General features: G+C 38.6%; 8 protein-coding genes, 1 long non-coding RNA gene and 2 pseudogenes across 14 annotated transcripts; 7 read left to right on the top strand and 4 right to left on the bottom strand.

Annotated features, from left to right (window-relative positions):
• Positions 1 to 1,988: 1,988 nt before the first annotated feature.
• On the top strand, positions 1,989 to 33,149 carry LOC132107693 (vacuolar protein sorting-associated protein 35-like). The gene is made up of 17 exons (XM_059513851.1): positions 1,989 to 2,071; positions 6,236 to 6,334; positions 6,501 to 6,597; positions 6,763 to 6,886; positions 14,213 to 14,395; positions 14,657 to 14,870; positions 15,659 to 15,742; positions 15,904 to 16,013; positions 16,423 to 16,519; positions 16,612 to 16,760; positions 19,888 to 20,095; positions 26,577 to 26,732; positions 27,093 to 27,215; positions 28,019 to 28,198; positions 28,420 to 28,659; positions 31,181 to 31,324; positions 32,870 to 33,149. Exons 1-17 carry the CDS (start codon positions 2,069 to 2,071, stop codon positions 33,047 to 33,049), a joined length of 2,391 nt encoding a protein of 796 aa, XP_059369834.1. The 5' UTR covers positions 1,989 to 2,068; the 3' UTR covers positions 33,050 to 33,149.
• Positions 33,150 to 35,926: 2,777 nt separating this feature from the next.
• LOC132107722 (histamine H3 receptor-like) lies at positions 35,927 to 38,678 on the bottom strand. The gene is made up of 3 exons (XM_059513889.1): positions 38,239 to 38,678; positions 37,975 to 38,141; positions 35,927 to 36,879 (listed from the first exon to the last, which is right to left on the bottom strand). Exons 1-3 carry the CDS (start codon positions 38,609 to 38,611, stop codon positions 35,968 to 35,970), a joined length of 1,452 nt encoding a protein of 483 aa, XP_059369872.1. The 5' UTR covers positions 38,612 to 38,678; the 3' UTR covers positions 35,927 to 35,967.
• A 26,190-nt stretch (positions 38,679 to 64,868) lies between these two features.
• Positions 64,869 to 74,992, top strand: LOC132107608 (ADP-ribosylation factor-like protein 5B). The gene is made up of 6 exons (XM_059513711.1): positions 64,869 to 65,392; positions 69,178 to 69,238; positions 71,284 to 71,431; positions 72,956 to 73,039; positions 73,145 to 73,296; positions 73,925 to 74,992. Exons 1-6 carry the CDS (start codon positions 65,347 to 65,349, stop codon positions 73,971 to 73,973), a joined length of 540 nt encoding a protein of 179 aa, XP_059369694.1. The 5' UTR covers positions 64,869 to 65,346; the 3' UTR covers positions 73,974 to 74,992.
• A 12,266-nt stretch (positions 74,993 to 87,258) lies between these two features.
• LOC132095427 (MAM and LDL-receptor class A domain-containing protein 1-like) lies at positions 87,259 to 120,868 on the top strand (annotated as a pseudogene).
• Positions 120,869 to 121,009: 141 nt separating this feature from the next.
• Positions 121,010 to 122,791, top strand: LOC132107601 (uncharacterized). The gene is made up of 4 exons (XR_009424318.1): positions 121,010 to 121,184; positions 121,280 to 121,373; positions 122,226 to 122,309; positions 122,717 to 122,791. It is a non-coding gene; the product is annotated as an uncharacterized LOC132107601 (long non-coding RNA).
• Positions 122,792 to 127,317: 4,526 nt separating this feature from the next.
• On the top strand, positions 127,318 to 195,614 carry LOC132107592 (plexin domain-containing protein 2-like). The gene is made up of 14 exons (XM_059513701.1): positions 127,318 to 127,494; positions 161,972 to 162,171; positions 173,040 to 173,186; positions 175,583 to 175,652; positions 177,214 to 177,336; positions 179,563 to 179,681; positions 181,040 to 181,139; positions 183,998 to 184,093; positions 184,399 to 184,480; positions 186,713 to 186,773; positions 187,256 to 187,409; positions 190,714 to 190,752; positions 193,714 to 193,874; positions 194,591 to 195,614. Exons 1-14 carry the CDS (start codon positions 127,392 to 127,394, stop codon positions 194,708 to 194,710), a joined length of 1,575 nt encoding a protein of 524 aa, XP_059369684.1. The 5' UTR covers positions 127,318 to 127,391; the 3' UTR covers positions 194,711 to 195,614.
• On the bottom strand, positions 130,269 to 133,134 carry LOC132097601 (E3 SUMO-protein ligase ZBED1-like). Its single transcript, XM_059503450.1, has 2 exons — positions 132,918 to 133,134; positions 130,269 to 131,963 (listed from the first exon to the last, which is right to left on the bottom strand). The coding sequence occupies exons 1-2, from the start codon at positions 133,118 to 133,120 to the stop codon at positions 130,280 to 130,282; spliced, it is 1,887 nt and encodes a 628-aa protein (XP_059359433.1). The 5' UTR covers positions 133,121 to 133,134; the 3' UTR covers positions 130,269 to 130,279.
• On the bottom strand, positions 144,452 to 144,568 carry LOC132112432 (5S ribosomal RNA; annotated as a pseudogene).
• Positions 195,615 to 199,240: 3,626 nt separating the features above from the next.
• On the top strand, positions 199,241 to 213,408 carry LOC132107570 (transcriptional repressor NF-X1-like). Of its 3 annotated transcripts, none has more exons than XM_059513695.1 (25): positions 199,247 to 199,379; positions 199,718 to 200,665; positions 200,792 to 201,916; positions 204,516 to 204,677; positions 205,183 to 205,260; positions 205,427 to 205,532; positions 205,798 to 205,869; positions 205,957 to 206,096; positions 206,199 to 206,298; positions 206,567 to 206,784; positions 208,125 to 208,222; positions 208,308 to 208,338; positions 208,450 to 208,532; positions 208,619 to 208,727; positions 208,813 to 208,932; positions 209,946 to 210,025; positions 210,134 to 210,364; positions 210,657 to 210,730; positions 210,982 to 211,080; positions 211,384 to 211,425; positions 211,529 to 211,621; positions 212,103 to 212,169; positions 212,272 to 212,417; positions 212,600 to 212,704; positions 213,279 to 213,408. In XM_059513695.1, the coding sequence occupies exons 1-25, from the start codon at positions 199,358 to 199,360 to the stop codon at positions 213,352 to 213,354; spliced, it is 4,425 nt and encodes a 1,474-aa protein (XP_059369678.1). In that variant the 5' UTR covers positions 199,247 to 199,357; the 3' UTR covers positions 213,355 to 213,408. The 3 variants fall into 3 exon arrangements, with proteins under 3 accessions (XP_059369670.1, XP_059369678.1, XP_059369674.1); XM_059513691.1 differs by having other exon boundaries at positions 200,717 to 201,916; XM_059513687.1 differs by having other exon boundaries at positions 199,241 to 199,379; positions 199,718 to 201,916.
• Positions 213,409 to 214,327: 919 nt separating this feature from the next.
• Positions 214,328 to 252,423, top strand: LOC132107619 (SWI/SNF-related matrix-associated actin-dependent regulator of chromatin subfamily D member 3). Of its 3 annotated transcripts, XM_059513729.1 has the most exons (14): positions 228,115 to 228,502; positions 239,523 to 239,716; positions 243,169 to 243,258; positions 244,529 to 244,571; positions 245,276 to 245,398; positions 245,900 to 246,022; positions 247,571 to 247,666; positions 247,986 to 248,087; positions 248,575 to 248,736; positions 248,925 to 249,022; positions 249,353 to 249,488; positions 249,689 to 249,811; positions 250,382 to 250,483; positions 250,626 to 252,423. In XM_059513729.1, the coding sequence occupies exons 1-14, from the start codon at positions 228,425 to 228,427 to the stop codon at positions 250,677 to 250,679; spliced, it is 1,524 nt and encodes a 507-aa protein (XP_059369712.1). In that variant the 5' UTR covers positions 228,115 to 228,424; the 3' UTR covers positions 250,680 to 252,423. The 3 variants fall into 3 exon arrangements, with proteins under 3 accessions (XP_059369705.1, XP_059369712.1, XP_059369701.1); XM_059513722.1 differs by lacking the exons at positions 228,115 to 228,502; positions 243,169 to 243,258 and adding an exon at positions 214,328 to 214,498; XM_059513718.1 differs by lacking the exon at positions 243,169 to 243,258 and having other exon boundaries at positions 228,121 to 228,502.
• A 3,861-nt stretch (positions 252,424 to 256,284) lies between these two features.
• Positions 256,285 to 262,253, bottom strand: LOC132107554 (chondroitin sulfate glucuronyltransferase-like). Of its 2 annotated transcripts, XM_059513677.1 has the most exons (5): positions 261,627 to 262,253; positions 261,060 to 261,541; positions 259,213 to 259,777; positions 258,806 to 258,988; positions 256,285 to 257,574 (listed from the first exon to the last, which is right to left on the bottom strand). In XM_059513677.1, the coding sequence occupies exons 2-5, from the start codon at positions 261,320 to 261,322 to the stop codon at positions 256,303 to 256,305; spliced, it is 2,283 nt and encodes a 760-aa protein (XP_059369660.1). In that variant the 5' UTR covers positions 261,323 to 261,541; positions 261,627 to 262,253; the 3' UTR covers positions 256,285 to 256,302. The 2 variants fall into 2 exon arrangements, with proteins under 2 accessions (XP_059369660.1, XP_059369655.1); XM_059513672.1 differs by having other exon boundaries at positions 261,060 to 262,253.
• Positions 262,254 to 284,104: the final 21,851 nt, after the last annotated feature.

The following is a 284,104-nucleotide window of genomic DNA, read 5'->3' as shown; positions in this document are numbered from 1 at the left end:
TTTTTTTGGAGAGAAGTGGCTTCTTTGCTGCCCTTCTTGACACCAGGCAATCTTCCAAAAGTCTTCACCTCACTGTGCGTGCAATGCGCTCACACCTGCCTGCTGCCATTCCTGAGCAAGCTCTGCACTGGTGGCACTCCGATCCCGCAGCTGAATCCTCTTTAGGAGACGATCCTGGCGCTTGCTGGACTTTCTTGGACGCCCTGAAGCCTTCTTTACAAGAATTGAACCTCTTTCCTTGAAGTTCTTGATGATCCTATAAATTGTTGATTTAGGTGCAATCTTAGTAGCCACAATATCCTTGCCTGTGAAGCCATTTTTATGCAATGCAATGATGACTGCACGCGTTCTTTGCAGGTCACCATGGTTAACAATGGAAGAAAAATGATTTCAAGCATCACCCTCCTTTTAACATGTCAAGTCTGCCATTCTAACCCAATCAGTCTGAAATAATGATCTCCAGCCTTGTGCTCGTCAACATTCTCACCTGAGTTAACAAGACAATTACTGAAATGATCTCAGCAGGTCCTTTAATGACAACAATGAAATGCAGTGGAAAGGTTTTTTTGGGATTAAGTTAATTTTCATGACAAAGAAGGACTATGCAATTCATCTGATAATTCTTCATAACATTCTGGAATTGCTATTATAAAAACTTAAGCAGCAACTTTTCCAATTTCCAATATTTATGTAATTCTCAAAACATTTGGCCACGACTGTATTTCTTCTTTCTGTGATTATCTGCCCTGTTTTTGAGAAGATTCTCTCTGAAGGAACCGATGTTGTTACAACCAGGGGGGTATTCCAGAAAGCAGGTTATGTGACATACCCGGGTATGTTTAAGAGTAAGTAAATGGATAACCTCAACTTTCGGTTCCAAAAACGGAGGTAACTTTCAGGTTATGTTAGTTGTCATAGCAACTCACTCTCTGAACATAACCTGCTCCAGCAGGTTATGTTCCAGGATTAGTTCACTTCAGCGAGCCTTCAGTGGGCGTGACAGATACCGCACAACATTATATAATATTAGAATAGCCTATTATATATATATATATGTGTGTGTGTGTGTGTGTGTGTGTTAATGAGGAAGCGCTAATATAAGTAATAAATAAGGTAATATATTATTCTAATATGATTATTTCTTTTATTGGCATATATAAGAGTTATCTGTAAATTATGTATTAAGAGGTATGTATAAATTATAAAACACTATGACAAGGTAATGTTTAACTTATATATATTTATATATTTTATTTATTATATGTTATATCTCACTGCATGGAGTGGCATTTTTCTATAATGTCTAAATTCTAAATCAAAATACATATCTGATATGACTTAATGTATAATTAGCATAAAACAAACAATATAATTCACATTCTCAAGTATTAAAGATTAAATGGAAAAAAATAAAAATGATTGCATAGCCATCAATTAGGTGGCGATATGCTCTAAGCATGTAAACAACTAATTAACAAAAGAAGAAGAAAGAAACAGCATGGCACGCTTTTTCTTAGCGTCCGTTTCTATAGTGACTCGTCGATTCATCGCTCTGTTGAGAATGTCTTGAGTCTTAATCAGGAACATACTCTGAGTTAAATTAACTAACTCCCGGACGAGTTTTTGGAACCACATACCTCGAGTAAGCAAGGTTTGGGGTTAATCAACCGAGAGTTCAGGTTTTAGTTCACGGTAAGTTAACCCTGCTTTCTGGAATACCCCCCAGAACTCATTAACTTGCAGTGGAGTGCCGCTTCACTTCATCCCCTTCTATGTTTTTACATAATAGTATGATCCCATATACTCACATCTGATTGGCCGCGATGCGATTGCTGACCAAGCAAAACAAAGCTATGCCTTGAGGTAAGCAGTCAAAGGAAAAAAACTGGGAGCCGGCTCTCACTTGATGCGAGCCGGCTCTTCTGATTCACTACAAGGCTTCGGCTTTCAGAGCCGCATCTTTTGCGCATGACCCATCACTACTCGTCATGAGGCGGAACAGCGGCAGTCACGTGATACGTCACACACGGGGGGTCATCCAGTGTTTCCTCGAACATACCTAATAATAATGGTAAGATATAAACCATCATCGTATGTGTATTCTGTGTGCTGGGTGATTTATATGCGCCGTTAAGGTGTTTAAACCAGTGATTGTGTCAGAGGGGCACGGAGATCTCCTGGCGGACTGCTACGCGAAGTGAAGATAGCCGTTAGCATTAGCAATTGGGATGCGGAGGCCTACATACACTTAATCATTCTTGTTTATTTCCTCTGTGTTGTTTTATTCTACTTACTTAGCGGTTTGTTATTTGGCATCTAGGTCTAGTAGACTTGCAGCCGTTATGTTTCCCTGTTATTACAAACCACTAATCTGGTGCAAAATGAGCTACTTTGAACTGCTAATTCTGCTAGCATTAGCCTTGTTATTTCTTTAAAGTTCTGTTTACGATGTATCAAAATTATTGTTCATTGTTATCATGTATCTGAGATACTTTTATATGCAGCGCTTTGCTTATATGCGTGTTACATGTAGTTGATAAATGGAAATGGTTTTATTAATACGGGGTTTGGTCACGTACTGAGTCGTTTGGGACTTTATATAGCTATATAATCATTGATAATCTCGTAAATACTGGCATTTATTAGGCACATTAACAGGTTTATATAATGGCACGGTTTCAGTTCCTGAATTTATAGTTACTGAAGTTTTATTGAAAAACATATTTGGTAATGTCAGTGTCACATGACTTTCTAGCTGTAGAGCTATACTTCATGTACTGTATTTCATTTTAAACAATTTTTGTAATACATTTACAGTTATGCACAGTGGTTTTATGACTTCATATTTCTAAAATATGCTAAAAGGACAAATTAATTCAAATGAGCTAGGCTGACATGTAAATAAAAATAGTGAGAAACATATTTAAAAGAAATTGTGAACAGCTACACTTGGGACTAAATTTTAGAGCAGCAATGTATATGTGCAAGGGGAAAGTTTTTTTTTCAGCAAGAATGGATTAAATTGATCAAAAGTGACAGTGAAGACATTTTTAATGTTAAAGATTTCTTCTGTCAAATAAATGCTGCCCTTTTGAACTTTCTATTCTTCAAAGTGCTTTGAAAACAAATGTATGATAGTTTCCACATTATTAACGTTTTCAATGTTGAGAATAAGATGTTTCTTGAGCACCAGATTAGTATATATGAATGTTTTATGAAAAATCATAGAAGACTGGAGGGTCATTCTGGCTAAAACTTTTAACTTTGGACTTTTTTTTCCTGAAGAAAGACAACCATAAATAGTAATGAAAGCCCAAATAACAAATGAATATTTACTGAGTAAATTTCCACTTTGTTCAAAATACAATTGTATTTGTATAGCACAGTAAAAACAACAGTAGTTGCCCATCATGTGAGCGGGCGTTCAGTCTTCAACTGGCTGGAAGGAGCTGCCACTGACAGGTCATGTGACCTGCCAGTGGCTGGCTGGCAGCGGCAATCAGCTGCCATTTGGGCACTTTATTTGTAATAAGCCTCTATCAAATGTCGACAAGATAAAAGACTAGACCCATGAGAATATATATATATATATATATATATATATATATATATATATATATATATATATATATATATATATATATTAGGGGTGTGCACGGATAGTCGAACATTCGAATATTCGTTCTGCTCTAATTATTCGATAAATAAAAATGATATACGAATTTCGCAAAAAAATAAAAGTTCACAATTAGGGCTGGGCGATATACAAAAAAAAATTATATCTCGATATTGTCAAATTTTTACGATATTCGATATATATCTCGATATGTTTGCATTTAAATAATAAAAAATAAAACATGATTTTCTTTTGCCCATAAAAAAAACAAAAAACATTTAGATTAAACAGCTAATTTAAGCAGTTAAAAAATCTAGACCAAGAGATCACTTACTGCTTTTTATTAATGAATACATGTAGGCCTATATGTAACTGAAGCAGTGCAAATTAAGTAACAGTTACAGAAAGTGCATTCTGTCAACTTTTTAGTGCATGCAATTCACAATTTAAACTATGCAACTGGGATAAGTATTTTATTTTAATTTTTTAACAAGTTTTTAAGCTAAGAACACAAGTCTGTCAACTGTCTGTGGTTTTAAGAGAAGCTCTGTGGCATGAAACTATGTTCCTACTGACACTAAAAACCCTCTTAGATGGGGAGCTAGTTGCTGAAGCACATAGCTATTTCTTATATATAAATATATATAAATGAATACCAAAGACTTTTGCATTCTCTCTGTCTATATTATGGAAACTGGTAAACATATCAGTGAAATTCGCCAATAGTAATTCCAAATGGCCATAGCCTATGTTTCTCTATTCAAACATCAGCGGTCGAGTAAGTGCATTTATTTTGCGATCACAAACGCAAACAATACAGTTGAGATCTCATGACAGAACACAGACCGGCTGAACGACGCTTTCATTAGATCGCTTAATTCCAGCTTGTTAGTGTTTTCAGATTAGCGTCGGCGGCTCTTCCGCAATGAGGAGTGAGCACGTGCGCATGGTTGCCAGATTGCTTAAAATAAGCAAACACCGGGAAGAAAATGTATCCTTGTAACAGTGGAGCACTGATTCGGAGATTTAAACTCTTGTTATCTGGCAACCGCTATCATTACAGCTCTCGTAGTAGAGGGGCGTAGAGCAGTCACCAGTTACAGGTTCCTTTTTTGGACATTCGGCGCGTTCTTTTGGGAAAGTATGCTTGAATTTGAAATATTTGATATTCCCGATATATTCAAATTGTACATCGTCGTCAAAATTATTCCGATAGTATCGCTAATATTCGATATATCGCCCAGCCCTATTCACAATAAAACCTAATTTGGTCACTCTCTGTGATTCTCCACGGCATATTTGAAGATGCATGCAAGCAAAAAATAATAAATGAATGAATAAGGGGCCGTTCACATATCACGCCTAAAAACGTGTGGAAAACGCTAGCAGGGTTCCCACGCGTCCTGGAAAACCTGGAAATCCTGGAATATTAATGACCAATTTTCCAGTCCTGGAAAACATATGGAAAATTAGAGAAAAACATAGATTGTCCTGGAAAAAATCTTGTTGTCCTGGAAAATTATTATTTTAAAATTTTTTTGATCATTAAAGAATTGGTCGACAACTGGTTGAAACAATTAACGTAACAGAAAGCGCTCTGTTCAGGGATGCTGAGTTTTGAGACGTGAGTTTTCGCTGTTTAAGCTCCCTGTGACGTATGACGCTGTCTCGTGTTGCCGGTTTTCAGGTGCTAGAAATTAAGTGCTCGAATGTTTGCAGCAAATGTTCACTGGTATGCAGGTAATATTTAATTACATGTTAATTTTATTGTAAAGTAATTATTTTGATACGCATGTGCAAGGGGTCTGTACGGCGAATTACAGCATGAGTGACGGCATTTGCCTGAGAAAAGGTTATCGATTTGTTAAGTCTATTTTATTTAGAATCGTTGGAACGTCTTGCATCCCATGACAAATCAGACCCAAATTTCCCAAACCTGTTTTATGAACGATATAGGAAGTGAAAATGAAATGCTGACGCGATGCACAGCGATAATTGCATGTTCATAGTGCAGCATAGACTTGTGAACATGAGGCGGAGTCTGGTAGTATATAATAGTACTTATATAAACTTATATATAAAGGCACGTTTGCTATTGTACTATTGTCTGTTTGCTGTTTCACCAACCTAGTAGTTCGAAACAGACGTTTCTCTTAGCAACAAACAGTACAGTGACGTTTCTTTGCCGACTGAATCTTTGAGAAACGATTCATGACCCATTCATGAAGACCGTCATTTTCTTCATTCCTAAATAAGCGTTTTGAATGAATCGTTTGATAGAGTGACTCCAATGATTCACTCATTAAGACTGTTATTTGCTGCCATCTGCTGGTGGCAATAGTTGAATTTTTAAAGCATCTTACCTTTCCTCTTTCTATTCTAAATTGTATTTATTTTAAAACATTAAATTTGTTGCGTTATTTATACAATTGTGATATACTTTTCGTGATATTTTATTAAAACACTAGATTATTACTAGTGTTTTTTTTATTAAATACCCAGCTGTGTGGCACTTGAGCTGATGTTGAAAGATACGACTCAAAAATATTTTCTTAACAATTTAAAAGTGATTGACGCCTGATTCTAGTTTGATTGTTTGACTGCGTCTGTTTGTTCCAGCCTACCACACAGCAGTCGCCCCAGGATGAGCAGGAGAAGCTGTTGGATGAAGCTGTGCAGGCAGTCAAGGTTCAGTCTTTTCAAATGAAGCGCTGTCTGGTGAGTTAAATAAATGCAGGTTTACAGTGTCCATAACATTTATCATTTCCATAGCAGTGTTATGCTTCTTGATTTTAATAATTAAAGTCAACCTAAATTTGATTGACATTGCCTTGTGAAAGCTGCACCCTTACTCTGTTGATGAACATTTATTTCCCTAATCCAGGACAAGAACAAGCTGATGGATGCACTGAAACATGCCTCAAATATGTTGGGGGAGTTGAGGACTTCTATGCTTTCTCCCAAGAGCTACTACGAACTCTGTATGTGTTTCCATTGCATTATGTGTTTAAATACAATAGAACACATTTGCGCTCTTAACATTAAGAATTTTCTAAAGAACAGTTTACTGCGCTTTTCTTTTAATAGCTTTTGTACATGTCATCTTATAGATTTAATTTATTTATTGTACCAAATTCTTGTTGTAGACATGGCCATCTCTGATGAGCTGCATTACCTGGAGGTCTATTTGACAGATGAGTTTGCCAAAGGCCGCAAGGTTTCGGACCTCTATGAGCTTGTTCAGTACGCTGGGAACATCATCCCTAGACTGTGAGTACCTTAAGGAAATCTCCCCAAATACTGTTACTGTAATTTTCAAGATTGTGCCATTTCACATTGGCCAACATTGTGACTATAATATAATGGCATTAGAGCAGTCTGCATCCATTTGTTGATCTTGTTAAGATCCAGAATTTCATGAGTATGCTGCACCTACTGTTCAATATGCGCTGCTCATATATTTCTCCTTCTTTCTCTCCCTCATTCTCTCTTTCACTTTCTCGCACTATTTTATTACTATTTAAGTCCTTTTGTACCACCAGTTGTTTATCAGTGCCTTCACTTGTTGTAGTGAGTCAGAACTTAATCTAACATCTTAACACTCTTCATTTTAATTAAATGACGTGGTCTTTTTTGAAAGCACAGAAAGACTTGGCCCTAAAGACTTTATATAAAACATCAATGTTATGTCATATGTCAGATAGATACCTCAACTGAATATAAAATCATTGCAATAAATTCTCAGTTAGTATGATGGCAATAATAAGTAACAACTCCTATTTTTACATGTGACCTTTATTTGAGATGTAAATGATGCATGATATAACAATAAATGCTGTAATATCATTGCTGCTTGGACATTTATTGGGAACTTAAACATTTTTGGGTTTTTTTTATCCAGTGTTTGTTTTCAGTTCAGATTTTTGTTCTTCATGAAAATTCACTTAATATTAGCTAAATATTCAATGGCACTCTTCTCTAAAACAGTTCATATACAGTAATATAACAGTTACATGTAATTACATTGTCTGCAAATGCATTAAACCCATAAAATATAATGTAGTAATGCTATGTAAAATATTTAATAATAGTGTTATAGTTATTGTATTTGTTTTTTATATATATATATATCTCAGTATGTATGTATGTATGTATGTATGTATGTATGTATAATCAAAGTACACAATATATAGACCTATATCACATACATTTTTAGAATCATATGCTTTTTTTTGTTTGTTTAGATGAATCGTTCAGAAGGGTTTGACCAAACTGTTAAAGGTTATTTACAAATCATCCAAACCCCTGATTCATTTCATATATTATGACTAAGTAGTAATAATTTGTAAAGAAATTACAAATCCATCTTTCAAATGTGATTGGATGATAACCTTTGACATCATTTAATTCAGGTGCGAAAAGAGTTAATATCTATAGCGCAGTTGCCCAGAGAGATTTGAGAGTGTAGGACACAGTTTGAGTGAGAGGAGAGACACGTCCAGTTTTGTCAGAGAGCTGGGCCGGCCCGCGGCATAGGCGGTATAGGCAAATGCTAAGGGCGCCACTCATCCATAGGGGTGCCAGAATGAGTGAACGAGTGATATTTTTTTTTTTTTTTTACATTTTTTTTTTTATAATAGGCTACTATTTAAAAACCATTAATTCGAAATACTACCATATAAAGCAAAAAAAAAAAAAAAAAAGTCCGGTTCTTCAATCTTCCCCCGCCCATCGAGTGCTTGAAGTGCGTCAGAAAACAGAGCGCGCGTGATCAGTTGTTGGTAATTTGTTCTGTAGCGTGCCCGACGCCGCATCCAATGTAGACAGCACTGCTTTTGTTCACACACAGCTCGTAGAAACGGGCCTGGCAGCTCGCGCCAGTTCTAGACACGGTGATAGTTTCCTGATTGTGACGGAAGGCCGAATTTACATGACACATTATAAATGAGCATAGTCTGCGATTAGATACAGTGCCAAAAAGAAGAGAAGAGGATAAAGACAGAGGTAAAGAGATGTAGTGAAAGAACAATTTATTGCATAGGAGTAAGATACTATAATTTCATGGCAGTTATTTTGACCTTAAACTTAATGTTAGCAGTTGTTCTGAGTTCTGAGTCCCCAGACTGTGATTTTGTACAATCATGTCAGTTTTAAGATGCATTTTTTATTATCCCTTTTTTATTAATGTTTTACTCTACAGTTGTGCAGTTTTGGGGGGATACAGTACAGGCCAAAAGTTTGGAAACATTACTATTTTTAATGTTTTTGAAAGAAGTGTCTTCTGCTCATCAAGCCTGAATTTATTTGATCAAAAATACAGAAAAAAAAAATGTAATATTGTGATATATTATTACAATTTAAAATAATTTTTCAATTTATTATACTTTAAATTATCATTTATTTCTGTGATGCAAAGCTGAATTTTCAGCATCATTACTCCATTCTTCAGTGTCACATGTGACATCCGGTCTATCACATGATCATTTAGAAATCATTCTAATATGATGATTTATTATGAGTGTTGGAAACAGTTCTGCTGTAATGTGTGTGTGTGTATATATATATATATATATATATATATATATATATATATATATATATATGCTAAATCATGAACACAATGACAGGGTGAAATGGGCTGTGATGCATGCGGTGCCAGGTAAAATCTTGCCTAGGGCAGCAAATTGGTCAGGGCCGGCCCTGTCCGAGAGCAAAGGAAATCCATGCATGAGCGGAGAGATTCAAGCACGCACATTGTATTAATGTGCTTTCGTGCTACAAAAATGCACTCTTGATATATTTCAGTACAAGAACGGCATAACCTTATTGCATATGCATTTGTTGGAGTTTCCCTTTCAAATAAAAAATTATAGGAGAAGAATCCTTATAGTGGGTAAAGAAAATAATCGCCTCCCTTTAAAATAATCTCATTTTGTTGCTTTGCAGTCAGAAATGGAAACAGACAATTTTTTTTTAATCTAGCTGTATTTATATAACAACAACATCATCAGCATGATGAGCAAACTCATCAGGTGTAGCTAATCACCTTCTCAATGGCACACAAAGCCATCTGACTTTCATCTGTGGTCTGCTGTGGTCATTTTGATTAGTTCAGCATGAAAAGAGCTTTCCTTGAGCAATCTTTGGTAGTGCAACTGAAGCAAACAATCAACTATGAGTGGCAAGGCACTATCAAAAGATCTCTGGGATAAAGTTGTGGACTGGCTTCAAGTCAAGAGATGGATGCAAAAAGATTCAAAGGCTTTATCAATGCCTAGCAGCACAGTGAAGCCTATTATTAAGAAGTGGAAGGTATTTAGTACAACACAGACCCTCCCTGGATCAGGACGTCGCTCCAAACTGGATGAAAGACCCACAGCAACTCTGAAGCAGTTGCAGGAATTTATGACAGAGATTTGTCATTGTGATATTGACAACAATATCACAAATTCTCCACAAATGTGGCTTGAATGGGAGGGTTGCGAGACAAAAGCCACTCCTCAAAGGCCACATGCAGCCACAACTGAACTTTGCCAAAACATACTTTGAAGATTCTGAGGCAGGTGAGACTAAAATTAATGAATTACTTGGCATCAACACCAAACAACGTGTCTGGCAGAAATCCAATCCAAATAACCGCTTTCTTCCAGTAAAGCATGGATGTGGTAATGTCCTGTTATGAGGGTGTTGTTTTCCAGCAGGGACTGGAGCACTTGTCAGGATATAAGGAATATGGATGGGGCAAAATACCACCAAATTCTTGAGGGAAATCTCTCTTCCAGAAAGTTGTCTGAATATTAACCTTCCAACATGACAATGACCCAAAGCACACATCAAAACTGAACGCACACAGTGATTAAAGGAGAAAAAGGTGAATGTTCTTGCATGGCATAGTCAGAAATCAGACTTAAACCCCACTGACAATCTGTGGAATGACTTTAAGACTGCAGTCCACAAATGCTCACCATCAAATTGAACTGAACTTGTGCAGTTCTGCAAAGTAGAGTGGGCAAATATTGCAAAGTCTAGATGTGCAAAGTTATTTGAGACATACTGTATCCCAAAAGACTAAAGGCTGTAATTAAAGCTAAAGGTGGTTTAACAAAATAATGACACATCTCAGTGATTCCGTTTTTTCTGACATGTTGGCATTATCTTTCACTTGGATTTTATTAGTTGCAATGAGTAAATACAGCTGGATAAAAACTGTGTCCGTCTTCATTTCAGGCTGCAAAGCAACAAAATGTGATTATTTTAAAGGGGGGTGATTCTTAACCACTTAAAATTAAATCATGCAGTTTGATTTACTAAGGTTTTTGGTAGTTGTGCCATTATTCAATGACACAAAAAAGGTTTTAACCCATTTTGGGCTTTACATGGCTGCTGTAGTTGTTAATTTGCACTGCTCTTGATAAGTTGCATTGGTGATTATGTAATTGAAGGCTGGTTGTTCTTTAATTTGATCACCTGCAGAAACTTCGGCTCCCATCTACACTTTCCCGGGATTGTGCCCTGCCCTTTTTAGAAAATCTTGCCCAGTAAGAACTGGAACAATTTCACTTTTGTGATTTTGTTGTATACTGGCTTTCAGAAAATCAGTCTTAAAAATAAGGACTGGGGAGATTTGTAAAATAGTATGGACTGAATTTGAGCAGTGTGGATTGGGAGAGAAAAAATTAGATGAGAGCGAGAGCACAGTTGAAAAGATGTTTGATTTTTGTAGAGCTCCTTTGTTGCCTGCTTATCTTTAATGAGGAAATGTGTGCTGTAACAGATTGATGGATTGCATCTGTTTGAAGAAAAAGTAAGCCATAAACAAGCAGAGCTTAAGTGAGGCAAGAAAGTGCAGCCACTGACAGTGTTTCTACCACATAAAAGCTGTGGTTTTCTACAGAAATAAAGTGATTTCTGCGTTACTCCTTTGAGTGTGCCTTGTAATTATTGCCATAAGTTGTAAAATCAGGAGTTGGCTTTTATTGGGTAAGCCTGGCAGAGGCAGTGTCTTCTGGGGCGCCTCCTTCAAATGCAGTGAATTGAGCACTCTAGTTCTGTGACTCAGCTGTGCCCGCTATCATTTCTGTCAGCGCCTCTCATTGAAGGATTTGTGACCTTGTGGGTAACTTTTTTTTTTTTTTTTTTTCTGAGCAGCTCATTGTAGTGTTTCTTTGCCTCCTCTCATTACAGTTGCTATCTTTCTATATGGGATTCACCAGTCTCTCTCTTAAATTAAAGTCTCTTAACCTCCTAGAAACCAATACAGTTGATCTGCTTAAAAAGTCAAGCCACAAATGTTTATACAACAATAACATAGGTAATATGAAAGGTCTGAAAATGTTTTGGGGAGTCCAAAGCCCCTTTCACACTGCAAGTTGGTCCCGTAAAATTGCCGGAACATTGCAGGATTGCCTTCTGTGTGAACGCAAACACGTTCCAGGATAGATTCCGGGATCAATCCCGTGTTGGGAACCTAATAACATTGCCAGGTCCAGTCCCGGAATGAGCTCTGTGTGAACAAAAGCCAGAACTAATGCCATAAAGGGTGTGTCGTAGTGATGACACATGTTATTGTGCGACCCTTTACCGGGTGTTTTGAAGGCAGATCATCGTTCACGACAAAAAAATGTGAAAACTGTAAAGAAGCAGAGATCAGTTAGTTCCTCACTATTTGCGCTGAAGCTGAAATCGTTCGACAGTTTAAGTGAAAGTTAACGTACCGAATGTTTTTGACCCGTACATTACACGTCACATCACGTGTAATGTACATTTGCGTGCAATTTTGGGGATATTAAAAACTCTGATAATCTGTCCTGGGTCTTATGTGGAGATATTTGTCCTGGGTCAGCACTGCAGAGGCATTAATTCTAGTGAATTGTAAGTGATCTGGAAAGTCACCATTATGCTAGAAAATCGGTTTAGCCTAAATAGCTAACCCTCTGAAATGGAGCATTGGAAAGCTTGATTACTTTTATTTAATAGGTCTGTTTATGAGACGTTGTTACATGTTAATTAAATGTAAGTCACTATGAAGTAATTTATGGGAAAACAATAATGTATGCAAAAAATAATAACATTTCAACTACGATTTGATTTCCTGTATAGAACGTTTCTTATATATATATATATATATATATTAGTGCTGTCAACGTTAACGCGTTAACGCATGCGATAAATTTTTGTCTGGTTTAACGTGTCAAAATATTTAACGCAATTAACGCAGCATCCATATTTTCTGCCATCCCACACAATGCATAGACAGGGCGCCAGAATCCAGTTCTCTTAAGCGCTTGAACTAATAATAAACATCCCAAAGTGCCAGTTTTGTCGATTATCCTCATAAGAGCAATCTTAAATGATTTATATAAAGTCTAAAATGAACAAAAAGAGTTGTGAGAGAATGAGGCGAGATCCATAGACGGTATATAAACGGTGAGATCCGCGTGTCTGTCTGCTCTTAAAGGGACAGCAGCCAATAAAGCTTCCTGTCAGTAAAGTTAAAAGAACAAAGGGAACAGAGAAAATGACTCTCTGCTCTTGACTAAATAACTTTTGTAGCTTTAATAAGGATTAACTATTTAATTTATAGTTTATGCAGTGCAGACTGCATATAACTTTGATAACTTTATTAAATTTCTGTATATTTCCTAACTGTTAAGACAGGAAGGGCAGTAGTAAACATGACATTTATTATGGGTTTATGTTAGCATTGTTTTTAAGTTTACTTAAATTAAAAACTGTTATATTTTTGAAGCCTAATAATAAATGTAAAAAAAAACAAAAAAAATCAGTAGCTGTATTAATATCAGTAATACTGGCCTTCATTCATAAAAAGATGTCATTTAAACAAGTATTTAAATTTAACTGTGGAATTATTACATTAAAAAATATATTAAAAACATACAAAAACATTTCTTTTTTTATTGCTATTAATTGCGATTAATCACAGTAAAAATGTGTGATTAATCTAGTTAAAGTTTTTAATCGATTGACAGCACTAATATATATATATATATATATATATACATACACACACACACACACACACACACACACACATATATATATATATATATATATATATATATATATATATATATATATATACTCCCAGCCCTGATCACCACTCGTTCTTCTGAATGTAATGTGGTATTAAAATGTCTTGTATTTCATTCCCCTAAACATGTTTGTTTCAGAATTATTAATTATTTAATTAATTATTAAAGTAACTACATCCAAATGTTAATTAATCTTAACCAAAGTGTAGCTAAATAAATTGCTCAAATCCTCTGAAATCAGTCAAGGCTCGTGGAATAGAAAGTGTTGCTTTTGTGCCTCTTTCTGTGGAATTTGCATTAAGCCTGGCACATGTCTTTTATTTCTCTTCAGTGTTTTATATTGCTTATATTGCAAAAGATAAATCTTCTATGGTTCATGCTTTGAGTACATCCATCATTTTATTATGAGGCTTAATTAAACTTACTTTGAAGTTCTCTAATCTGACTTCAAGTACTTTAGTTATCTGGTACCTTTGTTTTTCCACTTGTTTGCAGTCATTGAGTCATATTGCTTGTTAAATTCTCTCTCTCTTTGGTTTCTAAGGTACCTATTGATAACTGTCGGAGTGGTGTACATTCGCTCTTTCCCCCAATCCCGCAAAGACATACTAAAGGACCTGGTGGAAATGTGCCGTGGTGTGCAGCATCCACTCCGGGGCTTGTTCCTCAGGAACTACCTGCTGCAGTGTACACGCAACATCCTGCCTGATGATGGAGAGCAGGCTGAGTATGACACTCTGTATCTAATGGCTGTGATTGCACCTCAAGTAGTTCAAGAGTGTTGTGACTCACACTAAGCAATTTAAATGATGCCATAGCACAATCCTATGTGCTAAAATAGAATTTAATCCATTGCTAGAAAAGGCCTGTTTTTCCCACGTTCAGTGCTTAGGCAGCACTTAGACAGCTTTTGACAAAATGATTCACTATAAATGTCATATCTACCAAAGATTGAATAACTACCAATGTGCTCTTCTATTTGGTTTAGGGAAGAGATGACCGGGGACATTAATGACTCCATTGACTTTGTACTGCTGAATTTTGCCGAGATGAATAAATTGTGGGTGCGAATGCAGCATCAGGGACACAGTAGGGACCGAGAAAAGAGAGAGAAGGAGAGGCAAGAGCTGCGTATCCTTGTAGGGACCAATCTGGTCCGATTGAGCCAACTGGAAGGCGTCAATGTGGAAAAGTACAAACAGGTGCGTTTCAGTGCTCCAGTGTAGAGAAATCATCTTTCTCCAAAGCCCATAAATCTCTGTTAAAGATTACGAAAGGGTGCATTGAAATTAGATTTGACCTTAATTACCTGTTTATTTGTGGGAACCTCAAGTTAGCACTTAGCATAAATCACTGGGTAAAAGAGCCATTGATGGAACGACAACTGCGCAAGAGGTTACGACATCTTTTGATAGTCCTTTGAAAGCTGTTTGTTAAAACACTCCACGTTCACGATCATGAATTAACAATGTGATGGGCTTAATATGTTTTCATTTGACTTTTAATTTCAAGCACCCATACATATGTATAACAGTGGGCCTGCAGGACAGCTTTTCTGATGTACTTTAAGCTTTTTAACCAGAGCTAAACGATCATTTTAGCTTGATATGAACCGATCAAAATCCTGTGATTCATACCTCCAGCAACAGCTTACAGACTTGTGTACCTTGGTCATATCACTTTTAAATGCCCACTTATTTTTAGAAGCACAATTGAGAGGATTGGGAAAATGTTGCTGAATTAAAAAATAATAACTGAACATTTTATCAAGTTATCCATATTATATTTGAATAGTTTGTAAAACAGACAGTCACTCTCATTTTGAGCCATTTGTGAAAAAAACATTCAAAAGTTCTTCAGATATATTGGTTTCAAAGCAGCATATACTGTAGGCAGAAATTTGTAGAATTGTTCTGTGATTTGGAGTCATCTTGTTTGCAAAAGGATTTGGCAGCGAGGCATGCTGTAAATAAATGTGGACTCCCCACAGATCGTGTTGTCTGGGATCTTAGAGCAGGTGGTGAACTGTAGAGACTCTCTAGCACAGGAATACCTCATGGAGTGCATCATACAGGTACAGAAATACCCCAACGTCACTCCACATCCTGTTGTACCTGACTGTAGGTGTCTGTCTTTTAACATGCTTCCCATTTTCCCCAATTATTTTTAGTAGTCGCTGTGGGCATGTTATAGTTAACTCCCTCACATTTTTGTCTGCACTTTCCTTTTCTGCAGGTCTTTCCGGATGAGTTCCACCTGCAGACGCTGAACCCGTTCCTGCGCTCCTGTGCTGATTTGTGCCAAAACGTGAACGTCAAGAACATCATCATTGCCCTTATTGACAGGTGGCTTGTTGTTCCCGTGATTCACTGTTCTGCTCGGAGAAAGAGCTGTTATTTACATACTGTGTCTTTCTTTCAAATAAATGCCTCTTGGTTATATAATGCGAAGATATGTTGTTTACAATCTTTATTTTACAGTGCTTGTTACACGTTTCATGTATTTACTATAGTAATACATTATACATAATTGCATGTAACTAACACTAAAACAAACCCTATCCTAACCCTAACTATATTGAAATTTGCAAGTACATGTAGTAAATTAATATTACTCACTACTTAAATGTATAATTACAGTGTAACAAGGACACTGTAAAATAAAGTGAACCTGAAAGAATTCATACATTTTAGCGCAACTTAACTTTTCAGAGTTGTATATTGAGTCTTATTCGATTGTGGTCTCATCCCACAGATTGGCCTTGTTTGCTCACAGAGAAGATGGACCTGGGATCCCTGCTGAAATCAAGCTATTTGATATTTTCTCTCAGCAAGTCGCAACCGTCATACAGGTATAATATCACGTGGACTCTTTATTTAATCTTTGTCAAATCACTAACTCAAATGTTTAATGTTGCCATCTTTATTTTTTCTTTCTTGTCAGTCTCGTCAGGATATGCCATCTGAAGATGTTGTTTCGCTCCAAGTGTCTCTCATCAATCTGGCCATAAAGTGCTATCCTGAGCGTGTGGACTATGTGGATAAAGTGTTGGGAAGTACTGTGGAGATTTTCAACAAGCTCAACCTGGAGCAGTGAGTATTAGTTAGTGTTTTTCTCGCACCATTCGGCAGATCAGAACATGGTCAAAGCAACACCCACACTCTTCAGCACTCTTAAGTGTGTTGCTAGAAGATCCTCAGGCTTTTACTTGCTGAAGGATTTGAGTGCTTGATTTCTGTATTCATCCTCATTTTGGTATAAAGGAACGGTTACATCAGATCATGCTTATAATAACTACGTAACCTCTAAAACTAGTATGTTCCTAATCTATGATCCTAATCTATATTTGAGTTTTTGCACCCCGCTAATAGTCACTGTGTAGGTGCTTATAAATTAATAAATACATTCAAAGAAAACTAAACCATCTGAAGGTATTGTAATGTAATTACTGGTTAAAAGTTTTCAATTTTGTTTTTGTTTCAAGTTTTGCAATTTTGTTCTAAATTAGGGGTGGGTGATATCTCGATATTTTAAATATATTGAGATATTTTAAACACAATATGGATTTTGACATATCGTATATATCGATATATTGTTTATATTTATAATAAAGATGTGAACACATGAGGAACATCTCCAGAACTGCACCGAGAGTCACTTCATGAGCATCTGACCGTTTGATTTGAGAAAACTAGCGTCATATCATATCCTAGACTGTAGTATCACATACACAGAACTGTAAAGGTAAACCCCTCAAAATAAAAGTATTTGAATGTACATAGCCCACTACTACTACTACTATTAAAATTAAATGAAATTTTTTTTTAAGAATAATCACACATTTCTTCCATGTTTTATTTTTAATAGTAAATCCCCTTTGTTTACCAAAAAATAAAGTTTGCTTAATTTGAAATAATTAAAAGATAAATTAAATGAATTTTGTATGCCTTCATTTGATAACCAGAAAAATGTAAATAGACCGAATTTCTGAAGGGAAAAAAGCATTTCACATATTTTTCAGGCTATTTTAAGATTTTTTTTTAAACTAAGTTGTTTTTATGCATTTAAATAGTTACACATGCTAAAACAGAATTAGGTAACAATAAAACATATGGTGAAGAAAAAAAAAACGTATCATAGGGCCCTAAACATGTAATATTTGGCATATTTGTTTTTGCAGTAGTTTTTGGGGGGTTATTTTTCCTATAAAGATATCGAGATACATATCGTATATCGAGATATATTTTTTGCTCCATATCGCCCAGCCCTATAGATATTCACCCCCTTTTGTCTTGAGCATCCAGTTGAACCTTGTTGGTCTTTGTTAGTGATCTTTCTGAGATGACATTCTGCTTTGACACTGGCAGTGTAGACACACTCAAGCTTTTGCGGTGTGCCCACGTTTCAGTATCAACAGGGTGCAAGTCAGTGGGAGACTGACAAAACAGCATACCCAAGGCAAACAGAAAGTTTGAATGGCGTCTGTGCATTGTGCTTCAGGCAGAAATCTTGCAGTATAATTTAAGGGTTCCTCAAACAAGATTTGTTAAGAAATATTAATAGAATACATTACATATTACAGTAAGCACTTATAATTTTTTTAATCAAAGAAGAGCATGCAGATTAGGGCAGGGTAAAAAATGTTGTAGGGCTGTGCATTTAATCGCGTGAGATTGTCATGCGCATTTCGTCAGTAAAGCCAGTCCTGTGATTAGTAGTAAATCATCATCACCTGCTTTCAGATTGAGCTGCATTCACTACACAGAGCCACAGTTCACTGACAGTTAGGCAATATCATGTTCATAATCGCAGATGAATCGCATTCGATTTTGAACGCAATATCGCCTAGCTTGTCAGTGAACTATATACTCTATGAACTATGCTCTGTGTAGTGAATGCAGCTCAATATGAAAGCAGGTGATGGAGATTTACGTTAATTTCAAACAATAAATGCCGTTATGGCACGGTTTTCTGGAGTGATCTGTTTCGTGGCGCACCTCAGTTCAATAAAGGCGGCAGCGCAATGCCACGTCAACTCTGATCATCTCCTCCACATTTATACCAGTTTCAGCACAAAATAAACATGACTAAACTTCCAAAGGTAGGTTAAAAGAAAGAGTACAACTTTACAATCTGTATCCTGTCTCATGTAATCTCGCAATTACTGTTTCATCTGTGCAAAGACAACACATCAATATAACATCTTGTGAATACATTACACAACGTCACATTTACTTAAAAAAAAAAAACATATTCAGTGACCATAAACTCATTAGTCCGCTAGAGAAGAGGAGAGGAGCATTTCGCTAAATATATGCACCATATTATATATTCATTATAACGTTTACTGTTCTTCAAAGTTTAATTTATATTTTTTTGTGATAGCCACCATTTAAATGTTTATAAAAGAAAGTAAATATTAAAAAACTTTTATTATAAAAACTTCATTAAGTGTAATTTAAGCAGTTGTATAGCCTAAAAAAATCAATTGATTTGAACCTTTATGGCCGACCAACTGACTCTCATGTATATTTTTCTGCATTAGTTAAGAGATTTTTTTTGTTTGTTTTCCTTGAGAAATTTTAGCATGTGTACCAGATGTATATTCAAAATAATCAATATCGAATCGAGTCAACTTGGGAACCGAATCGCAAGCTTGTGAATCAGATTTGAATCGAATTGTGAACTGTGAAAACCCAGCCCTAATGCATATACTACATTTAAATGTCCCTATAAAATTGGTTCCTGTGCTGTCTTGCATTTTCATCTTTTCCTCATATGTTAAATAAATGTGATTTTAGCTGACATCTAAAATCTTACCAGACACCTAGCAATTTTGAGGGTGGAAGGGAAGCCACATAGACATGATGATTCACTGTTTACAATCACATTGAGTGACTGATCATAGCACGGGCCAGTCATGCTAAGGGCTGATATTTGTGACTAGATGCCACTTCAGCACTCAATGTGGTAATGATTTTTGGTGTCATACCTCAAGTCTTACTATTGAAGATGATTGGAAGATCTGTAAATGCTGGATTTGTTTTTATGGATGTATTGTTTCACTGCCTTCAACATTTTGGTATAAATTTGGCACATAGCTATACAAATGAGCTGCCTTCTAAAAAACACTGGGCCGCAGAAGTAATGTCACTCATTACAACATCAGTATAGCTGCTGTTTGTGACCGTTTGATTTCTTTCATGTCTTTTTGTGCAGCATTTCCACCAGCAGTGCAGTGTCAAAGGAGTTGACCAGGCTGCTAAAGATTCCCGTGGACACTTACAATAACATCCTCACCGTGCTCCAGCTCAAGCATTTTCCACCACTGTTCGAGTACTTCGATTATGAGTCACGCAAAAGTATGAGCTGCTACGTACTGAGCAACATTCTGGACTACAACACCACCATAGTGGCCCAAGATCAGGTTTATATCATATACAGTACTGAATGGTCAGGCTGATGATGTTTTTGCATGTCTCCAATGAAATCCCAGTACAGTGGAAAGTTTGAGAGGAATTAAATCTCACTTTACAGTAAATTAAACTGAATGTAATTGCCATACAAAGGTTTGGGGACTGCAAGATTATTTTAGCGGGGGGTGGGGGTGTGTTGTAGTGGTCCTGTAGCTAATTTTACATAAAGAATACAAGATTTTTAAAAGATTTTTATTTATGAAAAATTATATTTATAATCTTTTTTTCCCTTCTTGGGCCTGAAATGGAGGAATTTTGGTCAGTATTGATAATTTAAACAATATTTTGCTAAATGGGCTTTGTGCTGAAACCATAGCTGGTTTAGGCCTGTCATGGATAATATTTAGGGCAGATTGGGATGCAGGGAAAGTGTTCATCTGAATGGACCGATGAATCCCTGGCTCACTTGATTCGTTCAAAAACTGTTTCATTCAAAGAACGCAACACTGTGTTACTTTGCACTGTTGTATAAAATGAATAGCACATTTGTGCTCGCGCATTCAGGCCTACTGATATTCAGAAAAGTGCATTGCTTGTGCAATGAATATCAAAACATAAACCATACATGGGCATTTTTTTTTCTTTAATTGCTTGAATTATAAGGTTATTTTACCTGTATACTAACAGGTGAAGCAGTGAATGCTTTTGGACTCTCCAAACGTGTTTTTGTTTGGTTTTTGCAAGGTCGATGACTCGATAATGTCAGCTTTCCTATCTCTCAATCCCTCACAGTTACACATACAGCACAATTACATTATGTCCGAGGACTGTTTTTAAATTCTAATGAAGGAAAAGTCATACCTTTTCTGTTGTCTTCTTTTTTTTTTTAAAAAACTCAAAAGTTGCACTTGAACCATTTACAGAACCGAATTCTAACTGGCCAATCAGTGTTATTCGTGAATTATCTTAAGTCGATAATTTTAACATTATATTTGCATGATACATTTTACATAATACACATTATTAATCCTTAAGTGACGGTAAGGGGTTTGGTGGTTATACTGAAGGGATGCTTTTTGTCTTTTTTTTTTAACCAGGTGGATGCCATCCCCCCCTCAATTCGAGCCATATATGTGTGTGTGTGTGTGTGTGTTATTAATGTTGAAAACAAGTGTGCTGCTTAAATTTTTTGTGGAAACTGATGCATGTTTTTCACGATTCATTGATGAATTTACATTTCAAAAGAACAGCACTTATTAGAATTAGAAGTATTTGTAATATTATTAATGTCTTTACTGTCACTTTTGATAAATTAAATGCAACCTTGCTATGTAAGGGCCCGTTCACATATCCCGTCTTTTGCGTGCTCAAGTTCATTATTTCAAATGTAGAAGCGTGGCAAGCGTGCAAATGGATCGCACCAAGATAAAGACATCTCAACAAAAAGTTATTATTTATTAGAAAAAAATCTTGCTGACCTCAAACCTTTGATGTGGATATCAACATGCAGTATCATTCAAAGTCTGCTCTCTTCAGGTCCTTCCACAACATTTATACTGAGTTAATGCAGTGTTCAGTTTTTACCAATATTAATCTCTTTTGTCTATAACGCATTCTTCCAATAGCCTCTGGATCATCCACATGGTCCTTTGTTAAACTTTAGGAAGGCGGCAGCAATCTTCTTGGTTTGGAGTAGAGCACCCCATTCTTGTTCAGAGTAACATTACTATAGCTAGAGTGGCCTTTGAATCCTTAGGCTGCGTTTACACTAGTGCGTTTTTTTGTTTTAAAAGAGTTTTTGTTTTAAAAGAGTTTTAGTTTGAAAACTCCAGGGTTTTGTTTCCGTGTAAAGCGATCAAAACTGAGACTTTTGAAAACTTGACGAACATGCACACTGTTTTACCTGCATGAATGGTCATGTGAACTGCATTTTCGGTTGTGTAGTGTGGATGGAAATAGATTCTGAAATGCAGTGAAAATGCATGAGGATCTTTATGCATGATGATTGAAATCGCGCAAACCCCCTTAAGCTATTACCTAAATAAACTGAGAAAGGAAACACCATGGACCCAAAGGTCCTAAGAGTTCTGCTTCAAAGTGCTCAAATAATTCAAAGCGCAAAACGCAAGTATAATCAGCGCTGAAACGTGTTACTTGACCCAGTGACTTTTTATGAATATCGGTGAGCATTTGAGATTGCTAGTGCTGTCATAAGATTCCCAACGGTTGTGATGTAATTCTGTAATAGGCTGTAGTGTGACTCGCTACATGTCTGTTGTTACAGTACTGTTTAGTTTTGATTCACTGTAAGTGCTGTGCTTGGTTTGAGCCTTTATTTAATTTGCATTTGGGAACGCAACATTCGTCATTAGAAACCTTTATAAATCTGTTGAGTAGTTTCAGCGTCACATAAACCTTCAGAAATCATTCTAATATGCTGATTTGCTTCTCAAGAAACATTTCTGATTACAATCAATGTTATCAAAAAACAGTTTTACTGCTTAATATTTTTGTGGAAACTGATGCCACTGAAGCATTTGCATAAGATTTAAAAAAGAGAGCGAAATTAATAATTTTATTCATCATGCATAAAAGCGACAAAAAGTGAGTGAAGACACTTTTAATATTTAAATGATTTCTATTTAATAAATGCATTAAATGTAATATTTAAATGATTTTAATTTATAAATAGATGCATTAACAAATGTAAATAATATATTTGATAAATGCAAATAAATGCTGTTCATTTAAGCTTTATATTTATCCAAAAATCCTGTAAAAAAAATAGTGCATCACCGTTTTCACACAAAATATGAAGCAATTTTTTTTCAACATTGATAATATTCAGAAATGTTTCTTGACTCAAATAAATTGTAATGATTTCTAAAAGATCGTGTGACACTGAAACTGGATTACTGCTTTGCATCACAGGAATTACATTACATTATATATATATATATATATATATATATATATAATTTTTTTTTTTTTTTTTTTTACTTTTTAATCAAATAAATTCAGCCTTGATTAGCAAAAGATAGTTATTTCAAAATTAATAATTGTAATCTTTCCAAACTTTTGTCAGGTATTTTAATATTAATAACAAATCTATATACTTTACTATATTATATTATAGTACTTTATAAATGCTGCTTTTTATTTTTTTAAGGACCGTGTGTATTTCCACAATATTAAATATATCTTTTAATGTGCTAAAATATATTTTTCATAATGAGTGGTTGGGGTGTGGCTTGTGGGCCTGGTCAGATTTACTTTTTTTTAACTTTTATTTACTTTCTAGCTGATCACATGCCTAGTTTTTAAATTTCATTAATTGAAAGGTTTTAGTTCAATTACATCTCTAAATGAACGGATGATATTTTACATACTATACTACTTCAACAAAAATATTTCCTCTTAGTCTATGTAAGTGGAAGGAAGCTTTTCTTAGATGAAGTTGAAATGTTTGTCAAGCTTAAACACAAATACAGAAGATTCTTAATGTTTTTATATATGTTTATATTTAGTCATTTATCAGACGCTTTTTTAAAAAGCGCCTTACAAATGAGGACAACAGAAGCAGTCAATTGTAGTATTAAGACAACTACAAACAGATCCAAATCTAAAAGCTAAAAATGTATAAATATTACTTATACACATTTTAAAAATAAAGAAATTACATAAAAATGACAAATGCATACAACAGAAAATCTAAACTTAACATTTAGATGAAAAACAAAAAAAATAAAGATAAAAAAATTCAAAATATTAAAGAACAAAAGGTGAAAGAGTATAATAATGATTCTAACATAACACTAAGCCAAGAAACAAAACTGCATGTGTATGTACAACCACACAAACATCCATATATATACACGCATAACATCATTTCCATTTAGTTTGTTGAAGTATTAAAATAACTCAAATTAAATAAAACTAAAACATAATAAATAACCTATGCATACATAATTTAACTAAAATGAAAATAAATAAATACAAATGAAACTGGAGTAGTTTACAGTAATCCTAAAAAAACACTGCTAAAAAACAACTTGCATATAGTAAGAAATGGTTATAAAAACCGAAACAAGTAGTAGGACAGATGAGAAATAAAGCGATACTACTTATTTTAATGCCATTGTACAGTCATGGCCAAATGTTTTGAGAATTACATAAATATTAGTTTTCAAAAGGTTTGCTGCTAAACTGCTTTTAGATCTTTGTTTCAGTTGTTTCTGTTATGTACTGAAATATAATTACAAGCACTTCATACGTTTCAAAGGCTTTTATCGACAATTACATGACATTTATGCAAAGAGTCAGTATTTGCAGTGTTGGCTCTTCTTTTTCAGGACCTCTGCAATTCGACTGGGCATGCTCTCAATCAACTTCTGGGCCAAATCCTGACTGATAGCAACCCATTCTTTCATAATCACTTCTTGGAGTTTGTCAGAATTAGTGGGTTTTTGTTTGTCCACCCGCCTCTTGAGGATTGACCACAAGTTCTCAATGGGATTAAGATCTGGGGAGTTTCCAGGCCATTGACCCAAAATTTCAACATTCTGGTCCCCGAGCCACTTAGTTATCACTTTTGCCCTATGGCACGGTGCTCCATCGTGCTGGAAAATGCATTGTTCTTCACCAAACTGTTGTTGGATTGTTGGAAGAAGTTGCTGTTGGAGGGTGTTTTGGTTCCATTCTTTATTCATGGCTGTGTTTTTGGGCAGAATTGTGAGTGAGCCCAGTCCCTTGGATGAGAAGCAACCCCACAGATGAATGGTGTCAGGATGCTTTACTGTTGGCATGACACAGGACTGATGGTAGCGCTCACCTTTTCTTCTCCGGACAAGCCTTTTTCCAGATGCCCCAAACAATCGGAAAGGGGCTTCATCGGAGAATATGACTTTGCCCCAGTCCTCAGCAATCCATTCACTATACTTTCTGCAGAAGATCAAACCTGCCTGCTGCCGTTCCTGAGCAAGCTCTGCACTGGTGGCACTCTGATCCCACAGCTGAATCCTCTTTAGGAGACGATCCTGGCACTTGCTGGATTTTCTTGGACGCCCTGAAGCCTTCTTTACAAGAATTGAACCTCTTTCCTTGAAGTTCTTGATGATCCTATAAATTGTTGATTTAGGTGCAATCTTAGTAGCCACAATATCCTTGCCTGTGAAGCCATTTTTATGCAACGCAATGATGGCTGCACGCGTTCTTTGCAGGTCACCATGGTTAACGATGGAAGAACAATGATTTCAAGCATCACCCTCCTTTTAACATGTCAAGTCTGCCATTCTAACCCAATCAGTCTGAAATAATGATCTCCAGCCTTGTGCTCGTCAACATTCTCACCTGAGTTAACAAGACGATTACTGAAATGATCTCAGCAGGTCCTTTAATGACAACAATGAAATGCAGTGGAAAGGTTTTTTTTTTTTGGGATTAAGTTAATTTTCATGACAAAGAAGGACTATGCAATTCATCTGATCACTCTTCATAACATTCTGGAGTATATGCAAATTGCTATTATAAAAACTTAAGCAGCAACTTTTCCAATTTCCAATATTTATGTAATTCTCAAAACTTTTGGCCACGACTGTATTTTTATTTTGAATATATGAATATGAAACCAATATTTGAGTAATTTGCTTCTCCAATAGCAGGTGATTGACAGGTTCAGGTGGCCTATTGTCAGTTTCCTCCTTTGTTATTACACTGTGTGCCATGGGTTTAGAGCACTGCAGAGGTTTTTGATTGCTTTTGGATTTAAATGCCATTTGACACAAGCCCAGGGGTATACTCTTCCTGTTTTTCAAAGGTGCATTGTTAATTCTCAGCTATGATTTAGTCCGCTCTGACCATCGCACTGAGGGAGGGGTGTATTGATATTCCTTGTGTTTTGGAGAATGTTGGAGCTCCTCTGGCCTTTTCTGAGGAGTGTACCAAAAAAGCACCATCTTGTCTCTCACCCACTCATTTTGTGAGCAGTTGAAAAGAGAGCACTGAATACATAACCCTCAGCAAGGAACCATTTAAATCTGTTTGCTGTAGAGCACAAAACTGCAAGAATAATGACTGGAAGAAGCCAAGTTACACCTGAATTATCCCGGTCTGTTAAAAAAGTAGAAGTTATATGATTTCAGTTTGAATAGTGTTTACATTACATTTTAAAAAGACACATTGCTTTAGTCCAACTGAAATCTAAATTTTAAAGTGCACCAAGTGTTTTCACTTCACACCGTCAGCAGCTTTCTTATAGTTGTTACACCACATTACGATTGATAGGAGAAACTATTTTAAAATAAGGAAAACATGGCTGCCTTATAATACATCTAATCATATTTACATACGGTCATCTGAATTCAGATGTCTTTACAGATTCACTTTTGGGTTTTTTTTAGGACTGCCTAATAGTATTCTTTGGTATACTTTTGCTTTGTCTTAACTATTTGCACCCTGCTTTCCAGACATGATTTCATGGCTCTTTCCTTGCAGGTTGACGCGATCCTGAACCTGGTGTCTACACTGATCCAGGACCAGCCAGATCAGCCTGCTGAGGATCCTGACCCAGAGGACTTTGCAGAGGAACAGAGCCTAGTGGGCCGCTTCATTCATCTGCTACATTCAGACGACCCTGACCAGCAGTATCTGGTACACGTTCTTTCCTCTCTTGACCCTCTCCTTTCAACATATGAGAGAGCAAAGCTTTGTTACACTCCCCTCAGAGAAATCTATAAAATGCACTGTAGTTAAACTGCTCTTTATTTGTGGGGGAAGTACAGCATGTTTCTTTGATCATTTCACAAGCACTGGATCCTAAGGAGAAATAATGCCCTTGTCAGTCAATTGTTAATGTTCTAACAATGTCATGATTGTTTGACATCAGCAAGAACTGGTTTAATTAGCTCACAGTGAAAGATGTTTTATTCTGCATTCAATCAGTTGATGGTCATCATGCTGCTTAATGAATTATTCAAATTGATTCATCTACTTTTTTTGTGCCTCCCACAGATTTTAAACACTGCCAGGAAACACTTTGGCGCTGGGGGGAACCAGAGAATTCGTCACACTCTTCCCCCGCTGGTGTTCGCCGCTTATCAACTGGCCTTCCGTTACAAAGAGAACTCCTCCTTGGTGTGTCCCACTTTTAACCACAAAACATCCTACTCTTCCATGTCATTACCTCAAAGTGATTTCTTCTCTCTACATTGCAACCTTTAGAAACAGCATGCTAACCAAAATGGACCATCATTAAAAAAAAAGCATTTGAAGCGTTTGGCCAGAAACTCTCTTGGTGCAGTAGCGCTCCAGTAGAGAAGGGGTTTTCAAACTTTTTATGCCCAGAACTCCCAAATACTATGATCCCCTTACTGAAATTTTACTCCAGATATATATTCTTTGGAATAGAGATGCATTTGTACTGTTTGAGAACAGTAATTTATCATAATGATACAGAGTTAAACATTTAGTGTTTCAGTTTTCAGTTCATATCTAGATATAGATTGGCGGCTCACTAGATTTTGTAGCACAGCTACTGTGTAGTTACATACTGGTATAAAAGATAGAAAAAAAAGAAAAAAATCCCTAATATTCGAATGATTGTGGTGATCCATATGGTGGGTCTGACAGAGCTGTTGGTTAGCTAAGAGGTCTATGAGGTCTATCTATTGTGTACAGGAACTATACAAATTATAACCCTAATTTACGAAAATATTGAGAAGCATTCCTTCATAACATTCTTAGTAAAGCTTTTAAAGGTTTTCATTTGGCAACCATAGTGTGGAAGTGAAAGTGCACCTTTCCCTTTTCACTGAAGTATGCTTGCAGAAGCTTCATCTGTCTCAAATCTTCACACTTATGAAATGCACCCGCATTAGAATTGCAGTTTATAATAGAAGAGATTTTTTTTTATATGTGTCAATCTTTCTCTTCCACAGGATGATAAATGGGAAAAGAAATGTCAGAAGCTTTTCTCATTCGCCCATCAGACCATCAGTGCTCTGATCAAAGCAGAGCTGGCAGAATTACCCCTGAGGCTCTTCCTCCAGGGGGCTCTGGCGGCTGGAGAGATTGGCTTTGAAAACCATGAAACCGTTGCGTACGAGTTTATGTCTCAGGTAGAGGAGCATTTCAATTAAATGTCTGATAGGTCACGATAAAGATGGTAAGATGTTTGGATTCTTTATCCTTGCCTCTCATGTTCATTACTATTCACAATGATACAGTAATAACCTGAGAGCAAGACTACATCAAAAAAAATTGGTTTGCATTCACTCATTTTCACACCTAACACCTTATTTCTAAAATGCTTTTAATTTTTGCATGTGTGTGTCCCAAGGCGTTCTCCCTGTATGAAGATGAGATAAGCGATTCCAAGGCTCAGCTGGCCGCCATTACGCTGATCATTGGCACGTTCGAGCGCACGCGGTGCTTTAGCGAAGAGAACCATGAGCCCCTGCATACCCAGTGTGCACTGGCTGCCTCCAAACTGCTGAAGAAACCCGACCAGTGCCGTGCGGTCAGCATTTGTGCCCACCTTTTCTGGTCAGGACGCAACACTGAAAAGAGTGGAGAAGAGGTTAGTATATGGTTTCTGCAGTTTAAAAGAGCAGTGAAATCTGGCTTTGAGAAAATATCATTTCTAAGAGGAGTTGTTCCTTTGTGACTGTGAATTAGACTGACCTTAAGTTGTAATTGGATTGCAGGTTATGTAAGTCATATTGAATAGTCTTGAACAAAGTTATGACCTCACCATGAATTGCCGTATAATGCTCATGTGGAATTAGAATTTTTTTGGTGGTGCTATGTTTATGTTCAAGCAGTTATTCGTTCATAACCCCGTTAGATTTGGGTCAAACTGAATAATCTTAATGCCTGAATTTTGGTGAATACTAGTCATTTTCAGTTTTCAAGTTGCTTTATTTGTGACCTCAGCAAGTTATTGTGGGTGTTTTAGCAATGAAACATGCTATTTCAGGTATGAAAATCAAAGTGCAATCGAATATTCTCGGGAATTTGCTGTCATTTCAGAAGCTCTTCTAAAGGGTTTTTGAAATTTTTTGTAAAGACACTGTAGGTGGAAAGATGTTCTTATGAGTCATTTGTATTGCGGTGAGAATTATGGGTAAATTGCTCTCAATGATAAATTAATCTGCCAGTGAAGCAGCAGTCCTGTTTGCTTGTGTGTCTTGACCTCTCATAGAGAAGTGTGAATGTTTTCATACTGCACACAGCTTTTTAAGCTCGCTCCCAAAATGCAGGTGTATCTCCTGAAAATTAAGGTTGTCAGTTCAGTCACAGAAGCTTGTTACTCATTTTAAACTTCTGCAGTGTTCAGATAGTCCTGTTTCTCAAGGTTTAGGGTTTATTTGTGTATAGTTGTAAATAAAACACATCTGCAGAAGTTGTAACTCATTACATGATATTAATTTATCCCATACTACTAGTTACTAGTTGTTACTACTATCCTAGCAGTAAGGGGGTCTTTTGAACTCCTAGCACACGCGCATCCATTACATATAATAGACATAGTTGGATTCAGTTCTCATTTTCTGTGTTGAAAATTGGCCAGCTCTTGCATTGCACCAGCGGGCCATTTTGTGGTGCTGTGAACGCCATGTGTTCCTTTTTATATTTAGTATTTAACCTCCTTTTAAGAGTGCTGCAGGATGTCATGATTTGTTTCATCGCTCTGTGAAGAGTTGCCTCTTTGGATATTTTATTTTTCCAGGCCTACTCATTTTATTTAGACGGGTGTACTGCACACATGCTGATCCATACAGTCACTTTGCCAGGTTTGTGGCATACATTTTTATTGCATATTCAAAAACTTGTTTAAAATCCATAAATGCGAAACGCAGGCAGTATATGAAAGTTTTGCCTTTTAATGATCAGATAGAGCTTTTAGCCAAAAACCGTAAACCAACGAAGAGGGAAAATTCTGTGCTTAGCCACTGAGTTCTCAGCACTGTCAAAATAAAAAGTTAGTTTATTGGCCAATGCATAAAGCCTCAAAAAAGCTCACTGCAGATGATGCACACGGATCAGACATGAGACGTTTTCATTAAGTTGTTCTGACAGGATTATTTTATTTACGAAAATAACTCCCCATTCACTGACGTGTCCAGGTCGCATGCACTCAACGATTGTATGTCTGATCTAAAACGCAACTGTCCTCATGTTTTGCCGCAAATGGCGATCGCGAGTACGCTTGGTTTCATCTTTGCAGGACTGTGATATGAAGAGTGTACAAAGTAACGCAGCAATAGTGTGAAAGTGCATAGCACATAATGTGCACAATACCAGTATACACACAGATATCTATTTGGATATGAGTCACATGACTCATCATTTTAAAAAGCCTCAGTTTTTTTTACAGTTCACACTACAACGCGAAAATGGCGTTTTCAAATTTATCCACTTTGGAGAGCGTTTTCAAAAAGCTCAATTTTCCTTGATTAAAAACGTCAGTGTGGACGGGAGGCCAAAGCGGAGAGACCAAAGATGAAATTTCAATTTTTTTTTATTAGCAAATAATGACTATGTTTATGTTCCTTTGTTAAAGGGACAACACTCTATGAGTGTAATGAAATGCAGCACGAGGTATATTTTATTTGGTAAATGTCTAAATATACTATGACCGCATGACGTGATCAGATCGTCAAATGTGTATGTATTCAGTGTGTCATGTTTTTGCTCTAATGCATAGTGCATTGTGAGTGACATTCTCCTTTACAGGAATCAATAAGAATACATGAGCTCCCCTTGAAATGGCACTAAATACAGGGGAGCTGATGTGGCAATTGTGATTATTTCCTTTATTAAGGATTGATAGACAGTGTTGTTGTGACTCATAAATGCATTTGGAGAAATAGGATCATGCTGTCTTCCTTCTCTCGACTCCACAGCATGTTCCTGGGAGATATGTGTTGTCCCTAACAACAGAGTTTCCCCAATCCAAATCATAACCCCATACGCTGGAAGGTGGCACTGACTTAAGTGGCTTTTGCCAAGATACAATGGAATAATTTGAGGCCGTTTACCACAGTCATAACTGAAATCAGGGTTTGTTTGTTTAGATTTTTTTCCTCTGTTGTCAGATCCGTGATGGGCGGAGGGTGATGGAGTGCTTGAAGAAGGCTCTGAAGATCGCGAACCAGTGCATGGACCCGTCCTTACAAGTTCAGCTCTTCATCGAGATCCTCAACAGATACATCTGCTTCTATGAGCGAGAGAATGATGCGGTACGACCACAGATGCTCTTCCACCTTTTGATCATTCACCCCTCGTTCTTCTCCACTCTTTTATATCTCTTATTACTCACTCTCCTTTTACCTGTTGTCTTGCTGTGTCTCTCCTCTGATCTCTCGTCTCTCACTCATTCTCACTTTCCCTCTCCATGCTTCACATTTTTGTCTGGTGCAAGCAGCGCTAGATTATCCCTTACTTGCACTTATCTGAGAGGAAGCATCTCTATCCATGTTCAATTTGGGAGGGATTGAGTCAGGACTTGTCGGAGCACATCGAGGGCACAGGGCATCTTTGGACTAAGAGGAAGCACAGAATAACATGCATGCAGTCAATGTCAAGTTGTGCCTATCAGTTGCTGGACAGTTAATGAGGTCGCTCTTCACATCTGGCCTTCATCCAAAAACTAGGGCTTTGTTAAATCTGTATATTACTGGATTAGTCAAAACCAAAATTGATTTTCTCTGATTGTAAACAACAAAGTGACAGGAATCAAATGCCGTAATCAAATCAACTTGCCTTAAATCCGTAGTTTGTCACCAAAGTTAATTTTGTGTCTATGTGACACTGAGTGTGTGATTGTGTGGGTGTGTGAATTTACTGGAGATGCTCTTCGTCTCGTGTCTGAATAAATTGCTCCGTGTTTTCAGTGCTTATTAATACTGTGAAATAATACAATTACAAATAACTTTTTCAATTTGAATGCATTTTAAAAAGTAATTTATTCCTCTGATGGCAAATCCTCAGTGTCACATAAATCATTCTAATATACTGATTTGGTGTTCAAGAAACATTTATTAGTATTATTATTATTATTGTTGTTGTTGTCATCAGGGTTGAAAATCGTTGTGCTGCTATATATTTTTGTGGAAACCATGATGCATTTTTTTTTCAGGATTCTTTGATAAATAGAAAGTTCAAAAGAACTGCAGTTATTTGAAATAGATCTCACTGATCCCAAATGTTTGAACAGTCATGTATCTTTAAAGTCACATTGTCATTTTCATTTTAATACCAGCATCTTTGAAAATAATAACTTAACTTCACTTAACTTAATTTTAAAGAACTGAGTCCTAAAGTGTCATTTGTTCATGAATCAGTCTACATTGGTCTCACTGTATGTTTTTAATTCAGTATAAATAGAACCAGCTCATAAGACTAATTTGTTCAAGAATATCATCAGTGTTTGCATTGTATATTGCTTTTTTTTCTTTCAGCCCATGGGAACAACTTTGGGAATGACATTTCTTGCCATTTTTTTATGGTACACTTAACTGAACAGTAACTGGTTTGGTACTGATATAAATGTCCATTATAAATAAAAATACTGTTTTAGAAATATGTGTGCAAACAAATTAAAGTAATAGTCACTAGTCAGTAAACAAAATCTTATCAAAGGGATTTAAGATTTCACACTTTGTTACTAAAGAAAAACTCTTTAACACTGTCTTTGTTCATTTCTTTCTGTCTCTCTATCACTTTAAATTGCATAAATCCAGATCAGCCTGGATTTACTCGAGCTTTGCGTGTTTGCTTTGCAGGTGACGGTCCAAGTCCTGAATCAGCTGATCCAGAAGATCCGCGAGGATCTCCCGAACCTGGAGGCCAGCGAGGAGACGGAGCAGATTAACAAACACTTCCACAACACACTGGAGCACCTGCGTCTGCAGAGAGAGTCGCCCGAGTCTGAGGGACCTGCTTACGAGGGGCTGGTGCTGTAGGAGCCTCATGCATTTACATTTATATTTGTGTACACACGCATAGAGAGATATATGTATATGCCCACACGTGCACACCAGGGTATTCCAGCCAGAGGAAAAACGAAGCCAAACCCACCTGCCTCTCTACCCATTCCTCTTACTGCTCATACTTTTTGTCTGTTGTTTATGTCCTCTGCCTGTCTTACTCTCTTATTTCATTTCATGAGGCGTTTCCTTGTGAAGTCCTTAGAAAACTGTGTATGCACTGCACTCCTTCTCTGCGCTTTCTTCAGACTACCATTCCCTCTTGACACTATTGTTGCCATACAAATGAGCAAGAATAAAAAGAAGAAAAAAAAAAAAAATATATATATATATATATATATATGTATGTATATATATATATATATATATATATATATATATATATATATATATATATATATATATATAATTATATGTATAGAGAAAAAAACGAGTTTTAGTGTTGCTACCCTCCAGCCAGCCATGCATTGTTATGGTCTTTGTTTAGAGGACCTACACTTGATTCTACTTTGTTTTTTCAGCATTAATATTTTAAACACCACGCTGAATTAAAGACATTTGTGTAACTAATGAAAAGTCTTGTCTCTCACCCTTTTACTTTACGGCAGACACTTTGGTGGAGTGAGACATTGTGTTGACTAATATGTGGAATGGGTGAACGTGTATAGACTGTGTTAATGAATCGAAACCATGTCAGAAACTTCTCTTGCAGCTTGTCTCCTATTTTTGAATTATGATTCCCCCTTGCTCTTATACTGTATGTATAATCTAATTGTAAATCAATTACAACAAAATATCATTGATTTCATGGCATTTGCACAAATAAAAGACAATAAAAGACAAATGATATTATAACCCCACATGTCTGTTGAAGTGTGATTTTAATATTATTAAAGTCGCTATGAAAACAAGTAATGGCCGATCTTTTCTTACATATTGTGATATAAGTCCAAACGTAATGGATTATTAAAATAGAAGGAATGTAGGGCGGGAATTGGTTCAATCTGTCATTTGTTGAGAGAAATCTGTCATCTCACTAGAAGATCCAGACATTTTGGTTAAACATTACAAGATCAAAAAATAGATAAAACTTGAAATATGTACAATGTTGACAATAATATTTATAGCATGCATTTAGAAAATTTATTTAAATTTTTATTTTTAATGTTGACTTTGTTAATAAGCTGGTAAAAACATTTGTACTGGTTATTTAATACATGCAATTATTAAGAGTATTTGTATGTTGGTTTTCTGACTTATTGTTCTGTATCTCTGTGTTTGAACAGAATCAAACAGAATGCATTGTACATCTTATTACCGTTGATTAGAGACAAGTGTTCAGACTTTGCTGTGAACCCTGAAATAATCCGGTATAAATTGGTTATCTTGATCTGATTAGAAGAAATGAGTCATGCTTCTCTGTTTTTAGTCAGTCCCGCAGTTGCTAGGGGAACTATAGGCTTCGCCAGCAATCCCTGTACATCTGTCATGAAGAATCCGCATACAGTTATCACAAACCGCATATCTAACATCATCTCAGTTGTTCTCATTGCAAACTGTGCTTTCAAGAGGTATGACACATTATGATCATAACTTCACCAGTACAGTTTATTTTGACGTGAATTTTAAAAAATTACTTACAAAGGGGAACATGGCACCGTGCCAGAAACTTCCAGTCATTTATACATAATTTATGATACAAAAACAATAAGTCTGAATTTGGAAGAAAAATAGCTATGCCACAATTTCTTACAAAAATCTGAGTTTGAATATGTAGATAAAAGATTTATCTACTCTCTCACAACGTACACAAAGAAAATGATGGTACTGCTAGATACAAGCACATAAAAATAAAAGTAGGGGTGCTCCGATCAGGATTTTTGAGGACGATCACAGAAAGCATTATCTGCCGATGCGATCACCGATACCGATCTTTTTAAAGCCTTATTTTTATCATGTAGATTTGTAGAATTATTTATAGTAAGACTCCAATCAGGATATTTATTTAGGAGCTGAATTTCATTTTTTTTTAAATGAATTCTCCTCTTAGGTGGCTCTTTGTGAGATGGTTTTTTAATTTGAGGGGTGGAGGGGGGCATAATTTATTTTATTTTTTGTACATTTTTCTAAAATATTTTGATCTCACCTAAATCATGCATGGCATTTTGGTTTCACAGTAGCTTACACACAGTGCAAACCTAGTTTTGTGAGCTGTATGTGAGGCGGTCTTTTACACAGGGTTCACACACGCTCCGTTTACGTATGCAGTCCATTTGTGGTACATAAGCTGTGCAGAAGTAGCAGGTGCTCACTGTGCTTTCACACAGGAGTCTGCAGGTGACCGGTGGCTGGTTACCACAAACACAACATTTATCAATTAGTTTGATTTCAGATCCAAACATTGTTACTTCAAATGCTTTTTAGCATTGTGATTCTTTTTTTACACAGTAGAAACAATATTTTAAAGATGTGTTTAAATGCAATAAATATAAGAAACATTATGCAATGCTTTTTACTTATGCATTTACTTCTAGATTGATATATTAAGTTGCTCAAGCAAGTGGCAAAACATTTAAACCACTTTTCTTACATTAACACAAGACATTCTAAATGAAAACTTGTCATTGACAAAAACAGTCAGCTCTACTGCCTTTTCTTTTGCATTTATGTCTTCATTACAAGCAATCCTGCAGTTCATAAAAACCTTGTTTTACTACCTCCATGGGTGCCATTTACAGGTGCTGGTCATATAATTAGAATATCATCAAAAAGTTGATTTCACTAATTCCATTCAAAAAGTGAAACTTGTATATTATATTCATAAATAATATATATATATTAATAAAAAGAAAGAAAAGCTAGCCCTATCTGAAAATGTGGTCATACTCAATAATTTAATACTTCTGGTCCATGTTCTGAGGTTGAATTTTTGTTTTGCTCGGACACAGTAATTTGCTGAAGGCTCTTTTGAAGCTGCTGTGGCACAGAGGATACAGGATTGGATTGATGGATGAGTTTATCCATAGCAGCCAGAACGAGATCTCATAAAGGTAGTGCTGGACGCACTGACCGTGACATGCTGCCCGAATGATCATCAGCAGCGTGTAGGGTGCCCAACAGAGTCCAAAAACACAAACTATTACAGCTAGAGACTTTGCCACCTTTTTATCTCTAGACAGGCGAAAGCGGCTGGCCAGACTGGCAACCATATCAGGACGGTGTCTGTGTGGTCCAGCCGAATGATCCACGTAATGAAACTGAGCCTCACTGGATGTCAGGATCCGGTCTCCGACCTGCAGAGGAGGCAAGTCTGCGATTGTGCTGTCTCTTCGTTTAGTCTGTCTTCCACTGCCGAAATCTGCGGCAGACACCTTTACAGTAGAAGGTAACCGGCAACAATGTGACCTTGAGGACAAGTTGACCTCCCTTTCCTCGACAGGCCTCACAAAAAACACACGCTGCACATCGCCGGTCCTGACCGGCCTCATCTTGAAGCTCCTAAGCCGAATGTAAGTCGGCTGTTCTTCCCTCACTGCACATCTGTTGCGGATGTTGATGTAAATGCTGAGGTTGAAGTAAGTGACGCTTATGAAAGGTGTGAAGAATTCGACAGTTGAGGCAGTCATCAGAAAATACCAGTTGAAGTAAAATTCAGCGTAGCACTCTCCATCTGGCACTACACTTCCTCCTGTGATGTGTTCCCAGCTGATAATAGCTGGACCATAAAGCAGGAATGCTGCCAGCCACACGCAGAGCATCTTCAAAACAGCCTCTCTGGTGATGCCCTTCTGGCAATGGTAACTCACCTGGAACACAGATTTAGCATTGATTTAATATGCATTACACTGAGGCCTCGATGGATGGATGGATATAATTTGCACTTGAAAATGTAGCCTTTTTCCCTGGTTGCCAGCTGAAATAATTAAATATTATGATTAAATGGACGTCACAGTGCATTTATCTCCAAGTCAGAGACAAAAGGGTTCACGCTTTTGTGTGCTTTTGCATAATAGGATACAAATAAATGTTGACCGATGATTGTTAAATGTAAAAGTGCATTGCATTTGCACTCATTGTGTCTGCCCAAATAGTTATGCATATGTGATTTTGTTTCAAAACATTACGCTTTATCTTTATGTGACCAGCTGACTGAGTTAAACTGTCTGTACACATTCAGAATTTAGCCTAATACTCGTTATTTATTGGGAATCTAACATTTCTCATTTTCAGCATTATCTGTTTTACTTTATTCTGAAGGTATTAAAACATGTATAATTATGCTATTTATTTCCATCAGTATTCTAATATTTTAGTCTTTGTAGCGGTGCATACTTATTTACAATTTACTTGTTAATCGGATTTATCTATGTTCAAATTCAAAAAGTGTTTTCACCATAAAAAAAGTACATTTAATGGCCTGATAAAATATTATTTCTGTACTGTACGCTGTAGTTTGAAAACATTTAAGACAAGTATTTCACGCAGACATGAAATCTCTCTTTTAGTCACCCTCCTGTCGCTCCAAACCTGTGCTAAAACAACACTGAGCACATTTGGTTTCTACTGTATTCTTCAGAATATCTGTTGTGTTCCACCAAAGAATTGTCATACAGATTCAGAACGAGATGCGAGTAAAAATGATGACAGTATTTCATTTTACGGTAAACTATCCTTGTGAGTAGTCATCATCTTTATGATGGTGTTATTCTGTGCTCTTCTCTGTAAAAACGTAGATAAGTACATTTTGTTGCAGTGTCTGTCAGTGGTGGCTCAAACACGCTAGTTTGCATTGCCATTATCCAACGCAGATTTGGACAAATTATGGACGAAAAGGATTCGCCTTAATGCCATTGTCCAACTGCATCACCAGCACATTCCATGTGTGTCTGCGCAGCACTCACAGCTTTAGTGACGGACTGAAACCTGTCGAAACTGATCAGCACGATGTTGAAGACCGATGCGGTGCACAGCATATAATCCACCACCAGCCACAGTTTACACAGACCTCTGCCAAGCCTCCACTCACCCGTCAGGACATAAGGAATATACACGGGGATGCAAAACCCACCTGAAATTCCAATAAAAAACACACACACACATATACACACTTAAAGGACACAGTAGAGTGGATGCCAAGCTGAAATGCAGTCATCAAAATCACTCACCCACTAGAAAGTCCGCTATGGCCAAGTTTAAAAAGAAAAAGTTGCCTTGTGTGCGTAAACTTTTCTCAACCACAAAAGCTAAAATGACAAGCGCGTTCCCGAGAACTGTGGCGAACACCAGCACTGTCATAAGCACAGTTAGGAATATTGAGGTGGATGGAGAAAACTGGCCATATTGTGCGCGCCGGTTCTCGAACGTGTCCAAATCGCCGAGACTCGTCGTGTTTTCTCTGTCCAGTCCGGTCCAGTTGGGCGACTGCGGATTTCCTGATTTCCACATGAATGAAACGGCTGTAGGTATCCCGGGAGAGTGTGCCGCAGACAATAAAGAAGTCTGCATGGTGCTTTCCTCGTTAAACAGGCAATTGTGCATGACAGTCCGCGCGCAAAATGTGCCGAGCCATCCGCGCGCCCGACGGAGACCGTGAGCTGCTCATTCACAGATCAGCGAGCGAGCGGGCGATCGCAGGTTTTTATACCGACGGGGAACAGAGCGTTCATTGGCTGCTTATTTAACGCTGTTCGGTCTGATGTCAATTGTCAAAGACTGCGTTAGAAGTGTTCATTCAGGATTAATTTAAGGGTGTCAAAGCTCATCTCTCGTTGTCTTAGATGTTCTGCATAGCCTACCTTTGATAACAGCCCAGTTTGCTGTGTCACCAAGCTGCAGTTAACTTGCTCAAAAATCAGTTTCACAAAATGTGATATAAAATCACACATGTCCTGCTCTGGTGAAAAATTGAATTAATCTGCCTAAAATGGTTTGTTGGTCTTAGCTGGTTAGCTGGTCTCCCAGTCTGGTGGTCAGATGTTTAAGGTGTCTACTCACCGGGCCAAGCATGGTCTTCACCTGGTCATGCTAACAGCCAATCTTGACCATATGAAAAATGTCTAAATCCTCTCTAAAACCACCTAGTCTAGGACCACCAACAAGGACCAGCAAATCAGATAAGACTGTTGAATGTTCTATAGAAGATCATTATTTTAAAATCCATTTTCTGATGCTTTTTAAGCCTATCAATGAGTCACTGTAACCTAGATGATCATCTGACACGCACAAAGGTAAAATAGCCTACCATAAACAAAATGCATCTTACTCCAAATGCAAAACAGATTAAACAGCAGGTTTTGTTATGAATAGCACTTTTATTACTTTGGGAGATTATCCTGCCATTCCTTGCCCAAAGGAATCTGAAATAGCAGGTGACATTTCATTCTGTCTCGCTGGAGAACTAAACTCAAAACGTAATGTCTGACAGGTTGAGTTTTGTCATAATTAAAAACACTGTGCCTGAAACGATCTGCAAAGAATTAAAACAAATACCCAGGGAGATCATATAAATTCATGCAGATTTAAATGTCACATCTCTTGAGAATTTACTAAACAGACAAGAGACATCAGATCATTATTTAGTTTTGTGCAAACTTCATATAGCCAAAATTGTAAATTCTACTTCTTGTTACAAGTATGGAAGAACCATCACTTCTACCACAAAAGACTGCTTTTTAAGTTATCTTCCTGATGTATCCAAATTCCTTAGCATATCCAAAACCTCAGAACAACTTGATGATGTAACAGAAACTATGGACTCTCTCTTTTCTAGCACTTTAAATACAGTTGCTCCTCTACGCTTAAGGAAGGTTAAGGAAAACAGTTTGACACCATGGTATAATGAGCATACTCGCACTCTAAAGAGAGCCGCCGAAAAATGGAGTGGAGCTGGAGGAAAACAAAACTAGAGGTATTTCGTATTGCTTGGCGGGAAAGTAACCTATCCTACAGAAAAGCATTAAAAACTGCTAGATCCGATGATATGAACTACTTTACTTCTAAAATCGATACTAGAGATAAAATTGCAACCATTCAGCCGTCAGCTACAGTATCACATCAGACAGTGCACTATAGACCCCCTGAGGAACAGTTCCACTCATTCTCTACTATAGGAGAGGAAGAATTGTATAAACTTGTTAAATCATCTAAACCAACAACATGTATGTTAGACCCTATACCATCTAAGCTCCTAAAAGAGGTGTTTCCAGAAGTCATAGATCCTCTTCTGACTATTATTAATTCCTCATTGTCATTAGGATATGTCCCCAAAACCTTCAAACTGGCTGTTATTAAGCCTCTCATCAAAAAACCACAACTTGACCCCAAAGAACTAGTTAATTATAGACCAATCTCGAATCTCCCTTTTCTGTCCAAGATACTAGAAAAGGTGGTATCCTCACAATTATATTCCTTCTTAGAGAAAAATGGTATATGTGAGGATTTCCAGTCAGGATTTAGACTGTATCATAGTACTGAGACTGCTCTCCTTAGCGTTACAAATGATCTGCTCTTATCATCTGATCGTGGGTGTATTTCTCTATTAGTTTTATTGGATCTTAGTGCTGCGTTTGACACAATTGACTACAACATTCTTTTGCATAGACTTGAACACTTTGTTGGCATTAATGGAAGTGCATTAGCATGGTTTAAATCATATTTATATGACCGCCATCAGTTCGTAGCAGTGAATGAAGATGTATCATATCGATCACGAGTGCAGTATGGAGTACCTCAAGGCTCAGTACTAGAGCCGCTACTCTTCACGCTTTATATGTTACCCTTGGGAGATATCATCAGGAAACATGGTGTTAGCTTTCACTGTTATGCTGATGATACTCAGCTCTATATTTCTTCACAGCCCGGTGAAACACAACAATTTGAAAAACTAATGGAATGCATAGTCGATATAAAAAACTGGATGACGAGTAATTTCTTACAGCTAAATTCTGAAAAAACAGAGGTGTTAATTATAGGACCTAAAAACTCTGCTTGTAATAACCTAGAACACTGTCTAAGAATTAAGACCTTGTCTCAGAGGACCACCAGGACAAGACCACAGGAAACAGATGATTCTTCTGCACAATCTAACTTTGCTGCAGCCTGGAATTGAACTACTGGTTTCGTCTGGTCAGAGGAGAACTGGCCCCCCAACTGAGCCTGGTTTCTCCCAAGGTTTTTTTCTCCATTCTGTCACCGATGGAGTTTCGGTTCCTTGCCGCTGTCGCCTCTGGCTTGCTTAGTGGGGGTCACTTCATCTACAGCGATATCGTTGACTTGATTGCAAATAAATGCACAGACACTATTTAACTGAACAGAGATGACATCACTGAATTCAATAATGAACTGCCTTTAACTATCATTTTGCATTATTGACACACTGTTTTCCTAATGAATGTTGTTCAGTTGCTTTGACGCAATGTATTTTGTTTAAAGCGCTATATAAATAAAGGTGACTTGACTTGACTTGACCTGACATGAAAGGCACGTCAGAATTAATGAGCAACCGCATGTAATATACAAAGCTGCTCCTGTAGAGAACTGTCTGCATTTTTTACTTTTTTTGCAAAACACATCAGAAACTCTGTGTATTGTTACCTATGTTTTTAATTATTAATGCCTTTTAACACAATATTCATTGCATAACTAATTTCATGTGCAATAAAAGCATTTAACTAATGCACTTCTAAGAAAATAGTTTGTGTCAGTGTGTCTCTGAAGTGTAATCATTAAGTCTGATTCGGACACATTACAATCATATTACAGGTCAGATAATAGCAGGCAAAGACAGAATAAATATGGTCTGTGGTGAATGAACCAACTGAACACTGCAGAAATAGGGAACATTTAAGCTTGTGTGAATGAGCGTCTTATTGTAAAACTGGGACATTTTGACTTGTCCTTTCGGGATCTGAAGTTTCATTATCATTGTCTTCGACAGCACAAAAGCATATCTGTAGAACACCCTGTAGTCTTTCAGCTTCAGAGTAATGATTTGAGTCAATGAGAACATGAGAGTGAAAGAGATTCATGCACAAAGCACATTTCTGTGTACAGATGTGCTGAGAGATGACACACAAAAGAAACTGAAAGGAAAAATATTGACAGCAGTGCATTTGATGCAAAATTAAGATGTCCAAAATATTGCTAATGCTTGCCTTTTATCAATCATATTTGAGCATTGAGAAACACCTGGGTATGAAAGGAATATAGACAATAACAAGATGGCAGCAAAATCTACTTGAATTCACCAAAATATATCATCATAAACATGGAGCTTGTGTTATGCCAAACAGTAACAGATGTGTTCTCTCCACACCCACTTACATCATTATAGACTTGCTCTCTCTCCCTTCTCACCTCATCCACAAACACTCACTAATTCATGTTAATTGCAAGAAGTGGGGACTATAGGCATATCACATGAATGATGTTTTTGGAAGCAGCACATAATTATAGGCTGAAGTTTTTGGTCTTCCTGTTTATCAGTTTCACTTGGCTTTCACATATTTCCTCACACGAAGCAGGCATCCTTCCCACAAAAGGGAGAAAGATGCTTTTGTCAGAAATAAAAAACCAATCTCTGCCCAAACTCCTTTTTTATATGAATTTGGACAATTTATGGTTCTGGAGAGATGGATGTGTTCGGTAATTGCATCTGCAAGGGTGGTGAATCTTTTGAATGTTATTCATTTCTAGGTTCTCTACTCTCCTACTGTTCCAAACTTCACTTTTTTTTCATTTGCAGCAAATCCTTTTTCTTCCTCCTCTTTACATCTACAGTCACACTATAGCTGTTTTGTTGTTGCATGCTTATGAATAGGCATAAGGTTCACATGAAAGCAAGTGTGCTTGTGTTCCAGTGTCCTTCAAATGCTTAATGATCCTGTAGCACATGCAACAGGTGCCTTTGTGGCCTAATTAAAGGACAAGACAAGTGACTCTTGAGTCATCAATTACAGAATAATGTATTATTAGTCTCAGACAAAAATCTCTAGAGAGTTAAAGCCATCAAACCATAATAACCCAAAATTACCCAGTCACATTTTACAGTAGTGAATAATTACATGCTTAAATACTTATAACTACAGTAATAAATAAATACAGTCTTTTAAAAATAGTTAAATAAATACAGTCTTTTCAATAATAGTTCAGCTAGTAGCATAAGTTGCATATTTTTAGTCAATTGGTCTAGCATTCAGTGAAGTGCCAGTACCAGTAACAATCTATTTCTCCAATGATTACATCCCATTTCACACTAAACACTGTAATATCAGCAACAATCATTTCATTATAAGCAACTTCCCTAAATAATACATGTACATATTAAAATACATACATACTGTACACAATAGATATTTTAGCTTAGCAGGCTACAGTTTCAAAGTAGCTTTACCAGATTCTTAAAATAAAGTTTCCAAAAGGGTGTTTTCGCAGTCCTGCCACAGAGAACCCATTTTGGTTGGTTTAGTTATAAAATCACTTTTCTCTGCGTTGTGAAAACAGACACGGGACAACAGGCGGCGGTTTCACTGGGTTTTACTCCGAGATCTGATGTAAAACAAATAAAAACAGCCTCCGAGTACAATCACCATTATCTTGCTCTCTTCCATGCAATTACAATGCCAAGAGGAAAATACAGAGAAAACATACCTGATGTAAAACAAATAAAAACAGCCTCTGAGTACAATCACCCTTATCTTGCTCTATAAAACAAATGTTACGTAGATTTAATTACCATGTGCTTTTCATCTCCACTAAGTGTGTTGAGTACGTTTCCCCATTAATTGCTGTGATGTCATCATGAGCCTACATAATTTCCTGTTATGACCCCTCCTCTTCCTCTTGGCATTGTAATTGCATGGAAGAGGTGGGTTATTTTTGGCTCCTGCTAATCCTTATTAATCTTTATTTTAATTGTTGCTTTTATTTCTATATCTTCATTGCAAATTATGTGTATTATGTTATTTTACTTACCTGTGTGGTTATTTTTGTCATTTTGCCCAATTTAAGTTATATTTGTGTCTTTGGCCTAATATTGCCCCGTTTCCACCGCAGGAACTTTACCCAGGAACTAGGGACTTTGGCCTGGTACTTGGTGTGTTTCCACCGCAGGAACCAGGAACTAAATAAAGTTCCGGGTAAAAAAATGCCCCTCAGAAAGTCCCTGCTGGCGAGGTGGTACTTTTTCAAAGTTCCTGAACTTTCGGGGGCGGGACTTGGCCGCTAAACATCCTGATTGGTTGAGTTCACGCAGCATTGGTTGAGTTCAACCACCATTTATTCGGATCAACATTTTAAAAATATTACTGTTATTGTGTCATGAAATGTAATTTTAAAAGTATTTCTGGCAAGAATGTAGTTGTTTAAAAATCAAATCTATGGTTTATTTATAAAGCCAGCGCCTAATTTAAAAATGTGTTTCGCCGATCTCAGAGACGGTCAGCTCCACGCGATCAGCGGGAGCTCAGTTATCATCTATCCGCCGAGAAGCAGCCTCTCCTCGGCTAGACCTTCTGATGTGTGCCGCTGGCTCTGATGTCTCTTTAGTGGTTAAACATAACATATAATTCATTTTGGGTAAATCTAACAGGTTATCTTTGGTCTGTATTCAATTTATCTATATGTTAAAATGAAAATAAAAAAGGCAAATCTATATAATAATTCGTTTCATTGTAATGGCTGTATATCCCTGAACTAAGTACATTTCTGCAGCTGTTATTATGCTTAAATGAAAACGAAAGGAGGCAGTGGTATTTGATATCCTATTTCGTTTTATTGTAAATATACTGAGAGGAAAATTGCAGTTGCCAAAGCGAGTAGAGTTCACGCAGCATTGATTGAGTTCAACCACCATTTATTCGGATCATGTTCAAAATATTACCGTTTTAGTGTGTCATGAAATGTAATTTTAAAAGTATTTCAGGCGAGAATGTAGTTGTTTAAAACTCAAATCTGTTGTTTATTTATAAAGACAGCGCCTATTTAAAAATGTGTTTCGCCGATCTCAGAGACGGTGAACTCCATGCGATCAGCGGGAGCTCATTCCTCATTGATCCGCCGAGAAGCAGCCTCTCCTCGGCTAGACCTTCTGATGTGTGCCGCTGGCTCTGATGTCTCTTTAGTGGTTAAACATAACATATAATTCATTTTGGGTAAATCTAACAGGTTATCTTTGGTCTGTATTCAATTTATCTATATGTTAAAATGAAAATAAAAAAGGCAAATCTATATAATATTTCGTTTTATTGTAATGGCTGTATATCCCTGAACTAAGTACATTTCTGCAGCTGTTATTGTGCTTAAATGAAAACGAAAGGAGGCAGTGGTATTTGATATCCTATTTCGTTTTATTGTAAATATACAGAGAGGAAAATAGTAGCCATGGTCAGCTGACTGAAGTTATCAAGTATATCCCAGCTAACACAGTTACGTCGTGACGACGTAACTGGAACAGACCATATTCGTCGCAGAGACGTCCCAAATAACGTTCCAGCGACGTAACTTTGTGATTCCCATATCCGTCGTGGCGACGTTATAGTGGAACGTCGCTGGAACGTGATGAGTACGTCCTAACGACCAAACTGGCACGTTATGAGAACGTTACTATAAAGTACCATATTGGTCGCAGCGACATACCAAATAACGTTCCAGTGACGTAACTTTGTGATTCCCATATCCGTCGCTGGGACGTTATGAGTATGTCCTAACGACCAAACTGGCACGTTATGAGGACGTGACATTACCGGATCATATTGGTCGCAGCAACGTATTTTCACCTCACCATTACCTTGAAATACATAAAAAACTAATAAACTCTATCCATCTCTGGTGCAAAAAATAAACCTTATGAAATCGAATCGTAATCTAATTATAGGGGATTCATAGTAAATACGTCAATTACATACATGAAATGCAAACCAATACAAAAACATTACATTCTAATATAAAAAAAACACACTGCATTCATTCACAAATCAACATTTATTCAGCACTACGTTCTACAAATACTAAGCCAAAACATTTTGAACATTGCACCTGTTCTTTAACCATGCAAAGTGTTTCTAAGTCATGAGCACAGAAAACACATCAATTCACAGATTACACAATATAAACAACAGAAAATGTTTGTCTTATTAAGGATGGGGATAGTTAATGACGTTATCAGTGAAAATGATATATAATTATCAGTACACTTATTGATACAACTCTACATAATTTGGTGCAACAAAAAAATACATGATAAATAGATATGAAACAATTCAGCAGATACTGCAGTGAGCGTCGTATATGAGGCTCCTGGTATAAATGTCTGGTGGTGATGTGCTTTAATTACACGGCATGCAGGAAAAAATATAGGCTAATTCATGCGCACGATTTTCTATTTCATTCCCTCGATTTGCTAAATCATGTACACTATTTATACATCAAGAGAACGAATTAGTAAATTGTGCATACGATTAAGCAAATCAATGAAATGTAAAAGTAATCATGCACGTTTTAGTACATCGAGGGAACGAATTAGTAAATCATGGACATTATTTTTTTTCTTTTTCTTGCATGTCATGATCAGGGCTCTGTGCTCACTATCAGAGGATAAACCTAAACAATATAGCAATTACCAAAGAACCATAATTTTTGAGTTTCTCAGAAGAAAAACATTCATAAAGCATAAAGATATGAAAAATGAACAATATAGAGATTTCTAGCATCTCTCCTGTATTATTTGTCCCACCCGAAAAAAACAAAGTTTTTTAAGAGAATGAGCGTATTGACTTTCTCAGAAGAATCTGTGATCTCTGATTACTGACTGTGGAGGAGACTCTTTCAGACAGAGCTGAGGAGGCAGAGTTAGGTGTTGGACAGCCGATAGAGACGAGGAAGAGTGTCTTACCCCAGCAGCAGAAGACAGGCTCTTCTGAGGGAAGGACAGGAGGCTTGATGCAGTGTTTTGCTGTAATAACAATGCTTCTTCTCAGCACCTGATGTTCTTCAGAAAAGAGTTCCTCTAGTGTAGAGTCAGACACTCAGATTTCTTGCAAACTGGAATCTTTTAATAACATTTAGCATATTATTGTAGTCATGTTCATTGTTTTTATTATAACACATGGAAAGTTTATGAGAAAATTGTTAAATGTGTTCTTCCTCCTCTTCTTCTGCCTGCACTGTCAACATCCTTCTCTGGCAGCTGAAAGGAAGAATCATCTTGTTAATGTTGCTCATGTATGTTCACAACCAGTCAAAATCTGGAATCTTTTCTTTATGGTTTTCAAGACAAGTCTCTTCTGCTCACCAAGGCTATTAAAAATTAATTTAATCAAAATTACAAAAAAAAAAAAAAATTGTAAAAAGAAATAACAGTTTTCATACTCTTTTTTGAAATATACTTTAAAATTTATTTATCGAAATAATTATGAGGCAAAGCTGAATTTTTCAGTAACTTTACTCAAAAGGGTAAAAACATTTTGATCAAAGTGTACATCTGCTCATGACGTACATGATGTGAATCACATCTGCAGTTAGCTTACTACGGTCATTAGGTCCACTGAACTCTATTGGTAACGATGGAACTTGTGACCAATATTTTGTTTTGGGAAACGCTCCCCATAATAGAAATGATGGGGAAGAAAACTTCTGGAGAGTCAAATTTTTTCTTCATGATTACATGACAAAGTTCAAAACATTGGAAAAAAAAAGGTAATCTTTTGTAAAATTACAAAAGTCTTCTTTACCACTGGTATTCAATTTTTTTTATTGCTCCCCCCCAAAAAAAATAAATAAATAAATGTAACTGTAGTTTAGACAAAAATTTTGGGCAGCATAACTGTTTTCAACACTGATAATAATCAGAAAAATTTATTGAGCAGTAAATCATCATATTAGAATGATTTCTGAAGATCATGTGACACTGAAGACTGGAGTAATTAATGCTGAAAATATAGCTGTGCATTATAGAAATAAACTATACTTTTAAAACGTTTGACCATTGCGTACATTGCTACATTTAAATGAAAACTCAACTTGTAATAAACAATGCACACATTCTCAAAGAACTTACATTCTGGTGATTACTTCCTTCCCTCACTGCTGTCAGTTCCCTTCAGTCATTCCCAGACCTCCTTGTTTTTAATCTTTCCCTCAAATCTACAGAAACAAATAAATAATTTTATAGACAATTTGGATGTCACGAATTGCAATAGTTATATAACTATAATCACAATACTCAATTATATATATAAATATAAATATATATTAAATCGGCACACAAGTATCGGGATAGTATTGAATTGGCAGATTAGCATATCATTCCAGCTACTATAGTCAAAACAATGAAACTCTCTTCAAGAGCGCACAATAAAAGAAAATGCTCAAAATATTGCACACATATAATACACACAACATCAATATCTCTTCCCTTGGCATTTTGAACATTTCTATGAGTAATGCTACACGCTTTGACTCTGTGTTGCTTCAAGTGCATCATTCTGCGCACTGGTTGTGTATAAGCACTGCGCACTGTATAAGAGCCATACCCTTTCGTATTATAATACATTAGCACAATGAAAGATTATTAAGTCTTTCTTGTTCTGTCCCATCTACCACACGTTGCTGCCTTCATTACTGTGCTATACATTTAAAAGAAATGTATTTTACACACACACACACACACACACACACACATACACACATACACACATACATACATACATTATATATATATATATATAAATAAATAAACACACACACACTTTTGCACATCCTGTCATACCAGTGACTGGATGTTGCTGCAATAGACTCATTTTGCAGCATTAAGGTTAACGATTAATCGATTAATTGATCGTTAATTTAAACGATGAAAATTGACATCCCTACAATGAAGTATAGAAATTCTACATTGATTTAAAAAAAAAAATGCAAAAAACGACACTGATATCGGATCGGAATTACTGTCTCTTCTCATAGTGACAGCCAATCACATTAGTTTTCTGGTATTGCATGCACTCGATTGGCTTGCGTCTGCGCAAAAGTTTTCAACTTCTGCCACGACCAACGGACCCAGAACTAATTTCACCATGCTTGACGTCACTCCATTTAAAAGTAAACGAGAGGCGTTGACTCCCCGTGTGAATGGGGCGTTATATGTCTGGATACCGCTGCACAAATCTTTCACCCATGAGAAATGTATATCCAGCACGGCCTTACATCCAGAACAGCAGAATGGTCAGGAGGACCTGAAACACATAACCAACTGAAATCAATTTAAATGTATTTAGTCTTGCCTGAGTGATGCTGAAACAACCAGGTTTAGTTTTTCACCCAGGATAAACTGCTTCCTGTGGAACAGTCTCCATGATGAATGATCTCTTGATCCTGGATCCTTGCTGCAATCCACTCGGAGATGATTTGCATGATATGTGGTTGTGTCTAAGGGTAATGAATCAATGTTACAAGAATACTGATAGCAGCACTATTGATCCTGTAGCTTATATAAATGTTTTCAGTACCGAACAAGTCAGGAACCAAATTAGTACCAGTTCTTGAAACCCATCTCTACTTGTAATAGTTGTCTTGTTCCTGCTGCCCAAACTGTCCCTTCACCTGATGATAAATATATGTGTTCATTTTAAAGCAATAAGTAATACATTTAAATTACTAGGTGGTAACAAATATATTTCACCATAAGGAACTCACTGAATCATTGACTCAACTGGTGGCAGCCAGGCCCTAAAAAAGTGAACAATTGGTTTACTTTTTGTGAAACGAAAGTATCAGATCTATTTGAGAATTAAACTAGCATTAAAAAGCGTGCATGTGAAAAACACCAATAATGAACAGATGACAGAATTTACAAGCCTGCCACTTGAGGGAGAAAAGGGGAAATTATTAATCCCACATACACTGAACATGATTTCGGCAGCCTCGGTCTAATTAACGTTAAACTTCATACAGCGGTTTATATTCAAGTTCACAGCATGGCTAGCATGAGCATCATCAAGAGCGAGCAGCAGACATTCAAACAAACTAATTAAAGTTAAGTTACTACGTTAAAAAATATATATATAATTAGAAAGTGAATACTGTATGTTTTATAGTGTTAAATTTCAAATAATTTAAAACAGGAAAGGTTATATTAGATTTTAACAGTTAACGTTACCTTAGACCACCTCTGAGACTGATTTTGAGCTAATTAACGAAACAGAGCATTTATTTATTAAATTGAATAAGAAAACCTACAAAAATACAAAACACTACTCCTCTTTGATGGCATTTAACGTTATATCAGTTAAAATCTATGAATAAAAGTAGATTTATAGCGCTTACCTTTCCTCCGTGTCCGTCCGCTGGAAGTTGACCGTTACAAAATGACGGGCACGCGCACGTCGCGCACTTCATTTAGAAAGTGACGTGCGCTGCTAATTTAAGGTTTAAATGTTCATTTGTCCTGTACTCTTTCATTAACAAACATTATCACCATTTGCTAAGTAAATTGTTTTTGTTCTTAAACTAATGGCATATATATATATATATAATTCATGCCATCTTTTAACATGCTTGATGAATTTTTTGTATAACTTATTTCCCAAAAAATAGGCTGTTCAAATGGTATCTTAATAATAATAATACATGTAGTGCAATAATATTAAAAGTTATCTGAAGACCAACTGACCACGTCGCTACAACGTCCCCAAAGGAACTAACTAGCGACGTCTTTTGAGGACGTGCCCACGACGTTTCTGGGAAGTTAGCCGAGATTCCAAAAAATGGAACTTTACCACGACGTCCTCACAACGTCGCCATAAAGTAATGTCGCGCTGACCAAATGACGACTAACTGGCGACGTCCTCACAACGTTCTGTGTTTGCTGGGATGCTGCTGTTTGCAGATTTACTGGATTTGCGTCTCACGGACATCACACTCCCGAGTCGAATGCACAAAATCCGCACTACCGAGAATGCACGTCCAAAATCAGCGTACTTTGTATTGAGAAACGCGCGCAGACCTACGTCACCAGTCTATTTTCCTAATCTTCCCGGTACTTTACACCGCGGTGGAAACGCAGAAAGCAACAGGTCTGGGGGGAAAAAAGTTCCCGGGAAAAAAAGTTCCTGGTACAAATGTTCCGGTAATTTCGGTGGAAACGTGGCATTAGGCAATCATATCAGGTGCATGTGAAAAACAATTTTGTGAGAATTATAACAATCAATACATATGTTTTAACAAAACACTTTCTGTACCGGTTACACTCACCCCCCAGAATTCACACAAAATTATTAAGAGTATAACAAATAAAACACTGGTCACTTGAATTACATGGTCTACACTTTAAAAACAGTGAAGACTCCACCTAGAAAGTTACCCAAACAAGGGATACAAATATGGAGAAAGTTGGCCAAACTTCTACACATTTTGCAGGCATACACAAAGTGCCCATTACACTTTGAAAAATTCATACCAAGTACATAAACAGGATTAGTATACACAATAAAATAGAAAAGATTACACTTTGGTTGAGATGTATTACCAGAGATAGTGTAATACTATACACAACCCTATACATGAATAACAGGAGATACAGACTCCACACCAAGTAAGGTTTCGAGTTGAATCATTGACTCAATCAGCCTACGAACAGGTCTAAGTACTCTACCAAACCTGGTAGTGTAACGATCGTCAGAGTTATGGTCAACCAAAGGATTACATGAACTGTCAGGAACAGTAGAAAAGGCACTAGATACACTGTCAAGGTCAACAGAAAACTCATTTTGTGCTTCAGAAACAGTTTGAGAAGAATGGGATGAGACCCAAGAAGCAGTACGATCATCGTCACAAACAGCAATGTGAGAAATGACAGACATGGACTCAGCATGTGACAAATCATCAGCGACAGGTAAGGTTGACTCAACCACATCACATACAGATTGAGAAGGTGTGGAACAAGGACCACCACTAGCACTTTCACCAACAGAAAACTCAGTTGAAGGCAAAAGGAAGAAAGTTAACTGGCAACAATAGATTCCGATGTACCACTTTCTCATGACCAGATTTGTCACGGATCTTGTAAATGTGCAGTAAAGGTTTGGAGTCAACAACAGAATACATGGTGGGCTCCCATTTATCGGCAAGCTTCCGTTTACCTCTACAGCCTCTGTTGGCAATGAGAACATGATCACCAACTGACAGGGGCAATCCTTTGACTCTCTTATTGTACTGATCAGACTGATGTTTTTGTTCAGCAGTAGAGTTCTTTTGAGCCAGCGCCATAGCAGACTGTAGATCACTGACAAGAGATTGAACATAGTCATTGTAATCACAGATTGACTCATCACGAAGCACGCTTCGAAACATAAGGTCAACAGGCAATCTCGGCACCCTCCCGAACATCAGGTAAAAAGGGGCAAACCCAGTGGTTTCATGTGCAGTGCAGTTATACATGAATGTCATTGTTTGTACCAACTGTGGCCACTTTTGCTTGGATCTGGGTGGAAGCGATCTCAGCATGTTACCTAATGTTCTGTTGAACCCTTCAGTCCCACCATTCCCCATTGGGTGGTACGGTGAAGTCCGTGACTTGTCAACGCCGGCAATATCAAGAAGCTCTGCTATCAGCCCACTCTCAAAATTTGCTCCCTGGTCCGAATGGATACGCTGGGGAAATCCATAGATACAAAAGAATCCATCCCAGAGTTTCTTAGCAACACTTTTAGCACATTGGTTTCGGCAAGGAAAAGCGTGAGCTAACTTGGTGAAATGATCTGAAATTACCAAGACATCCACAGATATATTGTGCCTATCTTCAGTAGACCAGAAATCAATACAGACAAGCTCCAATGGGGTAGTGTTCTTGATGCTCTCCAAGGGCGCTCTTGCTGCTGGCTCCGGAGTTTTACTCAGGACACAACGGGCACAAGTCTTGACATAATCACGGACATCACGTTCCATCCCATGCCAATAGAACCTCTGGCGGGCTAAAGACAGGGTACGTGGCTGACCTTGGTGACCGGCCAGATCATGAACACCAGAGAGTGCTTGCTGTTTCATAGAGGCAGGCAGGACGAATTGAAATTTTTTATGCTTCGAGAGTGGATCTTTGACAGCTCTATACAGGATGCCATTAAGCAAACAGAGTTTTTCCCACTGCCTCAAAATCCTCAAAACTAGCAAATCCTCATTTGCACACTCACGCCTGGTAGGTCTGCGCTTCCTGCTGACATAGAAAGCCACCCTCGAAATAACTGCATCTTTGTGCTGCTGACACTGCAGTTCAGACAATGAAAAGGTATGGATTACGTCTTGACAGTCGGGAATCAAAGAAGTCAAATGACCACCCACGAATGTTGCTCTGTATGCAGCTCCTGAATCCCAATCATCACAGAGAGACAAGATAGATGAAACATCCTCAGAAGTCATGGAAAAGTTCATCTCAGAGCTTAGATTGAGTTCAGTTTCAAGTGTCTGTGGCTGGCACGTGAGATGGAATGTCCTCTGCACAGAATCATCTGCCACACTGTGTACATACTTCAGTAGTTCAGAGTAAGGCTCGGACAGAAGTCGCTGACTCACTGGGTTGACGAATGGGTCACGACTTTCAATCGTCCAGGAACGTACTTGATTTTAAAGTTGTACGGTGCAAGTTTTGAAACCCAGCGCTGCTCACAAGCATCTAATTTAGGTTTTGTCAAGATGTACGTGAGCGGATTATTGTCCGTCCACACGGTAAACTCATGACCTCTTAGCCAGTGACTGAACTTGTCGCACACTGCCCACTTGAGGGCCAAGAATTCTAGTCTGTGTGCAGGGTAATTGGCTTGGCTGCGGCTCAAAGACTTGCTGGCGAAAGCTATGGGACGTGCTTTGTCCTCACCACTGGGAACTTTAGAAAGTACTGCCCCTAAACCGTCCAACGATGCATCAGTGCAAAGAATAAATGGACGCTCAAAGTCAGGGTGTGCCAGGACCACGCTCTCGACAAGGGCTCTCTTTAACTCTTCGAAGGCGACGTCACAATCAGGAGTCCAGTCCTGGGGAGACAACTCCCGATAAGTGCCAGATCGATTACGGCTACTTGTGCCTTTCGTCAAACGTTTTTGACCGGCCGTCAAATTGAACAATGTCTTTGCGACACGTGTACAGCCAGGGATGAAGCTCTGGTAGTATAGAACCATGCCCAGAAATGATCTTAGTTTCTTAGGCGAAGGTGTGACATTATCTTCCTTCATCAAGTCATTCTTTTGAAAGGCTGAAATGACAGCTACCTTGTCCTCATCCACGGAAACTCCAGAACCGCTGATCACATGGCCCAGAAATTTGATGGAGCGCCTGAGAAAGTGACACTTTTTCGGAGCCAACTTCAAATTACTAGCTCTCAACCGTGAAAAAACTACTTCCAAGCGTTTCAAAGCCTCCTCTTCAGAGCGGGGCAAAAACCAGCAAATCATCTAGATAGCAAAGGAGGCTGGAAAAATTTAGATCTCCAAACACACTGAGCATCATGCGCATAAAGGATGCTGGGCTGTTACACAGGCCTTGGGGAAGACTGTTGTATTCGTACAAGCCCATTGGTGTTGTAAATGCGGTGTAATGACGATCAGAAACATGGAGCGGGACGTGGTAAAATCCTGACGTCAAATCAACAGAGCTGAAGAAAAGATTGCCTCCTAGAGCAGCCAGGCAGTCTGCCTGATGAGGCAAAGGATGAGCATCCTTAATGGTCTTTGCATTAAGCCAGCAAAAGTCCGTACAGACTCTGAGAGATCCATCCTTCTTCCATACCATTACCAAAGGAGATGCATACTCGCTGACGGATTTGCTAATGATGCCTTTCTCTTCCATTTCAGAAAGTACCTCTCTCAACTTCTGGTAGTGGGCAGGAGGGGTTCGGCGATATGGCAGACGAAACGAACGCTCATCGCTCAGATGAATTCGGTGTACAAAGTCCTTCACCTCTCCACAATCTAGTCTGTCTCTGGAGAAAACATCACGATAGGACACGATAAGACTCGCCAACTCCTCCTTCCATGACTTGAAGACCTCACACCCTTCGATATCAATGCCCTCCAAACCATACTCATGCAGTAACTGCACAGGATCAACAGTTGGAATAGACTTGGGGAAAGCTGCATCAGGAACTTGAGGTCTGCACACATCTTGTGAAACTAACATCCTCCACTGCCAAACAAGGAGACACATCAGCCAGCTTAGCATTACGTCGAAGAGTTATTGGAGACTGGGTGGGATTTAAGATCTTCATCGGCACCCATCGATCACCCCACATAGGAGTCACCACACGTCCAACAAGAACATGACGTGGCGCTGAATGTGACGTAGTGGGCTCGACGATGACGGAGCTTCCTGGGGAGACATTAGTGTAGCAGGTAGTTTTCCCCAGACAAGGTGCTCACACCTGGGAAGCAAGGTAACGGCCTGACAAAGCCTAACTGTGCCGAGCTTAGTGGGCTGTTGGGGACCAGACCAACGAGAAACACCGCTCAAGAGCTCAAGAAATTCTTCACACTCAGGGTCGCTGTTTTGGCAGGAAATTAGTTCCCAGTATCTCTTTTCGGCTTTCATCTTCTGAAGCACACATTTGATTACATTACTGCCGATAATGAACTCATCCTTCTGTCCAGGCACTACTAAGGTTGGTACGATAAACTTGAACCCGTAGACTTCGATTTCCAGGTCATATGTGCACTTAGGCTGAGTAGTCAGACCACCGCAGCCCACCAGGACCACATTACCAGGAATCACTGAGGGTTGAGGGAGAACTCCATCGGCACGCAACTTGGATTCACTTTCCATACTCAGTGTGCAAGCCATGCTGCCAGAATCTAGCATACCGTTCAGCACGGACTGGCCACCGACAGTCACAGGGGCATAAAAGAGTTCACTAGCTCCATCAATTTTCTGAGATCCCACATACAGCACTGTTTTGTCGGGTGGCAACAATTTGCAACTATTTACAAAAATCTCATGTGGGTCTGACTCATCTTTTGGGGGAAATACGCCACTGCCCATGTTATCCCCCTCCGTACATGGGCTATTTAGTTTAACTGAAGGGCTGAAGGCGGCAGCTCAAGGCCTGTCGTCCTAGGACAATTGCTCTTAAAGTGTCCAGGTTTGAAGCAGTTACGACAAAGCCTCTGGCGCATACAATGAGTATGTGTACTGTGCTCTTTAGATTGACATACTCTACATGCTGAGCTCAGACTGGGCTTGGGGTCTGAAGTTCTGACAGGACAGTTTGGGATGGACGAGGACAGTGAGGCAGTGCAGAGAGATAAAACTTTGTCCATCATGCCAACCAACTGCTGCATACTAGCATCAGGAGTAAAAGGAGCAGCTTTGGGGTTCAACTGACCAGTTAAACTTGGTATCTGGCTTGAGAGTTCAGGCTGTTTGGGAGAACTTGACACAGAATCGTCACAGACAGTTACAGTGTTCTGATGGCAAGCAGATACAGGCAATGAGCGTGAAGTTCTAGCAAAAGCTCTCTTCAGAGTCCTGCGATGACTATCCAGTCACTCTTGAACTTCAGCAGCACTCCACTGTTCAGCAGCCTTGAACTGAAAAGACAAAGCAAGGCCAGGATCTGGACAGTGTGAGATAAACATCATAACAGCAGGGTCCTCAACACATTTGTTCCGTCTACGCAAACACTCATCAGCCACATCAATCGCCTTATTGAGCCGTATCCAGTAGTCCATTGGGCTCTCATCTGCCCTAGGCAGGGTGTTATAAAAGTCAGACATAGGCATATTTGAATACATCAACTCACTGAACTAGCAAACTAACAAACTCACCTCAAACATGACTCAGTTCGAATAGGGAAAAAATAAATAAATGCAATAACGGTTTCAAAAAAATGAGAAGGAAAAAAAAAACAAAAAAACAAACAAACACTGAAATCACTTAACTAATATGCAGATAAATGTAGTTTGCATAAATATTCATTTAGACTCTCTCAAAACAGTCCAATGTTAGTTTCAGGGAGGAAAAAAATAAATAATTATGTGACGATCACAAAAACACTGTCCTTCAGCTTGCAAAATGTGATCACAAAAATATCCCTTCAGTGATGAGCGTGCAGCAGTGCAAAAAAAAAAAAAAAGTTCAACACGTCATTAATAAAAGTCAAAACAGTTTTTCATCATACTTCTTAAAAGGGCAACCGTTCAACCTTTACCGTCTGTGATATGAGCAACAGAAGATAGAACCCTGATGACGAGATGAAATGAGCGGCGGCCTCCGCGAACGTCGAAACACTCTCACATCCAGCGATCTTTCATGGCACACCGTAGTCTGTTGAAGCAGCAACTCCGGCGATCGGTAATAAGCCGATCATGCGAAATCCGAAGGATCACGGCACCACGTGTAACCGGTGGCTCGCGACACCAGTTATAAAATCACTTTTCTCTGCGTTGTGAAAACAGACACGGGACAACAGGCGGCGGTTTCACTGGGTTTTACTCCGAGATCTGATGTAAAACAAATAAAAACAGCCTCCGAGTACAATCACCCTTATCTTGCTCTATAAAACAAATGTTACGTAGATTTAATTACCATGTGCTTTTCATCTCCACATATTAGGCCAAAGACACAAATATAACTTAAATTGGGCAAAATGACAAAAATAACCACACAGGTAAGTAAAATAACATAATACACATAATTTGCAATGAAGATATAGAAATAAAAGCAACAATTAAAATAAAGATTAATAAGGATTAGCAGGAGCCAAAAATAACCCACCTCTTCCATGCAATTACAATGCCAAGAGGAAGAGGAGGGGTCATAACAGGAAATTATGTAGGCTCATGATGACATCACAGCAATTAATGGGGAAACGTACTCAACACACTTAGGCAATCATATCAGGTGCATGTGAAAAACAATTTTGCGAGAATTATAACAATCAATACATATGTTTTAACAAAACACTTTCTGTACCGGTTACACATAGTCATGATGAATCGTGAGGTGTCTGATAAACGTGTTCGCTCTCCACCTCTGCAGGGACTGACTAACTATTCACACCACTGAGAGTTGGCCTTTTCCCCAGTTTTATTTGTATTTTTTCTTCTTAGTCTAGGAAGCTCACAGATCCATTCTGCTCCAATTCAGCATTTGCTTTTGACCATTTAAAAAGGTTTTGTAGTTTTATTAGATGTTTGTTGTTATTTACACATACAGAATATACTCTGAACCACTGACTATTACCTGAAGCACAATCATAACCTCATAGAAATGTTATGAAATGGACTCACAAGGCTACCTCTGTCCTCCACAGAAGAGAGCATCTGGATGAAACAAAAAATTGTGGAAAATGCAGCCTATGGGTGACCGTTGCCATGGTCTGCAGAGATTGTGCCACTGAGCTGTAAATGTCTTAATGGATTGGCAGTCAGAGGTCTAATGGAGAAACCAGTGATGGACAAAATAATGCTCATACTGCAGGGAAGGCTTCTCAGATTACAAACCAGCTCGCTTTACCAATTATAGCATCAAAAACATGTTTTAAAAAAGATGGTCCTTCGCATTTCACGTCTATTCTTGAAAAGTGTCACTTGGTTTAGTGATACTTATACAAACAGTCTTCCATAGCAGAAGGCTGTGGCTGATAATGCAGAACGAAGCAACACAACAGTAGCAATTGGCAAGCGTTTTTAATAACCACTTATCAAAAGAAAAGAGGTCATTATTTCTCAGACCCAGAATAGGAAGATCGTTGCTGAGGGAAATCAGGGTTCATGAAGCCTTTCATGTCTTTCTCTTCACTGCCATCTCGTGGCTTTATTAAGAGACAGCCTGGGGTCGATGCCTTGATGGAGTTTGTGAAAATACCGTTAGAAAAAGATACTGGTGAAGGTTCAGAGTTGTTCGTATTGTCCTAATTGAGGAGCTTGTGTATTAATACCTCGTGTGTTACTTTAAAACTACCACTAAAGTCAAGTGAAAATAATGAAAAATGAAAGACTTCGATTATGTCATGATTTGCTAAACTCCATAGAATACAGTTAAAGGGATAGTTCACTCTCAAATTAAATTTTGATATGTTTTAGCTTACCTCAAGGACATCCAAGATGTAGGTTTCTTTGTTTCCTCAGTATTTCCCATTTTGATATTTTTAGGTCCAACCGTTCTTGTCTGTGACTCACATAATGGATGTCTATGGTCACCACCTCAAAGAGCATGCACAGAGGAGTCAAAATTAAACAATTCCCCATCATAAGTACACATTGATGACCTAAGACAAGAAACGAGCGGTTTGTGTAAGAAAACGAACAGTATTTATATCTTTTTTACCTTTTTTACACAACCACGTCCAACTGATCTGAGTTCGCGAGTGCTTCCCGACGTGACGTGCGCGCACGCTCTGGCTTTAGTCTGTGCAAGCGCGGAAAACCCCGGATGTGATGTCTCGCGCATGCACATCACTCATTGTTTACCACATGCTACGCTTTCAATCTGCACTGTCTGAAATATAATGCAGTAATTGTAATAAATTAATGTTTATAATGCACCCTATAATCGTTGCGTTTATAATAAAAATACAACACATTACTCACTCTATTGACAGCTTGCCATTGGGTCCCTCTGGCATTGGACGTCGCCTCCAGTTTATACGTGGCAAACTAAACACAACGTGCAAAACGCTGGGTTCTCAACAGCGGAGAAAAATCAGGATCTTCAGTCAGGCAGGCGTGTGATGTGATACTGTCAATGTCCTCTCGTCATCTTGTAGTTGTTCCATTCGTGACAACATATGCTCTCCACTTCTGTTGGCTTGCTACTAAAACACACTTGCTACTAAAACACCACCAATTTTGAAGAGATCTCTGTCTCTGCGGCTTGAAGACGTGCTGCTGCAGCGGATCGCTCCTGAGTACTTGGTCTGTGTATTCTGTTTCAAATAAATATGGTTGTGAAAAAAATTCAACGTTGTCTATGGATATATTGAAATCGTCTTCCATTGCAATTTCTTGTACGTCTAAATATGTTTAGATCTTCACAGTGAAAGGTAATACTTCCGAAATCTGTGTCAACCATAGGCACTAAGTGTAAACAATGAGTGATGTACACGCGCGAGAGATCGCTTCCGGCGTTTTCTGCGCTTGCGCAGACCAATAAGCCAGAGCGCGCGCGCACGTCACATCGGGAAGCAATCACGCATTCAGATCAGTTGGACGTGGTTGTGTACAAGAGGTAAAAACTAAATAAATACTGTTCGTTTTCTTACACAATCCGCTCGTTTCATGTCTTAGGTCATCAATGTGTACTTACGATGGGGAATTGTTTAATTTTGACTCCTCTGTGCATGCTCTTTGAGGTGGTGACCATAGACATCCATTATGTGAGTCACAGACAAGAACGGTTGGACCTAAAAATATCAAAATGGGAAATACTGAGGAAACAGAGAAACCTACATCTTGGATGTCCTTGAGGTAAGCTAAAACATACCAAAATTTAATTTGAGAGTGAACTATCCCTTTAATTAAGAATAGTATTATTCATTCTTGTGCTTATTACTACTTTTACTTACTATTATACTATACATTTTAGAAAAACACTGTCACCACTGTTAATTAAGCGTTTTATGCTTATGCTTCGACCTTATAAAGTTGTGCCAGTAAACAAGTTGGCTGTGGATAAATGTTTATACATCATTGGCAGAGCTCTGACTCCTGTAATGACCTGAAAATACTTAAGTCTACAGTTGCTTTGACCTATATATTATAAAAGCCTCACTAGTGCACTGTAAGACTTCATATATTTTATATGTTCATCTGAGAGCAACCGCCTGATATTTTATATCGTTTCTTTATACGACAGTTTGAAATTAACTTACAAACAATAGTTAATCAGTTACTTAGTGAAGTGTGTGAATAATATAGAAAATTGTTAACTACTAAGTCTCACTGTTACATTTTTGCTAGTTTGCTTCAGAATTTCTGTTTTGAAGAAAAAAAAAGAAAAGAAAAACATTCTGAAAAATTGTCTGAAAGACATTTCTATTTGGGATATTTTTCTATTTAATAATATACTATATAAGTGAACTGTACAGTACATGGACAAATAAAAGATGTGTGTTGTGGATTTTTGATATTTCAGCACTGCATTCTGCACATTAAGTGTGATATTTGTCTACATTCTTCAAGAATGTGACAATATATATACTGTATATATAGCCTACACACTGCAGGTTTCTCCATTTATCTTCAAGATTGCCAGTGTTTCTGACTGGTTAAATGTGAGTGATTGGAATGAGCCGAGTGGAAGTTAGTGAAAAGCTGAGTGAGAGAGTTTGCATTAATATTCTGGATTAAAATCATATGTACTGTATATACTGTATAATGCAAACATAGTTTGCATACAAGTAGTATGGCAGTAGGCCATTCTGAACTTAGTCAGTGTTTCACTTTAATTTACTTGACATTGACTTTACCCACAGGGATATTATTAAGTGAAATCTATAACAGAATCAAACGTTGACAAGAAATGTTGTCATGCCTCAAAAAGGATGATTTAAAAAAACTTTACAGCTCAAATAAATAAATAATTAAAAATAAATTAAATAACAAAATTAAGTAATAAAGAAATATTTATATAAAATAAATAATGTAAGAGCTCAACCTTACTTGCATTAATAACCTGTTAATATTCCTGTATAGTCTATACACTGATGATTTAATTATTCAAAACATGTCATGAGTGCTGAGCATTAAGGATCTGCTAGTTCTGATTTAAACTGAATATATAACCTGGAATATTCCTTGAAGTGTTCAGATTTCTGATGAATGTGATAAAGGAAAAGTGTTTATAAATCGGATTGCATCATAACAGTCAGTGATCTCATGGATTAAAGTTCTCCTTATAGCTACGGATTTCCGTTAATTGAAAATGCTGGGTTGTTTCAACCCAACTTTGGGTCAAATATGGACTAACCCAGCTGTTGGGTTAAATTTTGTAATTAAATTTTTAACCCAAAAGTTGGGTTAGTCCATATTTGACCCAAAGCTGGGTTGAAACAACCCAGCATTTTTTAGAGTGTACGGCGGATTTCCATCAATTGAAAAAAAAAAAAGAAACGTACCCTAGCGCACTGTTGTTGTTCTTCTTCCAGTAATCATCCCTGGCACGGCTGCAGCTTCAGTGACAGTGATGCTGCTCACATCATTCACAGTCGGTTATTGGCAGGGAACACAGCAAAGCCTGAATCTTATTAAAAACAATCCTACTATGTAATGTTAATTATACTATTTACTTGTCTTTTTAAGTTAAAATAAATTCAGTGGGGAGGGCGCGTGGTCCATGGGAAATAGTCCTACCACCACAGCTGGAAAAAATCCTAGGAAACACTGCATACATTTAATTAAAATAGAAAAATGCCATTAAAAAGAATGTCTGTAAATCACTTTGAGTCAAATGTTAGGAAGGCTAATATTTGATCACAATTATTTTTTGTACAACCCGGAATTCCGGAAAAGTTGGGACGTTTTTTAAATTTTAATAAAATTAAAACTAAAGGAATTTCAAATCACATGAGCCAATATTTTATTCACAATAGAACATAGATAACGTAGCAAATGTTTAAACTGAGAAATTTTACACTTTTATCCACTTAATTAGCTCCTTTAAAATTTAATGCCTGCTACAGGTCTCAAAAAAGTTGGCACGGGGGCAACAAATGGCTAAAAAAGCAAGCAGTTTTGAAAAGATTCAGCTGGGAGAACATCTAGTGATTAATTAAGTTAATTGATATCAGGTCTGTAACATGATTAGCTATAAAAGCTTTGTCTTAGAGAAGCAGAGTCTCTCAGAAGTAAAGATGGGCAGAGGCTCTCCAATCTGTGAAAGTCTGCGTAAAAAAATTGTGGAAAACTTTAAAAACAATGTTCCTCAACGTCAAATTGCAAAGGCTTTGCAAATCTCATCATCTACAGTGCATAACATCATCAAAAGATTCAGAGAAACTGGAGAAATCTCTGTGCGTAAGGGACAAGGCCGGAGACCTTTATTGGATGCCCGTGGTCTTCGGGCTCTCAGACGACACTGCATCACTCATCGGCATGATTGTGTCAATGACATTACTAAATGGGCCCAGGAATACTTGCAGAAACCACTGTCGGTAAACACAATCCGCCGTGCCATCAGCAGATGCCAACTAAAGCTCTATCATGCAAAAAGGAAGCCATATGTGAACATGGTCCAGAAGCGCCGTCGTGTCCTGTGGGCCAAGGCTCATTTAAAATGGACTATTTCAAAGTGGAATAGTGTTTTATGGTCAGCCGAGTCCAAATTTGACATTCTTGTTGGAAATCACGGACGCCGTGTCCTCCGGGCTAAAGAGGAGGGAGACCTTCCAGCATGTTATCAGCCTTCAGTTCAAAAGCCAGCATCTCTGATGGTATGGGGGTGCATAAGTGCATACGGTATGGGCAGCTTGCATGTTTTGGAAGGCTCTGTGAATGCTGAAAGGTATATAAAGGTTTTAGAGCAACATATGCTTCCCTCCAAACAACGTCTATTTCAGGGAAGGCCTTGTTTATTTCAGCAGGACAATGCAAAACCACATACTGCAGCTATAACAACAGCATGGCTTCGTCGTAGAAGAGTCCGGGTGCTAACCTGGCCTGCCTGCAGTCCAGATCTTTCACCTATAGAGAACATTTGGCGCATCATTAAACGAAAAATACGTCAAAGACGACCACGAACTCTTCAGCAGCTGGAAATCTATATAAGGCAAGAATGGGACCAAATTCCAACAGCAAAACTCCAGCAACTCATAGCCTCAATGCCCAGACGTCTTCAAACTGTTTTGAAAAGAAAAGGAGATGCTACACCATGGTAAACATGCCCCGTCCCAACTATTTTGAGACCTGTAGCAGAAATCAAAATTGAAATGAGCTCATTTTGTGCATAAAATTGTAAACTTTCTCAGTTTAAACATTTGCTATGTTATCTATGTTCTATTGTGAATAAAATATTGGCTCATGTGATTTGAAAGTCTTTTAGTTTTCATTTTATTAAAATTTAAAAAACGTCCCAACTTTTCCGGAATTCGGGTTGTATTTTTTTATTATTGATCAGATGTTGCTCCTAAATGTTTTTTTTTTAATTAGGAGGACAAGCGCTCCTAATTACAATAAGAAAAAAAACTGCTCTTAAACTGTGTGTGTGACAGGTATGGCTGTGGAATGGGGTTTAGCTGAGGAAAAATCTTCAGTCAAAAGATTTTTATTTTATTTATTTATTAGAGTTTAATAATATATCACATTTTGAGATGTTTTGATTAGTTAGATTATCTAGTTTCTTGCTACCTTCTTAGCAGACAGTACTCACTAGGCTCCGTTTCTCTTTATCTCAGAAATGATGAGCTGTTTGCAAATGAGCTCTGCTGGCTGGAAGGAAGCTGTGGTTCAAATGATGTGTAACCAGCTCCCCCCCATTCAGTGGTCTCTACCATATTGTCATTCATGTGTGATTTCTGGACCCTTTAATCTGACTTGGTTTAGTTTATGTCCATGTCAATTTGAATAGAAAATTATAGTTATTATGTGTGTTTTCAAAGTTTTCTGGTATTCAATAATAGATTCAGAGTTCAACACTGAATTTCAAGATTTCTCTCTCTCTCCCTCCCTCTCTCTCTCTCTCTATATATATATAAAGTTTGTAACCCATTGTATGGATGTGACACCTGTGGGTTGGATATGTCATGATCCTCACACGTGTAACCTGACACTGATGTGTGTGTGTGTGTGTGTGTGTGTGAGAGAGAGAGAGAGAGAGAGAGAGAGAGAGAGAGCTCTTGTTGTTTATCCAGGAGCAGCACAGAACATGCGCGACGCTGCGAGCTCTGTGTGCCTGGAGTTTACTCTCTTGAGCTCTTCCCGAGCTTTTACACGAGTGTAGCCAGACAAAGGGAGCTGATGTGTGTTTTGTGTGTGTGTCCCTGATGAAAATGTGGATGAGGTCAGAGCGATCTGGGAAGTAGAGAGACTTGTGTTTGGAGAGAGATATGCATTTGTCGCACACTTGATCTGACCACACAACAAAAGCAGAGGTGCTCGGCAGCTGTTTACCTGTGTGTGAACACAACGTGGACACACACACACACACACACACACACACGGACACACGGACAGACGGAGGCATGTGCTCAGTTACCGTAGCCGTATGGGGTTTATGAAGAAATAACGGCTTCACGGACAGCTGCTGTAGGCCTCTCCGCTAACGTAAACTCAGCCTCACCGGACACGGTCTCTCATCCACCAGGAGAAATGGGTCTAATTTTCGCCAAACTATGGAGTTTCTTCTGTAATCAAGGTAAGAGCTTGTGTTCTGGCTGTTTTTCAGTCAGTGTCTTTGACTGTTGTCCGCCTCGGGCTGATATCCAGCGGAACTGAGCTAATGTTGATGCTAGTGAGCTCGTTTAAACCCGCTGCTTCTTCACCTGTGAAAACCACAGTCTTTGTCTTTTTATTCTTGCTATATTTTAAACCAGAGCGTATCGTGTTTTCACCTCGTAACGTTAATTGTAACAGTTTGTTAGTCGCTTAGCTAGTCCGTTACCTTCTCCCGGTAACGTTAGCTCAAACACATCAGATGTTCGTGGTAATAGGGTATTATAAATGTATTTTAAATGATCTGCAAACTGAGTATCGTCCACTTGTTAAATTAAGTGCTTTATGAAAACTGTAGGAAGTAACCAAGGTAAGATTTTTTTCCTCCAAAATTACAGCTGTGATGCTATCAGGTGTCGTTACCATGGAACTAAATGATTATTATACACATTCATATTGTATTTAAGTGATATCTCACAGTAGTACTACTATTATGGTTCCTTGCCAGAAACGTGGTATTACCTTGGTACCATGTTGAAATCATTTATAATCATTCCTATGATGCCCAAAATATTATGTTTAGCAGCTAACTAGGTTTTAAGGCAAGACACCACAGGTGAATAGTGTAAAAGAAGACAAAAAAAGTAATAGACACCACTAAACCATTCATCACAGTACATTAAGACAGTTGTTTGTATTACATGTTTTCTAAAATAAAATAAAAATCTAATGAAATATACATTTAAAGCTGCAGTAGGTAACTTTGTAAAAAATGTATTTTTTACATATTTGTTAAACCTGTCATTATGTCCTGACAGTACAATATGAGACAGATAATCTGTGAAAAAATCAAGCTCCTCCCAGTGGTCCTATTGCCATTTGCAGAAATACACCACTCCCAGTAAGAAACAACCAATCAGAGCTGCGGTCCGTAACTTTTTTTTTGTTTAAAATTTACAAAATGTATATAATAAGCGAGTACACCATGAATCTTTTTCTAGCCAAAAACAAAACTTGTCACAAAATGAATCTTTAGGTTAGGCCTGACTATTTCAGGGGGCTTGTCAGAAGTCCATTATTTTTTTAATTCTGTTAACGTTTGTTGTGTGCGCACTTAAAACAACTATTTGTCATTCCTCTTATACCACTGACCTCTTTACTATATATTTTTCAAAGTGTCAAGATTGTATATTCATTTGTTTTTCTTCTGTATGTATTGGTTCACTATTAATGTTTCGTTGATGCTGCAGTAATTTCTGAATTTGCAGTATTTTGAAAGCTCATATTGGATCTCTCCTGTTCATTGGCAGCTGCTGCTTGTTTGTCAGCTCCATTTTTCAACACCATCATGCACACTTAACTAGAGTACAGTAAAAAAAAAAAAAAAAAATATATATATATATTATTTCTCCAGTGCAATAAACAAAATTAAGAGGGAACAAATCCAGTACATTGCTTTGTGCTGCTTTTCATGCTACATGAATTAAAGCAGAAAATATGACAGTCTCCAAACCTTAAAATGTAAAACCTACTGTTCCTAAAGATGGATTAATCATATCAAAAATACTGTCTCAGTTTTTTTTTAAATATACGAGTCCATTTTCCAAACCGTGTTTTTAGCCAGTCCTGATTCACTAGGGTACACCTATAATAAGTGTTTATATTCGGACTATTTTAGATTGCTTCGGGGTAACCGCAGCGGAGTAACCCAGTACCTTTGTGATTCTTCATAGACATAAACAGAGACATAAACAGAGAGAAGTAGCTCCGGATACAATGTTCTTCCGCAAGACACTAGCAGTTCTGTTTATTAACCGCTAGAGCGTCAAAAGTTACCGACTGCAGCTTTAAGGGCATTATATATCCCTTTTTATCACTCCATAAATCAGGAAAAAACTGTCAATGGCTAGAAAAGAAACATGTAAATTATAAAACCATCTTCAAAAACCTGCAAAATATAGATTGTGTGTTTTCTTTCCACTTGTTTGCTATGGAAGCAAAATAGCCCAAAATCTGAAAATTGACCAGTGTTTGAAAAAACGATGGTTTTGGTCTTGATGGGCTTGATCTAAAGTAATCCCTTGATCCCGAGATAAAACTCAGACTATTCTCCAGTCTCCTAGCTCTTACACGTGCTCTGGTTTAATTTGTTCAGATCTGATTTGTTCTCATAGGTTTTGTTCTCTGACGAATGTTTGTTTTCACTGCTGCTGTGACAGATATGACTATCATGATGTAGGGCTCAGATATCAGCTTTAACTTGTGCAATGACAATAAAAGAATCAGATTTTTTGAATTGAAAATGCTTTTGTGTAGAGTAACAGATGCCACGACCACCTGGCAAACACGTTTTCCTCTCCATTGTTTGCCAGTTTCAGCAGTCCATTCAGCCTGCCCAGAGAGATCCAGCCTTCAGGACACAATGATGGATTGTGATTGTGTCTGAAAGTTACTCTTCTAACTGCATTTGAACCTGAATGCATATTTTTCTTTATTTGAGAAGATGAACATTGACAAAGTGTGCAAACAGCAGAATGGTATTTTCTGGTTATTTTTGTTTTGTTAATTTTAGCAGTTTTGTCCAATTACATTCCTAACCAGATCTAGATTGTTGTAATGTCAGACAGATGTTGCTTTAACACTGGAATGGACATTTTTGATATTGCCTTCTAGATTCATTTATTACAAATGAGCTAGCCAGTCCTCTGGGCTAGATGCCAAGTAGGTCCAAAAGCAGGAGAAAGTAGGATAACTCTTTGGCCTTCTTTTCTAGATGTTGGATTTGTAATCTCATTCTTGTTCCTAATTCCTTGGATTAGTGTCTTGAAGAGGACCATCATTTCATTAGTGTTACTCTCTAATAAACATTCCTGCAGTCATACACAAAAAAAGGAATTCTTGCAGTGTATTGTAAATATTGTAAATAGTTTAAGAACTTTTTAAATAAGTTAACTGTAGCTTTAACTATTGGTCCTGTAAATAATTAGTCAAAGTTCATAGCTTTTTTCCTTTGACTGAAGCTTTAAGGAGTAGCTTGTGTAGTTTTAAATTAGAGGCAGGTTAAATTTGTCATTGGGTTTGTTCTGAGTTCCACCAAATCTGTGGGTGGCGTTAACTGTAGACTTGAGAAACCATGTCTCTTTATGGCTTCACTTTGTCCTGTAACATTTTTCCTGGAGGCTTAAAAAAGTCAAATGGGGTCAGTCATTGAGGAAGTAATAGCGGTGAAATATTATTAGTCTTTGTCGAGCTGTTAGAGATAACATGAGTTATCCAGTCCTGCTTCCTGTAGTTCACATTGAAGTGAAAAGGTGAAAAAAAAATCCATTCTTTCTCACATACAAACACACACACATATGCTGTCAGATTTTCGTCTCATTGCTCTGACAAATGATGGATCTCTACTAGTTTATCTAATCACATCTTCCTCTGTTATGCAAGCGTGCAGCTCACGTGGCAGAGCTGTGCTTTTTCTGTGGGATTGTTGGACCAATTATCTTCCAGTTAATAGAAATGAGAGGCCAACAGAAACAAACTAGCTATAAATGAAAGAAAAGAGCACAGCTAATGTGACGAACCAATGTTAACATTTTATCTGAGGCTTAAAGTTTTCTCTTTGTATTTCATGTACATAATTGATTCCATTATTTTTTACATTTTATTGGCATACATATCCTTGTTAACTGAGAAGGATTGATTGCTTTTCATTTGTTGTTTGTTTTTGACCATTCTCATAATCAGTTATGTATTTTTATTTCTGTTATGTAGAACACAAGGTGATAATTGTGGGTCTGGACAACGCTGGGAAAACCACTATACTTTATCAGTTGTGAGTAACGTGTATTTTGTTTTCTTTACAGTCATGCAAAGCTTTAAGCAATTATGTAAAATGTATCTGATCACTCTACACATTAATCTAGAAATAATGTGAATGAACTCCACAACATCTTAAGCTGCAAACTTTGACAAACAGAGTGCTCCACCACCACTCCATCATGAGTACAATTCATGCCAACAGCCCGTAATGTAACGGCATATTTAGCTAGAATTCACATGTTAAACATATTTAGCTAAAGCTTGATACAGATGGATCTCTCAAATCAGGAGGTTATAATGACGGCACAATAGACGAGCGGGAAGTTACAGGCTAGTTCTCAAGGAGTTTGTCTGTTCTTTTTACTGAATATTTTCGGGTTAAAGCCAGATTTAAACCGGTACAGCACATTCACATGCAATCGCTTGCGCAATAATGCATTCAAACAAATGTAATCTTACAGTGCTACTTCATCTGTATCTGATTTTGAATGAACAGAAATCTGTAAGAAATGCATCGATCTTTAGATAAAATAAGTGACGAAACTGTACTGTTATTTTCAAACTAAATTTGCTTAGCAGAAAGCAGCAATTATACCTTTAATGCTGATAACCATGTTATTAGTTTGGCACGTGATAGGAAAAAAGGTTTGCACACAATAGCCTGTGCCACTTGGAAACTCTCCTGTTATTTAAAAAAAAAAAAGATTTTTTTTTTTATATATATATATATATATATAGGCTACGTTATGAACATAACATTTCAAATATACTGAAATACTTCAGCCAAGGAGCGAAGGCGCAGTGGTAGTGGGAAATTGTGAACCCGGAGCACAGCTGGAGCGGAGTGATTATTAAAGGGGTCATATGATGAGATTTCATGAGATTTTCCTTTCTCTTTGGAGTGTTACAAGCTCTTGGTGAATAAAGAAGATCTGTAAAGTCTCAAATCCAAAGAGATATTCTTTATCAAAGTTAAGACTCTGCCACACTTCCTAAAACATCTCGTTCAAACACGCCCCACATGTCCACTTCACTGTGTGGAAATATTTGCATAATTTCGTAAAGAAAGAAGACATGGTTTCAGTAACCGCAGTTAGTGTTGAAGCAGTCATGTCAGAGAGATGCTGCGTGTATCTAGGCGAAAACAAAAGCACTTTATTTCCACACAGTGGAGTCAGCTGTCTTAACAGTCCGTGGCTTGTGTACTGCAAAAGCAAACAAGCTTCACCATTGTCTGTCACACCACTCTGTTCCCCTTTTATGGTAAAACTAAGGACATTATTAACTGTCTTTACATTTATTTTGAAAGATGACGCTTGTGATTATGGAAAGGGGCGTCACATTTCTGACGAGTGTTTGCAGTGTTCAGCCAATCACAATGCACTGGGTCATTTGGCCAATCAGAGCAGATTTTGCTTGTCTGAAGGAGGGACTTTGTAGAAAACGATATGTTTGAAAGAGGCGGGGCATAGAGGACCTACAATAATGTACAGTATTTGAAAAATAATGTGGTTTTTTTAAAACATTAAATCATGTCAACATTTTCTGTTACGCCAAATACACAAAATAGTGATCTTTTAAAAAGCATCATATGACCCCTTTAAATACTCTGAGCGTCTGGCACAGTTGCAGCTTGTAGCTATTAATTTTAAAACAAGAAAGCAAACAATAGCGATAATAGTCATTAATTCTAGTTAACATATGCTAATTTGAACAGATTTATATTCTTATTGTAAAATAATGGAACATTAGGTCATGAATATCATCTCAAAAGTCATGAAGAAGTCAGTTGGTAGTCTAAATTTATTGGTAAAAATGTGTACGGACCCTGGATTAAGGACATAAGGCAATTGTCTGAACATACAATACAAACTAAACATTAAAATGTATTCATTATGTAATATCATGTATGGTGTATATATACAGCAAAGTAAAACAATAGCTAGAGACACTCTAGCACACTCTAGACACTCTCACACAGTCTCAGTGTGGTAATTCATGTGAAATATAAACTGAATCAGTGTAGTGTGTTTCATCTGAATCTGTTTTGTTGTGCAGTTTAATGAATGAGGTGGTGCACACGTCTCCTACAATCGGCAGCAATGTGGAGGAAATAGTGGTGAAGAAAAGCCACTTTCTGATGTGGGATATTGGTGGTCAGGAGAGTCTCCGCTCCTCTTGGAACACATACTACTCCAACACTGAGGTAATGCACTTACACACTGCACTGCTGGAGGATGAAGGGGATGATTGTATTAACAGAAACCTTCACACACTTCTCAATTCATGTAGAGGGGACCTTTAGAAAAAATAGGATTACATTAATTGAAAAAAGCTTGATAAGAGAAATAGAAGTGTATAAAGTTTTTAGCAGTGATTTTCTGTGAACAGACACCAATCACATACAGCCTGTACATTGTAAATATGACCGGCACTGTTTGGAAGGATGGATTTTCTGTGATTAGCTGCAGGCCTGTTTTGTGTTTACAGAGACCTCAGAGTGGACAGGCAATCCTTGGCAAAAATATAATGGGTTGGAATTGGGAACATGACGGTTGAGTTGAATCTTCATCTCCCAAATGAGCCTGACAGCATAGTTTTTTTTATTTGTATAGCACTCTTTACAGTATACATTATTTGAATTCCACTCTACAGATAAAAATAGAAGAGAAAATGATTTGGTTTGTATGCTGCCATTCAAAAGAGTTTAATTTTTTCCCCCCAAAACTGTAAAACCGATCATTTTGTGGCAACATTTAGAATAACCTTTGAGAATATGATTGAAAATATTTTGAAATATGATTTACTCCTGTGATTGCAAAGCTGAATTTTCATCAGTCATTACTCTAGCCTTCAGTGTCACATGATCCTTCAGAAATCATTCTAATATGTTGATCAAGGAACATTATCATTCATTATATTTGTATTATTATTATTCTCAATGTTGAAAACAGTTGCTGAATCATTTTGTGGAATCCATGGTAAAACATTTTTTTTTTCAGGATTCTTTGATGAATAGAAAGTTCAAAAGAACAGCATTTATTTGAAATGGAATCTTTTTGTAACATTTATAAGTGTCTTTTCTGGCTTATGATTTTAATTCGTCCTTGATTAATTAGTATTAATTTATTTCAATAAATCTTACTGACAAGTCCCTATTTAAGTGGACAGACTTTTTCTTGTTGGAGAGGTCCTAGAGTTTTTGCAATCTTAAAACAAAGAAACTTTTGTTGAAGCTTTTCCACTTCATAATGTTTTCACTATCAAAATAAACCAGTTTTTGTCCTCCTTCAGACAGTTATTTAAACTGATATTAGTACCAGTACCTAACAACACATTTTTAAGGTAGTATGTTGAGATGGTTTCTGAGTAACAGCTGTGTGTTCAGTCTGCTGTGAACAACAGTTTGAACAGCAGTTATTGAGTAACAGACCTTAGCAGCTGGTGTCTGATTCAGAGTTCAGGGTTACACAAAGAGTTTTTTAATGGCGAGACCCCTGTCTAGCATTCAGAAAGTGTGCGTATGTGATTTGTGGTGTAGCCCAGCTGTCAAGCTCTATTCAAGAACACTCGCTCTTGAGACCATAGATACATTATTTCTGCCAAGGACATGCACACTGAGCAACAAACAACTCTGTGGCCTTGCTAAACTTAGAAACCACCCCTGAATGCAAGTGGAATAGTATGCTGCCTGACATCTGATAATAAAGCTGTGAATTTTCTCTTGTAGTTCATCATACTGGTAGTGGACAGTACTGACAGAGAGAGACTAGCCATTTCTAAAGAAGAGCTCTACAGGATGCTAGCACATGAGGTAATGTTTTACCATTTACAGCACACTGAGCATGAATATTAATCCCAATTCAAAAAAGCAAAATTTTGAGTGTTTTTCAGTTGTTTTCTATCTTCATTCTCTCAGGATCTGCGCAAAGCTGCAGTGTTGATCTTTGCTAATAAGCAGGACATGAAGGGCTGTATGTCTGCAGCAGAGATTTCCAAATACCTGACCCTCAGCTCCATCAAGGATCATCCCTGGCACATCCAGTCCTGCTGTGCGCTCACTGGAGAAGGGTAAGACCTGCAGTATAGACACCGGGATTACTGTCCTAGACTGTTGGTACTGTAGGCTGTAGTCACAACAGACTGATGATGGCAAAACATACAGTCAACCCAATAGAACAATCATCCCAGGCTCATTGGAAAAATGTGCCCCTTCCTACATTTTTGCTAAACTCTGCATGTACCTGTATGTAAAAATGTACCTATACACATAGCCCATTGCAGTTTCCAGCTGAAATGAACACTAGTTACAGTAAAACAACTTTATTCTTTTTCACAATAATTGGTTTACTGGGCATATTAGCAATTAATAAATACTTATTTTCACATGGTTCATTGCACAATGCAATGTGATGACCTCACCATAGTGCATTATATATTTTGATGTTTGCATTACAATCAACTCAAAAATGCATGGGGATTTTCTGAGTAAAGTAAACTTTCTTTGTAGCTTTAAGTCATATAAACCATGAGTCAGAATGAAAGAGTTCAAAGTTTTCATTTCATATGCACTGGTGTAGATATTAATATTGACCATGATGTGTAAAGAGTTTATCACATTTGTAAATATTTCATCATACTGGCTAGGATTGTAGTATTGGTGCCTCCCTACTGAGTATGTTTGTGTGTGTGGTTTCAGGCTGTGTCAAGGTTTAGAGTGGATGGCCTCAAGTGCCAGGCTCAGATAGCCTCTGATCTTCTTGTTGGACTGATTGACAGCCATTTCCACCTCCTCTGGTGGCATTGCCGGCTCATCCCATTGGCTGCTCATGTTTTATTTTTAATCTCTTAAACAGAATTGCTGCTCTGCAGCTAAACTCTCTGGACACCTACCTCAGCTGGGATTTATCAGTTACATGAATTACAGTTACATGAAGTATTTCATCTTAAAGAGAGGCTCTACAGTGCTGCGTGTTTGTGAGGAGGGTCTGTGTTTTTAACACTCTGACAGTGGAACAGAAGTTCTCCAGATAAATATATTAAGATAATCGTGTGTTTTACTTTAAATCTACTGGGAAGAAATTATTTGTATGGTCAAAATGTTACTTTTTCAAATGGGGAATCTTTGGGTCAATTGTTGTCATTGTTTGGTTAAACTTTTTGGATATCAAATGTTTAAAGTGCCAATGGTACCCAGCAACACCACCACATATCATGAAAACACTTGAGCATATCACTTCGTACACATTACCTCAATCTTTAGTTACAGTAGAGGATGCTGTTACCATTTTAGACATGGCCATTACAGCTTGAATGTCACTGATGTAAGATGCAATTTAAAGAAGGGGGTTGGGAGGGGAAATGGCACACTTTAAAAATGCAGCAGTTGGCTGGATTTATTGTAGTGTCTGTTACAAGTGTATTAAGTAACCATTCTCCTTGCTGGAGTGTGGTTATAGCATAAAGGTCCTTTGGTTTTTATGAGGAAATAATAATGTTCAAAAGTAACACAGTATTATGATTTTTTTTTTATTATCATCTTTTCATCTCAATCCTCTTGGTGCAAATATTCTCTTCATATAATCTTCACAGGTCAACCAGCCATAATAGCTGTGTCTGTTGATATATAAGTGATTTCCATTTTATTCCGATTTGTTCATCTTCCTTTTTTCAGGTAATAAGAAACAAAATGAACACATGAGCACAAGTTCTTATTTGTTTGCGTGGTGATTTTGCCAATATGCTCATTGGTTCTAGATTAAACTAGATCTCTTCACAGATTTTTTTTTTTTCATTTCTCTGTGCCCTGTGCTCAGTTAAGTGAAACTCTTTCAAGACTTGAATGCAGTGACTACAAATTGGTGCTCTCACTGCTATTTCCCTCCCAACATTGAAATCTAGTTGCATAACTCCTATTGGCTGCTGAATTAGGCAGATCCATCCTATAGACCAGTCTCACTCTGTTTTGCAAGGGTTTTATTGCAATGGCTCTTTGAGGTCTTGAAGACTTTGGCTTTGGTCAGATTTCTGTCAAATCTATTCTTTACCCAATCGCAGTCTAAAGCAGTGTGTTTTTAGTCTGTGTTAATATGCATCTTTACAAACCTGATATGAGTTTATATTCTATCATACCATGTTGAACAGTGGTCCTTTGGATAAAAAATACCGAAATCTGGTTTACCTATCAGAATGGGAGTGACATGTTATGCCAGTGGTTCAGAGGAGTCTAATATTCAGTTTCATTGCTGAAGATCATGGTCAAACCATTTGGTTGTCTCTCAGATGTGCCATTTCTAAAGGAGCAGGTGAAATCTGTAACAACTTTACTAATTTTTATAGTTTTATAATAAAAACTTCTATTGTAAAATCTGAATTGTGTTATTGTTGCATTATTTGGTCATGCAGGTTTCAGTGTTTTTGTTTTGCTTTTGTTTAAGCGGCTGTTTTAGATCAAGATCTATAAGAATAATTCTCAAGTGAGTTTAGCAAGGTTTTGATTATGTGCAAGACTAAGGTAGGTTCCATGAAGCCATTTTTAGTATTTTTGAATGTTCAGATTATCAGATGATAAACCCCAGGCTCCACAGCATTGGATTAAATCTTGTGTATCCATTTGAAAACTGTCTATGCTTGCACTTTGTTTGAATGAATCTCTCTCTCTCTCTCTCTCTCTCTCTCTCTCTCTCTCTCTCTCTCTATATATATATATATATATATATATATATATATATATATATATATTATATATATAAGCTGATGCACAGGAATCTGTGAAAGGAATAGATTCTGATGTAAATTGTCCATATGTTGAGGCAAGAAACACACAAAACACAATCTTGCTGGATAAAGGGGGCACATGAATAAATCAATGAGTTACCATTTTATTTTGGGGGTTTTGCTTTTTATTTATAGGAGTGTAAAAAAAGTAATACTGGTCTGAGATTTGTACATGACCCAGATTGGACTCCGGTCCAAAAGCTGTTATGTCTTATGTTATTTTTAATTCAGTCCCCAGAATCTTCAAAACTTCTGGAGTTCTCCATTTGCTGACCTACTAGTTTCATGTAAAACAAGTACGATTTTGATTTGTGGCTACATATCAACTTGTAGAAAGCTTCACAGAGTACAAATCTTCTGTATAGTCAGACAATTCTGTAATTAAATTAAGTCAGAATAAGCATAGATGTGATTACATTTTCTGACATCCATTTTGCCTTTCATTAGCGTAGCATGTTTCTCTTTGTATTTCGTGCTTGCTCTCTGGAAAAATGCTTTAGCTGGGGTTGAATACTAATCAATCTGTCAAGACAATCATAGCCTGTCACTTGGTTTAATGATCTATCTATCTATCTATCTATCTATCTATCTATCAAGTATTCCAGTAACACTGATATACGGTGCAGTGCTTTCATCAGACTACGAGTAATCTTTACAGTTCCAGACTTTGAATTATATGATGCACACTTAGCCTTCTGATTTAACTGCTTACATTTAAGATCCAGTGGAAATCTATTTGTCATACTGATTCAGTGTCAGGATATTAAAATTCGGATCTACAGATAAGGTTGAGAAATCACTTATGAACCTCGGTCGTCTGTCATCAACAGCACAGGTCATATTGACCGCTATCCATGGTAAGCTCACTGTTAAAACAAGTCTGCAGTCTGTTCTGTGGCCTATAGGTGTAGCTCTCTGTTACACAGAATATTTCTGCCAACAAAGAGAAAGCAAGTCAGAGACAAAAGGAATGGAGGTGAAGCACAAGGGAATCTGAAGATGAAACGACTGGATCAAATACAAAGTGCACCACTTCATTTGAACCCTATTGGTGTATGTCAAGATGGGACTAGTCTGTTTTAATGCCAGGAATATCATTTTATTGTCTCTTTTAATAGGATGGGAATATTTTGTCCTAAAGTACCTAGATAAAACTGTAGAGATGTAAAGGTGGTGCTGCATATAGTTCTTGACTGAACTGACAAAATATTTCCCCCTGATATCTGTCAATACTGTTCTGTGACTTTAGGTCCTTTTCATTTCTTCGTCTGCATAGTTTTAGCCACATCAATGATAATGATGAATCTCTTTTAGGTTATTACAAAAAGATGATCCATGGCTAAATTTTATTTCCTGAAGAATATGTAATTCTGGCTAAAGCAATTAGAGCCAAAGCCATCGTGATAGTCCATATCACTAATTCATCACTGGGGCTATATCACGTCTGTCTGTCTGTTGTCAGTGCTATTTTGGGTACAGGAACCTATTCTGTGACTGCAATTTCTCAGCCTTGTACACAAAGACATTTTAAGCTCCTACACAGAAAGACAGATAGAGCTCCTACATTTTATCTATTGCTAAACCTAGTTATGTTGCTTCTCAACTGCCTCAAACATTTTTGATCATTTAAAGTGTTTGTGTAGCAGAGGTCAACCAAATATAGAGAATTTAGATGAGCTTGTTGTTATATTAAACCTTAAAGTCATGACTGATGGCCAATTCTTTCATTTAACTTAAGTGCTGGCTGCATTTATGTTCAACATCTGGTGTCGTACATTTCCTATTTGCCTAATTTTCTGAATTATAAAAAAACAAAACTTCAGCATTACCTAGAAGCAACACATGATAAAAGATTAATCTTACCGTGTACCCTGTTGTGCAAACACATTAAAATCTTCAAACATATAGGCAATTAATCTTGACAGTGTGTGTGCAACCTTGTTAAAGATTAAACGGCTGGTTTAAACTTGTCTGGGGGAGAAAAGATGACAAAAGCTCAGGTCAAGTCTAGTCTAAAGAAACAGAGATACTATTTTACTGTACATTTACAACATCCAGAAACATCCATACAGACATCAACAAATGATTGTATGAAGAGAGCTGTCAGTTGATTCAAATTTTTCATCTGACCTAATTAATTACATGATGTGGTGATTAATTAATCAAATAACTCTTATTTCTCTTATTTGATCTACAGACAAAATTTGGCTGTAAAAATACCCCCCAAAAGACAATTTAAAGCCATTATTGCAATAACATATTGTTCATACAATTATTTTTCAGTAATTCTAGTTACCAACATTCATTACATTATTTTATGTTCCATGGCATTAGGGTGAGTAAATGACAGAATAATTATTATTATTTTGCTGAACTATCACTTTATTTTGTTTTTATTTATTTTTAATGAAATGTTACTCTAAATAAGAAACAGAAACTACCAGTAGGTGGCGATAAATGTCTTTACAGTTCTGCTGTGGATTGATAGGTAATATTTTCCTTTGCAAAACTGAGCAAAAACAGATAATTATTGTAGCCAATCTAAAATATAACATTATTAACTTTTTTTTTATTAATGTCTATGCCATTTTGAAGTAACACAACAGACGTAATACAAGACCACAGACTTTATAGGCTCTGTTGTGTTACCAGGAAAGACAGTAACACTATGGACAAATCAGCCTAAATCCAGACTTTTCTCAAATGGAGGCTGCCATCATGAGGATATCACGATCAGGGGACATTTTGGAAATATTAATAAGTAGCCTATGTATTTGTCAAAATTTTGATTAAAATATGTCAGATCTGCAAGTTATCAACATAACACCACAGACATTAATAAAGTGTGACATGAAATTGTTAGACATTTAGCTAACTTTAATAAGAATGTACTCCCAGAACATGCACCACTCAGATCAACCAGCACCTGCAGTGACCTTTACACACAGGAAGTAGTCCAAATAGAACCCCCCTTTTCTTTAAAAGAGTGACATCCATTGTTGTTACACCACAGACATGAATGTGAGGAACACAACTTTTCTCTTAAATTACAAAATGTATTTTTTAAATCAACTTAATACAATTGTACAGTTAAAATCCAAATTCACAATATAACCACTTAATTGTGTTAATGTTATATTGCTGCAATTACATTCCATGATGCCTCTCTAAGGTATGGCGGGAACATCCTTATTTTGTTACAAATGCAATCTCTAAAACTTAATTTTTTTAAGTAACTATTAACAGTGCACAAATTGTTTATCCTACAGACTACAAACATTTTATGATTTATTGGTATTGAAAGTTAACGTCAACTGTTGTAAACAGACTAGACTTGCCACCACACATTTCTTCATTTCTTATTTACTCAACTATTGTTTAAAAACACATTTACATGGTGGACTAAAACGGCACTCGTGTGATATCGCTTATTGAATGACATAAATGAGACAAAAACTTATACAGGTATTTTTGCCCATATATCTTACATTTTAAGGAGATATAACTGCATTTTATAGACTACGTCATGCAACGAGTTGTTGCCCCGTCCTGCCTCATATTTGTCAATGTCAACAGTCTACTGCAATGATGGGCAACTGGATCATATTAGACTCTGATGATCAATTATAAAACATTTGAAAAGCAAGTCACGTAAAGATTGCCTTTAGTTTATGATGTTAATAACATCTCCAACCACAGGAGAAGTCGCTAGTAACCTTCCCGATGTGTTTTCTTACCTAGTTTGTAGTGTCAGTGCGTACACATCTGTGCAAGTTAAAAATCTATTGAGGCCCACCTGCAATTTACAAATTAATAGGTGCAGGACCTTCAGATCTTCCGCGTCAACGAGCAGAAAACGGTTGTTCGCACAAAGGTACGTTGTGTAATAAAACACACATTTCTGTCACTCTTAACATCAGCAGCACATGTTAGTCAAGAGTTTGCTTTTCTGTCTGGTTGGCTGCCCAGGGGGTGTTTGTGTGTTCACGGTGTGGGTTGATATTGCCTAATTGTCAGTGAACTGCGGCTCTGTGTAGTGAATGCCGCTCCCTCTGAAAGCAGGTGATGGAGATTTACTACTAATCACAGAACCGGCTTTACTGATGACATGCGCATGACAGTCAAATTTTTTTGGGCAGCTGTGGCCTAATGGTTAGAGAGCCAGACTAGTTACCCGAAGGTAGCTGGTTCGAGTCTTGGTGCTGGCAAGAGTTGTAGGTGGGAGGGAGTGAATGAACAGTGCTCTCTTCCTCCCTCACTACCCATGGCTGAAGTGCCCTTGAGCAAGGCACTGAACCCTCAGTTGCTCCCCGGTCGCTGGATCTATAGCTGCCCACTGCTCCGGGTGTGTGTTCACTTCTCACTGCTGTGTGTGTGCACTTGGATGGGTTAAAGGGTTAGTTCACCCAAATATTAAAATTATGTCATTAATGACTCACCCTTGTGTCATTCCAAACCCATAAGACCTCCGTTCATCTTAGGAACACAGTTTAAGATATTTAAGATTTAGTCCGAGAGCTCTCAGTCCCTCCATTGAAGCTGTGTGTACGGTCTACTGTCCATGTCCAGAAAGGTAAGAAAAACATCATCAAAGTAGTCCATGTGACATCAGAGGGTCAGTTAGAATTTTTTGAAGCATCGAAAATACATTTTGTTGCAAAAATAGCACGAAAAAACGACGACTTTATTCAGCATTGTCTTCTCTTCCGTGTCTGTTGTGTGAGAGAGTTCAAAACAAAGCAGTCTGGATATCTGGTTCACGAACGAATCATTCAGTTCACCAAATCGAACTGAATAGTTTTAAACGGTTCACATCTCTAATACGCATTAACTGACTGACACTCCCTCTGAGTTCAAACAAACCAATATCCCTGAGTAATTAATTTACTCAAACAGTACACTGACTGAACTGCTGTAAAGAGAGAACTGAAGATGAACACCGAGCCGAGCCAGATAAGAAGAACCGAGGAGCTGATGATACTGCGCATGTGTGATTCAGCATGAAGCAGACCGACACACAGAGCATCTGAACCGAACTGATTCTTTTGGTGATTGATTCTGAACTGATTCTGTGCTAGTGTTATGAGCGCGGGTAAACTGAAGGCTTGAATCAAGGGCAATCATCGCCAAAGACGCCATTACGTCGAGCGCAAAAGAACCAGTGAACCAGTTTTCTTCAACCGGTTTATTGAAAACCGATGCAACCGGTTCTTGACTAGTGAACGAATCAATCTTTCGTTCGTTATCTGGCTCGGCTCTGTGTTCATCTTCAGTTCTCTCTTCACAGCAGTTCAGTCAGTGTACTGTTTGAGTAAATGAATTACTCAGGGATATTGGTTTGTTTGAACTCAGAGGGAGTGTCAGCCACATTAAAAAAGTTAACAGCTTAAGTAATTTGTGGATTAATGCGTATTGGAGACGCGAACTGTTTAAAACGATTCAGTTCGATTTGGTGAACTGAATGATTCGTTCGCGAAACGGATATCCAGACTGCTTTGTTTTGAACTCTCTCACACAACAGACACGGAAGAGAAGACAATGCTGAATAAAGTCGTTGTTTTTGCTATTTTTGGACAAAAATGTATTTTCGATGCTTCAAAAAATTCTAACTGACCCTCTGATGTCACATGGACTACTTTGATGATGTTTTTCTTACCTTTCTGGACATGGACAGTAGACCGTACACACAGCTTCAATGGAGGGACTGAGAGCTCTCGGACTAAATCTAAAATATCTTAAACTGTGTTCCGAAGATAAATGGAGGTCTTACGGGTTTGAAACAACATGAGGGTAAGTTATTAATTACATAATTTTGCTATCTGGGTGAACTAACCCTTTAAGACAGAAAACGTTTTTTAAGGGCACATCGAAGACGGTACAAAACGAACTGTTGGACTCAATGCTATCAGCAGAGCCGGACAGTAACGGAGTACATTTACTTGAGTACAATACTTAAGTACAATTTTGAGGGATCTGTACTTTACTGAGTATCATTTTTGGGGAGTACTCATGACTTTACTCAAGTACATTTGAGAGGCAAATATTGCACTCTTTACTCCGCTACATTTCTATCCATAACCGTAAGTACCCGTTACTTCTTCGGCCCCGTCCACACGGAGACGGAGCTTACCCCAAATCCGATCTTTTTTTTTCCTCGTCTCAAGAATGAAACCACAAAACGATGTAGTATACAAGCCAGACCAGCATTTGGTGCTGTGATTCTGCCACAGAAATAGACTTAAAACGGAGAGGAAGACATGGACTATGCGCATGCGCATTTGCGCGTGGTACACAAAAGAATGCAACGATACATTTATTAATCTAAATTTATTAAACGCCGGATTCCATGTGGACGAACCGCATATCCGATTAAAAAAACGTGTCTCCGTGTGGATGGAAAAAAAGGAAAAAAGGAAAATCTCGGAAAATCTTAAATTTGTTATTTCCCTCTCAAACGTAATTGGATTGTGCAGGCACCACTGATTGGGACAGCCTATCAGCAATCACCTTCAGCTTTCCGCCAAAGACTTCATGACATTTGATTGAATTGAAGTACAGTATACACACACACACACACACACACACACACACACAGTTGTCACACATATATTGTGTGTGTGTGAATGGTGTTATTCAGCTGAAAGTATTTTCTCCTGCCTTTGCCTGAATGTTAGTGTGAGAGGAAGGGGCTTAATACTGTCACTCAAATAAGCTGAATTGTATTTTTCCTTCTTTGTACGCTGACCTAAACACAGCCGATTAGCTGATTTTCTTTAATCATTATTATTTTCTCTTCTATGCTGCATGTATAACACGGTCAGGTTCAGAGGTGTGTCAGAACATTGCTATATTGCCTTCTTTGCTGGTTTAGGTTTATTGATTTGATTGATAAAAACAGAGAAACTCACATGTACACACAATTGTTAGCTGGATTTTCTTTTCTGATATTACACATTAATGTAAGCTGAGCATTTCCTTTGATGTTGTTGAGTATGCAGTGTGTTTAACACAGTCAGGTTCAAAAAATGTGGGTTCAAAAAATCCATTAAAACTCTAGCAGGGGTTTGTCAGAGCGTTGCCATTGTGCTATTGCCTTGTGTGCACGTGAGAAATGTTAAATAAAGCAACATGGTAAAAAGATGAAAATGACTTGATTTTACTTTCAATTCCTGTTACATTCTCCAAGGTATTAACATTTTTCATAACTCCATGTAGGACGTTTCTGTTCATAAATGTAAGCACTGTGGCAGTAGTAATGCAGTATTTAGAAAATGTACTCTTGTACTCTTGATACTCAAGTACTTTTAAAAACAAGTACTTCAGTTCTTTTACTTAAGTAGACATCTGACTGTAGTACTTTTACTTGTACTTGAGTAAAATTTAGCAAGGGGTATCTGTACTTTTACTCAAGTAATGAAGCTGTGTACTCTGTCCGCCTCTGGCTATCAGTTTTAAAGGATTACATTCTGGAGGAAGTAACTGCGGCTGATTTTATCGCCCTTCAAAGCTGACGAGACGACTGACGTCTCCACCCGCTGTCAGCTGGTGCTCGTACTACGTTACATACATAGATTCTAATAATAATAGCCAGGGACGTGCACAGACATTTTGAGGGGCAGGGGCTCAAGTGAAATAAAGGGCACTTCTCATAATTAGTTTTTTTTTTTTTTTTAACAAAAAAGTATATATATATATATTAACACAACTCTGACTTCCTTTTAAAAAAAATAATTTAAAAAGTTAATTAATTTTATCTTCCTCAAACTCACGCAATTGTTTCATTTTCAAAAGATGTCTACAAAATAATCAGTTCACAGAAACCATGGTCTCCTTAGTATTCACTAGGTTTATAGAGCAGCAAAGGAAACCATTCCACAATCTGCATGTTTTGAAAAAATTTTCTATGCTACTAGTTTCAAGTATATATGAAGAGTTCAGATGCAAAAGCCTCTAAGTGCCATCTGAAACTTTCTTATGAGCTTTTTTTTTCAAGCTCGTATTTAAGTTCAGTAATTTAACTTAAATGACAATTAATAGGTAATTTTCATTGCCAGTAATGAAATAAGTGAACATAAACATACAAGCTTGATAAAAATGATCATTATTGAAGGAAATTTCAGATGGCACTTAGAGGATTTTTCATCTGAACTCTTCATATTTAGAATAACCTAAATAACTGCATCAAACTGAGGGGTGTGTTTTACTAATATTTGTTTATTTTTGCACAAGGCACTACATCGTTTTAATTATTTTGGTGTTATCAGAATACATAACACTTTAAAATTAAACTTACCAAAATAATTGAGTAAAAATTCAATAAAAGCCAATGTCATGTATGTATTTGTGGTGGTATGGAATACTATTTTATAAAGGTTTCGAGGAAATAAAAAAGTTAAATTACTTAAATAGTTAATTTATAAATATTGTTATTTTTAAAGTTTAATGTTAACTTATTTCTACTCAGTTTTATTTATTAATGTCCCAGATGCAGTTAGTCAGATTTACTACATTTTTTAGAGTGTATCCTCAATCTGTTTGCATCTGTAGATTTCTTCTAAATTCACCAATTTAGATTTCTAAATTTCAGGGGGAAAGACTCTTGATGTAAGTCAATAACTGGGGACGTTCTGTATGCAAATTAGGCGTCAACTAGTTAAAATGCGCACATTTGCATCTAATTGACAGGGAAATGCAGGTAAATAGGATAAACAAAATAACTAAAGCATATCACCTGGTGGTGATATATGCTTATTTTATTAACTTATTTTATTACATGGCTTGGTTGAATTCCAATGTAGAATGCGGTCTGTTATAACCAACAGACCGCTGTGCAGAGTATAACAGACCGTTGCCATGAAAAACAGAGCGTTGCTATGGACTCACAGGATTCTAACCGTAGAGACGGAGCGGACTATTTTCTTTAGCGGAAGCAATACAATCGGGTTTAACAATCGGGGGAGACTGAGAGGGAGCGCTTCAGAACTCCTGACCTGATATTTAGATACTATATTTCAATAAATATATTTGTTTGACAGGGAAGCTGTGTGCAAACAGAAATATATATTATTTTTCAAAAATAAAAAAAGCATCCCAGAAAAAAGGGCACTTTCTCTCCAGGAATAAAAAGGGCAGGTGCTCAAGCCCCCTTTCATGTCTATGTGTGCACGTGCCTGATAATAGCCTACCCAAGAGCGTTTTTAACGTTTAAGTTCTTAACCCTCCAGAACGCAAACGCCGAGTCGATCGCTACATCACTTCTGGACAGGCTAAGTACCATACTACCAAATGGCCAAAAAAACAATGTAATTGCCCAAACTTATGACGGGGCTACTGTAATGAGAGGAAGCACCGGCGGAGTGCAGCTAAAGCTAATAGATGTGTACAAAAATGTTCATTGCTCACTACGTTCACTGTTACGCGCGTCAGCTATAGGCTACCTCATCATAAACCCAGAATTGGAACTTTTTTTTCTGACCTTGGTGGATTTTCTGCCTTCTTCCAAGACTCCAGGTCACATAAGCGAATCGCCGTGCTTGACCAAGTGGTTGCGCACAGACTATCCAGAGCCTCTACAACACGTTGAAACTTTCAAAGTCGCGCTGTAAACACTGTGTACAAACAGAAGGATGACCTTTTAAAATGTTTTCAGATTATCAGAGACTCAGGGAACTTTGATAACTCAACTGTCAGAGAGCAGGGGGTTTTGTGAGGATGCAGAGGACACTGGGACCGGGAGAATAACAGAGGCTAGCTACAGAGGTAACACACACACAAAACATCAAAATATGGCGTATAGATTATAATTCTAAAGAAAATGAAATAGTGAAATTATAGTTATATTGTAAATAATTGTGTGTGTGTATATAGAAGCATTCTTGCAGTGACTCTTTGTAAATATTATTTTGTGATTATAGTATTTGCCCATCAGAAAATAGAAATTCACAACACATGCCATAATCTTGCTTCTGTGTGTAAGTGGATATAACATCTTTTAGTGACAAATAAAAGGAACTAATATCAGTCCAGTAACATAAAATAGCCACTGTATTACGATATTAAGCACTATTTAGCAGTCGGCCCAACAGTAAACTTAACCAGTCTACAGTTGTGGCCAAAAGTTTTGAGAATTACATAAATATTGGAAATTGGAAAAGTTGCTGCTTAAGTTTTTATAATAGCAATTTGCATATACTCCAGAATGTTATGAAGAGTGATCAGATGAATTGCATAGTCCTTCTTTGCCATGAAAATGAACTTAATCCCAAAAAAACCTTTCCACTGCATTTCATTGCTGTCATTAAAGGACCTGCTGAGATCATTTCAGTAATCGTCTTGTTAAGTCAAGTGAGAATGAGACGAGCACAAGGCTGGAGATCATTATGTCAGTTTTTCATTGAGAACAATCTTCAAAGTACTTTCACAGAGACTGTCAGTCTTCTCAACATCATAATCACCACGCCTATGACAACAGCAGAGTCAGAGAGGTGCTTTTCTACTTTGAAGAGAATCAAGACTTTCCTAAGAAATACAATGACCCAGGATCGCCTTAATGTTTTGGCAATGCTTTCTATTGAGAAGAAACTCGTCAGAGACATTCCTGACTTCAATAAGAAAGTAATTGAGAAGTTTGTCAATCAGATGGAGAGGAGAACAAAATCCCTGTACAAATAAGTTAAAAACAAAAACAAAAAACCATCCAGGTTTTTTCACCACATTGATATTTCCTGTACATGGTTATCCTCAGAGTCATGGAAGTAACTGTGACTTCTAAATTTACTGATCAGAGATGCTTTAACGAATAAACATGTGACCAGATGTTCTTAATGTGTCTGCATTGCAATAAATCATATTGCAGCACTTGGTGAAATTGTTTGCTGTGCCAGTGTGCCACAGCCCCACCTAAGAAAATTTTCACCAGCCGCCACTGGTATCATCAGCCTGAGAGTTCCTTTCTTTCTTCTGTAAACCACAAAAGCAGATAAAACCATTTGTTAATAAGTTTTGATGTAATGACAGGACAAAAAAAAACTGAGATTTCTTAAAGGAGTCATGACCCACAATTTGCACTTTTCCACGAGAATCAATGTATGTTATGATTGCCTAACGATTATACACTGGCCGGGAAGCCGATATTTAAAAGTGAAGCGTTTGTTTACCTCAGGGTTTATAAACCAGCGCGCATGCACGCGCACTCAAATACGAGATTTTGATTTCAGCCCCGACTTGACGTCAAGACGGGGGGAGGATATACCAAATATGGACACCGCAGCAGGAAGCCGCGCCCTGCCGCTCTCCCCCTCATATTCATTCGACAAAGAAGGATGGAGAAACGTAGTGCACACCTGAGTTGCTCTGTGGTTGACTGCCATAAACAACATGCAAATGTGCTTTCTATACCAAAAACGGACGAAACTATCAAGGACCAGTGGATGAAATTCATTTTTAATGACGCGGTTCCTACAACCCTTTCAACCGGCGTATCGTTTGGTGTCTGCGCTAAACATTTTACACAGGATTCATTCACAAATTTTGGGCAATATCAGGCTAAGTTGGCCTCGAAGCTCCGTTTGGGAAAAGGTGCCATCCCCACCATCAGAGACTTGCCTGAAATTGAAACGGTAAGACTGTGTTTTATTGCTCTACTGTGTGTAACAAACAACAGCTAACTGCTAATACGGCTATTGTATGTAACGTTAGCTTCGAGGTAAACACAGGGAATGGACTCTATGAATGCTAGCCACTGTAGCCACATCTTTCCACTTTGTTTTACACAACAGTAGTGACGGTACAGGAGTCCATGCTCAGTGGCTAAAACTGTTTGCTAAATGCAATTATGAAAACAATATACCACTAAACATTATTAGCCAAACTCATGCAAAACATGCAGTCTGAAAATAGCTTTCAGTTAGTGGGGCTTCTGTAAGAATTAGGGGTGTAACGATACGCGTATTCGTATTGAACCGTTCGGTACGAGGCTTTGGACCATTTTTTTCTGGCGACCACAATTTCGTTATTTCAAATGAAGGCGGGTTGCAAGCGCGGCGCGACCACAACATCATCTGGAAAACATAATGTAAGGAACGAAATTGAGCTACTCTAATAGCGTTTGTGTGGACCGTTTATCAGTTTTAACCTGTGAAACTGGACTCGCGAGCCCTGTGCGCGAGCCTGATCAAGCAACACCACACAGCGCTAAACAGCCAAAACATCGCATCAGATCTCGCGAGACAATAATGCCTTTAGAAATAAGGGTCAGAGGAGCTCTGTGTTTATTTTTTTTCACATTTTCTTTTTTAGAAGTGCCTGAAAGACTATAATGGAGCATTGGGTATCCAAGATAACACGAGGTGATGACTCCTTTAAAATATCAGAAGTCCGTACAGGTTTGGAAAAAACATTTTAGTAAGGTTTAGTAAGTGATTATAAAATATAGTTTGATTTTTGGGGCTGGACTACCTATTTGGTTGTCTAGTTGCAGATGGGACATTTGGGAAACCTGTTTGAAAACAGTCATTTAAAAAAGAAGGATGAACAGTTTTCCTTTATATTGCTATAGAGTGTATGTAAATGTCTGAAAGTTTATTTAAAGACCAAAGATCAATGCTTAATACACTTTATGTCTTCTGTTGTGTTGTCTGTCTTGGCGACTGACATAATAATTAGTGTCCATTAAGTGGGAACACAGCCACTTAAATCTCCCAGCACTGATAATCAATAAACCCAACTAATCACATAGACCGAAAGTGACATCCCTGGTGACACAAGATTTGTTCTTCAAATGGACTATTAAAGATTTGTGTGTCTTAAGACTCCATCACCACCCTCAGTCTCTAGATCTTAACCCTCACAGCCAGCAGGATTATTAGTATAGTCACCTTCTGTTTGACAAGCTATTATCCTACAAAAGCCATTTCAGCTAGGTAACGTCTTTAGAGGGATGATTATCAGTAATCCCTAATTATGTATTCGTTATTCTTATGCCTGTGTTCTTTTGCGTGAAGGTCATTTTGATATTATTATGGCCAACAGAGGTTCTCTTCTATCACACTCCATTAATGATTTTGAATTGTAGTCATTGATTCATGAAACATGAAATTATAGCTGAATGAACTAATGCATGACTGATTACTTTGCCATCTTATTTTTCATTCAGTGCTGTTCTTCAAACTGAAAATCAAGGAAATTTAGATCGTAAAACATTTCTATTAACACTTGTTTAAATAGCTTTTATATGTTTTCACCTAAATCTGTTTGTATAACTAAGGAGTTTACTTGTGCAAAAGGGAGCTGTGTATCTGAGGAGCATGTATGTGATTTCAGAGAGAACTGTGAAGATGGCAGTGATGAGACTAACTGTAAGTATTAGTCTGTAAGTCTTATCTGCTCTTCTATTTGTGCTTGTGCAGGCAGTTCTTCGACAGAAATTGTCCTTTCTTTTCCTTTCTGTGCACAACATGATTTTAAATGTCCCTAAAGAGCCTCGTGTAAATAGTGAGATTTATGGCACGCTCGTAAAAGGGGTTCTTTTGTAATATTGATTAAAACCTTCGAGGGCTTTTAAGAGGCAGAACATTACAAAATTGAGATTAATGTATTAGGGTTGACCTCTGCTTTTGTTTTGCACCCTGATCCTTTTAATGATGTTAAGAAAAGGTTTTCCATTAGCATTTTCATCTTACCTATTATATATATTATTCAACTTGTATTTCCTTATTTTGCATCTACTGAATCTATTTTATGACAACAGATTTTCAGTCAAGCGCCTATTAAATGCAGTGTGATGGATGCCATTCCGAGTTGCATGTGTGTAATGGTGTCCCTGTAACAGATTTGAAATGAGTAGCAGATAGCAGTGTTTATTTTACTGTAATGGCCTGATATAGCTTGGAGTTCCTTCTCATATAGGTTCCCAGTTTGTGAGATGTGACTTTGAGGAAGGTTTCTGTGGTTTTCAACTTCAAAATGAACATCATGTTTGGATAAGAGGATCAGGTTTGAGCCATCCTATTACTGCGGCAGACCACAGAGAAAATGTTACAGGTAAGTAACCAGTCTTATATCCGTATGGATACTACTTATCTCTATAAAGCCTAGTGTTTCAAATTTGATAGATTAATTCCAAGGCCTCTAATTGTCAACATGTTGAAACTTTTTGAAAAACCTGTCGTACACAATCTTCTACATGCCTTGCACCCTACAATTGATTGTACATACTAAATTCAGAAAATTGCATTGTTTTAATTTTTTTTTTTGCATATTAGTTTGTTTGTTTTTTACTCCCTGAGTGTAAGCACCATATTCACACTATACAATACTTAGGTTTAGTTTTGTACTGTATTTCCTGACTTCTCAGGACACTATTTATTCTCTTTTGTCAGGTCACTGCCTCTATATAAACTCGTGGAAAAATGGTGGAAGAGTCACCGCTGAAATATACAGTCCTCACTTCCAGCCTTCACAGACATGTTGGGTACAGAAAAACATTACTAAGCATCTTTTGGTGTCCTAGTTTCAAATTATATAGCCTATTAAAAATATAATGTTAGTAGTGAATCAAGCGCAAGGTTGGGGGTTCGATTCCCCAAGAACACATGATAGGTAAAAAAACTGAATGCACTGTAAGTCGCTTTGGATAAAAGTGTCTGCTAAATGCATAAATTTAATTTAATTTTAAATTTAGTGAATAAATGAACCAATGCAATATGATTGTTTTTGACAAAAAAGGACAGTGCAGAGTTTACCTCAAATCTAAGCAGCATCTTGTTAAGTGCTTAGCTCAAGCCCTCAATTATGTGTGTAGAACACTTAGTTGCCAGGACTATACACTCTTATTGACAGCAGAGAGTTATGCATAGGCTGTCAAAGCCCTGACACAGTGGGTAGTGCATTCCCTCATTGTGATATATGGTTTTAGACTCTTTTTTTATGATGTCATTTATTTTGAGTGCTTCTCTGTTTAAACAAAAATAAGATGACATTGAACTTGGCAGTAAGATGCAATAACATTACCTCACTTCACAAAAAAACGTACTCGGTTACTAAACGTAACCTCAGTTCTCTCTAGAAGAGCGAACGAGTACTGCGTCTTAGCTAAGACGCTACGGGAAAAGTCTCTTTTCACGAAATACTGAAGCAAAAAATTATCCTTAATTTTGTATTTTTGTAAGGGCATTTGCAGCAGTACACAGCCATAGGCGAGACGGCTCGCTCGCTCATTGGCTTGTTCTGCGGCAACTGCACAGCCTATCGAGCGCAGGCTGATGCAACATCAGACCAATAAGAACCGCCGAAACGGGTGTGGCCCAACCTATAAAAGGAGCTCGAAAAGGCTGACTCACCTGATTTATTTCATCGCCGAAGCGAACCAGAGTGAATCGTACGCACGGCAGAGAACGCAGTACTCGTTCGCTCTTCTAGAGAGAACCGAGGTTACGTTTAGTAACCGAGTACGTTCTCTTACGAGAGCTCTCTCGTACTGCGTCTTAGCTAAGACGCTACGGGAACCCGATGTAAAACGCCGTGCGCGCAGGGATCACACACCGATAAACCTGAAGCAACGCCCAGGATTTACAGTGCACAGTCACCTGAGGGACTCACAGAGAGTCCGGGACAGACAAGGGGGAAAGCCCTCCGTCCCATATCTAGCAGCATCCGTAGATGCGGCAATATGACATCACACAGCCGAGGCAAGGCCTGACCAATGTGGCAATGCGGGTCTTACGCAATACTGCCCATATAACAGTCGGCAGCGCATAGCGCTCATGAATTCAGAATTCCCCTCAGGGCCCTGATTCTTCTATACCGACAGCAGCCTTGCTTGCAAGGCGGGAACCTCCAGGTTATAGAACCTGATAAATGTAGACGGCGAGGCCCAACCCGCCGCCATACATATATCCTGCAAGGAGATCCCAGTAGACCACGCCCACGACAAGGCGATGCCTCTTGTGGAGTGTGCTCTGACGCCCAACGGGCACTGAAGGCCCCTGGAAGCGTAAGCTAACGCTATGGCGTCAACTATCCATCTGGATAGAGTCTGTCTCGAAACAGCCATTCCTTTGGAACGTCCACCGAACGAGACAAATAGCTGCTCCGTCTGCCGAAAGGCAGCAGAGCGAGACACATAAGCTCTTAAAACCCTGACAGGGCAAAGAAGACTCGAGTCTCCATCCTCCCCTGACACCGGCAGGGCAGACAGGGCAATAACCTGAGCCCGAAACGGTGTGTTGAGGGATTTCGGCACATAACCGTGCCTAGGTTTGAGTATGACCCTTGAGTCATTGGGCCCAAACTCCAAGCATGACTGGCTCACCGAGAGCGCGTGCAAATCACCCACACGCTTCACAGAAGCGAGAGCCAACAAGAATACTGTCTTGAACGACAGATGCTGAAGGCTAGCCGATTGGATAGGCTCAAAAGGGGGACCCTTCAAGGCCTCCAAAACCGCCGCGAGGTCCCACATAGGGACTGACGGAGGTCTGGGAGGATTCAGCCTCCTAGCTCCTCTGAGGAACCGGATGACTAAATCGTTCCTTCCTATTGACTGACCGGACGCCGTTTCAGAAAACGCAGCGATGACCGCCACATAAACTTTGAGCGTGGATGGGGCTCTGCCCTTTTCCAACAGCTCCTGTAGGAAGGAGAGGACCTCCGTCACCTCACAACTAAGGGGTGAATAACCTCGAGCTGTGCACCAGCTGGAGAACACTGACCACTTCGAGGCATACAGACGTCGTGTCGATGGAGCTCTAGCCTGAGTGATGGTATTTAGCACTCCCACTGCGAGATCAGCGGGTAACCGTTGAGTGCCCATACATGGAGGGACCACAACTCCGGTTGAGGGTGCCAAATCGAGCCCCTGGCCTGCGAGAGGAGATCTCTCCTCAACGGTACCGGCCATGGGGCGACATCTGCTAATTGCATCAAATCTGGGAACCATGGTTGGTTCTTCCAAAGAGGTGCCACAAGCAGTATTGAACATCTCGTTTCTCTCACCCGTTCTATCACCTGCGGAAGGAGGAAGACGGGAGGGAACGCATAAAGCGGGCAGCACGGCCATTTCCGTGACAGCGCGCTTTCGTTCTTGGAAAAGAATGCGGGGCAGTGAGCGTTTTCGTGGGACGCAAAGAGGTCCACCTCCGCCATGCCAAATCTCTCCCACAACAGCCGAACTGTTTGCGGGTGTAGAGACCATTCGCCCGTAGAGACATTGCCTCTGGACAGCCTGTCTGGACCCAGATTCTGCAGTCCAGGCACATGCACTGCTCTCAGCGAGCGCACGTTGCATTGAGCCCAAATCAGGAGGCGTTCCGTCAGCCTGTACAGGTTTCGGGACCCGAGACCGCCCTGGCGATTTATGTAGGACACCACGGACCTGTTGTCCGAACGGACTACAACGTGGTGATCCTTGATATGGGGACAAAAGCGCGTCAGCGCGTTCTCCACTGCCAGCATTTCCAGGCAGTTGATATGATGGAGCTTTTCCCGTTCTGACCATAGGCCAAAGGACGGTCTGCCTTCGAGCAGCGCTCCCCATCCCGAAGTGGAGGCGTCTGTCGACACCATTTTCACACTCGGGGAAGTCCCCAGGCTTACACCTGATCGGTACCAGCCGTTCGCTGTCCAAGGTGCTAGAGCCGCAACACAGCTCTGATCGACCTTGAAATGCAGCCGGCCAGACGCCCACGCTCTGCGCGGCACCCGAGCCTTCAGCCAGAACTGCAGGGGGCGCATGCGGAGCAGGCCCAGCCGCAGAACCGGAGATGCTGAGGCCATGAGACCCAGCATCTTTTGACAGTGTTTGAGCGACACAGTCGCGCCGCAGCGGAAAGAACTCGCTGCGCGCTGAATGTCCATCGTGCGCTGTGGTGACAGTCGCGCCGTCATGGAACACGAGTTCAGAACTATACCCAGAAACAGGATCGTCTGACTGGGGTTCAGCGAACTCTTCGCCCAATTGACACTGAGGCAGAGCTTCTCGAGGTGATCGAGTAAAACGGCCCTGTGGTCCACGAGCTCCGCTCGTGATTGGGCCAGAACCAGCCAGTCGTCCAAATAATTCAGCACTCGTATGCCTCTGAGTCTGAGAGGAGCGAGCGCTGCATCCATGCACCTCGTAAACGTACGAGGAGCTACGGACAAGCCGAATGGCAGGACTGCAAACTGGTATGCCTGGCCCTCGAAGGCGAATCTCAAAAACCGCCTGTGGTTTGACGCTATCTGTATTTGAAAATACGCGTCCTTCAGATCTATTGACATGAACCAGTCCCCTCCGCGAATCTGCGTGAGGAGCTTCCTGGTCGTGAGCATTTTGAAACTGCGTTTCATCAATGCCTTGTTCAGCTGTCTTAGATCCAGTATGGGCCTGAGACCCCCGTCTCTCTTGGGCACCAGAAAGTATCTGCTGTACAGCCCCCCCTCGCTTTGAGCTTGAGACACAGGCTCTACAGCCCCTTTGCTCAACAGTTTTGATATTTCGGCCCGAAGTATGTGTGCTACTTCTGTTTTGACCGTAGTTTCGACGCGCGCTGAGAAGCGCGGTGGGCGTCGAGAAAACTGTAGTGAGTAGCCTCTCTTTATAATGCCTAGCACCCAATCCGAAACCCCTGGAAGCGCTGACCATGCATCTGCATGAATGGCTAAGGGCTGGATGTGACACGCGCTCTGTTGACTGGGCAACGGCGGCGCTCGAGTGTGCTGCGCATCTGAGGCGGGGAGCGCGCTGATCACAGCGGGCAGATCGCTCATCCTCGACCCCGTTCCGGCGCTTAACCGACTGGAGGGAGGCTGAGCGGGTCCCGTGAGACTCAATATATCTGCGAGTAACCGTGGGCTGCATGTGTGCACTTTTACCACTTCCAACTCGCCGTCTGCCTGTGCAGAATGTACGTGCACGGGCCTCGTTTTTACAGAAGCCCCGCGCCGTAAGTGACATAGTGTATGTGGGCAGTGGGAAGTGGGCACGTTTACTATGCGGCGCGCTCGACCGATCTGTGTCGATCTTATGTGCGCCAGCCCTGTGTGCAGGGCTGTGCTTACATGCGGGGATGGGCACTGGGTAGTGGGCATCGTCACTGCATTTAAAGCACCATCGGCCGTGGCCGTTTTTTTACAGAAACCACATGACGCGTGTGACATAGTAATTGTGGGCACTGAGGGGTGGGCACGTTTACTATGTAGTGTGCGCGACCGACTTGAGTTGACATTATGAGCGCAGGCCCTGTGTGTAGGGCTGTGCTTACATGTGGAGATGGGCACTGAGGAGTGGGCATCGTCACAACATTTATAGCACCATCGGCCGTGGCCGGAACACCAGAAAAAAACACTGTTTTTGTGAAACATCTGGGTAGCCGTGATAACGGCTTTTGTGTGCAGGCAAGCGGGCACTCGTGCAGGCTTGCGCATTGCAGAAGACACTGAGGCAGTCGCAACTCTTGGAACTGCAACAGCGGCGCGCTTGGGTGAGAGCTCGGCCGCAGCGGAACTCGAACACTGGCGCTTTCCCAGCAGTGCTAGGATGCTTTCGGGGCTTCTGGCTTCACCGCAATCCTCTGCCGCGGCTCCCGCGGCGCGGGGCGACGGCTTGAAGAGCGAGAACGGGGTCCCGAGCTGCGTTGCTGACGCTGTCGTGATGGCGCTGCAGGAGGCGGTGGGCGTGACTGAGAGCTCTGTGGGGCCGGTCTAGAGCGGCTAGCTGCAGAACTGGAGCGCTTCGGCAAGAAGTGCTTGAACGCCTGTGAAGCTTTCTGGTCCTCGGCGAATCTCTCCACAAACTCGTTGACGGAAGATCCAAAGAGGCCGGCAGGAGTTAGCGGAGCGTCAAGAAACGCAGCGCGCTCAGACTCCTTGATGTCAGAAAGCGTCAGCCACAAATGCCTCTCAGCCACCGTAGCGGAAGCCATAACCTGTCCCATGGCCTGTGCAGCGGACTTAGTAGCGCGGAGGGAGAGATCCGAAGCACTCCTCAGATCCGCGAGACAGATCGCTTCAGGTCCCATCTCATCCAGCTTGCGGAGAAGATCGCCCTGGAAAATCTGTAGCGTCGCCATGGTGTGTAACGCAGACGCAGCCTGCCCAGCAGCAGAGAATATCCGTGCGAGCAGCGATGACGTCATGCGGCCGGCTTTGGATGGCAACGCCGCCTTAGTCCGCCGTCCAGCAGAGGGCGGGCAAAGGTGCGCTGCTATAGCCTGTTCCACCGGCGGAAGTGACAGGTAGCCTCTGTTCTTAGCACCGTCCAGTGTGGAGAATGCTGACGAAACAGATGAGCGGATTCTCACCGAGAATGGAGCGTCCCAAGCCTTCGCCACTTATTCGTGAAGCTCAGGAAGAAAAGGGGCGTGTTTTGAGCTTGAGGAAGAGCGCTCATCCGGAAGATAGCTACCATCCAGCCGGGAACGTAAAGGGGGCGCTGGTGCAGACCACTCGAGGCCGAGGCTCGCCGCGGCCAACGAGAGTACACGCATCAGCTCCTTATCGATATCCCCCCGTCTGCTGGGCCTCTGAGCAGCGGGCGCGAGATCCACGGAGCTCGCCCAACCCTCACTGCCCGAAGCAAGCAGAGAGCACGTGTCTTCTTCCTCCGACGCGGGCCTGAGATCCACTTCCTCCGATGACGCGTCGGCAAGCAGCGGACGCTGAGCATCGGGAAGCGATGCAGGGGAGACCGGCGAAGCGGAGGGAACCGGCGAGCTTGGCCGAGCTGGAGGTGGTTCTGGTAGGCGCTGCGAGCGGCGCTTCTTACGGCGCTGCGGCGCAGCGGATGATGCAGGCTTCGAGAAGGATGCCAGGTGAGTCCTCAGAGTCACCATAGGCATCAACTCGCAATGAGGACATCCGCCATCAGCGAGCGCTGCATGGTCTTCACCCAGACAGGAGACGCAGATGACATGACGATCTCCTTCGCTGAGCGGGGTTCTGCACGAGCCGCACGAAGGCATCTTTAAAAAGACGCAGCTCTTTTGTGAATGTGCGTCGCAGGGCGAACACACACACAGAATATCACAGAACAAGGATTATAAAGGATATGAGCGCCGGATAGCGCAGCAGGAACGGCAGTGGAAGGCGGCGGTGCCAGCGGCTTCAGGATGGCTCGTCCTGCTGATATGCTCTTCCAGACGGCGCTTGCTTCCTCGTGATCCAGCGATGCGTGAGCTTCGCTGAAGAGATGAAAAATCAGGTGAGTCAGCCTTTTCGAGCTCCTTTTATAGGTTGGGCCACACCCGTTTTGGCGGGAAGTGGCAAGAAGGGCGCGAAGCGCCCTTATTGGTCTGATGTTGCATCAGCCTGCGCTCGATAGGCTGTGCAGTTGCCGCAGAACAAGCCAATGAGCGAGCGAGCCGTCTCGCCTATGGCTGTGTACTGCTGCAAATGCGCTTTACAAAAATACAAAATTAAGGATAATTTTTTGCTTCAGTATTTCGTGAAAAGAGACTTTTCCCGTCGCGTCTTAGCTAAGACGCAGTACGAGAGAGCTCTCGTAAGAGAACAGCTTGAGTATGAGATGCTTTCAGCATTAATTTTGTCTCAATTGGCCAAATATGTTAGTAACTTTAATGTTTCAGCTTTAAAGTTCAACCTGTGTAATGAAACGAGCAATGCACCACTCAAATCATTTGTTCACATAACACATTTTTGGATGATTTATATTTTCTCTCTCTTTGTTGTCCTTTCCTTTGAACAGCTAACTTTCTATCAGCATATTGGGATGCTGGCAGGGGCTTTGCAAGTTCTGATCCAGTTCATATCTTCAGGCGAGATGCAGGAGGTTTGGTTTCAGTCTGCCTTCAATCCTGATCCATACAGTCTTCCCTGGATGCGAAGGGTGGTGGTGTTAAACAGCAGAGAGGAGTTTAAGGTTGGTGTGGTTATGAGTGTTTGGGGGAAGGGAATTATTATTTGAAGTTGTGAAGTAAAAGAAGTATGTATGGTGTGTAGTTCAGTCAGTAACACAAAATCACCGTGAATATACAGGTTGTGATTAGAGGATTGATATTCAACAGCAGAGACCCAAATGAAGTTGTAGCAATTGATGATGTGTCCTTCAGCAGAGGATGTGTGGCAGCAGTAGGTGGGTGAACACTAATATCTTTTCATGGGTGCCTTTTTTTAGCAGATCAGTCTGCACAGTCTCAGGGAGCCATGTTTATCCAATAAGACTGTCTAAATCCAAAAAGGGATCGTTCACCTTAAAAATCACATTTCTGAAATCATTATTTGAAAATTTACTGAAATCATTTCTTTTAGAAACACCATTTTTGTGCACAGCCGGCCTTGTACTGTCCCAGGGTTAGGAAACCGTCCCCCACAAATGAGCTGCACAGACATGAACATTTGGGTTATTCTCTTCTGGAACAGTGTTGTAAATAAATCATACCCACTGATTCCTAATTGCATCCACCCAAATAAAGTGCTTTTGCTTTCACATAGAACAGGGGCGCCCCCAAGGGGTGGCCAGGGATGTCCACGGCCACCCCTGTATAAACTCTGGCTACCCCTGCGGCCACCCCTAGGATTATTTACAGTGGGTCCTATTAATTTAAATGCAGAATGTAAATTCACAATAGTTTAAGAAGTGAAAAAAAAGTGCAGCACCTGCTGCAGCCACAGTTTTGCGTCTCTGAGCACAGGGCCGGCCCGCGGCATAGGCGGTATAGGCAAATGCTAAGGGCGCCACTCATCCATAGGGGTGCCAGAATGAGTGAACGAGTGAATTTTTTTTTTTTTTTTACATATATTTTTTTTATAATAGGCTACTATTTAAAAACCATTAATTCGAAATACTACCAAATAAAGCAAAAAAAAAAAAAAAAAAAAGTCCGGCTCTTCAATCTTCCCCCGCCCATCGAGTGCTTGAAGTGCATCAGAAAACAGAGCGCGCGTGATCAGTTGTTGGTAATTTGTTCTGTAGCGTGCCCGACGCCGCATCCAATGTAGACAGCACTGCTTTTGTTAACACACAGCTCGTAGAAACGGGCCTGGCAGCTCGCGCCAGTTCTAGACACGGTGATAGTTTCCTGATTGTGACGGAAGGCCGAATTTACATGACACATTATAAATGAGCATAGTCTGCGATAGATACAGTGCCAAAAAGAAGAGAAGAGGATAAAGACAGAGGTAAAGAGATGTAGTGAAAGAACAATTTATTGCATAGGAGTAAGATACTATAATTTCATGGCAGTTATTTTTACCTTAAACTTAATGTTAGCAGTTGTTCTGAGTTCTGAGTCCCCAGACTGTGATTTTGTACAATCATGTCAGTTTTAAGACGCATTTTTTATTATCACTTTTTTATTAATGTTTTACTCTACAGTTGTGCAGGTGATACAGTACAGGCCAAAAGTTTGGAAACATTACTTTAGAAATCATTCTAATATGATGATTTATTATGAGTGTTGGAAACAGTTCTGCTGTAATATGTGTGTGTGTGTGTGTGTGTGTGTGTGTATACATATATATATATATATATATATATATATATATATATATATATGCTAAATCATGAACACAATGACAGGGTGAAATGGGCTGTGATGCATGGGGCGCCAGGTAAAATCTTGCCTAGGGCAGCAAATTGGTCAGGGCCGGCCCTGTCTGAGCAACATTAAAGTGTTTCGTTCCTGAATGAATCAACTGTTTAAATGATTCGGTTCAATCGCAATGACTCACTTATTAACAGTGACTCGCTGCCACCTATTGGCGGTTTTAATTTCACATTTTATGGAACCTTTTCATTTTTTAAATAATTTCAAACATCAGTTTTCAATGTTTTATCTTTAAAATATCAAACATTATTTATTCATTTGTAACTGCAGGTTAAAGTATTCCATGTTCCACGGAGCTGCATTAAACAGTGTGTAAAAACATCTAAATGGCACTTCAGATGCAGCTTCTGTTTTATCTGCATTGCAAAGATCAATTTTGTTGATACTGATTGCATTTGCTTGGTAACAGCCCAAATGCAAGTATTTGACCTAAAATATGGTGCCCACTTTTAGAAACAATGGTGTAAAGGTAAAAAAAAAAAAAACTCAGGTGTCAGCACAATTAAAAATAAGATATCAGCACAATAACACTCAGCAAAATAGTAAAAATTATCGTTATCGATAAAATCCTAGAACTCACAGAGATATAACTTTTTGTCTATATTGCAAACCCTTAATTTTTTTTTCTTTATTTTAATGTGCCACCCCCAAAATTTACTGTGGCCTCATTTGGCCACCCCTGTTAACATTTTCTGGGGGCGCCACTGACATAGAATCCGAAACACACATAATCTCCACAACACGGCAGCAACAACACTATTATAAAACCCAAAACCAAAATAATGCCTTCTTTCTTTGCATATACATTTATATGTAGGTATGTGAGGGAGAATTTGATGGGGGCATTTTCAGCAGGTCTTATTCAGTCTTCTCTTTTAGATCCTTTATAAAATCCTTTTGTGGGAGACTTTGAGCTTTTTAACTTTGCAGATCTTATACATGCACAAACAGCTAACACATAAGAAAAGATAAACAATGCAGGTTTATTTTCATAGCCTTCTTTGCTCCTATTTATCAAGGACATTATCCAGAATTTATGAATATTCTCCTCCTTCCATTAGCCATATTTGGGTCATAATGTAAAAAATGACTGAATTTAACTGTAAAAGACTGAAAAAATGCTACTGTAAAAACCTGTAAAATGGTTAATGGTAAATTATCCTACTATTTATGGTGAAAAACTATTGGATATTACATGTAATTTTACATAAGTATACCGTTTTTGGAAGTGAAAAAGACTATAATTTACAGTGAATAACCGTAAATTGACATTCCCAGAGTTAGATTTCAAATTGGATGTTTTTAATAACTTAATAACTATAACAATAACTATGTATGTTCTTAGTTTTTTCTTATCAGTTTTGTATATCGGGGTTGTATATTACACCTAATGTTGTTAAATTAATGTTTATTGCATTTTATTCAGTTTCACGTGTGTTACATTGATGGTGTTTAGTGTTTGTGTGATTGTTAATACCTACTTGTGATGGACTTTGGTTCATCATGTGACTTTCTCATCACCGCCCTGCATTTGGTTGTTATCAGTGTATTACAAAGGTAAATATCAGATTTCAGTAATTGTTGGTATATTAACATTATATCAGTTAATGAAATTACAGTATTTAACTGTAAATTTAAGTTAAAACCATAAAACCTAAAATGTTGTTACCATATTTTTTATGGTTAAAAAAATGTTTTTAACCATAATTTTACAAAAGAATTTTGCAGTGTAGCTGTTTGTTAAGGCAAAAATATGAAGTTATATGATTGCTTTGCTCACTGAAGGTTGTGAGGTGCACAGAGCTCAAGATATGCAGGGATATAAAGCTTTAAATAAGGTCTAATACATTTACAGCTTGTGCTGGATGGATTGGGATATCAGAGGAACCATTGTGACAAGCAGAAGAGAACCTCAGCATATTTCTAATTTACCGTTCAGCCCAAAATTGAAATTGGGAGAGACATCATTGGCATTTTTAATTCGAGTATATATAATATAATTAATTGCTGACACAGCTTTGCAGTGTCAATAACTTTTATCTTACACATTTGTCACAAAAATGCTTAAATGTTTATAGGAAAACATAATCATACTTTAATTTCCACCATAAATACAAACCTGCACAGAACAGAACAAGGCTGATTGTATATTTTCTTTGACCCAGTGTTTTAAAGGGAGGTTTATGTGTTTAGTTATAAATGTTTGTGTGTGTGTGTTACGATACTGCATTATTGTGATTTATTTCAGTCATACCCTGGACAGTCCGATTAATCATAATAATGTGCCCATGTTCAGATCTACAGTACATGACACCGTTAACAGAGGTGATAATGCAGGAAGGAGATCTAGCCACTCTTCACTTTATGATTCCCATCTTGACCCTTTGCTTACCTTTTCTATAAAATATGTATTTTGGCTTTATTGTTTTCTCCAGAGACTGACATCAAGGCACCTCTTCCAACTCAATGCCCCCCATCTCAGTTTTACTGTGGGGAAAACGTCTGTGTAGATGGGGTGAAAGTGTGTGACTTTTCTTTAGATTGCCCAAATGGAGAGGACGAGTCCAAATGTTGTGAGTATCAATGTAACCGTGTGTATGGCCATTTGTAAATTGAATGTGCAAGGCTTCAGGTGTCATTCATAGTTGTTTTTACTGTAGAAATAGTTTACTTCCACATTGCAAAAGACTGGATACTCAAAGATCAAAACAGCTTAAAGATTAAAGATTCTGCATAGGTTTTTGTTAAAAAAAAAGTTCACCCAAAAATGAATTCGTCTTTCATCATTTACTCACCTTCATGTTGTTACAAACCTACTGGATATGGCTTTCTTTCTTTCTACGAACATACAGTAATTAAGATACTCTGAAATGTTAACTGTTTTGTTAATATTTTGAAGGGCGGTTTTATCCTTTTAATTTATTGTTTCACTATTATTTCATAATGTTAATTTGACTTACAGCGGCACAGTGTGATTTTGAGTCTGATTCATGTGGCTGGTAAGAGCTTGTCCAGGGTGATGGATTTGAATGGGTGAGAGGCTCAACTAATGGAGTCGCCATATATTATCTAGACCAAACACCCCCCCAAGACCACTCTACTAATACAAGTGCAGGTCACATTTTACTTAGTTTGTATAAGCAGTGAATTTTTTTGTTTGAATGTTTATCTACAAATCAGGAGTGTAAACTGTGTGAGAATCAGGAGTGTAATTTCAGTTTTGAGAAAAGTAATGCTGATTTTCATAGTTCTGTTGCTAAATATCTGTTGATGTTTATCATAATCTACTAATAGTTTACAAACAACATAATGTATAATATGATCGTACATGTTCAGGTTTCTGTTAATACCTTTTATTGTTTTACTATCTTTTTCTCCCCCTTCAAGGCCACTTCATGTTTGTTTTCAAGAGGAGCAGCAGGTTTTCCCAGCAGGCTTTACTGCGCAGTCCTACATTCCAGCAAGCAAGTTCAGATTGCGTCATCACCTTCTGGTAAGACTTTGACCTTGCTTAGTGAAATTCATTCATTAAAAATGAATTAAAATATATGTTAATATTTGCAAAAAAAAAAAAAAACCCAAATCACAAACAACATTATTCACTGCTTCACAGTATATATTTAACATTCAGTGTTTAGATTTCAATATTAATGTTGATTGTTTTGCTTACAGGCACTATAATTCTGGCCATTCTGTTGGTGCTGCTGAAATGCACCTGGTGATAGAGGACTCAGACAGCATCACTATACTTTGGCAAACACTTTACAACCAAGGTAACCAGTGGCACCCTGTAACCATCCAGATTGGAAGACAGACCAGGCCTTTCCACATCTCAGTTGCTAAACTGAGCCTGGCTGTGTTTGAAGGAGTCTCCGCCCTAGATGATTTTATGTTCCATAACGGCTCATTGCCCGAGACTGTGGAGATGTGCCCAACTCCTAATCACCTTCACTGTAGCCGTAGCAAAGCATGTGTGGACTATTTTCAGATCTGTGACCTGATCGATGACTGTGGAGATGGAACAGATGAGGAAAACTGCTGTCAGTATTGGTGGTTACAAAACCGTTTATATTGTTTGATGTTAGCAGTCTCTTCTTTTGGCAGTCGGTTTACAGTGATCTTTTCTTCTCCTATCAGCACCAGAACTAATGTGTGACTTTGAGGAAGATCTGTGTAGCTGGACTCAGAAACATGAGGAGGACATGTTTGATTGGACCCGTATCCAAGGACCCACTCCCACTTTCAACACGGGCCCATGGAAGGACCACACACGGGCCAGTGCGGATGGCCACTTCCTCTTTATCGAATCTTCAGAGCCACAGAAGTTCAAAGACACCGCCGTTCTTATCAGTCGGCCTTTTCTCCAAACTCCTCGCTTAGGTCCTGAATCCAAACCATCCTGTGTTTTCAGATTCCACTATCACATGTTTGGCCAGCATGCGTTTAGTTTGGCCGTGTACATGCGCACATGTAACAGTGGCCGGGGGAACTTGCTGTGGATTCGCTATGGAGACCAAGGCAACTTCTGGTACAGGAAGACACTGCTGATCAACAGCGCCCACCACTTTCAGGTGAGTAATTGATCAGATTTATGAGTACTGAAGTCTACAGGTGCAGTGGTGTCCTTGTGTGCTGAATCCTTTGATTAACTGGCTGCTACAGCTTTACATTTGGCACAAAAAGTGCCATTAATGCCCATCCTTGTTACTCTGTTGATAATGCATGCACTAAAGACTGAGCAATCATAGTAACTCAGCAGAAACCACATAGCATGCTGATGTGCAGTATTAGCAATATTTAAAATTCTGTTTCAAGCTTATTAAAACATAAATTATTAGCTATAACATGTAGTTCTGGTCATTCCTGGTATGTAGTGCAATGGTCTGCTCGTCGGTGTTTCCAGACATGCTGATGGTTAAAAAAAATAAACATTAGGTGTGAGGAAAATTTATATTTCAATGACTTTGCTTTTTCTCAAAACTGTTGCTTTTCCCAGAGAAACTTTGCATTCCCAAAACTTTTGTGTTGGAAATAATATGTGGTGGTGAAAAAAATTATATTTCAGTGCTGAGTGCTTTCAGAGCTGAGTTAATGCAAAGTTTATTAGGGGAAACACAATCTGCCTCAGTTGTGACATAAGTAATACTGTTTCCAGGTCCAAGTGTCTACCTGTTTTAATTAAGAATACTATCTAATGGTGCTTTTCGACGGTGTGGTATGACTTGGCTCAGTACGGTATGGCACGGTTCGACTCTGTTTGCGTCTCCCATCGACTGTATAAAAACATTTACGTAGTGTCTGTTACATCACCCATTGGTTTCCGAAGCCTTGCCAAATACCCACACTTGCAGTCTTTGCACTTGACTACTTCTATGACGTATTTCCTGTATTTGTCCCAAGTGTTCAAGTGAGGATGAAGACCACAAGTGTGTGTAGAACTTTTAGTGACGTGACATTCAGCCAAGTATGGTGACCCATACTCAGAATTCGTGCTCTGCATTTAACCCATCCAAAGTGCACACACACAGAGCAGTGAACACACACACACACACACACACTGTGAACACACACCCAGAGCAGTGGGCAGCCATTTATGCTGCGGCACTGTACATGCACTCCCCCCACCCACAATTCCTGCCGGCCCGAGACTCGAACTCACAACCCTTCGATTGCGAGTCCGACTCTCTAACCTTTAGACCACGACTTCCCCCATTAGGTTTTCATTTCTTAATGAGACACACGTATAGTATTGTAAAAATGAAAGTGTTTGCATAGCTTTATTTTAATTTTAAATACTTTGCATTTTAAAATCAACTTCTAAATGTCTGTTCAGTAGTTCCTATAACATGACAATTTAAATTTGTGGTGCTTATAATTAAGTGTTAAAAAGCAGTTCCAAATGTTGTACAACATAAAAACTAATCTATAAAGCAATAAAAAAGTGTAGCACTTTGTTTTACTAAATTATATGTAATATCCAAGCGGCAACCTCCCGCTCTCTCTTATGAAGCCAATACAGAAGTGACTTAACTCGTAACCGTTACTAATAATTTTTGAAAATTTGATTATTTCATATCATCAGAGCATGAGAAAGGAAATGAAAAGGATGTACTGGTATTGTTTTAATTTATAAAGCATGACAAGACAATTATTGTTACATATAATTATCTGTCATGCAGTTGATAAATGACACCAGAATATGCTAATGTGTCTGCTATCTGCCATTTAAATTTTCATGAAAATGTGATTTTCTTTACTACATTGCAAAGCATAGACTTTTTCCTCCCCTTTATTCCCAGATTATTTTAAAATAAAGAAATCAAGAAACTTTTATTTTTACCGGCCAGTGATGATTGTGAAAGGTCATACCTGTAGTCTGTTGCAATAGTAACGAACGCAAGTTCATACGCATCGTGCTCTTATTTTAGTGCAGTTGTTAAGATTGTTGTTATTTCAGCAAACCAGTTTCATACATTTTAACAGTGTTAAGTTAAACTTTTATATATCATTCAATGGTACTATTTAGAGATCAGTGATGCGCATGCATTTTAGACACTTATGTTTTTACTCAGTCCATGTAATAAATGCACACCCTTGAATAAGCAATGCATAATTTGAACTTCTGCAAGCTGCAAAATAAAGATATACTCTTCTTTCTTCTTGCTGCTACAGATTTTAGTGAAGGGGACTGTTGGTGATGACTTCAGAGGAGATATTGCCATAGACGATCTGTCTTTCCTTGGCTGTCAGCCATATGATGGTGAAGTAAAAATTGCATGCAATTAGTTTCAGGTTAAAAACAGAAAAAAATGAAAATAAACTTAAAATTACATTCTTATTAGGACTAGTAGTGTCAATTTGGATGCAGTTGCCTGTTTCAGGATGCCCTTAAGCTAGAATTCTTGGATTTAATGTAATTATGTGTCTATATCTTTGTATACTGTAGGTGAATTGCCCTCAAAGGAGCCCAGCACCTTTGCCCCATCCCCACCTTGTCTGCAGCACCCCCTCACAGCTGCCCTTCTGACCAGTTTGTGTGCTCAACTACAAGAGAGTGTGTGAGCCTCAGTCAAGTGTGTAACTTCACACCAGACTGCTCCGATAGCTCAGATGAAGAGTATTGTGGTAGGCATCTCGTTTATCTGTCTACCAACTGTTCATAAGTTGTTGTTTTGGATAGAAATTAATACTTAAATTTTGCATGAATGGATTAAACCGATCAAATTTGACAGTAAACACACTTATAATTTTGCAATGGATTTTTATTTCAAATAATTGCTTTCTATTCATTGAAGAATCCTGATTGATAATAATGAAAAATGTTTTTCTGAGCAGGAAATCAGCATATTAAAATGATTTCTGAATGATTAAGTGACTGGAGTAATGATGCTAAAAATTTTGATTTGCCATCACAGGATTAAATTGTTATTTTAAATTGTAATTTAATGTATTTACGTTATAACCCACCCCAATCTATCTATCCATCCTACTGTTTTCTCTGTCCTCAGTGAAGGAGTATTGTGATTTTGAAGGTGATGCTCTCTGTGGATGGTATTTAAGTGTCCCAGCCACTCCTGTTCCTCCTCATGCCTTTCGCTGGCAGACAGGACAAGGAGAGAGTATTCACCAAGGAGAAGAGAACCACAGACCTGCTAATGACCACACACTGTGAGCAATAAACTGCATCATTTATTAGAACGTGTTTGTGCTTTTGTTTATAAAAGCATGGTCAGGTTTGCATTACATTTTGGGGTGTTTTTTGCTTTACTATGTTTACTCATCTGTACACGTGCTTGTTTTGCAGTGGTTCATCAGAGGGTTGGTATATATTTGCGGACAGCTCCAATGGAGGATATGGTCACACCACTGATCTCTTGACTGCTCCCATTAAAATAACAGGACCCCAGTGCACCCTTGTGTTCTGGTATCACATGAGTGGCTTTAATGTTGCAACGTTGCAGGTGCAGTTATCTAGAAATTATGAATATAATTGTTATTCATTTGCTGCACTGGTAACCCATGCCTAGAAAACATCAAAACATCTTATCAATGTGACCGAATACATTTCATGCTTCATTTTGTCTTTCATTGTGTTTAAAGTCTAAAATGGTTGGTTTCTAGAGAACAATTTGCAGTTTGTCAAAACAGTCTCAAAATTGCATCTGCAGGTCTTTATCAAATCAGGTGCTGTCACTCATGAAGTTTGGTCCCAAAATGGTAACCAAGGTAACCGCTGGGGGCGGGGTGAGGTCTTCATAGGAATCCGTCATAACATCCAGGTCAGTGTCTCTGTTTTATGAGGACTAAAAAATGCTTTTTCAAAAAGTAAATAACTGAAAATATATTTGAAAATATATTTTTTGAGAAGCAAAAAATACACCAACAGGTACCGTCAGACTCCGCTACATTAGTGTTCAAATGTTTGAGACCAGAAAGATTTGTTTTTAAGAAAATTATTTTATTTTTTTTTTAGCAAAGATGCATTACTTATTAAAAATGACAATAAAGACATTTATAATGTTGCCAAAATGTTTAAATAAATCCTGTTCTTTTTATAGAATAGAAAACCTCCTATCCTTGGAATAAAGCTAAAAAAAATAAAATTTTCACAATATTGTAGTTTTTACTGTATTTTTTTTTCAAATTCATGCAGCCTTGATGAACATAGGGACTTCTTAAAAAAAAAAAAAAAAAAAAAAAACGACCCCAAACTTTTGAACCATAATCTGTCAAACAGGTAAACAATTTTATAAGATAAAAAAAAAAAAAACATTTATTTACATTTCATAAAGATGAACAAAGAACTGTGTGTGAATCAGAAGAATCAGAATCAGAATGAGCTTTATTGCCAGGTATGTTCACACATACGAGGAATTTGTTTTCGTGACAGAGCTCCGCAGTGCAACATAACAGCGACAGAACAAAAAACACAATAAGGAATAAAAAATACAAAAAAATACAAATAGGTGGGTAAGGATTGACAATATACAAATTGACAATGTATGGCAGGTATATTAAAAAGAGCATTTATGTATGTACAGGTATATTATGTGGAAAAATGGTAACTGTACGCTAAGTATGTGTGTTTGGATAAATAAGTGTATGTGTATATAAATATAAATATAAGTAGTATAGTGTGTTCCATGTATGTACATGTATATTATGTGCAAAAGATTTACGTGTGTATAGTATTCCTGAAATGTGCAGAAAAATGTTAAGTGTCAAGCTGATTTTTGGACTGATGATGCTTGCTCAGAAATATTATGACTTTTCCTCCATCTGGCCCTTGCATCATTAATATTTATCAACACTTATTATATATAAACACTCTTACAAGTTCTCATCATTGTGTTAGATACTTCATGACACCCTTTACTGCTAACTGCCCTTTAGCTGTGTACTATCAGGGACCTTAGTGCAGCAGCTCTCAATTCACAATCTCTACGTATATTTTTCTCCTTTAGTGTTTCACACACATACTTGTTTGCTGCTTTTCTTTTAAGAGAATGAATTGATTTTGAGTGACATCTTTTTATATTACTCTTTTAACCTGACATGTCTCATTGAGTAAATGTGTGCTTTGATTTGTGCAATTGACTATGTATGTGTACTGTAAAAGTACTGTGGAGCAAATTAAGATGTTTACTGCAGTTTAAAAGCATGCATATCTTGTCAAAAGGGTCTAACTCTGTGCCACCGCATAACAAAAGATGTGTTAAAAATTAATGAGAATATATATATATATATCCGAGTCCTGATCGGGAGGTAACGTCCGATTCCGATCGAGTATGAAACCACGTGATCGGGCCCGATTTCCGATCACGTGATCGGATCTGGACATCCCTAATAAATAGTATAACTTTGTAAGTAGTGTTGTCACAATACCAAAATATTTTGACTTAAAAAAAACCCTATGGTGAGCAACTACCAGTCTATGACTACAACCCGAATTCCGGAAAAGTTGGGACGTTTTTTAAATTTTAATAAAATTAAAACTAAAGGAATTTCAAATCACATGAGCCAATATTTTATTCACAATAGAACATAGATAACGTAGCAAATGTTTAAACTGAGAAATTTTACACTTTTATCCACTTAATTAGCTCATTTAAAATTTAATGCCTGCTACAGGTCTCAAAAAAGTTGGCACGGGGGCAACAAATGGCTAAAAAAGCAAGCAGTTTTGAAAAGATTCAGCTGGGAGAACATCTAGTGATTAATTAAGTTAATTGATATCAGGTCTGTAACATGATTAGCTATAAAAGCTTTGTCTTAGAGAAGCAGAGTCTCTCAGAAGTAAAGATGGGCAGAGGCTCTCCAATCTGTGAAAGACTGCGTAAAAAAATTGTGGAAAACTTTAAAAACAATGTTCCTCAACGTCAAATTGCAAAGGCTTTGCAAATCTCATCATCTACAGTGCATAACATCATCAAAAGATTCAGAGAAACTGGAGAAATCGCCAAAATGTTGATTAAATAATATTAAACTAGTTATCGTATTGTTGTTCTAAACATCAACACTGCTGTGATTGTGGTATATTTGCGTAATAGCACTCTTGCTCCTGTGATATTATTGATGAAGTATTCTTTCTTTTTGTCTGATTTCCAAAATGGTCTTTTGGTGACGGCATTGACACTCTGAATGTGTACATGTCTACAAACTCCAACCACTCACTCTTACTCAACCTTAATGGTAATCAAGGCAACTAATGGAGCAGACGGGAACTGCCTCTCTCATCTCATCTACTGACAACTTCCGCATTATGTTTGAAGGCAAGGTGGGCAGTAATACCAGAGTCCACATCTGCCTGGATGACATCACATTCTCATCAGACTGTGTTCTCAGCAGCAGATTTGAGACAGACCCCACTCCCCGGTTACTTCCAGGTACAGTTGTACTAATGGTGCTGTATATACATGCAGTGCTATCAGTGTAAAGGTAACTATGTAACAATGCTTCACAAATACATAGTCAATCTATGAGCTTCACTACTGACAAGTGTTTTTTTAATAGCATGTTACAATAAGGACAGAAAAAAAGCTGTGTAGGGAAACTGTAGAAAATTATCTATTCCTCGAAACCTTGCAGGCAGAATTAATTGCTATGCATTAGAGTTCATAGATTTATAGTGCTATAATGCTAATTATAACTTAAGTGCATAATAAAATGTTATTATAGTAAAAAATAAAGTATAAGCAATCTGTTCAAAAGCTTGAGTTAAGATTTAAGAAATTAATACTTTTAATCAGCAAAGATATATTCAATTAATCAAAAGTGATAGAAATCATTTATGTTTCAATTAAATGCTGCCATCACACTGTTTCCACAAAATTATAAAGCAGCAGAGCTATTTTGTAACATTGATAATAAGAATGTTTTTTCTAAAGAATCACTTGACAATGAAGACTGGAGTAATGGCTGTTGAAAATTCAGATTTGCATCACAGGAATAATTTACATTTGAAAATATCATCTGTTTCTATGCATTAAAATATGTATCTATGTGTGTGTGTTCACAGGATCCTGTCCTCCAGGTTCTCTACAGTGTACCAATGGCAATTGCTACAAACAGGAGCAGAAATGTGACTTCACTGATGACTGTGGAGATGGAACTGATGAATTAGATTGTGGGACGTCCTGCTCATTTGAACATGGCCACTGTGGTTGGAAAAGCAGCCTGGCAGACACCTTTAGTTGGGCTCATGGTGTCGGCTCCATTCATATGATCAGACCTCCTCATGATCACACACTTAAAAATGAAAGAGGTAAGACTTTGCTGTATACCACTGCATATTTACAGTGTTCCTGTAGCTCAACTGGTAACGCAGTGCAATAGCAAGTGCAAGGTTGGGGGTTCGAATCCCAGGGAACACATAATTGTAGAAAATTGTTAGCCTGAATGCAATGTAAGTCGCTTTGGATAAAAGCATCTGCTAAATGCATTCATTTATTTATTTATTTATTTACAACAAAAAGGCATGGATTTCTTGCGGAGGCCTAACGTTCACACCCACATAAGAAACACATTGCAAATAGCGTGTCTACAGTACATTGACACGACTTAAACAGATAGAAAGCAAACACTATACCCTTTTTAATCCAGTGTAATTACAGTGTTATACACTACTTAAATAACAGAAGCATTCATAATTGTAATTGCAGTACATCCTTCACATGCTACTTAGATGTTTGAAATAAGAGAATTAATTTCTGTGGAAATGTTTGCTCATCATCTGAAGTTGTGGGAATGGTGTGATACTTGAACTAACTACTGTATCAATCATTTAGCAAGTAAATATTTATTCTTTAACATATGGCCCTTTACTTTATACATTTCACGAGTTCGCCTGCCTATCCAGTCACAATGAATAATGATAAATGAGCAGGGTTTGCTGACCTCTGCTTGGCTCAAAATCCAAGCTAAAACCCCTGATAATTGTAGGTTATTGGCTAAAATGAGAAAGAATAGAAAAGGGAGGAGAGATGGCAGAAAAATAGTCACTGAAGTGACTCAGTGACTGCTATATATGATAATATTAGACAGGACTGACCAGGCTCCTCCTAAACTTGCTTCCTTTTTTATATAATACACCTAGTCTGGTGGAATAAACATGAAAATTTCTCCTGCAAACTATGAAGTCTTACCAGTCTTAGACATGGTTTTATGATTTCAAGGCCCCGTCTCTTCGGTGTAGCCTCCTTTATTGATTTGGTGCTCTGCTTCACTTTATCTCAGCAAGATATCTTTATTAATAAAGTATCTGGGAGCTTGTGATTCTGTGTATATCCTTCCATAAGCAAGGTTCTCTAACATCAACAGAGCTGTACGAGTCCCAAAAAAGATGAGTCCTGTGAAAGATGAAGTAAGTGGGAAAGCCATGTTCAGATGTTCTAGCAGAGACCTATAGATCGCCAATTGGCAGTCCTATGTTTCTATTATTTCTGACTTCAATAGCATGCACGATTTCAATTTAGCATATTCCCTGTTTGAGTACATCTGTTTGTAATTTAAAGAATAACTAGACTTTAATTTGGTTTTATGGAAGAATAGGATTAGTGGATCCAAAATTATATGTTACATTAAAAATACTACATTACTAAACTTGCCTGTTTAGTGTACTGTTTTCAATGAATATCCTTGCTTTATTTTCCTAATCAATGGAAGAGGTGGAGTTTGCACTATTATACTTTAAGGGTGAGGTCATGCAGACATCTTTTTTTTTATTATTTTTTTTCCAATACTGCTGAAATGAGTTCTTCTGAAAGTGACACAGCCAACTTACAAAAGTGTGTGAAGTTTGTGAAATTAAATCTTGACTAATGCTCCCAGAATGTATGTTTGAGCACCACTGAGGAAGTATGTTCCCTGATGGAATTTGTTGATGATATAAAAGCTATTACATGTGTATTATTAATGTCAGTTTTTCTCTATTCAGGCCACTTTGTATATCTGGCAGCCACTCCTGTGGGACTGAAGGGTGATAAAGCTCACATGAGAAGTTCTGTGTGGAAGGAGTCTAGTGCCATATGTAAACTCACCTTCTGGTACTATGTTTCTGAGAAAGCCACAGGAATCATCCGGCTCTTCGTTAAGGTACATGACTTGATCTTACCAAGCTGAGCAAACCTAAAGTGCCACTGAAATATATTATTATTGCTTAAATCAGGGAAGGTGTTGAGATCTTTAGCTCTGTTGACATAAACTGAACTAGTGTCCAGTGGGAATTGGTTGGATCATTGGATTGTTGTCGTTTTCTGTTTGCTGTGGTGATTTTTGACTAAAGATTATTAGGTCTCATACATAATATATATATATATATATATATATATATGTATGTATATATATATATATATATATATATATATATATATATATATATACATATATATATATATATATATATATATATATATATATATATATATATATATATATATATATATATGTATATGTATATATATATATATATATATATATATGTATATATATATATATATATGTATATGTATATATATATATATATATATATATATATATATATATATATATATATATATATATATATATATATGTATATGTATTAGAGGTGTAACGGTACACAAACATGACGGTTTTTAAAATCACAGTTTGGTAGTTTCGGTACAGCAGGGGAGGAAACTATAAATATATATTAAGCAGTGGTTTACTAAATAAATTGCTCTTTCTTGAAACAAACGTAATTAAAATTTCCTTAGGGATAAAAATCTACTTCAGATCTAAACTTAAAGGCATAAGGTTACATTTAACAACAGAGCCCAGACTTAAATTATTATAAAAAAAATTATTAGTATAACAAGCCACACTTAACTTAAAAAATACAAAATGTATGCAATCATGTAAATTTGCATATAATGTAGTTTTTAAATTAACTTCAGAATTATAAAAATTTTATATGTTGTTGAAACATGATTATTTACACAGTGCCTCTCATAATTCGTTTTATAACAGATTTATTTAAACATTAAATAATGAATACTTTGCTATCATGTAAAGTCAAATATAATGAGTATATAATCTAATATTTCGGGAAATGCTCTTCTCTAGACTTCATTTATATTGCACTGATGATCTGTGGATGCTGGGGACTGCCTGAGGTAGCCTAAATGAAATGCTATGTGACATTTTGTTTACAAGCTGTTTTATTGCCATCTTTCCATGTTTGAAAAGTTGATTGAATGATTACATGAGGCATGAGATGTTCATTCATGTTTATTTAACATTAAAACTAGTGGTAGAGACTGGGAGAGATGATCGTGCTGCTGTTTGACCGAAGGCGTTTATACAGCGATCTATTGCACCACATCAAAGACCACCAAAACGGCATTTATCGTTTGAATTTTCTGGGAAAAAAAGAACCTAATTTGAAAGATGAGGTTTTGTTTCCTAATCAAAAGTAACAATATACAAAACTGGACGTTTGCAACAAAGTTCTGCTCGTGCAGCACACATGCGTACCGAACCGAAAAACCCGTACCGAAAATGTTTGGTACAAATAAGTGGACCGTTACACCCCTAATATTTATAATAACCATGTATAAATGAATTAGCAAAAGCTATATGTTTTTTGCCATTTCTGCATATGTGATGTGTAGACAGAAAATGAGCTAAGGGAGGTGTGGACAGAGCGGCAGATGCAAAGGGAATGGAGAAGAGCGGAGGTATCTCTGAAGAGCCTGAGGGACTTTATTCTCATATTTGAAGCAGTTCGAACACAAGATGTGAGTGGTGGAGCGGCTCTGGACGACCTGCAGTTCACTGACTGTGCACCACGTAAGTGTTCTTTCTTTCATTCAGGGCAATTGATTTCCATTTCTTATTGTTAATATAGCTTTAAAAATATATCATTTGATTTTAATATAGCTTTAAATCAAGTTTAAGCTTTAAATATAGCTTAAATTTGAAATCTAATGTAAGCTCTATGAACAAGTGAAAGCTGCAGGAGAGTTTGACTAGTTCCAGCAGTGATGCTCAGAGGGAAGCAACAGTTCATCTCCACATGTATTTCCCAGAAGTCTCTTTTGCTTAACGTTCATGTATAAGCTTGACCAGCTCAGGGCTCTGAGGGTTGTGCTCAGCAGTGCCTGATGGAAAGCAGTGCCACCATCTAATTGGATGAGAATTGGTTTGCTAATTTTGACAAGCCATCGGGGAACAACATGAAAGTCAGAATAAGTTCGTCTTTTGGTTCTCAGACTTGACATGGAAAATGTCATATTTAATTTGCATACTGGTGCATCTAAATCACAGTAATTACACTTGAGCTTTTGGATCGTTTAGTGAAACCAAAGAGTATAGAAGTAACAAGAGGCGAAACTCAATAGAACGTTCCATAGCAACAAACGCACCCATGCGCAGAGCTGCAGCTCCGCCATCTTGGACTGAACGCAACACAGCTGTCATAGAATTGAATGATACCGGTTCCAATTCAAAAGCGGTTGAGGGAATTAAATAGTAGTTTCTAGTTTTTAATATCTCTATAGCAGACATCCCATGTCTCTAAAATGTGAAACACAACTTGTTCAGATTTTTTGCTTTCATTTTCTTGCAGTTATAGAGTAAAATATATTTTGTAATATATATATATTTTTTATATATATAGAATATAAATAATTATATTTTTTAATTTGTATATTTTAATAAACTCAAACTTATATAACTTTTTTTCTGTTTCACTTTTCATAATTTATTTCACTTCAACAATAACCTAGCAAATGTCTTCTTTAAAACGAGACCAACCATACAGTAAGTCTATATTCCAAAGCATTCTTGAATTACAATAAAAATCATTTTCTAACTGTTTTTAAATGTTTTAATCATTTTAAAAGTTTTAAAACTGCTTGTTTTATTTTTGTTATTATTTTTCTTCATGATTATTTTACTTTCTTTTATGTAAAGCACTTTGAATTACCATGGTGTACGAAATGTGCTATATAAATAAACTTGCCTTGCCTTACAGACAATGTTAATGCTGCACGGTAAAGCCGTTGGTTCAGTCCAAAATGGCGGCAGCGCGATTGCAGCGCCATCTAGCGATTGTTGTCAAAACTGCAACGGAGTTTCGCCTCTTGTTACTTCTATACTCTTTGGTGAAACTTTGTGTCTAAAGCAGCTGTGAAACAATCTCTAATCAAAGCTGACGCTTTTTGCAGTTTTGGTTTTTAATTTTTGGTCTTGAAATGTTCAGTAATGTATATAAATAAACTGAACTAGAGTTACTCACAGTTGTCTGCAATATAATAGGCTTTTTAACTTTGTATAAGTGGTAGTGTAAATAAATGAGCTCTATCAAACCGTGAAGAGAAGCAGAGAAATGAAATCCATTTTTTACAACCCATTTCTTCGAGGGAAAATGTGCTTGAAGGAATTTCTGTTCCTAAATGTCTAGGCTTTTCACCCCCATGACATTATAACTCAACATTTCTGACAATTGAGCAGGACACATTTTAGCCTGAATGATCTTACTTTGCAGTCTTGTTACATTCAATGAGTTTGAAGCTGTTCATACTAAAAAGCTCTGAATGGGTGATGTTTTATTGCTATTTTGAGCAATGATGTTGAATATGATCATACTTTCACATCTTTTCATTTTTAGATGATCATTTTTGTTATTCGGTTACCTTTAATTTTTTTAATGATGCGGTTTCAGATCGGTGAGACTGAAAGTGTTTCTTGTATTTCAGGAGCTGTGCATCCTGGGTCATGCCCTGCTGTTACAGATTTTGTGTGTAACAATGGAGACTGTATAGAAAGTCATCTGGAGTGTGATGGTAAAGCTGACTGCTCTGATGAGTCTGATGAGATAGACTGCAGTAAGTACATCTGCCCTAACCTTGAAATTCTTGACTGTTAATACAATATAGATGCAATGCAAATACAAAATAGATATTAATACAATATCTATGGAGCTAATGTCTCATCTGTTCATGTGGTCTATCAGTGAATGTTCCAGGAGCTTGTCATTTTGATTTGCCCAGCGACGATTGGCAGGAGAGCTGTCAGCTGTCTCAGGATCCTCTCGATGACTTTGATTGGGAGATAGGCTGTGGAAGAATACTTAATGGGCCAGGACCATCAGCTGACCACAGCCCCAGTTAGTATTACCTAAACTTCACAATGACCTTGAATCACCTGGGTAATATAAATATGAATATTAAACACTCATATATTCACCAGAAGTAACATATGAAATCTTTAGTTTGCTTTAAGTAATAGGAATATGTGCATTACTTAGTGCTAAAAGCTAAATGTTAATTTTATTATGTGTCATAATGGCTGAGATTTGACAGTCCCTGTGGATCACACAGACTGTATTGCCTGGACAGTGACTCTTCTTACCCCCCTTTAACAGCGAAACAGACAGGCTCTGAATCCAGACACCCACATATGAATCTAAGTCCAAACCCTTCTACTTTATGTAAATATCTGTAGACAAAATAGCAGTTTTTCAAAATAGCATGAATATGGGATGCAGTTTCTCTAAAATTGAAGCCAGCCGTCTGAATCATCTAATGATTTGTTGCATGATTTAAAAACCAAAGGGTTGAAGCTCAGAAAAATCCATCACCAAAAGCCATTTTCCGGTTACTTCATCAATGGGTTTAATTAAGATCTGGATTTCTGCCCCTCATGTACTCATGTCCTGTTCTGCTGAAAGTTCAACGTCTCTCAGTTAAAGTGTTTAGTGTTCATTACTTTAATTGTGAAAACGAGTCTGCCCTCTAAAAGGTGATCGATTTACGGAACCTACTATTGATTTTTCATGGCAAACAAAGAGTCAAGGAAATTACTGCACATGTCTTTTTGAGTAAAGTGGTGGAGGAGTCATGCAGTGAAATCTAGTAATGTTTGTTGTTACGATCTCTACCATAACACTATAATCTAATTTTGGACAAGAAAATAAATCGTTTCTAATATTTGTAGGGGTGTAGTGCTGTAAAAGTATTGAAGTCTATGCAAAATGTAAATTCACCCAGTCTTTTTTGTTAAAGCATATCATAGATTTTATGTTATAGTTTTTTTAAGCCTGCAAAAGATTACATTTTTTAACTCCTGAGTCATTTTTATGTAAAAACGTAGCATGCTAATGTGTTTTAGCAGGCAATATCCAATGCTGTGAAGATGACATTTGGTTTATCTTTCAGGTGGAGGAGGGGGCTACCTGTATGTGAGCTCCGGTGCTCAGAGAGAAGGAGATATCGCCAGATTAATAAGCCAGCTGGAGTTTCCTGTGATGTCATCTGCGCTTTTGGTTCCACATGTACGGCTCACGTCACATGGGTACACTGAAGGTGAGATAATAAAGTACTTTAATACAAATCAATCGCACAGATCTATTACATAAGTTATAACCATAACATTCAAAAGTTAATGTTTTTGGAAAAGTTTCTAATGCTTACCAAGGCTGCATTTATTTAATCAAAATACAGTAAAATTTTAATATTGTGAAATATTATTTCAATTTACAGTAGCTGTTTTTGTTTTTAATTAGTCTTCAGTGTCACAAGATCTTTCAGAAATCATTCTTATATGCTGATACGGTGTTCAAAAAAAACTTTTTTTTATATAATTATCGGTGTTAAAAACAGTTGTGCAGCTTTATTTTTTTTTTGTGAAAAGTGAGGCATCTAGGTTGTTCAAGAGAACAGAATTTATTGGAAACAGACATTTTTTTAACATTATAAAAAAATATGAACCACAGTGAGAATTCACCTCTTCTCTTTGCATCATGTGACAGTATTTTACTCACAAAAATTAGCATATTGGAACTTTGCAGTCTGCTAGATATCAGTTATAAAGTAAATGTGAGTAATAATATGAGTAATAAAAAATACATTTTAAAGTTTTGCAGCCAACTGTGCAGGAGTTCAATGAAATTCCTTCCACTGCTTTTAATTTATATTGAGAACACTGATCTTTAAAGGGGACATCAGATGCCCATTTTCCGCAAGCTGATGTTTCTTTAGGGGGATAAAAAAAAAAGAAGTGAAAGAATTTTTGTCATTGTAGGGTGGTTGTGTGTGCTTAGACATATTAATTTATATGCAAACACCAAGTCAAAGGGAATTTTGCATCCAATGTCCCCTTTAAATCACCTCTTGAACACTGCTAAATTAATTCTGGAAACTATATTGCAGGTGTATACCGTAGGCCTCAGTGGAACACCTCTGCTAATGTGGGCAACATGTGGGAACCACGGAGACAGCTGGCATTATGCTAATGTTATCTTATCGAATGCATCACCCTTCAGAGTGATCATTCAGGCAGAAGTGGGAGCAGACCAGTGGACTGACATTGCTGTGGATGACATCTTTCACAAGACTATGTCTTGTTGGAGGTACAGAATCACTGATTGCTTCTGATTCTTTCCCTTCCTGAATTGAAACTGAGTTTACCATTTTGTTTCTGTGTATGTTCAGGTCCAGTGACCACCATCCCACAAACATGCCACAAGGAGCACTTCCAGTGTTTGTATCTGTTTGAGTGTATACCACTGAGCTGGCACTGTGATGGTGAGGAGGACTGTCTGGACAGCTCGGATGAGGAGATGTGTGCGAGTGTGGGACCTGGCACTATTCCTCCTCAAACAGTGTGTGAGACGGGAGAATACCGCTGCATGAAGCGCTGCTGCTCTGCGATACAGTTCAAGACTGCCCAGGTGGAGAAGACGAATATGGATGCCGTAAGACCCAAGCACAAATATGTTTACTATACATTGTAGTAAATCATAGCTGTAAAACAAACAGGTGAAATTCTCTGTCTCTTTAGCTGTTAAGATATGTGAAGATGGAGAACTAGCGTGTGAGGCAACAGCAGACTGTGTATCCTATCAGAGTGGATGTGACAATATTGTTGACTGCCCTCCTTTTAACTCTGACAAGTCCAGCTGCTCTGGTAAAATAAACACATTCATTCATCTCACTTTCTTATCTGAAGGGGTCAGATAATTTTTTTATTTACTGTTTATTATATTCTTTTTATGCACTCAGTTACTCTGTCCGCTAGAAATTGATTGTCTTTAAATGTATTCATCTGGCTGTATCAGAATGTGTGGAAATTCTAAAGATCAAGGAAAAAAACTTTAAAGGGATAGTTCGCCCAGAAATGAAAAGTACCCCATGATTTCCTCTCCCTCAAGCCATCCTAGGTGTACGTGACTTTCTACTGGAATGCCACTCTCCCGTGATACCACACCTTTTAACTTGTATCTCTCTTTTTAATGTAATTGCTTTTTGAACAGCTGATAATTTGACTTGCAAGTGAAATTAATAATTTGTATTAACAATTTAATGCTTGGCAATAGATGCAAACAACCAATCGTGGTAAGTATACACTATCATTCAAAAGTATGGTGTGAATATTACAGTAAAAACAGTAATGTCATGAAATATTACAACTTAATTACAACTAAATAAATTTTGTGCTCAAGATTTCTTATTACCAGTGTTAAAAAGCAGTTGTGCTTTACTGTCACTTTTGATTAATTTAATGCTTCAATTGTTGGAACAAATGAAGGGGAAAAATCATACTGACTGGTCATCAGACAATGTGAGAGAGGATGGGAAGAAGGGAATAGATGAAGACAAGATCAGTTTGTACTTCTCTGACTTAATTCCCTAAATGAAAGGTTAAATGTATAGCTCAAAAATTTATGAACAACATAAAGTACATCAAATTAAAATGACTTTTTGGAGTTACATAATATATTACTTTACATTAAGTGGGTGCTTTCTTCAGGGGACTATCCCTGCAGTTTTCAGATTAAAGGAGCTGTGGCCCAGGAGTACTAGAGGGGTGAAGTGTCTCGGTCAAGGACACATTATTAATGGAGAGGAGACTCTCAGTAACTCTCTTGTTGAGGGTTGCCCCTGAACGAGTTGGAACCTGCCCAGGACTTTAACTTATACTCAAATGAGTGACTTTTTTTATCTCTGTCATTCAAAATCAGTGTGTGCGTGTTTCTGCATTAATGATGTTTTTCTCTGTCTTTCTCTAGTTGTCCATCACAGTGGACTGGTAATCGTTGCCATATCGAAGAAAAAACTTTTTTCACAACTGCTTCCACAACACCTGTGATACCAGATAGGTATCTAGGTAATCCGATTGGTGAGTATATGCACATGCAGTTATTTGAATATAAATAAACTAATTTCCACACAGAGATAAGCGACAAAATGTGTGTGTAATTGTGAACTCTGTAGCTGTCAGTGTTGGATTAAGTGTAGCTTTGATCCTGGTGGTCATTGCAGCTGGAGTCATTTTGCTCTTGTTATGTCAAAGGAGACATTCACTAAAGTAAGTCCATTCACATTCAAATCAACTCTACCTATTTTCGAAAGTGTCTATAAAATGTTTGGGTATTGACTGCATTGTTCTTGACTGAACAGAGACTCCAGTCTTATTGATAATGAAGAGTTAGATTGCTCAACCTTTGACTTACAGAAAAAGGTCAGTCTTATGCCTCAGTATATGAATGCTATGATCAAATAAGTTGATTTCTCTGACAGCTCACATTATGCAGTTGCATGTTTGTTTTTTAATAGAGACCTTCATTTTTCCTTTTCCATGTCATTCATTTTTCCTTTTCCATGTCATGTTCATTTTTTTCCCCCACTTACTGCCTTTTTTCCACTTTGGGGTGAACAGTGTTATTCAGTAATTTGAACCGCTCTGCAGGTGTGAGAGAGAGCTCTGTCACAGTGCTGATAGGAAATATTGACCCCCAAGCTTGAGTTAGTGCGTTTGTGTTGGTGTGAGCATGTATACATTCAGCTCTCAGTGCTAAACTCGCTGTATTTTGCATGCGGCACACAGTCATTTTCACTCTTCTGTGCAGTAATGGGTACTTTTTAGAGAAGTCTGGCATATTTTAATGCTTATCTGAGATTTCTCCATATTGTGCTAAGTTATTCATTCACGTGAGTGAGCTAATTCAAAAATGTAATGCAGTAGGAACCCTAGTGTTTTGAAAACAATTACTGATTTTAATAATTATTTGAATTTTTAAATTCTAGCCACTTATAATGCTAATGCAATTTGCTTGTGAACTTTGGAAGGATTATATGTTAACGCATTATTATTAGTATTATTATTGTTCCTATAGCTGTCTTGTTATTAAATAAGATTACTGTGTAATTCTTATTTCAGCTGCATTCTCTTGACGTTAGACCCAGGTGGCCAGTACATCCTCGACTAAACATCAGCGTTTACCCGTGAAGAGAGGAACCAAAGGTATGAAACTCAGGTTGTCATTATTAACATAGTGATTATTCAGTTCCACCCAAAAAAAACACGTTTAGTTTTAAAAGACATAGCGGTGATGTACAATGCAATCTGTGGACTGTTTTATTGCTCTGCACTCATTTTTACTGTCTGCAGTTATAGTTTTGATATGCAATGATTTGATCAAGGGTTGGGACCAGAGGACCTAAATAATACTTTAATCTACTGCTTAAGCAATAAATAAAAAAAGGTACCAGAGGAGAGAAGGCAACCAACAAATCATAATGGAAGAAATGTCCATCCTAATGTCTCATCATAAGGACCCTGTGCTCAAGAATTGCTCTTTATAAATGGATAGAGCCAGTGGTTTTCATTTGTTTCATCTGGGCCCGTCTTTGCTTGTGTGTGCTATTCAGGTCTCCAGCTCAAAGGAAAACAAGCTATTTTTCTCCAACCCACTCTACAAGTGCTCAAACAGTTCTGATCCCTGATAACATGGCTGTACTTGCTTAAGGTTTAGAGGGCTTTTTTTTAAAGGAGTCATGACCCACAATTTTCACATTTCCACGAGAATCAATGTATGTTATGATTGCCTAACGATTATACACTGGCCGGGAAGCCGATATTTAAAAGTGAAGCGTTTGTTTACCTCAGGGTTTGTAAAATAGCCCACGTGCACGCGCACTCAAATACGAGATTTTGATTTCTTCCCCGTCTTGACGTCAAGACGAGGCAGGATATACCATATATGGACACCGCAGCAGGAAGCTCGCCCTTCCCCTCTCCCCCTCATGTTCAGTCGAGAAAGACGCTGGAACGTAGTGCACACGTGAGTTGCTCTGTGGTTGACTGCCAGAATCAACATGTAAATGTGTTTTCTCTACCAAGAACGGACCTAGCTATCAGAGACCAGTGGATTAAATTCATTTTTAATGACGCGGTTCCTTCAACCCTTCCAGTGGTTTATCGTTACGTGTTTGTGCTAAACATTGTACGCCGAAATCCTTCACAAATTTGGGGCAATATCAGGTGAAGTTGGCATCGAAGCTCGGGAAAAGCGCCATTCCAACAAAATTGCCTGCAATTGAAACGGTAAGACTGTGTTTTATTGCTCTACTGTGTGTAACAAACAGCATCTAACTGCTAATGCGGCTATTGTATGCTATTGCGTCTGTCACTAGACAAATAAACAAAAGACTGGAGGTGAAGTAATTATTTATGTTCCCTGTAAACGGACTGCAAAAACGGACTTTTGACTGCATTATAATGATTTCTTAATTCAGAATATGATCAAGATTGCGTAGGTTGATGTGTTCGGGGAATTTGCCAGTTAATAGTAACATTTAAAGCCCCTTAAATGAACGAAATGACTCGAAAAAAGATTTGTTCATTTTGATGAACGAGTTTGAACAAGAGAGTCTGGCGTTGCCAGATTGGGTGTTTTTCCGCTACATATTAAGGCCGGTTTACGGTGGGTTTTCGCCTGGAAGGCTTTATAGAAATCTGGCATCCTACTAAACAAAGTTAAACTGAGAGAGCGTGGCGTTCACAGACACCAGAATGAACGAGTTCACAGTAACGTTCATCAGGCAGTAATGCGGTACGTTCAGTTCAGTCCAAAACATGAACGAGTTCATGAACTATCGTTCAATGAACGCGTCCAGGCACAACTCTGGCGGGAGTATTAGCTTCGAGGTATGGGGAATGGCTGCTAACCTACTTTGCAAAAAACAAATGACAGATCATCATGAATTCGGTTATTGTTTATTTATTGCCTAACGCTTACATGAGGCCCCGTCTAGTTTGTGTGTGTGTGTGTGCTCACATCTTATATTTGTGTGTGTGTGCTGTCCTCTCGTCTCATATGAGTAACGTTATGTGCGTAGATAGTTCATATACATGTATGTGTGACTAGTACTTAGTATATATGCAAGCGTGTTTCATATGTGTGCATGAATGAAGTTTGATTTAAGCCCTAAACGGCGCCTCATACTTATACACTGGCCGGGAAGCCGGTCGCGTTCATTCACAACTTGCGCCATGATGTCAGTTTGTAATGATATGCTAAAGCGTTACCTGCGGCGTCAACCCCCCTCCTTCCTGCAACCAATCAACGTGCCCCTTCATTTGCATTATTATAATGACCGTCCACGACAGCCAAAATATCGCATCAGATCTCGCGAGACAATAATGCCTACAGAGATAAGGGTCTGAGGAGCTCTGTGTTTATTTTTTTTTCCACTTTTCTTTTTTAGAAGGGCCTGAAAGACTATAATACAGCAGTGGGTATCCAAGGTAATACGAGGGTATGACTCCTTTAACACAAACTCTTGGGAAGAAAAACTGGGACCACAAACAAGTTCCAATTAAGCAAAATGAAGCAGTTAAACTATATCTGTCAAAGAAAGAAATTTTCTTGTAATAATCTATGACATGTAACATGTATTGTGAAATCTCTCTGAGGCACTGCAATTAAACTTCCATCTATCATATTACAAGAGCTAACACTTCATGTCAGTGCCTGCTTTAACATGAGGGGCTATGCTGAAAGATGCTTGTATGTTCAACAGCTCAGTTAATAGTATCTGATATAACCCTGGCGAATGGTCATGTTCAGTTTTAAGACTTTTTAACATTCCTAACTATTATTCGCCATTTCTTGAACATTGTCTTGTTTAATTGTTTCATTGAAGATGTCAAACAGTGTCTTTCAGAAAATAAAGGTAAATAATTTAAGAAAATCGTAGCTTTATTAAATTAAAAACTTAAGATGATCAAGATATAACATTAATCTGGGAAGGTTTATCAAATCTAGAATGGACTTGTTTCAGAGATTTTGTTTTTAAGCCTGTTCCCCTTCCAGTTCTCTGTGGTTTTGAGAACATTGTATTTTCATTACTTTAAATGTGTGTTCAATCACCACTTGGTCTCCTTTAGGATTCAAGCAGACCACATTTTGACAGATGATAAAATTGAAAACCGTAGTGTTACCAAAACATGAACAAAGACAAGTGAAGTAGTTAACTGTGAAAATGAAAAATGTTCTTGGTTCCAGAACACTGCACAAAAGCTGTAAATATACAATGATGAACTCTGGTGAAATATGGAATGTCTCAGTATTACAAATCGTCAGGTTGTGGTGTTTTAATCCTGCATTGTTTTTTTTCTGGTTCTCTTTTATCAGAAGTCAAAACAAATGCTTAGATTTTTCATAGCTCAAAAATGATATACAAAGCATGAAATTAAAAATTATGATTTGATAAGTATACGCATATAGATGAATTATTCAGGAAATGTCAAATAATTTTTAGAATTTAGAATACACATAGATCTGAATTCAAACTTTAAGGCAGGTAATTCTTGTAAAGATTCTTTTTTTACATTGTAGCCAATTTATTTTCTTTCTCTCTTTTGACATAATCTGATTTGATTCTCACACAAACAGTTCTAATTAACAAATTCAGTGGTGTCAGTTTGTGTTTATTAATACAGCATGTTTGAAGACTTCTACACTTACATATTTAGTTTACACTTACTTGAGGACTTTAAAAAAAGATTTACATGTTGGCAACTGGCTTAGTTAAATACATTACCTTGCAAACCCCCATCAGAGGAATGCTGTCATAAACATGAGCACAATAAATCAAGGACCTCAGATCCAAAACCAAGGTTTTTAGGCAACATTTCTACGTGTTTTGGCTCTTGATGCATCACTCTAAGGGTGTTTAAATTGGAATGCTAATGTGTAGGCTTTAGCATGCTTCATCCTTAAATGTTTTCGCTAGGCTGCTTGTCCTGATCTAAAGGAGCAGAGGGAGGTGGTTAGCGCTCAACCACAGCTCAATGCCTCTCAGTGCTCTAGAGGGACTCTGTCTGGCAGACAGTGTGGAAAAGCCTGCCAGTGCCATTCCCAAACATTAACGATCCCCTCATACACCCCCTCCATTGCCTGTCTTGCCTCTGGGCTCTCAGGAAGAGACAACAGAAGCAGTCTTTACAGAATTTAATACTAACATCAAGGACAGTTAGTACAGAGAGCATTTCGACATACTTATCTGTAATTCTCATGCATAGAAGATATAACTTAGTAAAAGCCTAAATTATGTGAAGCACTGGTTCTTTAAACAAGGGTCAAACAGACTTGAAAACCACTATATTCAGTTTTATATTTTTTATTCATTTGGAAAAAAGAAATCCAAGATATTAATATATTTTATATATGTATTATATATTAATATCTAGTTTTATATATTTATTATATATTAATAATAAATTAATATATAATAAATATATAAAATTTATTATTTGTTCTGAGGTCTCAAATATTTATTAGAAAAAAATACAAAATGTGAGATGTTACATTTACTGTATACTGTAAAAAAAAACAATTCGTCACAGCATGTTAGTAATGTTTATATTTATTTAATACATATTTTATTAATCTTTTTTTAATATACTATATTAATATATATATATAAATAACATGTCGGTCTATATGAAGTGTTGAGTTACTGCTGTCTAAGGACAGGTGGTTTGAGGGCTTGTCAGTTAAAATGATAAAGAGAAAATCTAGCCTAATTAAAATATTTTTGTTCAGAACATTCTAGTGATCGTCACTTGTGACTTTAAAATAGTGCAACTGTTTCTATTTTAAAAACGAATAGCAGATAAAGTTGTGTGACATGTTTTGTTTCATGCCTGAAGAAACAGTGAACTAAGCTGCACTAATACCAGATCCACCTCATGTCTGAGAGCCCCCGTGTAAGTCCGAGTCAGGACACTATTGGTGGTACATGTGTGACGCCATCTACACCTCCTGGTTTTGTGGTGAATGCTTGGATAAGAGGCGAGCTGGACGAGATTGTTTTCTAGACTATCTCGAACTCTGCTAGGATTTGTTTAGGTCTGGAGTCTCAAGAACCGGGAGCGCGAGCCCTTGCGTCAAAGGAGCGGTGGGGCAGTAGCTTCAGCAGCGGGCGCGACTCTCAGAGTCCGGGAAGGAGCGCGGAAAGCTGTTTGTCGTTATCTTACTTTTTTTGGCGTCGACTTAGCAAAAGAAACTGAGGACATCTGTCTCGGTGGATATCTGATATGGCTGGTTCAAGCACGCTTGATGTGTTTGTGGGAATTTTTTTAGTTTTACACGCTTTGGGAAGTGTTTTCCAGATCACCAGAGGAGAATTAACGGCGGAAGGTGAGTGAGTGAGTGAGTGCTCGTGGACTCCAGACCAGTATACGCTGCATTCATGACAGGAGTTTACTTGGCGATAGGGATGAGGAATATCAGGTATTCACAACATGACCTGAGACTATGTCTATTAGTCGAATATATAGCTACCTTTGATATATATGATTTTTAAAATATTGAATGCATTTCCATAAGTTGATATAGTAGGCTACTTTCATCTCACCTGAATGCGTAAAAACATTACGCGTCAGTGCATATTTTTTCATTTTTCACTCATGGGGGCTTGAGGTTTTCTACGCATTAGCCTATTAATATTAATGCCGAATTGATTCTTAATAATGCGATGAATATAGGCTATGGGTGGTTTTGCTTAGCTGTTTGTATGCATGACGCGCTTTTTATCAGCAGCTGTTTACAAGCGGTATGTGAACGTATTATCGCTTCCTGCAGAAAGAATTTGAGTGGGGAAATCTTGTCCCTTCAGCTTCTTTTATGTGGAGCAGGATTGTTTTCGTTGACTTTGCCCTAAAGCACATAACCTGTTCATCACTGGAGCAGCTGGGTTTCTAATCGCCTTCTGCTGTGTCGTTTCAGATTGCGCAAGGTTATTTAACGTGAGACACAGGAGTCTTCAACAGACTGTACTGAAACTGTTACTCATCATGTTTATAAAAGCATGTACTCTGTTTTGTTTGGAGATGCAGTTTTTTTTAAAGAGGAAAGTAGAAACCTACACTGGAGTAATTTACTCTTCCTCAAGTCATAAATTTCAAGGTGTTTTCCATGTTCCGACCCATCCGACTTAGCTTATTGTGTCCGATTTATAACCTGCCTTTGTCTGTCTGTCTGGGTCTCTGTCTTATATAGAGATACTGTTTAGACCGATATCGGAAGCTGAATTTCTGAATATCAGCACTATTTTAGTTCAGAATAACAGCACAATATCGGGTGTGATACCGGTTAAAAGGGATAGTTCACCCAAAAATGTAAATTTTCTGTTATTTACTCACCCTGAGCAGTCCATCCAAGAAATATGAGACTTTTTTTTTTCAGTAGAACAAAAGAAGATTTTTAGCTGAAACCATGGTCATGATGCATAGCCTAAATTGCAAATCAGCAGCCACCGGTTTTTGATTATTTAAAAAAAGCATATCAAGGAACACAAAATTAATACCAGTGGCTGAAATGTGAAAGTCTGATTATTTTCTGCAAAATGGTTCTTTTTGTTTCTGGTCCAAAAAACTGATTCACCATTTCATTGAGGTATTCACGCAATGATGTAACATGTACGCAGTTAGCCTATTAAAAGCACACAATAATGATGTGAAACGTGGACTCATTCAACATGTCTAAAGCATATAGAGTGAATAAACTAGTCTTCATCAGCTCACCTTTTTACATAAACTTTGAGAAACCATAAAAACTTAATTTCACATCTTCATTCATGTGCTTGGTTCACGCGGTTATCACGGCTCAGCAGTTTTTTTTCTTTTTGGTGAGCATGACCATAGTAAAAAAGCATTTTTGTATTTTGTGGGAAAAAGCAAAATGTATTAGGAAGACTCCCTCCAGTATTTAAGTCTGAGTTCAGATCTCAGTCCATATGGAGTTTAAAGCCTGAAGTCTGAGAGTTTGTTTCTTGTGTGGAATCTGTTAACTTCTGAAATTGCAAAACATTACCCTGTGGAGATTTTTAGCAGTTGCACAGGTCAAATTATTATTGTTTTTGCTCCTTGGCGCTGTACATCTCCCCACTGTGAAATCTCTTAGGGAGTGGTATAGAGCTATGATATCTTATCAGAATATTGAATCCAGAGCTGCTCCTGGGCTGTAGACCACCTCAGAGCTTGAGTGATGTCTTTGGCCCTGGATTATCAATCTGTTATACCTTGGCAGCAATATAAAACTACATCTTGGCAGCTCAAACCCACCACTGAGCATCTCTAGATTGCTTGCTTATCTGCTTGTATCCAGTAATGCTTTTCTTTTACTTGAACCGTCACAGCTCACATGAGCAGTCGGGTAACTTCATCTCTTCATGTGGTCGAGATGTGCATCTCTTGTACACATAAAGTGGCTGTCTCTCGGCTCGTGGCCCAGATAAAGCTTTATTTATAGTGTGCTGGCCATCAGCAGTGCTGTGTCAGAAAATACTTTATTAATAGGAGCAAAGCTTGGGGTGTGTTTCTCTCACTACCGATACAACAATATTAAGAGATTGTTGCTAAATTCGGTGGAGCAAAGTGAGCGGTCACACAGGTGGAATTGTGGACCAGATTTTGATACATTAACTTATGCTTACAGTAAAAGCTATTCAAAACATTCTGTTATTCAACAAATATATTATAGGTACCATATTCATGTTCACTAGGGCTGCAACTAACGATTATTTTAATAATCGATTAATCTGTCGATTATTTTTTTGATTAATCGATGAATGGATAAAAAACAAGAAAAGCATTCATTTCCAACTCTTTATTCAAAAACAGAACTAAAATCTTTAGAAAGTGCACAAACATGTTGCTCCTTGAACATCCCTGAGTTGTTATAATAATAATAAAATAAAATAAAAATGGACTAACACTAAAAACATACACATGTATGCCTTACATCTGCCAAATATATAGACTTTAGTTTTTTTTATAAAGTGCCACCTGAGCGGCCAGAACAATAAATAATTTATAAAAAATAAAGAAAAATACAAATCAGAAAATTTAACAGGATTTGTTTGAATGTCAGAACTTGTTCTCTACACTACACTGCAGATGCACACACACACACACACACACACTTACTCTCTCTCACTCCCTTTGTTCAGACACTTTGCATTGCAATGCAAAAATGTGAGCATGTCCACATGCTCCTGGCTCAGGCTTGCTCTTTTCTTTGAGGCTATGTTGCCTGCTGCAGAAAACAGCCGCTCAGATGGTGTTGAGGTGGCAGGGATGCAGAGGTAAGACTTTGCTAGCCTGGCCAACATGGGATATCTTTCATTGTTAGCCTTCCACCACAATAATGGGTTTTCTTCCTTGTCAAGGCTCTTTTCTCCAAAGTATGTGAGGACTTCGTTCCTTACTTGGCTGTGGACATCCTCAGCTTCGCCTGCTCTATCCTCTTCTTCACCATCAGAACCAAGGAGTGAATCAAGTAGAGTGGCTACTAGAGGTGTTGATGCATTAGCTGTAGTATTGGTGGAGGTAATAACAACACTGTCACTGCCATGTTGCTGCAAATCCATCTTCCTACTCTCTTCAAGTAACATGGTTTGCAGTTTAGTTTGAACAAGTAGGATTTCATCAGGTGAAAGAAACTTGCTCAGTTTCTTAAACCTTGGGTCAAGGGCCATCGCAAAAATCACTGTGTTTGGTGCTCCATCTGAGAAAGCAGTCTCCCTTTTCCATCTCTCCTGCAACTGCTGCACCGCAGTGAGTTGGAAAGCCCGCAGCGGGGCTGACTCGTAGACAGCACTCTGGGTGGACTTCAACAGCCCCTTCACAAGTGGAGGTATTGCAGATATTGTTGCATATTTCTGTCCACTCATGAACACAGTGACACATTCAAAAGGTTTGAGCACTGTTGAAAGCTCTTCCAGCAGGCTCCACTGGTCTGGTTTCAGATCCAGGTACCTTTTGCCTCTCTGTGTGACAGAGCTGTCGGACAGTGTTGCTGTTACAGGCCACCTTTGCTCAAGCAGTCGACTTATCATATAGAATGTGCTATTCCACCTTGTGCTTATGTCTTGAACAAGGCTGTGCTCTGGTGTGGCCATTTGTTGTTGTTTCTCTCTGAGTTTACTGCTGGCTAGCTCGCTTTTCTTAAAATGTTCTACCAGACATCTTGCAGCCCCGACAGCTTTTTCAATGCTTGGATGCTTCAACGCAGTATTGATCACAAGTTGCAAAGTATGGCCAGTGCAACGGACAGAGGACCACCCATGCTTCTCCTCCAGGATATTTGCTGCAGCCACGATATTAGCACCATTGTCATGGACTATGGCAATGATTTTGCTAGGAGGAATTTCAAATCTGGCCACTACCTGCTCCAACCACTCTGCAATGTTAGATGCAGTATGTCTGTCATGCAGTGGCATGGTGGTGAGGCAGAATGACTGCATGTCCCAGTCATCTGTGATGTAGTGGCATGTAATGCCAAGGTAGGCTTCAGTTGCTACACTTGTCCATACATCAGTGGTGAGAGCAAGTTTGCTGTTGTTGGTGTTTATTGCAGTTTTCACTTCTTTGAATGTCTCTTCATATTTTCTCTCCATGAGCTTTGTGAAGTGAGTCCTGGAGGGCAGAGTGTAACCAGGGTTCAAGGTGTGGATCATTTTAGTGAAGCCATCATCTTCAACCATTGACAGAGGCCTCATGTCAGTAACGAGCATGTTGAGGATACTATCCGTCAAGATAGCGGCTTGCTGTGGTGTACATGATGCATTTCCCATCAAGAAGCCTCTCATGGTTTGCTGTTTTTTTCTGGAATCAAAAAGATAGTATGAGTATGTGTAATAGCAAAATTTTTACATCAACTAAATACATACTTACATACATACATGCATACCTAACCCAAAGAGCAATTACAGACAAGACACACACAAACACACACTCCCCCTCTCTCTCTCTCTCTCTCTCTCTCTCTCTCGAGTTCACTTGAAGCTTAGTCATTAAATTATTACCATCATTGTAGTAAGTGCAAGGTTCATTTATACACCACATTTAAACACAGCTTAAGATGACCAAGTGCTATAAAAGAACTTTAAAATTAGATTAAAAAGTACAACACACACAAATATATTTGTCATTAATAACCTATTTGGGACAAAGCACAGAATATACACTGTAAAAAATGCTTTTCTAATTTAGTAGTTTTGTCCTGTTCAGTCCAAATATCAAAAAAATCTTAAATCAAGATTTTTCATTCTTTTACTAGACACATGAAATAGCATAAGAAATTGTTTTGTTTTCTGAAAAACAACACCTCAAAATTAAGTGATTGTTAGTTTAAAACAAGCTAAATTATCTGCCAATGGGGTAAGAAAAATAATCTTAATGATATATAATCAAGCATCACTTAATTTTCTCATGCCATTTTTCTTGTCTAGTTATCTTGATTTAAGATTTTTTTTATATTTGGACTGGAAACGAGACAAAATTACTAAGTAAGAAAAGCTTTTGTTGCAGTGTAGCTATACATGACAACAGATTGAAAAATGAATGGTCCAAAAAAGGCGAGTGAATAAAAACATGTCTTTAGTCTTGCAATGCAAAGTGCAAAGTAATTATACCACCCCTGCTTTACTACTCTTATTAACGAGCTAACGCTAACTTGTCATGCTTGTCAAGCTGGATAACGAGTATAAACACCAGCGACAGGGACATTACGTTCCTCACGTCAATACGGAACAAAAGTAGGATTCTGTAGTGACTTACCCTGCTGTTGAACTCCCTTCCTCCTCATCAAAGACTCCAACATGTTTGCGTTTCAGGTGCTGGATCATTGCCGTGGTGCTCCCGTGCCATGCCATGTCGCTTTTGCATATTTTGCAGTTAACACACTTTTTCTGTTTATTTAGTGTGAAATGCTCCCACACATTGGATGACTTGGGGCGCACGGATTTCTCTGCCTCTGCCATGTATCTTTCCTCTATCTCCGCCATGTATCTTTCCTCTACCTCTGCTCGTTTTTTTTTTGCTCCGCCCTGTCTATGAGGCGCCGAACTCTGCTAGCACTAGCATCAGTGCGCGAGAGAGACCGAGTGTGTTCATTCCGCTCCGCAATCAACTAAAGTTTTTATTTTTTACATAATAATCAAACGTCTCTGCGTCGCGCGACACAACGAATCGATTATGAAATTCGTTGCCAACTCTTTTAGTAATCGATTTTAATCGATTTAATCGATTCGTTGTTGCAGCCCTAATGTACAGACACACACACAAACTTGAGCAGTTTAGCCTGTTCATTTAGCAGGTTTTCCACATGTGATTACAAACCGCATGAGAGAATCATAATTACTGATTACTACAGGTTTTGCCCACTTCTCAATAGAAAGTTGCCATGTTAACACATATGATTATCTTAATCTCTTGTGAGTCAAGAATACAGCAGATATTTATAAAGGATTGGAGTGTTTCTATCAGGTAGTATAAAACTATCTACTGTGATCCCTCTTCTTTGTCATTTCATATAGTGTTAAAAGGGTTGCCAGTAGGGCTGGGACGTAAAAAATACGTTGACGCAAAATATGCGCATAGATTCGTCGACCTGTTTTTATTTCTCTAAAAAACGTTTGCAAAACGTTTACCTTATGTGCGCTGAATATACGCAATGGCCGGATCAACATTCTGTCCAACGTTATATAACCAATCCAGGAGTTTTTCTGCATTGATCTTTTTGTTTTTGGCGGCTGTCAAAGCCTTATTTGATCGGTGAGTGATGTAGAATAGAATGACTGTGCTGCGCCTGAAAGGGCGCGTACGAGAGAGAGCCCCGGCTGTGCGCGTGCACTCACAGTCTTCAAACAACACGAGCGCTTCTTGCTCTCTCTCTCCCTCGTGCATATTAATCAAAATCATTAAACACGATAGAAAAATTGCGAAACACCCAAGTTTCACGCGCGCGCGCACTCACAGTCTTCAAACTACACGAGCACTGTCTTGCTCTCTCTCTCTCTCTCCCTCCCTCCCTCGTGCATATTAACCAAAATCATTAGACACGATAGAAAAATTGCGAAACACCCAAGTTTCACGCGCGCGCGCACTCACAGTCTTCAAACTACACGAGCACTGTCTTGCTCTCTCTCTCTCTCTCCCTCCCTCCCTCGTGCATATTAACCAAAATCATTAGACACGATAGAAAAAGGGGGGAACGCCAAAGTTTCACGTGGAGCATTCTGAGATTTTTTTTTCTCCATGACAGTCTGCTAGCTCCCACTGTTAATGGGATATTTTTATTATTCTTTTTTTTTTTGGAAAAGCACTCTCTGTATTAGCTTAAAGCCCTCAAGTTTACATTGGTTACTGTATTCTTTTAATTGCTCTAAACAAGTATTTTGGGTGACCTTTTTTATTGAATGCTAGACATCAAGTTGTTGTTATTTTCATCTGAAAGAATAACTTTTTTTTCAGTAAGCTAGACCATATGTGTTCAGTAAGCTTGTTTCAGTAAGCTATGTGTTTTCAAGGCTTCAAGGTTTTATTGAATGCTATCTCTATACAAGTGCAAAGTAATGCATTCTTAGTCAGTCTTTTATTTTGTAATTTTAAGAGCAATAAACATATATTGCAATGTTAAGGAATTCATGTTTTTTTCATTCAGATATGTAAATCAACATGTATAAATTGTTAGTAGTCAATTAATGGGGAGATAATCAAAATCGAATCGGTCTGAAAAAATCAATCGTTAGATTAATTGATGCATCGAAAAAAAAAAAATCGCTAGATTAATCGTTTAAAAAATAATCGTTTGTCCCAGCCCTAGTTGCCAGTAGTTGGTGTCATTCTTATCGTCATACTTCCAGAAGTTCATTTGTTTTGGTCTCCAGTGAGTCTGGTCTGAATTATGTGCTGGACATGTACTGGCTCTGAAAATCTTCATTTAAGCTTAGTATTGATAGGTAGGCATTAAATGTTTTCTTGAAACATCCTGTTATTATTATTTTTCCTTCCATCCTTGAAGAATAAGGAAATTATCCTTTAAATCTGTATATTGAGAATATGTCAAGTGTTAATTATAGGACTATTGGAGTTGTCCTTTAGTAACAGATAGTTGTGGTTGCTCCATCTGTACGTCATTAGAGTTGCACTTCCTTCCGGCATATTTTCTGTCCCTCTCTCCTTTTCTGTAAATCTTTTGATGAATAAGACTACCTGCAGTCTGTTTGAATGGAGCCTGGTGAGACCGATGTGTGAGTATGAGACAGTGAGATGTTGATTGTTCATTGGCCATTTGCTATTTCTGATTGGCTTAATTTGCAATGAATACCTCTCTCTCTCTGTGTCTCTCTCTCTCTCTCTCTCATGCACACACTGTTTAGACAAGGGGTGGGGAACGTTGATCCTGCAGCGTTTAGCTCCAACCCTGAAAAAAAAAATGCATACCTGTATCCTGAAGACCTTTAGCTTGTTCAGGTGTGTTTGATTAGAGTTGGAGCTAAACTCTGCAGGGACACAGGCCCTCCAGGTTCATCATTCCCAACCCCTGGTTTAGACAGAACTAGGCCTCCTGGTATCAAATAGGCATCAAGTTAACTGGCCATAGCACTGATGCACAGCCTGTTTCTAATACACAGCTTGGCTCTAAGTTCATCATCCATCATAATGCCAAAAGCAGAGGCCTCCAACACACATAAACTCACGCACACACAAAAAAACGTGCCCTGCTGAGGCAGCCAGTAGAACCTCCACTGACATTCATGTCTCTCAGAAGTGACTGCTGCAGAGGGAGAAGACCATTTGTTGGAAGATCCCGGGAGGAGAGTGGGAGAGAAGCAGAGAAAGAGATAGTCCAAAAAGGAATGCATGCATGCAATGCAAAGAAACATGAATAGAGCTATGAAGAAAAGGATAGAGGGGTCCTTCTGGGTAGGTTTGATTGCACTGTCTGACCATTGTTCCCATGCACACCACCATACATCCGCTGATCCATTAATAAAAACTAATATCGCACTTTATGAGTGAACAGTGATGCTAATATAAAAATTTCCAGTTACATTTGCCATAAAAGAAGGTAAAAGTATGCCTCGACCTTAACCAGACTAAATCACATTTTAAAAAGTGCACCGCATGCCCTCAATGAATACAGCTGTGAAGGAGAGAGGGAGGAGAAAGAGAGTTTCTTGATGAAAGTCACAGAGGTTTCAGTAGTTGTCTTTTGTGCTCTATGGGTCTTGTGTGTTTCACATGCTTACAATGCTTTTCAGGCCTCCCGTGGTGCTTTTGTTTTCAATTCTTCCCTGCTTTCTTTTTCCACCTTTCTCTGTCTTTCTCTCCAGGGCTGCAATAATGTTACTCAGTATGAGGTCCCTTTCTTCATAGCTTAGCTAATAAACTTTCGACAAAAGTTAATTGCACCACTCTGAAATGGTTGTTACTCTTTCACAAACATATTCAATTAACTATTCTCAAACATAGCCGACTAACAGCAGATTATGTGTGCTATTAACCTCAGCTGTGCATTTACATGTTAAAAAGTGTAGACTAGATGCTTTTTTTTTACTCCTTGAAAAAAACAGAAGCTGTGTAGATGCTATAATCTGCTCTCGTGACACTTAAAAGGATTTATTGCACCTGTTCATGTGCACTGACCCAAACTTAAGTACTGAATGCAGAGCATCTAGTGACTTTCGAACAGAGCCTCTAGTGTGAATGAGATGAAATGGGTGATGAGGCAGAGAGATATAGCAAGAAATTGCAAATGTGTCCCTCAGGATTTGTGCATGCGTGTGTGTGTGTGTGTGTGTGTGGAGTGTCACTGTGGGGGGTTTAACAGGATAGCTGTATGGCAATGAAAGTTTCAGTTCACTCAAGCAAACTCACAAGCACTTGAGCACTAGGCATCCTCAATAATGCAAATACAGTAATAAAATGCTGCTGGTTGCTAAAGACCCGAGGAATGCGTTTTAGGGTTAAAGTGGAAAACAGTTATTTTAAAATAAATATAATATTTTACAAAAGTGCTGTTTTACTGTTTTAATCAATTCAATTAAATCTTAATGAGCATTAGAGACATCTTTCAAAAACATCAACCCAACTGCAAACTTTTGAAAAGTAGTGGATGTTTTGATGTGTTTATAATGTAACACGTGCTATTTTATGCTCACATTGTAGAAATGCATTTCATACAGGAAAACATAGAGCTACCTAAATATTTTATGTAGTTGCTTCTTCACAAGGGGATCATCATGGGAGGTTCTTGACATCAGAAACCCTGATCTAGAATCATAGAAGATATTATAGAGAATTTCAAAATATGACAGAGTTGGACAGATTTATTCTGAAGGTAATGTAATTATATTGTTATGTTACTTTGTGTACCCTTTATACAGCTAAGTATGGTTATCACTTCTCTTTTAAGTGTTTAAATGAGGTGCAGTTTAGAAGATCACAGAAAGAGTAGTATGTCTTTGCAAATGTTGATCTTGTCTTTCTTCATATTATTTTCTCAAACACACAGTCCAGAGAGATGGTGCTTTTTAAAAGCAGCACTTTAACAACCATAAACAAAACACTACACCCTTGTACCAGACATTAACATCTCTGGGCGCTAATATTTCATCAAAAATAGCTAACACCAATTGGCCAGTGGCACTTTCAAAACATTGGTCTGTTTGTTTGAGCATCCCCACCAGTCCAATGCAGCAACGCTGACTCAATTAATAGCGTGGGTTTGGGGTGGGACCGTCTGTTTGGCTGTCAGTGTTTGTAAAGCCTGTCTGAAAACAGTCTTTATTTTTGCATTTTTATTTAATGCTATTGGGGCTACTACTAAGGTTATTAAATCTTTTTTTATTTTTATTTTCAAACCTTTTGTATTTGTATTAATAAACTGCCTGCTCATTTTTTGCTAAAATGTAAAAAAAAAAAAAAAAGTAGAGCACATAAATTCCCGTCTAATGTTTATAATGGTGTTTTCAGCTGCATGCAAGCCTTAACAGGACTGTATGGGCTCTGACTAACTCAGTGTTTCTGCAACTGGAACCATTTGTGTGTGTGTGTGTGTGTGTGTGGGTGGGTGGGTGTGTGTGTGTTTGTTGGTTGAGGGAAATTTACTTCAGCAGAAAACAGACAAAAACACTCAGATCTGCAGGGCTGAAAAGCATAAACACATACTTAGTGCTCATGAGCATTTTTATGAGAAACTCCCTGGGCCGCATTCACTATAAAACACCAATGTGTTAATGCTTCTGTAAGTAAATAAGAGAAAACATAGGCAGGAAGTCATGGAAGAGAAATCAGAGACAAACAGTGCTAGAAGCAGCTAATGCTCATCATCAGATCATGTAAATCAGTGAAAAATGAATAGAAAATATGGTTCTTTTCTGTCTAAGCAATGCATTTTAAACCGAAACACACTAGTGTAAGTATAGCCTTAGGGACATTAGTCCTGGGGGCATCATCAGTGAAGAGAGGTCTGTCTCCTGAAAAAGCAGACATGCTCATTTTTTTTGAAGAACTGCAGAGTGATTTAATGATCTTAAGTATGCAGCAGTGAGCCTCACGTACTGACTTAAAATGTTCATTTTGCACTGAAAACTATTCAAAATATTTGCCCTGATTTATTGTGTTGGTAACATTTTGTTCCTTTGTGCTTTTTTTGTTCCTTTGTGCAGTGGCTCAGGAGTCTGTTTTTGAGTCTTTAAAAACCTCAACAAACTGAAAAAATGTATGTTTTATGAGGTAATGTGTAATGTAATTTTGTTCAAATGTATTTCATAAAACTGGTATCAAAAAAAAAAAAAGTGTCATTCAGGAACCAGTATCAAAGTCTAGATATTGGTATCGTTGTCCATATAAAAAAAATGTGACAGGACATAATGCTGATGAGGGGAGCGATGAACCTGTGCTATATTTGTGGATTATCCCAAGAGGAGGTTGTATCATGAGGACCCAGGTGTTTGAGATGCTCTTCATTCTGAGACTTGAACCAAGAGGTTTGCGATGCCTGCAATGGAAAAAGTCTCCCTGTGTGATGTCCATCTGCAGCTGGTTCAGTGAGGAGAAACTGGATGGTCTTTCTTTTGCTTTTAATATCATGCAATATCCATCCTTATCCAGGCCCAGATCTTGCACAGCTTCAGACTCGGGATGAGTTTAAGTCTAGTAATGGTTTGCATTTCTTTCAACTTACTGTAACTTGCGCAGTCTGGTGAATTAAATAGACTTAATAAAAAATATGGACTAATTCAAAGAACTTTGACGTCATTGTTCTCTCTGAGACTTGGTTAAATCATTTTCGGATTGCCTGATGTATATCAAGGGATATGATATTTTTAGATCAGACAAAAAAGGTGGTGGAATTGCAGTGTATATTAAGTCTAAGCTAAACTGCACTTGTATATTTTCTATTAGAAAACCTAATGAAATGCTAAGTTTACTTTCATCTGAAAAGAGGACTGTGGACCACTGATCAACAGTCCAGTTCTTTTTCTCCTTACCCCAGGTGAAATGCTTCTGATGTTTTTTCTGGTTCAAGAGTTGCTTGGTTCTAGGAATGTGACCGCTGTAGCCCTTTTCCTGAAGACGTCTGAGTGTGGCGACTCTTGATGCGCTGACCCTTCAGTCCACTCCTTGTGACACTCTTCTAAGTTCTTGGATCGGCTTTTCCTGATAATCTTCCCAAGGATGTGGTCATCCCTGTTGCTTGTGCACCTTTTCCTACCACACCTTTTCCTTTTAATCACCTGTCTATGAATATATTTTGATACAGCACTCTGAACAGCCAGTCCTTTCAGCAGTGACCTTCTGTGGCTTACCCTCCTTGTGGAGGGTGTTGATGATTGTGTTGATGATTGTCTTCTGGACAACTGTCAAGTCAATATTCTTTCCCATAAGTGTGGTTGCATGTTCTGAACTAGCCCAGGAGGTACCCTGTATTTATACTTAAAATAGAATATAAAAATTTTTGAGATACAGAATTATTTTATTTTTTTAAGCTGTAAGTCGTAACCATTAGAATTTAAACTAAAAATATCGAAATATTTCAGTTTGTGTGCAATGAATCTAGAATATAAGAAAGTTTGCTTTTTTGAATTAAGTTACAAGACCTTTTCTATGATACTCAATTTTTTTGAGATGCAATACTGTCGTCTATGACTGAGCTGGTGATTTTTCTGGACTGAATTTTTTTTACTGCTGAGCAGCTTGTTAAAAATCCCAGTTAAAAAATCCCATCTGCTCCCCTGACCACACGCAAGGTTTATGAGCATAATCCATATCTTCTTCTCCGTGTATCTCTGTGGCAGAATCACAGCACCACATGCTGGTCTGGCTTGTATACTACATCGTTTTGTGGTTTCATACTTGAGACGAGCAAAAAAAAAGATCGGATTTGGGGTAAGCTCCGTCTCCGTGTGGACGGGGCCGAAGAAATAACGGGTACTTAGAATGTAGAAATGTAGCGGAGTAAAGAGTACAATATTTGCCTCTCAAATGTACAGTTGTGGCCAAATGTTTTGAGAATTACATAAATATTAGTTTTCAAAAAGTTTGCTGCTAAACTGCTTTTAGATCTTTGTTTCAGTTGTTTCTGTGATGTACTGAAATATAATTACAAGCACTTCATACGTTTCAAAGGCTTTTATCGACAATTACATGACATTTATGCAAAGAGTCAGTATTTGCAGTGTTGGCCCTTCTTTTTCAGGACCTCTGCAACTCGACTGGGCATGCTCTCAATCAACTTCTGGGCCAAATCCTGACTGATAGCAACCCATTCTTTCATAATCACTTCTTGGAGTTTGTCAGAATTAGTGGGTTTTTGTTTGTCCACCCACCTTTTGAGGATTGACCACAAGTTCTCAATGGGATTAAGATCTGGGGAGTTTCCAGGCCATGGACCCAAAATTTCAACATTCTGGTCCCCGAGCCACTTAGATATCACTTTTGCCTTATGGCACGGTGCTCCATCGTGCTGGAAAATGCATTGTTCTTCACCAAACTGTTGTTGGATTGTTGGAAGAAGTTGCTGTTGGAGGGTGTTTTGGTACCATTCTTTATTCATGGCTGTGTTTTTGGGCAGAATTGTGAGCGAGCCCACTCCCTTGGATGAGAAGCAACCCCACACATGAATGGTGTCAGGATGCTTTACTGTTGGCATGACACAGGACTGATGGTAGCGCTCACCTTCTCCGGACAAGCCTTTTTCCAGATGCCCCAAACAATCGGAAAGGGGCTTCATCGGAGAATATGACTTTGCCCCAGTCCTCAGCAGTCCATTCACTATACTTTCTGCAGAAGATCAATCTGTCCCTGATGTTTTTTTTGGAGAGAAGTTGCTTCTTTGCTGCCCTTCTTGACACCAGGCCATCTTCCAAAAGTCTTGGCCTCACTGTGCGTGCAGATGCGCTCACACCTGCCTGCTGCCATTCCTGAGCAAGCTCTGCACTGGTGGCACTCTGATCCCACAGCTGAATCCTCTTTAGGAGACGATCCTGGCGCTTGCTGGACTTTCTTGGATGCCCTGAAGCCTTCTTTACAAGAATTGAACCTCTTTGCTTGAAGTTCTTGATGATCCTATAAATTGTTTATTTAGGTGCAATCTTAGTAGCCACAATATCCTTGCCTGTGAAGCCATTTTTATGCAACGCAATGATGGCTGCACGCGTTTCTTTGCAGGTCACCATGGTTAACGATGGAAGAACAATGATTTCAAGCATCACCCTCCTTTTAACATGTCAAGTCTGCCATTCTAACCCAATCAGCCTGACATAATGATTTCCAGCCTTGTGCTCGTCTCATTCTCACTTGAGTTAACAAGACGATTACTGAAATGATCTCAGCAGGTCCATTAATGACAGCAATGAAATGCAGTGGAAAGGTTTTTTTTGGATTAAGTTAATTTTCATGGCAAAGAAGGACTATGCAATTCATCTGATCACTCTTCATAACATTCTGGAGTATATGCAAATTGCTATTATAAAAACTTAAGCAGCAACTTTTCCAATTTCCAATATTTATGTAATTCTCAAAACTTTTGGCCATGATTGTACTTGAGTAAAGTCATGAGTACTCCCCAAAAATGATACTCAGTAAAGTACAGATCCCTCATAATAATACTTAAGTACTGTACTCAAGTAAAGCTTTAAAGCTTTATAAAATTTGGATTGTAAAAAATCAGCAGAGTCTGATAAAATAGAAACACATATTTTCATCCTCAAATATTTTAACTTCAAATGTTATTCCTTGTGCATGGAAATCAGCTATAGTTCTACCTTTGTTAAAAGGTGGTGACATATTTGAATTGACTGATTTCTAGGTTGTCCGTCTCTTCAAAAGTATTTGAATATTTTGTAAATGATCAACTAAAGCAGTTTTTAACAGAAAAAAAAGTTTTAAATTAATTCCAATCAGGCTTTAAATCAGGTCATAGTTCTGTTACAACAACCATGCTGGTCACAAATTATATTATTAATTGTTTGGATAGTAAACACCACTTTGCAGCCTTATTTGAAGATCTTTCTAAAGCATTTGATACCGTAGATCATTTATGGCAGAGACAGAGGCCCTAAATTGGTTCAATAATTACTTATCAGAAAGAACTCAGTGTGTCTCAGTTGAAAATTTTATTTCAACAGAGCTAAAAATTATAAAAGGTGTCCCACAGGGATCTATTCTAGAATCGATTTTATTCTTCATCTACAGTATATCAATGACCTAGATCATGGGTTGACCTCAGCTAGAATTAATTTATGCTGATGACAATTATTAACACATTAGTGCATTCTGTGAACCAAGCCAGAGAGCTTTTGCAACAATATTTTTGGTTATTGCAAATATCATTGTCCATTGGCCAACTTAAAATTGGATTTAAACTCAAAAAAGTATGCTCTTCATTAAAGCAAATGAGCTGATGCTCCCGCCTCCCTTTTCAGAAGAGGACGGAGCTTCAACAGCTATCAAAAACCTTATAAGTCCCAAGTCCCACTTGAGCACTGAGAATGACAAATTCAAGCAGTCAACTTCACATTGCTTTCATATGCAATTCTTTTTTACCAAATTCCTATTTACCATCATTCTGGTAGCATGTGAAGGCAGCATCAGTGAAAACAGGCCTAGACAATGGTAACTTTAGGAACATAAGCTTTAATAATAATAATTACTTACATTTATATAGCGCTTTTCTAGGCACTCAAAGCACATTACATTGTCAGGGGGTATCTCCTCATCCACCACCAGTGTGTAGCATCCATCTGGATGATGCGACAGCAGCCATATTGCGCCAGAACGCTCACCACACACCAGCTTACTGGTGGAGAGGAGACAGCATGATGAAGCCAATCAGCAGATATGGGGATTGTTAGGAGGCCATGATGATCAGAGACCAATGGGCGAACTTAGCCAGGATGCCGAGGTCAGACCTCTACTCTTTTCGAAAGACATCCTGGGATTTTTAATGACCACAGAGAGTCAGGACCTCAGTTTAACGTCTCATAAGAAGGACGGTGCTTGTTGACAGTATAGGGGCTGTTTACAACTGGCCACTTCATGCGTTTTCTAAGATCGGATAGCTATCTGATTTATCAAAACGGTTCCATTTACACCTGGTCACATGAATGTGTTTTTGCGAAACAGATTTAAATCCGATCTTCAATTCCCGCGCTATATGCAGATTTAATGGAGTGCACGTCACCGAAAGCAACAGATATGAGCTGCATTTTATTGATCATCAGCTAAAATTTCAAAATCAAAGACTGCAATAAGAGAGAGCGGCAACAGCATTAATTGTACTATTACTACTATTCTACTATTAATGATGATGATTGTGTGTTAAGCGTTCGCGACTTACTTTCACTTTGATTTGCGATAGTTTGCACGTTGGTTTAATGAATATACGCTCAGCTTCTCATCTGGTGGTGCGTGTTCCAGTAGAGTCGTCATATCTGGCTATAACATTACATATAGCCTATAACACGCCCTCACACGTTTATTTTTTTAGCATTTTGGGGAGGAGTACAATTTATATATGTGGTTTTAACAACCAGATGCATTTACACTTGTCTAGTTTTGTCTGGAATGCGGCCCAGACCACCTCCTGAAATGGTTTGAGCGATCGGATTCAAATCCGTCTCAAATGCGTTTCAGGGGGAAATTAAACCTGGTCTTTTACGATCGGATAGCTATCCGATCTGAGAAAACGCATGAAGTGGCCAGGTGTAAACGGCCCCATAGTGTCCCGATCACTACACTGGGGCGCTAAGACCCACATAGACCACAGGGTGAGCACCCCCTGCTGGACTCACTAGCACCACTTCCAGCAGCAACCTAGTTTTCCCATGAGGTCTCCCATCCAGGTACTGACCAGGCTCAGCCCTGCTTAGCTTCAGTGGGCAACTGGTCTTGGGCTCCAGGGTGATATGGCTGCCGGTAGAGTGCCATGAAACAAATTTTTTGAAAACAAAGTATGACTCATGAGACTTACTTTGGAGCTGACATTCCAAGTGTTGGTATTGACCCTTATTTCAGAAGCAACCTTTTCAAAAGCACTGAACTGACCCTTATTTTTGAGGCAGTCCGGCGTAAAATGATTAGCTCAAAAATATGGGACTTTTTTTTCAGGACATTTCCTTTGAAAATGAAATTTAACCACTGTGTCCTCAGCGGCTCAGATGGAGTAAGTCTATGAAGACTCCTATGTTCATTAGTGCATCCCAACACACGACACTTGTAATGCCTCTTTGGTGCTGACATCTCTACCAGCTACAGCAAGAAAACAGTAATGGCGGACTGCTGTTTCTCACTCAGGGCTGTGTCTATGCTAATGTGTGGGACTTTTTCCCTACGATGACGTCAACATAGGGAGAAATCTGGAACCACTCATTTGGACAGACTGTTTATGATCTATTGGGATTATAAAAAAAAAATGTGGGTGGATTTTTTCTATTATATGCTTGTTGTTTTCACACACTGCAGCCACACAGCTGTGTTCAAACACCTTATGAAAGTTTTTGCATAAAAGGTCACCTTTAAATGTTCAGAGAGTATACTCAGAGTTTAGCAAAACTGCCTTCTCTTTTTTGCTCCTTCATTATGGAACGAGTTGAGGCGTAATATAATGCTGGAGATGCTCCCCTTTCTAAAAATCTTTAAAAATCCTTTATGGTCTAATATAAAGGAAACATGATCTGTCATTACATGAATGCAGGACAAAATTTGGTAGTGTTATGTGTTTGTAATGTGAAACGTTTTGTATTGCCATTTTGGCCAGGACTTCCTGGAAAGAGATTTTATATCTCAAATCAATGGGACTATCTTGGTAAAATATATGATAAAAATTTATATTAAAATATCTGCATGTTCTGAGCACTTTAAGATCCCTACAGTGAGTTATTTATGAGTTTATTGTACATTTGTTAATTACTGGGGACGATTAAAACATATGAGCTATAAGAACACATCTACCATATTGGCAGTTGTTTTGCTCAGTTCATTCTAATCATGGCAAGTTTCCCCTCATGGTGCCATAACAGAGTCACGGGAAATGCATAAACATTGAGTGTTGCTTTGGATAAATAAATGCAAATGTATTTTTTTATTAATAAATGTTAATGTATTAATAAATGTGTTTATTTTTAATAGATGCAAATATATGTTTTATTTACAAACAAATGAATTTGCGCAATGCTGTAGACATTTGGTCTGCACTCCGCAGTCTTATTAACATTGTGGTTTGAGGCAGACTGAACACTTGTGCTAAGGGTTTGCCTACATGCTGATAGTTATTGATCATTACTGAATGTCTTGTAATGGGAGTGGGAAAAAAAAGAGGCCCAACTTCAGGTTTGTGGGCGAGTGTCTGAACTGCTTGATCTAAGAACAGCCCCAATGCTTTTCCCAAGGCAGTCAACACCATCATCCATAACTGATGTTGTATTTCTGTGTTTATAAGTGTGTGAATTAGAGTTAAACCTTCTATTATCACTAATGTCAATGACCATTAAAATATCTATAATATATCAACAAAATGTAGCTTTTTACTATCTTGGCACTCTTTATTTTCAATGTATTCTCCTATCAGTATAATAATTTTAGCAACCTGTGTGATTAAAAATCACTTTTTATATCCAACTATGTTAGAGCACCATTGCAAGTGCCCAAACACTGAATATCATCTAGTCATATTTTAAGAGTCAATGAACTGTGATGGCTTTCAGTGGTTTTTTCTCATTCTTTTGAACTTGTTGTGGAGTATTGAGGGTTTATGCTTCTAGGATTAATTAATCAGCAAAACCTAATTGAGCATAATGAACATGCTTTTTTTGTGCTGTGGCCCCGCTGACACATTCTAAGCACAATGAAATTAAGTCTGACATGTTAATTACAAATAAATTATGCATAGTATGCTCTCTGTCCTTGGTGGGAGCTCAGGGTTAATGTCAGTGTGTTGCCAACTAACTATGGTAGAAAATGCATACAGGCAAGTGGCTGATATAATGGAGGAAGCTATAGCTATGGGATCTTCTGCTGTTTTAGTGTCATGCATGCCATTTAAAGGAACACAAAATTAAAATACTGTTATTATTTACTCACCCTCATATTTAGTTTGTAGGCGGCTGTGTATATGTTCCTTCTCTGATTCAGATATTTTTAGGTGCTTTGAGTTGGAGATATATTTATTATTTTATGCGGTGATGCTGTTAACTCACTGGTCTGCCAAGTTTCATCAGTTTTGAACACATAAGGACTTCTAATGTCATGTGAATTGTTTTTTGTGTTAGAGAAAACCAACATCCCTCTTTCGCACATTTACATTCATAAGTGCAGCTGAAGCTGAAACAAGTCACTGCTGGGTAAAACTATCAGTTTTTATTTTGTAATGGTCTAAAAACACTGGCCATGTACAGATTTGATATAGTGATTAAAGATATACATATTTTTTTATTTTTTCTATAGGTTTATTTTAACAAATTAACCTATAGAATTATTATATATTATAAATTAACCAACAAACAAACACACAATGTAAATAAGGGGTTAAACGGTCAGTATGAGCATCACTACTTGCTAATCAGGACAAATTGTTTATTTAAGCATTATTATGTGTGTTCAGATGTGTTCAGTCACAACAGATTATGGAGCATTCAGTAATAGTTACAATATGATTCGTGAGTATATTGGTCTCTGTCTGTTCAACAGCAGCTGGTCTGGAGGACATTTCTTATTTATGTGTTTAACTGCAGATGTCAAGGTTTTTAAGGCTTTTTCAAGGGGTTGTGCTTTTCATGTGTTTTCATGTGTCAGTGTTTTCTACAGAATACTGCTCTTGCATCAATTCAAACTGTTCAAATGCCCTGACATTTGTGCATTACGATGTATTAAAAAGTTTTGCAGTTTTGGTAAATGTTAGGGATTTAAATATATAAATGAATAGTGTTGTAAGGGAATTACAGTTAAAACCCAAGGACCAGATATGATGACCAGGAGCCAGAGATGCGTTCAATTAAAGAAAAATTTACTGAAGAACATGGTTTGCAGTTTCATCAGCAGAAGTCAGCTCCAGTACTCTCGATGGAGTTCGTAGGCCGCTCTGCGTAGAATTCAAAATCATCATACCCTGACAGAGGATACGAATTGCATCAATGCATAAAACAACAAAATTCTGATTGGTTCCAAAACCTAGATAAACTTAGATAAACATAGTTTCCACATATGGACGTAAACGATTCAAACATATCTTCTAACAGCTATTTTGGTGATAAGTGATCCGAGGTCAGACACAATGCATCTCTCCAAAGACGTATTTCTGATACGCTGGACATCGGCAGTTGAATGTTTGTCCTGGGACTGTCTGAGCTTCTCCCTGTACAGACAGATACTAACACACATACGCAGAAAACTTATCAGAACTTGAAGGCCGCCGATAGAATTTTATCAGTATGGTTCTTTACACACACACTATGAAGTCATCATCTTCGAGAGTAGAAGTACAGCATAAAGCATATTCTTTAATATCTCATAAGCGCACATAAGGTTACACATTTTACTCTTGCCATAACTTGATTAATAGTCAAACAAGAAATAATGTAAAAATATAATTAATATCAATATGAAGTATATGGCAACTCGGCATCCACTCCTTCAGTGTAATGTTGTTTAAATTAAAATTAAAATGTAGTTTATTATACAAATTGCAAATGTATAATAGGCTTTTAGGTTGAGTTACATGTGTCATAAATAGTAGGACCATGCTGTGTGATTGCAAATCTGGGCCATGTGTTGGGAGGTCTATTGGTTTCTCAGAGGAAATGAGAATGGCAGCCAAACCAAAACATAGAAAATCCACTTTGAAGTTGGTAGTTGAGAGAAGATGCTTGAGAATAATATGTACCTCGTCTGAGGTACAGTGCTAATAAATCCTATAAAAACAAAAGCATTATAAATTTACATATACATGTTACACATACAGTATTTGCTTTGGTATTGCTTATATAGTCAGTATACAGTATAGAGGTGTTTTTCCTCACTCCATTTCTATTGTAGGAAGTTGGCTTAAGATGTTAAGACATCTTTTTTGCTTAATTAAGAAAAAAAAACTAGCATATAAAGTAGGAACAGCGGGGAATGGGTTGCTCAAAGCACTGTTGCTCTACACAGTATGTTGGAGTGCTGAATACAAACAAGAATGTTATAAATAATAGTGTATTATTTTGCTATAGTAGTACTATAATAGTGTATAAAAAAATAAGAAGAAAGATACATATTACCAATACACATAATATATAAATAAAACAAACGGTTCTTTATTCTTCAGTTACCGTATGTGTATTTAGCAGTAGCAGTCAAGAAATTGAATTAAATCTAAAAATAAAATGCTATATACACTCACTGTATAATTTATTCATTGATATATACATATTATACATATTACAGTTCTTCAGTTAAGTGCAATGAGTGATTTTTGTCTTTGTGAGAGAATTTTTTATTTTTTGGGGTGAACTATCCCTTTAATGACAAGCGGCAGCATGTTTAGTCCTAGTCTGCTGTCACTGCATACATCTAATATACTGGCACGCATGCATTTTTCTCTTGACTGTGTTGCTTGGAGACACATTACAATACTGCTCTCAGTACTTTGATATCATACACTGATCGGTCTGCATTAATTGCATCACTTCAAAATGTATTTTATTTTTAACTGATGGAGAAAGGCTTTGGTTAGTGTAGTGACCAAGAACCTATAGGTGAAAGAATTGAAAGAACTGATACATCTCGTTCGTGAATGAAACGAATGAGAGTACAGGGTCAGTCGGCCAAGCATGTAAATCTCGATCAGCAATCAGCAGATACAAAGCGCAGTTATTGGTGCACATACGCTTGTTTTCATATTTGGAATACAGAAAATAACTCCATGTTTAATCCCCGATAAAACCTCGTGCTTTGTTAATATGAACAATTTAGACTATTTATTTAATGCGATCATGCACACACTTTAATAAAGCCAAATCAGTTTTTGTCAGAAGTAAATACGTTCGTTGACTTAACACATAACACATAAGGCACTCTTTTTCGCCAACTGCTGGCGTATTTGTGTAATATGAAGAAATGGTCACTGAACGAATCTGTGAATGAATCATTTTGGTGAACGAACTGAAAATCAACGAATCTTTTAAAAGAATCAAAATTTCCACCACTAAATTCAATGCAACATAAATTGATTTTTTTTTTTTAATTTGTTTTTATTGACCCGCCCCAACCCACCCCGCAATAAAGTGCCAATTTCTTAACCCACCCCAACCCGACCCGCATGTTATGAGACGACCCGCGCATCACTACACTATACCAATCTGGGCTTTATGGTGGTGTGGCAAGACTTAATCCTCTTTTCAGTGAAAACGCATGAAAACTAAAGAATTAGCAAAAAAAGCACTTAAAGGACCCCCAGACTGTGAGGAATAACATTCGCTGGTCTGATGAACCTCAATTCCAAGCATCATGTTTGAAGGAAACCAGCTCTGCTCATCACCTGTAGAGTACCATCCCAAAAGTAAAGTGTGTTGGTAGCAGCCTCATGCTGTGGGGTTGTTTTTCAGAGAGATGGGAGGTGAAGAGATAAGGAGAAGGATGGCAGATAATTGGTAAATTCTGATAAGCAAAGCTTGTTGCATCAAACAAAAAAGACTTGAGGCTGTAAAGGTGCTTCGGCAAAATATTTAGCTACAGGTATAAATACTTATGCAATATACTTATTTCTGTTTTTTATTTTTAATAAATGTACAAAGTTATAACAGTTCTGTTTTGGCTTTGCCTTTATGTTGTATGGAGTGTAGATTGATTTCTGAAAAAAGTAATTTAAAGCAGTTTAACAAAAGGCAGCAACATAACAAAACCTGGAAAAAAATGAAAGTGTATGATAACTTTCGCAAGGCACTGTATATATATTGATGATTATAACTGACAACTGAGTAAAATCCCAAATTCAGTATCTCAGTATTTGAATATTGTGAAAAGGTGCAATATTGAAGACACCTGGTGCCACACTCTAATCAGCTAATTAACTCAAAACACCTGCAAAGTCCTTTAAATGGTCTCTCAGTCTAGTTCTTTAGGCTACACAATCATGGGGAAGCCTGCTGACTTGACAGTTGTCAAAAAGATGACCACTGGCACCTTGCACAAGGAGGACAAGACACAAAAGGTCATTGCAAAAGAGGCTGGCTGTTCACAGAGCTCTGTGTCCAAGCACATTAATAGACAGGCGAAGGGAAGGAAAAGATGTGGAAGAAAAAATGTGTACAAGCAATAGGGATAACTGTTCCCTGGAGAGGATTGTGAAACAAAACCCATTCAAAAATGTGGGGAAGATTCACAAAGAGTGGACTGCAGCTGGAGTCAGTGTTTCAAGAACCACTATGCACATATGTATGCAAGACATGGGTTTCAGCTGTCGCATTCGATTCAATTCAATTTTTTTTGTATAGTTTTGTATAGTTTTTTTATTACAAAGCAACTTTACAGGAAATTACGTTTCTACAATATTTAGTAGTAGCTTATAAGTGGTGACTGTCAGTTTGTGCACGTATGACAGGATTTTTCAGAAAAATTAATACAAGACGTAGTCAGCCAGACAATGAACATTATTAACAGCAATTATTATATGATGCAATCACACTTGTAGCAATGTTTGTTAGTTCTGTTTGTTGATTCAGGGTTAGCATCATCTGGGGTCCCCTGAGGGGTCAGCATCATCTCTTCTCAGGTGTTCTGCAGCATAGCTGCTGTTCCAACAAAGTAAAATTAATTAGTTTAAACCCAAGCTAAAGAATAAGAATGCGCATTTGATCAGATGCAACTACACTCACAAGAGTGACATACATAATTAAGAGATACATAATTTGAGATAATTTAAGTTTTTAATCTAGATTTAAACATTGAGAGTGTGTCTAAACCCCGAACATTATCAGGAAGGCTGTTCCAGAGTTTGGGAGCCAAATGTGAAAAAGCTCTACCTCCTTTAGTGGACTTTTCTATCCTAAGAACTACCAAAAGTCCAGTGGTTTGTGACCTTAGGGAGCATGATGGATTGTAACGTGTTAGAAGGCTAGTTAGGTACGCAGGAGCTAAATTATTTAGGGACTTATAGGTAAGTAATGATAATTTGTAACTGTTACGGACCTTAATAGGTAGCCAGTGCAGAGACTGTAAAATTGGGGTAATATGATCATGTTTTCTTGACCTGGTAAGGACTCTAGCTGCTGCATTTTGGACTACTCGCATTCTTTGTGTCAAGCCACTCTTGAACAACAGACAGTGTCAGAAACGTCTAAAGATACAAAGGACTGGACTGCTGCTGAGTGGTCCAAAGTTATGTTCTCTGATGAAAATTAATTTTGCATTTCCTTTCCCAGAGTCTGGAGGAAGAGAGGAAAGGCACACAATCCACGTTGCTTGAGGTCCAGTGAAAAGTTTCCACAGTCGTCAGTGTAAAAGGTTCCACATGTTAGGCCAACAGTAGTGGTTTCGGAGAAGCGAGAGGGTTCAGTGGCTGTCTGGGTGCCTGGATACTGTAGAGGTGTGGACGGAGTAGGGCCAGACACAGGGTGGATGGGACGTAACTTTTCCCTTCTAGACCTCCCGGTGGAGCAGGTTCCGTAAGAGTGGTGGCATGGATTTGGTCGTCGAGTGCCCACTGGATGGGAGACATGAAGACTGAAGGTGGTAGGATGGACTCTGGTTCCTCTGGGGTTGGATCAGGCTGGTGTAGGTGGGAAAGTGCGTCCGCTTTGACGTTCTTACTCCCCAAATGGTAAGTGACCATGAAGTGGAAGCAGGTAAAATAATAGAGCCCAGTGGGCTTGCCTTAAGACACTTCTCGGAGGTACTGCAAGTTTTTGTGGTCAGTGATAACCTCAAATGGATGTTGGGCACCCTCTAACCAATGCTGTCTCTAACCAACTCCAGATTCCCCATGTAGTAGTTCTGCTCCGCCGGGGATAGTTTCCGTGAGAAGTACGCACATGGATGGAGTACTGGGAGTTCACCCTTCCATTTGGACAGAATGGCTCCCATTCCCAGGGTTGCCGCATCCCCTTCGACCACAAAGCAGAGATTGGGGTCAAGGTGTGAAAGAGCAGGGCCGTACGGAAGGCGGATTTAAGCTGAAGGAAGGCCTGGTGTGCCTCTGGGGTCCAGGTGAGGGTTTTGGCTTTCCGTTCGAGGAGAGAGGCGAGTGGTGCCGCCTTCTGGCTGTAGTGGGTGATAAAGCGGTGATAGAAATTTGTGAACCCCAGGAACCTCTGCATCTCTTTGAACATAGTGGGTTGTGGCCAGTTCCGAACCACATCCACCTTCCTCTGGTCTTTTGTATCCCTGCAGGGGCGACGATGTAGCCCAGGAAGTGGATGGTGGATTTGTGATATTCACATTTCTCAGCTTTTAAACACAGGTGATGTTAGCGGAGTGCCCAGGTGACATGGTCATGGCGTTCTTCAAGATTGGGTGAGTATATCATTGATGTAGATGAGGATGAACCGGTTGAGCATGTCTCTGAAGATCTCATGCATGAAGTTCTGGAAGTTGGAATGTGAGTTGGAGAGCCTGTAGGGCATCACCCAGTACTCAGTGCCGGATGGGCATCACAAAAATGGTCTTCCATTCGTCACCCTTTGGATGTGGTTATAGGCGCTCCTTATATCCAGCTTGCTGAAGACGTGGGCACCGCGCAGTTCCTCCAAGACAGCAGGAACCAGAGGAAGAGGCAAATTTTTCCGTCTGGTCATTGAGTGCAAGTTTATTGATAGAGGCCTCAGACCCCCATCTTTCTTGGCCACAAAGAAGCTTGACGCTGTGAGTGAGGTGGACGGACAGATGAATCCCTGTTGTAAGGCTTCTTGCACTTACTCCTCCATAGCAGCTCTCTCCGGGATTGACAGTGGATAGACATGTCCTTTGGGTAGTTTAGCCCCAGGCAGCAGGTCAATAGCACAGTCCCGTCCCATGACTGGTGAGGTGGAAAGTGAGTGGCTGTGACCTTGCTGTACACGTCCTAGACGCCTGATACTCAGGAGAAATAGGAGTGGCATGCGGTGAGTCTGGGCTTTCCACAGAGGTGGAGCAGATGGAAAGGTTGGTCTAGACTGAGACTGGAACAGGCAGATCCTTTAAAAATTCCTGCTTACACTCCACTCAAGAATTTCTCCGGTCTTTCAGGCGATGGTGGGTTGATGTTTAGAGAGCCAGGGGCATCCCAGGACGTTGTCCACGACAGCCTCCTCCATCACCATGGACTGTGGTGATCCGGCAGGTGCTGTCATTTTTGCAACGGAGAATTTGGAGTCCACAAGGATTTTGACTAGAAAGGATTGGTTTAGCTACATTAGAAGTGCATCTATAAGGCATGCAAGATACATCTGGATTAATTTGTATAGTACTCACCACTGGGCTTGGTGGATGAATGGGGCAGATGTGGAGCTGGTACTCGTTGGATCCACAGTAGAGTCAGAGGCCATCGGTTAGTCTATGGGACCGTTCCGTGCAGGATAGGTGGTAATTATCCGTGATCATGGGCTCTGGTGCTGGAGGTGAGAGGCTGGGTGAGGCAGCTGCAGTGGGTATGGATTTCATATGGCAAGCCGTTAGGTGTTGAGAAATGCGAGTTGCCTTTTGTAGGAAGCTTTTGAGCCCCACGGTATCCTTGTAGATGGACATCTGTTGAGGTAAGATGGGGTTCAGGCCTCAGCGGAAGGCCGAGAGCAGAGCAGCCTCTTTCCTGCTGCTGCTGGCACCAAGGGTGTGGAAGCTAAGCATGTATTCGTGGATTGATAAATCCATTTGCTCATCATGCACTGTGATCTCCGTGGTCGACTGGCCGAATACCTTCTGGAAGTGTTGAACAAAGCTATCCAGCGAGTGAAACTGAGAGTTCTGCGAATTCCACAAGGTTTCCGCCCACTGCAAGGCTCTTCTGGACAGCAATGACATGATGAAAACCACCTTCGCCAGTTCAGTCACAAACAGGTGGGGTTGCAACTCAAAAATAGAGGGAACAACAACAAAAACCAGTTGCAGGAGGCTGCCTTACCAGAGAAGTTCACTGGACGAGAGGCTGGTTGTGTGGTGGTGACAGTCAGAGGGAGGTGTGATTCAGATGAGGATGTGCTCCAAGAATCAGAGTACAAGAGTACAGCTGGTCTTCGATCCCAACTGGTCAAGGAGGCAAACAGGCAGATTCAAACAAGCAGTTGAGTTTAACCCTTATGCGTTGTTGGGGATGTTTTCGTCCACTAGGGGGTAAAGTTGTGTCTTATTTTGGCCACAACTTTCTCTGTGTTTGAGCTAATGGAATGATTTTTGGTGACAAATCTTATTTTGACCCATATTTTGGGAAAAACTAACAAACTACTAAAATTCACTACCCTTTCATTATGTTCGTGGATGAAAACATCCACTAAATTAAACTGATGTAAAAATCTATCAGATTAATATATTTATGCAAAAAAAATTGAAAACAATATTTATCAACCTCAGTCCTGATCAAAACTACCAAATGTTTAAAAAAAATCCAATATTTTAACTCTTTAATTACCAAGTTCATAAATGATGTCACTGATTTGGGAAAAAAAACACACAAAATTACATCTTTTCAATATAAAAAGTGATTGTGAACTGGATATTTTTTTTTACCTTTTATCACAGTCTTGGGCATGTCAAAGATTTGTAACAAGATTGGCTTTGATGCATTGTTAGTTTTTGTGCAGCATTAGATTTTAATTTTTTTCTCCCTCATTTACTGTTCGTGGCTGTTTTTGCCCCATTGACTTCCATTATAACTACATTTTTTGATTGCAAAGCCATGACACCATATAATAATACATTCTTGATTGTTTGTGGTTTTCCCTTTTGGGAAGAGGTAAAAAAAATTATTTTTACAGTTGATCACTAGGTGGGACCATTAACCCTTTAGATAGGCCTGTGCAAAAAAAGGCTTAGTTTCTGGCTTGTATATGGAGTATAATAGCAAATTATAGTGTGTGTGTGTGTGTGTGTGTGTGTGTGTGAGAGAGAGAGCGAGAGAGGGAGAGAAAGAGAGGGTGTGAGAGAGACCTTTGTGCACTTACCTTGATGTACAGTATCTGAAAACATCCAAATATGCACCTCATGCTCTCAGAACTACATGGAGTAAACAATAAAAAAAGAAATGTGTTTATGCACCTGCTGCCTTTTGATGGTGAAAAGTACGGATGGCCTATGTGTGAAATGCTCGTCTTTTCTTGATGGTAAAGCCAGTTTAAAACCTTAAAATCCTGTTAAAAAATCTACTTTGCATCAAATTTATGAACATAATGTATTATGAACCAAAATGCAATACCAACTTCAAATAAGCTGCAGCTCGCTGGAGGGGTCAAGCTGCATAATCATTTCTAAAACTTTGGTACAAGTCAAGCACTTTCTCGTGTTGCTTGCTGCTCTTCTCACCATTAAATGACCAGCACGATGGCATGCAAGTGTTTAAATCCACGTACTTTGCTTTTGTTTAGTCTATTCGCTTGTTAAGTCTGACGTCACGTAGCAGCGCTTCCGTGTCCAAACGCTTCATCAGTTCATCAGTTACCACAAGAAAACAACAAAAGGTGCTAATATAAACTCACAATGTGATAGAATACTAGCGAAAAAGTGATAATCTTAACCTTTAACTCCATACCGAAGTCCCAGATAGCCAGACAATGAAAATATAAATATAAAAAAATATATAAAAATTATTTGTGTTTGGGACGCTGGGAGCACGGAGACTGTAGTGTATACCGTAAGTTTGAAAGCGTTTAGCTTAAATTATTAATATGAATAAACAGTGCTCTTAAACGGCTGCTGAGGTCGTATTCTCAAGTGAAGCGAGTTGAGGCCTGGACCCGGAAACAGTGCTTCTTACGTCATCACTTAACAACCGAATACTTTCAACACCATTAAAAGGCAGCAGGTGCATAAATACACTTTTGTTTACTCCATGTAGTTCTGAGAGCATATAATATGCTGTTATGCTCCATATAGCTTCATATACAAGTCAGAAACTAAGCTTTTTTTGCATAGGCTTATCTAAAGGGTTAATGGTCCCACCTAGTGATCAACTGTAAAAATAACAAATTTTACCTCTTCCCAAAAGGGAAAACCACAAACAATCAAGAATGCATGATTATATGGTGTCATGGCTTTGCAATCAAAAAATGTCATTATAATGGAAGTCAATGGGGCAAAAAAAGCCACGAACAGTAAATGAGGGAGAAAAAATTCAAATCTAATGCTGCACAAAAACTAAAAATGCATCGAAGCCAATGTTGCTACTAATCTTTGACATGCCCAAGACTGTTATAAAAAGTTTTTTAAAAAATCCAGCCACAATTACTTTTATATTGAAAAAAGTCATTTTGTGTGTTTTTTCCCCCAAATCAGTGACATCATTTATGAACTTGGCAATTAAAGAGTTAAAATCTTGGATTTTTAAAAAAAAAACATTTGGCAGTTTTGATCAGGACTGAAGTTGATTAACAGATGTATGCAAAAAAAAAAAGAAAAAAAAATATGATTCTGATAAATTTTTACAGCAGTTTAATTGAGTGGATGTTTTCATCCCAAACATAACGAAAGGGTGAATTTGAACAATGCACAAGGGTTAAGACAACTGAGGAGAAGCTTCCAACTCAGGAGAATCAAAAGCTGAATTGATCAATGGAAGCAGAGTCTTATCTGAGCTGAAACTTCTAGTTCTTCAATAGACAGCCGAGGCTTCCAGGATCGATAGGCTGACAGGTAGCCAAGGGATCTGCTTGAGAAGCTTGTAACCTGAAGTGGTGAGTGTGTATTTGAATGGTGTGGTAAGTGGATGCAGGTGGCCATGATTAATAATCAAGTGATTGTGAACGGGTGTAGGAGGCTGGTTTGGCTGGTGAGGCAGTTGATTCTTGACGCTACACAACTTGTTTTTTTTGTTTGGAGCATAACTATAAATTACAGTAAGATAAAATAGAAATATATTTCTGAACCATATATTTGACAATCCTATATGTTATGCTGTGCTGTACTATGTAATGCTGTGTTATGTTGTGTTATGCAATGCTATGTTATGTTATACTATGGGCATCATTTTGGTTGTGATTGCAACTAACCAGTATATGTTCATTCTGAGACAAACACGCCTTTATGGCTCTGCACTCATTTAGTTAATTGCATTTGCTTGTCAGCTGAAGCTTTTATGTGAAGAGGGGATTACTGGAATGACTTTACTGATATACACACCATGTCTTGACATTTCTAAATATCTAAATGCTTGTCCCTACAAATTAAATGCTTGTTGCAAATTAATCAACCAGTGCCCTTAAGAGCAACTTTATCATAAATTTTATCATTTGTGATGCTGATCTTTAATCCTTCTTTGACAATGTGTATTAGACTTATGTTTCTGTTATTCTACACTGTGTGAGTAATTTCATAAAATTTTATTATTCTGTTTTTATATGTGTTTGTAAGCTGACTTGTATGTGACATAATTCATGTGTTTTTGATCCTTTTATGATCTAATGTCACCTTCCACTCATTAGCACTTTAAATTAGCTGGATGTTTAGCAGGTCAAAGGAAATAGAGCCTTTTGAAAAAATGACTGGTGTGACTGAGCAATGCTAGATAATGACCTGCTCTGTGAGAGAGCAGGAGATGGATGAGGTTAAACGGTGAGGACGACATGAATTAAAAGCCATTAAGCAAAGGACGAATAACCTACTCTTAATTATACATGCGCTGCACACACAAACGCACTAGTTTATAAATGAATGTGACAATGAATGCGACTGCTTCATATGAACTGTGCTAAGATATTAGATTGGTGTATTCAGTGTTTTGGACGTACACGGCTTTGTTTTAAGATTAAAGCAAGCAGTCACGCAGTGGTTTTTGAAACGGGGCAAAGAATTTTGGTGTCCGTGTCAAGAAAAAAAGTAACTTGTAGAGTTGTCATTGCTTATGGGGGGAATGTTCATATCACATGTTTTACATTTGGCAGTACATTCAAGCTATACATGAATGTACTGCCACAGAATAGATGTGAAGTTAAACTTGTCTTCATTCTGTTCATTATAGCATTGTACTAAACATGATGTTCTTAAGCTGTGTGTGGTTGGAGCATGTGTTTGGAGGTCTGTGTTTAGCTGGGTTAAGTATACCTCTCTGTGTGAATGGTTAGTAAACGAAACCTTGCATCACCCTAGGCAAACCCACCCATCTGTATTTTGTCATTATTGTCAGCCACAGACCATACAATGTACCCAAACTATCACCCAGACACACGATTACAAAGTCATTCTGTTTCTTGCACTCAAGTACTGTACATACACATCACTCAATTATGTGACACTATAAGTCATACTAAAACAAAGTAGAAAATAAATGTTTCCATCAAATTAATTTCTCCTGGTACAGTATGTATGCAGTGTCCATTTGTTTATGTATGTGCATGTACTGTAAGTCTTTATGAAAACTCTCTGAGACAGATGTGGATATGTTTTTCCATCACTGTAAGCTGTTTACTGCTGATACCAATAACAACCATGCTGTAAGTCCATTCACCTTTAATGTACATCAATACTGTCTGTGAAAATTTGGTTACATGAACATATATAAACCATATCATGTAGACTTTTTGTGATGTCCCCTAGGTTTGATAAAGGTGAATGCTATTGTCATTGATTACTTGTTCGTTCTTTCACATGTAGAGGTGTTGTGTGACCTTTAAAGTGCCCTGTGAATGGTTCTGAACCCCATGACCCAGGCACCCCTCAACCAAATGCCAAACCCCTTATTGGTACCTCGTATTATTATTAATTATTTTTTTATTATTTTGCTCTATTGTATGTTTTCTTTTGTTCCAGAGCAGTGACTCAAGATAAATGCATATGGTCTATTAACTTTTGTTTTTCGCCTTTTTCCATTTGTTCTCTCCCTCTGGTTGTCCTCAGATTAATTAAGAGTAATATATCAGTCATTATGATCTTTTTAGACATTTTAATAAAAATGTTTGGGTGAATTTCTCCTTCTTCTTTCTCGCTCTTTCCTCTCCTTGTCACACACAAACCGGCTTCTCTTAATCTTCTCCCATTAGTATATACACGTTATTGCTTTCAATTGGTTTTTATGATTCATTATTTCATAATGTTGTCCTGTCTTCCTCTTTTGAGGAAAGTTTTTGTTGTGCAAAGTTTTTGTCGCAGTATCTGTATGTATAGCCTGATATGTATTCATTCAATGGACATCTTAAGAGCTGAAAAGAAAGGTACCTTCCACTGAGAGAAAGAGAGGGAAATGTGGGACTGGATCTAGGCTACGTCCACATGAAGCCAGAGCTTTCCCTATCTGATAATTTTTTTTTTCTTGTCTCAAGAAATATTTGCATCCACACGAAACCACAAAACAATGTAGTATATGCCAGACCAGCATGTGGCGCTGTAATTCTGCCACAGATACACTAAAAACGGAGAAGAAGACATGGACTATGTGCATAAACCTTGTTCGTGGTACACAAACGAACATGGAACAATACATTTATTAATCTGTTTTAATGTTAGTAAATAAAAAGACAATCGTTCAGTGTGTGTGTTCATGTTTTTGTTGCTGTAACGTGACGTACTGTAGAGGCTGACTAGGGGCTGATGACATCATCGTTTCAGAAAATATATGGATTCGCTGTCCACACGAAAACGCAAAGGCTGCGTTTTCAAATGTATCCACTCTGGGATCCGGTTTAAAAAAATATTAGTTTCACTCTCTCAAAACGCTGTATCTGTGTGGACGAAATGCCTATACGATACAAAATGTATGCGTATACAGCGAAACAAGTCTCCGTGTGGACGGGGCCTTAGTCTCGCAGCAAAAAGAAAACACAAGTACAAGAGAAAGAGATCCTGTCCCTGCTGCGGTGGCTTTTCAAAGCATGTCACGGACAAACCCTGATTTCCACTCAGCAACAATAAAAGTCAGTGACAGCCGTCTCTTTGCATCCTCATTGACCTGTTATGTATAATGGGCTTTACAGAAGGACTGGGCTCTGAGAATCTTTCCTCACAGCGAGGGTTTAAAGGAAGAACAGTAAACCATGATAACATGGAAACAAAGTGCATTCTACAAGTTGTGCATTTTTTCACCTTTCATTCTCACTTGGGTTGTTTGGAAGTGCAGAGAACAGCTTAGATACTCACCTGAATGAGGTGAGTAAAACAGAAGCACAAAGCAAGTAAGTGAGAATGAGTGTGAGCTCTGGTTCAGGCAAGTTTATAAATAGAACAAACCATGCAAGCTATAATGAGTAGTAGACAAAGAATTGAGAATCATTCTGGGTAGTTTGTGTCAAGCCTGTGTATTCTCTAGGAAAGTTTTTATGGATTTAAGCGTTCATTATCTGTTAAGCATTAAACAAACATTAGCCATCTCTGTGTGGAATGTGAATGAAGATCAACCCAAGCTGTTGAGGCCTAAACTGATTCTGTCCTCACTCAACCTCAGCTTCTAAAAACAGAGAGATTATGACTAAACCTGTACAGACAACCACATTGGACTTTAAATTTAGATTAAGCTGGTGCTCGGAGAGCACTAACCCACATTCCAGGGTGAATCATTGGTCTCTCTTTTTTGTTTCTTCTTTTTCCCCTCCTCTTTGTTTAGTCTGCTCAATCACATTATGAAGTGCTTTTGTGATTCCCATTTTGGCCGTTCAGTTGCCCTTATTTCTAGTGTACACACTTCCATCATCTCTCACATCTTTATAATGAGAGGACTAGAGAGCAAAGTAAATAGAAGGTTTAATTAAACTCTGACCAAATGAGTCTTGATTTGTATAAGCATTTGGCCCTGAGTGTGTTTGTGGGTGAATGAGAAAGAGATTAGGCACATAAAGAATGCCATACAGACCATAGAAGAAGAAAAGCAGACTGGGATGGACTGAGATTCTTGGCTCACAGGTTAATCTGGAACAAAGAATAAAGAGAAGGAGAATAAAGAAAAAGTTATGCATTTTGTGTCTGTATAAACCATTTGAAAATACATAAGTGTGTGTAATGTTTCAATTGTGATTGCCAGTAGTAAGTCAAATGAGGTTTGTCTGGATTGGATTTGACATTATTGAGCAATGAACTGATTCTCATGACCTCCGTAAACCTAGAGAATAAGCTTTGAAGAGGGATTTCTGTCTGCATTTTCAAAAGAAACCAGCATCCTATTTTTCTGAAATGAACCTTTGTGTTTTGTAATATCAAAATGTTCTCATGCTTATAGGATTGACTGTTGTTTTGTGTTGTTCCAGGAGCTGCTTATTCAGTTCTTCGGGGATGGTCACAGGATGATGATGTCACTGTTGAGCTGTTGAGGAGGAGACGCTGGCTTCTCCAGGAGCCCCTCCCAATGGAAAGTAACAAAGCCAGTCAAGACAGTTTGAAGCCTGAGTCTCAGGATTCACCTGGTATACTGACTGATGACGACGCAGACAGCAGCTCCCAAATATTGGTAGCCTTTAATCTTTAACAAAATATAATTTTTGAAGGGGCCATTCATGCCTTTTTCCATTCCACTGAGCTACTTTTCGTTGTTTTCCTGTGTAAACATGCATTACGGACATTTTTGACCATTATGCTTGCATCTTTTGCAGCGTCTCAGAAATCACACAGCAATCTAAAAAAAAAATTAAGTGCTCAAGTAAAAGAAGTTCAACTTTTAGAAAATGTGTCGTGAGACCTTAGGACCTGAGGTGGAAAGTAATGAATTAAATTTACTCGCATTACTGTAGGCAAATTGAGTAGCTTTTTTGCGTACTTCTACTTTTTAAAGTATTTTTTATAATCTGTAACTTTACTTTTACTTAAATATATTTAGTTTGAAGTATTATACCTTGCTACATTTTTAAAACATTAATTACTGAGTAAAAAAAAAAAAATAATAAATAATGGGCAGGAGAACAAACTGGCCCTAAAATCACAATAAGACAGGCGTTATGGTGCAGGCTCAGCTGAAAACGAAACCCCGTCGTATACTGCTGAAGTTGAACTCGAAGGAAATGAAGTGAAGCCCTGGCCATATTTAAGATCTATTATGCAGTGTAAGTTGTGTTTGCCTAGAAGGCCAAACTAACATCTTATAAAATCTCGACATCAAGGTAAGGTGAATACTTGGATCATTGCATTGGTGGTTAAAATGAAGCTTTGACAGTTTAGCAAAAGGTTTTGCACAAATTAGCCAAAAAGACAGTGGTGCAGAGTGAGCGATTATAATATCGTAATTGTTTTAACGATGTGCTATTTGACATTATCAGTATTTTGCCCAAAACCAAACAAAACACTCTTACAGAGTGCTGTGGAGTCTAGTAGATTAGACTAATGCGCGCGCGTTTAGAGTACGTTCTTTCACTGCGTGATTCAGTCTGTTAAAATGCATTTAGAATGATCACAAATAAAATTTAAGATGAACATTTATATTTTTTACATGTATATTTATACATCAATATCATTTATGTATAAATGGGGGCGGCAGTGGCTCAGTGGTTCATGTAGGTTGTCTACAAACCAGAAGGTTGGTGGTTCAATCCCCGGCTCCACCTGACCAAGTGTCGAGGTGTCCTTGAGCAAGACACCTAACCCCAGCTGCTCCCGACGAGCTGGATGGCGCCTTGAATGGCTGACACCGCAGTCGGTGTGTGAATGGGTGAATGTGAGGTGTGGGGAAGTCGTGGCCTAATGGTTAGAGAGTCGGACTCCCAATCGAAAGGTTGTGAGTTCGAGTCCCGGGCCGGCAGGAATTGTGGGTGGGGGGAGAGCATGTACAGTTCTCTCTCCACCTTCAATACCACGACTTAGGTGCCCTTGAGCAAGGCATCGAACCCCCAACTGCTCCCCGGGCGCCGCAGCATAAATGGCTGCCCACTGCTCCGGGTGTGTGCTCACAGTGTGTGTGTGTGTGTGTTCACTGCTCTGTGTGTGTGCATTTCGGATGGGTTAAATGCAGAGCACGAATTCTGAGTATGGGTCACCATACTTGGCTGAATGTCACGTCACTCACTTTTCATTTCATATAGTAAATCAGTATCGCATGAAGAGTGCCGTTTTTTCCTCAAAAATCAGCATGATTAATTTTTTTTTTTTTTCCACAGTTCAATAAACAAGAACTTAATTAAGATACTTATGTTTTTTTACACCACATTGCTTGTTTTTGTTCTATTTTTGTTCAACAAAAATAATTCCAAACACAGCCACCATAGCACAAGTTCTGCCTCTCTCCACAATGACTGTGTTTCGTTTCTGAATTAATCAACCATTTAAAGGGGTCATATAATGCGATTTCAAGTTTTCCTTTCTCTTTAGAGTGATACAAGCTGTTTGTGCATAGATAAGATCTCAAAAGTTGCAAAGACTAGAGTCTAAAACCCAAAGAGATATTCTTTATTAAAGTTCAAACTTTATAAGTAGTTCCACGCTACTTTTTACTTTTCCTTGAGTAGATGTTTAGACTGGAACTTTTACTTGTACTTAAGTAAAATGTAATTAATGGTACTTTTACTTGGTAGGACGTGAGACTTAAAAATAACAAACTTTATTAACAAAATTTTACTTTAATAACAAATTAAACAAACAACAAGACAACAGCCGTCTCACAGCTAAATGCTGCATAAACGTAAACAAAACCACAACTTAAAGTCCCAGGCCTGGTCCCAACTCACCTTTCACTGTTGTCACTCCTCCTTTTATCCTTCCAGACCTCCTCTGTGGGATTCCAGACCGGTGTGTGGCGCAGGTGTTGATCCACCGTCCTCACTCCTCTCCCACAACTTTGGCCCCGCCCTGTTTCACACCTCTCTCTCTCTATGATTTTTTTTGTCTTGAGAACCAAATCAATGATTTCTGAAGGGTCATGTGCAGTGTTGGGAAGGTTACTTTGGAAATGTAATAGGTTACAGATTACAAGTTACCCTGTTTAAAATGTAATAGTAGTGTAACTTTTTCAATTACTTTATTAAAGTAATGTAACTAATTACTTTTGAGTACTTTTTGATTACTTTTGTAAATTTGTGAAAATTAAAGAATAATAAATAAAAGCATATACATCAACTTAAATACAGTTATCTAATAAGCATGTGACGTATTCTGTGTAATAAAATCCTAAACATTGGTGTTTCTTTTAAACTGCTGTCTCTTTGTATATGATGATAGTTTTCTCAAAAATTTCTCAAAATTTTCTCTTCAATACCACGACTTAGGTGCCCTTGAGCAAGGCATCGAACCCCCAACTGCTCCCCGGGCGCCGCAGCATAAATGGCTTCCCACTGCTCCGGGTGTGTGCTCACAGTGTGTGTGTGTGTGTGTGTGTGTTCACTGCTCTGTGTGTGTGCATTTCGGATGGGTTAAATGCAGAGCACAAATTCCGAGTATGGGTCACCATACTTGGCTGAATGTCACTTCACTATTTCACTATTTATTTTTAAAATAAGTAAAATGCACATGAAGTGACACAGAGCAGTTCTAGAAATTATGTTTATGTGCTCGTGTACTCCTATATTGAGGCGGCAGAGGTTGAAAACACTGCGAGCTTCAGTAGGCCTATGTGTAGTAAATGAAACCATGTCTTTGCCATTAATTTACAGGAGGGGCGGACTGGGAAAAAAAATCAGACTGGAAAATTCAAACTCATACAAACAAATTCATGGACAAAACTATTTTTTATCTATTTTAAATCTTTAATTTGGGGACCTGCAAAATAATTAAAAGTTCTCTCCTGAACTGCACCTTCACTTCCATTTTTCTCTTCAGTTTCTTTATTTTGCCCTGTTATGCATCTCTCTCATGACTTTAATACTTAAGATTGAACAAAACTATACTTTACAATACAATACTCTCTACAATACTACAATATCTTTATAGAAAAATCCTATATATAATCCATATTCTTCCCTTACAAAAATTAACCATGCTTTTATTAGCCTATATAAAAGTAAAATAACCTTGAGTAATTTTTTTTTTTTTTTTTTTTTTGCAAATGGATTTGTATTTATTTTTAAATAAATACATTTGTAAAATAATTTTACATTTTTGGTTATCACAGTTAAACAATAGTAACCATTTTCTCTGGATTTATAGTTAAATATTAAAACGTTAATTTTCGTAAGGGTTGTGTTGTTGTCTGTCGTAGCTCCCCCTAAACCTATAAAAAAAATCTGATTTTTTTTTCAGCTAAATTACTACTGTATCATTACAATAGATAATAATGATGTCCTTTATATAGTATTTTGAGTGATGACTGATGAGCAACGTGCTGCTGCTTGATTAAATAAATAAAAAAACAAAGACAAAAAAGCATCTTTACAGATGAAACTGACCTGAAACCCTGAACAGGAGTTCTGCTTCTCTGCTCCAGCAGCCCCCCCCCCCTTTCTCTCTCTCTCTCTCTCTCTCTCTCTCTCTCCCTCTCTCTCTCTCTCTCTCTCTCGCATTGATTACTCTGAGTTTGATCCAAAACGTTTGGCGGAGGCGCGGAGAGCGCGCGAGTCATGACTAACAATTCATGATTTATTAGAGATTTAATTATCAAATGGCGGATTCGCAAATGATCGCTTTATTACATTCGGCAGGCAATTATACAATAATGATATTAAATAGTGGGGCAAAATCGGCTGCCAGGCCACCGGGAATTGTCCCGGTTCTCCCGGTGTCAAGTCCGCGCCTGATTTCCACAGACACGCAGAATGTGGAAGTCATATATTGCATTTTTGGGGCTTAATATTCACAGACACTAGTCCATGTCATGTTTTGATTCAAGTGTACTGACCTACTTTTGATTTAGTCATCCAAAATGTGGCATATTCCGTCCGCGTTAGGCATTTCGTTTTTATGACTGGATTCTACGAACCAGACTGTATTTCCGCATCCCGGAAATTATTAGGGCGATTAGTCAGTGCAATTTGGGAAAGAAATCAGTTAAATCTGTATGTGGATGCGTGTAAATATTCAAATGTAATCCCCTTTGTAATCGTTAAAAATTTCATAAGTAACTGTAATTTAATTACTCATTTTTTCGTAGTAACTGTAACTAATTACAGTTACAATAATTTTGTAATTAAATTACGTAACGCCGTTACATGTAACTAGTTACTCCCCAACACTGGTCATGTGAGACTGAGGACTGGAGGAATGGCTGCTGAAAATCCACCTTTACCTTAGTTGGCTGGTCTTAGTGGCCGGGCTAATTAAACTCTCATGAGAACACGTCCATCTACTGTATGTGGTCATTTTAGGCATCTAAAAAACATCATGCTCACGTTTACAGCATTGAATTAGTTTTCCCACATGAAGATTTTGTTAAAGCTCTTTGTGTGTATACAGTGTGTGGTTGCTAACTGTAATGTCCACTGGCTGTTTCCTTTGTGTCACGGTTGGTAAACTGTGATCTCGGGGTGTTTACACTTTGTGGTGAATTCTGTGTGTTCCGCGTCTGCACTGATTAGTTGTGGGCATCTCCGTTAATTGTATCAGCAACAGCTGTTACTCATTACTCATCCACTATATAATGGCTTGTCTCACGTCTTGTGTTTGTGAGATCGTTGTCTAATGTTTGATGTGGTTCCCCTGTTCGTTGGCTCTCAGTGTCGTTTGCGTTTGGATGTCTGTGTTTCCCTAGAACCTCATCCTCTCTCCGCACATTCACTCAGCCACGGACACTTACCTTTGGCTCTATTCCTCGCAGATCCTGTGCCATCCTCTCCTGCTGCTTCACGCCGTCATCATCTGGATTACTCACCTTCTCTCCGCCATCAGCTGGATTCCTCACCTCTTCACCATCCCCTCAGAGTGTCGCTGTCTCATCATCATTGTTTGTTTATGTACTCACTTTATATCTTCTCATTAAATCAGTAAACTTGCATTTGCTTCCACACTGCCCTTTCACCCACCGTCACATAACGATCTCACCAGCATGGAAGCAGCGAGCACCAACACCCTCACCGACTTCATGCACCACAGTGTCAAGAGAATGGATCAGCAGCAGGAGAGCATCTCAAACACCAGACGCGCTGTCCAAGCGCTGGTGGCACAGGTGTCCGAGCTCACCCAGCAGATCCATCAGCTCACGTCTCCCACTGCGCCCATCGCACCGCCTGCGCCATCCGTCCCCTGGGAGATTCCCCAGGACCACTTCTGGCCAGAGCCGCGACTTCCGGCGCCGGAGAACTATGCGGGTGAGCCAGCATTTTGTAGAACCTTTCTAACCTTTCTGTTTGATGCATTTCGCCCTACAGCCCCGCACTTTCGCTACTGAAGAGTCAAAAGTAGCATTCACGCTCACACTATTATCTGGCAAGGCTGCCTTATGGGGGACGACGGTGTGGGAGAGTCAACACCCGTGTTGTGCCTCGTTCCACGCTCTATCAGAAGAGATGAAGAGAGTCTTCGACCGGGCCGCGACCGGCAGGGAGGCCGCCCATCACCTCTCGGAACTCCGGCAAGGATCTTATTACGTCTCCTACTACTCCATCGAGTTCCGCACCCTGGCGGCCGTGTGCCAGTGGAACGAGGCGGCGCAGTGGGATAGATTCCTGCATGGGTTATCCGACCGTGTTCAGCAGGAGATCTACCTCCTCGAGCTGCCCCCTACTCTCAATGGATTAATTGAACTAGCGTTGCGAGTTGACGCAAGGTTTAATCGCCTGGGCCGCCAAACCAGTCCATCCAGATCTACCATCTCTCCTGTTAGGGGGCGCTTGAGTCGAGAGAACACGGTCGGTTCTTTCGACGATCACGAGCCCATGCAGGTGGGTAGAGCTCGGCTGTCCCGGAGGGAGAGGGAACGGCGGTGGTCCCAAGGACTGTTCTTGTACTGTGGAGGCTCGGCTCATAACACTTACTCATGCCCGGTAAAAGAGCCAACCCGATAGTAAATCTGAGGCTATTATTGGGTGGGATCTCCGCTGAGAAGTCCTCACCAACATCATCGACCCTCCTTCCGGTGAGACTGCGGTGGAGGAATCAACATCATGAGTATCTGGACCTGAAGGAAGTGTTCAGTAAGTCCCGTGCTGCTTCTTTTCCTCCGCATTGTCCCTACGACTGTGCCATAGACTTAGTGTCAGGTAAGTCTCCGCCTAAGGGCAAGTTATACTCTCTTTCTATTCCTGAGAGGGAGGCCATGGAGAAATATATTTCTGATTCCTTAGCCTCTGGGTTCATCCATCCTTCCTCTTCTCCAGTGGGGGCGGGGTTCTTTTTTGTGGGTAAGAAGGATGGTTCACTGCGACCTTGTATTGATTAGCGAGAGTTGAACAACATTACTAATAAGAATACTTATCCTTTACCACTCATGTCTTCAGCTTTCGAGAGGTTGCAGGGAGCATCTATATTCACTAAATTGGATTTATGTTATGCTTATCATTTGGTCCGCATCAGGAAGGGGGATGAATGGAAAACCGCCTTTAACACCCCTAGAGGGCAGTTTGAGTACTTGGTGATGCCGTTCGGGCTCTCCAACTCACCCGGGGTTTTCCAAGCACTCGTGAATGACGTGTTGAGAGATATGGTAGATCAGTTTATATATGTCTACCTGGATGACATACTGATTTTTTCTTCATCTCTCCAGGATGTGCGAGTGCTCCAGAGGTTACTAGAGAATGGGCTTTTTGTCAAGGCGGAGAAGTGCGTATTCCATGCACAGTCTGTTCCCTTCTTAGGGTATATCGTTTCGTCCGAGGGAATAGGTATGGACCCTGACAAAGTTAAGGCTGTCATAGATTGGCCATCTCCAGACTCCCGTAAGGCCCTACAGCGGTTTCTGGGGTTCGCCAATTTCTATCGCCATTTCATTCGTAATTTCAGTCAACTAGCCTCACCTCTGACAGCCTTGACCTCCCCCAGTACTCCGTTCAGGTGGTCGGACACAGCTGAGGCTGCGTTCACTAACCTCAAGAACCGCTTCGTTTCGGCTCCCATCCTTGTGGCCCCTGATCCTACACGGCAGTTCGTGGTGGAGGTCGACGCATCAGAGGTGGGGGTAGGAGCAGTGTTGTCCCAACGTGCTGCTTCGGACGATAAGGTACACCCTTGCGCGTTTTTTTCACATCGACTATCTCCTGCCGAACAAATTATGACATTGGCAATAGAGAGTTGTTGGCGGTCAAATTAGCTTTAGAGGAGTGGCGCCACTGGTTGGAGGGTTCAGGGGTTCCCTTTATTGTTTGGACCGATCACAAGAATTTAGAATACATCAGAACTGCCAAAAGACTCAATTCCAGGCAGGCTCGGTGGGCACTTTTTTTCGGTCATTTTGAATTTACCCTATCGTACCGCCCGGGTTCCAAAAACGTCAACCCAGATTCTTTGTCACGTCTTTTTGATCCCTCCACCCGTCCCGTTACTCCCGAGTGTATTTTGCCTGAGAGATTAGTGGTCTCAGCACTCGTATGGGAGGTCGAGTCGAAGGTCAAGACGGCCTTAGAAGGGGTAACGCCTCCATCCGGTTGCCCACCGAACCGTTTATTTGTGCCGGAGGAGTTAAGGTTCGAAGTTGTCCAGTGGGGTCATTGTTCTAACGTGGCTTGTCACCCAGGGATAAGTAGAACTAATGGGTTGGTTAGACAATGGCCTCCCGGTAGACGTGGTTTCGGACAGGGGATCTCCGTTTATATCCAAGTTTTGGAAAGAGTTTTGCAAATTGTTAGGGGCGTCAGTTTGTCGTCGGGTTATCATCCCCAAAGCAACGGGCAATCTGAGCGAGGACGTTGCGATGTTTGGTCTCCAAGAATCCTTCTTCCTGGAGTCAACTACTCTCTATGGTGGAGTACACCCACAATTCGTTGCCAGTGTAAGCTACGGGCCTCTCTCCGTTTCAGTGTAGTGTAGGGTTTGTCCAGAGGTGTCACCGCACCTGGACCAGAGCCCGCGAGACTATGCTCCGGGTGAGGGAGCGCACTAAGGCCGATCGCCACCGGTCAAAGCCTCCCGTCTACGTTGTGGGTCAAAAAGTGTGGCTTTCTACCAGTAACATTCCTCTGCGATCCGTTTCTAATAAATTAGCTCCCAAATTTATCGGCCCGTTCACTATCACCAAAATCATTAGTCCGGTGACAGTCCGCCTCAAACTACCTCCTGCGTACAAGAGGATACACCCCACCTTTCAAGTGTCCAAAATTAAACCCGTGTTTTATGCACGTATTAATCCGCCTACTCCGGTTCCCCCGCCGCCGCGTCTCGTAGATGGGGAACGGACATATTCGGTTAATCGTATTCTGGACTCGAGACGGAGGGGACGAGGATTCCAGTATCTGGTGGACTGGGAAGGTTACGGTCCGGAGGAGAGGAGTTGGGAACCTGCTAGGGACATATTGGATCACTCCCTTATTGATGACTACAATCAGCAGGTAGGCCCTTCTGGGAACTCCAGGAGGAGTTCTTAGAGGGGGGGGGGTACTGTCACGGTTGGTAAACCGTGATCTCGGGGTGTTTACACTTTGTGGTGAATTCTGTGTGTTCCGCGTCTGCACTGATTAGTTGTGGGCATCTCCGTTAATTGTATCAGCAACAGCTGTCACTCATTACTCATCCACTATATAATGGCTTGTCTCACGTCTTGTGTTTGTGAGATCGTTGTCTAATGTTTGATGTGGTTCCCCTGTTCGTTGGCTCTCAGTGTCGTTTGCGTTTGGATGTCTGTGTTTCCCTAGAACCTCATCCTCTCTCCGCACATTCATTCAGCCACGGACACTTACCTTTGGCTCTATTCCCCGCAGATCCTGTGCCATCCTCTTCTGCTGCTTCACGCCGTCATCATCCGGATTACTCACCTTCTCTCCGCCATCAGCTGGATTCCTCACCTCTTCACCATCCCCTCGGAGTGTCGCTGTCTCATCATCATTGTTTGTTTATGTACTCACTTTATATCTTCTCATTAAATCAGTAAACTTGCATTTGCTTCCAGACTGTCCTTTCACCCACCGTCACACTTTGAAGTTGTTTTACAAGGTCTGTGCGATGGAGCTTTAAGGTCCATTCGCAACAAGAACAATAACTACAAAGATAACTATATTAGCATCCACATCAGAGGCTTAGGGTTATTCTAAGCGCACACTCATCTACCACTTCAAACTCTCAAGCTCATTATAACAGGATTATTTCTGATTGGGTGTCAATGTTTTTATCATTCATCGGCTGGAAAAAAAATCTGAAAGTGATTCCAACGATATTGTTTCTCTGTGCCTTCATCGTTGTAGCTGTGGTGTGGATTCTTTAATATTGAGAACAATTTTTTAGAACTACATCTCTTTATTTATCATCCTTAGTGTCCCAGGCCTCAATACAATTCGTATTCAAACTCATTCCTGTATAAAACATTCATACACATACAGTAGGTGCATCATTTATTTCACTCACAACAAAGTGCTTCTGTCATTTTTTATTTTGTGAGTTTCAAAGGCTTGAATTTCTGTTGCTTTTTTATGACATGGCCTCAGGCTTTAATTTAGGCTTTTAGGCTTTAGTTTCAGCCTGTGCCGCTCTGCTTTTGCACTTTAATAGATTAAACTGTCAAAGATTACGTACCTTATATTCACCTCTCTTTAACTCTGACACATTTCTTTCTTTATGAGAATTGTATTATTTATATAATTCCATGTGAAATTCTTCAGCACCAGAGTGTTTGATAAGACAGTGCAGACATTTTTGATCAGTTTTATTCCTAAGGTTTTACAGAGAGTAAACAATAACAGTTTAAGCCAGGATGATTTCATTAATGCTCTAAGTGTCATGTCCATTGGTTCTTCTTTTGGATTGTTTGTTTGTCATGCATCATGTCTTCTACTCACAGACCATGTGTCCATATGGGAACTCAAGTTGTAATTTTTTTTTTTTACATTTTTATTATGACAGGAAAATGACAACGTTCTTAGCCACTTTAAAAAAAAAAGATATACCATCAATATCTCATTGCAATATGTGTACCCCCCACACATAAATACACACTTATCGAAACACGTATATGCCTCATTTTTCATGACCATCATCACTTTCTCAAATCTTTCTGTCACCCAGCTGATGAAATGACTGACCCTTTTTGACCCTTTTGCAGTTTTGTTATCATATTTTCCAGGCAGAGGCTAGACACCTATACAGGTGCTGCCAATCAAATCTCAGTTGGTAAAATTATTTGTTTGTGATGTGAAAATCAGAATGGGCTTGTGGCCCTTGATTGTTAAAAGCCTATCATAAACAAATATGGATTGTGTTGAGCTGTTTCTTCTGAGTAAATTAAAGCGATAGCTCACCTAAAAGTGAGTTCCAGACCTGGATGATTTTCTTGAAATTAAGTATTGTGTCCTTTAACCGGACTGGCTGTTTCATATTTCCCTGCAGGAGGACACTGATCATAACTACTACGCTTCAAGGACTTATGGCCCCAGTGACCCTATGAGCAAAAATTTATGGGTAAATATCGATCTAATGCACAAGGAGAATGTGAAGATTCATGGCATCCTGTCCAATACACACCGACAAGCAGCGGTAAGACAGTATTCATTCATTCATTCTTCACTCACTCACAAATAGAAAGCAGTAGATTTCTGAAATCTTCTGAGATGCCAATTATATGAAATTACTACATTTAAGAACAATTACTGTTCACGTTCATTTTCAAATAAAAATAAAAACGTAAACAGCTGGTTTTGTCTCTTTGTGTGGATTATGAAAGTAACAGACCAAGTGTTGATCCTCAAATGCCCCATTTCTCTGAAATGGGATCGGGATTTGGTGTGTCGCCATCAGTGTTGGGAAGGTTACTTTGGAAATGTAATAGGTTAGAGATTACAAGTTACCCTGTTTAAAATGTAATAGTAGTGTAACTTTTTCAATTACTTTATTAAAGTAATGTAACTAATTACTTTTGAGTACTTTTTGATTACTTTTCTAAATTTGTGAAAATTAAAGAATAATAAATGAAAGCATATACATCAACTTAAATACATTTATCTAATAAGCATGTGACGTATTCTGTGTAATAAACTCCTGAAACATTGGTGTTTTTTTGAAACTGCTGTCTCTTTGTATATGATGATAGTTTTCTCAAAATAAGTAAAATGCACATTAAGTGACACAGAGCAGTTCTAGAAATTATGTTTATGAGCTCGTGTACTCCTATATTGAGGCAGCAGAGGTTGAAAACACTGCGAGCTTCAGTAGGCCTGTGTGTAGAAAATGAAGCCATGTCTTTGCCATTAATTTACAGGAGGGGCGGACTGGGAAAAAAATTCAGACTGGAAAATTCAAACTCATACAAACAAATTCATGGACAAAACTATTTTTGGTATGGACCTGAGATAAAAAAAATGTTTAAATCTTTAATTTGGGGACATGCAAAATAATTAAAAGTTCTCTCCTGAACTGCACCTTCACTTCCATTTTTCTCTTCAGTCTCTTTATTTTGCCCTGTTATGCATCTCTCTCATGACTTTAATACTCAAGATTGAACAAAACTATACTTTACAATACAATACTCTACAATACTACAATATCTTTATAGAAAAATCCTAATACTGTACACGAGTCATGTTTTTCCCTAACAAAAAATTACCATGCTTTTATAAAAGTAAAATAACCTTGTTTTGTTTTTTTGTTGTTTTTTTAAATGGATTTGTATTTATTTTTAAATAAATACATTTGTAAAATAATTTTACATTTTTGGTTACCACAGTTAAACAATAGTAACCATTTGGTTGTGGTGTTGTCTGTCGTAGCTTCCCCTAAACCTATAAAAAAAATCTTAATTTTTTTTCAGCTAAATTCCTACTGTAACATTACAACAGATAATAATGATGTCCTTTATATTGTATTTTGAGTGATGACTGATGAGCAACGTGCTGCTGCTTGATTAAATAAATAAAAAAACAAAGACAAAAAAGCATCTTTACAGATGAAACTGACCTGAAACCCTGAACAGTAGTTCTGCTTCTCTGCTCCAGCAGTCCACTCTATTCTCTCTCTGTCTCTCTCTCTCTCTCTCTTCATCTCTCTCTCTCTTTCTCTCTCTCTCTCTCTCTCTCTCGCATTGATTACTCGGAGTCTGATCCAAACCGTTTGGCGGAGGCGCGGAGAGCGCGCGAGTCATGACTAACACTTCATGACTTATTAGAGATTTAATTATCAATTGGCGGATTCGCAAATGATCGCTTTAGTACATTCGGCAGGCAATTATACAATAATGATATTAAATAGTGGGGCAAATCGGCTGCCAGGCCACCGGGAATTGTCCCGGTTCTCCCGGTGTCCAGTCCGCGCCTGATTTCCACAGACACGCAGAATGTGCAAGTCATATATTGCATTTTTGGGGCTTAATATTCACAGACACTAGTCCATGTCATGTTTTGATTCAAGTGTACTGACCTACTTTTGATTTAGTCATCCAAAATGTGGCATATTCGTCCGCGTTAGGCATTCCGTTTTTATGACTGGATTCTACGAACCAGACTGTGTTTCCACATCCCGGAAATTATTAGGGCGGTATGTCTCAGAATAGTCAGTGCAATTTGGGAAAGAAATCAGTTAAATCTGTATGTGGATGTGTGTAAATATTTAAATGTAATCCCCTTTGTAATCGTTAAAAATTTCATAAGTAACTGTAATTTAATTACTCATTTTTTCGTAGTAACTGTAACTAATTACAGTTACAATAATTTTGTAATTAAATTACGTAACGCCGTTACATGTAACTAGTTACTCCCCAACACTGGTCGCCATCCCATTACTGGAACAGACTGAGATATCCACACATCCCACTTTCCAAACAAAAGAAACCAAAGCAGACGAACATACCATATATTTAGGACAGAAGTCAAATTTATTCTGCTTATTGTTTATATCGTTTTATGATTGCAAGCTAAACTCTGTCTTGTTTTCATCCTCAGCGGGTCAATCTCTCCTTTGATTTTCCATTTTATGGGCATTTATTGCGAGAGATCACTGTTGCAACTGGTGGTAAGTAAGCTGTCCTCCTGCATGTGATGTGTGCAGCACAACCAATGATGAGGCTATAAGAGATCATCTTCCTGCCTCCATGCGATATGAGTATTATATGGCTAAAGCAGAACATATGATCTGTATGAGCTTAAAGAGGAATATATAATTGATTGGTTCTTGCTTGTAGGCATATTAGCTTGACTGTGAGTCACTTTGTTCTAGTGGATCAGGCTGTGTTTATCAGCTGTGAGAGGTTCCTGATATCTGGGCATGGGGATTTTTATTATGATGGTAGTTCATGTGACTCACTGGCTGCTGGAATGTGTCTCAGATGAAGCAGTGAGGGTGAGTGAAAGATAGAAAGAGAAAACCACCATATGATTTCTCCTTATAATCACATCAGTCATCTCTCTGTGGTTAGAAACAGTGAAACACAAGTGATATAAATTTCCCAGTGATGTTTTCTCAGGAGCAAAAAATAGGTAATAAACAGCACAGGAAAATGCTTGCTAAATCATGAAAATCTGAGTGTCTAATTTACATTAAGTGGAATCTGCCCATGAATTTGCATTAACTCTGTTGTCTGGTTAAATCGACAAAATTGCTAAAGAAAAAACTGCTTTGGTAACTAGGACAGGAGTCCAGAGATCAAGGACAGTGGATTTAGCTTTCGATGTGACCAACTTGTTTGAATACGCTTTTTTTTCAGATCATATTTGTCTCCCTGTTCCCATTTCAAATCAACTGGAAGAGGCTTATTTTACGTACATATGGCAAAAAAATACCCTAATAGGGTTTTAATAGGCTTATACTTGAAATTTGATGTGGTGTCCTCACGTTGATCGGATGGGCTGGCAGATTGACCACAAAATTCGATTGCTCCTCAAATTGTTACCATGTGGCTCCCTTCTTGGACCTTTGAGGACACCTATGCTGATCAGCAAGTTCAATATGGTTAGGGGTAGGTGTAGGGTTGGGCTTTAGAATTAGGGACAAGTAAGGAAAAATAAGTGTGCACATTGCTATATTAAATCGATTTTGAAGATTTGTTTTTCTTTTTAATTTTCTTGCATTGTCAAATAATATGAGTCCTGGTTTTGTCTTAATTATTTTCTTTTTATTAAATTGAATATGAGTTTTTAAGTGCTCTGTGTTTACAGGGTAAGTTGGTCTGTATAGTCCAGGTTAGCTGAATTCCTGTGGTAAGATTTGCACACAAATGTTGAAGACACATTTTAGATTATGTATGTGTGGAAGGTCCTCTCTATTTTCTGTGAGTGGGATGGAAGGAGGCATTTATATGGCTAATTAGAGTATTAATCACTTTGGAGGCAGACCAGGGCTGTTTGCCAGGATGCATAGATGAGAAAGGAGGAGACCACCGAGATTAAGTGTAGAAAGACAAGCACATGTTCATGCTTTGGTGCCAAAAAAAAAAAGTTTTTATGAACAAAATGAGTAGTTTTATCTTATTTTCAGCTTGAAGATTACATTTTAAATGCATTTTTAATATTATTTTATATTGTGAATTTGTATTGTAAAGGTTTATAGATTGTGTGTGGTTGTGTTGTGTTTTCAGGGTTCATCTACACAGGTGATGTGGTTCACCGAATGTTGACAGCCACACAATATATCGCTCCACTTATGGCAAACTTTGACCCCAGCCTCTCCAGAAATTCAACTGTCATCTATTTTGACAATGGTAAGAGACAGATGCACTGGACTGTGTGTGTGTGTGTGTGTGTGTGTGTGTGTGTGTGTGTGTGTGTGTGTGTGTGTGTGTGTGAGCGAGAGAGACTGAGGGTGTCCTGTCTGACAGAAATATACAATGGAAAAATATATTGGTACAGATATTGGTCAGACCGAGCTAAGTTCACATGCACACACCCATCAAAAACACTGTACCTTGACTTGCCATAAATCAAATGTGTCACTTTAAAGACCATGTTGTTTTCAAGATGCTCTTATTTACAGAGGCATACAGGATCAGAAACTGAAACTGTTATTAGTAGAGAATATAAGTATTAAACTACCTACTCCTCTTTTTAAAGATGTTTTTTCTACCGTGAGTTCTAGCCTAACAGCTATAATTAACAGTTCTTTGATGAGTGGAGTAGTACCTAACAGTTTCAAATATGCAATTCTTCATCCCTTGTTAAAAAAAACCTATCTTGAATCATACAGTCTTTAACAACTATAGGCCGATTTCTAAATTGCCAATTATTTTCAAGATATTAGAGAAAGTGGTTTATTCACAGCTATATTCATATCTGAATACTCATGATATTTAAGATACATTCCAGTCTGGTTTCAGGACCTGTCACAGCACAGAATCTGCACTGCTCAAGGTTACTGATGATATATTATTATCGTTGGACTCTGGATCACATGTTGTTCTGGTTTTGTTGGATCTGAGTGCTGCCTTTGATACGATAGACCATGAAATTCTTCTTAATCGTCTGGAGTGTTGGGTTGGTGTTCAGGGTATAGCTCTACAGTGGTTTGCATCATATTAAAAGGACAGGACAGTTGCTGTGAATCTGGGAGACTTCTCTTCCACATTGGCCCCTTTAGTTTGTGGTGTCCCTCAGGGGTCGAGTTTGGGACCGTTGCGGTTTTCTCTTTACATGCTTCCTCTAGGCACCATTTTTGGAAGTATGGTATTTCATATCACTGTTATGCAGACGATTTCCAGTTTTAATTTCAGGTGAGCTTAGATAAAACCTGTTCATAAAGCACAGGAATGTTACAGTGACATTAACCTCTGGCTATCTAGCAACTTCCTCCAACTGAATAAGAGTAAAACTGAGGTTTTGATTGTAGGCTCCCCCGTCTCACCTACCTTTCCTAATCATTTAGGCTCCTTATCACTAAAGACTGCGAATCATGTAAAGAGTTTGGGGGTTATAATGGACTCATCACTTAACTTTACAAAACAGATTAGTGCCTTTGTTAAAGGTAGCTTTTTTAACCTGAGATCAATTGCTAAAGTAAAGCATTATTTATCCAGTAAGGATTTAGAAATCCTTACATTGGCTTCCGGTCAAATTCAGGATTGTTTTTAAAATTCTCCTGTTTGTCTACAAGGCCCTGTCAGGCCTTGCCCCCCAGTACATCAGTGATCTTATTGTTCCTTACTCTCCTTCTAGAGTCCTTAGGTCCACCGATCAACGGCTTTTAAAGGTCCCTTGTTGTAATTTAAAATCAAAAGGAGATCGTGCTTTTTCTGTGGTAGGTCCCAAACTCTGCAATAGTCTCCCTGTTACGGATCACTCTGGAAGCTAAGGAGTAACAGAATGAAGATGTTTATTGTACACAGACAAAGGCAGAGGAGCAGGTAGTGATTAGTGACATTGAGGATGGATCCGTGAAGGTAGGGTGAAGACTTCTTGGAGGGACAGTGAGCCACGCACACTTGGGGAACTGGGTCTTCGGAGGGAATCGCTGGAGAGAGTAGAAGAGGAGTTAGTCCTTATAGTAAGCATACAGGAATGATCTTGTCACGAACGTGACTGGACAATGTTTGAGTGCGTGTGTGGCTTTTATGGTGCTGCAGTGATAGGCTGGTGATGAGGATCAGGTGGATGTTATTTAGAACTACAGTGAGGGTGTGCGTTGTGATTGTGTGGAGGTGGAACCTGGCGTGTTTGTAACACTCCCTTTCCATGTGAGGTCAGCTCCATCGATTATAATTTTTAAGTCTTTTCTAAAAACGTTATTTGTTTTCTTTAGCTTTTGAAGAAGGTATGTTTGTTTTGTTGTATGATTTTAATCTTGTTATTTTTGTAAAGCACTTTGGGGCAGTGACTGTTGTTTAGGAAATATGCTATATAAATAAAATTGCGTGCTTGCTTGCTAAACATAATGTATAAAAGATGTATAAAATATTACATTTAAAATATTATTTAAATGTGTATATGTTTCATAGGAACTGCTTTGGTTGTCCAGTGGGATCATGTCCATCTCCAGGATTCTTTTAATCAAGGAAGTTTCACCTTCCAGGCTACATTACACAGTGATGGGCGAATTGTCTTTGCTTACAAAGAGGTCTGATAGATTTTTTTTTTTTATTCCTCCATGTCTTTCATCCTGTTTTCTATTTCTCTCCCTGTCTGTGACACGGCTCTTCTGTGATTACTTCCTTTCCATCAGAGTTTGTATGATTGTGTCAATGTCACTCTCTTTTCAATTTTCCACTTACAGACATAGTGAGGTACTGTACCATGCAATGGCAAAATGATGTAACCAGTACAGTTAAGATATTCCATTAGTTTCACAAATCATGTACAATCAAATGTGACATACTTGAAATGCATGAATCCATTTTAATCATCAAATAAATCAATTGATTTTAACATTATAAAATAAATATGTAGCGTTGGAGATAGAAATTGTCAGGGTTTGTGGAAGGGATGAGGCAAGGACTCAAAACACAAAAACACAACTGGCAACTTGAGGCAGGACAGGGCAGAAAACACAATGGCGAACATTAAACAACAAACTGGCACAGGACTGCCAACACAAGGAGATAATGGGAAGCAAACAAGGTGGCTAATGAGGGGAAATAGGTGGGGCAACTGAGCCAATAATCAGCTAACAAGGTTGGTGGGGTTAGACAATAGACATGAGAGCACATGGCAAACAGAAACAAACAAAACAAGATCCATGTGCTCACATAAATCAAAAGCACAAGTACATGGCCAGCAAAACCATCAAAAGCCATGTGCTTGAACAAAACAAGACATGAACACGCAGCTAATGAGAAGACTCATAAAACCGACTGAGGGAAACCCGAGCCGAGTGCTACACAAGACAAAACATAATATGAAAGCACATGGCTGATATAAGTATGAACCGCATGCTACACAGAACACCACAACACATGCGGTAAGAAAAGCGTACAGCCCCAGTTATCTCGAAATCACACTCTTCACACAACAAGACAGAACATGAAGCACGAGTGTCCGAACCCCAACACAAAACCGAAACTTAACAAGACATGAGTGCCAGGATCTGAACACCACGCTCCAACATGAAACAAGGAAAAAGGGCACGCAGAAAACAAGACATGACAGGAGTATCAGGGGTCTGTCACAAAAGATAAAACCAGGAATAAACTGAGACTGATGTGACAGAATCCTGACAGAAATATTGTAACCCTCTAGTCAAAAGAGATTCTTGTAAATGCTGTTGAGATTTATTTGATTATTGCAAATCATATTCAGCCCACAAACTTCCTAACTGAATTACGCTTCTCCTTCTCCCCATGTCTGCTCTGCTCACTCCCTATCTTCCTTCTTTCTTTCTTTTTTGCTTTCTTGCTTTCCTTCTTTTGATCTAGCTGTCTAACCTCACCTCCTCAGGTCAATGATGGATGAATTGACTAGGATGTGCTTTTATTTCAGGTCCCAGTGCAGATTGCAAAGATCAGTTCTGTCAACCATCCAGTGAAGGTTGGACTGTCTGATGCCTTTGTGGTGGTTCATAAGATTCAGCAGATCCCCAGTGAGTGAACGTGGCATATAACACCAATTAACAAGTAGCATTGTGTATTCCAAGTGTAATGTATTTTTTTTTATTTGAGTTGATGACTAAAATTGGCAGGTGCTATTCAGCCCATCAGAAAACTGGGAGTATGTTTGTTCTGACAGTCAATTACCTCTGGGATGATCTCACAGCTCCATCCTCCTCCCCTCTCAAGCTGTCTGTTTGTCTGGTGTGCCAACAGTGAGCCCAGCAGAACCAAACAAGACAAATTTAGCAGATAAATATGCCTGGAGTTGGACAATGAGTGAACGTGGGAGAGAACAGGAGGAGAGGATGTGTTTGCTGTCAGGACATCATGAATAGAATCTCATGATTTTCCATAACAGCTTATTCTTTCTGCGCATATGTGTGTCTGTGTTTGTTTGTTTGTGTCTGTCTGCTGAGAAAGGGCAGAATTTGCATAATTGTGTCTGTCTGTCTGTTATGAGAAAGAGGTGAAGGAGAGAGTTGAGAATGAGGTGGAGTGATTGAGAGTGGTAATAGCCTGTGTGGGTCTCGCCTCTCTTTCACTAATTAGTGTCTGGAGACTCATCAGGTGACACTGTTTAAGATGCATAAGCACAGACATGCATATCTCCAGGCATTATCAGAATGCTACTGAGGGCTTTTGTGACACCCCATGAGCAAGAAATGTAATCACCCACAGGAAGAGAAAAACTGCCTGCACTGAACAAGCTGAACAAGAATTTCCTGTCTTAAAGTTTAACTGCTCTTTAATGTATTAATAATCCAGCGATGTAGGTTTCAGCCAGGTCAGACAGATATTTCCTCAGCTGCACACACACATTCACTTTATCAGAGAGATTTTCCCCTACCGTACACATTCATCTAGAGAGGTGACACACAAAAAGCCATATATACACCCACAAACACAAACACATTGGTATCACTCTATTAGAAAGGACAGTGTTTTATACAGAGGTGACCCCAACTCTTTACACAAGCCTGTAGACATCAGTAAACGTTAATCAAAATGTGATTTGCATAATTTTTGAGCCTTTTAAATAGCAAGGAACAAAAAAATAATACTAAAAAACTACTAAATTTGCAGATATTTTCAAAACCGTTTGTCTATTGCTTAAGTTTAGGTAGTTTTGGTAGTAATTTTAATCAAACCTTCACACACATACACACACATATAGAAATATTGCTACACTACCCACCCTCTCTTCATTCTAATTCAATTTTCCATTTCACTGCTTTTTGGGTGATTCAGCTACCAGACATATAGATGATGATCATGCATTTGATCCAGTGTGTGCCGATGATGGCGAGCTTAACTTTAACTCGAAGACTATTATATACTGAATTACTTCCAGATGAAGCACATGAACATAATGTAGGTTTATCAACCAATACATTTAAATTATGAAAAGTCCATTCTGTCTTCTAGGGTGTCAAAGGAATTCATGGCATTAGAGACTTGAGTATGAGCACTGAATAAACAATGTATAGTTCACCAACAGATGCTGATGAATGGCAACAGACATATCGTCAGGTTTTGTCTGATCAGTGTTACCCCATCGGCATCTGATGGCATTGGTCGGTACTTGAATGCCAATTGAATTTAAATTTTTAATTTTGTTTTTATCTAGTGCAAATTCTAGTTACAGTTAAAGGGTTAGATCAGCCAAAAATGAAAATTACTCATCCCCGAGGCATCTAAGGTGTATATGACTTTCTTCTTTAAGAATTATATAAAAAATTGTCTTTGATCTTTCAAGCTCTATCACTGCAGTCATTCTGGGAGCATGACGTATGGAGTTCAGCGCTGTGCATGCGCCGAGTCTCGTGAAAACCAACGTATGTTTACAGGATCAAAAGGAGCAAAGTTTCCTTCCTTACTTTTTCCTCACTCTTGGCTTATATGGAAATCCTCTGACATTCTTCTTTACAAATCTTTTTGTATTTCCAATTAGTGACCGTTGTTTTGTTTTGAACTCTCTGCTGCTTCTCCATGTGCGTCACTTCTGAGCGGAGCATGCGCAAAGCTGACCTCATATGTCATCCCCCGGAACTGTTTCCGTGTACAACAGTGAGCCCAAGCTAGATTAAAGTTATTATTATGTTTTGAATGTGGATATATTTCTTACAAAATCACATCAGTTGCCACAGAAGACCTTTGTTCACCCCCCTGAGCAGTGTGAGACACTTTTTTTTATTATGGAAGGATGCTTTTTATTAAACTTCTTTTGGAATGATGCACTGCAACACCCGCTGAGTGCAATGATAGAGCTTGAAAGATCAAAGACAACTTTTTTATATAACTCAGACTGGATTTGACTGAAAGAAGAAAGTCCTATACACCTAGGATGCCTCGGGGGTGAGAAAAACGCAGCCTAATTTTCATTTTTGGGTGAACTAACCGTTTAATGTTGACACATTTTTCAGGTTAAATAAATAAACATTAGTTACACTATCAAAAAAAACAAAAAACAATGCTGTATCTTATGTTTTTAAGCATTTTTTCATTTATTCCAAAATAATAGACAACAACAGAGTAACAGATTTTAGATTTCATGTATGTTTTATTGCGAACTGATGTTCTTTTGAATAGTCAAACGTAGATTTGGATCATCAGTCATCCAACACTGCAGGTGTTATGATGTAAACATTGATTCAAGATGCATAAAGTGCTGTTTTTGTACAATGAAAAAAGCTGGAAAAAAGCTGTTCAAAATGGCAACTAAGAGCTAATGTACATGAGAAAACAGAACTTTATAGAAAAATGCTGTTCCTCCTTGCTTGTGCTATAGAAGTTTCAACAACTTGAATGATTTACATGGTAATTGTAATATGTGTTTGTTTGGCTCTAGATGTGCGGAGAAAGACTATCTATGAGTATCACCGAGTGGAGCTGTTAAAGACCAAAATTACTAGCAGTACAGCTGTTGAAATAATGCCACTACCCAGTAAGCCAATGGACACACACAATATATATATATATATATATATATATATATATATATATATATATATATATATATATATATATATATATATATATATATACACACACAAACAGTCTTGCTAATAGAACTGTAAAAAGTGATTATAGCTAATAGAGGCTTATATACCTCATATCAATGTCAGATTTTGTGTTAGTTTTTATCACAGGTTTTATGGAAATCCAGCTCATTGTTCTATTAGCCTTTTGCTCTATTCGTGATGAATTCTGTGCTGATGCATTTTCTATGTCTTTTTTTCTTTTCTGCAGCATGTCTTCAATTCACAAGCTGCACTTCTTGCATAGCATCTCAAATTAACTTCAATTGCAACTGGTGTCACCGGCTCAATAGGTGAGAAAACAAACCGCTATTCATTCTGTCTCTCATTCCCCTATTCTAATCTCATTTTACTGGAATAGAAGATGCCGTTCTCAGACCACTTGCCTTGAGGTGGTGCAATGAAAGAGGGGAATAATTTACATTTTACAAGTTCTGTCAGCAGTTGCACTCTCAACACAGACCTTCACAAGATGTGTAGAGATAATTCACCATTTCTAATTCCGCAGTCACAATGTTACAAGATTGCCTTTGTATGTAAAGATGGCCTAAAGATTTCAATGAATTGTAAACGTGTAAACCATTAACAAAATGTAATTTGAATTTTTTGAAGCGATATGGATTTCAAATGTAGCTTGTAGAGATTCTTTCATACCAAGATTGCTTTTTCCTGAGAGTGTGAGAAAGAGGGGAAATAAAGTCACATTCCTGCTGATTCATGCCTGGCCCCTCACCTCTCGAACCCAGACAGCTTTTCTCTATAGATCACATACCAAAGAACAGACGAGACCAAGACACCCGACCTCCTTTTGCTTTATTTTCCGGGCAATCCTTCCATCTGTCTACTCTTTCAATCCCTAGCTCTCATTCTCAAGCACATGTATACTCACCCCCACACATGCATGCACATACTCTTAGGGATTCAGGAATATAATATCCCAGTTGCTGTTTATTATAAGATTTAGTTCTTGACAGGCAGAGAGAGAAAAGACCAGTTCGCTTGTGTTAGAGGAGTTGGTTTTTCCCTATCAAGTACATATGTCCTGCACACATTTTTTGAGCTGTAGCATTTTTCAATGCAGTTTGTTATTTTATAAATCATTACATACCCACAATATTGATGCACAAGCACATCTTTCATTGTCAGCGGGGCCTTGGTTTTTCCATCTACTTTTGGAAACCTGCTTCTAAATTAGCTGGATTGTGTAATTAAATCGGAACACTGAGTCTTGAATCATCTCCTGGTAGACGAGGGAGTCATATTCAGACTTTATCAATATGCGTAACCATTTTTGTTTGGCTGTAGGTTATGGAAACAATGTAGAGTTAGAAATTGCTGCAGTAATTAAAGTCAGTTTTTTTGGCTTGATTACGGCTGTGTGTTTGTGTGTGAGAGAGAATAAAAGAGCAGACTAATGATATAGTAAATGCAGGTAACTCAGTTGACTTAAGCTAATAACTGACAGTCTGGTCCTTCCAATGCAATTTATCAAAAATGTATTCCTTGTCTTTGGAGAGAGCAGACGAAGTCTAATCTGATGCAGCAGACACACACAAAAACAAGCTCTAACTGAACAGAAGACCATAATACTGTAGTAAAGTGTTGCACTTAATTTCTTTCATATTTCATTACTCTGAAAGAATGAAATTACTTTAAGATATGAGTGTTTTAGTAACGATTATGTACATCAAAAAGATGATGTACACTAGATTTGCATACTTGGAAAAGCATTCACTCTCAAGGTCAGATTATTACTGGATCAGAATAAATTTGAGCTGATTGCATTTGCAGCCATTAACATCAGTCAGTAGCCGCTCATAGCGCAGCTATGCTTCCCTTCCGTTGGTCATGAAATCTCTAATCAAAATCTTTCAGTTAGACATTGACGCACATTATAGTGCCCTTATGCCACCACTAGTCAATTCGCATCCTTCCCAAGAGCACATCATGTGTTTAGAGCAGTGTCTTTGTTTGCTGATGCCGACTCTCTCACACAATATTGCAAGAGCAGAGTATAAAAAAACAAAGCAAAAGAAACAAAAGACAGGAAACACATTGAAAAATGCTGTTCTAAGACACTCAGATCCCATTGACTGTCAGTTTATATTACCTTATTGCAGAAATGAAAGCATTTCTCCCATGTTTATTTAATTGCTTTGTCCATTTACAGTACATCAACTCTTGAATAAAATCTGTTTTTCAAGCACAAAAAGGAATAGGATCCTTTTTTTTTTTTTTGGTGACGGGTCTCACACAAATACACGCACATAAAAACAACTGGTTTGTTTATTACAAGTGAAGCAAATGTGTGTCTCCTTTTCTGACCCCAAAATATCAGCAAGAAACACAGGGAGAGATTATATGGCGTGTGCATATTGAATTTCTTGTTCTGGACCACAGTGAACAGAGTATTCTTAAATAAAGTTTCTTGGAGGACTCACAAATGAAAATTCATTTCATGATTTACTCGTTTTTAGTTTTTTTAAACCCGTAAGACTAATGACTGTTATCATTTTTATTGACAGATGCTCCAGTGGCTTGGATCACCATCGGCAGGACTGGGAAGATAACCGTTGCCCAGATGAGGTATGTGTGTGGATGTTTGTATGATGGACGAAAAGAAAAGTATATGCTATCTTTCTTTCTCTCTCTCTCTCACTCTCTCTCGCTTTTTCTTGTACAGTGAAGACCACTAGTAATTAACATGTACAGTATGATGAGATATTTAGGGTTTTGACTATAAGAATTTATTTATTTATTGCTTTATTTGTTTGCACATGATGGTGTCTTTGATGTTTTTTAAATTTTGGTCTACTGTAGTACAGTCTGACGTCTTTGGCTGTTATTGCCTTTATTATGGAATTTCGATTTAGAAAGTGTGTATGTGTTTAGCACATTATTTTATTTGTATTACTTAACTGCACTAAATTAACATGACAGCCCTAGTTTTTAAATAATAAAATATTGCCACGTTTAATGTTAGAGTATCAAAATGTATGCCTGAATCCCAACCAACTTATCAACCATATCTCAGATTTCACCTGTGTTCATCTGCCTTTCATTCGCAGACTAAGGACAACACCTGTGACATCATCAGCACTACTGATCTCAATCTGCTGACCACTGTATCAGTTGCTAAGAAGACCACAAGGAACAAAGGAACTACTGAGGGTCAATCTACCCAAACTCCATCACACGTGCCTACCAGCATCCCAACAGAAGGTACTGTCATGCCTTAATGAACACACATACCACTTAGAGGCTATTATGTGAGTCTAGGAGAGCATAAGTCTTAAGTGGACGTCCATGACATGTGGAGTCCCACAAGGCTCAATTCTTGCACCGCTCTTGTTTAGTCTGTATATGCTTCCACTAAGTCAAATAATGAGAAAGAACCAAATCACAGCTATGCTGATGATACCCAGAAAAACTGAAGTCATTGCATTTGGAAACAAAGATGAAGTGTTCAAGGTGAATGCATACCTTGACTCTAGGGGTCAAACAACTTAAAATCAAGAGAGGGATCTTGGTGTGATTCTGGGGACAGACCTTAGTTTCAGTAGTCATGTCAAAGCAGTAACTAAATCGGCATACTATCATCTAAAAAAACATTGCAAGAATTAGATGTTTTGTTTACAGTCAAGACTTGGAGAAACTTGTTCATGCCTTAATCACCAGTAGGGTGGACTATTGTAATGGGCTCCTCACTGGCCTTCTCAAAAAGACCATTAGACAGCTGCAGCTCATCCAGAACGCTGCTGCCAGGATTCTGACTAGAACCAGAAAATCTGAGCATATCACCCCAGTCCTCAGGTCCTTACACTGGCTTCCAGTTACATTTAGGAGTGATTTTAAAGTACTTTTACTCGTATATAAGTCACTAAATGACCTAGGACCGAAATATATTTCAGATATATCACTGAATATAAACCTAACAGACCACTCAGATCATTAGGATCGAGTCAGTTAGAAATACCAAGGGTTCACACAAAACAAGGGGAGTCTGCCTTTAGTTACTCTGCTGCCCGCAGTTGGAATCAGCTTCCAGAAGAGATCAGATGTGCTAAAACACTAGTCACATTTAAATCTAGACTTAAAACTCATCTGTTTAGCTGTGCATTTATGGAATGAGCACTGTGCAATGTCCGAACTGATTGCACTATATTTTCACTGTTTTTTTTTTAATGTAAAATCATTTTCTAACTGTTTATACATTTATTTTAAGTAAATGTTTTAATCATTTTAAAAGTTTTAAAATTGCTTGTTTTATTTTTGTTATTATTTTTCTTCGATTATTTTACTTTCTTTTATGTAAAGCACTTTGAATTACCATTGTGTACGAAATGTGCTATATAAATAAACTTCCCTTGCCTTGCCTTGCCTTAGGTTGAAATATGAAACATGAAACTGATGTTACAATCCTCTGTCTACAGGAAACCAATGGGTCATTGATCTAAACCATTAGTTACAAGTGACTGCTCACTGTAAGAATGCATCAGGATAATGTTAAGAGGCCACCAATGGATTCTGTGTAAATCAATAGACAAGGAAAAAGAAAGGGTTTGTGCTTTATGAGTCTGTGCTTTGTACTTAATGAGACTGGGGAAAATCAATTACTGGAGAAGAAAAGACATTTATAATGTAGCTGAAGGGGTTTGCTAATAAATAGGGTTCAATAGATAATCATGCTCATCATTCCCCTTCGTGGCACATAAGATTCTTTCTTAAATAAACACGGACACTTACAATAAACACATTGAAAATACACCCTCATCCATATACCACTTAACTATTGTTTAACTGAAAACTCATGTTGTTTTTCTGTGTGGTTTGTGCAAACACATTATCAGACAGTAAACAAAACAGCATAAATCATAAATCTTGCCCGTGAATTATGAATACACTTATAAATAGTTCAAATCTAGAGGAGCAATAGCTGTACCCAAATTACAGAATAAGAATATAAACTTCTCATTTCATTGTCTTCCTAATTTCTTAGCCAAAATAAAAATAAAAAGGTTTTTTTTTTTCCTAATTATTACTTGCTTATTATTGCAGCAGTTCTGCTGTCAGCGTTTTACCAACCGTGTCCTAACAAGGTGCAAATTCCTCTAATTTTTTTTTCTTGATGAAAGCAAAAATGCTGCGTGACTCTACACAGTCACAGCCAGTGAGAAAATATTCCATGTGGAATGCACATTTATTAAGGGGAGGACTTTGGACCGGTGAGGTTTGCTGACAGTTCCATAATGAATAATCGAAACATTAATGTACGTTTAAAGTAAAATTACCCTAAAGGCACAGTTCAACCAAATACAATAATTTTGTCATCATTTACTCTTCCTCATGTTGTTCCAAACCTGTATGATTTTCTTCTAAATACAAAAGATATTTTGATGATATTTTTGGATATTTTCAGGTCAAGTCAAGTTGAGCTTTATTGTCATTCCGCTACATGTGTGGACATACAGTGGAACGAAATGTTGTGCCTCACAGGACCACAGTGCTACATAAATACAGACATACAACAATGACGTAAAACAGTATAAACCTATACACAACTTACCTATTGACATATTTTGACTATTTATATTACTATATATATAAAAGTTTACCTGTACATAAGCTAAAAAAAATACAGACTACATGAATGCTTCAAATAAAACTATACTTATACAAAACTAACCTAAGAATATTGTTAACCAAACAGTTTTGGTGACCATAGATTTCCATTGTATGGACAAAAGTCTTTTTTTCTGTTCCACAGAAGAAAGTAGGTCATACAGGTTTGAGTAAATGATGACAGAATTATTATTCTGTTAAAGAACCTTAAATGTAGATTTGTTGGCGTAACTTTGTGTCAAAGTTGATTCAGTGAGGTTAAATAATATGCTTTACTTAACTAAAATCTATTAATTTAAATGTAAACATTATGAAGCACATTTTATGTTAATATTTTATATTAATTGAGTGAATTGGATTATTACAGTCATCTCGAAAACAAACTTTCACATACTTCTCTCCATCTCTAACTCTGATGTAACATATGCCAGCAAATCAGGTGTGTGAATGAAATCATGTAACATGCTGGGAATGAGAAACTTGATATCTTATGACACATCAGATCCCTTAGCATCATCAGCTGATATTGTGCTGCTTCTTTCACTTCAGTCTCCGCTCTCAGAAGAATTGCCTGCAGCAGATGTTGACCCGTCTGTCTCAGACAGGAGCTCTTCAGCTCACTAGAAAGCATATTCAAGAATCTTGTAGTGGATTGCTCATTAACGATTCATTACAAATCTGAAACTTGCTCTCCAATAACAGACATATTTTCCAATCACTTTGAAGTTCTCATCACACACTTGTGCGACCCGTGTACAGCTGTTGATGAGATGTGGGTGTTTTCAGAGTCTATGATATTACAGTTCACTGTAAATGAGAAATTGAGAAACATGTAAAATGAAGCTTTAATATTTTCTCCTTTTTTTCTCTCCCTCCTTCTCTCTTTTCTCATCTGTTTTTATAGATGACACCAAGATTGCGCTACATATCAAAGACAATAGAGGTAAGGTCTTAGCATTGCTGCAGTGCATGTGGTTTCAAAGTGTGTCTGTGATCTACGTATACAGCAACATGCTGCTTAACTCTGATCTCACTTTTATGATTAATAATTAATTGTTCCTGCTTATAACCAAATAAGCTCGTGTGTTTGTGTGTGTGTGTGTGAGACTGACTTGTCTGGTTATGTGTGTATATGTGGCAGCAGCAAAACATTTCTGACTAAATATCTTTCTTTAATATCAAGGTTTTGTGCCATTTCATTTCCTGTCCAACAGCAGATTTTTGGTTCATACCTTCTTCTTCTCTTCATCTACTCTCTCTGCATATATATATATATATATATATATATATATATATATGTGTGTGTATATATAATATAGGTAATAGATGTATATGTAGATATAGATATATAGAGAGCTTACTGTCTCTCTTTGTCTCTCCCTCACTCTCTTTCGTCTTTCGCCCTCTGAGTTCCCAGAATTTTGTTGTAAGATCCAGGTCATGTGTTTCTGATTTGGAGCAGTCTCAATATTTCTTTACCAATCGGAAACAGCAGTCAGGGCTTCAACATTTTATCAATAGAGTTGAAAACAGCATTTGCAGCCAATGAAAACATGTAGCCAGAAGACAGCGCTATGAATGTTATCATTCCTGACTAAAACTGATAAGAGAGCTATCCACTATTTAAGGTGAATATATATATATATATATATATATATATATATATATAGACACATACATGTTCATACAGAATTATATTAATTAAAAGTAAAATTTATTGAACGTACATATACGCCACCCTCATTATAGAAACACACTATAAAAACTTTTTGTTTTCAAAAGATCCCCATCTACCTGTATTTGTTTCTGGTGGCAAATCTGGCTGAAACTGGAAACTTTGCTGCTTCTCATATCAAATGAGCCATCTGTAATAAAATCAAAAAAAAAAAAAAACATGCACTTTTTTGCCAAAGAAAATAAAATGTGTTTTGATTTTCGTAAATGTTTTCATGAGGTACCTTGGGGTCCGTGCCAATTTAATTAGTGCAGCCAACTTTTCATTTAACTAGCGCTGCCACATTAACTAGTGCATTTGATTAATGATTGATTTCAACAAAATATCACCATTAGTTTTATTGGAACTAGACGAAAATGTCACAATATGTTTCAATTCCACTGAACTCTAGAAAGGAATTTGACGGCACACATCCTGCTCACAGTTTTCTGTGTTTTGTTTCAGTATGGCAGTCATCAAGCCAGGCTGCTTTTGGCAGCCAAGCTTCAGTCTCCTTCCTATTGAAAATAAATGACTTCCCATGCTTAAGTGGTCATGGGCACTTTTTTGGCAGAAACCCTGCCTCGGGATTAGTTCTGCCCTGTAATGTCTGTCAATCATTTGGGCACCTTTTGGCTTAAAGAACTGTATAATTTACATTTTATTTGGCTTTTCTGATAGAGAAAATTTATTTTTACTTTTAAAGTCATTAAATTATCAGAAATTGCTGGACAACATTGAGTTAAAATTTTGTAAAAAAAATTTGTTATGATTCTGCATTATAGCAGTAACATTTTATTCTGGACATATTAACATTAAAACATGATTACCTGCTCTTACGAAATATTTTATACTTATGTCTTTTAAAGAATTTTGTCTGTGTGTATTAATTCAGACTTTGTCATGGGCATAAAACGGTAAAAAAATGCAGATAACAAATACCCTTATGGTTGTTTTACTGTGTACACACATATCTGCAGAGAAACTGTTGAAGAAAGAAGTGCTAAAATAATCATAAGGAGCCATATGTGAGCCATCTGGGTGCTGTAATAAAATAAAACAATGTAGTGTAAAGTTATTGGCAGAATAGAAAATCAATGACACTCTGTCAAGATATGTGCAGAGACAGATGTTTTCATTGATCATTGAGCCACAGAGATATAAAATTAAATATTAAGTGGAGTTGGATCAAAAAATAATGTTGCACTTTATTTTACAGTACGTGTACTAACATGTACTTATAGTGTACTTACAGTGTATTTATCTAAGAAAGTTCTGGTAACACAAGGTAACTACATGGGGTAGGGTTAGGTTTAGGGTTAGTACCTAGTTATTACATAGTTATTGTAATTCCTATAATAAGTACATAGTATGTACATGAGGAACAGGACTGTAAAATAAAGTGCTACCAAAAAATAATATATGTCAAAAAAGTATTTTTTTCACCCTTCCATATAATGAAAGTCAGTGGATGTTGTTGGGAGAAAATGGACAATAAACAGCTGAAACATTCTTCAAATTATCTTGTTTTGTAGGTTTCATGTAACCTAATGGTTAATTGACTCATATTGCATGTTTTTTACTTAAAAGCAGTTTATTTAGATGTTACTACATGAAAGTAGTGCATTTTTAGTTTATATTATTAACATTTAGATAAAGCAGATCCAGCTGACATCTGTAGATCCATAACTGACATTGTAAGAAAAAGAAGGAGGTTTTTCTTCTCAGTATATTCTCTAAGGCTGTACACGGAGTCTGCTCAGAAGTCTTAGGTTTTTGGAAGGGCCTGGATGTGGTGCACAAACACAAGAACTGCAGACCACAGTAAAACGTTCTCACTGGGGCCAGCTGGAAATATCCATAACACAAGATAAAATTTATGGCTTTGTCTCTCTTCCATCATTAATCTTTTTATCTGCCTGTTGGACAGATGCACAAGCCACAGAAATCTTGATACCCAAACACAGAAATAGCTACATTACTTTGAAAACAGTGCTCTCTTCTGTTTAAAAGAAGAACTACAAGATTCACACCGGTTTTTTTTTTAGGCAAATATTGTTTAGGGGAAAAATAAGGAGTCTCCACTCTTGTTTATGTGTGTAGAAAGACAGACTGATTTATTCTGACAGTAGAAGTGAACTGAAGTGCATCAGTGTTCAGACTACAAATACAGTAAAATGTGTGTTTCAGCTGCTGCAGCAAAAAGTACAGCGGAGAACAGCACTCACCTCCTGCACATGGGGCTGATCCTTGGGATGCTCCTGCTTCTGCTCGTGATGGTGGCCATCGTCCTGGTGACCGTCTACATCTACCACCACACCAGTTCTGCCGCGGGACTCTTCTTCATTGAGGTGAGTGTATGGAGGATAACAATAAGTCATAGAAACAGTTTAACAAATAAAGAAATACAAAACTGTATGACTTTTTCATCTCTGGGACACAAAAGGTGAATTTCTAAAGTCTGTGCTGGTCTGTATTTTCCATGCACTTACATTGAATGTGTACTGAAGCTGTAAAGCGCCAGAAAAAAGGTAAAAAAAATAAAAATAAAAAAACAGCACCATAAAAAATGTATCCATTCTGATTAATGAACAAATAATTCAGAGTATTTCTGTGAATTGAATCACCTGATACACTGCATCCTTTCTGATGCTTGAAAGTTTCAGTCTCCATTTTTTGTCTGAAAAGGTAAATGACCACAGGATTTTCATTTTTATTTCTTATTAAGTGGAAAAAATGGATGCAGAGATTTAATTGCAAATTAAAGCAATTGTTTAAAAAAAGTTTTTTTTGTATTACTGCAACTTTCATTTTATCGATGGCAGTGGATAACTGTCCTTCTGAATTTGTTGTTGCTTTTTCATGGAGGTGTACCATTTGAATGATTTTGAAACTGATATTTCATGGTAAAAAAAATGACATTCAGTATTTCTAAAGTCATGAATTTTGGATGGTTTGAGCAAAAATGTATATGTAAAAACATTTATAACCACCTAGTAGAACACCTGATAGGGGATTGCATTTATAACAAAAATCATTTATTAATTTCAAATTCATATGTTTACAGAGATGTCCCAGCCGATGGCCAGCGATGAAATTTCGCAGAGGTTCTGGTCAACCAGTATATGCAGAGGTGGAGCCTGTGGGTCAAGAGAAAGAAGGCTTTATTGAATCAGTGCAGTGCTGAGATTTGACCTCTGACTTCTTAAGTCACACACAGCCCAGCAACCTTCCTGATGTCTGTCTACAAATTTACATATCTCTGATCATAAAGTTTCACCAACCCTCCAAAACACTGATGAAACTGGAAACAGTGAGGGTGTGGTGACTGAACAGAAGAGGCATCCAGAAACAAATGCTTGGGACTAGCTTTTAACACTCAAAGCAAAACAATCCACATTCAGAGGAGACGTCTGGTAATCAGCTGGATGAACAGCGGCCCAGCAGCTTCTGCTCGCCTCATGACATGACTTGGGGAGCAGCTTTTGTTTGTTGATTGTTTTCAGGATGAGGTTTTGACCTTTCACCTTCAAAATCATCATTGAACTGAATGCAGGTAAACTTGAGTCTCTGATTTGATGTGCCTCTGAGAATTTTTTTTTTTGCCTTTACAGTCTCTGAAATGCACATTCATACAGTATATGTTTTGGAAATCATATACAGACCTTTATATTAAACTTCAGAAGGGTTTTGTAGTGTTTTTATCTTTTTTCCTGTTCCTTTATGACTTCATCTCTTTGATTTGAACGGATATTTTAGGAGTAGGTGGATGACTTTAGTTGCAGATACTGTGTCTCCTCTTCTTGTTTTGATGCAATTGGAAAATGTTCTGTGAACAAATGTGTCAACAATATAGATTAATGTTTTTCATCCAACCATATTCAACTATTTAGGACATTTTTGCACATGTCCACTTAAGGCACATATAATGCTTTTTTCCAAGTAATTTTTTTTCTCATCTTATGTTAATAATGCATATTTACAGGACAGGTACTTGTGAGATTGCTTGTGTGTGTCTTTGTTTAGATTTTTTGTTGTAATGTTGTGGTACACAATGATCCATAAACATGCTTTTGTTGAAATCAAGCTTCCGTACTTCCGTACACACACACACACACAATTGTAAAACAAGTCCGAATTTCCTTAATAGTGTATAATCCGTTAAAATGGACTCTGTGGTAGATATTTTTGTCTTCTTTTTGATTATTTCAGTAAACCTATGCACTGGGGCAGTTCCTGAGATTTTCTTTTCTTTCTTTTTTTTATGTTAGGTGTTTAAGCATGCACGCAAGGGAGATACATTTGTTTCCAATTTTATCCTCTTAAAAGGGTGTCTCTCCAAAAATCAAGGTCTAAATTCTATTTGTATTAACTTTCTCTGAGAGACCTGATTATTTTCAGCAGATGTAACCTGAATGTGTATGTACGTGTGTGACATTGAATCTTTCTGAATGTGTATGAGTGCACACTAATGTAAGGTCGAAGAGGATGTTTATTTTGTGAAACTATCTCAAACAGTGTTTGGTGAAAGAGATCAGTTTTCTGTTCAGCAGTGATGCCTGCTCTCAAAATCCGTGGAAACAAACATATCAGTAACCTGAATTTTTGATAATAATAATCTTCATGTTGTGCCACACATTGAGAGACAGTGAAATACACAATGCTGTAATCTGTGTACTCTTGTGTTACTACTGTCAATTTGATTACATTATACAGTTTGATTAAATAATAAAGTTGCTTAAACAGTTTCCTTCCATGCATCTGCTGTTCCGAATGAATGTCTCTATTCCTGTTCTCTCAAGGCTATGTGGGTGTATGTATGAATATTTATAACAGTTAGGTCAGAGTACATGTTATGACAAAATGAATGTATGCAGCAGCTTTACTACATTTACTACAACCCTCAAGTTGTTCCCAACTATTATGAGTTTCCGCGAGTGAAAGTGTCATGTAACATGTTAGGTACATAACGAGTAAAAAGTCCGATGAGACAATCTGGTCCATATAAAATAAAACAGCTTTTACTGCTATTTCTGGCGTAGCCGTTCTATTAAGTGAGTGTGCGTGATTTTCACTAGCCTACGACTATTGCCTTTATGTGCAAATTTTTTTATAAGAAAAATATTGAATTCTTAAAACAAAGTTTCTAATTTTATTGAACATATTTCTGTAAATTATAGTGACAGTGCACATTGGAATATATTTTTATTGCCAATGTAGCCGAGGGGAATAAAACGTACTTCTAGAAACAACAAATTCAAATGTGCATAGCAGATAGCAGAACTAGAAACAGTATTAGGGTTGTTATGAAAATAATAATAAATTACAATTTATATTTCGACAAATTTGAGATGTAAATATTGTTACGTGAGCCACAGCTGTGACGCTGCAGTCACGTCACGTGTGTGTCCGTCAGTGACCTCTTGGATCTCTGTCCTCTGATTGGACGAGAGGGAAAACATAGGACAGAAGAGGTGTGGCTGTCTAAATACTGAGGCTGTGTTCAAAATGGCATACTTGCTTACTGCTTACTGCCCAGTACACAGTGTATACTGCCTACTATTTTTTAAAGAATAGTGTGTGAACCAGTATACAATAAGCAACACATTTTTCATAGTAGCGCGCTAAAGTGTTTTCACATGACAAAGCATTAATTCAGCACAGCTGCTGAGGTTGTTACCTCACAAATAAATGTACTAACCATTTTTTTTATTTTTATTTTTACAAAAAGCTTGTAAATTAAAGATTCATACTAGTAAAGAATGTTATATTGCCCATTTGAACTTATTTAATAATTAATGGACTTTACATACTGAGCAGAACTAATAATAATTGTGTAAATAGTAGTTGGGTGGTAGATATTTATATTTCAGTTGCACATTATAAAACAGTGTGCAATAACGTGTGTTTAAATTATAATACTTAAAAATGTTATTAAATGAATGCAACTTCATTGGGACAAAAGCCTCCCTACACCTATACTGCTAACCAACTAATAACACTGTATTATTAATGAGATGTTTTATTTATAATTTTCAAATATTTCCTTTATTTTTATTGAAAATACATGTCTTTCTGATCTGATATGTACCGGTAATGGGAAAATGAGTAGCCTAGAACAAGTTTTGGTACAGTACAGCCTAGTACTATTCACAGTATACTCGCAGCATACTGCAATGTAGTAGGAGTTGTATGGTAGTATGCCATTAAGAACACAGCTTCTGTACTGATTTCAGTGTACTTGAGTTATATTCAGCAGATTCTGGTAAATATAGTAGGTCATCCGGGTATTTGATGCATACAGAAAATGTGCACACTATGCACAGCATACATACTGGATACTGCAGCAATAGTAAGAGTAGTATGATAGTATGGCATTTCGACACAGCATGAGAAACACAGGGTTTAAATCAGCACTCTTTATATGAAAATGAGTTATCCGATGTATGTGGTGTATCTGAAAATGTATATCATGTACTTTTCAGGTTTGGTAAATATAATGTATATCGTGACATATTATTTAGTCACTTTTGGAAGGAAAGAATGACACAAGAAGATATTTTAGGAAAAGTTATCATGGACAGACAGGTAACGTTAGATGTACAGAGCACTAATTATTTATATATATATATAACAGTACACCTCAGGGTAGCGCCATTAGTCCATTGCTTTTTTTCCATCATGATAAATGATGTTTTTTTCCCCTGATATTAGACAATCTTTATTTGCAGATGATGGAGCATTATGGAAAAGGGGAAGGAATGTTGATCACATTAAAATAAAGATACAAGAGGCAGTTATGTGGTTGAAGAATTGTCATACTCAAGGGGATTTAAGTTTTCAGTAGAAAAAACTACATCGCTAATATATTTACAAGGGGAAAAAAAGGAAATGAATGGAATGGGGGTAAGAATATACGGACAATTAATTGAGCGAGTTAAAGTCTATGGATCGGCAGCAAAAAGATCATTACAAAAGTTAAAAGTAATACTGGCTCAAGCATTGAGTTTGTGTTGTGTCGCAGTCAACTCCTGTGGATGCTCTTCATGTGGAGATGGGGGGAAATGCCAATGAAACCCAACCACCAAGGTTCTTCTCCCATGTTGGGAGAGTGAGAGAGCTAAGAGTAAATGTTTTGCATGGATCTCAGTGGATGTAGCAAGGAAAATGGGGTTAGATCAGGAAACATACATTCCTACAGTCCTCCATGGTTATTTCTCTCAGTATTCATTGATTTATATCTACTGGAAAATAATCATCTATTTAAAGATTCAAGGTGAAGACTTGGTCACACAAGACAAGACATTACTTCTCATTAGAAAACATCCCACAGGAATCTGTAGAACAAGTACTGTGCCACTGCCAAAAATATATTACAGAAAGAGAAATATTCACAAGGTCACCACAGGAGATACTAGATGCAAAGCAAATACTTGGTCAAGCAGTTTTTATAGTTTTTGTCAAACAAAGAAATTATAGTTCTTTAATTGTATTCTTGAGGGAAACTGGGTTGCATTGGGGATTGTATATAAAGTATTAATGTTATTTTATTATTAGGGTGTTTAGGTTTTTTATAGTTTTTATTATTATTATTCTTTAAATAAAGTTCTGTTGGTCCACACTCCAGTAGGTAGGTGGCGGTAATGCACCTTAACGTTGGATGCCACCCCGCCATAATACAAGAAGAAGAAGAAGAGCACAGCTGCAGAAGCTTCAGCAGCACAGCTAGCGCTAACTCAGTGTAGCTCTCAAACAATTAATCTCAGTTTAGTTATAGTATACTCCACGCAGTTCTGAGGAAATTTCGTCTAAAGCTGTCTTGAGTTCCGGCTGAATGGCTGAAGCGTCCATTACAGGTAACGTTAACGTTTAGCGGTTATGGCTTCTCGCCTCGTGAGGGCTAACGTTAACTTCTGTAATGAAGTGTGCTTGGCCTCATCTCAGCAATAATATTAAAGGATTTGAGAACATCATCAATTTACTTTACGTCACGTCATGTACAAAGGACGAATTGGAAGTTAGTTTGTCAATGTATAACCAGTTAAAAGCACAAAAATTGTTTCATTAAATCCATGAATCTTCAGTTAGCATTCGCAGAATGTACAGAGCAGTGTATGCAAAGAATCCAGTCATGGCTGTATAGATAATGCGATAGTATTATAAATTAACCTGACTATCGTGTTTTCACTTTTAGATGCATCGAAGTTGAATCCCGAGTCTGCGGAGTTCGTACCCCAAGCTAAACCCAACCAGCCCCCCTTTAGGAGAAATTACAGGCAGCAGCACCACGGTCAGGACTGGAGGGCTCAACATGTTAGGCCTCATCACCACTTTAGACAGTCCAGTGCATGTCAAGATGAGTTTGAAAACCCTGCCAATAATACATTAGCCCCTGCTCAGCTTCCCATTAGAGAAGACTTGAGAGGTAGGGGTCGAGGAGGGAGACAAAGAGGAGGACGTGGTGATGGTCGGCGCAGTAATGACCATGGCCCTCCGAACGAGAGATGGACGAAACCTGGAAGTGATCATGACTGCTCAGGAAGAGGTCGTGGAGCTTGTGGCCGTGAGCGAAATAACTCACCCACTTCTTATAGATCCACAGATGAGGAGAAGAAAGAAAGAACAACTGTGGAAGCCTATGTGAGAAAGTCTTATAATGACAGCCGACGCAAGCAGCCCAATAGAGCGCAAGCTGAGAGATGGATTAAGGAGCCTCTTCCCAGGGACCAAGAGGAGAACCGGGAAAACCAGACTGATGCAGGAGTCACAAGGCCTGCAGCAGTTCATGAACATCCTGAGCAGAGGAATCATAAGGGATGGAGAGGTGGAGAGCGGTGCATGCACCCCAGGTCCCGGAGGAAAGGACAGGCACCTAATCATGGGATTGAGGGTAACTGGAGAGAAAGAGAACCTGCTCAGATCAGCAGGGAGGAGAGGAGAGGTGCAGAAGATGAGGGAGGAAGACATGAGGAGTCTAACAGAAACAGAGGAGCTGTGAGAGGGGAGGAGAGGAGAGGTGCAGAAGATGAGGGAGGAAGACATGAGGAGTCTAACAGAAACAGAGGAGCTGTGAGAGGGGAGGAGAGGAGAGGTGCAGAAGGTGAGGGAGGAAGACAGGAGGAGTTCAACAGAAACAGAGGAGGTGCGAGAGGGGAGGAGAGGAGACATGAGGAGTCCAGCAGGAACAGAGGAGCTGGGAGAGGGGAGGAGAGGAGAGGTGCAGAAGATGAGGGAGGAAGACATGAGGAGTCTAACAGAAACAGAGGAGCTGCGAGAGGGGAGGAGAGGAGAGGTGCAGAAGATGAGGGAGGAAGACATGAGGAGTCTAACAGAAACAGAGGAGCTGCGAGAGGGGAGGAGAGGAGAGGTGCAGAAGATGAGGGAGGAAGACATGAGGAGTCTAACAGAAACAGAGGAGCTGCGAGAGGGGAGGAGAGGAGAGGTGCAGAAGATGAGGGAGGAAGACATGAGGAGTCTAACAGAAACAGAGGAGCTGCGAGAGGGGAGGAGAGGAGACATGAGGAGTCCAGCAGGCACAGAGGAGGTGCGAGAGGGGAGGAGAGGAGAGGTGCAGAAGATCAGGGAGGAAGACAGGAGGAGTTAAACAGAAACAGAGGAGCTGCGAGAGGGGAGGAGAGGAGAGGTGCAGAAGATCAGGGAGGAAGACAGGAGGAGTTAAACAGAAACAGAGGAGCTGCGAGAGGGGAGGAGAGGAGACATGAGGAGTCCAGCAGGAACAGAGGAGCTGTGAGAGGGGAGGAGAGGAGAGGTGCAGAAGATGAGGGAGGAAGACAGGAGGAGTTCAACAGAAACAGAGGAGCTGTGAGAGGGGAGGAGAGGAGAGGTGCAGAAGATGAGGGAGGAAGACAGGAGGAGTTCAACAGAAACAGAGGAGCTGCGAGAGGGGAGGAGAGGAGACATGAGGAGTCCAGCAGGAACAGAGGAGGTGCGAGAGGGGAGGAGAGGAGAGGTGCAGAAGATCAGGGAGGAAGACAGGAGGAGTTAAACAGAAACAGAGGAGCTGCGAGAGGGGAGGAGAGGAGAGGTGCAGAAGATCAGGGAGGAAGACAGGAGGAGTTAAACAGAAACAGAGGAGCTGCGAGAGGGGAGGAGAGGAGACATGAGGAGTCCAGCAGGAACAGAGGAGGTGCGAGAGGGGAGGAGAGGAGAGGTGCAGAAGATCAGGGAGGAAGACAGGAGGAGTTCAACAGAAACAGAGGAGCTGCGAGAGGGGAGGAGAGGAGACATGAGGAGTCCAGCAGGAACAGAGGAGCTGTGAGAGGGAAAAGGCCACTTCTGCAGAATGCAGGGCTGGGGAGAGGTGGAGGTCCTGAGCGACGGACCGGACCGGTGAAGCGCATTGAGCCTCCCAAAAGCAAAGAAACCCAGACAGGTGATGTGCTTTAAATTAGGGGCTTGTATCATGGAGCTGTTTAGATTAGTTTGTGCCAATCCTAGGTTTTAGGTACCATGAAAGTGGTTTATCACCAAGTGTTTGTCACCTTATAACCTCAGTTCCTCAGCTGACATGCTCTGTTGCAGGTTTTGTTTTGAGTAGGCAATTTAAAACTAAAATTGTATCAATCATTTCTGAGCAATGTGATCTCTGACGCAATGAAGTCACTCTGTCACTTTCAATTGAAGACTTAATAGTAAACTTCGTTTAAATGTAAATAAATCTATACAGTGTACTGTAACTTTAAGACTCAATATATGAAACTTTAAAAATGTTTTTAAAAATATTTTGTGGACTGACCTATAGATATTATCAACTTTACTAAATAACTCTCCTTCTAGTTGCCCCCTTTTTTCTTAATATTCAGCAGAAAGGAGAAGTGAATCTCACTAGCTAGAAGAGTGTTGGACAGCATGTGACAGACTATTCACTACTGATGTTACACTTCACTCTTTCAAATCCTCAATAGCTATTAATTAACTTACGATTAAAGTCTGAGCTGACAGAGGAGGTTGATGAATAGCATCATGGTACTAACTATATCTAATTTGTCAGCTTCAAACCAGTCCTTTAACCCGGAGTTTGTTCAGCTAGCTCCATTATACAGGCCCCTGGACTTCAAATATATGTCTTTTTTTATTCTTTACAAATGATTGTCACCTATAACTTTACCCTGGTTGTAAATACTTTGTACGATAATTAATAATTGACAAATTTCTGAGTCTGATAGTATTTATGTGTGTCTCTCTATTATACATGTACTGGTCATATAATTAGAATATCAAAATATTGATTCATTTCACTAATTCCATTCAAAAAGTGAAACCTGTATATTATATTCATTCATTACACACAGACTGATATATTTCAAATGTTTATTTCTTTTAATTTTGATGATTATAACTGACAACTAAGGAAAATCCCAAATTCAGTATCTCAGAAAATTAGAATATTGTGAAAAGGTTCAATATTGAAGACCTTGCACAAGGAGGGCAAGACACAAAAGGTCATTGCAAAAGAAGCTGGCTGTTCACAGAGCTCTGTGTCCAAGCACATTAATAGAGAGGCAAAGGGAAGGAAAAGATGTGGTAGAAAAAAAAAAAATGTACAAGCAATAGGGATAACCGCACCCTGGAGACAATTGTGAAACAAAACCCATTCAAAAATGTGGGGGAGATTCACAACGAGTGTACTGCAGCTGGAGTCAGTGCTTCAAGAACCACTACACACAGACATATGCAAGACATTGGTTTCAGCTGTCGCATTCCTTGTGTCAAGCCACTCTTGAACAACAGACAGCGTCAGAAACGTCTAAAGATACAAAGGACTGGACTGCTGCTGAGTGGTCCAAATTTATGTTCTCTGATGAAAGTAAAAGGAAGAGAGGAGAGGCACACAATCCACGTTGCTTGAGGTCCAGTGTAAAGTTTCCACAGTCAGTGATGGTTTGGGGTGCCATGTCATCTGCTGGTGTTGGTCCACTGTGTTTCTGAGGTCCAGGGTCAACGCAGCCGTATACCAGGAAGTTTTAGAGAACTTCATGCTTCATGCTGCTGACCAACTTTATGGAGAAGCAGATTTCATTTTGAAGTGAAGTGACATTCGGCCAAGTATGGTGACCCATACTCAGAATTTGTGCTCTGCATTTAACCCATCCGAAATGCACACACACAGAGCAGTGAACACACACACACACTGTGAGCACACACCCGGAGCAGTGGACAGCCATTTATGCTGCGGCGCCCGGGGAGCAGTTGGGGGTTAGGTGCCTTGCTCAAGGGCACCTCAGTCATGGTAAAGAGGGTGGTGAGAGAACTGTACATGCACTCCCCCCACCCACAATTCCTGCCGGCCCGGGACTCGAACCCACAACCCTTCGATTGGGAGTCCGATTCTCTAACCACCAGACCACGACTTCCCCATTTTTCAACAGGACATGGCACATTGCCAAAGCTACCAGTACCTGGTTTAAGGACCATGGTATCCCTGTTCTTAATTGGTCAGTAAACTCGCCTGACCTTATACCCATAGAAAATCTATGAGGTATTGTGAAGAGGAAGATGCGATATGCCAGACCAAGTAATTTAGAAGAGCTGAAGGCCACTATCAGAGCTACCTGGGCTCTCATAACACCTGAGCAGTGCCACAGACTGATCGACTCCATGCCACGCCACATTACTGCAGTAATTCAGGCACAAATAGCCCCAACTAAGTACTGAGTGCTGTACATGCTCATACTTTTCATGTTCATACTTTTCAGTTGGCCAAGATTTCTAAAAATTATTTTTGTGTTGGTCTTAAGTTATATTGTAATTTTATAAGATACTGAATTTGGGATTTTCCTTAGTTGTCAGTTATAATCATCAAAATTAAAAGAAATAATCATTTGAGATATATCAGTCTGTGCATAATGAATGAATATAATATACAAGTTTCACGTTTTGAATGGAATTAGTGAAATAAATGAACTTTTTGATGATATTCTAATTATATGACCAGAACCTGTATGTCCAATGCTGTTTGTGTGTGTATATAGGTTGTCTGATTGAGCAGCTGACGGAGGAGAAGTATGAGTGTATGGTCTGTTGTGAAGTGATTCGGCTCATGGCTCCAGTTTGGAGCTGTCAGAGCTGTTACCACGTATTTCACCTTAACTGCATCAAGAAATGGGCTCGCTCACCTGCATCTCAAGCTGATGGTACGTAAACTGCCTCTCACCAATGATGGGGACATTACGAAAGACTGTGTATTAACCAAAAGAGAGTGCACTTGTATTGCTACGAATGGGAGATCCTGCAACACACAATTTGGTGGCTGCAGTAATGCTGTAATAATGCAATTTCTGACTTCTAAATGAACCAGTTGGTAAATAATCTCATCGCTGCAGCTGCCGTTAAAAGCTCCAGTTCCCATTTAGAAGCCTGAGACTTGCACTTTGAACTGCACATGTGCATCAGCGGTAACAACCTGAAATATATGCTTTTTCTTTTTTTGAGATTTCAGTAATTTCTCATTAAAAGTAGATAGGAGTTGGTCTTGCATGCCCGGAATAACGGCCTGGAGGCATCACAAATTGCAGAGTTTGCAGAGTGAAATAACTTTCTTGAAAGAAACTTTACAATACAGACAAACAAAAAAAAATGCTAAATACATTGGGCTAGTCCATAGTTTAATAACAAATTTAAATGGTTCAATATGTACAGATGCCCCTGAAGGATGGCGTTGTCCTGCATGCCAGCATGTGGCACTTAAAGCCCCAAATGCGTACACCTGCTTCTGTGGTAAGATAATTTTGGTTTCTGCATCTTGCGTGATATTTTTGTCTCTGTTCTACATCTCTTACAGTTTGTAAAATGACAAAGTGACTGTTTATAATGAATAATGCTGTAAAACTCAAGAATTTAGTCCTCTAGATTTCTGTTTTTCACCTTTTATTTTTATGGACAGGGAAGGTGACCAATCCTGAGTTTCAGCGCACTGAGATCCCTCATAGCTGTGGGGATATGTGTGGGAAAAAGAGGAGTGGAGGGGAATGCAATCACCCCTGTAATATGTAAGAGCCCAGCAGCACAACCTGCTTCCTTCATAATCAATACATTTACATGGTTTTGCTTCGATTGGGTGACTGACTGTCAGAAAAACAGGTTTTCTTAAACCTGAAACTAATTATGTTTTTCTTAATGGTGATTACTCAACTAGTCATTCAGGCTACTCACTTGTTTGCACAGCTGTAATTTTGTGTATGTTTAGAGGATATGTGCTGTCATTGGTCAATCCAGAGTTGACATTCTTGCATAAGAATTTCTTTCTCTGTGTAGCTTGTGCCATCCTGGGCCCTGCCCACAGTGTCCAGCTTTTATCACAAAGTCCTGCATTTGTGGTAGAATGAGGTACTATTCACTTTTTGTAATCATCTCTGTATCTAATACTTCACCCAGATATGTGCAGGGCAAACAACACCTATTTCTTGTGTGTAGTAAGCAGGTTCGTTGCAGTCAGACAGGACCTCTGCTTTGTGAGGAAGTCTGTGGGGCTCTTCTGAACTGCTCAAAGCACTTCTGTGCCCAGGTGTGCCACTCAGGGCCATGCCAACCCTGTCCACTTCGTGTTCAGCAAGGTAAGCATTCCTTGTGTCATTTAATTGGTTTCAGTGTTTATTCAATCATCTAATTTTATGCATTATAATTCTCTGGCGATGTCTGTCTTTGTACCCTTTCAGCTTGCTTTTGTGGTGTGGTGTTCAGGGAGGTGGCATGTGGGACTGATTGTGGTCATTTTGATGGATCAGGATATTTCTCCTGTTGCAAAACCTGTGGAAAGTATGTATTAATATAACATATCTTCACTTGTCAATATCTGACATTAATATTTTAAAGGTTTTTTGTATGCAGAGCCTTAACAAAGACATTTAAATAATCCTTAAAGTTACCTAGTCTTAAATAACTAGATTTGTGACTTAGACCTTTTTATTAATGTGTTCATTTTTGGCCTGTTTGACTGTTTCATTTTGACATTTGTATTCAGTTATTTTGCAGTGCTGTTTCAGTAAATATGTCTGAGCTGACATCTTTCAATCTGTTATTCTAGGATGCTAGACTGCCAGTCCCATCGCTGTCAGCAGTTATGCCACCCTGGGCAGTGTCAGTCATGTCCACTCAGCCCCAAGCTGGTGCGCAGCTGTTCGTGTGGACAGACTCTATTATCTAAACTTCTAGAGCTCGGCTACCCAGAGAGAAAGACCTGTACTGACCCGATCCCCTCCTGTGGCAAGACCTGCAACAAACCACTGCCATGTGGAGATGATGGTATGGGTCTGATTTTTGAACAGGAATTTAAGTTTGTTTAATTGAAATTATTAACTTCACAGCTTAATTTCATGCTTTAAACGTGGCACATCATGAAAATCTGACTTCTCCAGGTGCTATAAGTGCTATAATCAGGTCCCCGTAGCATCTACCAACCAAGGAAACGTGAAATATGTTAACCCAGTAACATGGTTTTCTGCAGGCGTCTGAGAAAACGAGCACGTCAGATTTTGCTCCCTTGGTGAGGTGGCAAAGGGATCTCATTATAATATTACCGCCTCATTTTGGTTTTGCAAGCGGCAGTGGTGTACACGCTCTAATGCCATGGTGAAAGTTTGAGCAAAACATGCTAACTGTTCTGTCTTTTGCTGCACAGACGAGCACAGAACACTGTTCAGAGTCCCAGCCTCAGAGGAGACAACAGAGCAGTGGATGTATTGATTTGTTTACTGTATATCGCTGCTGCCACACAGATCGAAAACATTCACAGACATAACCGACTGTTTTTCTAACTTGTGTGTTTTTAACGTAAACTTGTGTGTGTGAATGAGAACTTAGTTTAGTACTCGCAGCCGCTTTCTGTACGTGTACACTCAGAAAACCCTTTTTCAGAAGCTTAAACTAATATGGTTTAAAGCGCATGATTTCAATGGGATAAATATGATAATCATAATCAAAATGGATGTTTTTAGTAGGTCGGAGCTGTAATGACGCAGCTCTATTCTGGAAAAGGGAGCAGCAGCTCATTTGGATTTAAAGAGACAGACACGCAAAAACAGCCTGTTTCTGCTTCCACTCAAAATAGGCATTTTCAAAACGATATAATTATCTGTAGGGTATTTTGAGCTGAAACTTTACAGACACATTCTGGGGAACTTGTATTACATATTGTAAAAAGGAGCATAGTATTTCACCTTTAAGTATGTAGAAGCAATAAGCAAAGCACTGGTTCTGTCATGCTTTCAAAACATTGCTTGGTTTGTTTGAGCAGTCCAACATGCAAAATAATGGCAGACAGAAACCTGTTTGGAAACAGCTTGAAGGAACTTAGAGTATTCTGGAGTCATGCACAATTATAGTTTTAGTTACAAGTTAACAGACCTTTAATATATTTTCAGCATATACAATTGTTACATTGTTACAATATATTACCATATATATATATATAGGCGAAATATTGAATATTAAAAATTTTGCTCCTTTAAAATTCAAGAAAACAGCGTGGCTATAGTTGGGAGTAAATACTTGACAGTCTCTAATCATTTCCATTCTCTCACATTAGCACAAAGTTTGATGTTTTCCACAAAACTGTTCAAAATTCTTATATTTCCTTGTACTAGATTCTGTCCACTTGTGTGAAAAGCTCTGCCACGAGGACAGCTGTGGGCCGTGCTCTTTGACCTCCTCTATTAAATGCAGATGTGGCAGTAACAGCAAGGTTAGATGGTTATCGTACAGCTGCACAAAGGTCAGGGAGTTCTGAAAACTGCAGATGTAATTCATACTCTCTCTTGTCTTCATAGGAAGTTCCTTGTGCAGCCATTCAGACTGAACGTAAGTCTTTTGGTGATTGTGGGACAACATGGCAGTTATATGTGCAGCATATTAATTATATGTACTATACCAAAGTAGCAGTTTGCAATGCTAAAGTGTTATCATTTACAGAAGACATGATGTTTACGTGTGAGAAACGCTGCATCAGGAAGCGCTCTTGCGGCAGGCACAAGTGTGGGGAGATGTGTTGTGTGGTGAGTCTTTTATATTTTCACGAAATGTTTATCTGGGTGCAGTAGCCACAAGAATGGCTTCAGTAAACATTCTCTCTCTTAATCAGGATCTGGAGCATAAGTGCTCAATGATTTGTGGTTACAAGCTCAATTGCGGTCTACATCGATGTCAGGACCTTTGCCACCGTGGGAACTGCCAGCCATGTTGGCAAACCAGTAAGCCTGGGCTTCAAGCACATCTTTATGCATGTCCATCTCTTTTATTTTTTCTTCTTACACAGCACTGTGTGTTTTCTCTAAGGTTTTGATGAGTTGGCGTGCTACTGCGGGGAGACTGTGCTCTTCCCGCCCATCCCTTGTGGAACCAGACCCCCTGAATGTAAAAACTTATGTACCCGAAGTCATGATTGTGATCATCCAGGTACTACTGTCTGCTCAGTCAACCACAAACATACACATTCATGGATATTTGGCAAGATGTATACACATATACACTGTATGATTCATTATGAAGGTTGCCAGTCTTTAAATGATAATGAGCTACTGCTCACCCCACCCCTCTCTTCTGTTTTTTTTGGGTGTATTTGTTGGGGCGTTACCTTTAAAAACTAAATTAATCCACTGGGTCTTCAGTGGCTCTGATGTCGGGAGAAAATGGAAACTCTTGTGTCCACTTTTACATCCAGCTACAAAACACCTGCATTGCTTACAAGAAAGACGTTGTCGCTATAGCTGCTTGAGCGCCGAGAAAGTGGCATACGACTGGCTGAGGGTGGAGATATGGTAATACGTGACAGTCTGTCAATGGTTATGGGCACGGCCTGAGCAGTATGACATCATATTGCTCAAAATCAAAACGGCTTGATAATTAAGACTTAGTTTTTGGGGGATTAAAAAATATATATATATTAAATAGATTTTAATCATTGTAGTATGGTTGTGTCCACACACTATTAGACATTTATATGCAAACACCATGTAAAAGTGAATCTTGCTTCCAATGTCACCTTTAAAGATTTTCTTAAAAAATTTTAAGGCTGCATTTATTTGTTCAGTACAGTAAAAACAGTAATATTGTGAAATTTTATAACCATATCAAATCACTGTTTTCTATTTAAACATTTTAAATAGTAATTTATTCCTGTTCTGTGATGGTAAACCTCACTTACTCCAGTCTTCAGTGTCACGTGACCCTTCAGAAATCATTGTAACATGCTGATGTAATGCTCAAGACACATTTCCTATTACTATCAATGTTGAAAACATTTGTGCTGCTTAATATTTTGATGGAAACTGCCTATTTTATTTGACTGGATGAAGGGAAAGTTCAAAAGAATATTATTTATTTGAAATGGGAATCTTTTTTAACAATATAAAAGTCTTTAGTTGTCACTTAATGCACCCTTGCTGAATTGTTTTATGATTTTTCTATAGTGTTCCATTCATGCCACACTGAGGAGAGCTGTCCTCCCTGTACCTACCTCACCAAGAAGTGGTGCATGGGTAACCATGAGGTAAAAAGACATTTTATAAACATTTTAAATTTTAAGCATAGACAATCCTATTTTGCAAGAAAAGTCCAAAATCTCATCTTCCACACCACTTTGACATTTCTCCCCTAGCAAAGGAGTAATATCCCATGCCACCTGCAGGACATCTCGTGTGGTTTAGCGTGTGATAAGCTCTTATCCTGCGGTTCGCATCGCTGTAAGAAAATATGTCACCGTGGTGAATGCCAGGCAGAGGGAGAGTGTAAGCAGCCATGCACTCACCCTAGAGCTAGCTGTGGACACCCCTGTGCTGCTCCCTGCCACCCAGGCACCCCCTGTCCACCCACTGTCTGCAGTGCCAAGGTACTGCCCTTCCCTCATCCAACATCTACACAGTTGGTTTATACATGCAGTTATTGCTCAAAGCAGTCCTTTGTTTCCTCAGCTGCAGTGTGCTTTTGGTCTTCTGGCACATGCTTAAAGACAAACATACATTATGGGTTATGTAAAATATTGGCATGAAACAGTAAATTATGGTTTTCATAAATGTTATCTAAATATCGAAGCACAAAAACTCGTCAGCTATATCCTTTATTTCTGTAGACACTCAGTGTTTACATTATAGCCATACTTATTTCCCACATTTAATCTCTAGGTGGCACTGCAGTGTGACTGTGGCCGAAGGAAAGAGACTATTCCTTGCACTGATGCAGCTAGTTCCTATCAAAGGTAAAACATTCCCTGCTGTCAAAGCATTCATAGACATTCAAAGCAAAGTTTTATGGTGATAATTTGGCACAATAATTTTTTTATTTTCTTATTGCCCCCCCCCACCCCCCACTGATGATTGTGCACGGATAGCAAGCCAATACATTTAAAATGAATGATATACACATGCAAATAAGACAATAAGTGCTATCAATTTCATATGTTGTAGCTGATCAGAGGTCAAATATAATTTTCATCTCTATATTCTGCAGATATGCAGCTATTTCCGTTGCCAGTAAGCTGTCAGATATGCAGCTGGGAGAGTCCGTAGACATTGGACAGCTCACGAAGAAAGAGCAGAGAAAGGCTAGGTATACTCACAGACTAAAGCTTGCAAGGCTGTTTGGTTTAATTAGTTATCCAGAAGAAACATCTGTGGGTCTGTTTATCTCATGTAAATGACCGCAGCAGTAGTTTTTGCTGTTTCTGACAAGTTCAAAGCTGCATTGAAAAAGAGCAGGGTACAGAATTAACACTCACTAACCTCAAAAAAAGCAAGTAAAAATTGACATTGATTAAATTGCCAGTGGCACTTTTACCTAAATGAATGTAAACATTATTAGTAATGTGCTTCAGTTGTGGAGTAACCTTTTTATTTGGTTGTTCTCTCACAGGTTGGATTGTGATCAAGAATGTGCTACACTGGAGAGGAACAGGTGAACATAAGGAGTTTATTCACACAATCTTTCCCTGAATATATTACTAGATATGTCTATGTGTGGGTGTGCAGGTGTTGATGTGTTTGGTTTCTGCCTCCAGGCGGCTGGCCGAGGCCCTGCAGATTGATCAGTCGGTGGATACCTTCAAGTCAGCATCTTCCAAATATAGTGACTCTCTCAAAGAAGATGCAAGGTGGTTCAAATTCTAAAATAGTTAAAGAATGTATCAACAATGCATAAAGCTAGGACATGGTTTTATGAGACATTTCTAAGCTCAAATTCTGTAAAAGAGCTCACGATGAATGTTCCAACCATTTTACTTCTGTTGCATTCTTGAAAATAGTCTTATAGTTTTATTCACTACATTTAATAGGTTCGGTAGCTTGCCAATTGTATAAACTGTACAGGAATGTATTTTCAAAAGCAACCATGCTCCACATATAAAAATGAATGGGGATGCAGCCTACTTATAAAAGCGACAAATGCTTATCTTTTATTTTATAATGCCTGAACATCAATAGTAATAAGTTTGGTTTCTTGCACATTTGCTTTGACAGTTTAAAGAAAAACTGATCTGTAGAATATACGCACATAAGTTAAATATACAGTCTACTATAGAGCCACTATAGGCCTGAATGCATAAACTAATTAAACGTTTTTGTTTTTTAATTCAGGAAAGATTTCAAGTTTGTCAGTGAAATTGAGGAGGAGATTAAGAATTTAGTTGAACTGGCTAACAAGGTAAAATGTAGACCAATGATAAGACCATAAATAGATGACTGTCCACTATCCAAGCACTTCTGGTTTCATTTTTCAGGGCTCTGTAATTGTGTTTTTTTGCAGGGTAAACAGCCTAAGAGGAGTCACTGTTTTCCACCTATGAAGCGTGAACACAGGAGAATTATCCATGAGCTAGCGGAGGCTTATGGTGTGGAAAGCGTCAGCTATGATAGTGAACCCAAGCGCAATGTAGTGATCACTGCCATCAGGTCAGCAGAAACTGTCAAATATTAGATTGGGCCTCCAACTATGTAATAGGGAACACTTTTCATTTTTTAAGCATAAAAGCAAACACAAGTAAACTTAAAAGGTGTCTCTTAGTTAAGCAGGTGTCTTTGTGTCAGTAGCACTGGCTAGGTACGATTGATTGTTTCACATGCTGTGTTTTCAGGGGGAAAGCAGTGTGTCCTAACACTAGTCTGGCTGCTTTGGTTGAAAGGGAAACTGTTTCCAGAGCCCCCCCTCCCATTGCCCACATCAAACAACAAACCAGCAAGTATGTTCACACACATCTCTCTACACTGCCTTCCAAATGTTGGCCATCATTTAACCAAAATTATTAGATTAATTGTAATGCTAATACAATTTAAAATAACTGTTTTCTATTTTACAACATTTTAAAATGTTATTTATTCATGTGATGGCAAAGCTGAATTAACAGCCTTTTCACATTTCTTCAGTGTCACATGATCCTTTAATAAATAATTTTAATTAGGATTTTTTTTTTTTATAAATGGCTCTAAATAATTTATTTGAAATAGAAATTTATTACAGGTGTGCATCCTTCCTTGCTTAACTTTAGTATTAATTACTTAAAAAAAAAATTGAATGCTAGTGTTAATGATTAAAAGCACCAATCAAATATTGTATTACAGTATGGTAATTCATGAGCTACTGTACTGATACTGTAATTATGTGCAGTGTTTAAACCACACTCTCTTGTCATTCAAAGTAAATGTGGCCTGTACATGTGTTTGTTCTTTAATATTTTGTGTGCGCCTGTAACATGAAGTGTTTTCATTGTAAAGTGTGTCATAACTAATACAAGTTTTTATTCACATTTGTTTCAGGGCCGACAACAGTAATGCTTGGAAGAAACAATCTAGAGAGGATCTCTCCATTGATTATTTTGATGTGCAGGATTGACATGAAATTTTGAACATTCAATGTAATAATCACACAAAATAAAACTGTCCAAAACTTCTTTTCATTATAGCATCACAGTTCTAAACACAATCACGGTGAGAATCTAAAGCTATAATTTTTGGCTATAGTGTCTAACAAACTTTCTGCAGTTTATGTGAAGTGTAATATTGAAGAATGAAGGGACATCAGCAGTTCTCCACATTGTGCTTTCCAGGCTTCAGGGTTATGTAGCCTAGTTTTGCTTTCTTCTGAGCCCAACAGGAATTATATTGTGGTACTCCGTAATAATTTGTTTCTTCTATGGAGTGACCCTGACGTCAACATTCACTTATATCAGGAAACATCTGAAGGTACATGAACAGTTTCTTCTGAGAGTTGTAATGACAGTGAAGTGCTGGAAGACTACCATTGTTCAGTGAATGCCTGATGGCACAAAATTAGAAACTGATGGGTGTCTTGCTTACGAAAATTAACCATAAATAATAATAATAAAAAAGCAAAGCTACTACACCTTTGCTATAATTAAACTATGGTTAATTTTCGTAGCTGGACGCTTGGATCGAGACTTACTGGACATGGGAAAAACAATGCATCCTTAAAAATTAGTTCAATAAGGTTACGTAAAATGATTGTTCACTGTATGAACTTGTGATAGGCTACATAACGATAAATAATGACAGAACTTTAGTTTTGGAGGGAACTATCCCTTTATAATCACTTTTAATAGCTGTTGTCAGCATCACACGCTTGTCGACGCCGGTCATTCTGAGGGAGAACCAGCAGCTCTTGGCTGTTTGTGGGTGACAAATGTGTTCCGACGGCTCGTGTTAGTGACTGTCACGGCGCTCAGGGAGCAGTGCGTAATTTGCTGACGCTCCCTCCGAATCCCCGAGTTCTATTCGAAGCAGCGGGGAACGCGCGTGCGCCTCGGCGCTCACCGACACCGTCTCTTGCTGTATCCGCTGCCTCTCCACTCACTGACTGTCCAGTCACTCCAGCACCGAGCAACAGGGTGTGTGTGTGTGCTTCAAGCTATAAAGAACTCCATCTCCATCGCGCCGGACACACATCCGCTTCTTCATCTGCTATTTGCTGCCCTTTCGCTAACGACCAGCCACAGTAACCATCAGCCATGGAGAGGAAGGTAGGACATTTACAGCAACATCATAACAATGTCATCTACTCCACTGAGCACTTACTAATCAACAGTGTTCAGTGTCTGCGGTCTGTTAGCGTCCTGATGGTGTATAATCCGCCCATCTCATCACAAACACTCAGATTAGTGCGCATGGGAGTTTTCCGACTGGATCTAGTTTATTTGGCAGTGTAAAGAGCAGAAAGAGACTGTATATGAAGCCAGATAGAACACAAGAAATAGTCTTAAATGCGCACACACACACACATTGGTGCACGTGTTAATCCTGTCTTCTCCATCACTGATCTTCAGTACTGATGGAGGGTTCTTCATGATCATGATGCTGACCGGAGTGAGAGTTCAGAGCAGTATTTAGTGTTGTAGTGGGGATGTTCTGAGACATCAGATGCTCCCATGTACTCTGCTAAGAGCCTAATTACCTCTTAGCTTCAGTTGTTTGGTGTTGCAACTAGCAATATAAAGATGCCTTTCCTCAAAATTCACTATTATTGTCAATGTGAACTCTGTTTGTTTGTCTTCGAGTGAAGGTATGGGATCTAATGGTATTTAAAAGTATGTTTCTGTAAGAAGTTTTTACTGTCACCCTGTCCTGTATATGGGATGCCTACATTTACTTCACTATATTACAATTAAATCTAATCTAATCTTAACAAACTATATATCGTTGGAAAGGTCTAAGACTCCCAAATATATATTTTACCAATGTTTTTTGTTAAAAATTCTGTAGAAAAAGTAATAGATTAATTTATGACAAGAGTGCACCCTCAAAAATCTACATTATAACAGGAGTTCTTCATTGTCTTTTTCTCTATCACATTTTAGAAATCATCCGAAATTATATATCAACTAAAAACTTAAAATCTCAAAATTCATCCTTTAAAACCCATTTTAAAATCAGACATTTGCATTATCATGTAAATGGTACATCAATATCATGTTACAAAATGTTTTCATTCATGAATTATAAAAATTTAAGTTTGGATCGTGCACTACAATGTCTATGTTCAAAAATGTGAGTGACAGTTAAGGGGTTAATGCTGGAATAACGGCTAAAGCAGTCAGCATCATCGATCTAAAATTTTCTCTGTAAAGGTTCGCACAGTGATGAGAAACTTGGAAATATCAGGATTTAAAAAAATGATTTTCAAGCCTAAAGTCATGGAAATATCTATATTGAATATAACATTTTATAGTTATAGAAATGGCATTTTGTGAATGCAGTCTCTGAAATCTTTTTAAATTAGTCACAAACAATTAGGGAAACCATGAAAAATGTATTTGGCAAAAGAAAAAGTGTTGTATTGGAGTGTGTGTGGGGTTTGTATTTTATATATTATTTCTTGCTCTTACACAGATTTGATGTCTCTGAATCGGACTATTTCTCATTTCTCATTTTCCTTACAGATATAGGCCAAAGTAATAGTTCACACTTTGCAAGAGATCAAATAAAATATTACCGCCATGCTATGAGGCACATTATGATTGTCTAGAATCTGGTTGTTGCATTTGTAAGTGTGGTAACTCACATATGGATTTGGGAAGTCGTGGCCTAGTGGTTGTGGGTTTGAGTCCCGGGCCGGCAATACTACGACTGAGGTGCCCTTGAGCAAGGCACTGAACCCCAAACTGCTCCCCGGGTGCCGCAGCATAAATGATGAACACTGCTCCGGGTGTGTGTTCTCAGTGTGTGTGTGTGTTCACTGCTGTGTGTGGGTTCACTTTGGATGGATTAAATGCAGAGCACGAATTCTGAGTATGGGTCACCATACTTGGCTGTATGTCAATTTCACTCTCTTAACTTTCTCATTTTCTCAAAAGCCAACAAGTGCTTTTCCGTGTTTTCCTCCATAATTAATTTCCTTATGATCATGTACATTCAGTACTGATTGTTTTGATATTACTAAGAGTAGTTTAGATGTTCTGTAAGAGTAAGAACCCTATATTGGAGTTACTGTAATTCTTTAAAGTCTTTAAAATATTAGTTGAAAGCACTTAACATTCTACAGCTAAAAGTGTAAAGGCATATTGATTTGGATGAGAAATGACTTGCTACAAATAACATTCTTTATTTGTTCTTTTTTTCTGTCCTTCAGAGCATTCTACATTCTTTTTTCCACGGGTAGCCTAGTTCTTAATATGTGCTTTTCTTCGCCACAGCATTGATATTATGATGCTCCATAATGCCATGAGGGAAGTGTTATTTTAAGACAACATACACTGTATTATAATCGTCGTGCGTGCAATAAGTTTTTGTCTGTGGTGCGGTGCATGTGCTGGAATGCTCTGAAACTGCTGCGTCGCTTCTGCTTGGACGCACTGCAGGAACGTACAGCGCCATTGACTGTAGATAAGCTGAGCATGCAGGAGCACTCAGAACATAATACATGTTGAGCAATCTAACCGTGCTGGTTTCTATGAGTGCTGGGGCTGTGCCTTCAGTGTTGATGGTCTCTTGTGTGCCTGTGTGCAGTATTTCATGTTGAATGTGAGTTTAAGTGGGTAACAGCATGGCCTGTGTTCATTATATCTGGTCCTCCCCTTGTTTGCTTTGATTTCATTCAAACTTTACGAAGGTTTCTTTACTTATTCAGCTCATTCAATTTATGTTTCTCAGCCCTATATGTAGGTTTATACTGAGAAACATGATTGAAGTAGTGTAATGCAAATGAATAAACCTAGAATGACCATTCATTTCAGGATTAACTTGCATAAACTATTTTGCTGACTGCACAGCCCTATCTTCTAACTGCTTTCTAAGGGACACATTTATTTTAATTTTGTCATCATCATTACTTTTTTAAGCAATGAAGCGTAAAATAATTCAGTTCGATCAGCCTTTGTCAACTTTATACTCTACCATTCAGGTCTGCAGTCTGTAAGATCTTTTTTTATATTTTTGTAGGAAGTCTCTTATGTTCACAATGGCTGTAGTAATTTGATGATGAATTCACCAAAACAGAAATATTGTGAATTTTTGTAGCCTTTACTCCAGTCTTCCGTTTCAAATTGTCTCTTAACTGTCACACTTTATTATTCTATTGTGTCCTTGCTGAATAATCTTAATGTATTATATATATACAGTACAGACCAAAAGTTTGGACACACCTTCTCATTCAAAGAGTTTTCTTTATTTTCATGACTATGAAAATTGTAGATTCACACTGAAGGCATCGAGGGCTATTTGACCAAAGGAGAGTGATGGGGTGCTGCGCCAGATGACCTGGCCTCCACAGTCACCGGACCTGAACCCAATCGAGATGGTTTAGGGGTGAGCTGGACCGCAGACAGAAGGCAAAAGGGCCAACAAGTGCTAAGCATCTCTCGGGGAACTCCTTCAAGACTGTTGGAAGACCATTTCAGGTGACTACCTCTTGAAGCTCATCAAGAGAACGCCAAGAGTGTGCAAAGCAGTAATCAAAGCAAAAGGTGGCTACTTTGAAGAACCTACAATATGACATATTTTCAGTTGTTTCACACTTTTTTGTTATGTATATAATTCCACATGTGTTAATTCATAGTTTTGATGCCTTCAGTGTGAATCTACAATTTTCATAGTCATGAAAATAAAGAAAACTCTTTGAATGAGAAGGTGTGTCCAAACTTTTGGTCTGTACTGTATATATTATATATATATATATATATATATATATATATATATACATATACATATACATATACATATACATACAAATCAGTGGTTCCTCAAATGTTTGAAACTGTTATTTCAAGCATTTCTAATAACCAATCAGAGAAAGTCATGGTCAAATTCTAAACATCTTGTTTTTTTTTTGAAAACCCAGATTCTTCTCTATAGAAGACAAAAATTGTCTACATTTCAAGTTTTTAAAAGCCATTTGACTGCTTTGTGTGAGAAACCGTAACTAATTAATTAATTACAGTAATTTGCGGTATTGTGTAATTTTTATATTTACAGTTAATTGCTGTACAGTAAGTGTTGTAAAATTGAATACGTTTAGAGACATTTTTGTAATGTCTGCTGTGTCTCTTAGCGAGACCTCTATTAAATGTTTTAGTCTTTGGGGATTGTACACCGTGTGGCCAGGTTAGCTCCAAGTACTAAGTCTGTTGTTGCAAATGAGGACATTTTTGTAGCACTAGGTTGTAGTCTGAAGTACCAAGTCACAGGTGTGTCTTTGAGCTCGATGGATTTGTATTGTCTCTGGAAACAATTCCAGCGAGGCAAGCAACATTAGAAAGGATCACAGAAGTTTGCTTCAGTGCCCAGCAATCTTCGGAGAGTGAGAGAAATCCCATTAGTATTCAAGCACCCACTTTTTCAAGCTGTCACACTTCAAGAGCTTTAGGGAGAATTTGCTCTTTCACAATTGAGAGTGCAGGATGAGAGATGAGAGGATGATTATTAAATACTCGCTTTCTTTCATTCTTTTTCTTTTTCTCCTTCACTGCCTTTCTGCGGGTCAAACTGTGAAGAAGTAGAATGATTGGATCGCTATGGCTGTTCTCTAGAAACACTGGCCTTTGTTCAGCTCAACAGTACCTCTTCTCATTTGTTAGGACACCTGCAGTATTTGCATCTCTCTTTTATTTTTGTATTAATGCTTAATCAGAGCCTGTTCATGTTTTTTAACCTTTTTTAAGATATTATTATTATACATGTATGCATACTTTCTAAATTGTGGAACAGTGGTAATTGTTATGAAAAGCAAAAAGTTGTTTAAAAGAGGATCTAAATGTCTTTGATTGACCTCCTGGCCTAGTACAACAAATACAAACAGACTTTGCAGAGAACTTTTTTTTTATTTATTACTGTTGTTTGTGAGCTATTAATACATTGTATTATTAAGTGTTTATGGTTAAGTTTTATTATAAATAATAGTATTTATTTATTATTTCCCATTAGAAACAAACAGTTCTGCTGTTTTCCATGCATGAAAATGCTGGGCGATCACTGACAGTCGAGTTCAGTTGCCCCGTAAAAACCTGGTTGTATCGCTGTCATGCATGAGTGTTATTCAGTTCAGAGCCAAACCACCCCTGTATTGATTGTTGATGCACTTATTACAGTGCCCTGGCCTTATGTGTAATTACAGGTGAATTGCACTGAGTTTAAGTCTGTGGATGCTGTGTGGTACTCAGTACTTTTCACACATCCCTTTAAAGTCCTGGACCCAAAAGGAGCTCAACTGTAAGGCAGGCTGGTCTTATAGATGGCTTGCAATCTGAGTCTGTAGTGCAGTGTGCTGCTTTGCACGACTATGATGCTTGTTGGTCGTCTCTGAGACAGACTGTCTGGCTAACAGAGAGCTGACCCATTTTTTTCAGGGGAAAGGCTCAATATCCCACTTAGTGCTTCCCGCATTACCCCAGTAAGCGAGGGGAAGAGAGAGTCTGGTATAGCTGAATGGCTTGTTATTGTTAATCCGTACTGAAATGGCATCTGACACATGGAGTTGATGTCTTTAAAGCAGATTGGGTGCTTTTCGGATGTTCTGCGTGTCTGTTATACAATCAGAGGACATGAATGTTCACCTTTGTGCTGAAAAATGTAGATTTGAAAGGCGTTCTTTATAGCAGGCTCAGTTCGACCCCTCACTGTCCCTGGCCTCATTCTGTCCATCCTCTCTCTGTGTTCACTTGCACAGTATGAGAATGAAGGATGTAAGTTAATGAGACACCGAAGTCTTTGGGTATGTATATGGTTTGATGAGAGAAACAGATATAAGATAGAGGCATATAAAAGAAACCGTATCTGATGCATGTTCTGGATCTCGGTAGTTTTGCTTAGTCAGATTGCACTGGTCTATATATGTTCAGTAGTGTGCAATACATACAACATTCAACATATCTGACAAGGTGTTTACTGTTCAGCAGTTTGAGGTCACTAAGATTTTTCATGTTTCTGAAAGAAGTCTTATTCTCACTAAGGCTGCCTTTATTTGATTAAAAATACAGTAAAACAGTAATATTTTGAAATATTAACATTTAAAATAAGTTTTCTATTAATATTTTACAATTTAATTTATTTTTGTGATGGTACAGCTGAATTTTCAGCAGCCATTACTCAGGATTTGGTGCTTAGGAAACATTTCTTATTATCACTGTTAACCTGCTTAAGATTTTTTGTGAAAACTGTGATATAATTTTTTCAGAATTCATTGTAAAATTATGGGCCCTATCATACACATGGCGCAATGCGCCGCAAGTGTTTTTGCTATTTTTTGCTATTTTGCTATTTTCCCGTCCTGCGCTGCATTGTTGAAATAGCAAATGCATTTGCGCCCATTTGTGCACTCATGGGCGTGCTGGTCTGAAAACGAGGTGTGCTTAGATGCATTTTGAGGAACTGAAAATAGACTGCGCCATTGACCAGCTCAAACCTGGTCTAAAGTCTGGCACAATGTTTTTGTCTTGGTTATTTAAAGAGCGCGTTAGTAATATGTGCATATAGGTGGGTGCACAATGCACGTACACGCTGCTTATTACACGCACACAAGCATGCCAAATATTAAAAAATGTACAAAATTACAATGTAAAATAATATTATTGTGTAGGCTACATAAATATAAAAATGTCAAATTAGTCATTGCATGAGCGCAACTGGCTCTTGAGTGCAACTGGCTCTTAAAGTCAATGGTAGATGACTCTCTAATTGATTTATTGCACCTTACGCCCAAAAAACACCCATTACTCATTAAGAGAATAGGGACAACCCGTTTAGACCATGCGCCTGGGTGCGCCTACCATTTTCTAGTTATTAAACTATTCGGACATGCCCTGAGTGTGTGCTTTAGACCATGCTTTTAAATCGTTAAAATAGGGCCCTATGTTTTCACCATCACTTTTGATCAGTTTTATATGTGTCTTAGCTGATAAAACATATTTCGAAAAACATTACTTAAATGTTTAAAACAGAATTCAGAGTTTGCTAGTTATTACTTAAAAAATATTAATTGCAATATAAGAGAACAGTTTGTGCTGAAAATATTGTGGGTGCCAGATGAGTCGTTCAATTTATTTATTTTGGTGAGGATTATGAGATGATCGTTTTCCAGAGAGACGGAGAAACTGGTCGTGCCAGGAACTCAAGACAGAGGATAGAGATGTTTGTCAGTCCAAACCAAAATCTTGCTGCATTTAATATTTTCTGCATTTCTCAATTAAAACATGTACTTATAAATTAACAATATCTTTTTAGCAAATCTCTTTTGTTATTTCAGGTTTACTTGTATTTTGTTTTCCTTTGGTGATTTAAATATAAAATTTGCCAGGTGCTCAAAATAAGTGCATAGTTTGCAACATCAGTTTAAACACAATAATTTCATAGTAATTACTGCAGCAAATAACTGAGCTTAGATGTTATTACATGCCCTTTAATTCAGAATCACATCAAATTTGCCTGGTTTTAAATGCATAAGGAGGCTTTCTTTTATTTTCAAATGGTCTGTTTGGTTTGGCTACTGATTATTTTGCCAAGAGTGCATTTAGTCTGAAGACAGACCACCCAAGATACAAGCTTTTAATAAATCAATATTCAGAAAGTTTACATACTTGGAGGAGGAGGCTGAGATGAATCAGGAAAGAGGTCTTATCTTCATTAAGAGGAAGTACAATGAAAACATTACAGCCATATCTCTTTCAGTTCAAGCTGGAGCCTGTTCAATAGTGCCAGCAAATGTAATTGCAAAAAATAAATAACAAATAGATTTTAAAAAAGTTCATCGAGACATAATTTTAACTTGGCTTGAAAAAGCCACAACAGAAAGTTTGTAAAAGTTTAATAGTTTGAAGTTGTAAAATGGTTTTAAAGATCAAAGGTTAAATGTTTGGAAGGCAATTCTGTTTCATGATTATTCCCCCTCTTTTTTCCCCCTCTTTTGAATGAACCTCTCCATCATCTGATCTGTACATAAAAGAGTGTGAGTTACTCACTGTTTACAGCAAGTTCTAGGCACTGAGAATGTGATGCTTCTGTGCTTGGGCACATTGGGAGGCATATACAGACCTCTGCAGGAGAAAGCTAAAACTGCAGCTCGAGGTCAAACTGTCCCTCATTCTCCAACAAAAGTCACAAACACACAAGCAATTCCAGCATTATGGATGACATTCGCAGTCAAAACCTGAAATATACATTCTCATAGAATGTATTCATTACCAATATATTGAACCACCTCTATATATTTTTCTAAACCCTTCCTTCTAAATCCTTCTATAAACGTGTATATATATGAAGGTAATACACATGTGTTATGTACGTGACCAAAAAAAAACTGCATTTTTGGGTGACAGCATGTAAGCTATTTTGTAGACTTTTTGTGATTTACAATGCTCAACCGAAGTAAGAGAATAAAAAATTAGAAACATTAAAAAAAAAAATACAAACATTTAAAAATAAGTCTGCTTGTGCCTATTTCTGACCTGGACAGCAAATGCAGTCTTGGCTAAATTTCCTTGATGTTCTTGTTAAGAATGTTATTAGAATAAATACATTTCTAAAATGTATTAATGGATACAGTAAGCCTGAAACAGATCACAGCAGTAGGCTTGACACTATCAGTCCTCCGAACATGTAAACACGTCCGTAACGCATTATTATGATTGATAAGAGCAAAGAATGAAGATGAGTTGTTAATCATTAAAATGGACATAAATTGAAATAAAATTACCGTATTTTCCGGACTGTAAGTCGCACTTTTTTTCATAGTTTGGCTGGTCCTGCAACTTATAGTCAGGTACGACTTATTTATCAAAATTAATTTGACATGAACCGAGAGAAATGAACCAAGAGAAATGAACCAAGAGAAAACATTACGGTCTCCAGCCGCCAGAGGGTGCTCTATGCTGCTCAGTGCTCCTGTAGTCTACACTGAACACATAGAGGGCCCTCTCGCGGCTGGAGACGGTAACGTTTTCTCTTGGTTCTTGGTTCTAAATAAATGCGACTTATATATGTTTTTTTTTTCATCATGACGGATTTTTGGACTGGTGCGACTTATACTCAGGTGCGACTTATAGTCCGGAAAATACGGTAATCTTAAAAATGTTATGGACGTGACACAGCGCTGAAGCGTCCTGACGTCACAAGTCTAGCACTTAAAATCCAAAAATTAGACAAAAGTGAGTTTATTTATTTTCAGACAGGCCTCCATCTTTCTGCAAAATGCTTACTGTTAACACTAATAAAAAAGAAACAAGCAGCCTTTGAGCTCTAAATGCACCGTTTAAATATTGTTTTGTTCGTTTGGTAAAAAATGTATTTTTTCATGTTGGTTGACATTTGCATGGAATTGCTCACACAATCTCTCCCCTTTACCCCACACAACACTCCCCCACCCCCTTTACCTCCCAATGGGACAATGGTCAATGGGACCTGAGCTTTTGGCAGAGCTGTAAAGGGAAAAGGGAGACTTGGGGGGGCTCGAAGGGGTACCAAGACCGCCATATCTTTTCTGCTCTTTGATGAGATGCTTTTGTAGAACTAGATCCTGAAATGGGGTGATCAAAAATAAAGCGGGCTCACAATGTCAAATGGAAAAAAAAGTAGTTTTTTTCTCCCAGACTTTAAGCAGGCAAAAACAGGACATTTTTCTGTGCATTGTAATCATATGTGGGCTGCTGCTTGGTTCCTTTTAAAGTCAGCGTTAAGTTTGTCTCGCATATCACCACTTCTCTCATCTGACCACAGCATCATTTCCCACACCACAATTGGTCATTAATATGATTTTGGCAGAGTGCAGACATGTTTTCATTTTGAGTAATTGTTCCTTGCCACTCTCCCATAAAGGCTTGTTACGCAGAGCTCTTGATATTGATGCACTTCATTTTCAGTCTCTCTCTTTTACAAACTTGCTTATTGTTACTGCATAACATTTAGGCAGTTGGTGTGGATTTTGAAAGTGAATTAGTCTTCATATTCATAGCTCTCCATCAGAATCATAGCATGAATATTGTGGTAGTTATTTTTGTGATTCACAGGTTGAAGCCAGTAGTGTGTCAGTTATGTCCTTGTAAGGGCAAATCCTCTACATCTGAGTTTCTGCAACACTGAATGCTTATTTAAGAGGCATATTTTAGTATTTTTTTCAAATGTCAAAACAAAATGCTAACAATTGAACTTCAGTGTTATGAAACAAAATATCATAGAAAATTAATTTGATCTATCAGTCTCTCGTTCTTAATTTTTTTAAACATTTCTTTTTTTTCACAATTCACTGTTGACTGTTAACAACCCCCACCCCTGCCCTTGTAATCTTTAATTAAATATGAGTCACTTTCTGTTTGAAATGAGACAATCCCTTAATTTTTTTTTTTTTTTTTTTTTTTTAACCTCTGTCCTCCGTTGCCTGAATCTATGTCTTGACAGAGGTTTCCCATTTGACAGCTTCAGAAGCAAATGGGAAGTCAAGGGGGATGGGAGGTGACTTGTGGCAGGCCTCATCCACAAAACTATTTCCAGAGACCTGCCATTAGTGACAATTTCAAGTAAAAAAAAAAAAAACCCTTATATATATATGTATATACAGTACAGACCAAAAGTTTGGACACATCTTCTCATTCAAAGAGTTTTCTTTATTTTCATGACTATGAAAATTGTAGATTCACACTGAAGGCATCAAAACTATGAATTAACACATGTGGAATTATATACATAACAAAAAAGTGTGAAACAACTGAAAATATGTCATATTGTAGGTTCTTCAAAGTAGCCACCTTTTGCTTTGATTGCTGCTTTGCACACTCTTGGCGTTCTCTTGATGAGCTTCAAGAGGTAGTCACCTGAAATGGTCTTCCAACAGTCTTGAAGGAGTTCCCCGAGAGATGCTTAGCACTTGTTGGCCCTTTTGCCTTCTGTCTGCGATCCAGCTCACCCCTAAACCATCTCGATTGGGTTCAGGTCCGGTGACTGTGGAGGCCAGGTCATCTGGCGCAGCACCCCATCACTCTCCTTCTTGGTCAAATAGCCCTTGATGCCTTCAGTGTGAATCTACAATTTTCATAGTCATGAAAATAAAGAAAACTCTTTGAATGAGAAGGTGTGTCCAAACTTTTGGTCTGTACTGTATATATATATTCATTCATTCATTAAAAAAAAAATAGTAATAATAATAGTTTCAAGAATCACCGAAAATGGCCTTTTCGGTTTTCGGCTGAAAGAGAAAACCAGCTGAAAATATATGCAGCAGTGTTTCGGCAGGTTTCAGTCTCCCTCGCCGCCGTCCCTGTGATTCTCCGCTCAATATTCTGCTCTATGAATGTGTGTTCTGCTCCTGTATTTCTATGTAGTAAACTTGTTCCTGTTTGCAATAATGCTACTGTGCTATAACATGTAGTACAGCTTTACTGGGCTGCTCATGTTAAATGACGCTGCCCTCTCATTCACTGATCTGCTCCCCCCATGTTCTGCTCACATGCTAATGTATTGATATTTAATATGAATATATTTTCCTGTCACTTTCATTAAAAATCTTACAAAATTACTTTATATTATTTAATAAAATAATAATTAATTATAACAAAGAATTTTCGGTTTCATCCTGAATTTTCAGATTGAGTTCAGAATATTCATTTCGGTGCATCCCTAGAACTTTGTGTGCTAATTTTATCACCCAACAACCTTAGACTAAAGATTTTAAGGGAAGGCTACTGTGAAGCAACATATGAAAAACATGAATGACACACAGTAAACATTTCTGTTTACTGCATTTATTAGTTATTTAATAATATCACAATACAATAAACAATTTTCGTGCCCTTAATTGTTCTCACTTTACTGACCTTCCACGAAAGTGCTGCTGGATGACTACAAGAGCCTCCTGGCTCTGTAATACATGATGTTATCTGTCAGTGATAATATATGTCTTATATGATGTGATACATGTAGCCTCTGGATCGGCTCGATGTCCACTTTCAGAATCATACAAGGTTGTTTCCGACATCCTTAACTCCCGAGTGACTTTATTACTGTGTAGATACTGATAAGTTTTGTTCCCACATTGTTAGCAAGTTTGGATGGCTACATCTCGAATGACTGACTGCCAACTGTGGAATGAATGAGTGTCACGTCCCGCTTGTTTACTTCAAACTGGATGATGCCCGCACGTTTGACGCAAGGCCTCATGGGGCATAGGAAACTTGGGGATGTAAGCCATCCACCAATCCTTCTGTCTGACAGTGACACAAAGCAAGCCATTTCTGTAGGACTTTCTTTCTTCTGAGGAACACAGAAAATATCATGACAGAATTTTCATTTTATGTGAATTATCCCTTAAACAAAGAAAAACTTTATTTTTGAAGTCATTTTTGAATTTGATTCAAATTTGATCTGCATTTTTCAAAAAGGTCAAAAATCTAAATGTCGATCAGTGTGTCAAAGTTTTGGCTTAAAGATTTTAATCTGTAGAGAAAATAGACTGCTTAAAGTGATGATAATAACTAAATGTACATACCAATGAAAAAATAGTAAAAATACCTCATACATACGGTATTTTCCAGTTCAGAAAATTGTCTTGAGACTTTTAAACGGAAAATAGGGTTAATATTTGTTACAGCTGGATTGATCATTCACATAGTCTACTCACACAGGGACAGTATAGCTGAATGTTAGAGAATATTTGGATAATATTAACATTAGATCATGTTGTTTGTTCAAAGATTTGAAGTTATGAGGAAAATCAGGCACATGGACATTTGAGAAACTGACTCATCACAAGAGTATGGGAATGAGGAGACGACTAAATCAGAATTCAAATCAGAATGACATTTATTGCAAAGTATTCTTACACAAAGGAATTTGTCTTCCAGTACACACACATAAAAATTATATAAATGAGTAAAAATTATAAAACCGATACTAATTCAAATGGGGATTGCGTGCAAAAGACTTCATATTCTGGCCTTTATGCTTTGATTTAATTGATAGTTGATTATCATAAAAGTCCATAGATATTGGCATCAGTTCATACTGCTGTTAACACTTTCTTCAACAAGTGGATGCAATGATGCTATATGCAGAAATAATTATGCAAGGGAATGTAAATGAGAAAGGAGCAGGATATGTTAATTAAAAATATAAATAGTGTATTGGATATTGCACTTTTTTGGGAAGATCCTGGAAATGTTTTACCTGTTCATTATCACTGATGGTGAGGAATGGCTGTAAAACCCACATTTTCAACAACGTTATCCATAAATACAGCAAAATCATTCGGACAGAAAAGTACGATGAATGAATTATTATTGTAGGTATTAGTATTTAATCAACGCAGATGGCGATTAAATTGTTCAGTATAACAGGTAGAGTAAAAAATATGTCTCCAGTGCTCTCTGAGCCTGTTTTATTTCCACCTCAATCTGAAAACGGGCAGCTTCTCCTCACTACGGCTGCTGCTTTAAGGATCCTCCCTCCAATTTTTTTTTTTTTTTTTTTTTGAGAATGGCAGCGTGTTCCAAGCATTGCTGGGTTCGACTGCAGCAGAGGACAGGAGAGAGAGAGAGAGCAGTAGTGAGGGCAGAGGAGGAGGGCTTTGGTTAGGCTGCGAGCGACCAGTCAGCGAGCCTTCTCTTATCTTCCAATGGAATGCACCAGCTGCAGCCTGTGAGCGCGTGCTGTTCGGTCAGAGTGTTTGTAAAGGGGGAGGGGGGACGGTCATGGTGGGCCAGCAGGAACCCCCCTCAAAGACCCCCAACTCTCAACCCCCCGCGTTCTCGCGCAGCCGGGCTCCTGAAAGACAGCTCAACCAAACACAAGCGTGAGAGAGACTCACAGAGAGCGAGAGAGACTCGACAGAGAAGCACACTCCGAGACGGAGAGAGAGAGAGAGAGAGAGAGAGCGCAGAAAGTAAGGGAAGTGGAGCAGGGAGCCTCGGAGGGGGGCTGAGGAGGTGAGCGAAGGGTGAAAAGGGAAGAGAGGCGAGGGAAAGACAAAACAGAGGGAAATGGCTTCGGAGGAGACCGCTGGAGGAGCTCGCAAAGCCACCAAGAGCAAACTATTTGAGTTCCTCGTCCATGGAGTGGTACGTACCCTCTCGGCGCGCGCGCCTGTGTGTTTGTTTGAGCTCCGCTACAGACACAGCCCGTGTGTTTGACTGATAGCGGTGAACGGTCTCCATGTGAAGGTTATTTCCAGTCCTCTGGATCCGGGGTGGGGAGGACAGGCGAATGAGGGAGATGAGCATGTAAGAAAAAAGAGCGAGACGGATCGGCGAACATGAAAGAAAGGCCAAAGGTAGCCACTTGGTCACTGAAGGCTGCATGCGTTTGGCAGCGAGCCGAAGGAGACGGGCGCCTTCATTCAAAACACAAGCCGCTCTGTGACTCCACACACTGTTATTACACTGATTTAACTCCAAGAACACATCGGACAACATCTACTACGTAGATCGGCGTGTCTGTTGTCATTTCATTCATTAAAAATTCAAGCTAGTCCTAGAGACAAAGGATGCTCTAGTAGCGAGTATAACTATAACAGTTAATAGCCTACTATATCACAGACTGCTGCTGCTATCGGTTTGAAGCAGAGGAGGCTGTAAGGATCCACTTATTGTCTAAAGCTTTATGTATTGTAGAGTAGCGGTGTGATCTTTTATTTGTGATTAGCAGGGCTTTGTCTAGCCAGAGCAGATCAATCTGAAGTAAAAAGCAGTTTGTAGTAGAGTCAGTGTGATGCCTAAAAGCATTTTCATGCTGTTGTTTGTTTTCAGTTAGTTCTTGATTTCATATGTTTCTTGAGCTATGTGATTTTGTTTCTGTGAAGCAACATTAGATTTTAGAAGGGTACCATGTTAATCATTATCATTATTATTACATGTATGTGGCAGAACTATGATATTTCTGAAGAGCTTCATTAGTTGGTGTATATATTTGATTGTTTTTTCTATTGAGTATTCAGATTTTTTATTATAGTAATTAGAAAGATAATTCAGCAACTGTGAGATGTACATTACCTTCAAGGGTTGGGCTGAGGAAGGTTTTTTTTTTTTTTAAGAAATGAACAATTTTATTAAGAAAGAATACATTCAGTTTATGAAACATGACAGTAAAGACATTTATAATGTTGCAAAAGATTATTATGTTCTTTTATATTTTCTATTCCTCAAAGAATACTGTAAATGGATCACCACAAAAACATGGATAATAGTATTAATATCCACAGCATGTAAGAATGATTTCTGAATGATCACGAGACACTGAAGACTGGAGTAATTTCTGCTCAAAATTCAACTTTACCATCACAGGAATAAATTACATGTACATTTATGCATTTAGCAGACACTTTTATCCAAAGCGCTTTACAGTGCATTCAGGCTATACATTTTTTACCAGTATATGTGTTCCCTGGGAAATGAAACCATGACCATTTCATTTCAATTGTACTAATATTTCACAATATTATTATTATTATTTTAATCAAAAAAAATGCACCGTTGGTTACCTTAAAAAAGTACACTTTTCAATGGTAGTGTATAATAAGTTCCTTGAATAATAGTTAATTCTAGTGTGCTTGTTTAAGTGAGGACTTTACACTTTGCTGTAATAGTCTTGGCATCATAAACAACCTTTCGTTCACCATTTGCCTCAGTTCTGCATTAAGCTGCTTTAACTTCAGGTGACAACACAAATGCTGAGTTTGGAGGATGAATGTAGAAAATGATGGTGTTGCCCCTGCAGACTAATTAACCTTGACAAAGCACTGATTGTTCCTGGGCAAATGTTTCCCGCTCCTTATTTTGGCTTCCTCTGCTCTTATGTCCTCTCCTATGCCTGTGTTGTTCTCCTCTGTGTCTTCCGTGCTTCTTTCTGGACTCTTGTTTTCTGTGAATCACCCCAGCCTGACCTTTGCTATTGTTCACCTTACTGCATCTCTGCTGCACTCAGTCTGAAGCCTGGCATATGAAAGTTATGCTGTATATTCTTTGTTACATGACATTGTGTGTTTGACCATAGTTTGATCTGCAAGAATGCAGTGGTTCAGCCTTGTTCCCAAGGCAAGGAACAGTACGTGCACATCAAGGTTTGCAATTAAGTAACAGTTTAAACAGCCACTAGTATGAGTGAAATGAGTAGGCTACTCAAAGTTTGTTTTATATGCAAGGAAATCTGTGGCAAATACTGTACAGTAACCATCTCTCGTTTACGTAAAACGTAATCAGAGTATTTGAAATTTGTTGTATTTAGAGTATTTTGTCTCTCTGTGATAAATCACCTGTGCTTAGACAATGACTTGTTGTTAGTTTTATGCATATTCTTTCTCGATCCTTGTTTTCTTTTCGATCTCCACTTCCAAACATTTAGTTTTGGCTCAATGTCGAGTTCAGATGAAGTGTTAGAGGTTCAGTGTCTCTCTAATACACATTACTGGTAATCTTCTCTCTTAGGCACAAAATAAAACTTGGTTAATGACAGACTCAGTCTTACAGTGTAACTGTGTGGATAAATAAAGATGACCTACAGGTCATTACACTCTCGGAGCGGAAACTCTCATTCCAGTTCACTTAAATAAACCAAACTTTCTGTGGTAAAATAGAGTGAAATGAGGAGGAACAGTATTTTACACTTTAAGTTTCGGATTTTCTATGATAAACTGTTTGAAACAAAACAAGGATAGGTCCAACCACTATGAATTTTACCCTGTTTTGTTTGTTGCTTCAAACAAGAAATCATATTGTGATTTTAAAACCATCCAGTGAAATAAAAGTACCTTTAATGTGTCCTGGTTATCAATATGTTTATATGCACAAACTTATGTCATTGCTGAATGAACCCAATCTGATTTTAGATTCTGAAAGTTATGTTTATATGAAGCCTAAACTTTGAATGTTCAAATCAGATTTGTATGTTTCTAAGCTGACCAGTTTCTAAGACAAAGAGATATGTTTATAAGACATAGGCAAGATGTATTTGCACCCATGTAAAGTAGGTTTACGTGGCTAAAATTGTACTTTTTAACAGAGATCTGCACCGCCCCTTTCAATCAAAATCAAATTCCATCTAAAACAAGCTCAACGGATGAACTGAGTGAGGTGTTTAATTGAACATTTTAACTGATGATTTACCTGATTATAAACTAAATTATAAACTGCTTATTTGGTTGCTAATGTAAACATTTTCAGCAACTCATGGAAAGCACTGGAGTCAAATAATGTCATCTATCCAATCAGATGTCTGTGCAGCTGGCAGTTAACAGCAGGCAAAGAAACTCCTGAGGGACGTGCATGCATGATCTTGAGCAAAAAGTTGTTGTTTCTCAGCAGGAATCGAGCAGAAGTGCTCATCAGTCAAAGCTGATTGACAGCACAAACACTGCCACTCTCTCTGAAGTGCAAATCCAACATGGTGTGAACTGCTGGAAAATATTCCTACCTGCATCCAAATTTATATTCAGTGAACAAAGCAGCCACACAGAGATAGACAGCAAAGGACAGTAACGGTTTAAACTATTTTAAGTGGTATGTTTTTCAGGACTATTGAAATGTTTTTTTTGTTCATGCACGAAACCGCTATCCTCTGAAAACAAGAGGAATCTGATGAAAGGCTCTCAAACATGATCATTTTTCCTGCTGGTCAGATTTTCCTGTGTTAATGTGACGGTAAGACAGCTCAACAGCAGACAAAGACAGTTAAAAGCATCTGGCAGCACATCAGACAGAGAAAGTGTTTATCTGCAGCATTCAGGGAATGACAGAAATGTTACACCTGCAAGTGTGTGGCCTTATAGAATGCTAAACATCTCATTGAAAGTCATTGTCTTTCATTGCTCTGCAACTCAATGCTCACTGCACAGTCTGCTCTTATTTCACAATGGTCTAGAGTTCACTTCATCAATCTCCTGACCTGCAGACGTAACACAGCTCAAGCCCGTGTGAGGTACATCACAATCACTTCCTTTGTATAAATTAAACAAATAACCAGCAGTTAGATGTTACTCACACATTTGTTTCACATACCAGCAGTTCAGTGTGAGCCCTTCCTGTTTAACTGAAGTTCAAAGAGGTTTCTCACACAGCAGCCACAAGATGAAAGTAATCGTGTTTAACATAACTGTCAAAAGATTACTTCACACCATTAGGAAGGGAGCTTGACCGATTCGGATCTTCTGTAGTCGTTCTTTGGCTCCAGCAGCTTTGTAGAAAACGTTTTAACAATGCTTAATAAATCAGATGTGGCCATTCACACAGAATGTGTTTTGTACAATATAAGATGTGGAGAGTGGAATAAGGGAAACAATGTCTCAAGATCTGTGTTTTTAGTTGAACTCATTTCAACTGCATTTGTTAAGAACCCTGTGTCATGTGTGAGATGCTGTAAAAGACTTGAGTGCAAATAAAAATAACATCTGTCTAGTGTATATTTACGTAGAAAACAATGCAAAAGTACAGTAGCAAAATGGACTGGAAACAATTATGTTGTTGTGAACCAGCCCTAGCAGGCATATACAGTGATGTATATAGGTTTAATGACCCCTCACTAAGCTCCGCCCCCTTCAGTTACTGCTGCTACAATAACTCAGACAACCTTTACAGAATATCCCATATGAATGAATTGGAAATTTTCATAAACGGATTAGTGATTTTTAGTATATTCTGTTTACCAATTGATAAAAATGTTATGCTTGAGTCTATGAATCAAAATTGGAAGAAAATGCTTCTCACAGTCAACTGAAAAGAGAACAACCTTCTTTAATGCCAGTTTTAATTGATGATAATGTAAGCGAATTTGATTATTTTGTGGTATGATTCATAAGCATTTTCAGGTATATTCAGAAGACACATCTCTTGCAGAGGTGCAACTGAAAACAGGTCATGAACTGTATTTTGAATATAGAATATAAGAGAATGCGTAATACATGGAATATATAACTAAAATTCCAGCCAATCCATAAATTCTATAATCAATGCGTTGATTTAATTTATGCTTTTTTGATGCATCAGTGCATTTTTCCAGCAGATTTTCTCCCATGATCCATCTCTTCTGTTTTCTCTCTCTCAGTGTTATGTCACTATACTGTATCTTCCTGATTTTTCTCTTTCATCTGTTCCCTCAACATGTTTTTGTTGTATGATATGAATTAAGTTATTCTCAATATCCTCTCTTTATGGCTTTAGAAAGACATGGAGTGTACACTTCCTGCAGTACAACTACATTTGTCTATTTTTGTCTGATTGGAGTTTCTCTTATCTGTTCTTTTGACCACTGTCTGTGTATTTGTGTGTTTGCTCTGTCACTCCAAGCTGTACCTTTGACATGCTCTCAGATTGCCTGTCCAATTTCACTACCGCCGTGACCCTAACACTCTGCTTTCTTTTCTCTTTCTAAAGAAAACCCTGTCTGCCGTCATTAACCTATTGCTATCCTGTCCATCTTATTGGCTGTTTCTTCTTCATGTAAGGTGTTGTGTAGTATCGTAGGAAACTTTATCTTTCATCCATCAGTTATATTGTATCCTTTACTACCCCTGTGCACCCATCAGCTCTGTCACTCTCAATAACATTTTCATTTGTTGTTTCTTGGCAGCCATAGGCGTTATTATGTCACTATAATATATTGTCAATTGCTTCAGCAGATAGCTAAGGGTGCAACTTTAATACCAGGAAAAAAATATCTTTAGTAATAGCCCCCTTTATTTTTACTCATGATCTTAACCATCAATTGAAGTCTTCCCAGTTGTATTAGCAGCCAAAAATATCAGTATTGCCTGGAGAGTAATGATGGGAAGTTCGATTCTTTTCCGCAAACCAGTTCTGTCAGACGGTTCGATTCAATAAACCTGTTGAAGGTTTATAATAAACCTGCCCTTGATTCAAGCCCTCGGTTTACCTGGGCTCATAACATTAGCACAGAATCAGTTCAGAATCAATCACCAAAAGAATCAGTTCGGTTCAGAAGCTCTGTGAGTCAGTCGGCTTCACACTGAATCACGCATGCACAGTATCATCAGCTCCACAGTTCCCGAATCGGACGCTTCTGAAAGAAACTGTTTTCAGTTCAGTGTACTGATGATCCGAAACCCGATGCAACCGGTTCTTTATGGGATTTAAATCCTGCCATGATTCAAAACTGAAAATAAAGTTCTGAAAGGTTGAAACTAAGTGTTACAAAAAAAAGTTTTGCAAGATCGAAAAATAAGATTTGCAAGCTTGCAAAATGTAAAAAAAGAAAAATATCTCTGCAAACGTTTTTGAGATTTCCTTCTTCAGAACTGTAACATTTTTTTTACGATGTTGCGCAAAGAATTTTTCAGAGTTTCAAATTTGTCAGTGTTCTCCCACTGTATTAGATTGTTTTCCAGGTTTGAAACCTTGTAAATGGTGATCTGAAAACTGGTGCGCTAATGTGTGAAATTTTTTTTGAAACTCAGAAAACAGCTTTGCAGGCTTGCAAAGTGGTAAAAAAAAAAAAATCTCTTCAAACATAATTTTGTTTTTGACTTTTCCTTCTTCAGAAGTGCAACACACTTTTTAATGGTGTTGTGCAATAATTTTTTCAGAGTTTCAAATTTGTCACTGTTCTCCCAGTGTATAGTTTGCTTTCAAGATTTGAAACCTTGTAAATAGTGATCTGAAAACTGGTGTGCGAATAGGTGAAAAAAAGTTTTGAAACTATGAAAACTGAGGTTCGAAAAGGCGAAACTTATTACATTACATTACATTTGCACTCCTATTGCAGACAATTTTTTCAGAGCTGAGTTTACAACACCCACTTTGCGGAGATACGCCCACACAGTTTTGAGCTTGCGACGTGATTTGTGGCAGCGTTGTCACGCAGCTCTGCTCTGAAACTCTGAAACTCAGACTGAGCAAGAATGAAGCTTCGCAACCTAGCAACTAAAAAAAAGCCTGGAGGGAGGGCCTTCTGCTCTTGGCCAATGCTTTGCTGTCTGCTGACGTACAGTCCAATCACAAGTCGTATTTACTGGAAAGGTGGGATTCACCGACTGCTCCGCCAATCACAAAAGCGCAGAATACGCAAACAGAAGATGCACAGATTTCTGGCCACAAGGCGGTCCCGTCTAGGATGGCGTGCAGTCCGGTTCTAAAATAAGGTTACCGACTTGTCGCTGGAATTCACCATACAATTGCGAACGACTCACTTTCCTCCGCGAACGACTCACTTTCCTCCGCGAACGACTCACTTTACTCAGCGAACGACTCACTTTCCTCATGCAGCGAACGACTCACTTTCCTCAGCTGGCGACTCCCTTTCCTCACGCAGTGGACCACTGACTCTCTGAGAAGGGTCTGGCTGCAGACTTGCACTCTCAGACTTGCATTTTCAGACTTGCACTCTCAGACACTTGTGCTTCTGCTAGCGACATCACTTGCAGTCTTTATTTTTTATTTTGTTGAATTTTTTTATTACTTTTTGTTTGAATCTCTCAACATTTTACAACAGTAGCCAGGTGGCGAAGACAAGAAAAAAGAAACTAAATTACAATGTCACTTGCAATCGCTACTTGCACTCTCCGCTACCTGGGATGTCACGTACAATCAACACAAATCGTGCATGTTGCCAATGGAGACTGTCGGTACAGTGATTAAACGATTAAAACTAATTTAGTACTATAACGTACAGGGTCCTGCAAGAAAAAAGACAAGCCCGGACCGTGGCCACAGAACAGCAGTATATAAACGCAATGCACAAAGTCTTTCGTTAAACATTTTCCTCCTGTAGAAAAAACAAACACTTAATATGGCATAATGTATTAAAATACATTATGTTCAATTAAAAGACCAAATTCGATATATAGTTATTATTTAAAGTACTACAAGGTAAGCAGATGGCTATGAACACAATGCGAGAGGCAGTTTTAACATTATGTGACATGACATCTGACGCACAGATGCCATTGGCATGTGTCATTGGACAGTGGCATGTGTCACTAAAACCTGTGACATGTCGGTTTTCAGTGGCATGTGTCAGTGTGCAGTGGCATGTGTCAGTAGAAGCTGTGACACATGTCAATAGACTGCGTCATGTGTCAGTTGCTGCGGTGCGTCTCGCGCCTTCGGTAGTGACTGACACCTGCTGCTGGGTGTCGCTGCATAATGTAGATTGCGTGACACACTCACTTAATGGCAGAACGATACTGAATCAAACATACGTCTTATTACATCGCGGAGTTCATTTGTACAACAAATAGTGAGTTTCTATATTGAGATTAAAATGTGTCTTACGCCTCTTAATGTGTATTTTTCATTGTAAGTTTATTTCCAGTAGCCTGCTTTGTACTATGCATTCAAATACGTAAATACGAGTTTTCTTTTTTTGCATAGATTCGACAGTTCGGTTGTATCATTTGTAATTTTAAAATAGTATAGAGACTATGCAGAGGCCATAACAAAAGAAAAAAAATTTTTTATCAAATGTGCCACCACTAACTGATTCTTGGCAATCAGGAATTAGCTACATGCAAATATAAACTGATGAGAAAATGCCACACACCATTATGTCTACTATTCTAACATGCTTTATAAAAACTTACAACAACCATTCAGAAGTGTGCTTGACCTTGAAGTCTGTAATGTCACGTAAGTCTGCAACATAATTTAAGTCTATGCTATATTAAACAAAGTTTGTACTTAATTGAACATCTTGAGTATCAGCACAAGTGCGCGAGCACAAATGTGCTATTAATTTTGTAGCTACAACAGTACATAGTAAGGGGCCGTTCACATATCGCGTCTTTTGCGCGCTCAAGCTCGTTATTTCCAATGTAGGTGCGGTATGCGTGCTCATAATGGAAGCGACTCGTTTTTTCCAGGCGCATCCGCACCGCATCGAGTTAAAAACATCTCAACTTTTCAGAGAGCCGCAAGTGCACCGCAGGTCATGTGACAAGAACCAACCAATCAGTTTCATCCTTTCCCGTAGCAACGTTAAAAGCTCAGCCAAGATGAAGGAATTTTGAAATAAATTTAGTAGCAGAGCTACTCCAAGCGATTTTTAGTGCTGCAAATTCATTTATCCTTTGCTGAAATTTCCGCGTCTTCATGGAGAGAGCGGGGCATGGTTGCTTAGCAACAGCAGACGCTTTATGGCCCTTTCACACCGGATGCGTAACGAAAAAGCGAAACGAAAAAGCGAATAGTTCGCGTGCGAATAGTTCGCGTCAAAACCATTCACATCAGCCGCGACGCAAATTTGCGATGTCTGTGACGTTCAGAGAGCTTCAACATTCCAAAACTTTTGCACCGACAGTTGAGAAAATGGACACTTCAACATCATCATCCAGTGAAGACGAGCTTTTCATTTTCTTTAAAAGACAGAAAAGAAGGTTTTGGGTGCACCCAGTCCTACAGAACAGAGAGTCTGAAGGGGAGTATGCCAATCTTGTACAGGAGCTAAAACTTTATCATGGTCGGTTCCGCACTTACTTTCGGATGTCTGTGGGACAATCTCAAAACAAGCGCAAGCTCAAAACTGTGTGGGCGTATCTCCGCAAAGTGAAAAAATTGTCTGCAATAGGAGTGCAAATGTAATGTAATAAGTTTCGCCCTTTCGAACCTCAGTTTTCATAGTTTCAAAACTTTTTTTCACCTATTCGCACACCAGTTTTCAGATCACTATTTACAAGGTTTCAAATCTTGAAAGCAAACTATACACTGGGAGAACAGTGACAAATTTGAAACTCTGAAAAAATTATTGCACAACACCATTAAAAAGTGTGTTGCACTTCTGAAGAAGGAAAAGTCAAAAACAAAATTATGTTTGAAGAGATTTTTTTTTTTTTACCACTTTGCAAGCCTGCAAAGCTGTTTTCAGAGTTTCAAAAAAAAATTCACACATTCGCACACCAGTTTTCAGATCACCATTTACAAGGTTTCAAACCTGGAAAACAATCTAATACAGTGGGAGAACACTGACAAATTTGAAACTCTGAAAAATTCTTTGCGCAACATCGTAAAAAAAATGTTACAGTTCTGAAGAAGGAAATCTCAAAAACAACATAATGTTTGCAGAGATATTTTTATTTTTTTACATTTTGCAAGCTTGCAAATCTTATTTTTCGATCTTGCTAAACTTTTTTTGTACGATTTTGAGTTTTCGAACACTTAGTTTCAAACTTTCAGAACTTTATTTTCAGTTTTGAATCATGGCAGGATTTAAATCCCATAGTTCTTGACTCGAGAACAAGAACCGCTCTAACCGGCACGTGCTGCAGTTCAGTATCATCAGCTGCTCTACTCGTGTTCATGTTCTGTTTACTACAAACTCAACTTGTGAATGTGTCATCATTAACTATAAATCTAGTACAGATATTTCATAAATCATCCCTTATTCCTATTAAACATATCTTTAGTCTTTAGAGTCTTAATTATTGTCCAACTTCCCTGAAAACCCCTTTTGGCCTATACATTATCTACAATATACAGATTAGAAACATGCATCTTAAAAAAAAAAAAAAAAAAAAGCAAAATAAAATATAGTTATTTTATCACACTTTCCGATGTTTAACAAAATACTTAAAAAATTACACGCATGCACAGTATCATCAGTTCATCGGTTCTCAAATCGGACGCGTCTGAAAGAAACGGTTTTCGGTTCAGTGTACTGGTGATCCGAAAACCGATGCAACTGTTTTTTTTTTTAGGTCAATTTCATGTCATGTTTTTTAAAGCCGCTACATCTCTCGTGATGTACAATTCTGTGGAATATTTATGTTACTCAACATATTGGCAACACCATTGTGTGACCTTTAGTGTTGAATAGATTGCACTTGGGTTGTGTGTGTGCAGTTGCTGCTGCTGCTAAGGAAAGCAAGCAACAGCTGCTGTTGTATTATTAAGTTACAACCGGTCTAACAGTGACAGATATTTACATCTTCACCTGACTAAGCACAAAAGTGCACTTATTCTTTTAATTTTTCAAACTTTTCACTTACATTTCAAATTATTTATAAGTTGATCTCTTATAACTGATTGTTAGTTATTGTGTATGTTTAAAAAGCCTCACTATACCGATTTGCTATATATCTGTAATCTCTTGTTTTAGAGTCACTTTCTTATATCATTCCTTTTATTGTCATCTTTTTTTCAGCGGCCCGGCATGCCATCAGGAGCACGAATGCCTCATCAGGGGGCCCCAATGGGGCCTCCAGGACCACCGTATGGAGGAAGCCCTGCTGTCCGGCCTGGACTCACCAATCAGGCCATGGAAGCCAGTCGCAAACGGCCCGCTCCTTCACAGCAGCAGATTCAACAGCAGCAGGCAGCGCAGAATCGAAACAGGAAGTAAGTAAAATGTGACATATACTAATCAAGTCAAGTCTCTTTTATTTATTTAACGCTTTTTTCCAATTCAGATTGTGTCAAAGCAGGTTTACAGTATTAAACAGGTAAATAGTGTGTTGGTAATGCAAAAGGACAATAGTAAACACTCAATTTTTCAGTTAAAGTCAATTCAGTATTCAGTGATGTCCTTGTCCAGCTCAGGTCAGTTCGAATAGTGTCTGTGCAGTCAAGTCGACAATATTGCCAGAAGTTAAGTGTCCCCAAATAAGCAAGATAAAGGCAGCAGTGGCAAGGAACCAAAAACTCTTATTGATGACAGCAATGGAGAAAAAACCTGAAACCAGTCTCAGTATGGGGGCCAGTTCTCCTCTGACCAGAGGAAACCAACCTGGAGGGGTATAATTCCAGGCTGCAATGCACGTCAGATTGAGCAGAGGACTGGTTCTTGTGATGTTGTCCCGGTGGCCATCTAGTTGACAAGGTCTTGACTGTGGATCTGTCTCTGGGGTGCATCTAGCTGTCCTGGTCTCCGCTGTCTTTCAGGGCTATAGAGGTCCTCTCTAGGTGCTGATCCACCATCTGGACTGGATACGTAATGAATCTGGGTGACTGCAGTGACCATCTGATCTGAATACAGACTGGATCTGGATGGCTACGGTGACCTTGGAATAAGAATAAAACAGACTAATATTAGCATAGATCCCATTCTTCTAACACTGTAACAAGTACATGGGGGGTTATGGGAAGTGTTCCTGGCTGTGGTTGACCTAATTAATGCAGACTAACAATTCTATAATAGATTTGAATGATAGAAAAATGATTGTGTGTTATGTGTAAGCCAGGTTAAAGAGATGGATCTTTAATCTAGATTTAAACTGCAAGAGTGTGTATGCCTCCCAAACAACACTAGGTAGATTGTTCCAGAGTTTGGGCGCTAAACAGGAAAAGGATCTGCCGCCCGCAGTTGATTCTGATATTCTAATATCAAATGACCAGAGTTTTGAGATCGCAGCGGTCGTGAAAGACCATAATGCGATAAGAGCTTGCTCAAGTACTGAGGAGCTAAATCATTCAGGGCTTTATAAGTAATTATCAAGATTTTAAAATGTATACATTGTTTAATAGCGAGCCAGTGCAGTGCAGTGTTGACGGAACTGGACTAATATGGTCATATTTCCTGGTTCTAGTAAGAACTCTAGCTGCTGCATTTTGGACAAGATAGAATTTGTTTATTAAGAATTTCAACACTACCAACATCAATTCCATGTGATAGTATTAAATCTAAAGTATGATTACGACAATTAGTAAGTCTGTTACATGTTGTCTAATCCAATAGAGTTCAGAATGTCTATAAATGCTGATCTCAATGCATCTTTTTCATTATCAACATGGATATTAAAATGGCCAACAATTAAGATTTGATCTGCAGTCAGCACTAACTCAGACACTAACTAATAAATCTGCAAATTCTTTGATAAAGTCTGTATGGTGCCCTGTATACAGTAGCCAGTACAAATGTCAATATGGATTTATCATTAAGATTACTAGATAATGTACTTGAAAATTGCACAGTTACTTCAAAAAAATTATACTTGAAATCAGACCTCTGAGAAATAATGAAAATATAGCTATAAATTGTATAATTGTACCTTTTGAATGCAGTTCATGTTTGTGACAGTGATCCTGGGGGGTAGACTTGTTTAAAGTAATGTTATCATCTGATTTTAGGCAGGTATCTGTCAAACAGAGCACATCTAGGTTTTGATCTGTGATCATATCATTTACAAAAAGTGTTTTTTATAGAAAGGGGTCTAATATTCATAACTGCAGGGAACTAATGATCAGGAATCAATCCACATCGAAGATTTTATCATAACACAAACCTGGATGATATCACTTAATGTAGGTAGACTTCTATAGGCTTTTGAAGTTCTTAACTCCCGTTGACCCAGTGTTTAACTTATTCTCACAAGATACATGAACTTCTTTTTATTTTCTTTCTTTCTATGTTTCTGCTATGTTTCTAAAATAATTAACCAATTAATTTTTAATCCTGTGTTGACATTATTCTGGATTATTTTTGTAGTAGTAACCCTGCTTTGGAGCAGTAATCCAGGGTTAAAAGTGGTGCTTTTTGGTGGTGCAGAAACACTGGAATTGAAGTGTTCACTACAGTCAGAGCTTTAACGAGTTGTGATTGATGAGCTTGTAAATTGTCTCTGTTGGATGGGAAGATGTGGTTCTTCCTCTGACAAGAAACTGTTTCAACATACTGGCCTGATCCTGTCTGCCATAAGATTTGATTACATGCAACTTAATGGGAAGCAAAAGAATTTGCAATCACAATATTTTGGCAAACAGTTGTTACCAATAACATGGTAATGTCTGTATTGATGTAGATTTCATGAGTTGTTTTTCTAGTCTTACACTGTCCCCTACCCAGGTGTCTGTTACTTGATTTGTGTTAAGTCTGATGTCACGTGTCACAGTTTTCAGGTCCAAATGCTCTTTCAGATCCCAAAACAAACGGTGCTCATTTTCACTGATAGTGTGCTGTAGTGCTATTGAACAATCATGATCCTAATCCTAGCCTTTATCTCCATATGAAATCTCATTGACCAGACAGTGAATCATCTTTTCTGAATTGTTAAAATATTGGTGTTTGGGACTATTTTACTGTACACCACAGTAGTTTTTAAAAGCTTAGCTTAAAATTGCATTATGTCACAGATAATTTTCACATTCAATGTGAAGAAATGCATTTCTTGTCGCTGGAAAATGTTTAGGGCTGTTATTTTCATTACCCTTTTTTTTCACATTCTTCTCCTTAAGATGTTTAAGACACTCTGTTGTCTTTTATCACAAATCTCTGTGAAATATGTCTTAGCTTGGCGCAGTGGCTGTTGTTTAGTTGCAGTTAATGGGATCTGTGCAGTCTTCAGTCTGCTGGCCAATCATCTGACTGTGCTGTTGTGACAGAAAGGGGCCACGCACTGAGAAATTTCTTTATTTTTCTTGGATCTCTGTATCTCTCTTTCTCTCTCTGTTGTATCCTCTCTGAATCAGCTCCATTGATTCACATACTTGCTCATTCTGTCTGCCGACTTGTCTGACACATTAGTGTAACATTATCTTGCATTGCCTAGAACCCTCCTGTCTCACATCAGACTAATCAATGCACTAGTTGTGTGTGTGTGTGTGTGTGTGTGTGTGTGTCATAACCACACATGGCTTTGTAAACTCTGACATGGCTTTGTAAACATCAGATACTTTGTCCTTTACTTCTGCTGTTTCTTGTACAACTCCCATGTTGTCTGTTTTGTGTATTCAGCTTTTTATAATGTGTCTCCAACATCTACAGCAATTCTAAACTTGCATACAAACACATGCTCTTGCAACATATACAAACACACTCAGTACCCTCTAATGAAGGACCCTTCAAATGCCATCAGGAAGCCTGTTGGATTTCCTGGACCAAATGAGATGCCAGGGAGACAGATGGAAATGAGAGAGGCCCAAACAGATCCCACACTCGGATCAAAGTAGGAGTTTATTCTGCTGCATGATGGATTCCCACATTTTGATCCCATCCTTGTCCCAAACCTTGACCCCGTGCCCCCTCTGATCCTAGCACATCTAGCCTCCGAAGACATATCCCTAATGAGGGATATCCCCCCCCCCCCCCCCCGACCACCACTTCACCTCTGATTGACATTTAATGGTTATTATCAAAGACTATTCCGTCATACAGCAATGATTTAATTTAAGTTACAGATCAGCTGATGTTATTCATGTCATGAGACCTTACATGACATTTGAGTCAAAGATATTATAAAATCAAAGGTATTTTAATAATATTAATATGTTAAGGTTAAAGTTTTGATGTTATTAAATCTTTTAGCATGGATGTGCTTGCATGTCCTGTTGCATGGCATGAAGGCAGTATGTGAGAGCTTGTTTTACACTTCAATGTAAAATGTTGGCTCTAAATGTTTTCACAAATAACTAAACATATATTAATAAGTCAAGCTGACGGATTTGTGCATTTTAGTTGATTGGCTAAATATATTAAGCTGGTGAAGAGTGTTTGAAAATTACATTTTTTGCTCAAATCAATACTGACTTGAGACCACTCATAAACTAGCTAGTTCTACCCATATGTTCATTGTGGAATAACAAACACTGTATTTGTCATTGTTTTCCTGATCTCCTCGCAGTGTTTGTTTGGGTGATGGTCACCTGTATGGATCCTGTTTTTGAGTGTACAAAACTCTTTTTTTATGAGGGGGAATGAACACATGCAAACACAGCACTCGTTTCAGTCTAGTTAATAGGACCAATGATTATTTGCTTTCACAGGTAATGCCACATGCAGCTCCCTCAACTAACAGTTTTGTGCATATCTGATGTGAAATAGAGAAAAAAGCACTAGGGATAAACTCTAAAACAATGCTATTTGTGCTCAAAGGAATAGAATTCATAAATGAGCCCAGATATACTCGCATGCACAACACAGCCATGTTGACACCTCATGAGCACATCATGAGCAGGTCCTGTGAGCTTGTGAAGTTTGAGCAGTAATGATTCGAGTTGATTCTAGTAGCGTCCTCTGTGCCAGTGGTTGCCAGCACCATCTGGGCTGGTGTCACACAAACACACACACACACACTCCCACACAGTCTTTCCCGCATCCTGGACCAGCCCCAGAATTTTATCAGATGTCCCGGGTGCTCCACTGTCAGTCTCCATAGTAACATCTTGGGGTTTTTTTCTGCCTTTCCTCTCCATTTCCCCTTTCTCCCCTTTCTGCAGTGCCAAGAGGAGGAAGATGGCTGATAAGATCCTTCCACAAAGGGTGAGTAAGAGATCTGAGCCTTTTCATTGCTTTTATTGGTTTAGCCGGGTTTTTGTGTGTGTGCAAATGTGCACGGATGAAGATACACGGGTGTGCGCCTCTGTTCTCGGCCTTTTAGAGAGGTGGAAACCTCTTCCAAGCAAGCGATACGATAGACAGAAATGTTTTGGAGGGCTTTTTCATTCAGTAATTATCACCTCACCCAGATGATGCAGATATACTCTGACAGAAGGTCATTTTTAGAAATATTTTGTATATTGAAACGAGTATGTAGATTTTTTTTCTACATAATATCTGTTCTAGTTAAGGTCAGCTTCCAACTGTGTATCATATTCTGAGATATTTTAATATTACAATATATAGTAAATCATCTATAATATAAGACGGCATTACTGCTGTGGGTTCATGGTGATGGCTATTATTGGAAATAAAATTTTTATCATTTAATAGCGTTCAAACATTCTATGAATGATTCTGTTCTTAGTGTTTTTATAGTCACTGTGTTACTATGATTTGGTTGTGTTAGATAAGATAAGCAGCATTATGTGTGTCCTATCATCTCCAGTGGAGACGTCAGATGCATTAGTCATTGATGAATCACTCTGTCTATCGTACACAGAACAAGGAAAATAACTAGGATAGTTTGAGTTTCCTTCCCAGTGCTCCCAGTTGTAAAAAGAGGTTTTATTGGACTCCTTGTTCAGATTCGTGAGCTTGTTCCAGAGTCACAGGCGTATATGGATCTGTTGGCATTCGAGCGTAAATTAGACCAGACCATAATGCGCAAGCGGGTGGACATCCAAGAGGCTCTTAAGAGACCTATGAAGGTATTTCTCATCCTCAAGATCCATATGTTACTTTTAATTACATTTTCCAGGATAGACTGTTTTAATTATCCCCTTTTAAAAAACATATATGCATGTGCACTTTTACTTTTGTTAACCGATCCACCTTATTTTTAACATTAGAGTGGCCACTGCCATTTTTAAACGTATTGTGTCTGACTTCTGGTGTCATTTGATTCCAGCTATTTTTAGCTGTTAAAAAACTTGCTATGCTGCTTGCAAACTGCTATTTTTACCATGTTATTTTAATGTGTTGTCTTAATTATAAACACAGTGCTTTGTAGCTCATATACAGTAGTTTTACCATTTCCTGCATTTTGATATTCTTCTTGTTATTTCCCTTTAGTCATTTTTTACCACTTATCAGCTTAAAAGCATTTTCCCAACACAATGCCTCTGTATTTTTGTGAGCATACAGAATCATTTTGAGGATTGTATGAAGATAAATATCCTGAATTATGATAATTTTTTTCCTATTTGAAGCAAAAGCGAAAACTGCGTCTCTACATCTCTAACACATTTAACCCTGCCAAGCCTGAAGCAGAGGACTCTGAAGGTAGCATTGCATCCTGGGAGCTGCGTGTGGAGGGCAAACTGCTGGATGATGTGAGTCAGTTGTACTTACATCAATAATTGGACAACAGATTTAGTTGAAATCCTTTACTATGAAACACAGGGGTACTGGTGCTCTTGTTTTGAGGATTTTATTGGGAAAAGTATGACTATTGTATCACAAATAAACAGTCTGCAATGTTTGATCATGTGCTTTTTGTATGTGACATCATACCTTGTCAATGGCAGCTATGTGCATTTTGAATTAGTGAGGTTAAATGTACTCTCCCAGGATCCGCGTCTTGACCACAGACATGTGCTTCACTTACCAGTGAGTTCATTTCCCTGCCTGCAGCCAAACATACACGCCAGAAAGTTCTGTGGGTCCCTTGACTTGGACTGTTTTCCTTACTTTGCTCTTTTGATAGTTTTAACCAATAATGCATAAAGGAATATTCTCACTTGATTACATCTAAAACTGTCAACAGCAACTGTGGCATGCTTTTATTTTCAAAAGGAAAATTCATACTAAAAAGAATGCACTTACGTAATGACAAGTGTACATCACCCAGAATAAATGTAAAAAATATGCAGCGATCACACTTTTGAAGTGTATAAGCATAAAACATGAATATTATACATGCTTTACACTGGTTTGAAAGAATCATTTACTTTTCCACTTGAAAGAACCATTCAAGAAAAAATCATTCCTTCCCACCCTGTTGCTTTTGTGTGGTGTAACTGTGATATACAAGGAAGGGACGTGACATAACTATTGATGAAGTGTTGTTTATATGCAGCAAACTCCACCTACAGGAATTACATTAGTAACGGATAACCAGAAGTTACTAGAAAATGTTTCCCCCTTTAAAATGAAGGTTAAGTTTACTTGCCTGCTCTCTCTAATTCGCCATTGCATGATTATATTTAGTTTGACAGCGACCTTAAATCCGTTTAGTGGGTTCCAACAATTTGATTAAATCGAACTCAACTAGCAAAAGCTGAGGCTCATTGCCCATTTGTTTTTGCTCAAGCATGCTCCCTTCATCTCTAGCCACAAAGGCACTGGAGCATGGCTAAACATGCAAAAACGTTTATTAGTACCTGTACAAGTACAAAAAATACTTTGACCTTCATATCCATGTAATGATACCAACTACCTATAGTATGTAAAGATACCTGAAGATAGCTGCAATCCGAGATTTACTTATTTATTTATTTTTACTTTTAAGCATCTTTTGGTTTATGATCTGAAATACCTGCTGAGGAATGGGGAAGTGTTTACTCAGTGCAGCATAAATCCAGCCTCTGGGGTCAGTCTCTAACCAAGGTCAGTTTAGCTAATGCTCTTGAGGCATGCTTTTCCATGCCCAAAGAAATGAAACTAGTACTTATTGATAATAGCTTGGGCTGAATGGAAAGTTGTCCTGCTCAGCAAATCATCCACTAGTATGCCACATTTGACATTCAGTCCGTTCTCTTCCATGGAAAGTTTATGATGTGGTGTAAAGTACTTGTTTTCCAACCATGTCGTCATCCTTGAAACTGTATAGTTTGCTCAGTGGAACACACTGACAACAGTATTCATGCTTTCTTGCACAGCCGGGAAAGATGAAGAGGAAGTTCTCCTCATTCTTCAAGAGTCTGGTGATTGAGCTCGACAAAGACCTTTACGGCCCTGATAACCATTTGGTTGAGGTTGGTGTTTGATATCCTGCTTATCCCTCTAAATGACAGTCAAACACGTTTTCTCATAATGGAAATTTCTTAAAACCAAGAACTAAAACCATGATAAATATCTTACATTTTAACTGCATATATGTCGCGCAGACACTGTATTTTTCAGTATAGTTTAAAAAACATGCTATTTGCTCTTTGTTCCGTAAGATGTGTGGTGATACTATCATTCAGGTTATTTTTCTATTACGTTACTAAAGTAGCTGTGTTCAGGTTTTTGTTGTTGTTGTTTTTTGTAAGTGTGTGCAAGCATGTTTGCAAGATTTCTTTTTTCCTGCAGTGGCATCGTACCCCAACCACTCAGGAGACAGACGGTTTCCAGGTGAAGAGGCCTGGAGATGTGAACGTGCGCTGCACCCTGCTGTTAATGCTGGATTACCAGGTAAAGACAAAAAATGCATCCAGTGATGTTCACTTGAAGACTACTGATCAAGAACTGCAGAATGGTGCAAAATGCAGTTGCAGAAATGTAATGCAGTTGCAATTGTATAATTTCGTTAGATACATTTTTTTTTTAATTTTTCCTTCTTTTTGATTATAAATTTCTTACAGACCTCGAAGCCTTGAGTTTCATTGAAGTAACAAGTTGACGAAATAGTTAACATAATAGTGAAGGGTGAATATCATGTATATGAGTATATACGAACAGGAACTTTGTGATAATAAGCTCTTGAGAAATAATTTTGTGATGCTTTATTTTGTATGAAAAGAACTGCAGTGAATATTATTCTGCTGTGGCTACTTTTGTTTGTTATATTATTAATAGTTAATTAAATGTAAGCATGTGTCAGTCCTCTGAAATGAATGCAGAACCCAGTGAACAGTGAGTGAAAAGCATTATTTCTCTGAGTCTTGTGTTCTGTGTGCAGCCGCCTCAGTTTAAACTGGATCCACGTCTGGCTCGTCTGCTGGGAATACACACACAGACTCGCTCCAGTATCATCCAGGCCCTCTGGCAGTACGTCAAGACCAACAAACTGCAGGACTCTCATGACAAGGAGTACATCAACTGTGACAAGTACTTCCAACAGGTACACTTGACTGGAATCATTGATTAACATTCGTCACAATCTGTAATTAATGAAATAAAAACCTCTATAACATGTCTGATATTTAAAATACTAGAAATACAGTAGAAACATGTTGTAATTATTATATGAAGCCAGTAAACTGTATTTTAATCAAGAACTTTTTTTCGTTTCTGGCCTCATCTCCTCAGATCTTTGACTGTCCACGTCTGAAGTTCTCCGAAATTCCACAGCGCCTCACCAACCTTTTGCTCCCCCCCGACCCTATTGTCATCAATCACATCATTAGGTTTGTATGTCTGATTATGTGGTTTTGATTGTCTACTTGCTTGTATGTACAATCGTGTCATATTTATTGCCGACATCTACCAAAACACAGTGTTCTTAATCTTTTATACTTCTGGTCAAAGGTTTGGGGTCAGTAGTATATTTTTTGTTAAGAAATTAATCTTTAATTCAGTAGGGACACATTAAATTGATAAAAACATTAAGACATAATCTTAACATAAACTCAACAAAGAATCCTGATACAAATTTTTACAGTCCCTACTAAGCAGCACAACTGTTTCCAGTAATAATGAACAAAACATGAATTCTAATCGAGGTTATTTTTGCATAGCGTCGACCCTAATGATCAGAAAAAGACGGCGTGTTATGACATTGATGTAGAGGTGGAAGATCCCCTTAAAGCACAAATGAGCAGCTTCTTGCTCTCCACAGCCAACCAGCAAGAGATTGCCTCTCTGGACAACAAGGTTAGTGCACGTCTCCCACATCAGTGTAGGCACAGCGGAGCAGATGATTGAACTTCTGAATTATAGGGTCTCTGATTTCGACTCATGTTATTACAGTTAAGCTGACAGCAGGATAATAATCAGGATTTAACCACTTCTGCAGTGCCATCATGTCTGTGAGCACACCCTTGATTTTTCAGTTTGGTTCTAAATGCATGTAGATCCATGAGACTATTGAGTCCATCAATCAGCTGAAGATCCAGAGAGATTTCATGCTCAGCTTCTCCAGAGATCCCAAAGGCTACATCCAGGACTGGCTCAAATCCCAGAGTAGAGATCTGAAGGTCTGCAACAACTTTCATTCTTTCTTTCATTATATCATTTTTAAATTCATTCTATTTTTGAAGATGAAGTGTGTTTTCTGTTATAGTACTTTTTCATATTTCAGTTTAATGTGCTGAGACAGATGTAGGATGATGTCACAAAAAGTGTAAATACCTGTACAGTGGCTTTGTGCCCGTTTCAAAACATTGCTCAGTTTGTTTGAGTGGTCCGATATGTCAGCCTCTGGCTCAACCAATGGCATGAGTTTAGGGTGGGACTGCCTGTTTGGAACAGGTCAGAAGGGGCAGTAGGAGTGTTTGGTAATCTGTTTGGAAATTCATTTCACTGTTCTGTTGCTGCTGTTAATGATACAGAAATTACACATTTTGAACCAGATTTATATAAGCTTCAACAAGGCATTTACTTCATATTCAGTGGTTCCACTAGCTTCAACAGATCCCATACAGTACCATTAAAAATCATGAGTGAAGATCATTATGTGATTTCTTTCTCTGCAAGCATGCTTGCATCATGTTTGTCCTGATGTTGTCCTGCATTTCTAACTGATATCACATTTTGATTGTTTGTAGCTGATGACAGATGTTGTTGGGAACCCAGAGGAAGAGAGGACAGCAGAGTTTTATCATCAGCCTTGGTCTCAGGAGGCTGTTAGCCGTTACTTCTACTGCAAGGTAAGAATATAAAGATATACGATGACTAGTGTGAACCTTCTACTGGTCTTACTATAAAACAGGGTGTTATAACGGGCTGCACTTTGTCAATGTCTGAACTGCACTGAACAACTACTGACTGACTGTCTTTCCGCTTCCTAAGATCCAGCAGAGGAGGCAGGAGCTGGAGCAGGCCTTGGCCATGAGGAACACCTAGAACTCACACCGACCACACTCAGAAAACATGGCTCAGTTGTGACAACATAGCCTCCACATGGAGGTCCCTGCATTATTTTCTGCAGTGTATGTGGGTTTATGTGTGTGTCCAGTCATTATTGTTGTCACTGTGACCTACAATCCACCATAATGGACCAATCACACTCTGTTACTCCAACAAGCCCCTGAAGCCCCATTGTATAGTACAGTATGTGCATTTCAACCAATCACGGTGCTGTGTCTTCCATTCCTGGATGAAATCATCTCACAATGCACTACTGGTTTTTGATTCCTATCACATCCACCAGCATTTTGAACTTGATGACTTCAGAGCTGGCTCAGTACACTAGACTGTGGATCCAATGTTGATTCTGCTTTCCTTCCTTTCAGTCAATTCCTGGTATTCAAACACATTTTCCCTGTTCAATAACGTGTGTTTTGACTCAGGTATTGATGATGTCTCTAATTTAGTCCACACTTGTACCAGTTTTTTTCTTGGGTATTGATCAGAAGGGTCATTTTGAATGTCTGTCAGTGTTGGGAATCAGTGGAGCTACAATAATTATCTCCATTAGTTACACTTTTATTTAGAAGTGTATTTATGAAGTACTTTGAGGCAGGCAGCTTAAAGAGGAGAATCATTCAGTATTAACTGAACTGGTGGCTTACAGGGTTATGTCACTCTCTGCTGTCTATCCCTGCCTCAATAATGACATCTAGCTGCAATACACTTGAGAGAGAATGTTTTTTTTTTTTAGGTTTTGATCAATTTTCCCTTTTTTTTTTGATTGAATTGTGTAGTTGCTGTGTTTTGCCTTTGTAGGACAGTACTGACGTAGTCATTAGTTCACTTTGAAGGAATTTGAAAGGTCACAGTTTTTGAGAAGCTTTCACATTTGATGAAAATGGGCCATACTAGCTAGCATGGTGTTATTCAGAAATATAATCTGTTCGTGACATATCAAATACATTTTCTGGGTCCAAGCCTTTACTTCATTTGAAGTAAGAATACAATCTCACCTGCCGTTTATTAGCACTGTACATTAATGGTACTACTTTTAGCTAAGCTTCCAGTGTACACTACAGTCTCTCAATCTCTGTCTAGCCAACTGAGATTTCAGTATGAACTTAAAGCTTAGGAACATGATTTTTCAGTAGAACTATAGCACACCGTAAGTGTGTATTAGCACTGTTTGTTGTATGTTTTTGGGATCTGAAGAAGCATCTGGACCCGGATGTGTCAGACTAGAGCGGATTAGTCAGATCAGCAGTCAACTATCCTTTATGCTTCACCAAAACCTTTTTTGTGTTCATGACATTACCATGTTCTTGGAGAAGTTCCTCTGAATCCTGCATTATAATTTTTTTATCCATTTCAATAGTGTTGTTTAAAATAACAGACTGTGAGCAGTCGTGTTTCTTGCTTATGTCACCGTTTCAAAGTTATTTTTAAAGCATTAGTGTCATTTGATGTTTTACCAAAGGTCTAATTTACTTTTTAAAAAGATAGTGTGCGTACTTTGACATGATGAAGGACTTTTTAAAAGATGAAGGATGCATTTTTAAAGAATACACATTTTAAATTCCCATTTCTCCATAGCTGTGAAAACAGTGCTTTTTAAAATTGCTTTATGACTCATAGAGTCTTTGCACTAAATCGTGGAACATAACTGAGCGCTCTGAACACTTTCCAAGAAATGAAGGATGAACTAGGGAATAAATGTTGTGGAATGTGGATACTGCCATCTGGTATTACAGATTGCTTTCATCATTGCAGCATAGTCCTGATTTCTTATTGGCTTTGGGTTTTGATCATTAACCCTCTTCTCCTTCTTTACTGTCAGCTGAAGGATGCTTTTTCCAGATCAATTGTTGTGAGTTCTTGCAGTTTGCCTGTGATCCTCGCAGTTTCTCACAAGGAAAGAGGAGTTCTGGTGACCTGGATGTTGTCACTAAGTATTTTTCAGATCTATGCATGCTGCATGGACACATTTTTATACTTTCATACAAGGACACGAGAAAACTTCGGACTGCTTGGGACTTGATCAGAAAAGTTCCTTTAGTTTAGTGACCCTCTGTGTCTTGGTCAAAGCCTCTACATACAGTACCAACATGTACAGCAGGGGCTATTTGTCTCTTTTCTTTTCTTTTTGTCTTTTAAAAAGACTGAGCAATTTAATATGTGGATAAGAGAAGCACACCAATGATTTTTACAGAGCCTGCTGGGCAACAACAGCACCTCTCGTTGAATCTTATGGGTACTACATGAAGAGTAACCATTTTGAACATTATAAACTTGAAGTATAACATCTACCTGTGTGGCAACACTTTCTCATATGTAAAGTAACCTCTTCTCTAACTCCTGAAGCCACCAAATGTGCTTTACCCGACCATCATTGGGTCAAGTGTTCAATGTTACGTCTCTCTTGCTTCAAGTCATAGTGTGGATCATGCTGCCCTCCAGTGCTTCTGTAAGGGAAAATATCCAACAGTTTGGGTGCTAAAAAATCACTTTACTGCTTAAATTGAATGCCACACAAGTATTGAAGTATTCAGTACCTGAGTTCTGCTGGGATTTGAAAGCAGGTTTTGGTTATAGTGTCCCTGTTATTCCTTTGTTTGTTCATAGAAGTACTGCCAGCACACATCTGAACAAGCAGGTTTTAATGATCCACAGTTTTTTCTCTCTCACGGTCTGTATATGTTTGCTTTCTCATCTTGTTTCACTGTTCAGCTAGAGAGATCAAAACTACAGACATACATATGTAGCATAGTGAGGATGTAAATAAACAAGCGCTTGCCAAAGTTTGTGAATGGAACACCATAATGAAAGTGTGATGAGAGTTTATTTTCAAGATGTGCATTAGTGCAGTGGTACTCAACCAAGGGGTCAGGGCCCACTAGGGGACCTCAATAAGTTATATCAAATGATTTACATTAACAGACACTTTTATCCAAAGCAGCTTACAAATGCGGACAATAGAATAAATCAAAACCAACAAAAGGGCAATAATATGTAAGTGCTGTGAAAAGTTTCAATTAGCCTAGGGTAATAAATATAATTTATATTAATATATAATAATAAATAAAAAGAAAACAAGTAAATAGAATAGGAAAAAAGAGGGTCTTTTTTTATAACAAAAGGAAAAGATAGACAGTACCAGAAAAAAGTATAAAAATTACCAGAGGAAAATATCTCCTTAGATTGGAGAGCTTTAAATATTTTCTTGGACAAAGCGGGGTTTTGAATCAAAACAGTTGAGAACCACTGCATTTGTGTGAAATCCAAAGGGGAGAAAAAAAAACTAGATCAAATGAAGTTACAGATGGTTTGATAATACGACTGTGGTAGTTGAGAATAAGACTAATCTGTGATAAACATTATTTTTGTGATTACAGCAGGGAGTATTGATGTTAGTCCACCCAAAAATTAACATTATCCCATAAATTATTCACCCTCAAGTCATCCTAGGTGTATATGACATTCAGATGAATCCAGTCAGGAGACGTATGGAGGTCAGCTTTGCTCATGTGCCGCTCAGATGTGACACACGCGGAAACAAAACAAAACAATGTTCACTGATTAGAAGTACAAAACAAGGATTTGTAAAGAAGAATGTCGGAGGAGTTCAATATAAACCAAGAGAAGACTGGTTTTTCTTTGCTAAAGTAAGGAAACTTTGCCTCCTGTTAACAAACATTGGTTTTCATGAGACTCACTAACACATGCACAGTACTGACCTCATATGTCATCCTCCTGGACCTACCTCGATGTACAAGTGTTGGTGCAAGCTACATTGAAGTGATTATTACATTTTGATTATGGATATCTTTCTTACAAAAATGCATCAAGTCAATACAGGAGGACTTTGTTCACCCCCCCCAGAGCCATGTGAGACACTTATTTCAATAGTTCACGCTTACATATAATTAGCTGAGGTATGGAATGCGTATTTGGCGTGCTGTCCGGGGAAGGGCTCCGAGCTCGGGAATGGCCCGAACCTAGAGTACCCCCCCTTCCCCGTCTATTTATAAAGTGAACTTGAAGTGAGGAGATGGGGTGGAGGAGGGATGCTGATAAACCGTCAATGGATAGAGGTAAGTCAGCGATATTTATACTATGGGAATGATTACTTGATTATGGTCCACCTGTGTTGATTAGGCTAAGTATCTGACGCGCTCCTCCCGAATCTTATTAATAAAATTACATTTATTACGGATGGGTGCTTTTTATTTCACTTCTTTTGGACTGATGCACTGCAACACTGAATGGCATGAAACAACTTGAAAGATCAAAGACCATTTTTCATATAACTCCGACTGGATTCGTCTGAAAGAAGAAAGTCATATACACCTAGGATTACTTGAGGGTGAGTAACTTATGGGCTAATTTTCATTTTTCAACTAAACCTTTAACTCCTCTTAGGATAAATGTGTCATTATGGCAATGAGGAAACTGGTATTCAGCAGCTGGGCACACCCTCAGCTTTGAAAGAACCTTTCACTACCTTTCTGCTCTTGACCTGGTAAAATCCACAGGGTGTCCCTCTGTTCACCGAAATACATTAAAATAGCAGAGTGGAGAAAAATACTTCCATACATACATTCGGATGGAGAATGTTCCCTGTGGCGACGAAAAGCACCTTGTCAAGTCAATGTCTCAGGACTCTCTAAACATATCAGTTCTGGTACTGAATTTCATCTTTCCTCAGTTGAAAAAGAGGAGGGGACTGAAACTATGATTTATAAGATTGTGGTGAACCAGACCAAGCTAGTTAAGTAAAATGTTTTCTGTTGTTCTAGAGTATAGGCACTCTTTGTACAAAGGTCTATTCTCAAGTCTGATTCACAGGCGTCCATATTTAAATATGGACTGTCACTTCTGGTTATATGTGAGAACCAGTACTGTTCAGTGTCACTGATGTGAAATCAAACAGAGACTGCAAGAATAGGCAAAAACATTGATTTTGTAACCAGAAAATAACCCTTTAAACAGTGTTGCTTAGTTCTATGTAGCACAAGATACTTGAAAAGTCATAGTAATGATTCATAATTAGTTTTCACAGATAATTGGTTTATTCAGTCCTGAAATATTTAGCACATTCCGTTCAAAAGACATACAATCATATATCTGGAGGAAGAAAGATGGCTCAAGCTACATTTGAAGCTGTGACTAGAACCTTACAAACCACCAAATGTGTAAAAGATGAATGTGTTCCTTATGCTTTCCCACTGCTAACTTCAGGTTCCTGCATTCAGTCATCGGTATTAATGTAAACAAGGTTTAACTCATTCCTCAGGTCATATTTAAAATTAGTTATGATTTTATTTTAAATGAAATGTTCTCTGTTTAAATTAGTCACATTTATAGCTTAAATCCATTTTTTGTAGATCCTTAAATGGACTCAAAAATATAAATTCTGTCATTAATTATCTTCAAGTCTGTTCAGACCTGGATTTCTTTCTTCTGCAGAACACAACAACGAGAACTGGTCACCTTTGACATTCATTGTACAGACTAAAAAATATATATTTAAAATGTCTTCAATGATGCACAAAAAGTAAGACATACAGATTTTTAACAACATGAGGCTAGTTAAATAAGGGTTGCAGTAGTAGTAAGTTCAGGTGCTGTTAGCCTGCTCCTGTTCAAACAGAGCCATCGCTAGGTGTGAGCGAGAGGCCAGCCCCTCAAGGTTACTGAGCACACAGCGGTGATAGATGTCCTCACTGAACCGCGGGTTACATTCTCTGTGCACATACTTCTGAACTAGCGCTGGCTCGACAGCCCGAAACACGTGCAGCCCCGAGTAACGGACAAAGATCTCATAGACGTCCATGCTCTCAAGCAACTCGTCATTGTCCAAAATGTCAGCTGCCATCTTTGTGCGGGCAGCCATATAATCTGCATTGTAGAAGCAGGCTTCTTCAAAGACGTGGCGGTCAAAGTGGCCATCGCGCAGTGCCTCGGACGCAAATGATGAAGCGACGGAAGGCTGTTGGTCACGGTAGACCAGAGCGGGACTGTACTCTTGAAAGTGGATCGGGAAGAAGACCTGCCAGTTGTTGATAGCATTCATACGGCAGCGATTAAGGAAGTCGGCATTGACCTCAGTCCATACACTGGCCAAAAAGAACAGGGTGTCTACTGGGTGCTTCTTGGAGATGATGTCCATCAGCTTGACCTGTGAGGGAACTTCAGTCTTTACACTAATCCAAGGAATCTTTACATCACTGTAACGTTTCTCTACCTCACCAATCATGGCTTTGACACCTGCAAAGACATCCATCTGGCTGACTCTTTGGGCATCGAAGGGGTCATACACAAACAAGAAGGTTAGAAGAGCATTGTCATGAGTATCCAGAGCATTCATGACAAACATGTCAAGGAAGTTACCCACAAAGTCTTGATCGTGTGCCGTCACGGGGAGGATCACCTGTACCTGAGTCGCTTCTGTTACATATGGCATTGGGATGATCTCGACAGCACTGAGCGGTTTCAGCAGACTCACCCGTTTGGCGATGACCTGACTGTGACCTTTTTGTGTAAAAGCTTCCAGGGCCAAATCCAACACGTACTCCATGCCTCGTGTGGGATCGAAGCGGCGGTACCCATTCAGCAAACGCTGCTTACGGAAGCGCAACTGAGGCTGATAGCGCTCATTCAGACGGCCCACTGCGGTTTCCAGGACTGAATTGACATCTGCCCTGTCCGCGCCTCGAAGCTCACACTTTGGAGAGCTGTCGGCACATGAATAAATGTGCTCTTCAGTGAAGTATTCCCAGTTGATCACCTCAAAGCGGGTTTTGGGTCGGAAAGGTGGGTTGATTCCGATGGGCCAGGTGGCTCCAGCTTTGCCCTCTGGAGTGAGCTCACTTATGTTACTGATCTGGTTCTATGGCCAAAACAACAGAATAAGGAGCTGCAATAAATGTTAAACTCGTAAAGAGAACAAGTTCTCCTTTCTGTTCTTTTTGATTCTGGCACAGTATGTCTATCAATTGCCTTTCCTCTTTCTTTTATTATGCAGAAAGGCAAGTTTTCTCCTTGAGTCAAAGTCATCCTATCCAATCTAAATGAAGCTGAGGTAGCTCATTTCAAGTTAATTTCCAGCTGTTATGTGATGTGTGATCACTGCCTGACAGCTGCAAACTCCTTGCTCCATTACCTATGCAGCATCTTTGCCCAGACATGAAACACTAAACCAGGGGTGGCCAACGCTGGTCCAGAGAGTCCTGCAGAATTCAGCTTCTAGCCTAATCAAACACATCTGAACAAGCTAATCAAGGTCTAAGGGCTACTAGGAAGCCAAAACGCAGACTGAAGCAACATTTTGCAGGTCTGTGGCTCTCCAGGACCGACCTTGGCCACCCTTGAACTATGCATCAAAGCTAAGCATTACATTAAGTGAAATTTTATTTTTGACTAAAGCAATGATTAATCTTTTTAAAATACAATGTAAATCCTTCAGTCTCACTGAAATATAAAATGGTTACCAAGTCAGACTAACCATGCATTGTTAGTGTGATAGTAACATGTCTCTGTCTAGCATGTCTTTGTTTCTTTGCTCCAAAAGACTGCTGCTTGATTGAGCTGTAGCTCACAGAGACAAAAAGGTCAGTTCCATAAACGGCATGCATTTAATAAAATGGATATTTGTGTAGGTGTTAGCGAGGCGCAGCTTAGTCAAGATAAACTGAGGTCTTAATGATTGCGGTTAATGAAGACACTACAACTGAACAGAGGAGACACTGTAACTAATAAAACACCATAATTTTCCCTCTTGATTAATCCATAAAGACACATTCAGTAGTTTTCTACTACAATAATTTGGAAACTCTGAATACTGGATAAAGCTAGCTTTATTTTCATTGGCATATTAAATCTTAAAGTTAAAGGTTATAACAGACGGGGTTTTATCACTCCATAAATCAGAAAATACTGTAGAGAGCCAGAATACAAATACATTTTTACCATACTTTTAGGAATAAATATTTTTTGTTATCAGGCAAATATTATATGATAAAACCCTTCTGCAGTATCTTGCCTTAAACCAGCTGTCTAGAAGTTAGCAGCTTCATCAGAGGGAGAGATTTCTTCCTCTAAGATGAGGTGCAGAAACATACCTGTAACTGCTGTATTTGAGCATAGGTCCAGTCCAGCTCAATCTGGTTATAGCGTTTGTGTAGGTGATACATCAGTGCAGATTCAGAGACAGGATGGACAGTGAAGGCGTTCTTAAACTGTGCACTGTCCTCACGCTCAGGGTCCACGTTCTTCTGCAGCTCGAAGTAACGGTATATCATCTCCTACATCATTTTAAAAGATCACAACACCACTAATCATAATTCAGGTTAAAATAGATTCTCTCTCTTTGTATGCCTTTGTTTCGGTCCGTATTTATAAATGTAAACAAGCAACTGAACATGACAAAACACATTTCAGGAGCAAATGACACTGGGTTACTTAAACAGAAGGATCAAACCACCAGTTTTAGTAAACAGGTTTAAGCTTTTCATTAACATTTCCCCACCTGATGCTTCTCCACACAGCTGAGACCGAGGTAATCAATGATGCAACGACCAAGCCACTCGTCTGGCCTGACACTGAGGATGTCATTTCGGCAAGAGTCGAGGTGGGGCTGCAGTCGGGCCAGTAGGCTGCGTGACAGCAGATACCCGTATCCACCATGACAATACCGGGCACGTTCTTCACCCCCAATAAACTCTTCTGCCCGTCCCATGTACATATCCTGTCCCGCACTAAGATGATTAACCAGCTCCATGACCCTTTCAGCTTGTGTGTATGTATCATCTTGTGCAAGGTAAAACCAGTCGTACTCATTGCCGTGGTGGAGGTGGAGGTGGCGTATAGTTTCATACATCAGCCAGACCGGTCGGTCATCACCATGAGCAACAACAGCCATGCCATGCGGTGCCTTTGTGCTCCGAAGGCCAGTGAAAAAGAAGGTACGGTGGAAATGGTGAGCTACCGTTTTATTGACAGCCACCCCTAGTGTGTTGAGAGTGGCGCGTGAGCTCAGGATACCCACCAGAAGACGTTCTCGGATGCCCAACTCTGTGTGGATGTAACGTGTCCTGTGACAAAAAAACTAAAATTAGAACATTTACCAGTATTTTACAGTTTGATTTAATTGTTCAAAGAAAAACAAAACATTTTTTTAACTTTTGAACGGTAGTGTTTTTCTTTTTCTTATCTCTTATGCTCACAGAGGCTGTATTTATTTAATTTAAAAAAATACACTAAAACAGTAATATTGTAAAAAAAAAAAAAATATATATTTGTACTATTTCCTATATGAATTTATTTTAAAATGTTTCATTTATTCCTATATAATAATGTCATCATGATTCATTCCTGTGATCGCAAAGCTGAATTTTGAGCAGTCATTACTCCAGTCTACTGATCCTTCAGAAATAATTTTAATTAGCTGATTTGCTACATTTCTTATTATCATCGCTGTGCTGCTCAATTAATTTTGTGGAAACTTAAGAAATCCCTTTGTGCATTTAAAGCTGGTTAAAATACTTCAGTAACCCTTAACTTCTGCTCTGGCACCCTAGATTTCTCAGCCTAATTATTAATAAAATTGGATAATGAAAATGGCAGTGTGCGCTCAACTCAAAAATTGACTAAAACATGACATGTAAATGTTAAGACAATTGTGGAGATCAGCTGATATCATTTTTAACATTTTTGTTTACAGTACATGCCCAATAACCAGTATCCAAAATCATTTTGTAATGCATTATATTTCATTATTAGTAATGCCCTTCTATTTATGCAAAGTTGTTTTGTAATCAAAAATGAAGCCAATATTGTTTTTAGCGGTTAAGTCTAAAATGATGAATAAACAGGCACTTTATTTTTTATATAAAATTTACATAAAGATGTGACACAAACAGTTACTGGTGTTATAGTCCCAGTTGACAGAAGTGAGACTAAACATTTTTAAAGGTCTTAACCGTTCATCATCTAACCCTCTCTTGGGGTTCTGGCATGGTTGAACTGAATATGCAGTCATGGGTAATTTTATGAGAGGAATAATAAGAGACTATGTCTGTGGCTCCACAAAGTGGTGAAAAACTCAGCTGTAAGAAAAGCAGAGGCGAGGTGAAAAACACTCGACAGAGACCTTACTATTTACTTTTAGGTCAAACAAACCCCTCTCTCTAGTCACATTTCCTCACTGACTACTCATACTAACATGATCAAAAGGTCATAGCTGATTTAATATCATTTAAAAAAAAATTATTTCAATCTACATAGTTCATTGGAATTTTATATGATGACCTTCTTGCCTACCTTTTTGAATAACTTAGAAAGTCAAACTGAACTGATATGCAGGGACTCACTCACCTGAGGACTTTCTTGTGTGGTTTGTTGGGGTCCTTGTGATAGGGCACAATGCGAGGCTGGAAGTCCTCATTCCCATCCCCATCTTGTCCATCCTGGATATGGCCACTTTGTACGAGTCTACCATTGCCCAGTTCATCTCCACAAGCCTCATCAGTCTCCTGCGTCCAGGACACCATCAGGAGGCTGAGGCTGCAGCCCAAAGAGAGGCCCAGGATGAGGGGCAGAGCAGGCCGAAAAACAGCCAGGAAAGAAGACAGGCGCATGGTCGAACAGAGGCTCTGCAAGCCAGTCAATGGATGCCAGGTCTTGATAGGTCTCCTTAGAGAGCAGTTCAAGTAACAGCGAAGTCTCGTTTACAGTGGATTACAGAAGAGGCATTTGACAGGGATTCTGTCAAGGTTAGTATTTAAATTGCTGACACCATGCGTGCTCGTGTCTAATCATAGCATGACTAGTTGAGTCAGTGTTGATGTCTTCACAATCTGATGAATGGAGGACAAAGATGTCAAGTTCAACAGCCAAAAGCCAAAAAAAAAAAAAACAAAGAGCAACAGCAACCAATCTGACCTGACTCTTCACAGTCAGATTACTAACACCAGGACATATGGGTCTGATTTAACATCTAAACAAGTAAAACCGACACACTACCACTCCCTCCATATAAACCAGTCCACTTTGATCTAGCCAGACATCCTCCTGCACGCTGCATGCGCGAGCGGCACGTATGAACTCATTATCTGAGAATTACATTTACATTATTAGATGAGAAATAACCCCCCGGTGCATGACCTGAAATATTATAAAGTTCAGGATATCAGAGTGTTATATCCATTTTGTGGTCCGAAAGACAACTGATGTTATATTACATGAAATAAAAAGTCCTCCACTGTCTCGCGTAGCTTCGTAGCTGCTTTGCTTGCACGGTGAAGCGGAGCGATATTTCCACCGAAACACACTGACGTTAATCCGCAGACACTGCGCTCACTTTGGATGAATTCCCGCGTCTCTTCCGAGGATCCGCTGACAAATACAAAAACATTCGCGAAATGACTCTCTCGGCTTTGCTTTGAAAGTCTCCAGCATCGTCGGTCACGTATCAATTCTCCCTACGGATGTGCTCAAGAGGAAGATTGACTCAATGCGTAAAAACCGACCCAAGGAAACAAGCAGCACTCGCACAAGAGTTCCACGTCCACAGAACACAAGAGTCCCGCTGCACGGATACAGCTCTGGGTCTGGGGCTCGAGATCCAGGACATTACACTGAGTGATATAAAAGAATAGCAAAATAAATCAAAATAATATTAATAACCACAACAACAACAACAAGAAAATAACTGCACAATAATTAGCTCTGGTCCCTCAAATCTCATTTGTGTTAAAAATGTCTATTCAAAAACATTCTTCAGGGAAAGTTAAATAGCACATTTAATTGTTTTTATTTAAAAGTTAAGAATTTAAAAATCTTAGCTTTAGAAATTATGAAATTTGAAGTAGATTTTGAGTCTTTAGATTTTTAGTCTTTTGAACAACGCTTGACTGTAAGACTGACAACAGATGGTAGACTGAAACCAATATTCTGTTACCAGAAATCTTATAGCTTTTTAGGTACTGGAGGATTTTTTTAAGGATGGCCAATTGACTGTGTTTACCTCTGAATTCAAAATCATCTGTCTTTAGCAATGGTCGTATTTCTTTAGGTATAAGGCTTCGGTGTGGACAATAATAAAACACAAAGATGAATGAAATACAAAAAAACACAAAGAGAAACACTCATGATGCAATGCACAATATCTTTGATTTGATACATATATAAAATATTATAAGTATGTTTTTGTTTGCTTTTTAGGCCAATGCCTGAGTTTCAAAAGGTCTCTAAAATACAGACTCAGTTCTACTTTAAGGGGATAGTTTTAATTCTGTCATCATTTATTCTGAATATATAATTAAACCAAATGGTGAATGAGACTGTCGTTTTTGCTTACATCTCATTTTTGTTTCACAAAAGAAAGTAAAAAGCTGGTGATTAAAAGTTGACAAAATATTTATTTTGGGGTCAACATATTGAGTATTGTGATTGTCCTACATACGCTTGAACCCCTTTATTATTTTCTAGTTTTATACTTGTACTGCAATGTTTGGTGGTATGTATTGTTCAGTTTTAACAAATGCCATTGTCCACAAGTAGGCAACTGCTGTTTGCTGTTATCTGAGCTGAACGTAGGGCCCTGAACCCTCAATCTGTCACAGAAGCCAGGTGTAATCCTGATACAAATTAAGTCACTCATGACTGTAAATGTATATTTTTTTATACATATAAAAAACTGTAAACTCTTCAACTGCAAAATACACTCACCTAAAGGATTATTAGGAACACCTGTTCAATTTCTCATTAATGCAATTATCTCATCAACCAATCACATGGCAGTTGCTTCAATGCATTTAGGGGTGTGGTCCTGGTCAAGACATTCTCCTGAATGTCTGACTGAATGTCAGAATGGGAAAGAAAGGTGATTTAAGCAATTTTGAGCGTGGCTTGGTGTCAGACGGGTCGGTTACTGGGATTTTCACGCACAACCATTTCTAGGGTTTACAAAGAATGGTGTGAAAAGGGAATAACATCCAGTATGCAGCAGTCCTGTGTACGAAAATGCCTTGTTGATGCTGGAGGTGAGAGGAGAATAGGCCAACTGATTCAAGCTGATAGAAGAGCAACTTTGACTGAAATAACCACTCGTTACAACCGAGGTATGTAGCAAAGCATTTGTGAAGCCACAACACCCACAACCTTGAGACGGATGGGCTACAATGGCAGAAGACCCCACCGGGTATCACTCATCTCCACTACAAATAGGAAAAAGAGGCTACAATTTGCACGAACTCATCAAAATTGGACAGTTGAAGACTGGAAAAATGTTTCCTGGTCTGATGAGTCTCGATTTCTGTTGAGACATTCAGATGGTAGAGTCAGAATTTGGCGTAAACAGAATGAGAACATGGATCCATCATGCCTTGTTACCACTGTGCAGGCTGGTGGTGGTGGTGTAATGGTGTGGGGGATGTTTTCTTGGCACACTTTAGGACCCTTAGTGCCAATTGGGCATAGTTTAAATGCCACGGCGTACCTGAGCATTGTTTCTGACCATGTCCATCTCTTTATGACCACCATGTACCCATCCTCTGATGGCTACTTCCAGCAGGATAATGCACCATGTCACAAAGCTCGAACCATTTCAAATTGGTTTCTTGAACATGACAATGAGTTCACTGTACTTAAATGGCCCCCACAGTCACCAGATCTCAACCCAATAGAGCATCTTTGGGATGTGGTGGAACAGGAGCTTCGTGCCCTGGATGTGCATCCCACAAATCTCCATTAACTGCAAGATGCTATCATATCAATATGGGCCAACATTTCTAAAGAATGCTTTCAGCACCTTGTTGAATCAATGCCACATAGAATTAAGGCAGTTCTGAAGGCGAAAGGGGGTCAAACTAGGGCTGGACGATTAATCGAAAAATAATCAAAACCGAAATTCATAACCTCTAACCGACGTAATTTTCCCATGTCGGTTATCTCGGTTTTTTTAATTCTGTTAAAACTTTCCCCTTAAAAGCATACTAGTGCGTGTGTAGCCACATGACTCTGCCTGTCAGTGGCATAAAAGCAAAACACGGGGGTGAACGCCGGTTCAACACAAACTGATGGCGCGTGAGCGGTGAGCCTTGCGTCTTCACTAAACTTTGTCAGTTGTATTTGTTTTATGGTTTGGACATTCAAGCGATTAGATGATTCGGATGTGTATTCTTACATCGAGCTACCATGTTCGCGCAGCTGCACTGTGGCACGAACACTCATATAAACAGTAGCTATGAAGACCGCGTGCACAGAGGAACGCAGAAACTAGTTGTCAGCGCTGTCCTGTGATTTATCACTAAAGTATCTTAGAATCTCAAAACGTATTATAGCATGTTTGTGTGCAGCGCACATGAAGCACAAGCTCGTGCATACAGAGCAGCGGTCGGCGGTCGCGCTGCGGGTTCCCGGTTTGTGTCCGTTCTCGACTGTTCTGTGTATTTTCACTGTAGAAAAGGTTGTTCAGAGTCGAAACTACGATACAGAAAACTACAGCAGTATATCATCATAAACGCAGCCGTTTTTGTCTTACGTGAACAGATTCATAAACAGATGAGAAGAGACAACAGCCTAATAAACACGCTGCCTGTCATTAATGTTAATCAAAGAACAAAAGTAAATCATTCACTGATCTTGACTGAATATATTTAATAACTTTACTTGATTAATCTTTATTCTATTTATAAAACGAAAACTATGCAATGTTTTTAAACTTAATTAGTTTCTGTACCTGAAATTGTTTTTTGTTGTATGTATTTATGATATTGCTAATTGATTTGTTCCTATCTTATTACTGACTGTTTACTTGTCTTTAACACTTTAATTTTTGAAATTTATATTAATCTAGTTGTTTTTGCTATGGTATTTTTTTAATCACAGGCAAAATTCCTCTTGCAGTGTTTTGTAGGCTGCTGATTTTTGCTCATGTTATTCAGCTGCAACAGAATGCTTTGTAAAAATGTTTGACATCTAAATGTTTGACTTAATTTTTCTATATTGGATCTTTTTATCTTACTGGAATCGAAACTAGGAATCGATAAGCAGACAGAATCGGAATCTGAATCGATAAAATTCAAACGATACCCAACCCTAGTAAGAAATCTTATGAACATAGATAAAATAACTGCTGATAGTCAATCATATTTACAGTACAAACCTTGTCAGTGAACTATGAGGGCAAAAAAACAAAACCGAAACAAAATAATTGTTCATTAATCGTAATCGAGGTAAAATGTTCAATTAATCGAGGTTTTGATTTTAGGCCATAATCGTCCAGCCCTAGGTCAAACACAGTATTAGTATGGTGTTCATCATAATCCTTTAGGTGAGTGTAGAGAAGTCAGTAAAGCACTGTAGTAAGCTAGCAAGGCCCTATGCCGGTGTTCTGTCATAACCCAATGAATCAACATTGAATTACCTTTCGATTTTGCAAATTGGATCAACGCTGATATTGTGACATTGACTCACCATTGAAATCGCAACATTGTTTCACCGTCTTATCTTCATCATAGTTGAATTATGGTCGTTCTGTAGACATTGGATTAACGCTGAATTAGGTGTTGATTTTGCAAAGTAAATCAGCGTTGATAACGCGATGTTGTTTCACCGTCGTACCTTTCAACATGGGTGAATACACAACTGTACGTTCAATTAGAGCTTAGTTTGCATTTAGATCAACACTGAACATAATAAAGATTAAAAATCAAATGACTGGCAGCAATGGCTTTACAATCATCTAAAGTACCATATGCTCAAAATTGTATAACAGCAGTTTTATTTTGGAACGGATGTATAAAACGGATGAAAATAATTCCAAACTTAAGCTTGCAGTGTTGGTGCATGGATGTATTATACAATAATACAAATACAATAATATTTAAAGGTTTTGGTAAAATAGTATGCACATTTTGTGCTTCACTTGCAAGATAAACCCTTTTCACTTTTTTTCCACTGTCATTTTTATTACTGACACCAGTTGATCTTTTATTTTGGTGAAAAACTAGTTTCTGTAAAAAACATCCACATGTTGCCATCTGGTCGATACTACAGAGCTCTGAGAACCAGAACGACCAGACACAGAAACAGTTTCTTCCCCAAGGCAATCCATCTCATGAACACTTGATGATAACTGTGGAACACTCAACACTATTTATACACTCATACACTTATTTATCTAACACACATACTTAGTCTACACTTCAAATTTGCACATAATATACCTGTACATACAAAACTGTCTATTGTAATATACCTGCACATACAATTGTCAATTTGTATATTGTTATTCCTTACTACTTCTATTTTTTATTCTTTTATTATCTGTGTTTTTTGTTCTGTCGCTGTCATTCTGTTGCACTGTGGAAGCTTCTATCACGAAAACAAATTCATCATATGTGTAAACATACCTGGCAATAAAGCTCATTCTGATAAACATGTTTTACTAATGTGTCTCATTACAAGAGATTTGTACATTTGTGTGGTGAAAATGTGTTGGAACAGTTCGAGAATGGAAACTGCAACCAGGGGCACTGTAAGGGGAGGGAAAGTTAGGATGATTCCAAGCTCAAATTTAAGACCTTTTTAAGACCTTCACAAATAAGATTAATACCATATGAGCGGGGTTGGACAATGAATATAGTACCATATTAAACTTTGAAATTACTTAGAGCATCATTTACAGTTAGAAGTTTTCACAAAAACAAAACGTTTTACAAAATGCTAAACTTTACATTTCAGCCTTTAAACCGTTTTTAAGAAAAACAATTTACATTGAACATTATCAATAAAATATATAAATTAAATCATATAAATTAGGGGTATGTGATAGACAAATTATATCTCGATCATTTTCTGGGATTTTATGGATAACAATAATTAGATAATATTTTGCTATAGAGTGTGTATTATTGCTATAGAAAGTTCTTATTTTTGTTTTCTTCACGTACAATAGTGTATTCTCATCACTTCATAACATTACAGTTGAACCACTGATCGCAGATGAACTATTCTGATGATGCTATTCATATTTTATGGACCTTGACAGTGCAATGTACTTGGTTACAAGCCTCCAGGTTTTCATTTAAAATATCTTAAATTGTGTTCCGAAGACAAAAAAAGCTTTTACAGTTTTGGAACGACGTGGGGGTAAATGATTAATGACCAAATTTTCATTTTGGGGTGAAATAATCCTTACTGAGGTCATGAGCACTGTCTTCTGTGTTCATTCGATTTTCTGGTACACCAGTAAATCAAATGAGATGGAAATTGTCAAAGCACTTAAACAAAACGAAATGTCAAAGAGTTTCATGCAATACTAATGTGAAGGATTATAGTTTATAGTAACCATTCATAGGGGATTTTTTTAAGTAATAAAAAAAAAAAAAATAGTGAGAGGTTTTTCTTATATTTAACTGACATTTGTATTTTTTTTTTTTTTTTCAGTTTTAAGCGAATCCTTGTACTCATCTCACATTCTCAAGACTTTCTCGATGGTGCGAACACCATTCATCTCCACCAGAGGAAGCTCAAGTACTACACTGTGAGAGTTTTAGCACAACGTTCACACGTGTTTTTTTTTTTTTTGTTTTTTTTTGGTTGTTTGCCTTCAATATAATAAGCAGATAAACTGTTGAAAGCAGTGAGGGATAGTTCACCCAAAAATTAAAAGAAAACTGCCATTATTTATTCACCCTCATGTCGCTCCAAGCCTGTGTAGCAGAGCGGGAGGAGATTAATATAGGACCAGGAATACTAAAACCCTAAGGTGACGGATCAATGCTGACTAAGCCACCCCTTTAAAGTGAGGGGAACTAACAAATTAACAGATTTTTTAGACACAGGCTCGTTACCAGGTAGGGCAGAGACTACCCTTATCGAACAAAAATATATTGCAGTATATTGGAAAACATCATGTAATATATTTAGGCATATATTCTTATATTTATTTTTCCAATATATTGAAAGCGGCAATCATTTGTATATTTTGCAATTTATTATGTAATATATGTATCATCAATATATTATTAAATGTATTCAAATATATAATATATTAGAAAATAAAAAGGGAAAATAATAGATCACAATATATTTTAAGAAATATATTGGTAAATATATTTTCCTTTCGTAAGGGTAGAAGGTATTAAATGTACATGTTTATTAGATTTACAATAATCAGAACACTTAAGACTAAAAATATAGCTCAATAGAGCTAAACAACTACAACTCAATACAATACACACAAAACAAAATGACAAACTTACTCGTGGCCAGGTAGGCTAGCTGTAAAGTGATTATTCTTAACACCACACACACGAGGCAAGTGATCACAAGGGGCAATCCAATCTCAGTGCTCCAAACACCACCAAGGCTCTATACAGCCAGCCTCCTGACACCGGGTCTAACACACAGAACACCAGTTATATAAAACATGCACAGTGCTTAAAAAGCAACAAACAATTGTCACAATAGCAAGCAAACAAAGCAACAAAAGAGCAACGCAGTCTTAAATGTCGCTCCATATTGAGAGTGAGGAGTTGTCGTCATAGCACAGAGCCCCTCCCCTCGATATATCACAGTCTCCACCATGTTGGCAGGACACCGGCGGCGAAACATGATTGTTTACGTGGGTTGTTAACTCTGTAGTAGAGGAGGTTCTCGCAATTCTGCACTGTTTTACCATGCCTGGAAGTTACTGCTGTAAACAGATTGTAACGAGATGTTCAATGTACACAAACGTTTCCAACATGTTTTGATGTAGGCTAAAGCTGTGTACGTTTAGTTATAATTTGATTTTAGCCCAATGACACATACTGTATCAGGTTTTTGTGTTGGGGACTGCAAAGTGGACAAACCAGTTCTGGGTTGGCTAGGGTAGTTAAATGTGTGATTGCTAGATGTAAATGTCCTGGTTAGATTAAAGCCATTAACAGCGTGAATGCAAGGTGACTTACATCGTAAACAATATAATTCACAATGTCCATATGTGTGCATGGAGGTAAATGGTCTAGGTCTCTGTGCCGCTGCAGCGAGCTTGTATGGGTCGATATTTTGGATGCCTGAGAGCTTCTCCAAATACCGCCGTTTTGCGCTTGGTGTGAGCTTGTTCCTGTAAAGTCCCCTTTCTTTCGCCTTATCTTTTTGCATTGCTTTAAATTTCTTCCTTTTCTTTCTTGTATTTGTAGATCCGTCTCTGTTCCGCCTACATAATAAATACACAAAAATAAACGCGCCTCTGAAGTTCTTAAGGCATTGCCCCAGGCAACCGATAGCGTGTCCTACCATCATGGCCGACCGGCTCAGACCCCTCCCAAATCGGCACGTGACTCCTCACTCTCAATAGGAAATGATCATCCCAATCACCATAAGATGGAGCACTCCCGAAAGACATTGTTCGTCCTGCTAGAAACAAACTATTAAAAACTTACTTAAAATAGAATCACTTATTTGGAAAATAAATGAATCATACATACCGACAATTGGTCAGCAAGGCAAGATAAATGGTTGATCAGAGAATGAATCTTAGCAGTTTACTCAATGACTTGGCAATCATATTCAGGTGAATAAACCAGGTGGAGGGTAATGACAGCATACACACCATCGCGTAGTTGCAAACAAGATCCAATTCCAACTACAATAAGTAAATAACATCATTTGATATGCACAAGTTCACGTCACATTTACCAAACAGCTAAAAACATACCTTTTAGGCGGAAGCCCACACGCAGCAGTGACGCATCCCAGGTGGCCTACTCCCAGCCCTTATATTACACATACCTGGTTCTGATTGGCTGTCATTTTAAATGCAGGGGAGGGAACTTAACCAATCTGCTACACCTGTATGACCTTTACGTCGTTGTCATAGTTTTTTTGAAAATGTTCAGTGTGTCCAACTCAGCCATTTATGCTGCGGCACCCAGGGAGCAGTTGGCGGTTTAAGGCATCCAGAATCCAAACTCCATCTATGTTTAGGAGGTTGTATGTAAAGGCTTCGTCGTCCTCTAAAAATCCATACCACCACCTTTAATAGGAGACCTGATCCTGAGGCTGCTCTTCCTCGTGCTCTTCCTTGTCTAGCCTTAAAATGCCTGAAATCTGATGCTTTTTTATTGTTGCTAATTATGAATTGATGTCGATCCTGAGTCTGGTTTTTTAGCACAATCATCCCATATATTAAAGTACCCCTAATATGCCATTTCCAGTATTGCCTTTCATGCAGTGTGTAATGTAGCAGTATGTGAATGTAAACGATCAGCAAAGTTGTAAAGGCGAAAGTGCATGTTAAATAAAGTTCAGTCAGAACCACTTGTTAATGTCAGAAAATTGTAGAGGTCTTGAACTTCATGTTTGGTGGCAGGCTTTGTTCTGAGTTGGGGATGGAGGAGGGTACGTGTGTGTCTGTGCGACAGAACTCAAGGCTGACTAAGTGCGTGTCTCTGCGACAGACTATGGGAAGCGTGAGTACGGATGGTCTTATTCGTCTTAATAATTGTAGTGGGAGGAGTTACAATCAGCCGAGCGTCAGCTGATGCTGCAGTCACGCAGTGTTCTGCCTGAACTACATTTGAGCTCCATTCATTGCTCAAATTTAATTTATTGTCTCCAAAAATAAAGAATCGACTCTCTAGAGCCTAAATGAGTCATTAGTAATTTGAATCCCACATCTGTGATGGCTACATGGCACGGGGTAATACATTTGCATAATTTCAGTCTATGTTCTACGTTGGCTGGCAGCGAACAACTTGATCCCCCTGAAACACATCATTTTACTGAGTAAAAAAGAAATAAATCTTGGGGAGTTCAATGCAGAATTTTCTAAACTCTTGCTCTTGAAAGATGGCGCTGTGCCATCACCTGTCACCTGTAGTTTTCTGGAGAGCGTTGCTGGAGCGGGCCATCGCTATTTTGGCAGCGCGTCACTGCGTGTCCGGATCATAGACTGTGAGCTGGTTGCTGAAGCCACGCCCACCTAGATCAACGATGGTGACAGCAGTGGCAATCCACCTGTCACTCGAATGGCCACGCCCTTAATTATGAAGAATTTTATGCTTAATAGAATTTAAACGGATAAGTTTTTTTTTTTATTCACTCCCCTCACAGTTTTCACGAAGGACAAAAGTAGCTATAGACCAAAATCATTTTTTGTAACCATTTTTTGTACAACACAAACCATTTTTTGTACCATTTTTTTTTCCACAAGACAATCATTGACACCCTTCACTGGGAGGGTAAGCCACAAACATTCATTGTCAAAGAAGCTGGCTGTTCACAGAGTGCTGTATCCCATCATGTTAACAGAAACTTGAGTGGAGGGAAAAAGTGTGGAAGAAAAAGACGCACAACCAACCGAGAGAACCGCAGCCATATGAGGATTGTCAAGCAAAATCAATTCAAGAATTTGAGTGAACTTCACAAGGAATGGACTGAGGCTGGGGTCCAGGCATACAGATGTGTCACGGAAATTGCTGAACCACAGACAACGTCAAAGGCGTCTTACCTGGACTACGGAGAGGTAGAACTGGACTGTTGCCCAGTGGTCCAAAGTCCTCTTTTTCAGATGAGAGCAAGTTTTGTATTTCATTTGGAAACCAAGGTCCTAGAGTCTGGAGGAAGGGTGGAGAAGCTCATAGCCCAAGTTGCTTGAAGTCCAGTGTTAAGTTTCCACAGTCTGTGATGATTTGGGGTGCAATGTCATCTGCTGGTGTTGGTCCACTGTGTTTTTTTAAAACCAAAGTCTGTTTACCAAGAAATCTTGGCGCACTTCATGCTTCCTTCTGCTGACCAGCTTTTTGTAGATACTGATTTCATTTTCCAGCAGGATTTGGCACCTGCCCACACTGCCAGAAGCACCAAAATTTGGTTGAATGACAATGGTGTTGGTGTGCTTGACTGGCCAGCAAACTCAGCAGACTAGAACCCCAGAGAGAATCTATGGAGTACTGTCAAGAGGAAAATAAGAAACAAGAAACCAAACAATGCAGATGAGCTGAAGGCCACTGTCAAAGAAACCTGGGCTTCCAGACCACCTCAGCTGTGCCACAAACTGATCACCTCCATGTCACGCCGAATTGAGGCAGTAATTAAAGCAAAAAGAGCCCCTACAAAGTATTGAGCACATGCACAGTAAATGAACATACTTTCCAGAAGGTCAATAATTCACTATAAATGTTTTTTTTTTAATTATTATTGGTCTTATGAAGTATTCTAATTTGTTGACGTGACATAAGTGAGTGACGTGACATTCAGCCAAGTATGGTGACCCATACTCAGAATTTGTGCTCTGCATTTAACCCATCCGAAGTGCACACACACAGAGCAGTGAACACACACACACTGTGAACACACACCCGGAGCAGTGTTGAGATCGTGAATTGGTGAGTTTTTGTTAAATGTGAGCCAAAATCATCATAACAAATAAGTTTAAATAATAATTTTATAATCCACACCACAGGTATAACAATAACAGTAACAGCTATAGCAATACTACAGTATAATAATAATAATAGGATGATTTTTTCCAGCTGAAAATAAGAACATGACAGGCACATTAGATTCCACTTGACTTTAAAAGATTCAAGCAATTAAAGCAGCAGACAGCAAAACTGCAGTGCGCTTATAATAAACAGAATGTTATTTTGAGTTAGTGTGGACACCACTATAGTTTTCTTTATGGTTATTGTTATTGGTGTGAACGGGACTGTATGTGCTGTACAGGGATTAACTGTGGTAGAAGCAAATGTTTAATAAAATAATTTATGTATTTAATTTATAATTTTATAGCACATAAAAATTTGGAGTTGAACTTGTGGGTCCCAATGGGGCAGGGAAGTCCACACTTCTCAAGCTACTGATGGGAGAGGCCAGTTATGAAGAATATATGTTTTGACAGTTAAAGTCTTCCAAAGTTCTTAACAGTGATTCAGTTTTAAAGTCACTGACATTCATTGGCCTGTGTTTTTGTCTCTGGTAGATGTATCCCACAGACGGAATAATAGGAAAGCACTCGCATGTCAAGATTGGCAGGTATCACCATGTACTGTCCTTATAGAGTATGAGCCGCAGGGTTTAATTTGGTTTGTTTGTTGCTCCAGAGGCATGCGACCTCTGACATATACAGCAATTGTAAGTCGCTTTGGATAAAAGCGTCAGCTAAATTAATTGTGTAAATATGTCAGTGCAAAACAGTAGAGAACATCATGCAGAAATAAATTTTCTGAATATCCCACGTCAAACCATAACATACAGTATTCATACCAAAATAATGTAGACATAAAATACAATTTTAAACTGAACAGTGTGGTCTCACAATAATACATCCATGTAAATACACTTGTAACAACAAAGGGTGCCTCCTGAGGACTTACCTTTGTTACCACTAATTGAACTGTTACAGCAAGATGAGCCCACATCAGGCAAAACTGTTGCGCTCAGTTTACACACAGTACAGTCTATTCAGTTAGCTTTGCTTGCATCTGTGGAGAGAATCATATTAGTGATATAACAGCAAGAAATGATATACAAGTAACATATATGCAAATACACAAACATGTTCTTGTTTCACAATGAGGTACCTTTATCTCATAAAATGCCAAGTCATGCAGGTTTCAGTTTGAGAGATGTCCCAGCCCACACTGTGTGTAAATGTGTATTTCTAACCCAGCTATACTCTGGGGACACAATATTTGTATTATTATTATTATTATTTGATTTTTCATTATTTTACAGCGTACTTGTTATGCCTCACATGTAGTTACTATAGTAGTGAGTAAATTATGCATTACATCCAACAACCCAATCCCAAGTCTAACCCCTTAATAAGTGGATGTTGTCAATTAATAATTGTTGTGTTTTCTGTGGAGTTCTGTCATTTGTGAAGTTCTGTTATTTCTTATTTATATGTTTAATCAAATGGCAACCTTGAACTAGAGCTACAAATGTTATAAGTAGCATTTATGAAGAAAGGTTTGAGGTTTAGCAGCCCAATAGTGTAGTGTTTCTTTAAGAGAGGAGTGTACTGTGAGTACATGTGACCGGTGTCTATTAGTGAAACTTGTGAAACTAGCTAGTGAAACTAGCATGAACTTCATTTAGTTTGTAATGATTTTCAACCCGGTGTGCAGCCACTTGGTAAGCTCTCTTAATTTCAAATGGTTTCTTGTCTGTTATGATGTACGCTTCATGTTGTTTGCTGTCGCCATGCTATGTTGTTGCATCATGTTATGTTCATTGCACGTTAAATATAACATTATGGTTTGGTAGATCTAAGCAGTTTAGTTAACTGATAAAGATAATGCTATGTTCAAATGTTATAATTGGACGGGGTGGCGAAGCCATGGGACATAAAGTCAACATTTAGACTTATAACATTGTTAAATCATACGTGTTCATTTGTGTTTACTTTCTTTAGTTTTGTAAATATTTGATAAAGTATGAATTGCGGATCGGTATTTAACGTACTTCCTGGTTTGCCGCGGGGCATTTTGGAAGCTGTAGTTTTCTGCTTTTTGATAAGACTGTATGCATAGGTTCTTTGTAGGATTTGAGTATGTTGAATAATGTTTGAAGTGTGAAGCTTGTATATGAAAATTATGAAATGATGATTATGATATTATTATATTTTGATTAATGTTATTTATTGTTATTGGGCTATTGAGGTAAAGAAGAGAGGCTGTTTGTAGTATGCACTTGAAAAGTGAAACGTTGTATTTCTTATTGTTTCAGGTTTATTACCTGGTTGCTTGGTTATCCTTCTGAAAAAATAAACAAACAAATGTGGAATACCGAGTAATATCCTTTTGTACAACGGAACAGTATTAAAACAAACGGTTCAAGTGCGTTAAGCCAAGTCTGCTATCACCCTATCAGCATTGACCAGGAAAGGAATAGGGTGAATAGACCCTCTGTGTTAGTTGCTGGGAAAGGAAGATGGATTTGACAGAATTAATGGCCCTAAAAGGAAAGCGCTCAACAGCACAGTGCTCTTTCAGCAAGAGAGCCAACAGGCTGTCCCTCACTGTAGACCTCCTAGAAAAAAGGGTTCTTATCGACGAGATTAGAGCACTTGGTGAAGACTTTGGAAAGGTGCATGACGCTGGACTCGAATATGTTGACGCTCTAGGAGAAGTAAGAAGTGAGGAAGAAAAAGTAAGTAAAGAAGCGGCTCATGTGGAGGAGAAGATGGCGATGTGTGAAACACTCCGGCTCGCTAAGGAGACATTGTGGTCCAAATTTGCTTATATCGACCTTGAGTTTTATGCCAACGGAGCAGAGGAGAAATGTACTGAAGTGGAAAACACTGATGTGAAGTTGTCAGAGGAAGATTTTCAAGTCCTGAGAGAGGGTCTGGTAGAGAGAATCAAAATGTTTGAGCAGAAGGTGTTTGAATGGGAAGGTCTTGTCTCTGGAGCCAAGACAACAGCGTATAACAGCAGTTATATAAACTGGTAAATAGATTGCATGACTGGGTGCGGAGTTGGCAAAAGTTGAAGCGGAAAGAAGAGGTCGATGAGGGAGAAGAGGTTGAAGATGTAGGTACTGAAGGAGGGCATAGTGAGTTTGGTGAGGGGCCTATTTTAGCTGGCACGCAGTGACAAATTCCCAGTGTAACACATGTATCCAGTACTGAAGCATCTGCATTTTCATATGCAACACCACAAAGCATCCCTGGCCTGCATCCTGGGATGTACGGCTTCAGACCACAGATTAGTCTTGAAAGAACATGTCTGCCCACGTTTTCGGGAGACCGACTACTATCGGTGGAAGGCTGAGTGGAAAGAGCTGGAACAGCTGGGAAACCCACAGATGATGGCTGGTGTTACAAGGTTCCACCTGCTGGCAAGTCTTGGTGACAAGGTGAAGAAAGATCTAGTTTTAAATAGCTGTGCATCGACGGATGAAATGTTCAGGCGCCTCGACAACCGCTTCGGGAACAAGGTGAAAATCGTCCTAAAGATATCTGAGGAGGTTCAGGGCCTATCCCCCGTAAAGAGAGACAATCCTAGGAAAGCAATTGAGCTGATCCAAGCAGTAGAGCGAGCCCTTAGTAACCTTGTGATTCTGGGAGAAGAGGAGGTTATAAAGAATCGTTAGGTAGCACAGTCCTTTGAAAGCAAGCTGCCAAGCTTTCTGAAGGAGAAATGGATTGCGCACAAGATTAAGCCTGTGAATGGGTTTGCTCCACATAACAACTTTGACTGCTTATTGCGTTTCCTGAAAAAGCAGGAGGCAATTCTGGAGGAGTTGGATCAGCTGGAGGTAAGCCCTAGAGAGGGAAGCTCTTCAGTGAAAGGCCCAGCAGATAAATCAGAAAAGGGAGTTAAGAAAGTATTCTCCAAAGCTACCTCAGGCCGAAGAGAGTTTCAGTCGAAGCCACACTTGGGCTCGTGCACTGCCTGTGCTGATGAGACACACGTTGGCAGGTTGTTTGCCTGCAAAGCCTTTAGGGACATGGATCTCCAGAGGAGAAAGATCCATCTGAAGACCCATGGGACATGCAATCAGTGCCTGTGTTTCCACCTAAAGGATGACTGTTGCAACCTGAAGTTCCTCTGCAGTAAAATGGACTGTCGCAAAGAAGAGCCTCACCACTATTTGCTCTGCCCCAAGTCCATCGCTCAAGAAAAAGACGCTGGCAGCGAGGCGCAAGGTACCAAAAAGGTGGAGACAAAAGGCCTCGGGCTGACCACTAAGCAAGAAGAGCTCCTGGCGAAAGTCACTCCGGAATTAAGAGCAGAATTTAAGAAGGCATTTTCCAACAAAGCCTCAACCATGATCTGCACTGCTGGTGGTGGACTGAAAGAGTACCCAGTTATAATGATGTTACTGGAAGTGACCACTAACTCAGGCCAGCTTATAGGCACTCTTATTGACCTTGCCTCTGACACTAATTATATAACAAACAATGCTGCCCAGCGCCTTGGACTGATTGGTGAGCGCATCAAGTTAATTGTCCATCGAATAGGAGGGATGAGATCGACAGTCACAACCAAGAGATACTCCCTGCAACTAAGAGTGAAGACCATCAAGGGGATGGTAATGGAGCACAAACTGCTCTTCTATGGCCTGGAGAGTATTGCGGAGATAAGTCTACCTGTTACTCCGCAACAACTGCAAATAATCTTTCCTGATGTCGCTGCAGAGGAGCTTGCCCGCCCTGAGAATATAGATCTTCTGATCAGTCACAGGGAAGGTCGTTTAGTTCCACAGCCGTTCAAGTTGGAGGGAAATCTAGTCCTCTGGGATGGCCCATTGGGCAAAACTGTTGGTGGTACTCGCCCTGATCTCTTTGAGGCGGTCAACTTAACGCTGCACCAGTCTGAAACTCACTTTGCAAGGTCTATGAGGACATCCTCAAGGGTGTATAAGGATGTCCTTGTGGACATCAAAGACCTGTGTGGGGACCCTACGAGGATGGAAGAAGTGGCCCTTAGCAGCACCACTGCCACGAATAAGGAGGTGTTTGAGTGGTTTAAGTGGGATAGTATTGGAGCAGCGTGTGACCTGAAATGTGGAAGCTGTAAATGCAGCAAGTGCCCTCCGGGTGGCAAAGAGATGACCCTTGGAGAAGAAAGGGACTTAGAAAAGATAAAGGACTGTCTCTCTTACGTGCTAGCAGACAAACACAGTGACTTCCCACACTGGGATGCGGCCTACCCATGGAAAGTAAGTCCAGCGATTCTGCCAGATAATCGCCAAGCAGTGGAAGCAACTTTCCGGAACACCGAGGTTCGGCTGGCAAGAGAACCTGTGTGGAAAGCGGCATATGGGGAGCATATCCGTGAGATGGTATCAAGAGGAGCAGCTATCGAGCTCACGAAGGAAAAGATCAAGGCATGGAATGGCCCAGTCTGGTATATCAGCCATCTGGTTGCCCCGAATCCTCATTCCAGCTCAACGCCAGTGAGGATAGTCTGGAATAGTAACCAGGAGTTTAAAGGGTTGAGCTTGAACAACCTCCTTCATAAAGGCCCTGATGTCCTCAACTCGATCCAAAGTGTCCTGCTGAAATTCAGGAGCAGATTGTATGCTGCTATTGGCAATGTTAAGAAAATGTATAATTCAGTGTGGTTGAAGGACGAGGAGGTCCATCTCCATCGAATCCTCTGGAGGGATAAACCCGAAGACGTAATCGGTGTGTTTGCCGTCATCAGAGTCAACATTGGCGACAAGCCTGCTGGATGCATCGCTCAGGTTGCCATGAGAGAGACGGCAAATTTGCCTCAGTTTACATCTATGGTTGAAGAGCGTCGGATCCTGACAGAGGACTGCTATGTGGACGATATCTTGATGTCGCATGGTGATGTCCAAACTCTGATTAAGATGACCAAAGGAGTGGAAGAGATCCTAAAAGCAGGTGGCTTTTCCCTCAAGCCCTGGGTCCTGACCGGCCGAAGTGGGAGGAGTGGAAAACCCACTGACTCTAGCAACGTCAGGTTAACAGAACCCAAGACCCTGATACTCCCCATCCAGATGCGGGATGAGGAGAATAAGGCATTGGGATTGGGATATGAACTAGAATCTGATAAACTCCGTGTGTTGACGTCAGTGAACTTCTCAAGGAGACAAGGAAAGATGAGGACCGGTCTGGATCTACGGGAGGATGAGATAAGAGGCAGCAACCCTGACCCTCTTACCCGACGTATACTGCTGAGTCAGATTGCAGGGTTCTATGACCCAATCGGCCTGGCCTCACCTGCCAAGCGACGAGTAGTGATGCTCATAAGAGAGTCCTTTCAGGAAGCAGGAAGAAACCATCCCTCCAAGGACACCTGTGATGATCCTCTTTCTTCACGTCTTCGAGAGGCTGCAATAAAACTCTTTGAGCAATATGTAAGGCTAGGCCAACTTAGATTCGACAGGAGTCTCACACCCCTTGGAGCCATAGGTTGCCCAATGGGGATCACGTTTTCCAATGGTAGTGAAGCTTCCTACGGAGCCGTTCTTTATCTATGGTGGGAGACAGAAGATGGAATTGTGGTGAAGCTGGTTGAATCAAAGGCCAAGCTCACCCCTCTAGACCAGAAAGATGATGTCATTAAAGCAGAGCTGTGCGGGGCTGCCTTTGCATCCCGCCTGAAGACATACTTCGAGAAGCACTGCTACATTAAGATTGATCGATGGATTCATTTTGTCGATAGTCAGACAATCCTGGGAGCCATCCAGAAGGATAGCTATGACTATCAGACATTTTTTGCAAACCGGATTGGAGAAATCCAAAAGGCTGGATCTGTAGATAGCTGGAGGTGGGTCGAAGGAGGACAGAACATCGCCGACCTCATCACAAAGGGGGCATCCCCTGAGGAGCTTGATGAAGGATCAGTCTGGCAGGAAGGCCCAGAATTTTTGAAGTTGCCTGAATCAGATTGGCCTGTGAAAACTGCCAGAGAGATCAACCCCCTTGTTGCTGAAGAGATCGGGGGACTTCGGAGGAAGGTGTTCTCGGCACTGGTTACAGTAGGAGCCCAGCCAGGAAATGGTCAGGCTCAACCAGTGTTGCGCTTGTGCGCCTTGTGGACCCCCGAAGGTTCAGTTCACTGGCACGGTTATGCGGGACCATCGCCTGGGTGAGACGAGCAGTAGAAATCTGGTTGGGAAACAGCCAGGCCTCAGTCCGGCCAAAGTGGGAGGCAAGACCATACCTGTCTGTGGGAAAAAGATCAACAGCTTTCAAAGATCTAGCTCTTGCGGCTCAAGAGGGTGTCGAGTTCCGGGATTCAACCCTGGATTGCCTGAATGTTCAGGAGGAGGAAAAGACAGGACTCTTGTACTGTGGAGGGAGAATTCAATGCTGGAATGAGGATAGAGTGGCTGTACCGCTAATCCCGTGCCAGTCGTGGCTCGCAACCCTACTGGCTAGGGAGGCACATGAAGAAAATCATGAAGGTGTTGCCCCTACCCATCTACGGACAAGAAGGAAAGCCTGGATCATGCAGGGATGAAGAACAGTTAAGAAGGTGTTGAACAACTGTGTCACCTGCAGAAAGCAAAGAGCCAAGATGTGCCAGCAAGTAATGAGTGATCTCCCTCAAGAGCGTACCGAAAGAGCAAGCCCATTTAAGTATAGAACACTTGACCTTTTTGGCCCCTTCGAGGTGAAAGATGCTGTTAAAAAAAGAACAAGCAAGAAGGTCTGGGGTATTGTTTTCTGTTGTATGGCCTCGAGAGCCGTCCATGTGGACCTCACTGATGACCAGTCGGCAGAAAGCTTCCTCCAAGCATACTCTCGCTTTGTTGCTCTGAGGGGGCATCCAAGGATATTATGGTCTGACAGAGGCACCAACAAAGTTGGTGCTAAGCCGGCTTTGTGTGAGCTGCATAAACATCTGGCTTGCCTTCAGGCTGTGTCTATAGAAGATGTAGCTGCTAAGAACGAGACTGAGTGGAACTGGAATTTTCACCCTGCAGATGCACCCCACAGGAATGGAGCTGCTGAGGCTGCTGTGAAGCTTTTGAAGAGGGCGCTCATGAGCCTCGGAGAAGCTACAAAGTCTCTCACATGGGGGGAGCTTCAAACTCTGTTTTATCAGGCAGCCAACCTGACAAACGAATGCCCAATCGATGCCAGAGCTCAAGAACAGGAGGATTTGGTTGAGTACTTAACACCCAACTCCCTTATACTGGGTCGAGCATCGCTTGGAGGAAATACTAGTGGGCTTGACCTAGAGACCCATCCCTGGTGTCGTTTAAGGGCTATTCAAATCGGTGTGGACCGGTTCTGGGCAAAGTGGAGGGAATTAGCTGGCCCAAATCTGTTCATTCGACATAGGTGGCAAATGCTTTGAGAGGTCAGTTTCGTCTGGGCCGGGTTCTGACAGTTTATCCTGACAGTAAAGGGATTGTCAGGGATGCTGATATTACAACATGTGCTGGCTTCCCTGTTTCCTTGGTGGGTGGCCGGAAAAAGAGGAGTTCTTCACTGTCCATGATCGTTATCAGAAGAGACGTGAGAAGACTGGTGGTTCTTCTCCCGGTGGAGGATGAAACTTATCAACCATGACACCCGCCTTTTAGCAAACCCTTCTCGGTCATAGCCCTTACTCCTGTTGGCTGGTTGGTGTAAGCCTAGTGCTGCCATCATGCCAATCATATGGCACATACATGAAAAAGTAAGAGCATACACATCCCATATCTTGTATACCCGGGCAGTATATTATATACCTGCCCAAGGCATGTGATTGTCTTGGACATTGGACTAAGTTGCTCTTCAATCTGTCGTACCTTTAATTAGACACTTATAGATGGACGTTGTAGAAAAAAAAAGTGTCATTAAGTGGGGGTCCTTTGAGTGATTTTTGGTAAGTTCTAGATCATAAGATCAGGAACTTAAGTGGGAGGTGTTGTGTTTTCTGTGGAGTTCTGTCATTTGTGAAGTTCTGTTATTTCTTATTTATATGTTTAATCAAATGGTAACCTTAAACTAGAGCTACAAATGTTGTAAGTAGCATTTATGAAGAAATGTTTGAGGTTTAGCAGCCCAATAGTGTAGTGTTTCTTTAAAAGAGGAGTGTGCTGTGAGTGCATGTGACTGGTGTCTATTAGTGAAAGGAAGCATGAACTTCATTTAGTTTGTAATGACTTTCAACCCAGTGTGCAGCCACTTGGTAAGCTCTCTTAATTTCAAATGGTTTCTTGTCTGTTATGATGTACGCTTCATGTTGTTTGCTGTCGCCATGCTATGTTGTTGTATCATGTTATGTTCATTGCACGTTAAATATAACATTATGGTTTGGTAGATCTAAGCAGTTTAGTGAACTGATAAAGATAATGCTATGTTCAAATGTTATAATTGGACGGGGTGGCGAAGCCATGGGACATAAAGTCAACATTTAGACTTATAACATTGTTAAATCATATGTGTTTATTTGTTTACTTTCTTTAGTTTTGTAAATGTTTGATAAAGTATGAATTGCGGATCGGTATTTAACGTACTTCCTGGTTTGCTGCGGGGCATTTTGGAAGCTGTAGTTTTCTGCTTTTTGATAAGACTGTATGCATAGGTTCTTTGTAGGATTTGAGTATGTTGAATAATGTTTGAAGTGTGAAGCTTGTATATGAAAATTATGAAAGGATGATTATGATATTATTATATTTTGATTAATGTTATTTATTGTTATTGGGCTATTGAGGAAAAGAACAGAGGCTGTTTGTAGTATGCACTTGAAAAGTGAAACGTTGTATTTCTTATTGTTTCAGGTTTATTACCAGGGGCCCGTTCTTCGTACGTCGCTTATTACATCCGAGCTCAAATGACACATCCAAGATGATATCATCGTGCTAATCATGATCCGGCTAATTGGGTTCTTCGAACACACCTGTTGTGTATGATTAGTATCGCTGGATTGAGTTATCTAAGATAATTGCACGTTCATGTGTTGGCTTAAAAGGGGATATGTATCGATACTCGAAACCATGATCAGCAGTGCAGCGATTGGCTGGTGGCAAGACGGCAATGTAATGACGTCATATAATTTAAAATGACACCCGACGAAAAACTTGACAAATTTCTGGACTTTTATAAGGAAACAGCCAAGCAAACAAAACTACATAAATGTTATAATAGATACATGAAACAGATAATAGATGCATGTTTTTATTTTATTAGAATTTTTTTCATGATTCCCAATTATTTATATTCCCAATTTAAAATAATTGTACAGTCTTTACATTTTAATTTCAATGTAGAAATTATCTATTCATTTTATATTTGGACAGATTTGTTACATGACAGCATTAATGAAAGTTTCTTAAGGGTCAATATCATGTTATCTGCATCTCCTGCACACCATCAAGCCACTCTTATAATAGCAGTCTTATATTTTTGCTTTTTACCTCATTTTATGCTATGGAGGTTCTCTTTTATTATTTATTTTATTCCTCTGTGGTTGCTAAATGTTCTGTAATTTATTAGTAATTATATAACCTAATACAGCATGTAGTGTAGACCTATACCATGCATCATCTTATTAGTTTTTTTAATAAACATTTTGTAAGCTTGTTTGCCATTGGATCTTACTATTTTATTGTTGTTGTGCATTTAATAAAAAATAACAATGAATCCATCTTTATTTTTTTGTATTAAAAGGTGAAAGGTGTATGTATAGATGTTAGCAAAACAGAAAGTTATCTTTTATTGTAAAACCTGACAAGATTGCGATGTTGAAAGTGAAAGCATCCGAAGCCGGGCTTATAACACAGTAAAAGAGGAACTCCGTTCAAAAAATGAAAATCACAAATAATACAACTGATGAAAAAGAAAGGGTTAACCTATTTCGTTTCCATATAACTAAAAACTATGATAACAGTTCAACAGCATGCATTGATTAATAGCATGTTGTAGCAAAAAAAAAAAAAAAAAAACAACTCTGAAAGTTCGACCAGTGGGAAGAATGAGTCTGGAGCTCTGAATTGCCCAGCTC

Source organism: Carassius carassius, chromosome 2 (genome assembly GCF_963082965.1).
Source record: "Carassius carassius chromosome 2, fCarCar2.1, whole genome shotgun sequence".
NCBI lineage: Eukaryota > Metazoa > Chordata > Actinopteri > Cypriniformes > Cyprinidae > Carassius > Carassius carassius.
Note: the sequence above shows the minus strand (reverse complement) of the source record. Positions and strands in the feature narration are given on the sequence as shown.

Bases quoted from the DNA above. Each gene is read 5' to 3' on its own strand.
- LOC132097601 (XM_059503450.1), bottom strand. From the start codon at position 133,120: ATGGCAGAGGCAGAGAAATCCGTGCGCCCCAAGTCATCCAATGTGTGG. The intron at 131,964-132,917 runs GTAAGTCACTAC...TTTTGATTCCAG, and splicing joins GAAGGGAGTTCAACAGCAGG to AAAAAAACAGCAAACCATGA.
- LOC132107592 (XM_059513701.1), top strand. From the start codon at position 127,392: ATGGCTGGTTCAAGCACGCTTGATGTGTTTGTGGGAATTTTTTTAGTT. The intron at 181,140-183,997 runs GTGAGTGAACGT...GTTTGGCTCTAG, and splicing joins TAAGATTCAGCAGATCCCCA to ATGTGCGGAGAAAGACTATC. The intron at 190,753-193,713 runs GTAAGGTCTTAG...TGTGTGTTTCAG, and splicing joins ACATATCAAAGACAATAGAG to CTGCTGCAGCAAAAAGTACA.
- LOC132107554 (XM_059513672.1), bottom strand. From the start codon at position 261,322: ATGCGCCTGTCTTCTTTCCTGGCTGTTTTTCGGCCTGCTCTGCCCCTC. The intron at 259,778-261,059 runs GTGAGTGAGTCC...TTTTTGTCACAG, and splicing joins CCACACAAGAAAGTCCTCAG to GACACGTTACATCCACACAG. The intron at 258,989-259,212 runs GTGGGGAAATGT...AAAATGATGTAG, and splicing joins GCTGTGTGGAGAAGCATCAG to GAGATGATATACCGTTACTT.
- LOC132107722 (XM_059513889.1), bottom strand. From the start codon at position 38,611: ATGCACAATTGCCTGTTTAACGAGGAAAGCACCATGCAGACTTCTTTA. The intron at 38,142-38,238 runs GTGAGTGATTTT...TTGGAATTTCAG, and splicing joins CATAGCGGACTTTCTAGTGG to GTGGGTTTTGCATCCCCGTG. The intron at 36,880-37,974 runs GTGAGTGCTGCG...TCTGTGTTCCAG, and splicing joins TTCAGTCCGTCACTAAAGCT to GTGAGTTACCATTGCCAGAA.
- LOC132107619 (XM_059513729.1), top strand. From the start codon at position 228,425: ATGGCTTCGGAGGAGACCGCTGGAGGAGCTCGCAAAGCCACCAAGAGC. The intron at 249,812-250,381 runs GTCTGCAACAAC...GATTGTTTGTAG, and splicing joins CCCAGAGTAGAGATCTGAAG to CTGATGACAGATGTTGTTGG. The intron at 250,484-250,625 runs GTAAGAATATAA...CCGCTTCCTAAG, and splicing joins GCCGTTACTTCTACTGCAAG to ATCCAGCAGAGGAGGCAGGA.
- LOC132107608 (XM_059513711.1), top strand. From the start codon at position 65,347: ATGGGTCTAATTTTCGCCAAACTATGGAGTTTCTTCTGTAATCAAG. The intron at 65,393-69,177 runs GTAAGAGCTTGT...TCTGTTATGTAG, and splicing joins GAGTTTCTTCTGTAATCAAG to AACACAAGGTGATAATTGTG. The intron at 69,239-71,283 runs GTGAGTAACGTG...TTTGTTGTGCAG, and splicing joins ACCACTATACTTTATCAGTT to TTTAATGAATGAGGTGGTGC.
- LOC132107570 (XM_059513687.1), top strand. From the start codon at position 199,358: ATGGCTGAAGCGTCCATTACAG. The intron at 204,678-205,182 runs GTACGTAAACTG...CAATATGTACAG, and splicing joins ACCTGCATCTCAAGCTGATG to ATGCCCCTGAAGGATGGCGT. The intron at 205,261-205,426 runs GTAAGATAATTT...TTTTATGGACAG, and splicing joins TGCGTACACCTGCTTCTGTG to GGAAGGTGACCAATCCTGAG.
- LOC132107693 (XM_059513851.1), top strand. The intron at 27,216-28,018 runs GTGTGTCCCACT...TCTCTTCCACAG, and splicing joins ACAAAGAGAACTCCTCCTTG to GATGATAAATGGGAAAAGAA. The intron at 28,199-28,419 runs GTAGAGGAGCAT...GTGTGTCCCAAG, and splicing joins CGTACGAGTTTATGTCTCAG to GCGTTCTCCCTGTATGAAGA.